Genomic DNA, 271,275 nt, shown 5'->3' with positions numbered 1-271,275 from the left:
AGCTGGAGCCCCAGGAAGTAAGAACATAGAGGAAAGAGCAGCAAACCCCAGGAAGGGAGAAACCCAGGAAGCCTGGACCCTCGCAGATATTGGTAGCCATCTTGCTCCAACATGTGGAAATAGACTTTGATGAGGGAAATAATTTATGCTTATGGCCTGGTATCTGTAAGCTCCTACCCCACATAAATACCCTTTATAAAAACCAATCAATTTCTGGTATTTTGCATCAGCACCCCTTTGGCTGACTAATACAGCTGGTTGCTTCCAGATGCCAATTGTCTATTGATAGATCTCTTTATTCATTCAGCATTTAGTTTTTTATTAAGTAAATATTGCCCTCATTTTATATTTTCTCTCTTTTCCACATTGGAGAAAACACAAACTAATTCAAGTTGTCTTCTATGTGGTGTCACTTTATTGATTCCCATTACCCACAAGATAAAGTTCAAAATCCTTGTCATGAGATCATGTACATGAATATATTTCAATAAAGCTGCTTCAAAAACAAACAAACAAATAAATAAGAGTAGCCAGAACTAGCAGCTGTGTACGGCAGGGGAAGCAGAAAGAGATTGAGAGGTGAGGAATTATCTTGTTTGCCTATTTTTTGTTATTATTGAAATAATGAAATGCTCTAATAATGACTGAAGTCATAAATGCACAACTATGCAATTACAGTTGTACACTTGATTGTACACTTTGGATGAATTACTAGTTTTGGTGCTCTTTTTTGCATTTAAAAAAATCTTATATTTAGTATAATTTTGTCTCCAATCTACCCTATTGTTATTATTATTTTAATATCATTTATACATGAACATACATAATAAGTATAGAGTGAAAGTTGTTGTGAACTTATAAAGGAAACATGCGTAACATCATTCAGGGGCCCCATACATCAATTCACCACCAACATCTTGCATTGTCATGAGACATTCGTTACAAATTTTAAAAAATATCATCAAAAAGAATCTTAGTACTAACCATAGTCCTTATCTTTCATTTGGTGTATTTTTCTCCCAAACCACCCTATTATTATTTTAAAATATATTTTTATGACAAGTTGTAAACTTACACAACAATCATGCACATGTGCAGAATTCTCATACAACATCCCTCTATCAACGCACCATATCGTGGTGGAACATTTGTTACAGATTATGAGATAATATCATCAGATTATTACCAGGTCCATAATGTACATTTGGCATACTTTTTTCATACTCCCCCATTATCAGCATAGTACATCTTTGGCATAGATGCATGAAAATTATATTATTTCTGTTAACCACAGTCCATTGGTCACTCCAGTTGTATTTTTCCCATGCTCCTCCACATTTCCACCACCCTGCAAGAATGATGTACATTAGCTCTAGCTCACAAAGGACTCTTGCATCTGTACCATCAACCACAATTCTCATCCATCTCTAGGTTTACTGTGTTTTCGGTCCCTAGCTTTCTCTAGCTTTCTGTCAGTTGGCACTTACATCCCTAGACTACCCTTTTCAGCCACGTAACCATCTATAAACCAGCTGTTACTCACTATAATGTGTTACCCTCAATTCTATACATTTCCATACTTTACAATAAAATCAAAACTTCTACATACATTAAATATCAGTAGTCCTTCTCAGCCATCCTCTTATCTCCTTTAAGAATACACCACCTACCACCAGGTCTCGAAGATATTTTCCTACATTTTCTTCTAGAAGCTTTATGGTTCTTGCTTTTATATTTAGGTTTTGATCCATTTTGAGTTAATTTTTGAATAAGTTCTTTTTTTTGGTTATGAACATCCAGTTCTCTCAGCATCATTTGTTGAATGGACTATTCTGCTGGAGTTGGATAGTGTAGCAGTTTGGCATTATTTATGAATTCCAGAAATAGATATTGGATTATGTTTGTAAACTGGTCTGCTTTTCTGAGTATATTAGATAATATTTGATTCAGAGGTTTCACTTTTACTTGATTAAATAATGATTGGGGCTTTGATTGGGTCACATCAGTAGCACATTGAGTCCTTGGGTGGAGACTCACAGAGAAACCACCCTGCAGAGAAGGGAGGTTGGAGTTTTGAGCTGGAGCCTAGGAAGTAAACACATAGGAGAAGAACATAGAGAAATAGAGACAGCTCCACAGACATGGCAAAGCCCCAGGAAGAGAGGAGCCATTCCTCTTGATAGTTTACAGCTGTCCTTGTGGAGAGACGCAAGCCTGAGCCTGGAGAGAATCGAGCCCTGGGGTGAGAGACAAAACCCAGAGAGCCTGATGGCCTACAGCTGATATTGGAAGAAGCTGGCACCATGGAGCCTTAAGAGGAAGAGGAAGGCTGAACGTTGGCAGCCATCTTGCTCCAACATGTAGCAACAGACTTTGTTGAGGGAAGTAACTTATGCTTTATGGCCTGGCAACGATGTAAGATTCTACCCCAAATAAATACCCTTTATAAAAGCCAACAGATTTCTGGTATTTTGTAGCAGCGCCCCTTTGGTTAATACAGGTGAGTTTTACAGGCTAGTCAAAAATCATTTGACCATAGATGTGAGGGTCTCTTTCTGAACCATCAGTCTGGTTCCATTGGTCTATGTGTCTTTCCTTATACCAGTGCCATGCTATTTTTTTTTTAAGATTTATTTTATTTATTTCCCACCCTCCCCTCCCACCATTCCCCCTATTGTCTGCTCTCTGTGTCCATTTGCTGTGTTCTTCTGTTCTGCTTCTATTCTCATTAGACGGCTCCGGGAACCGATCCAGGGACCTTCCAGAGTTGGGGAGAGGCAATTACTCTCTTGCGCCACCTCAACTCCCTGTTCTGCTACATCTTCATATTTTCTCTCCTCTGTGTCTCCTGTTGTGTCATCTTGCTGCGCCAGCTCTCACTGTTGGCCCACACCCCTGCATGGGGTGGCTTTTCCACACTGGGCAGCATTTCCACGCAGGGGGCACTCCTGCTCAGGGTAACATTCCAACGTGGGCTGGCACTCCATGTGGGCCAGCTTGCATGCACCAGGAGGCCCTGGGCATCGAACCCTGGACCTCCTATATGGTAGATGGGAGCCAAACTGGTTGAGTCACATCCATTTCCCCAGTACTATTCTATTTTACCACTGCAGCAGCTAGGTAATATGATTTAAAGTCTGGAAGTGAGAGTCCTCCAACTTCACTTTTCCTTTTAAGATGTTTCTGGCTATTCAGGACCCCTTACCCTTCCAAATAAATTTGATAATCATGTTTCCCATTTGTTTTTAAAATGCTGGTGGAATTTTTATTGGGATTGCATTGAATCTGTATATCAATTTGAGTAGAATTGACATCATTAATGATATTTAGTCTTCCAATCCATGAGCATGGAATATTCTTCCAATTATTTAGGTCTTTTTTATTTCTCTTTACAATGAGTTGTTGTTTTCTGAATAAAAGTGCCTTTCATAGTTAGGTTTATTCCTAAATATTTGGGTTTTATTTGTCATATTTTCACCACTCTTTTGAGACTTTTTGTTACTTTTACTGATATAATCTTCATTTCTAGACTCTCTTCTAAGCCTCTCTCTCCTGTCCCTTCTTTTCAAGTTGTAGCATACTCTTTTGTATTTCCTGCAAAGCTGGTCTCTTGGTTACAAACTCTGTAAGGTTCTGTTTCTCTGTGAATATTCTAAACTTCTCCTCATTTTTGAAAGACATTCTTGCCAGATGTAAGATTCTTGGCTGCAAGTTTTTCTTTTGCAGTATCTAAAATATATCATACCACTGTCTTCTTGCCTCCATGGTTTCTGATGAGAAATCGGTATTTTAATCTTATTGGGTTACCCTTATATGTTATGCATTGCTTTTCTCTTGCTGCTCTCAGAATTCTCTCTTTGTCTTTGACACTTGCCATTCTGATTAGTATGTGTCTCAGCATTGGTCTATTCAGATTTATTTGGGTGGGAGTACATTATGTTCCTTGGACATGGATATCTTTGTCCTTCTGTAGGGCTGGGAAATTTTCTACCATTATTTCTTCAAAATATTTTTCTGCCCCTTTCCCTTCTCTTCTCCTGATATGTATGTTTGCATGCTTCTTGCTATTGTTTAGTTCCCTGAGACCTTGCTCAATTTTTTCCATTCTTTTCTTCATCTGTTCTTTTGTATGTTTGGCTTCAGAGGCCATTTCTTTTTAAGATTTATTTATTTATTTATTTATTTATTTATCTATCTATCTCCCCTTACACTGCCCATGTCCCCCACCCTCATTGTCTGCTCTCTGTGTCCATTTGCTGTGTGTTCTTCTGTGTCCGCTCTCATTCTTGTCAGCAGCACCAGGAATCTGTGTCTCTTTTTTGTTGTTGTTGTTGCGTCATCTTGCTGCATCAGCTCTCCTGTGTGTGGCACCACTCCTGGGCAGGCTGCACTTTTTTCGCATGAGGTGGCTCTCCTTGAGGGGCACACTCCTTGCACATGGGGCTCCCCTACATGGGGCACACCACTGCATGGCACAGCACTCCTTGTGCTCATCAGCACTGCATGTGGGCCAGCTCACAACACAGGTCAGGAGCCCTGTGTTTGAACCCTGGACCTCCTATATGATAGGCAGATACTCTATCAGTTGAGCCAAATCCACTTCCCAAAGGCCATTTCTTTAAGCTCACCAATCCTTTCTTCTACCTCCTCAAATCTGCTATTATATGATTCCATTGTATTTTTAACTTCATTTATTGTGCCTTTCATTCCCATAAGATCTGCTATTTTTCTATGTATGCTGTCAAATTCTTCTTTGTACTTACCCAATGTCTTCTTTTTTTTTAAAGATTTATTTTTTATTTATTTCTCTCCCCTCCCCACAACCCCTGCCTTGTCTGCTCTCTGTGTCCATTTACTGTGTGTTCTTCTTTGACAACTTGCATCTTTGTCAGCGGCCCCAGGAATCTCTGTCTCTTTTTTGTCGTGTCATCTTGCTGCATCAGTTCTCCATTTGTACAGCGCCACTCCTGGGCAGGCTGCTCTTTTTTCATGTGGGGTGGCTCTCCTTGTGGGGCGCACTCCTTGTGTGTGGGGCTCCCCTACAAGGTGACACCCTTGCATGGCACAGCACTCCTTGCACGCATCAGCACTGCGCTTGGGCCACCTCACCACACAGGCCAGGAGGCCCTGGATTTGAACCTGGGACCTCCCATTTGGTAGACAGATGCCCTATCAGTTGAGCCAGATCTGCTTCCTGTGATGTCTTCTTAATATCCTTAATCTCTTTAGCCATCTCATTGAATTTATTAAAGAGATTTGTTTAAACATCTATGATTAGTTGTCTCAACTCACTTATGTCATCTGGAGGCTTGTCTTTTTTCTTTCTTTTTTTTTTTTTAAAGATTTATTTATTTCTCTCCCCTTCTCCCCCCATCCCAGTTGTCTGTTCTCTGTGTCCATTTGCTGCATGTTCTTTGTCCACTTCTGTTGTTGTCAGTGGGCACGGGAATGTGTGTTTCTTTTTGTTGTGCTGTCTTGTTGTGTCAGCTCTCTCTGTGTGCGGTGCCATTCCTGGGCAGGCTGCACTTTCTTTCGTGCTGGGCAGCTCTCCTTATGGGGCGCACTTCTTGCACGTGGGGCTCCCCTGCGTGGGGACACCCCTGCATGGCATGGCACTCCTTGCATGCATCAGCACTGTGCGTGGGCCAGCTCCACACGGGTCAAGGAGGCCTGGGGTTTGAACCGCGGACCTCCCATGTGGTAGACGGATGCCCTAACCACTGGGCCAAGTCCGCTTCCCTGTCTTGTTTCTTTAACTGGGCCATATCTTCCTGTTACTCGATGTGGACTGTAGTTTTTTGTTGGGTGTTTTGGCATCTGGCTAGTACTAGATGTACTTATTCTGGTTGCAGTTTCTCTCTTTAATTTAGGGCTTTCTTGCCCTTTCTCCCTTGCTGGTTGTGGAGTAGTAGCTAAGGATGTAGGTGGTGCTGTGAGCTGTGAAGGCTCAAGCTGCCCTCCTTGCCCCAGGGACCAATGATGTTTCTCCCAACTTTCTCCTTTGCCAGGGGTAGGAATAGAGTCACAGGGGTAGGAATAGAATCCAAGTCATGCAGGCCGAGACTGTAGTTGCCCAGAGAGACTGATGAAGCTTCAAGTCCCTTTCTCCCCTTCCTGTGGAGGGTCTAATATGACTGTAGTTGCCCTGGTAGACTTCTGACTATTCAGTCTGTGCCAGGTGAATGTACCTGCAGTTACCTGGAGAGGCTGGTGCAGGGCTCACAAGCTTCTTCCTTCCCAGAGGTAAGGATAAAGCCTAGGTTAGGGCTGCAGTCCAATCTGGGTGGAAAGAAGCCAGACCCTGCCAGCACTGTGATTTTCAGTCTGCATGGCTTCCCCTCATGTCAGGGATAGAGTTAAAATGGTGGCTACCAGCCTTTCTGACTTGGACAGGTTCAAACTTTGCAGTTCTTAGGATTACTTTAGCCAGCTGAATTTACTAATCAGTAGCTGAATTTGGTGCCCAATCATCTCTTTCTCCCCTGTTTTTGGAAGTGGAGCTTCTAATTCCAGCCACAGAATAGCTCCCAAGGTGGCCTGCCTGTGCTGCCAGTGGAGCATGGGCACTGGCCTCCAGGATGTGGAGTGCTCTACTTAGGAATTTTCTTTGCAGATGGGCAGTGTAGCAGTTCGATATGGTTATGACTTCCAATAATCTAGTCTGTACCTGGGTGTGATTAAGTTATGATTAGGACTTTGGTTGGCCACGTCATTAGGTTGTTGAGTCCCCACCCACCAAGGGTGGGGATAAAAGACATGGCAAAGGACAGAGTTGAGGGTTTTTGATGTTGTAGTTTTGATGTTGGAGTTTGATGCTGAAGCTTTAAGCTGGAACCCCGGGAAGTAAGCTCACAGAGGGAACAGAAGCAAGCCCCAGGATGAGAGGAACCCTGAGCTCAGGAAGAAGCTAGCCCTGGGAAAAGAGGAACCTTGAACCCAAAGAGAAGCAAGACCCTGGAAGGGAGGAACAGCCATCTTGCTCCAACATGTGAAAATAGACTTTGGTGAGGGAAGTAACTTATGTTTTATGACCTGGTATCTGTAAGCTCCTACACCAAATAAATACCCTTTATAAAAACCAACCAATTTCTGGTATTTTGCATCAGCACCCCTTTGGCTGACTAATACAGGCAGTCTCCTCCTTTTCTTTCAAGGATGTTGCAGATACTCTTCTGGTCTCCTGGAGCCCCCAAATAGGTGTTTTAGATAGCTCTGGGTGATTACTAACTGCCCTACAGCATGTGATGATTCTAGGAGCGCCTTACTCTGCCACCGTCTTGCTAGCTGATTTAGTTGTTGTTTTTTTAATCCTTGTCTTGACTTGGAAGTAGGACTACCACATGTCCAGGTTTGTCTGAGAGAGTCCAGGCATATGCCCTGTTGGTCCAGCAGATTATTAATAGCATCCCATTTGACCCACAGACGTGTTCTGATTTAAGATTAAAGAAAACCAATGAGACGTGGTAACTAAATGCAATGAGTGATCCCAGATTAATCCAGGACCAGGGGAAAAAACAGCTCTCAAGGACATGATCAGGACAACTGACTTAAGTTGAATTTGAAATGTGGATTAGGTAATAGTATTTTAATAATGTTAAAGTTCCTAATTTGATTACTGTATTGTGTCATGTAAAAGATTGTCCTTGTTCTTAGGAAATACACATGAAAGTATTCAGGGGCAAAGGGGCATTGATATCTCTGATTTACTCTCAAATGATTCAGAAAAAGAAATATTCATCTATACATAAATAGAAAGAATAATAAAGCTAATGGGACAAAATGTAAACAATTAGTGACTTGGAAAATGGGCATATGGGACTTCTTTGAACTGTTGTTGCAACTTTTTAAAGTTTGAAATTATATCAAAATAAAACCTTACGGAAGCAGATGTGGCCCAATCAGTTGGGTGCCTGCCTACCACAAGGGGGAGGGGTCCTGGTTTCAGGTCTCAGTGCATCCTAAATAAGATGAGCAGATGCCCACACCCCTCTTCAATGAACTATATGCCTAAATGAGCTGATGCCACAGGCCAGCAGAGGTCGCAGCCTGCAGGGAGCCGATGTGGCTCAGGCCATTGGGCACTCGCCTACCATGTGGGAGGTTCTGGGTTCAGTTCGGGTGCCTCATGGAGAAGGTGAGCAAACAATGAGCAGACAGATGACAGAACCATCTGGGGGAGGTGGGGACAAATTTTTTAAAAAAAGTAAACAAATAAATCTAAAAAAACCCCAAAACCTTAAAAAAATAATTTTTTCAAGGCTAAAAAAAGTGCTCCATTTAAACATTAAATTATCTGGTCATCTTACCCATAAAGCCCTGCCTGTTCCCTCCTGCTCTGCTCTCTGCCTTGCTCTCTAAGCTCAACCTTTCCATCCTTTATTTAGCTGACTTGCTTCTTTGCCCACAAAACCTGGTTAGCGCCTATTCATTCTTCAAAACCCACCTCAAATGCCAGTTGCACTCCCTAGACAAGATCAGGGGCAGTGTTCTAGACACTCAGCATCTAGTACCATATAACCTACCTTCATCGCACTTCATTCTTGATTTATTTATTGAGGCCCCTAACTTTGTGCCAGATGTTCTGCTAGATAGTGATGATGAGCAAAATAGACATAGTTCTTGTCCTTATAGAGCTAACAGGCCGGAAGAGAGGCAGATGTAACCAATGGAAAGTTACAAAAGTGACATGTGGCACAAAGAGGTCATGAGAGACTTAAGGGAGTCAGGGACGGCGTCCTGGATAAGGTGACCGTAGCAGTAGCTAGATAAAGAAGAATCAGGGATAGCAGCTGCCTGGAAGAGAGACCAGCATGAGTGGAAAGACGCTGGGGCCAGGACGAGAAGGCCACAGAAAGCTTTAGCATACTGAGAATGCATTGCCAGGTGTGACCAGTGAGGGAGGTGGGAGCCACATCACCAGGGCTTTAAAGCCTATTTAGATGTCATGTCTTTACTCCAAGAACTATAAGGAAACGAAGTCCTTAAATAGTTTTTAGGTGGTAAGGATGGAGGAAAGAAAGGGATGATATGATCAGACATATTTTGTAAACCTCTTTCCTGGCTACAGTTGAAGCGGAGCCAGAAGGAAGCAGATAGACCAGGGGGGAGGTAATGGGGATAGTTTGTCAGATAGGTGGTGTTGGTTCTGGCCATGTGGTGCTGATAAGGTGAAGAGAAGTACAAGGATTCAATAGCGGTTGGTGGTGGAATAGCTCAGGGGTAGAGCATCTGACTGCACTAGCAGGTGGTAATGAATTAGTGACGGGGGTGAGGGGCAGATAGTAAGGGAGAGGGAAGCATGAGGGTTGACTGAGGTTTCTGGCGTACATGGCATGTTGGGTGCTGTTACCATCTAACAAAACAGAAACACTGGAAGTGGATCAGGCTGGAGGGAAGGTGATATTATTTTAGATATATTGCTGGGTCAGTTAAGACTTTTTTAGTGCAAATAATGAATCCATGATCCCACTGTCTTAAATTGCAATGAATGTATTATCTCACTTAAAATCCATTGAGGGAAGTGGATGTGGCTCAACCAGTTGGGCACCTGCCTACCATATGGGAGGTCCCGGGTTCAGTCCTTATGCCTCCTAAAGAAGATGAGCAGACACCTGCACCCACTGCAACAAACTAGACCCCCTCACCCACCACAATAAGCAGACACCTACATGAGCAAATGCCACAAGTTGCCAGCAGACACCACAGCTGGCAGGGAAAAGATGTGGCTCAGGCCATTGGGCACTTGCCTGCCACATGGGAGTTCCTGGGTTGGGTTCTGGTGCCTCCTAGAGAAGGCAAGCAAACAATAAGCAGATAGACAAGAGAACCATCCGTAGGGGGGGAGGGAGTAAATTAAAAAATAAATAAACTAAGTAAATAAATCTTTTTAAAAAATCCATAGATAGTGGGGGAGTAGATGTTGCTCAAGTGGTTGAGCGCGTGCTTTCCATATACAAGGTCCCAGTTTCAATCCCTGGTACCTCCTAAAAACAAACAAAAACTAACTCTCATGGGGGAGCGGATGTAGCTCAGTGATTGAGTGCCTCCCTCGCCATGTATGAGGCCCTGGGTTCAATTCCCTAGTCCCCCCAAAAAAATCCATTGAGAGAGTTGGTTCATTTAACAGCTCATTGATATCAGCAAGGGGCAAGCTTCTTTCCATGGTGTTGCTCTGCCGTTCTTAGCACACAGGTGAGCTCTCTTGTGTGCTTGAAAGATGGCTGTATCAGTGGCCATGGCCAGTAACAGGATTTTCTCTTCATTGTCTCTTTAAGAGCTAAAACTTTTACTGGATGTTTTTCCAGCAGACTGACTCTCTTTATCAGTCACAGTAATAAATGTCATATGCTATAAAGAAACAAAATTAATTTACTGTGATTAATGTATCTTAAAAAAAGATAATAATAAAAAAATAAAATTTAATTTAAAAAAAAGAAAAAAAGAGAAACAAAATTAATGTTATATGCAACAAGTCACCCAATATCCAAGTGCCTTAACACAATAAAAGTGTTTCACCCACATCACAGTTCCAAACAGGAATCTTTTTCTTTCAGCTTCATGGGTGGATAGAAGAAAGTGACCAAAGGATCTCCACTTGAAATTTTAGGACCAGGCTCAAAAGTGACAAACGTTTTTTCCTGCCCACATTCCAATGGCCCAAACTAGGCACCCACCTAACTTGATGGCAAGGGGGGCTGGGAAATGTGGTCTTCATTTGTGTCTAAGGAAAGGAGCCATCAGCTGTACCTTCAAATATCAATGGCCAGAATTGAGTCAAATACCTCTTCCTAATTGTACCACAGATAAGGGAAATGGAATTACTGTGATTAGCTTACATTAATCATGTCTGTGCGAGCCTAGATTTTCCATATATAGTTCAATCAAAATAACATACCACAATAGACTGAATGCAAAAGGTTCAATGCTGCAGCCATCTTTCAAGAGCAAAAGGGAGCTCACCCAGCCTTCTCACTGGATTCTTAATAAGAAATTAAAAGATTTATGATGATTTAAACCAGTCAATTAATATTTTTTGTCATTTGTTTATAATAAAAGCAAAAAACATTATGATCATCTTATTACATGTGAAAAAAGCATTTGACAAAATCTAGCACTCTCAGAAAACAGGAATAAAAGGAAACATTTTTAACCTATTAAAGAACATCTACAAAACCTACAGATGACATCATACTAAATGATGAAAGAGTGAATTATTTCTCACTAAGATCAATAAAAAGGCAAGGATGTCTGCTTTACTACTTTTATTCAGCATTGTATTGGAGGTCCTCGCCAGTGCAATAAGGCAGGAAAATAAATAAATGACATATAGAAGAAATAAGACTGCCTTTATTTGCAGGTGATTTGACTGTGTACATAGAAAATGCTAAGGAACATGCAAAAAGCTATTCAAACTAGTAAGTAAATTTAGCAAGATCACCGGACACAAGGTCAATATACAAAATATGACCATTTTTCTATTTATAGCACTGAATAACTCCCAATAGAAATCTATATAACAATTATATTTTAATAGTATCCAAAGAATATGTAAGAATAAGTGTAACAAAAGATAATTAAAACCTGTACATTAAAAACTATAAAACATTGTTGATAGAAATTAAAGAAAACCTAAATGAACGGAGAAATATATCACATTCATGGATTGGAAGTTGGCATTTCTCTCCAAATTGATCTATAGAGTCAAGACAATATAATTGAATCATTTAAAAAAATGCAGCAGGTTTTTCCATAGAAATCGACAAGCTGATTTTAAAATTTATATAAGAGAAAGTCTTAAAATATCCAAAACATTTTTAATTCTTGTTTTTTTATTAAAGAAGTTGTAGTTTTACAGAAAAATCATGCATAAAATGAATATATTACCCTATTATTAACAGCTTCCATTAATGTAGTATAATTGCAACAAATGATGAAAGAACATTTTTATAATTGTACTATAAACTATAATACATGGTTTATACTAGGGTTCAGTGTTTGTGTTGTATGGCCCATGTTTTCTTATTTAATTTTTATTCTAGTAACATATATACAATCTAAATTTTCCCCTTTCAACCACATTCCAGTATATTTCCATTCTGTAATCAAATAATTTTTTAAAGAAAAACAAAGTTGGAGGACTCACAGTACCTTTATTTTGAAATAATTTCAAACATATAGGACAGTTGCTAAATTAATACAAATCTAACATACCCCTACACACTCCCAAATACCCAGTTCCATCAGTTCTGCTACCTTTACCATATCATTCTACCTATCATCTATCTTTTTATCAAACATTTAAAAACAGGTTGCATACATCCTAATCCTTGAACTCATATTATTCCATATACATTTCCTATGAATAAGGATATTTACTTATGTAATCACTTAAGTGCAATGATCAAGTTCAAGAAATTTAATGTTGATATAAAGCTTACATTTTATATCGCAATATTTTCTTATGTCCCAATAATGTCCTTTTCAGAGCTTTTTCTCCTCCATTCTTAGATCCTGCCCAGTATCATGTACTGCATTTAGTTGTTATCTCTTTAGTTTCTTTCTTTCCTTTTTTTTTAATTTCTCTCCCCTCCCCAGTAACCGCCCCCCCCCCCCGCAGTTGTCTGCTCTCTGTGTCCATTTGCTTTGTGTTCTTCTGTGTCCACTTATGTTATCGTCAGCAGCACTGGGAATCTGTGTCTCTTTTTTTTTATTGCATCATCTTGCTGCATCAACTCTCCAGGTGTGCAGCACCACTCATGGGCAGGCTGCACATTTTTTGTGCTGGGCTGCTCTCCTAACGGGGAGCTCTTCTTGCAAGTGGGGCTCCCCTACGCAAGGGACACCCCTGCGTGGCACGGCACTCCTTGCGTGCATTAGCCCTGTGCGTGGGCCAGCTCACCACACGGGTCAGGAGGCCCTGGGTTTGAACCTTGGACCTCCCATGTGGTAGGCAGATGCTCTATCTGTTGAGCCAAATCTGCTTCCCTTTCTTTCCTTTTTAATTGTGGAAACATTTATAAAATATATATCTTCTCATCCCAGCCCCTCCCAAGCATACATTTCAGGCAGATTAATTACATTCACAATGTAGGAGTGCACTCACCCATCCATTAGTATAACTTTTCCTTCTCCCCAGACAAAAACTGTATAATCATTTTGCATTAATTCCTCCTCGCCATCCCTGGAAAATTTTCAGTCTCTATGAGTTTGCATGTTCTCTGTTATTTTCTTATTTTCTTTGTGATTACCATGGGCTTACATTTAACTTCCTAAATCTTTAACAATCTCATTTGAAAATTCAAAAGCATATGTCACGCAGTCATCAGAGGGGTCATGCTTACACATGCCTCAGCAGGACCCCAGAGACAGCCAAAGTAGATACAACCCCAGGTACTAGTGCTCCTGAGGGCTATGGAGACCCACAGGTTCTATGATCATGGCAGATGGCTCTGGAGTTCAGTGCCTTGTTAGTGGGCCCAACTTTGGAATTTGTGTTCCTGAGTGTGATGGTTGGGCTCAGATGTGACTTTTCTACACATGCCTCTTCTGTCACTTTTACTGAACCTGCGGTTGGCGTTAGGGTTGGTGTATATTCAGGGTACTTGACTCTCTGGACTGTTTATGCGCCAGCTGGGCCCTGAGCCCCAGCAGAGTTGCAACTCCTACCCTCTGGTTCGTTGGAGGTCAACTAACAGGGAGGTGAAGAAGGTCAACCATCACACCAGGGAACTGAGAGTGCCTACAATTGCAAGCAAGAGAATTGCATCCAGCATCCATGTGGAATCTAAGCTCCCTCTTGATATAGAGGTGGAGTGGACATCACCATCCCAGGGTCCACAGGATGGAGGAATAAAATAAGGATTAGAATGGACTTACTGATATTCTAATATGGAACAATTGTGACTAGTAATGGAAGAAATTGTAGCACTGATGTGGAGAAAGTGGCCATGGTAGATGCTGAGGGCAGGGAGAAGGAAGAGTTGTGATGTGGAGGCATTTTTGGAACTTGGAGTTGTCCTGAATGATATTGCAGGGACGGATGCTGGACATTATATATCCTGCCATAACCCACTGAATGTTCTGGGGGAGAATGTAAACTACAATGTAAACTCTAATCCATGTGGTGTAATAGTGTTCCAAAATGTATTCACCAAATGCAATGAATGTGCCACAATGATGAAAGAGGTTGTTGAAGTGGGAGGAGTGGGGTGAGGGGGGGTGGGGGTATAAGGGATATTATATTTTTTGAGTGTAACATTTTTTGCATTCTATGTATCTTAAAAAATACAATTAAAAAATTAATGGGGGTGTGGGGAGTGGGGTATATGGGAACTTCTTATGTTTTTTAATGTAATATTTGTGGTGTGATCTATTAACTTTATAAAAAGATAATTAAAAAATAAAATTAAATAAAAAGACTTAAAGAAAAAAAGCCTATGTCAACAATGTTCCTATACCCGTCCATCATAGTTATGCATAATATTATCTTTACTGGAGATCTTTATTTTTTCATGTGGCTTCAGTCAGTTGTCTCATGTGCTTTCCTTTCAACCTGCAGAACTCCCTTTAGCAATTCTTGGAGGCCGGTTTAGTGGTGACAGCCCCCGTCAGCTTTTGTTTATCTGGGAATATTGCCCTCATTTTTCAAAGACATTTTGCCAGATATAAAATTCTTGGTTGCAAAATTTTGCTTTCAGCACTTTAAACATGTTTCCAGTTGCCTTTTTGCCTCCGTGGCTTCTGATGAGAAATTGGCACTTGACCTTATCGAGGCTTCCTTGTGTGGAACCCATTGCTACTCTCTTGTAGCTGTCAGAATTCTCTATCTTTGGTTTTTGACAGATTGACTATAACATGTTATAAATTTAGTGACTAGCTCTAGACCAAAACAGAGTGCTTCCCTGATCCTTTCCGTGCATGCCTCTTGTATTGGGCATTTACATTTGATTCTAGAAATTCCCCCTTCATAGAGATCATATATAGACATGCAGGTCAATGGAACAGAACTGAGAGTAAAAAAACACACATAATAATATGGCCATTCATATCCCACTAAGGTGAAAATGGTAAAACAATAGTCTTCAATAATTGGTGCTAGAAAAGCTGATAGCTATATGCAAAAAATGTACTCAAGAGTAAAGATTTAATAAAATTAATAACTTTACTAATTCATTAAATGCATTCTCAGGTACAGTTTATTTCTTTTTCCTGCATGTGCATGACAGGGAATAGCACAATGACTTTTAGTACTATTTGGTGCCAATATTGGCCATCACAGTTTTATCCATTATTATGTTTGTGCCAGCAGTGCCAATGTGTCAACACAGTGGAAAAGGCAACTAACATCTTAGTATAACTGTGAAAATTATATTTTGACCTCCTGGCCTCTGAAAGTGCCAGTGGAACATATTGTGAGATCTACTAGCATAGAAATATGTAGAAAGAAAAGAGAAGGAAGATTGGTAACTAACCTTGACGAAATCTGGTAGTTAATGGCCTGGTTGGAAGATGAACCTGTAGGGAACACAGAAGACATAAACTGGTAGGTAAGAGAAAAAAACAGAAGAATGCAAAGTCTCAGAAGTTAGGGGAGTGTTTTCAGAAGAAGGAAGGGGCCATAGAATGGAATGCAACTGCCAGATTCAGTTAGATGAGGGACCAAAAAATAGCTATTGGTTCAATACCATGGATGGCACTGAATAAACTTAAAAAGAGTTATTTCCGTTGAGTGATCAGATCTGAAGCCAGATTGGAAGGCAATGAGGGAGTGTGAGAGGTGAACAAATGAAGCCAACAAAAAGAGATGAGTCTTCAAAGAAATTTGTCTGTGAAGGGAAAAAGAGAAACTAGGTAGTAGCTGAAGGAAGTACTCACAATTGCTAATTTACTATAAATGAAGATATGAATGAATTGGCAGTATATTGGATATGGAGAATGAAGCCAAGGAAAATTCCAAGATGACTTCTGGGTTTCATAGCAGTACATTCATTGAGATGGCCAACAAGCCCCAAGTTAGGTGGAACAGAGTTGTAGTTGAAATTAAGGAGGGAGGTGCTACTTAATTTCCTTCTTTTATTTTTTAAGATTTTTTTTCTTTTTCCCTCCTCCTCTCCCTCCTCCTTTCCCTGCCCCTTTTCCTCCCCCTGCCTTGCTCATTTTTTGCTGTGTCCATTCACTTTGTGATCTTCTGTATCTATTTCTCTCTCTTTTTTTTTTCTTCTCTAAGATTCACCGGGATTCGTTCCTGGGGACCTCTGATGTGGAGAGAGTTTCCCTGTCACTTGTGCCACCTCAGTTCCTGGTTTCTGTGGCTGTTCACCTTGACTCTCCCCTTTGTCTCTCTTTTGTTGTGTCATCATCTTGCTGTGTGACTCATTTGCGCAGGCACTGCCTCGCCATGCGGGCGCTGGCTCACCATGCAGGCACGCTTTTTTTTTTTTTTTTTACCATGAGGCCCCAGGGATCAAACCTGGGTCCTCCCATATGGTAGACGGAAGCCCAATCACTTGGGCCATATCTGCTTCCCTTGATTTCCTTCTGAAGGAAGTAATTTTTAAACCTCCAAACCTGCTTACTGCTTCCTTGGTAAAATGATAAAGTGTTTCAAAGGTTTAGTAAATGCTGTTTGTCTTGTCCTTTCTTTGAGTTAAGAAATGCCATTTACAATAGCAACTAAAATAATCAAATATCTAGGAATAAATTTAGCCAAGGATATAAGGGACTTTACAAGAAAGTATAGTGGTTAAAATGGGAAATTTTGTTATATATATGTTGCCACCATTAGTTTTATTTTCTAACCAAAAAATATATATATTATCTAACCAAAAAAGGAAGATGCCAACTTTTGCCTTATTAGATAAATTCATATCTTTAATTGAAATTATTTGGGGAGATGTCACTAAGATGGTGATATAAGACAGCCTGTGGAATGTTTCCACTCAGAGACAACTAAATGAAAGGGTAAGATTCCAGGAGCAGAAGTGGCTCTAGCCATTGAATGCCTGCTTCTCACATGGGAGGTCCTGGGTTCAGTTCCTGGTGCCTCCTAATAACAAAAAGGTGAACAACAAGCAAGGAAATGAAAAAACCAGCTCAGGAGAGCTGGCTTCCCACACACAAGGTCCAGGTTCAATCCCTGGCCCTGGTACCTCAAAGAAAGAAAGAAAAAAAGGGTAGATCCCACTTGCTTGGAACTCTGGAGGATGATAGAGACTGGAGAAAGACTCCCCAAAGTCTGAATTGAGGAGAACAGTCTGGACCCCTCCCTTACAACTGGTCCCACATGGCTTAAGAGGCACACAGTGGCAGCATTCTGGCCTGGACACATCCCGCCGCAGAGCCAGTCATGGCAGTGACTTAGAGCCCCATGCACATTCAGTTATGTGAACCCAACGCCACATAGACCCAGGGTGCGGCCCTACTCACCAGTGTGCATATGCATACCAAATGGCCCCCAGGAAAGAAAAAATACCCATGGTGGAATTGTTGGCTAATGTTGCACACTCCAAAACCCATCTCTAGTTGCTGGTGCACATAAACAACAACAACAACAAAAACAAGCAAAAATAAAACAACAAAAAAATGGACATTTTTGAACACTGACCCTATCTGGCTCCCTGAGGTGGGATACCCTAATGTGAAAGTTACTGTAGGCATAAAAGATGCACAGAAAAAGAGAATAACTAAACTGCTATAAGGCAGAGTAGACCCCAGGACTGAAAGTTGTAGTGAAAAAGTGTCACTGAGCATGCAAATCATAGATGCTGGAGAGGAAAATTTGCACTAAAGCAAACAGAACAGCCCAGGAGTCCCAGAGAAGAAAAAGAGGAAAGGAAATCTTCTCCTGGTGGTGAAACAGTTGCACATAAATAAGCACTCTTAAAAACTGCATTGTATGTCCAGGGCAAAAGAGAACTGGGAAAATATGAACAATTAAACATTGCTGCAATAAAAGTTCATTATAAGCTGGACCAAGCATTGAAAAAGAGCCTAGCACAAGCCAATCTACAATAAAACCCTAGACAAGAAAGACAAACTGACTTCCAGAGTTAGCACATCAAAATAATTAAATGCCCAAATATCAGAAAAAGTCACAAGCCATACCAAGAAACAGGAAGATATGGCTCATTCAAGGGAACAAATTAAAACTTTGGAGGAAACAAAGACATTGGAACAACTAATCAAAGAAGTACAAACAAATCTCCTAAATTAATTAAAGGAATTAAAGGAAATTATGGATAGAAATAAATTAAATATGGATATAAAACTAAAGAATCTTAAAAAGACATAGTGTGAACAAAAAGAATTAGAAAGTTTGAAAAGGAGCATAACAGAATTTATGGGGATGAAAAACACAATAATAGAGATTAAAAACACACACAAGAAAAATATCAACTTATTTTTATTTTCTCTGACCTCTAACTAAAACTTAGCATTTCCTTCACTTATGAATGTATGCAATAAATTACAACAGTATTCAACTCATATCACATTATAGTTGTTGAATATCTTAAAAAATCGCTTATACTCAACTATACTTTGAAATTGCGGTAGTTGTTAGACCTGATGCTAGTTGGCTATCATAAAACTATCTGTCACTACGTTCTGAGAAGAGGTCTGTGGTTTTCACCTGACTGGCAAAGGAGTCTGTGGAACAAAAAAGGTTAGAACCCCTACCTAGAGGCATACAAGAGCAGATTTGATCAGGCAGAAGAATGAATCAGTGAAATAGGAGACAAGACAATTGGAATCATACAGTTGGAAGAACAGATAGAGAAAATAATAGAAAAGAGTTGGGCAGAGTCTAAGGGACCTATAAAGCTAAAGCATACCAACATTTCATGGAAGTCTCATAGGGAGAAGAGAAGGAAAAGGGGGCAGAAAGGATATTTGAGGAAATAAAGACCCAAAATCTCTCAACTCTTAAAAAGATATAAATATACATGACCAAAAGTGCAATGGAGACCAAATAGGGTAAACCCTAATAGACCTACTCCAATACATATACTAATCAAAATGTCAAATGCCAAAGATAAAGAGAGAATTCTGAAAACAGGAAGAGAAAAGTGATTCATCACATACAAGGGATTCTCAATAAGTCTAAGTGCCAATTTCCTATCAAAACCGTGGAGGTAAGAAAGCAGTGGTATGACATATTTAAGATACTGTGAGAAAAACTGTCAGCCAATAAATTCTTTGTCCAGCAACATGTCCTTCAAAAATGAAAGTATAAAATATTCATGGATAAGCAAAAATGGAGAGAGTTTATCACCAAAAAACCTGCCCTACAAGAAATGCTAAAAGGAGTTCATCAGGTTGAAAGGAAAGGACAGGAGAAAGTGGCTTGGAACAGTATGAAAAACTGAAGATCTTCAGTAAAGGTAACTACATGGATAAAAGCAAAATCCATTGGTACTGTTTCCTTAGTATAAAATGCTACTTTTTATTTCATATAAAAGTTAGAGAACTTGCAGAAAGATGGCAGACCAGAAAGAAATGGAACTCTTTTCTCTCCCAGAAAAATAGCTACAGGATAGGCAGAAATAGCCTGGAAAAATTCTTCTAGGGTATGTCATCAGAAGGCTGGATACTGCCCAGAGGAGAGAGGGTCAAAGGAAAAGAATTGCAATGGCAAAACTGTGAGTTAAAAGTGGCAGCTGCAACTGCTTGTGCCCTCCTCCACACTATAGACACTTTTGAATTTTCAGGCTTTGGGACCAGTGGCTACAGACAAAGAGGGCCCCAGGGATCCATCTTCCCAGGAAAGGGGAGAGAGAGGGACACAGACTAGGGCTTTTGACCCACAAATTTGGTCTGCCGTGTCCAGTGAGTCCTTCCAGGCTGGGTGACGCCATAACATTGTTTGCTTTGGGAGCCAGTTTGGGACTAAAGAGATTCAACCCTCTCAATTTCCCCAGGACTAATTGTTGAGGACACAGAGGGGAATGGAATTATTTCCTACCCAGGAAAAGGGAGGGAGCTGCCAGCAAAGGTTGGAGAACTGCCTGTGACAAAGTTTGAATTATGAGGTTCTTAGTCTCCAGGCAGAATCCTCTATCACATTGATCCAATCCATGTTGCAGGAAACATACTCTGACCAGGCATTGGACTGAGAGGGCTTCCAAAGAGCACCATTTGCTGGCAGAACAAGGAAGTGCAAGTGAGGAAATTAAAAGTAAATAAGTAAGAGAGGCTTTTTCCAGCATTTACAGCTTCCCTCCCCAAGTGGGTCTGCAACCCAATACTGGGTCCAGGACCCACATTTGAACAACTAATAGGGACAGTATTAAAGATCTAGAAAAAGTTGAACCAAGAATCAAAGAACAGGGAAACGGACTTTGGCCCAGTGGTTAGGGCGTCCGTCTACCATATGGGAGGTCCGCGGTTCAAACCCCCGGCCTCCTTGACCCGTGTGGAGCTGGCCATGCGCAGTGCTGATGCGCGCAAGGAGTGCCGTGCCACGCAAGGGTGTCCCCCGCGGTGGGGGAGCCCCACGCGCAAGGAGTGCGCCTGTGAGGAGAGCCGCCCAGCGTGAAAAGAAAGTGCAGCCTGCCCAGGAATGGTGCCGCCCACACTTCCCGTGCCGCTGACGACAACAGAAGCGGACAAAGAAACAAGATGCAGCAAATAGACACCAAGAACTGACAACCAGGGGAGGGGGGGGGGAAAATAAATAAATAAATAAATCTTTAAAAAAAAAAAAAAAAAAAAAAAGAATCAAAGAACAGCACTAACACACAGCTTCCCGCCACTAAATTCTTATAAAAGAGAGAGAAATTGAGCACCTGAGTAAACTCACCATCCTATTCAGATGCCTAACATCAGTGAAAAATTACATGTCATACTAAGAAAATGGAAAAAGTAACCCAAGAAAAGGAATATCAAAGCCCCAGCAGAGATGCGGGATTTGAGACAACTAATCAATGAGATGCACACAAATTTCCAAAATCGAATGCATGAGTTGAAAGACAATATGGCTAAAGAGATAAATGACATCAAGAAGAAATTGAGGGAAGCGGATTTGACCCAATGAATTAGGCATCCGCCTACCACATGGGAGGTCCAAGGTTCAAACCCAGGGCCTCCCAACCCCTGTGATGAGCTGGCCCATGCGCAGTGCTGATGTGTGCAAGGAGTGCTGTGTCATGCAGGAGTGTCCCCTGCATAGGGGAGTCCCAAGCACAAGGAGCGTGCCCCATAAGGAGAGCCGCCCAGTGTGAAAAAAGTGCAGCCTGCTTATGAATGGCACCACACACATGGAGAGCTGATGCAGCAAAATGATGCAACAACAAAAACAAAAAGAGACACAGATTTTGGGTGCCACTGACAAGAATACAAGTGGACACAGAAGAACACTCAGGAAATGGACACAGAGAACAGAAAACTGGGGGGGAGGGGGGAGGCAAGAGAAATAAATAAAAAATTAAAAAAATTTTTTAAAAAGTGAAAAAAAAAAGAAGAAATTGAGTTGTTGATGAGGGAGGAGTGTGATGGGTGGGGAGTGGGGTATATGGGAACCTGTTATATATATATATATATCTTTTTTTAACACATTTTTAAAATTAAAGTTAATATATCACACAGAACGTTACATTAAAAAAACATGAGGTTCCCAGATAACCCATTCCCCATCATCTACCCCCATCATTTTTGTAAATTGTATTTTTTTGAAGATACATACATCACAAAAAAAATGTTACATTAAAAAAAGCTAGAGGTTCCTGTATATCCCCTACCCCTTCACCCCACTCCTCCCACACAAACAACCTCCCCCATCATTGTGGCATACTCATTGCACTCGGTGAACACATTTTGGAGCACTGCTGCACCACATGGATAATAGTTTACCCTGTAGTTCACACGTTCCCCCAGTACTTTCAGTGGGTTATGGCAGGATATATAATGTCCAGCATCTGACCCTGCAATATCATTTAGGACAACTCCAAGTCCCAAAAATGCCCCCACATCACATTTCTTCTTCCTCTCCCTGCCCTCAGCAACTACTGTGGCCACTTTCTTCACATCAATGCTACAATTTCTTCCATTGCTAGCCACAATAGTTCCATAGTAGACTATCAGTAAGTCCACTCTAATCCATATTTTCTTCCTCCATCCTGTGGACCCTGGGATGGTGATGTCCACTCCACCTCTACATCAAGAAGGGGCTTAGATTTCACATGGATAATGAATGCAACTCTTCTGCTTGCAGGTGTAAGCACTCTTGGTTCCCTGGTGTGGTGGTTGGCCATCTTCCCCTCCCTATTAGCTGACCTGGGTAAGTCCACGAACATGAGAATAGGAGATGAAACTCTGCTGAGGCTCAGGGCCCAGCTGGCACATGGGCGGTCCAGAGATTCAAGTCCCCTGAGTATACACCATCCTTAGCACCAACCACAGGTTCAGTAAAAGTGGCAGAAGAGGCATGTGTAGAAAGATCACATCTGAGTCCAGCTCCATCACCCTCAGGAGCACAAATTCCAAAGTAGGTCCCATTGACATGGCACAGAACTCCAAATCCATCTGCCATGACCATATACCCTGTGGGTCTCCATAGCCTTCAGGAGAACCAGTACCTAGGGTTGTATCTACCTTGGGTGTTTCTGGGGTCCTGCTGAGGTGTGTGTAAGCACAACCCCTCTGATGACCTCCTGACTCTTTTTGGAAGACTCAGCCATATAAACTCATTTGTCTTTGCTATTTCCCCCTTTTATTCAAGGTCAAAAAGCAGTTTTTAACACATGATCATATATGTAGGCTGAGATATTCTACTGGTCTGAGTTGACCCTTTTATTCAAGGCCTCTTTCTAGTTGCATCACCAGTTAGTGATTGGTAGTAATCCCTTGGTGCCAAGGAGGCTCATCTCCAGGAGTCATGTCCCATGCTGGGGGGAAGGTAATGCATTTATATGCTGATTTTGGCTTAGAGAGTGGCCACATTTGAGCAATATGGAGGCTCTCAGGAGGTATCTCTTAGGCACCTTGCAGCTCTAGGCCTAGTTCATATTTCAGGCACACAGGCTCATAAGCATGGTCATCTGTTATGTTTTTTAATGTAATATTTTGTGTGATCTATGTGTCTTTTTTAAAAAGACAATCAAACATTTGCTAAAATGAAAAAAAAATGTTGAGGGAATGAATGTGGTTCAAGTGGTTGAATGCTTGCCTCCCACATGGAAGCTCCCATGTTCTGTTCCTGGTGCCTCCTGAACAAAACAAAAATAAACAACAAGCAAAACAAAGGAAAAAACTAACCCAGGGAAGCTGATGTGGGTCAGGGGTTGATTGCTGGCTTCTAACACACAAGGTCCTGGGTTCAATCTCCAGGTCTGGTACCTGAAAAAAAAAAAACTGAGGGAGCACAAAGAAGAAGAAACTGAAAACCTAGATAGAAAAGTAATAGGGGGAAGCGGACTTGGCCCAGTGGTTAGAGCATCCGTCTACCACATGGGAGGTCCATGGTTCAAACCCTGGGCCTCCTTGACCCGTGGTGAGCTGGCCCATGCGCAGTGCTGATGTGCACAAGGAGCACCCCGCCACACAGGGATGTCCCCATGCAGGAGAGCCCCACGCTCAAGGAGTGCACCCCATAAGGAGAGCTGCCCAGTGTGAAAGAAAGTTCAGCCTGCCCAGGAATGATGCCACACACATGGAGAGCTGACACAATAAGATGATGCAACAAAAAGAAACACAGATTCCCATGCCGCTCACAACAACAGAAGTGGACAAAGAACACGCAGCAAATAGACACACAGAACAGACAACTGGGGCAGGGGGAGAAGGGGAGAGAAATAAATACATAAATCTTAAAAAAAAAAAAGTAATAGTGCTCATGGGAATGAACTACATGATAGGTAAGATAAAAAACGTATTAGAAGCATACATCAGCAGACTCGAAATGAAAGAAGAAAGAATAAGTGGTACCAAAGACAGAACAGCTACAAATGAAGAGAGAAAAGAATGGGAAAAATTGAGCAGGGGCTCAGGGAGTTGAATGACAACACAAAACACAACAATACACATGCCATGGGAGTTCCAGAAAGAGAAGAGAAGAGAAAAGGGGCAGAAAGAGTATTTGAGAATTTTCCAGCACTTATTAAAGAAATGAACTTTGATGTCCAAAATGTATAGCATACCCAATCAGAATAAATCCAAATAGATTTACCCCAAGACACATACTGCTCAGAATGTCAAATGTCAAAGATAGAAAATTCTGAGAGCAGCAAGAGGGAAGCAAACCATCACATCCAAGGGACACCCAGTAATACTTCATGCAGATTTCTCATCAAAACAATGGAGGCAGAAGCAGATGTGACTCAAGCAATTGAATCCCTGCTTACCACATGGGAGGTCCAAGTTTCGGTTTCTGATGCCTCCTGGAGATGATGAACAGGACGGGAGCTGGCATGATGGGCTGATGTGGCAGCTGATGCAGCAAATGACACAACAAAGAGACACAAAGAGGAAACACAATGAGAGAGACAACAAAGCAGGGAGTGGAGGTGGCTAAGCAGTTGCATACCACTCTCCCACATGGGCAGTCCCACGTTCAGATCCTGGTGCCTCCTAAAGAGAAGACAAGCAGACACAGAGAGTACACAGCAAATGGACACACAGAGCAGACAGTGAGCACAAACAATGTGGGAAGGAGAATAAATAAATAATATAAATCTTTTAAAGAAAGGAAAAGCAGAGGTGAGAAGACAGTGGTATATTACAATTAGGATACTGAAAGAGAAAATTTGCCTGCTGAGAAATCTTTATCCAGTAAAATTATCCTTCATATATGAAGGTGAGCTTAATATATGCACAAACAAACAGAAACTGAGAGCATTTGTAAAAAAGGATCTACCATTGCAGGAAATATTAAAGGAAACTTTAGAGCCTGATAGAAAAAGACAGGAGAGAGAGGCTTGGAGGAGAGAGTAGAAGAAAGAATAGCAGAAATGATAATCAAAAGAGTAAAAAGAGAAAAACAAAGAAAAAATGGTGGAAGTAAATGATGCAGTTACAGTAATATCATTGAATGTGAATGGATTAAACTTCCCAATCAAAAGATAATAGGCTCACAGAGTAGATAAAAAACAACAACAACAAAAACAGCCATCTATATTCTGCCTACAAGAGACTTACCTTAGACCCAGGGATACAAACCAAATGAAAGTGAAAGACGGAAAAAGATACTCCATGCAAATTGTAACCAAAAAGGAACAGGGGTCGCTATACTAATATTGGATGAAGCAGACTTTTAATGCAAAAAAGTTACATAAGAAATATAGAAGTCCATTATATACTATAAAAGGGACAAGCCACCAGGAATTTATAACAGTCATAAATATCTATGCACTTAACCAGGGTGCTCAAAATACATGAGGCAAACTCTGGCAAAACTGAAAGGAGAAATAGACATCTCTACAATAATAGTTGGAGACATCAACACACCACTCTCATCCTTGGATAGAACAACTAGACAGAAGATCAACAAGCAAACAGAGAACTTGAAAAATATGATAAACGAGTTATATCTAATAGACATATACAGAACATTGCACCCAAACACAGTGGGTTATGTGTTCTTCTCAAGTGCTCATGGATTTTTCTGCAGGATAGACCATATGTTAGGTCACAGTGCAAGTCTCAACAAATATAAGAAGAATGAAATTATACAAAGAACCTTCTTAGATCATAATGGAATGAAACTGGAAATCAATAATAGACAGGAAAGAGGTAAATTCATGAATCTGTGGAGACTGAACATCATGTACTTAAATAATCATTAGGTCAAACAAGAAATTGTAAGTGAAATTACCTAATATATTGAGACAAATGAAAATGAGAACACAGCTTACCAAAACTTATGGGATACAGCAAAAGCTGTCCTAAGAGGGAAATTTATAGCCCTAAACTCCTATATTAAAAAAGAAGAAAGAGCTAAAATCAAAGCTCTAACTGAACAACTAGAGAAACTAGAAAAAGAAGGGCAAAACAACCCCAAAGCCCATGGGAGGGATTTCACTGCCTGACCTTGAAACATATTACAAAGCTACAGTGGTCAAAATAGCATGGTATTGGCTTAAAGATAGACACATTGCGCAGTGTAATAGAATTGAGACTCCAGAAGTAAATCCTTACTTCTATGGTCAACTAGATTTTTTTGTTTTTGTTTTTATTTTTTTAAAGATTTATTTTATTTATTTTTCTCCCCTTCCCCCTGTTGTCTGCTCTCTGTCCATTTGCTGTGTGTTTTTCTGCATCCACTTGCATTATCCGGCAGATGGATAACTGGGAAACTGCATTTCTTTTTTGTTGCGTCACCTTGCTGTGTCAGCTCTCCATGTGTGCGGCCCCACTCCTGGGCAGACTGCTCTTTTTTCGCGTGAGGCAGCTTTCCTTAGGGGGTGCACTTCTTGTGCATGGGGCTTCTCTACACGGGGGACACCCCTGTGTGGCACAGCACTCCTTGCGCACATCAGCACTGTGCATGGGCCAGCTCACCACACAGGTCAGGAGGCCCTGGGCATCGAACCCCAGACCCTCCAGATGCTCTATCAATTGAGCCACGTCCGCTTCCCTGGCCAACTAGTTTTTAACAAACCTACCAGTCATGTTAACGGGACAAAACAGTTTCTTCAAAAAGTGGTGCTAGAACTGGATATCGATAACTGAAATAATGAAAGAGGACCCCTATCTCACTCCCTATATAAGAATCAACTCAAAATGGATCAAAGACCTAAATGTAAAAGCCAGGACCATAAAAGTACTAGAAGAAAATGTAGGGAAACATGTTAAAGACCTTGAGGTAGGTTTTGAGGTGGTTTATTGGACCTTACACCCAAAGCACGAGCAACAAAAGGAAAAATAGATGAATGGAATCTCTGTGTAATTAAACACTTTTGCACCTCGAAGGACTTTGTCAAAAGGATAAAAAGGCAGCCAACTCAATGGAGAAAATATTTGGCAATCACATACTAATAAGAGTTTAATATTAATGATATATAAAGAGTTACTTCCACTCAACAATAAAAAGACAAGGACCCAATTTAAAAATAGGCAAAAGACTTGAATAGACATTTGTCCAAAGAAGAAATATAAGTGGCAAAAAAGCATATGAAAAAATGTCCACTGTCATTAGAGATTAGGGAAATGCAAGTCAAAACTAGAATGAGATACTATTTCACACCTATTAGAATGGCCACTATTAAAAAGTCAGAGAGGGGCGGAGGACTTGGCCCAGTGGTTAGGGTGTTCGCCTACCTCATGGGAGGTCCGCGGTTCAAACCCCAGGCCTCCTTGACCTGTGTGGAGCTGGCCCATGTGCGGTGCTGATGCACGCAAGGAGTGCCGTGCCTTGTGTCCCCCAGGTAGGGGAGCCCCACGCGAAAGGAGTGCGCCCCATACAGAGAGCCACCCAGTACGAAAGAAAGTGCAACCTGCCCAGGAATGGCACCGCACACAGGGAGAGCTGATGCAACAAGATGACGCAACAAAAAGAAACACAGATTCCCGTGCCGCTGACACCAACAGAAGCAGACAAAAAACACTCAGCAAAGAGACACAGAGAACAGACAACCGGGGTTGGGGGGGGAAGGGGAGAGAAATAAATAAATAAGTAAATTAAAAAAAAAAAAAAAGAGAACTGCAAGTGTTGGAGAGGATGTGGAGAAATAGGAATACTTACTCCCTGATGGTGGAAATATAGAATGGTACAGTCACTGTGGAGGACTGTTTGGCAGTTCCTAAAGAAGTTGAATATGGACTTGCCATGTAACCTGGCAATACCACCACTGAGTATATACGCAGAAGAACTAAGGCAGTGACATGAACAGACATCTGCACACCCATGATCATAGCAGTGTTATTCACAATTGCCAAAATTCGAAAAAATCCAGATGTCCATCCACCGATGAATGGATAAACAAACTGTGGTGCATTTGCATGATGGACTATTAGGCAGCTGTAAGAAGAAATGAAGTCATGAAGCATATGCAACATGGGTGAACCTCAAGGACATTATGCTGAGTGAAGCAAGCCAGACACAAAAGGACAAATCCTGTATGATTGTGCTAATGTGAACTAAATATATTATGTAAACTCATGGAGTTAATAGCTTGAATATGGGTCAGCAGAAAATAGAATGAGGTTAGAGAATGGAAAGCTGAGTGTTAACTTGTGCAGAATTGGTAAAAAGGATGTGATAATCTTTGGAAATGAATAGAAAAGGTGAAAGCCCAACGTAATGCCCGTAACTAGGAGTGCTATTATGTGGACGTGAGAGGGGTTTAAAGGGAAAGTCTAAGGTCACGTATATTGCTTGTAGCAGTTTGATATGGTTTATGAATTCCAAAAATAGATGCCGGATTATATTTGTAAACTGGTCTGTACCTGGGCATGATTAAATTATGATTAGGGCTTTGATTGGACCACATCAGTAGGATGTTGAGTCCTTGCCCCCTTTGTCCACAGGGACTCACAGATAAAACTACATGGCAGAGCAGAGGATTAGTTGGAGGTTTTTTTTTGTTGTTGTTGTTTTTAAATTTATTTCCCCCTCCCACCCCATTGTCTGCTCTGTGTCCACTCACTGTGTGTTCTTCTGTGTCCACTTGGATTCTTGTCAGCGGCACTGGGAATCGGGGTCTCTCTTTATTGTGTTACTTTGCTGTGTCAACTCTCCGTGTGTGTGGCGCCACACCTGGGCAGGCTGCACTTTCTTCGCACAGGTTGGCTCTTATGGGGTGCACTTCTTGCTCATGGGGCTCCCCTACACAGGGGACACCCCTTACGTGGCAGGGCACTCCTTATGCACATCAGCACTGCAAGTGGACCAGCTCAACACACAGGTTGAACCACGGACCTTCCATGTGGTAGGCAGACGCTCTATCTGTTGAGTCAAATCTGCTTCCCTAGTTGGAGTTTTGATGTTGGGGATTTGAGCTGGAGCCCAGGAAATAAGCACACAGAGAAGCACACTACTGAGCCCCTGAGTGAATTGAGCCCCGGGGAGAGAGACAGAGCCAGCTTCCTGATAGTCTAGATAGATAGATGCCTGATAGCTGGCCTTGGCAGAAAACAGAGGAGCTGAGCCCGGAAAGAAATGAGCCCCAAGTAGAGAGGAACTCAGGAAACTCGAACCCTGGCAATAGGCAGCAGCCAACCTGCTCCAACACGTGGCAATAGACTTTGGTGAAGGAAGTAAGCCACACTTTATGGCCTGGTAACTGTAAGCTTCTACTCCAAATAAATACTCTGTATAAAAGCCTACCAATTTCTGGTATTTTGCATCAACAACCCTTTGGCTGGCTAATTACAAAAGGAAAGATAGAGAGTGGACATGGCACTGTATAGCGTAACAAAACTGCATGTGAAATATAAATATGAGTAAAATTGCATATATTAGATTGTTTTTCTTTGAAATTGAACAAATGTATGTTACTAGTAGAAGATGTTAATATCAGATAAAAAGCACATTATGCTATGTGAAAGAAAACAGACACAAAGAACTACATATTGTATGATTCCATTTATATAAAATGTAAATATAAAACAATTTATAAAGATGAAGTTAGATTAGTGGTTATGTAGGCCTTAGGAAGGACTGCTAAACAGTGTGAAGTTTTTCTTTTTGGAGTAATGAAATAGTTCTAAAATTTTTTGTGGTAATGAATGCATAACATTTTGATTATACTAAAAGCCATTGGTTATACTCTTTGGATATATTATATGGTATATGAATATATCTCAATAAAACTACTTAATAAATAAATAACTGTGCAAGAATAGCCAGAAATGGGAGGTAAATACAGCAGGGGAAGCATAGAGAGATCTAGAAGTGATGAATTTTCTTGTTTGTTTTTATTTTTTTATTATTGTTGTAATAATGAAAATGTCCTAATGAATATTGAGGTAAAGAATGCACAACTATGTGATTATTCCAAATACCATTGATTGCACACTTTGGATGAATTGTATGCTTTATTAATATGTATCAATAAAATTGATTTGTTCAAAAAAATAAAAATTAAATTAAAAAGAATACAGTGAGTAAGAAATCATTCTATTTCCTTGTAATGGACATGCAGATTACAAAGAGGTAATATGTGACAAAAACAACATTGAGAGGGGAAATGGAGAGATGTGGGAGCCAAGAATGCATATGCTTTTAAGTTAAGTTGATATCTTTTCAAACTAGTATGTCATAGATTTAAGTTGTTTAATATGAAGAAAATATTTTTTAAAATACTCAAACAGAAATGAGAAAGGGATCAATCAGTTATATCCTAAAAGATCACCTATACACAAAAGGAGGCTCTTAAAGGAAAAGAGAAACAGAAAAAGGTAAAAGATATATTAAAAGAAAACAAAACAAAAAGTAAAGAACAGGGAAGTGAATGTGGCTCAAGTGATTGAGCTCCTCTCTACCACATGGGAGGTCCCTGGTTCAGTTCCTGGTGCCTCCTGGAGAAGACACGCAAGATAATGAGTTGGCACAATGGGCTGGCACAGCGAGCTGATGCAATAAGATGACACAACAAGGAGACACAAAGAGGAAACACAATGAGAGACACAACAAAGCAGGGAGTGGAGGTGGCTCAAGTGACTGATCGCCTTTCTCCCACATTTCTGGTCCCAGGTTTGGTTATCAGTGTCTCCTAAAGAGAAGATGAGAAGATACAGAGAGCATGGGGGGAGGGGGAGAATAAATAAAATTAATCTTTAAAAAAAACAACAAAGGACAAAATGGTTAAGGTAAGTTGTTCCTCAGTAATTACACTGGATGTTAGTGGATTAAATTTCCCTATCAAAAGACATAGATTGGGGAATGGATATGGCTCAAGCGGTTGAGTGCTGGCTTCCCACATATGAGGTCCCAGGTTCAATCCCTGGCCCCTGGTGAAGAGAGGGATAGAGGAAGGGACGGAGGGAGGGAGGAAGGAAGGAAGGAAAGAAGGAAGGAAGGAACAGATTGGCAGTATGGATAAAAAGAAGCATAATCCAACTATATGCTGTTTCCAAGAGACTTGTCTTAGACTGAAAGACAACAGTAGGTTAAAAGTGAACGGATGGGGAAGCTGACTTGGCCCAGTGGTTAGGGCGTCCGTCTACCACATGGGAGGTCCGCAGTTCAAACCCCGGGCCTCCTTGACCCGTGTGGAGCTGGCCCATGTGCAGTGCTGATGTGCACAAGGAGTGCCCTGCCACGCAGGGGTGTCCCCCGTGTAGGGGAGCCCCACGCACAAGGAGTGCACCCCATAAGGAGAGCCACCCAGCATGAAAGAAAGTGCAGCCCCCCCAAGAATGGCAAAGCACACACAGAGAGCTGACACAGCAAGATGACACAACAAAAGAGAGACAGATTCCCGGTGCCACTGACAAGAATGCAGGTGGACATGGAAGAACACACAGCAAATGGACACAGAAGAGCAGACAATTGGGGGTGGGGGGAAGGGGAGAGAAATAAGTAAAAAAATAAATCTTCAAAAATTTTTTTAAAAAAGTGAACGGATGGAAAAGTATTCCATGCAAATAATAACCAAAAGGGAGCTGGGGTAGCTATACTAATATAATTAAAATAGACTTTAATCAAAAGCTGTTAAAAGAGACAAAGAAGGGCACTATATATTAATAACAGTGTCAATTTACCAAGAAGAAATAGGAATCATAAACATTTATGCACCTAACCCTTAGTGTCTAAAAATACATGAGACAAACATTGGCAAAACTGAAGGGAGAAAAAGACATTTCTACAATAATATTCGGAGACTTCAATACACCACTTTCATCAATGGATAGAATATCTAGGTAGAAGATCCATAAAGAAATGAAGAACTTGAAATAATATGATAAATGGACTGGAATTAATAGAAATATAGAACACACTCCAAAACAGTATAACCCACATTTTTCTCAAGCTCACATGGATCATTCTCTAGGATAGACAGCAAGTAACATAACAAAACAAGTCTCAATAAATTTACAAAGATTGAAATTATACAAAGCATTGTCTCTGATCACAATGGAATGAAGGTAGAAATCAATAACAGATGGAGAACTGGAAAATCAGCAAATATGTGGAAGTCAGACAACACACTCTGCAACAACCTATGGTTCAAAGATGAAATCACAAGAGAAATCAGGAAATATTTTGAGATGAATGAAAATGAGATCAGAATTTATTAAACCTTAAGAGATGCAGTGAAGATGGTACTCCGAAGGAAATTTTTAGCCATAAATGTTTATATTAAATAGAAAAAAAACCCTCAAATTAGAGACCTAACTGAACACAAGGAAAAAGGAAATAACAAAGATTAGAACAGAAATATAAATGAAATAGATAATAAAAAACAATAGAAGTGACGGACTTGGCCCAGTGGTTAGGGCGTCCGTCTACCACACGGGAGGTCCGCAGTTCAAACCCTGGGCCTCCTTGACCCGTGTGGAGCTGGCCCATGCGTAGTGCTGATGCGCGCAAGAGTGCCCTGCCACGCAGGGGTGTCCCCGCGTAGGGGAGCCCCACGCTCAAGGAGTGCGCCCCGTAAGGAGAGCCGCCCAGCGCGAAAGAAAGTGCAGCCTGCCCAGGAATGGTGCCGCACACACGGAGAGCTGACACAGCAAGATGATGCAACAAAAAGAGACACAGATTCCTGTGCCTCTGACAACAACAGAAGCAGACAAAGAAGAAGAGGCAGCAAATGGACACAGAGAACAGACAACCGGGGTGGGGGGGAAATGGGAGAGGAATGAATAAATAAATAAATCTTTAAAAAAAAAAACAACAATAGAGAATTGAACCCAAAAGTTGGTTCTTTGAAATGATCAATAATTTTTTAAAAATTCAAACTTTATTTCAAATTCAAAAAATAAAATAACAGAGAAAGACAGTTCAAAAAATAATGGAACCATTACTCCTAAGAAGTTTTGTCCAGGCCCTTTTATCTCATCTAATTCCAACTACTAACTCAATTGTTCCTCTAGTGTTCAGAAAGATACGTAGATAAACACAGATTAGTTAAATGACATGGTCCAGGTCTCCTGATTAATGAAAAAAATGAAAAAGAAAAAAAAAGCATAGTCAGAGTCAAATATCAGAAAATCAAATCCTATATATTTGTTTACCTATTGCATTAATATATTAATAGTACCTTTGTGGGAAGTGGTTGTGGCTCAACTGATAGAGCGTCTGCCTACCATATTGAGGGTCCAGGGTTTGATACCCAGGGCCTCCTGACCTGTGTGGTGAGCTGGCCCACATGCAGTGCTGCTGCATGCAAGGAGTGCCATGCCATGCAGGGGTGTCCCACGTGCAAGGAGTATGCCCTGCAAGGAGAGCCACCCCACGTGAAAGAAGTGCAGCCTGCCCAGAAGTGGCACTGCACACACTGAGAGCTGATGCAGCAAGACGATGCAACACAAGAGATGCAGTTTCCCAGTGCCGCCTGACAATGCAAGTGGACGCAGAAGAACACACAGCGAATGGATACAGAGAGCAGACAACAGGGGGAAAGGGGGAGAGAAATAAATAAAATAAATCTTTAAAAAAAAATTAGTGCCTTCTTTGCTTTTGCTGCAAATACATTTCAATGTTGTTAACTATAGTCTATAAATTACATTAGTTATATTTTCCTACGTATCACCACATTCTTTTTAAAAATATATATATTTTATTTATTTATTTCTCCTCCCCCTTGTTGTTTATGTGTTCTGCTTGGCCTTTTTTTTTTTTTAGGAGCACTGGGAACTGGACCTGGGAACTCCCATGTGGGAGGGAAGCACCCAATGGCTTGAGCCACTTCCACTCCCTGCTTGGTGTGTTTCTCATTGTGTTTCCTTGTTGTTCCTCTTCATTGCATTATCTTGTTGCATCAGCGTGTCGTGTCAACTCTCTGTCTTTCTTGTCTTCTTTAAAAGGCACTGGGGAAAAGCGGACTTGGCCCAATGGATAGGGCGTCCGTCTACCACATGGGAGGTCCGCGGTTCAAACCCTGTGCCTCCTTGACCCGTGTGGAGCTGGCCCATGTGCAGTGCTGATGTGCGCAAGGAGTGCCGTGCCACTCAGGGGTGTCCCCTGTGTAGGGGAGCCCCACGCACAAGGAGTGCACCCAGTAAGGAGCGCCACCCAGTGTGAAAGAAAGTGCAGCCTGCCCAAGAATGACGCTGCACACATGGAGAACTGACACAACAAGATGATGCAACAAAGAGAGACACAGATTCCCGGTGCCGCTGATAAGGATAGAAGCGGTCACAGAGGAATGCACAGCAGATGGACACAGAGAGCAGACAACTGGGGGGAGGGGGCGGGGGAGGAATAAATAAAAGAAATCTTAAAAAAAAAAAAGAGGCACTGGGAACCAAACCTGAAACCTCCCATGTGATAGGCAGGTGCCCAACTGCTTGAGGCACATCCACTTTCCAATCACCACATTCTTAACACCTTGTAGTAATGAATATTCCTGCATTTATATTATTAACTACCATTCTCATCTACTGCCAAATCATTGTTACACATTCGCTATATTATCCTCCAGCTGTCCTCCAACTTAAATCTTCCTAGACTACTTGTTTCAGTAACAATCACATCCATAAATCTAGTGTTTGTTATATTCATTATAATGTGTTAGCATCAAATCCATCCATTACCAGCTATGCACATTTGACCTTATTAAACATTGTACATACATGCATTGTCTCCCCTTCCCATCTCACATTCCATCTCCCACCAACCTACATTTCATAGCCCAACTCTGTAAGTCTACTGATTGTATTTAGTTCATATCATTGAGACCATACAATATTTGTCCTTTTGTGTCTGACTTACTTCACTCAACAAAATATCCTCAAGGCTCCTCCACTTCTCATGTGCTTCCCCAATTTATTTCTTTTTACAGCTGAATAGTATTCCATCACATGTATATTCCACATCTTATTTATCCATTCATCATCTGAGTGGTTAAGCACTTAGGTTTTTTTCCATTTTTTAACAATTGTGAATAATGCCTCGGTGAACATCAGTGTGCAAATACCTGTTTCCATCCTTGCTTTAAGTTCTCCTGAATATATTCCTAGTAGTGGGATTGCTGTATTGTATGGCAGTTCTATATTTAGTTTCCTGAGGTACCCCAAATCATCTTCCACAGAGGTCACACTGTTTTACACTTCTACCAACAGCGAAGTGGTGTTCCTGTGTCTCCATATCATCTCCAGCACTTACAGATTTCTGTTTTCTTAATGATGGCCATTCTGTATAGTGCGAGATGATAACTCATTGAATTTTGAAAAATAGTTTGAGACCTATATTTAATAATTGAAAAGATAAACAATAATTAAAAATAAGAAAATAAAGTTGGATAAAAACATACTGTATTGGTCAGCCAAAGTGGTGCTGATGCAAAATACCAGAAATTGCTTGGTTTTTATAAAGGGTATGTATTTGGGGTAGGAGCTTACAGATACCAGGCCATAAAGCATAAGTTACTTCCCTCACCAAAGTCCATTTGGAGCAAGATGGCTGCCAACGTCAGGTTCAGGCTTCCTGGGTTCCTACGTTCCTGGGGCTTGCTTTACTCTGGCTTCAAGGTTCCTTCCCTCCTGGGGCTGGCTTCTCTTTCCTCTGCATGCTGACTTCCCGGGTCTTCAGCATCAAACTCTAACATCAGCTATCCCCAACTCTATTCTTTGCCATGCCTTTTATTTGTGAGTCCCAATCCACTAAGGGATGGGGATGCAACGCCCTAATCAAAACTCAGTCATGCCCAGGTACAGATCAGATTACAAGCATAATCCAATATTTCTTTTTGGAATTCACCAACTATATCAAACTGCTATACATACCTTTCAATTAAGTGTACTGATACATGTAATTTTTTAAAATAATCCATTGAAATTTTTAAAAAAGATTTATTTTTTATTTATTTCCCTCCCCTTCCTCTCCCCCACCCCCCACAGTTGTCTGCTCTCTGTGTCCATTTGCTTTGTGTTCTTCAGTGACCGCTTCTATCCTTATCAGCGGCACCGGGAATCTGTATCTCTCTTTGTTGCATCATCTTGTTGTGTCCGTTCTCCATGTGTGCGGCACCATTTTTGGGCAGGCTGCACTTTCTTTCGTGCTGGGCGGCTCTCCTTACGGGGCGCACTCCTTGCACGTAGAGCTCCCCTACACGGGGGACACCCCTGCGTGACATGGCACTCCTTGCGCGCATCAGCACTGCGTATAGGCCAGCTCCACACGGGTCAAGGAGACCCGGGGTTTGAACCACGAACCTCCCATGTGGTAGGTGGACGCCCTATCCATTGGGCCAAGTCCTCGTCCCTGTAATTTTAAAAAATCATACAATACGTTACACAATATATTTAGTTCCTAGTGACACAATAATACAGTATTTGTCCTTTTGTGTCTGGTTTGCTTCGCTCAACATAATACCTTCCAGGTTCATCCATATTGTTATATGTTTTACAACTTCATTTCTTCTTACAGCTGCATAATATTCCATCTTATGTATACACCACAGTTATTTTAACCTTTCATTGGCTGATGGACACCTGGGTTGTTTCCAGCTTTTGGCTATCATGAATAATGCCGCTATGAACATGGGTATGCAGATGTCTATTTATGTCACTGCTCTCAGTTCTTCTGGGTATATACTCAGTAGTGGTATTACAATGTCACATGGCAAGTCTATTTTCAGCTTCTTTAGGAACTGCCAACCAGTCCTCCAAACACACAGTTCTCTGTCTTTTTAATAGTGGCCATTCTGATAGGTGTGAAATGATATCTCAGTATAGTTTTGATTTTCAGTTCCCTAAACATTAGTGATGCTGAGGATTTTTTCATGTGTTATTTTATTTTTGCCATTAGTATTTCTTCTTTGGACCAATGTCTGTTCAAGTCTTTTGCCTATTTTTTAATTGAGTTGTCTTTTTATTGTTGAGTTGTAACATCTCTTTATATATCCTGGATATTAAACCCTTATCAGATATGTGATTTCCAAATATTTTCTCCCATTGAGTCAGCTGCCTTTCCACCCTTTTGACAAAGTCCTGTGAAGTGCAAAAGTATTTAAGTTTGAGGAGGTCCCATTTATTGATTTTTTCTTTTGTTGTGCATGCTTTGAGCGTAAGGTCCAAGAAACCACCACCTACTATAAGGTCTTGAAGATGTTTCCCCACATTTTCTTCTACTAGTTTTATGGGCCTGGCTTTTATATTTAGGTCTTTGATCCATTTTGAGTTGATCCTTGCATAGGGAGTGAGATAAGAGTCCTCTTTCATTCTTTTGGTTATAGATATACAGTTCTCTCAGCACCATTTGCTGTCCTGTTAACATGGACTTGGTAGGTTTCTCAAAAACCAGTTGACTGTATAGGTGAGGGTTTAATTCTGGATTCTCAATTCTATTCCACTGATTGATGAGTCTATCTTTATGCCAGTACCATGCTGTTTTGATCATTGTAGCTTTGTAATATGTTTCAAGGTCAGGCAGTGAAATTTTTCCCATGATGCTCTTCTTCTTTTTTTTGGGAATGTTTTTGGCTATGTGGGTTACTTTCCCTTACAAATGAATTAGGTAATTGCCATTTCTAATTATGTAGAGTAAGCTGTTGGAATTTTGATTCATATTGCATTTAATCTATAAATCAGTTTGAGTAGGATTGACATCTTCATGATATTTATTCTTCCAATCCATGAATACGGAATGTTTTTCCATTTGTTTAGGTCTTTAAATTTTTTCTTTTAGCATTGTTTTGTAGTTTTCTGCATATAGGGCCTGTACTTTGGCTAAATTGATTCTTAGGTATATGAGTCTTTTTTATTGCTATTGTAAATGAAATTTCCCCCTGATTTCCTCCTCAAATTGGTCAGTGCTAGTGCACAAAAACATTACTGATTTCTGCATGTTGATCTTGTATCCTGTCACTTTGTTGAACTCATTTATTAGCTCAAGTAGCTTTGTCATGGATACTTCAGAATTTTCTAAATACAGGATCATGTCTTCTGCAAATAGTGAGAGTTTTGCTTCCTCTTTTCCTATTTGGATGCCTTTTTTTTCCTTGTCTAATTGCCCTAGCTGAAACTTCCAGTACAATGTTGAATAACTGGTGAAAGTGGGCATCCCTGCCTTGCTGCTGATCCTAGAGGGAGAGCTTTCAGTCTTTGCCCAGTGAGTACAGTGTTGGCTGTGGGTTTTCATATATGCCCCATTGTATTGAGGGATTTTCCTTCTATTCCTCTCTTTTGAAGTGTTTTTATCAAAAAAAGATGTTGGTTTTTGTCTAATGCCTTTTCTGCATCGATGGAGACGATCACATGTTTTTTTTTCTTCAATTGGCTAATATAGTATATTACATTGATGTTGATTGATTTTCTTATGTTGAACCAGCTTTGCAAATCAGGAATAAATCCCACTTGGTCGTGATGTATACGTCTTTTGATATGCTGCTGGATCCAACTTGCAAGTATTTTGTTGAGAATCTATGTTCATTAGAGAGATTGGGCTGTAATTTTCTTTTCTTGTAGTATCTTTATCTGGCTTTGTTATTAGGGTGATTTTGGCTTTATAAAATGTGTTGGGTAATTTTCCCTCTTCTTTGATTTTGTGAAAGAGTTGAAACAGGATTGGTGTTTATTCTTTTTGAAATGCTTGGTAGAATTCACCTATGAAGCCATCTAGTCCTGGACTTTTCTTTGCTGGGAGATTTTTGGCAATGGATTTATATCTTTAAATGTGATTGGTTCATTATGTTCTTGTATTTCTTGTGGCATCACAGTAGTTTGTTTGTGCATTTCTAGGATTTTGTCCATTTCATCTAGGCTGTCTAGTCTGCTGGCATACAATTTCTCATAATAGTCTCTTATGATTCTTTTTCTTTCTGTGCAGTCAGTTGTAACTTCCTCCCTTTCATTTCTTTTTAAGATTTATTTATTTATTTAATTAATTTATTCATTTCTCTCCCTTCCCTCCCTCCCGTTGTCTATTCTCTGTGTCAATTCGCTGTGTTCTGTGTCTGCATTCTTATCAGCAGCACCAGGAATATGTGTCTCTTTTTGTTGTGTCATCTTGCTCCGTCAACTCTCCAGCTGTGTGGCACCACTCCTGGGCAGGCTGAGTTTTTTTTGCATGGGGAGGCTCTCCTTACGGGGCACACTCCTTGTGCATGGGGCTCCCCTACCCGGGGGACACCCCTGTGTGGCACAGCACTCCTTGCGTGCATCAGCACTGCACATGGGCCAGCTCACCACACAGGTCAGGAGGCCCTGGGTTTGAACCCTGGACCTCCCATATGGTAGGCAGATGCTCTGTCCATTGAGCCAAATCTGCTTCCCTCCCTTTCGTTTCTGATTGTATTTATTTTCATCTTCTCTTTTTTTTCTTTGTTAGTCTAGCTAGGGGTTTGTCAATTTTATTTATCTTCTCAAAGAACCAGCTTTTGGTTTTGTTGATTTTCTCTATTTTTTTTTTTGTTATTGTTCTCAATATCATTTATTTCATCTCTAATCTGTATTATTTCTTTCCTTCTGCTTACTTTGGGATTGGTTTGCTGTTCTTTTTCCAGTTTCCCTAGTTCAGTAAAATCTTTGTGTTTAGCTCTTTCTTCTTTTTCATAGGTGTTTAGGGTTATAAATTTCCCTCTAAAGACTGCCTTGCTGTATCCATCAGTTTTGATAAGTTGTGTTCTTATTTTCACTTGTCTCAATATATTTACCGATTTCATTTGCAATTTCTTCTTTGACCCACTGATTATTTATGAGTGTGTTGTTCAGACTCCACACATTGACAAATTTACTTTTTTCCTGTCTATTATTATATTTTTTGCTCTTTCCCCCCACCCCTCTCAGTTGTCTGCTTTCTGTGTTCATTTCCTGTGTGCTCTGTGTCGGCTTGTATTCTTGTCAGCGGCACCGGGAATCTGTGTCTTTTTGTTGCGTCATCTTGCTGTGTCAGCTCTCCGTGTGTGCAGCGCCACTCCTGGGCAGACTGCACCCTTTTCGTGCTGGCCGGCTCTCCTTATGGGTGCACTCCTTGTTCGTGAGGCTCCCGTACGCGGGGGACACACCTGCCTGGCAGGGCACTCCCTGCATGCTCCAGCACTGCACGTGGGCCAGCTTCACACTGATCAAGGAGACCCGGGGTTTGAACCTTGGACCTTCCATGTGGTAGGCAGACGCCCTATCCTTTAGGCCAAATCTGCTTCCCATGTTCCTGTCTATTATTGATTTCAAGTTTCATTCCATTATTATTTGAGGAAGTGTTTTGTATAATTTCAACCTTTTTATATTTATTGAGAGCTGCATTGTGCCCTAACATGTGGTCTATCCTGGAGAAAGATCCATGGCACTTGAGAAAATTTACAACCTGCTGAGTTTGGATGCAGCATTCTGTATATGTCTATTAGGTCTAACTCGTTTATCATATTCTTCAAGTTCTCTCTTTCTTTTTTATTTTTTTATTTTATTTTTTATTTTATTTATTTAACTCCCCCCCCTCCCCCGGTTGTCTGTTCTCGGTGTCTATTTGCTGCGTCTTGTTTCTTTGTCCGCTTCTGTTGTCATCAGCGGCACGGGAAGTGTGGGCGGCGCAGGCTGCTCTTTCTTTTCACGCTGGGCGGCTTTCCTCACGGGCGCACTCCTTGCGCATGGGGCTCCCCCACGCGGGGGACACCTTTGCGTGGCACGGCACTCCTTGCGCGCATCAGCACTGCGCATGGCCAGCTCCACACGGGTCAAGGAGGCCCGGGGTTTGAACCGCGGACCTCCCATATGGTAGACGGACGCCCTAACCACTGGGCCAAAGTCCGTTTCCCCAAGTTCTCTCTTTCTTTGTTGATCTTCTGTCTTGTTGTTTTATCTATGGTGTGAGTATGGTGTTGGAGTCTCCACTTATTGTATTGATGTCTATTTCTCCCTTCAGTTTTGCCAGAGTTTTTCTCATGTGTTTGGGGACACCCTGGTTAGCTGCATAGATGTTTATGACTGCTATATCTTCCTAGTGGATTGCCTCTTTGATTAATATATAATGGCCTTATGTATCTCACAACTTTTTTGCATTTATAGTCTGTTTTGTCTGATAGTAATATAACTACCCTTGCTCTTTTTTGGTTATTTTTTTTTAAATATTTATTTATTATTATTATTTTTAATTACATTAAAAAAAATATATGAGGTCCCATTCAACCCCACCGCCCCCGCCCCCCACTCCCCCCACAGCAACACTCTCTCCCATCATCGTGATACATCCATTGCACCTGGTAAGTTCATCTCTGAGCATCACTGCACCCCATAGTCAATGGTCCACATCATAGCCCAGACTCTCTCACGTTCCATCTAGTGGGCCCTGGGGGGATCTACAGTGTCCCGTAATTGTCCGTGAAGCACTATCCAGGACAACTCCACGTCCCGAAAACGCCTCCACATCTCATCTCTTCCTCCCGTTCCCCACACCCAGCAGCCCCCATGGCTACCGTTCCCACACCCATTCCACATTTTCTCTGTGGACATTGGATTGGTTGTGTCCATTGCACACCTATGTCAAGTGAGGGCTTAGATTCCACATGGGTACTGGATGCACTCTTCCCGCTTCTAGTTGTAGACACTCTAGGCTCCATGTTGTGGTGGTTGACCTTCTTCAACTCCATGTTAGCTGAGTGGAGTAAGTCCAATAAGTCAAAGTGTAGGAGCTGAAGTCTGTTGAGGCTCTGGGCCTGGGTGTCATATTATCAGTCCAGAGATTCAAATCCCCTACATATATCTTAAACCCAGCACCAACTACAATTCCAATAAAGTAGCATGCAAGTCTTGTGAAAAGAGATCCCCTCTGAGTCCATTTCCATCACGCAGAAACACCAGCTCCAAAGAAGGGCCATCTGTCATGGCAGTGAACCCCTTCTGCCATGACCATAGAACCCGTGGGTCTCTTTATCCCTCAAAAGAACCAATACCTGGGGTTGTATCTACCTTATCTGTCTCTTAGACTCTGTTCAGTTGTACATAGGGCTATTCCTTCTGACAACCTCCAGACTCTTTTTTAGAGACTCACAGCCTTATTTTTTTGGTTATTATTTGCATGGAGTATCTTTTTCCAACCTTTCACTTTCAGCCAGTTTTTATGCTTGGGTCTAAGGTGAGTTTCTTGTAAGCAGCAAATGGATGGCTCATGATTTGTTATCCATTCTGTCAGTCTGTATCTTTTTTTTAAAAAAAAAGATTTAGTTATTTATTCCCCCCCACACACACACACTTTTTGTCTGCTCTCTGTGTCCATTTCCTGCGTATTCTTCTTTGTCTGCTTGTCTTCTCTTTAGGCAGCACCAGGAATTGATCTTGGGAACTTTGGAATGGGAGAGAGGCTCTCAATCTCTTGTACCATCTCACTTCCCTGGTGTCCTGCATCTCTTACTGTCTCTCCTCTGTGTCTCTTTTTGTTTCATCATCTTGCTGCATCAGCTCTCCACTTGGGCCAGCTTGCTGTGTGGGCCAGCACTCATGTGTGGGCCAGCACCCCTCTTGGGCCAGCTTGTTGTATGAGCCAGCTTACTTTCACCAGGAGGCCCTGGGAATTGAACCCTGGACCTCCCTCATGGTAGACGGGAACCCAATCACTTGAACCACATTCATGTCCCTGAGCCTGTACCTTTTGATTGGGGAGTTAAATCCATTCACAATCAATGGTATTATTGTAAATGCATTATTTACTTCCACCATTTTATTCTTTTGTTTTCACATGTCATATCATATTTTCGTCTGTCTTTTTACTCTTTTGATTATCATATCTGCTAATCTTTCTTCTAGTCTCTCCTCCAAACCTGTCTCCTGTCCTTTTCTTTTATGCTCTAAGACTTCCTTTGATATTTCCTGCAGAGGTGGATTTTTTTAATGAACTCTCTTAGTTTCTATTTGTTTTTGAACATATTAAGTTCCCCCTGATAGTTGAAGGACAATTTTGCTGTATAAAGAATTCTTGGCAGGCGGTTTTTCTCTTTTTGTATCTTAGTTGTATCATACCACTGTGTTCTTGCCTCCCTGGTTTCTGATGAGAAATCCACACTAAGTCTTACTAGGTGTCCCTTGTGTGTGATGTTTTTCTTCTCCTGTGCTCCTCTGAGAATTTTCTCTTTATCTTTGACATTTGACATTCTCAATAGTACCTGTCTTGGAGTAGGTCTATTTGGATTTATTCTGGTTGGGGTATAGTGCACTTCTTGGACATTTCTTTCATGAGAGTTGGTAAATTTTCTGCTATTATTTCCTCAAATATTATTTCTGCCCCTTTTCTCTTCTCTTCTCCTGGAATTCCCATGACATGTATGTTGTTCCTTTTCATGTTATCATTCAAGTCTCTGAGCCCCTGCTCGATTTTTTCCATTCTTTTCTATCTTCAGTTTTAGGTGTTCTGTCTTTGGTATCATTTATTCTTTCTTCTATCATTTTGAATCTGCTATTGTATGCCTCTAATGTGTTTTTTTGTTTTGTTTTTTTGTTTTAAGATTTATTTATTTATTTATCTCCCCTTCCCCGCCCCCCCGTTGTCTGTTCTCTGTGTCTGTTCACTGCGTCTTCTTCTTTGTCTGCTTCTGTTGTTGTCAGTGCCATGGGAAATTGTGTTTCTTTTTGTTGTGTCATCTTGTTGTGTCAGTTCTCTGTGTGTGTGGCACCATTCCTGGGCAGGCTGCACTTTCTTTCACGCTGGGTGGCTCTCTTTATGGGGTACACTCCTTGCACGTGGGGCTCCCCTACACGGGGGATACCCCTGCGTGGCAGGGCACTCCTTGCGCGCATCAGCACTGCACATGGGCTAGCTCCACATGGGTCAAGGAGGCCCAGGGTTTGAACCGTGGACCTCCCATGTGGTAGACGGATGCCCTAACTACTGGGCCAAGTCCGCTGCCTCTCTAATGTGTTTTTGAGTTCACAAAAGTGTCTTTCATTCCCATGAACTCTGTTACTTTTCTGTTCAGGGTTTCAAAGTCTTCTCTGTACTTGCTCTATATCTTCTTGGTGACATTTATCTCTTTAGCCATAATGTCTTTCAACTCAATAATTAGATTTTGGAAATTTGTGTACATTATGCTAATAGTTCTCTCAAATCCTGTGTCTCCTCTGGGGCTTTGATATATCACTTCTCTTGGGTCATGTCTTCCACTTTCTTAATGTGGCTCATAATTTTTTGCTGATGTCTAGGCATCTGTTTAAGATGTTGTTTACTCAGATGCTCAATTTCTTTCTATTTTGTAGGGATTTAGTGGCAGGAGGCTGTGTGTTACCACTGCTCTTTGATTCTTGGCTCGACCTAGATTCTTTGGATTGTCCTTGCTAGTTGTCAAAACTGGGCTCTCAATCCAGTAATTACTTGCAGACCTGCTTCCTAGGGCCTTGGGGAGGGAGCATATAAAGACCAGAAAAAGTCTTTCTTACTTATTTTTAATTTTTTCACATGCACTTACTTGGTCTGCCAGCAGATGTCGATCTTTAGCAGCCCTTTTATTTCAAAGCCTGGTCAGAGTGTGTGTGTTACAACAGGGACCAGATCAATGTGATACAGCTTCCTGCCTGGAGGCTAAGAGCCTTGTAATCCAAACCTTCTCTGAGACAGTTCCCCAGCCTTCTCTGGCAGCCCCCTCCCTTTTCCTAGCTAGGAAATATTTCCACTCCCCTGTCTCCTCAAAAATCATCCCTGTTAATAGAGAAGGAGATTGGGAGGTTCATATTTCTTTAGCCCCTTGCCGGCTCCCGACGCAAACAATGCTGGGGCCCCACCCAGCCTGGAACGGCTTGTGGGACACAGCAGAACAAATGTGTGGGTCAAAAGCTGAATCAGCCTAAGGCTGTGTCCCTCTCTCCCCTTTTTCCTGGGGAGGTGCGTCCTCAACAATCAGTCCTGACTAGAAGAGAGGGAGATTGAGAGCACTGGATTTCCCCAGTCTTCTGCTAGCTCTCAGAGTAAACCTTGATGTGGCCCCACCTGACCTGGAAGGGCTCGTGGGACACAGCAGACCAAATCTATGAGTCAGAAGCTGAGTCAGCCTTAGGCTGTGTCCCTCTCTCTCTCTCCTTTCCTGGGGTGGTGGATCCCTGGAGCCCCCTTTGTCTATAGCCACAGGCCCAGAGGCCTGAGAATTCTGTTTGTTGTGTGCTTGTCTTCTTTTTAGGAGGCACTGGGAACCAAACCTGGAACCTCCCATGTGGGAGGGGGCGACCAATCACTTGAGCCACATCCACTCCCTGCTTGTTGTGTCTCTCATTATGTTTTCCTTGTTGCGTCATTTTGTTGCATCATCTTGTTTTGTCATCCAGCCACACCAGCTCAGTGTCTTGGTCATCTTCTTTATGAGGTACTAGGAACCAAACCTGGGACTTCCCATGTGATAGGCAGGTGCCCAACCGCTTGGATCACATCTGCTTCCTTCCATTTCTTTTTTTTTTTTATATGACACTTTATTTATTTATTTTTCTCTCCCGTCCCTGCCCTACTGTTTTTGTTGTCTGTGTCCATTCGCCATGTGATCTTCTTTATCTATTTCTCTTTCTGTCTTCTCTTTTCACCTTTCACTAGGATTCACTGGGATTCAATCCTGGGGACCTCTGATGTGGAGAGAGGTTCCCTGTCAATTGCGCCACCTCAGTTCCTGGTCTCTGCTGTGCTTCGCCTTGACTCTCCCCTTTGTCTCTCTTTTGTTGTGTCATCATCTTGCTGTGTGACACACCTGCATGGGCACTGGCTCACTGTGCAGGTACTGGCTTGGCACGCAGGCACTGGCTCACCACACAGGCACTCATGTGGGACCTTGGCTTGCCACATGGGCACTTGGGCAGGCCCTTCGCTCACTGTGTGGGCACTGGCTCGCCGCATGGGCACTGGCTCACTATGTGGGTACTCATGTGGGCACCTGGCTTGCCACACAGGCACTGGCTGGCCCTGTAGGCATGCTTTCTCTTCTTTTTCAACAGGAGGCCCCGTGATGGAACCCAGGACTTCCCATAAGGTAGGCCGAGGCCTTATCACTTAAGCCACATCCGCTTCCCTTCATTTCCTTTCGTTTCCTTCATATTTTATGGGTTGAAATGGCTCTGAAAGAATGTAAAAGGTAAGAGATCATTATTTTGGGGTTTCTCATATTTGGCAATAAAATATTTCACACTGATTCAGGAAAATGATCAATAGATAATATAAAGTAATGATATATCATATAATTTATATTATATTGTATTATACTATACTATTATATTATGTTATGTTATTGGACACAACCTTTCCCTGGAGCAATTTTTCCCAAGCACCTGGTCATAATGTGAAACAGATTTGAATAGGTTCAGAACAGAAGTGGTTATTACGTGTGATAGCACTATGAGAAGTAGGGATGGGAGGAAGGCATTTTTGCTCTTTAAAATTTGTTAGATTATTCTTTTTTTTTTAAGATTTTATTTATTTATTTATTTCTCTCCTCCCCTCCCCACCACTGCGCCAGTTGTCTGTTCCCTGTGTCCATTCGCTGTGTTCTTCTGTGTCCGCTTCTATTGCTCTATTGTCAGCGGCACCAGTAATCTGTGTTTATTCTTGTTGCGTCATCTTGCTGTGTCAGCTGTCCATGTGTGTGGCACCATTCTTGGGCAGGCTACACTTTCTTTCGCGCTGGGCAACTCTTCTTACGGGGCGCACTCCTTGCGTGTGGGGCTCCCCTACGTGGGGGACACCCCTGTGCAGCACGGTACTCCTTGAGCACATCAGCACTGCACGTGGGCCAGCTCCACATGAGTCAAGGAGGCCCAGGGTTTGAACTGTGGACCTCCCATGTGGTAGGCAGACACCCTATCTGTTGGGCCAAGTCCGCTTCCCAAGTTAGATGATTCTTGATCATTTTTCTTTCCTTATCCTTAATCACCTGGGAGTCTGAGGATGTGCGCCTAGGCTACTCTGCTCGGCTCCCAGCTCCCCATTGGAGTTATCCACCATGCCTTGTCCTCCAGGAGCTTACAGTCCAGCCAATTGAAAAAGGATTTGGCTACAATGAAATACATTGTCGAGAAAACACACTCACACACCCACAGGCCATGGGACTGCTGAAGAGGGTCCTTGGCTGGGTTCATTTGCTCTGCGCAGTAGAATAAACAGACACACAGAACTAGGTTAGGAAGGAAAAGTGGCTTTATTCACTGGCATTGGGAGACTGGCGATGTATAGTCCCAAATCAGACTTTCCCTTAAGGGTTTTTCCTACAGATTTTATACCGGTTGAAACAAAGAAAAATTATCAGTGTGACATTCCTAAGGAGAGTAAGGAAAAATTAGTTTTTGCTTTCTTAGTCAATCTTAAAATATGCATTGTACCTGGAGTAGGGTAGTCTTGGGGAGATAAGGAAGGGGAATGCTATGGATGTGAAGTTACAAATAATGACTGATGCCAGTAAAGATAACAAGTGAGGAAGTGCATAGTTATAAAATTTTTTTTTAGAGGTACGGGGCCAAGGATTGAACCTGGGACCTTGTATGTGGGAAGCTGGTGCTCAACCACTGATTTACACTGGCTCCCTGACATTTTTGGTGGAACTAAATCTGGTTAGCTCTGTGTCTCTCCTGTTAGGTGAACAAAATTTATCTGAATTTTTCTAACGTTATAAGGTTCAGTACAATGCCTGATTTTTAAACTGTACTGGTTTTTTCCTAGTACTACCCTGTAAGCAAGATGACTGGCTTATGCCTCTTTCTATCTCCATATTGTATGTTGGTAGAAAGAAACAATGAATGAATGGCAAAGACAACATTTAGTCAAGTTTCCAAATGTTTCTTGGAAAGAATGTTATTATTATTATTTTTAAATTTATTTTATTTTATTTATTTCTCTCCCCTTCTGGTTGTCTGTTCTCTGTGTCTATTTGCTGTGTGTTCTTCTTTGTCCACTTCTGTTGTTGTCAGCGGCACGGGAATCTGTGTTTCTTTTTGTTGCGTTATCTTTTTTTTTTTTTAAAGATTTATTTATTTAATTCTTCCCCCTCCCCCGGTTTTCAGTTCTCTGTGTCTTCTTGCTGCGTCTTGTTTCTTTGTCCGCTTCTGTTGTCGTCAGCGGCAGGGGAAGTGTGGGCGGCGCCATTCCTGGGCAGACTGCACTTTGCTTCCCGCTGGGCGGCTCTCCTTACGGGTGCACTCCTTGCGTGTGGGGCTCCCCTACGCGGGGGCACCCCTGTATGGCACAGCACTCCTTGTGCACATCAGCAGCACTGCGCATAGGTCAGCTCCACACGGGTCAAGGAGGCCCGGGGTTTGAACTGCGGACCTCCCATGTGGTAGACTGACGCCCTAACCACTGGGCCAAGTCCGTTTCCCTTCTGGCGTTATCTTGTTGTGTCAGCTCTCCGTGTGTGTGGCACCATTCCTGGGCAGGCTGCACTTTCTTTTGCACTGGGCGGCTCTCCTTGCGGGGCGCACTCCTTACGCGTTGGGCTTCCCTACGCAGGGGACACCCCTGCGTGGCAGGGCACTCCTTGTGCACATCAGCACTGCGCGTGGGCCAGCTCCACACAGGTCAAGGAGGCCCGGGGTTTGAACCTTGGACCTCCCATGTGGTAGGCGGACGCCCTAACCACTGGGCCAAGTCCGCTTCCCAGAATGTTATTTTTGCTAAGGGACAGAGCACAACTTTGATCTTCATAGGACTCAGAGTCATGCCTTGTAGCCATGTTTACAATTTGTGTGGCCCGAATAGATTGAACAATCAAGTGGATGTAGCTTAGTATTGCTTGTGAAAAATCATAATGTTTGACACAGGCACACACTCACACTTGTACACAAAACTGAATATGATTTAAGAACCTAGACAGAAGTGATAGCTTATAGCTGACTGGTGTTTAGCTATCCATTCACAGATGTTGATTAATCATTGAACATTAATTATGGTTGTGCTTTCGTGTCCTGTTTTAGAACTTTGAACAAGGTCAATAAACTTGTTTTGCTGTGGTCATAGTCTCTCACTAATAGCTGACGTTGAATGAGATGTGATTATAAGAACCTCCCATTCACTGTGTTGGAATATTCTATGGAGTCCTAGAAGAAAAGACTTTTAGTCTTTTAAGTTTGTTAAATAGGCTAGTTTCTAAACAGATCAGGGGCTGCAAATCTGAAACTGTTCAATTTAGAATGATGGGATAGGGTGGGGCGTATGTTTCTGTTAAATGGCAACCATGGGCAAAGCAGATTTGGCCCAACGGATAGGGCATCCACCTACCACATGGGAGGTCCAAGGTTCAAACCCTGGACCTACTTGACCCGTGTGGAGCTGGCCCACGCACTGTGCTGATGTGCGCAGGGAGTGCCATGCCACGCAGGGGTGTCCCCGCATAGGGGAGCCCCACATGCAAGGAGTGCGCCCCGTAAGGAGAGCCGCCCAGCATGAAAAAAGTGCAGCCTGCCCAGGAATGGTGCCACACACACGGAGAACTGATGTAGCAAGATGACGCAACAAAAAGAGACACAGGGAAGCGGACTTGGCCCAGTGGTTAGGGCGTCTGTCTACTACATGGGAGGTCCAAGGTTCAAACCCCGGGCCTCCTTGTCCCGTGTGGAGCTGGCCCATGCGCAGTGCTGATGTGCGCAAGGAGTGCTGTGCCATGCAGGGGTGTCCCCCGTGTACGGGAGCCCCACACGCAAGGAGTGCGCCCCGTAAGGAGAGCCGCCCAGCATGAAAGAAAGTGCAGCCTACCCAGGAATGGCACTGCCCACACGGAGAGTTCATTCAGCAAGATGACACAACAAAAAGAAACATAGATTCCGGTGCCGCTGACAACAACAGAAGCGGACAAAAAAGAACACGCAGCAAATAGACACAGAGAACAGACAACTGGGTGGGGGAGGGAAAAGAGAGGGGAGGGGCAGGGAAGGGGAGAGAAATAAATAAATAATAAATCTAAAAAAAAAGGCAATCATAGCAGTTTTTACTTCTGGCACATGGTGTGTGGCCTGCTAGAGCTGTTTGCTGTACTCTCTGACTCAGTTTTCCTAGCTATGTAATGGGTTCTATCCATTTGTCCTCAGCCTGAAAATTTTTTTCATTTGGCTTTTTTTTATCTTAGCCAAACAAATATGGAAATTGCTTTGTTTCCCATTAACTGGGCCACTTTTCAAAGACTATTTCTAGGTGACTTGTATTACTGGTGATATATTATTCAAATTCTTCCTGAATGAATTGCCTGCTAGTTTGGACTCACAATAAAAATAAGGAAAAAGCTTGGCATCCTTTGTCTTGAATTTCACCTTAGAAAAGTCTCTTGAGACTTGGCTTACACAGGTCTGGAAACAAAATTTGCCTGTTTGCTTTTTGTGAGGCAATCAGAGCATGACATGCAAGTCCAAAACTTATTTAATTCCTTTGGTGGCTATTCTTTAGTGAAGATGTCCACCAGAAAACATCCTGACAGGGATAGAAGTGGAAGTCAATGTCAGAGCCCGGCCTTGCTAGAAAAGGGAGGGCAGAGCATGGAATGAAGGAATAAGTGCTGAGGAAGGGATTTTACTTTGGAAACCTTTAGAATATCAAGTCACGGGGACTATTTTGTTTTGGCATGTGTGAGGGTTTTTAAGTAGTACATTTGCAGAGAAAAAACAAACAGTTCAAAAGGGTACAAATTGAAATGAAGGTCTCCCTCCTTCGTGGATTCCCAATTCCCTAGTTTCCCTTTCCAGACTTCTGTCAGTTTCTTATATACCCTTCTAGAAATATTCTATGTCTGTGTAGATACACACAAAGACACACACACAAGCACATGCCCCACTGGTATCATACTATAACATTACCACACACCTTTTTCTGTTTTGCTTTCCTATAACACTATATTCAGTTATCAAATATTTATCAAGCACCTGCTACAGGCTGGACCCTCTTCTAAGTGTTGGGATAGAGCAATGAACAAAACAAACTAGTTAAGTTTTCTGTTGGTGCATAAAAAATTACCACAAATTTATTTATTTTTTTTTTGTCTTCCTAATTTTTTTTATTGACTTTGTAATAATATTACATTAAAAATATACATGTGAGGTCCCATTCAACCCCACCCCCCCACTCCCCCTCTCCCCCCCCAACAACACTCGTTCCCATCATCATGACACATCCACTGGACTCGGCAAGCACATCTTTGGGCACCTCCGCACCCCATAGACAATGGTCCACATCATGGCCCATACTCTCCTCCATTCCATCCAGTGGGACCACAAATTTAATGGCTTAAAACAACGAACATTTGATTTCCAGTCAACTAAGTTGAGGGTGTACGATGCTCGAGGGTACCTTTTCCCCACAGAATCTTTGAAAACCTAGCAAAAACTGGTTGAACCATCTTTGTCAAAATTCTGGAAAGCAGTTAAGGGTTGCAGTTAATGCGTGAGTACTGAATTAAGAAAATGCTGCTTTAAAAATGGTAGGAGAGGGAAGCAGATGTGGCTCAAGTGACTGGGCTTCCGCCTCCCACATGGGAGGTCCTGGGTTTGTTTCCCGGTGCCTCTTGGAGAAGGCAAGCTGGCACAACAAGATGACACAACAAAAGAGACACAAAGAGAAAGGACAACGAGAGGCACAACAAACCAGGGAGCTGAGGTAACTCAGGTGCTTGAGTGCCTCTCTCCCACATCGGAGGTCCTGGGTTTGGCTCCTGGTGCCTTCTAAAGAGAAGACAAGCAGATACAGAAAGCACTCAGCAAATGGACACAGAGAGCAGATGGCAACTGCAAACAACAAGGGAGGGATAAATAAATAAAATAAATATTTTTTAAAAATGGCAGGAGAGGGGAATGGGTGTAGCTCAGTGGTTGAGTACCTGCTTCTCATATACAAGTTACTGGATTTGATCCCCTTACCACCTAAAAAAAAAAGTAGGAGGAGCACTTGGCACCCTTGCTGGAACCTCCGTATCCCCCTCCCTGGTGTGGTGTGGAGCGCTTTGTGGGTCCCAGGCCCTGTTCTGGAGGGAGTAGAATAACCTGCCTGTGTAATTGGGATGCCTGTGTGTTGATGCCAATCTATCAGCGATAGCAGGGAGAGACTGAGTCAGGAGATGCTTCTCTGGCTTACCTTCCCAGAACTTGCTCAGAAGGCAGGAGCAGCTTGTGAACAGCTAAAGCAGTGTAAGAAACAATTATGTCAAAGCAGCCTGGGGCGAAGATATACAAGATAAAAGGTAGAGCACCTGGTGGTGGGGGAGTGCTTTCCATTGGGAGCAGAGGGGAGTTTTAGGTACATGTAATTGGGGAATTCCAAGACCACAAGTCACCACAAACCTAGCACAAGACCCAGGCTTTGAAAAGAAGGAGAGAATACTGCACTTCACTACCCCCCAGGCTGATCTTCTTGAAAGGAGTGCTAAACACTGAAGGAGAGTGTTAACAACACAGAGTCAATTTGCAAAGTGTAAAAGATTTTTTTTGCTTTTTTTTTTTTTTTAGAGCCTGGACTTCAAGGAAGTATCACTTCACTAGTTGGATAAAAACTTAGGAACAGACAATTTAGGGACTAAGTCCTGGAGTTACCACATTAAAATATTAAAATGTGCAATGAGCAAAAAAAAAAAAAAAGAGGTTGCAAGACAAATAAAGGAAAAGGAAATGATGGTCCATCCAAAGGAACATGACAAAAATCCAGAAATCATCAACGAGGGAAACCAGACTTTTGAAATACCAAAGACTTTTACAAAATGATTCATAAAATGCTCAAGGAGATAAAGAAGACACAGAGACAGAACTAAAGAATATCAAGAAAATGGTGAATGAACAACACAAAAATCTCAGTAAAGAGATAGAAAGCTTTGAAAGGAACCAAACAGGATCCTGCAGGTGAAGTCCACAGTGCTGAAAGGAAAAACTCCCTAGAGGATTTTAACAGCAGCAGTTGGGGCTAGCAGAAGAAAGAATCAGTGAACTTGAAGATAAGACAATTGAAATGACTCAGACTAAGGAGCAGAAAGAAAAAAAGAATAAATAAAAGTAAAAAGAGCCTAAGAGACTTGTGGGACACTAAGAAGAATACCAATACACATATTCTGGGAGTCCCAGAAGAAGAAAAAGAGAAAATGGAAGGAGAATATTCAAAGAAATAATAGGAGAAAACTTCCCAAATTTAATAAAATACATGAATATATGCATTCAAGAATTCCAGTGAACCCAAAATAGGATAAACTCAAAGAGAATGACACCCCTACACATACTACTCAACTTTTCATATGCCAAGGACAAGGAGAGAGGTCTGAAAGCTGTAAGAAAACACAGCAACATATTACAAACAAGGGAGTCCTAATAACATTAAGAGAAAAAGAAAATAAGTGAGAATTTATCATCAGAAACCATGAAGGCAGATAAGCAGTAAGACAAAATATTTAAAGTGCTGAAAAAAAATTGCCAATAAAGAATTTTATATCCAATGAGACTGTCTTTCAAAAATGAGGGAGAGGGGAGTGGATATGCCTCAAGCAATTGAGTGCCTAGCTCCCACATGGGAGGTCCCAGGTTCAGTTCCCAGTGCCTCCTAAGGTAGACAAACAATGAGCAGACATCAAGCAAAAACAATGAGCAAGATAATGAACAAACAATGAGCAGAAAATAAGCAAAAACAAATAAGCAGGGAGTGGATGTGGCTCAAGCAGTTGAAGACCTGCCTCCTGGGTTTGGTTCCCAGTGTCTCCTAAAGAAAAAACAAGCAGATAAGGGGCAGGCAAGGAGCAGACAATGAACAAGAGCAATGAGCAGACAACAAGCACAAACAACTAGCAAAAAAACCCAAAAAGCAAAAACAATGAGCAAACAGTTGAGGGAGCCATCTTGGGGGGGGAGGGGGAGGTTGAGGGAGAGATTAAGACATTCCTAGATAAGTAATAGCTAAGGGGGAAGCAGACTTGGCTCAATGGATAGAGCATCTGCCTACCACATGGGAGGTCCACAGTTCAAACCCAGGGCCTCCTTAACCCATGTGGAGCTGTCCCACATGCAGTGCTGATGCGCACAAGGAGTGCCATGCCATGCAGGGGTGTTCCCTGCATAGGGGAACCCCACGTGCAAGGAGTGTGCCCCATAAGGAGAGCCGCGAAGGAAAGTTCAGCCTGCCTAGGAGTGGCACCGCACACACAGAGAACTGATGCAGCAAGATGATACAACAAAAAAAGTGACACAGATTCCCGGTGCTGCAGACAGGAATAGAGGTGGAGAAACAAGAACACCCAGTGAATGGACACAGAGAACAAACAAGTGGGGCAGGGGGGAAGGGAAATAAATAAATAAAAATAATTCTTTAAAAAATAAAAAATAAAAAAATAAAAGCTAAGGGAGTTTGTCACCACTAGACCTGCCCTAAAAGCAATGCTAAAAGGAATTCTAGAGTGAAAGGAAAGGACACAGACAGTGGTTTGCAGTGGCATAAAGAAATAAAGTTCTCTAGTAAATATAGTCTGGTAAATGCCAGTACTATGGTATTGTAGTTTTTGGTATGTAACCCCACTTTTTACTTCTTACAGGTTCTAAATGAAAATGCATAAAAAGTAATGATAAATTTATGGTTTTGGACATACAATGCAGAAAGATAAAATTTGTAACATGTACAAGAAAAAGGAGGGGGGACTGAGGGGTACAGGAACAGTGTTTCTATATGCTTTTGAAATTAAGTTGGTATCAAATCAAACATGACTGTTATAGATTTAGGATGTCAAATTTAACCACCATGGTAACCTCAAAGAAAATATCTGAAAAATATATACAGAAGAAAATGAAAAGGAACTCAAAATGGTACATTATAAAAATCAAATAAAAATGAAAGTAGCATTAATGGAAGAATTAAGGGACAAAAAAGACTTATAAAGACTTACAAAGACCAAATAGTAAAAGGCAGAAATCCTGCATTATCAATAGTAACTTTAAATGTAAATGGATTAAACTCACTAGTCAAAAGGCAGAGATTGGCAGAATGGCTAAAAAGATATATCTCAAGTATATGCTGTTTACAAGAGACTCACCTTAAAATCAAAGACACAAGTAGTTTCAAAGTAAAAGAATGGAAATAAATACCATGCAAATAGTAACTAAAAGGGAGGTGGGGTAGCTATAGTAATATCAGATCAAATAGACTTCAAGTAAAAAACTGTTATGAGGGACAAAGAAAGTTACTATATACTGATAAAGTGGTCAGTTCAACAAGAAAACATAAAAATTAGAAATGCATATACACCTACTGTTAGAGTCCTGAAATATATGAAGCAAATTTTGACAGGTTTTAAGGGAGAAATAGAAGGTTCTTCATTAATAGTAGAAAATAATAATATACAATTTTCAAAAATGGAAAGAATGCCTAGACAGGGGATCAGTAAGGAACTAGAAGACTTGAATGATACTCTAAACCAGGGACACTTAACCTTTTTTGTTCCACGGGCTCCTTTGCCAGTCTGGTGAAAACCATGGAACACTGTTGTAACTTATTGCATATATTCATAAGTGAAGGAAATGCTAGATTTCAGTTAGAGGTCAGAGAAAATAAAGATAATAAGTTGATTTTTTTTCAGTTCAAGCTCACGGACCACCTGAAATCTTTCCACAGACCCCTTGGTGGTCTGTGGACTCCTGTTAAGAACCCCTGCTCTAGACCTAACAGACATACATAGAAAACTTTAGCTAACAGCAGAATACACATTCTTCTCTAGTGGACATGAGTCATTCTCCAAGATAGACCATATATTAGGTCACAAAAAATGTCTTAATAAATTAAAAAATAATGAAATCCTACAATATATCTTCTTTGATCACAATGGAATGAAGCTCAAAATCAATAACAGAGGGACAACTGGAAAATTCACAAATATGTGGAAATTAAACAATACCCTCTTAAACAACCAATGGGTCAGAGTAGAAGTCAAAAAGGAAATTAGGAAATATCTTGAGGTAAATGAAAACAAAAACACAACATTTCAAAACTTATGGGATGCAGTAAAGGCAGGGATATTCATAGATCTAAATGCTTACATTTTAAAAAGAAGAAAGATCTCAAATAAGAGACTTAACTTCAACACTGGAGAATTTAGAAAAAGGAGAGCAAACTACACCCAAAGCAAGCAGAAGGAAGGAAATAATAAAGATTACAGTGGAGGTAAATAAAATAGAGTATGAAACAACAATAGAGGTAATCAACAAAACCAAAGTTGTGTCTTTGAAAAGACCAGTAAATTCTATAAACCTTCAGGTAAACTGACAAAGAGAGAGAGGAAACATAACAAATCAGAAACGAAATGGGGGATATTACTACTACCCCCACAGAAATAAAAAGAATTATAAGATGACACTATGAACAATTGTATCCCAACAAATTAGATAATCTAGATGACATGAACAAAGTCCTAGAAAGAAACAAACTACACGACTGGAGAAGAAAAAAGAGGTTCTCAACAGACTAATAACAAATAAAGAAATTGAATCAGTAATCAAAAACCTTCCATCAAAGCAAAGCCCAGGACCAGAGAGCTTCACTAGTGAATTTTATCAACAGTCCAAGAAGAATTAATGCCAATCCTGCTCAAACTCTATCCAAAAATTGAAGAAGAGGCAATATTTCTTAACTTATTCTGTGATGACAACCTTAATCTCATAACAAAACCAGATACATATACCACAAGAAATGAAAATTATAGAGCAATATCTCTTACGAATATAGATGCAAAAATCCTCAGCAAAATATTAGGAGCTGAACCCAACAGCACATTAAAAGGATTATGCACCATAATCAAGTTTGCTTTATCTCAGGTTTGCAAGGGTGGTTTAACATAAGCATATCAATTAACATAGTACACTGCATTAATAGGACGAAGGAAAAAAACAACAATACATAGTCTCAATTGATGCAGAAAAGACATGTGACAAAATCCAACACCTCTTCTTGATAGAAACACTTAGAAAACTAGGAATTGAATGAAACTCCCTCAACATGATAAAGGGCATATATGAAAAACCCACAACTAATATCACACTTAAGGGTGAAAGAATGAAAAACTTTCTTCTAAGATAGGAACAAGACAAGGATGACCACTACCACAAATGTTATTTAATAATGCACTTGAAGTATAATCCAGAGCAATTAGGCAAGTAAAAGAAAGACAAGGTATCCAAATTAGAAAGGAAGAGGTAAAACTTGCCCTTTTTGCAGATAACATGATCCTATACTTAGAAAATCCTGGAAAGTCCACAAGAAAGCACTAGAGCTAATAAACAATTCAGCAAGGTGTCAGGGTGCAAGATCAACATTCAAAAATCCTTAGGGTTTTATGTACAGTAATAATGAACAATGTGAAGAAAAAATTCCATTTACAACAGCAGCTAAAAGAATCAGATCTCTCAGAATAAATTTAATCAAGTTTATAAGGGACTTACATTCTGAAAAGTACAAAACATTTATAAAAGAAATTTAGGTCACAGAAGACCTAAATAAATGGAAGGACATTTCATTTTCATGGATTGGAAGGCTAAATATTAAGATGTTGATTATACCCAAAGAGATATACTGATTCAACTAAATCTCAGTCAAAATTTCAACTGCTGCCTCTGCAGAAATGGAAAATCCAACATCAAACTTAAATGGAAGGGTAAGGAGCTTTGAATGCCAAAACCATCTTGAAAAAGAAGAACAAAGTAAGAGGATGCACATTTTAATACTTATTAAAAAGGGTCATTAATTAAAACAGCATGGAACTGGCACCACAACAGATATATTGACCAATGGAATCTAATTGAGAGTTCAGAAACAAACCCTTACATCTATGTCCAATTGATATTTTTTAAAAAAGATTTATTTATTTATCTCCCCCCCCCCCCATTGTCTGCTCTCTGTGTCCATTCACTGTGTGTTCTTCTGTGTCTGCCTGTATTCTCATTAGGCAGCTCTGGGAACTGATCCTGGGACCTTCTGGAGTGGGAGAGAGGTGATTACTCTCTTGCACCATCTCAGCTCCCTGTTCTGCTAAGTCTTCTTATTTTCTCTCCTCAGTCTCTTGTTGTGTCACCTTGCTGCACCACCTCTCCACGCCTGCTGGCACTCCCGTGTGGGGTTGCATTCCCACATGGGGCAGCATTCTCGTGTGGGGTGGTACTCCGTGTGGGCAAGCTTGCCACGTGGGCCAGCTTGCCCTCACCAGGAGGTCCTAGGGATCAAACCCTGGACCTCCTATATGGTAGGTAGGAGCCCAATTGGTTGAGCCACATCCATTTCCCCCAATTTTTTTTTAAGATTTATTTATTTATTTTTATCCCTCCCCCCAGTTATCTGCTCTCTGTGTCCATTTGCTGTGTGTTCTTCTGTGACTGCTTCTATCCTTATCAGTGGCACCAGGAATCTGTGTTTCTTTTTGTTGCATCATCTTGTGTCAGCTCTCCATGTGTGGCACCATCCTTGGGCAGGCTGCACTTTCTTTCGCGCTGGGTGGCTCTCCTTACGGGGTTCACTCCTTGTGCGTGGGGCTCCCCTACGCTGGGGACACCCCTGCGTGGCAGGGCACTCCCTGTGCGCATCAGCACTGCACATGGGCCAGCTCCACACGGGTCAAGGAGGCCCAGGGTTTGAACTGCGGACCTCCCATGTGGTAGGCGGATGCCCTATCCATTGGGCCAAGCCCACTTCCCAATTGATTTTTTTACAAGGATGCCAAGTCTACTCAATGGTAAAAGAATAGTCTCTTTAGCAAATGGTACTGGGGAAAACGGGTACCCATATACAAAAGAGTGAAGGTGGACCCTTACCACACATCATATATAAAAATTAATCTGGGTGTCAGTGATGGGGTATACACAGGAGGAAGTTCACCTGGGCATACATATAATGCATATAAATGTGTTCAGGTGTTCATGGGGCATTGTCATGGTGAGTGGAGTTTCATGTAATAATTGAATGAATATAAATTTCAATCTAGGGGAGCTCTGTCACATTCTCTAATGGAACAGCAAGAATCCCCAACTACAGGGACAATGACTAGTGAAGGAGGATGGTGCATTGACAGGCCGTTGATATTGATGACTGTGCTTATGGACCTTTGCTCTTAAAATTGAAACTTAGTCTAGTATAGGGTGCCTAAGAGTTACCTCCTGAGAGCCTCCATGTTGCTCAAATGCTGCCTTTCTCTAAGCCAAACTCGGCATAAAAATGCAATTACTCCCCTCCCCCCACCCCCCCCAGTATAGGACATGATCCCTGACACCAAGGGATTAATACCAAGCACCAACTATCAAAGCAACTGGAAAAAGACATTGACCAAAAGGGGAAAAGGTAAAGACAAATGAATTTATATGGCTAAGAGTCTTCAAAGTGAGGTAGGAGGTCATCCCAGAAGTTACGTTTATGCACGTCTCAGCAGAATCTCATTGACAGCCAAAGTAGATACTACCCCAAATAGTGGGACTCCTGAAGGCTCTGGAAACATCCAGACACTTTAGTCAGGGCAGATGTCTCAGGAGTTTGATGTGTTGCCAGTGGGCCCTACTTTAGAATTTATGCTCCCCAGGGTCACAGAGTTGGACTCATTTGTGGTTTCCCTACACATTGCTCTACTGTCCCTTCTATTTGAACCCATAGTTAGTGCTAGAACTGGTAAGTATACGTCCAAGAGACTTAAATCTTTGGGTTGTCAATGTGCCAGCTGGACCCTGGATCTCAACGGAGTTGCAACACCTATTCTCCAGTTCCTTGGGCTCACCCAGGACAACTAACAAGGAGATGATAGACAACCACCATACCAAGGAAATGAGAGTCTACAACTGCAAGCAAGAGAGTCCCATCCCTTAGCCGTATGGAATCAAAGCCCCCTCTCAATTAGAGGTGGAGTGGGCATCACCATCCCAGAATCCTCAGAATTGGGGAATGAGCTGTGGATTAAAGTAGACTTACTGGTATTCTACTATAGACTTATTGTGAATCTAACAGTGGAAGAAATTATATCACTGATGTGGAGGCTGTGGCCACCGGAGGTTCTGAGGTCAGGGAGAGGGAAAAACAGGTGTAATATGGGGGCATTTTCAGAACTTGGGAATGACATTGCAATGACAGATACAGACAATTATATATCTTGCCATAACCTACAGAATCATGTGGGAGAGTGTGTTCTACAATGTAAACTATAATCCATGCTTAGTGGAAATGTGCCAAAATGTATTCAATTGCAATGAATGTACCACACTAATGAATGATGTTGTTAATGTGGAAAAATGTGGAAGTGTGGGGGGTGGGGCATATGGGAATCTCCTTTATTTTTTATGTAACATTAATGTAATTAAAGTATCTTTAAAAAAAAATTAAGCCAGCGTGGAGCAAAGACCTAAATAGAATGACCAAAACTGCAAAACTCCTACACGAAAACATTGGGAAGAATCTTCAGGACTTGTGTTAGGGAAAGGTTTCTTAGACTGTACATCAAAAGCATGAGCAAGAAAAGTAAAATAGATAGATGGAATTTCATCAAAGTAAAAAAACTTTTGTGCATTAAAGGACTTCATCATGAAAATAAAGGGACAATCTACAGAATGGGAGAAAATGTTTGGATTTGGAAACCACATGTTCAAAAGGGTTGACTACTCAGAACATATAAAGAAATCCTACAACTCAACAATAAAAAGACAACACAATTAAAGAATGAGTAACTAACAAACAGGAAGTAACTACAGAAGAACGATCATTGCCCTTCAGCACCCCCTTAAGAATAAGGGCATAAATTTTCTGCGGAGGGAGTTGAGGCAGGTTAGTACAGGGTAACTGAGGTGAAGACACAACGTGGCTGGCAAACCGCATGGCCGGCAGACAATATGGCTGCAAGACCTTGCTGGGACCTTGAGTATAACCTTGAGGACCCAGTTTCTCTTTTTTGGGACCTCCCCTTGGTCCCAGATATTCCAAACAGTCCTCACCATTGGTCCCACCATTGGTGGGGTAACTAATAACAGCTGGGTTATTGGTTTGAGGGACCCACACCAAATCTTGGTATTTCTGTCTTTCCCATTTCTCAGCAAGCTCTGTTCTTCCCCCATTTCCCAAATAAACTCTTTTTACTGGCCTAACTAAAAAAAGAAAAAGAAAAAGAATGGGCAAAAGACTTGAATAGACATTTCTGCAAAGAAGATATACAAATGGCCAAAAATACATGAAAAAATTCTCAACATCATTAGCCAGTAGAAAAATGCAGCTCAAAACCGCAAAATACCCTCTCATACCCATTAGAATGGCTAATATTTAAGGAAAATGGAAAATAGTAGGTGCTGGAAAGAATGTGGAGAAATGGTAACACTTGTTCATTGTTGGTGGGAATGAAAAATGGTACAACTTCTGTGGAATACAGTTGAGTTTACTCAGAAAATTAAGTATAGCATTACCATATGACAATCTCATCTGGCAATGTCACTTCATGGTAAATACTTCAAATTATTGAAAGCAGGGAATTGAACAGATATTGGACAAAGATGTTTATAGGGCATTATTCCCAATTGCCAAAAGACAGAAGCAACTCCACTGTTCAGCAACAGATGAATGGATAAACACATGTTATATACTTACAATGGAATATCATTCAGCTGTAAAAATGAAGTTCTCATACATGCAATAACATGTATAAACCTTGAGGACATCATGTTGAGTGAAACAAACTAGATACAAAAGGACAAATATTGTATGATCTCACTAATATGAAATAATTAGGACTTGGGGTAAGGAATGGGGAGTTAATGCTTAGTTGATATAGAGTTTGTTTTGGGTGAGTAGTGGTTTGAAGCTGTTTGTTCTCCAGAAAAACATGTTCTTTAATCTAATTCATCTAAGTAATATCTTTTTTTAAAAAGATTTATTTCTTCACACTTCTTCATTTGCATTTGCTGTGTCTGTTTGTTTTGTGTTCATCTTCTTTTTTAAGGAGGCACCAGGAACTGAACCTGGGACCTCCTATGTGGGAGGGAGGCAACTAATTGCTTGAGACACCTCTGCTCCCTGCAAGATCTTTTGATGAACCTACTTCAGTTGAGTAGGGTCTTAATTCAGGATGGGTAATAATCCTATTACTGGAGTCCTTTATAAACAGAAGGAAAATATATATAGAGAAAGCTGTGGAAGCAAGAAGTTGAAATGAAGGAAACTGGGAAGAGAAGGGGGAGATCAGCAGATGCCACCATGAGCCTTGCACTCTAGCAGAGGAGCTAAGGATCGTTGGCAGTTTGTCTTTGGAAAGAAAGCATTGCCTTGATGATGCCTGATTTGGATATTTTCTTGGCCTCAAAACTGTAAACTAATAAATTCCCATTGTTATATTTTCATAGTGGTTACAGTTGGGAATGATGGATGGGGGAGTGCTGAGTTCCTGGCTGGGGGAGCTCTGTTAAATTCCCTAATGGAACAGCAACAATCCTCCAAGTGCAATGGCTAAGACCAATAAGGAAGGATGGTCCAACAATGAGCCCTTGATGCTAATGACTATGCTTGTGTGCCTGTGGGCCTTAAATAAGATCTAGGCCTAGAGCTGCAGGATGCCTAAGAGTTATCTCCTGAGACCCTCCATGTTGCTCAAATGTGGCCAGTCTCGAAGCCAAACTCAGCATGTAAATGCATTGCCTTCTCCCCAGTGTGGGATATGACTCCCAGGGATGAGCCTCCCTGGCACCGAGGGATTACTACCAAGTACCAGCTGACAATGTGGCTGGAGAACAACCTTGAATAAAAGGGTCAACTCAGACCAGCAGAATATCTCAGCCTACATGTAATATCAGAAGTTAAAAATGCTTTTTGACCTTGAATAAAAGGGGGAAATGGAAAGGATAAATGAGTTTATATGGCTATGAGTCTCCAAAAAAGAGCTGGGAGGTCATCAGAGGGGTCACCTTTACATACACCTCAGCAGAGTCCCAGAGACAGCTAAAGTAGATACAACCCCAGGTATTGGTTCTTCTGAGGGCTACAGAGACCCACAGGTCCTACGGTCATGGCAGATGGAGTTCAGTGCCATGTCAGTTGGCCCTACTTTGGAGTTTGTGTTCCTGAGTGTGATGGAGTTGGACTCAGGTGTGATCTTTGTTCACAAGCCTCTCCTGTCACTTTTACCGGACCCGTGGTTGGCACTGGGGTTTAGTGTATACTCAGGGGACCTGAATCTCTAGACTCTCCATGTAATAGCCAGGCCCTGAGCCTCAACAGACTTGCAACTCCTATCCTCTGGACTAACAGGGAGCTGAAGGGAGATGAAGAAGGTCAACCACCACACCAGGGAGCCAAGAGTGCCTACAACTGCAAACAGGAGAATTGCATCCATCATCCAAGTGGAATCGAAGCACCCTCTTGATACAGAGGTGGAGTGGACATAACCATCCCAGGGTCCACAGAATGGAGGAATAGAGTATAGATTAGAGTGGACTTACTGATACTCTATTCTGGGACTAATGGGATTAGTAATGGAAGTAAATGTAGCACTGAGATGGAGAAAGTGGCCTTGGTAGCTGCTGAGGGTGTGAATGGGAAGAAGAGATGTGATGTGGGGCATTTTCAGGACTTGGAGTTGTCCTGGGTGGTACTGCAGGGATAGTTTCTGGACATTGTATGTCCTCCCATGGCCCACTGGGTGGACTGGGGGAGAGTGTAAACTGTAATGTGGACCATTGACCATGTGGTGCAGCAGTGCTCAGATACGTGTGTATTCACCAAGTGCAATGAATGTCCCATGATGATGGAGGAGGTTGCGGTTATGGGAGGAGTGGGGTGAGGGGGTGGGGGGTGTATGGGGACCTCATATTTTTTAAATGTAATATTAAAAATAAATAAATTAATTAAAAAAATAAAGTCAATGGCAAAATACAAAAAAATAAAAATAAATTCCCATTGTTCAAGCTGAACCATTTCATGGCACCTGCTTTAAACAGCCTAGGAAACTAAAACAGAGTAATGGAAAAGTTTCAAAAAAAGATGGTGGTGGGGAGCGGATGTAGCTGAAGTGGTTGAGAGCCTGCTTCCCATGTATGAGGTCCTGGTACAAAAAAAAAAAAAGAGGTGGTGATGACATCTAAAAAACAGAAACAAAAGATGGTGGTAATGGTGGTAGGACATTTTGAAGTGACTTAAAGTTTTCAATGTGATTAAAGGGAACATTTTAAGTTGATATATTTTTTTAAAATTATCTTAAAAAATGATGGGACTGTACAACACAGTGAACCCTAATGTAAACTAAGAACTATAATTAATACTATATAATAATATTGTTTCATCAATTGTAACAAAGGTACCACACTAATGCAAAGTGTTAATAATAGCAAAAATGGTATGTGTGTGAGAGGATATTTGTATGTGTGAACTCTGCAATTTTTCCACGATTTTTCTGTAAACCTACAAATTCTCTAATAAAAAATAAAATGTAAAAATCCCACGCATTTGCTCTCTCTCAGTTTCTGTGGGTCAGGACTCCGGGCACTGTTTAACAGAGTTCTTTGCTTCAGGTTCTTAGAAGGCTGCAATCACGGTATCAGCCTGGCATGTTCTCATCTGAAGGACCAGCTATTGAAGACTCCAATTCCAGGCTCACTCCGGTGTTGGGGAGAATGCATTTCCTTGTGGTAGAAGGGTTGAGAACATCCATTCCCAGAAGCCTCCATCAGGCATTTTACAACATGGCTGCTGTTTCTTTTAGGCAAACAGGAGCCCTTACATAATTAACACAATCACAAATAACATATCACCTGGGAGTCAACCACATCACTTTTGCAATATTCTATAGGTTAGAAGCAAATCGGAGCTCTCACCCACACTCCAGGAAAGAGAATTACACAAAGGTCTCAATACCAGGAAGTAGGCATCATGGTGGAATCCCATCTTGGAGTGTCTCTGCTGTACAAACCAAGTCCCTGCTCTCATGCAGCTTACATTTTAGTTGAAAAGACAGCAAACAGACAAGCTTGGTGCTGGCAATAAGGACAGGAGGTCAGAGAGGTGGTGGAGTTGGATCAAAAAGGGCACTGTGGGGAGCCGATATGGCTCAGTGGTTGAGTGCTGACATCCTACATACAAGGCCCAAGGTTTGATCTCCGGCTCTGGTATGGCAAAAAAAAAAAGGGGCATTGTAGATGTAGTAAGAATCTCTGGGTGAGATATTAATAACACAATGTTGTAGTATGTACATGCAATTCTCTGGCTTTATTCATGTTTAAAAAAATCAATGAAAACATTAATTTTGCCCAATTCTTAGGTAACATGCCTTCTCATTTCTTTACGCAATTTTCACTCTGCGAAATCTTGGTTTTCCAGTAAATTCTGCAAGTTGCTGAGCAAGGTGCCAGATTATGGAGGAAAATGTCTGGTTTTGGGATAACTGTGTTATTTGGCTCACCAAGTAAATGCAGATGGTTTTGAAGAATGCAATGAATGTCTGTTCTTCTCAATAGCAAAATGAAAATGTTCAGTGATTTCTAAAACTGATCATTGATATTAGCGTAATATATCTCTTTGGATGAAATAGTAGATTACTTTGAGATTTGTTGGGGAGAGTGAATACATTTTTAGGTATGTAAAAATTCCCAAATGTTTTCTTTGGACTGGATGATTTTTGAGGACCCTTCCGGATGAGATACTTTGATGGTATATCATGGCACACATTCAACACCCAACCACATCTCCTTATCATCTTGCACATGAAGCATGTTCCTTTGCACTTGCCATTCCCTCTGCCCGATGGGTCTTTCCCTAGATGGTCCTGGCTGACTCCCGCACTTAATTTAGGTGCCTGCTCAAATGTCACTTCCTCAGAGCAGCCTACCCTGATGAGCCCATCTAAAAATAGCATCTTGTTACTCTCTATGGATTTAGCCTGTTTTCTTTCTTTTTTTTCCATACCCATCTGATCTTTTATGTTTATGGTGTCAGGTCCGTGAAGGCAGAGGCTTTGCAAGTATTGTTCATTGTTGTATCCCCAGCATCTGGCACATAAGTGCTCAAGACATATTTGCTGTATTTTATTGAATGAATTGCAGTTTGACTTTAAATATTTTACCTCTTTTTCTTCCCAACTGGACAGTAAATTCATGGATGGCAAAGGTTCTGCTTACTTATCTCCTCTAAAGCAATTAGCTCAGTTTTGCATGGATGATAGACGTTCAATCAAGAGTTACTGAATGATGCCTTGAAACATGGATGCTAGGGCAAACAACTAGCATTCCCTGACTGTGAAAAAGAACAGTAATGCATTGCCTTTCAGTCTTATTCAGTTTACAAAGTACTTTTATGTATATTAACTCATTTGAACATTTTACCAATACTTTAGTAGTGCCGAAGGTTTTCCTGAAGAAACGAGGACTCAGATATAACAAATGTTAATTTCTGGCATGTACTGTTACTAATTTTGAATACTTTAAAATATTTTTAGATATTCATGGCATTTAATGTGTTTTTGAACACCTGAAGCAATATTTTAAAAGATTGAACCTACCCCTGTATCTCAATATGTATATTTGGATGGAGAGATTTTTGCAAGTTTAATAAAGTCTTCACAGTAGGTATTTCTGGATGGTGGGATCTTGATGGTTTTTAACTTTTTGTGTGTGCTTTCCATTTTCTTGCTTAAATGTTTTTTTTTTTTTAAATTGAAGTCAAAAGAAACCTATTTCTAAACATTTTTCTTTAAATTTTTGCTTAATTTATCTGTGACTAGCATAAAAAATACCCCTACTTATTTTCCAGGATACTTCTTAGTATACAGCAAATTTCATTCTGAGAAAACTCTAAACACTGGTTTGTAGTAAAGCAGCAACAAAAAAGAATGAACCGAAATTCTGAAGGGTTTGTTTTCCTTGTTTATGTCCATGCTATCCTCTCGGCAAGACAATAGGTAGAGCGATGATTCCGTTCTTTGATAAATATTTTTCATCTTTGACCAAAAAAAAAAATTTTTTTGCAGGATATTGAGCTCCCAAAATCGAAGACCAAAAACCCTTCAGGGACTCGTTCTGGATTTTAGACCAACATTAAAGAGCACGCATGAAATGCATTCGCTTATTCTTTTCTTTGATGATTTAATAAAATATTTAAAAATTTCCCTTCCTTTTTTTTTAACCTCAGGGATTGGAAAGATTTGCAAATAATCACCTTTTGGAAAACATCTACTGATGCCAACAATACGGTCCTCATTTTGGGCTTAAGAGGTTTTGGGTTTTCTTAAAGGCATTTCGGAACTAAGGAGGGCTTTCAAGGTTGCTGCTTCACCTTAGGGCAAGCGAGGTTTCCTTACATGGTGAGCGGCTTGTACAGCATGTCTGTTCTGTGCGTGCCTGTGGGTTTTGAGCCCATGGCTTACACACGCGGGGGGCATCCTCCACGCGGGAAGGAAGATGCGCGTCCGGCTGGGCAGGTGGACGCAGGGTTCGCAAGCCAGGGAACGAATACCTTATGCCAAGGTCTGCGTCTCTCCCACGCCGGCCTAGGCGCAGTAGCGCCCCGCAGAAGTGTGCGAGACGTGGGAGGGCTAGGCGGCGCCGGCCGCGGTGCAACCAGAGCAGTCTGCGCTCAGGTACGGTGTGAGCGCACATGCTCGCGTAGGGGGTGGCGCATTTTCTTTCCTCTGGGGGTGTGTCCCCCACGTTCACCATCAAAACCGGGTAACCCCAGTCGGACGTGTTTCACGAAAAAGGCCGGAGCCGAGAACTGGGGACCGGTTGAGCGAGCCGAAAGGACCGCCGGAGGACGCGGGGCGGGGGGAGGGGTCAATGGGCGGGGCGGCTCCTCCTCCAACCCATTCCCCTCGCAGACCCGGCGCGTCTCGCTTCCGGCCTCTACCGCACGGCCCGGGAAGCCAAGGCCGAGCGGCAGCGCGCGCGTCGGAGGCGCCCGGACGCCCAGGTAAGTGCGCCCCAGGTGCGAACCCCTCCCCCGCGGCGCAGGAACGGTTGGGCCGAGCAGTTGCGGCCCTCGCCGCGCCGCGCCGCGGCCTCTGTGACGCACGGCGCGGCTGCCGGGGGTGGCGGGGGCGACGCGGCGCGCCGGGGGCGGGGCGAGCGCGGGAGGGCGGGGCGGGGCGGGGCGAAGCGAGCGGGGCGGAGCCGGCGGAGGCCCCGCCCCGGAGCCGGAGGAGCTAGGACGCTACGGAGCAGGCGCGTCCCCCCGCCGCCGCCGCCGCCGCTGCCGCCGCTCGCCCTTCTTCGGATCCGCCGCTGCCGCCGCCGCCATTTGCACGGGGACCCCGGTGACAGGGGCTCGGCGGAGGGGCGGAGGGAGGGGGGGAGGGTCCGCGGAGCCCCCGAGGGCGGGAGCGACGCCGCCGGCGCAGGCCGGGCTCCCTGCGCTACCGCGCCGCCCGCGCCGGGCCGGGAGCAGCAGCGGCAGCAGCAGCGGCAGCAGCAGCCGAGGCCGGGCGTGCGCCTGAGGCGGCGGCGGCGGCGGCGGCCCTGCGGGCGGCCGGGTGGGGCGGGGGCAGCGGCCGCCGCCGTTTGATGGATCCGAGGATCGCCTGGTTCCAGCCAGAGCAGCTCGGACCGTCCAACAGTCTGTGGATGCAGATCTGGGAGACGACCCAGGGGCTGAGGAACCTCTACTTCAACCACCACTGTCACAGCAGCGGCGGCGCGAGCGGCGGCGGCGGCGGCGGCAGCAGCACGGCCACCGGCGGGAGCGGCAGCAGCACCGGCAGCCCCGGCGGCGCGGCCCCGGCCGGCATGTACCGCTCCGGGGAGCGCCTGCTGGGCGGCCACGCGCTGCCCGCGGAGCAGCGGGACTTCCTGCCCCTGGAGACGACCAACAACAACAACAACCACCACCAGCCCGCGGCCTGGGCCCGCCGGGCGGCCGCGGGCCCCTCCGCGTCCTCCTCCCCCTCCGTGTCCTCGTCCCCGCACTCCTCGGCCACCGCCCCGGCCGCGGAGCCCGCCGACCCGGCCTCGGGCAGCAGCAACAAGAGGAAGCGCGACAACAAGGCCAGCACTTACGGACTCAACTACAGCCTGCTGCAGCCCAGCGGAGGGCGGGCCTCGGGGGGCGGCCGGACCGACGGCGGCGGCGGCGCGTACAGCGGGACCCCGTGGAAGCGGAGGAACTACAACCAGGGAGTCGTGGGGTGAGTGGTGGCCCTGCGGCCTGGCGGCCTGGCCCCTGTACACGCGCAGCGGGCACACGCCCACAGAGAGGGGATTGGCGGGGAGCCGGGGCGAGGGCACCAGCCCGGGCCCGGCCTCGCTGCTGCTCCAGCGGGGGCTGATGGCGGTCCCCCAGCCATCACCTTTGCGCCCACCGTCCTTCGGCATCCACTCCTTTTCTGGATACCCCCTCAGCCTTCCACACCCTCCCCCACCTCCCTTAGTCATTCACACCTTCCCCCCCCCCACTTCACCATCCACACCTTCCCCGGACCTTCCCTCCCCCTTGCAGCCACACTTTTCTCCCATCCCCCTTAGTCAAGCACACCTTCCCCGGAGCCCCTCTCCAGCCGTCCACACTTTCCTCCCCGTCATCGCATGCCAAGATGAGCTCGCTTAGCACCGGCGCCTTGTTCCTTCGCTGAGAATATACGCATCTTAGCGTCTTTTGATAGTAGGGGACCTAGAGGTTGGAGGTGCTTCCCGTGCCAAGAATGGAAACCTCCAGAATGCTCCTCCCCCTCCCCCTATCCGAACAGGAATCATATCAGCCCTGGAAGGCACTGCCTGCTTTTGCCCCCTTGGCCCACTTATTTATTTCTATATTTATTTTTACTTTAATTCTGGTATAAGGGTGCCTGGTCTGTGGGGAGGGAGGAGTGGGGTGACAGCCAAGCTTAGGCTGGTGGAGGTGGTGAGCTCTTCTGAGGAGCCTGATAGAACTTTCCAGGAGGTGTTCATGGTCCGGTTCCCCGCTTCTCACTGTACAAAGTTGTCATCCCAGCAGGGACAGCCAGTGTTTTTCATTCTAGGGGGTAACTTTATGCCAACGAGTGAATGTTGCACCACTAGTGACTTTCTCTCAGCTCTTACCAAATGGAATCTTACCTGACCCCTAGTGAATTATGTACATAAGCAGGGAAGGTTTACAGCTAGGTTTCCCTCTGGAAGAGCCCCTGTGCCAGAATAGGTTACTTTTTCTTTTATAAGAGAAAGCTTAAGGACCGTGGTTGTGTTTTTTTTTTTTTTTTTGGGGGGGCGGTGTGTGTTTAGTTTTGCGTGTGGAGAATGACCTTTCAAATTGCTTTTCATTTTTCAGATCCTGTTTTACATAGGGGTCTATATTAGGCAAATGAAATCGCCTGTGCAATCTTTTCTTTTTAGATTCTCCCATTCAGATAAACCCTGTTTTGGCAAGGAGAGACTCTGCTCTATGTGTATCTTTTTGAAGATTTGGCTAAAATGAGTTGGTGGGTTCCATCTGCTTCTAGTGAGTTGGTGTCTACTATATGCTACTATTACAACTCCCACCTTTTTTGGAAATTGCAGTCAAACATTTTAAGACTGGCGCTGGGGACCATGTCAAACCTGCTTTCACTTTCCAGAGGGAACCCTTTCTCCTCTGTTTCTTATGCTTGGAGGGCGCTCTCCATGGTCATCACGTTTTAATGAAACGCTTGTGGTTCTACCCTGTTAGCATTTCCAAGTCAGAGTGTAAATCTGTGGTTTACTGACAAATAAATTGATATTGAGGGGTTCTGGTAGTTTCATTTCACAGGAACAAGCTTCAGTTAAGTAATCACTGTCAACTAAAACCTTGAAGTTCCCTAATTGCATCTTACTGAAGCCTCTTTGTATATGTTGCCTCTTGCTGGAAGAGTAAAGGCTCACACTTGAGCTTCATGTAGAAGCAAAATGTATTTGTTTCTGATTTAAATATTATATTGCCCTCAAAGGGATTAAGGAGAGGAATTTTCATTTCCTTCAGGGATTACTGTTTAAAAACTGAGTGTAAACCTGTTTTAAAACTGCTTATCACTCCATTACTTTCCTTTCTCTTGCCTTCTTTAGAGAATGTCAACTTTAAAATTTTAAAACTTCCAGCTGAGACCGTCTAATTTTGAAAAATATATTAAACAGTTCCTAGAGTAAAGTTCTGCTTAACAATTTTTGTTTTGATTATGGATCCTTATTTCTTAACTTTTCAAGAAGTTTTGCTATTTTTTAATACAGGTATTTTTAAAAATCTGAGCTCAGCATGCACCTCAACATTATGTTATTCTGAGATTGAATATCATGAAACTGTTATTAACATTTCCTGAGCTCTTAGGATATGACTGACATTTAACTAATAGGTAGCAAATTGCTGTGTTCCCTGACCTCTGAATGACAGTCCATACAGGAGAAGGAGACAAAAAGTAGATTAGAACTGTAGGACAGCAATATACGTATTCCCTCTCACATTTCTCTCTTATTCTCTCAGTATTCTCTGCTTAAGCCATCTGGTTGACTAATTCCCTGAACACTCCTTTGAGATCCAGTTTAAAATCCTGACCCCTTCCTGCCCAGTTTATTTTTTGGTTTTTCGTCTGAACTCTTGAAGCACTTGCATCAGGTATTTGGTATAGCTAGCTTATGTTTTTTAATTTTCCAATTTTGTACACACACACATGTGCTCTCTTACCAGCTAGATGGAAATTTCTTTCTTTAATGTAGAGTTAGTTATTTGGATTTCATCTTGAAGTCTCCATAATCATCTTTCAAAATTAAACTCCTCTGCATTTACCATCTCACTTCTTCCCCTTGTAGCCACTGCCTAGGGATTCAGCCTCCCTCCCTCCCTCCCTCCCACCTTTTCTTCCTCTCTCCCTTTTTCCCTCTCACTCTCCCTCCCTCTCTCCCTCTTTCCCTCCTTCCTTCACCATGTTGTAGATTGCAGTCTGCCCAGGTCTTTCTGACTGTCGGAGAAAAGAGCCATAAACTCTTTTCTTTTCAAGGATTTAATTGTTGGTCACCATGGAGAAAGAAAGGAGAAACAAATGTAGTTAACACAGGGAACTTGTATTGATTTACAGCCCTTAGTCGTGAGCCCTGGTGTCCAGAAACTTCCTGTGGAAGGTTCTTGGTGTCTCTCTCAGCCCATGAGGAGGATGTTTGTGTTGGCTCCACTGCCAGATCTGTATATTTTTAAAAATCATAATAATGTTTTGGAGTATGAATTTGGCAGTGGGACATCAGGAAGACCTCCTTGAGGCTCTTGGGTTTATGTAATAATTTCTTGAACCAGGATGGTGGGAGCGGGGATGGGGAAGGAAGAGTGAATGTTAGGTTTTACAGGTAAGGATTCTGGTTCCCTTCGTGGATTTAATAATCACACTACAGCTTGAAGTTGAGCGACTGGAGAATTGTTGGTGTTATTATTGAAAATTAGGTTTAGAGGGCCGCTGGCTTGGGGCAGAAGATAAAGGCAGATGTTTAAGTGGAAATGTCTAGTGGGGAGTTGAAATTTGGGAGCTGAGATGTACTCTTTTACCGCAGCAGGGCGGTGGCCTACCTGTGTTCAGTTACCTGGTGTCCATTGTTCAGTATATCACAGTACTCCCAAGATGCTGATGCTTTTCTTCAGCATGGGCGTATGGTTTATTTCTTTCTACTTATTTTCACACAATGTGATCGATGGAATTGGTGTTACTACTGGGCTCCAAAGTGATCAGGGAGATTTTCATAGGTCAAGTATGAAAGACTTTGAGGCCTTATTCCAAGTACTTGTACTGACTTTAATTTCTGTGCTTTTGCAAATGTAACCCTCAGTAATTCTTTAGTCACCTGGGACCTTCAGGTTATTGAATTGTACTGCATTTGGTTACTGAAATGTGCTTTTAAGAAGACGTTAGGTTAGTGTAATTCATACTTGAACATCTCCCTAAATCTAATATGCTGTGTCCAACAAAGTTACTTCCATGTCACAATTGGATCTTTTATCCAAAATTTGTGACATTGTCTTTGTCAGAATCATCCTGTGCAATCTTTTTCAACTCTCATTACATTTTTAGCTATTGAAAAGCAAAAGGAAGCAGTGGGTGAATAGAGCTTTTTGGAGTGTACCCTGTGTTCACACAAAAGATTTAGTATATATTGCTGGAAAGGAAAGATGGGAAAGGGGCAATGGAAAAATCTTAAGTTGGAGGTGGGGATGGGGAGAGGGTGCTGTAGGAAAATTCTGGTCCTGGTGTGGTAGATGTCCTTACATCTCAATTTTCATAAAACTGGAAGCAATAAATAAATATTAGGAGTCCAGAAGGGTCCATGGGAAGAGAATTCAAGGGCTCCCTTGCTGATACTGGACTGGTCAGATGATTTACTTATTTGTTGGTTCTCAGACAACCTGTATATCACAGGAATGGTGTAGACACGACAGCACTGGTTAGGTTTTCTTATACCTTCTGAAGCTGAGAAAAATTGAAATCACTTTTTCTGTGGAAAAGTAGAAAAGCAAGCCATGGTATGATTTCACACAGCTTTCCATTCTCTCTTCTGTTGAATCCATTTGAGTAGCATGTAGTGGGGGAAACTATTTCAGGATCACACCCACGACGCTAGAGAGCTGTGTTAATCACTCATACACACGAAGGTGTAGAGTAATCTTGAGGGGGCTACAGGCCAGAGAGGATATTTTTTGAATTATTAGGGACCAGATCCCAGCAGCTGGTCTGAGACTCCTCTCTTTGCTCTTTCCTGCAGAGCTGGCTGGACAGCTCAGAGCCTGCTTGAGGAATTCGGAGGACGGCAAGTAGAATGTTCTTTCCATCCCTCAGAATATTTCCTAGGGACTCAGCTGCTGCAGAACACCATAAGGCTTCAAAAAAAAAATTTTTTTTTTTTTTACCATTTTTAAGGTTACACAGAATTAATTTCAGATAGACTTTTCATTAATTTGGAACCAAACAGCAGGTGGTACATTTATTTTCATCCCAAAAGCTATTTAATGATGTAAGAGACTGTTGTATACTGAGGGTTTTGGGACACATGGAAATTTGAGTTAAAGATTTTGGGAAAAACTGCATTTGGAGCTGTTTATGTTATGTACTGGTTCCTTATTTGCTTGAACAATTTCAGATCTGAAAAAAATATTGCCATATGCACAAAGAAATTTCATGTAGTGTCTGGTAACCAAACCCAGGAATTCTAACTCAAGTCATATTTTCTGCTGAAATATATGTACAGTATATATTTAGTGCAGAAGCCTGTGTTTTCAAATTAGTTAACTTAATAAAAGTACTCACTAAAATGGGAGCTCTGTTACCCTGTTCCAAGTGCCATCCTTGTTCTCATATTAACCTTTTTATACGTAGCCCCATCTAATTTTTTTTTTCACTTAACTCTTTATTTTGAAATATAGATTCACAGGGAGTTGCAAAAAATAGTACAGAGTTGCAAAAAATAGTGCAGAGTGGCCCCATGAATGCTTCACCCAGTTTCTCCCAATGGTAACATCTTACATAACTATAGTTTAATATCAAAACCAGGAAGTTGGCATTGTTAAAATCCACAGCCTAGTTCAAATTTCACCAATTTTACATGTACTTTGTGTGTGTATGTTTAGTTCTGTGTATTTTTAATACGTGTGGATTTGTATAACCATAATCAAGATACAGAATTATTCCATCACCTCAAAGATCCCTTTATAGTCCAACCCTAACACCTACGTCCCTAATCCCTAACAACCACTAATCTGTTGTCCACCTCTGTAATTTTGTCCTGAGAATGTTGTGTAAATGGAATCACATAGTGTGTAACTTTGAGATGGCCTTTTTTCTCTCATCATATTAATAATTCCTTTGAGATCCATCTGAGTTGTTTATTACCAGTAGCTCATTCATTTTCATTGCTGAGTAGTATTCCTTGGTATGGGTATTCCACAGTTTAACCATTTACCTATTTTGGAGGACATTCAGGTTGTTTCCAATTACAAACAAAAATGCTGTAAACATTCATGTGCACATTTTTATATGAATATAAACTTTCATTTTTCTGAGAGAAATTTCCAGAGCTGCTGTTTCATATGGTAAGTGCATGTTTAGTTTTAAAAGAAACTGATAAGCATTTTCCTGAGTGCCTAATACCACATTACATTCCAACTAGCAATGTATGAGTGCTTCAGGTTTTCTGCATCCTTGCTGGCATTTGTTATTAACTTAATTTTTTTATATTTTATCTGTTCTAATATGTGTTGTGATAGCTCATCATGCTTTTATCATATTAACCATCTTATAATCTCATCTAAGTTTAACTTTAATTTTTACTTTAAGAAATTTTTATCAGTATTGAGAATTTTCTCAACTAAAAATCTCCATTAAATAAATTGTGATTTAAAAGGGCCTTCCTTTTCATTTCAAGTTTTACTTTGGTTTTATATTTAGAGGTATCATTTTAACTTTTTCTTTGTTTTGTCCTTGAATTGCTTGGCAGTATTTCCTTTACATGTTGCTTTTTCTTAGAAACTAGGTTTTAGAATGAAATTGAGCTTTAATAATTTTCTAAAAACATAAAAGTGTAACTGCTGAATTGATTTCAAAATCAGCAGTCCTGTTCTTTGTTATATGGAGTATAATTTTATTTTCTGTTGGCTAGACTGTGTTTTGGGAAGTAAAAAGTACTGTGGTTAGGGTTGGTTATTGGTGGTGGTGAGGTTTTTTACAGTAATTTTATATACTGAGTAATGCCCCAGCCTACACATTGATGTACAAGTTTTTGTATGAACATATGTTTTTAATTCTCTTGGTTATATACCGAGGAGTGGAATTGCTGGGTCATATGTTTCCAGAGTGGCTACTCCATTTTGCATTCCTGCCAGCATTGTATAGGTTACCATTTCTCCATATCCTTGTTATTACTTGTTGTTATCTTTTTTATTGTAGCTATCCTAGTAGGTATGAAATGGTATCTCATTGTGCTTTTTAATGACTAGTGATGCTGAGCATCTTTTCCTGTGCTTTTTGGCTGTTTGTATATCTTCTTTGGAGAAATGTCTGTTCAAATCCTTTGACCATTTTTAAATTGAATTGTCTTTTTATTCTTGTGTTGTAAGAGTTGTTTATATATTCGGATCTTGGACTCTTTTCAAAAAGATGATATGCAGATATTTTCTCCTATTCTGTAGGTTGTCTTTTTACTTTCTTCATAGTGTCCTTTGAAGGAAAAATTTTTTTAATTTGCTAAAGTCCAATTTGTCATTCTTTCATTGCTTGTGCTTTAGGTGTCATATCTAAGAAAGCATTGCCTAATCCAGGGTCATAAAGATTTACACGTATGTTTTCTTCTAAGAGTTTTATAGCTTTAGCTCTTATATTTAGGCCTTTGATCTGGTTTAAGTTAATTTTTAAAATTTATTTTCTACTATTCTGGTAACAGTGCATAGTTACTAGGGTTCACTGTGTTGTACAGTCCTATTTTTTAAAAAAATCTTATTCTAATGACATACATACAATCTAAAATTTCCCCCTTATAACCACATTCAAACATACAATTCAGTGGAGTTCAATACATTCACATGTTGTCCTGCCCTCACCACCATTCACTACCAAAAATTTTCCATCACATCAAACAACAACTGTGTTCCAATTAAGCATTAGCTTTCCGTTACCTATTACTACTCTGGCCCGTGATAAACCTCTAGTTTCTAATCTTCTAGTTTCTAAACCTCTTCTAGTTTCTAAGTCTTAGAATTTGCTTATTCTAATTATTTCATATCAGTGAGATCATACAATGTTTGCCCTTTTGTGTATCTGGCTTTTTTCACTTAACATAATGTCGTCAGGTTCATCCATGTTGTCAAATGTATCAGAACTTCATTCCTTTATTTTTAGTTTTCTAAATGTTTTTATCAAGAAGGGGTGCTGGATTTTGTCAAAATGCCTTTTCTGCATCAATTGAGGTGATTATGTGTTTTTTTTTCACTTTGTTCTATTAATATGGTTTATTATATTAATTGAATTTCTTATGTTGACCCAACCTTGCATACCTGGGATAAATCTTGGTGTATAATTCTTTTAATGTGCTGTTGGATTTGGGCTAGTATTTTGTTGAGGATTTTGTATCTATAATCAAGTTTGAGTTAATTTTTGTATGTGGTATGAGGTATGGGCCCAACATCATTCTTTTGCTTGTGAATATCCAGTTGTTCCCCTATCATTTGTTTAAAAGATCGATTATTTCTTGAGGATAAAATTTTTAGATGTGGGAAGTTTCATATTTTTTAAGATTTTTGCCAAGTTGTCAGTTCACTCTTACCTCAGAAATGTAGGAGAGTCTTAGTTTTCTCTGAACCTTCACCAATGCTAAATATTATAATTAAAAATAAAACCAGTACAAAACAAAACATTTTTGCCAGTTTTATAGGTGAAAAATAATAATTTACGGACTTAATCTGCATGTATCTTCATATTCATTACCTATTTTCTTTTTGAATTGCTTACTTCCCTTGCCTATTTTTTCTTTTGGAGATGTTTGTCTTTTAAAAATTAATTTGTAAGAGGTCTTTACAGTTATTTAACTGTGGTTGGTCCTATTGCAAATATAAATATATTTAATTTTAATTTTTTGATTTTAGGAAGTTTCACTAAAGTATAATTTATATAATAAAATTCACCTACTTTAATTGTCCAATTAGATGACTTTTGCCCAATGTATATAGTTGTGTAACTACCACAACAATCTAGATACAAAAACAAGATGCAGAACAGTTCCATCACCCCAAAAAGTACCCTCATGCCTTTTTTTTTTATTAGAAGGTACTGGGGATTGAACATGCCAGGTCTCGTATGTGCCAGGCAAGCACTAAACCATTGCGCTACACCCACTCTGCCCCTCTTGCTCTTTTACAGTTAGTCCTCTTCCCTCATTCCTGACCCCAAGCAACTGTTTTTGTCTTTATTAGGATTTCATATAAATGGAATTATTTAATATATAGTCTTTTGTGCCGACTTCATTTTTTTACCATGATGTTTTGGGAATTCATCCATATTGTTCTGTGTATCAGCATTTTGTTACTTTTTAATGCTTAGTAGTATTCTGTTGTATGGATCTGTCACAATTTTCAAATCCATTTTTTTATGACCTGTAGAATTTGAAAACATTCTTTACTTTTGGTGATATATCACTTGTTCATTTTGCATCTGATCTTTGAACAGGCCAGAATCGATCCACATGGTTTTTAAAAAATCTTACTTTGGTAAAACGTATATAACGTAAAATTTGCCATTTTAATCATTTTAAAATGTGCAATCCAGTGGCATTAATTATATAATCACAACGTTGATCTATGCATTTTTGGTTGAACAATCAATGCTGTGTGCAAAGTGCTGTGGTAGGCTTTCAGTAGGAAATAAAGATAGGGAAACATATTCCTTGACATCTAGGGAATTATGATCTAGTTGGTTTGGCAATGTATTAATATAAGGTGGAGAGGTTGCTTTTGACTAGTGAGGGAAGAGCAAACTTTCAGAAGGGTAGAGCTTTCTGCTGGGTTTTTAAAATATTGATTAGGTTGTGGAGGGTTAGACGGGAAAAACTGTTTTGTTTTAAAATTAAAAGCTCTGAAGGGACAGATTGAATATTTGGTGTTTAGCAGAATTGAGATAGATGATAGTGAACAGGGCTTAATAACTATTCTGATGGTTGACCTCTTGAAGGAATTTTAAAATCAGAAAGTACTCTATTTTTTAAAAGCAGGTTTATTGAGGTATATTCACATACCATACAATCTAATCACAGTGTTGTGCATTCATCACCACAAAAAATTTTAGAACAATTTCATTTTTAAAGTCTTTTTGTTATGGAGAATTACAAACAGAATATGAAAGTAGAGCAAGTAAAATAATGAACCTCCATTTACTCATAATGCAGGTTCAACAGCTATCAACTCATGGCCAGACTTATTTTACCCACCCCTCAGTCCATTACTGCTACACATTGCTTTGAAGCAAATTCCAGGTATCACATCATTTTATCTATATATATTTCTGTATATGTCTCTAGATAAGACTTAAAAAACCCCACCATAATCACAATACCATTATTATACCTAAACAAATAAACAGTGTTTTCCTACTAGCCTTAAATATCCAATGTTGCTATTCCCCTGATTGTCCTGTAATTATCTAAATGGTCTGTTCAAATCAGAATCCAAATGAGATTCTTACTCTGCTACCAGTTAAAATACCTTTTAAATCTTTTAATGTATAGCTTTCTTTACCATCTATTTTCCCCCCTATTAATTTATTTGTGGAAGAAACCATGTTGTTTTTCCTACTCTCTAGATTTTACTCGTCGTATTCCCGCAGTGTCAGTTCATCATGTACCCTATATTTTCTGTAAATTTGTTATTAGATCTAGAGGTGGGAAGCAGATTTGGCTCAACTGATTGAGAGTCTGCCTACCATATGGGAGGTTCAGGGTTCAAACCCAGGGCCTCCTGACCCGCGTGGTGAACTGGCCTACACACAGTGCTGATGCATGCAAGGAATACCATGCCATGCAGGGGTATCCCCCATGTAGGGGAGCCCCATGCACAAGGAGTGCACCCCACATGGAGAGCCGCCCTGTGTGAAAAAAGCGCAGCCTGCCCAGGAGTAGCGCTACACACACAGAGCTGATGCAGCCAAACAACACAACAAAAAGAGACACAGATTCCTGGTACTGCTGACAAGAATGCAAGCAGACACAGAAGAACACACAGTGCATGGACACAGAGAGCAGACAACTGCGGGGAGGGGAGGAATAAATAAAAAATAAATCTTAAAAAAAAAAGTCTAGAGGCTTGTCTGTCTATATTTTAATAAAAACACTTTGTGAGTGGTAATGTGTACTTCTCTCAGAGGATATAGAATGTCTGACTGGCTTTATTTTTGTAATATTAATAGCCATTAATGATCATTATCTGTATTTGTTTATTATTAGGATTGTAGACTTGTGATATTCTAATTATTTTGATCTTCAGCTTTTAGCTGGAACACTTCTAAAAGGAGGAATTTTCCCTTCTTAGCTCTTTGGTTATCCTGAGGGTACTGTGCTTATAGGAAAAACAGCATAAATGCTTGTCAGGATCTTCTAGAAGTGATCAGTGAGTGATTTTGTTTTTGAGTATCACTGTAAACTCAAAACTTTTGGTGTGGTTCCAGATTGGCTGTGTTAATGAACTGATGTCCCTAAACGAAGGGAAATATGGTGGGCTACAGGAAGCGGAAGCGGAAGCGGGCTGTGGGATCCAGGTGTGTGGAAAGGGAAGTTAATTTTCCCCTGGTGTGAACTCAAGGGAGCCCTTCACAAGTACCATACCTGGCCTTCTGTTCAGTTTGTGGTAGCTGAGGAACACTGCCATGGATTAATGACCTATGATCTCTGTTTGGAAGATGAAGTTCTTTCACTCAACAACCAAGAGTAACACTTTTATTTTTCCTTGAAATTAAACTTGAATTTTATTTGTTCGTCTTGTGCTCATATTCTTTAACCTTAGTGTCACTCATTCCTGCCCTCAGGCTAATGCAGTCCCTACCCCTTTATAGGGAAGATTCTTACTGGGAGTCAATCTGTCGAGCAATTTCCTTTAGTCAAATTTTTATTTTAAAAACCATTGTTGACAAATGAAAATCATGTAGCTAGCATGGTAGCAACTATGAAAAAAAAGGGCAGTATGGCTTTTATAAAGGAAGATTCCAAGAAGATAACTAGGAATAAGTTTCTTGGCCGAGGAAGGTTTGGCTCCCTTGGGAGTCAAACTGAAGTAGCGACTCCTCTTTTTTTTTTTTTTTGAGGTACAGGGTGAAGGGCTGGGAATTGAACCCTGGACCTTGTATGTGGGAAGCTGGTGCTCAACCACTGAGCCACATTGACTCCCCTGAGTTGGTTTTTTTCTTTTTTTTTCTTTTAAGGAGGTACTGGGAACTGAATCTGGGACCTCCCATGTGGGAAGCAGGTGTTCTGCTTGGGTCTCATCCTTTCCCTCTTTTTTTTTTTCTCCTTCCCAGGACTAATGGGTTTCTTTATGAAAAAGAAGTATTGATGATATATGATTCTCTTATCTGTGTTATATGTGACTTCAAAATAATATATGGTTAAAAAATCAGAATGGTTATCAGGAAGGGTGAAGCTTAAGGAGTTTTTAGAAACTTTCTTTTATTTCAAATGTATTTGAACTTATTTGGGGATTTTTTGTCCTGATAGAACACATTCATGTTCAGTTAGGATTTCTAGTGGTGTGATTTATGGTGTGAGTAGGATTTTGTGTGAAAGAATGTGATGAATTTACAGATGATACTCTGCATTTATTTAAGGACAACTCTGCTTATTGACTCGACTGATATGTAGCCACATGATAGTATCAATGGCATTTGAGGATCAAAGGATCTTCGGAGGTGGTTTACTTCAAATTAATTTTTTTAATAAACTTGAATCACAGGCTAAATGACTTTGCCAAGTTCCACAGCTAGTTAGTGACTTTATCTTTACTCTAGAATTGGTCCTAGTATAACACTAGAATCTGGTCCTGTCAGTCTAAATCTATGATATTAAGTGAAACCAGAGATTGGTGTTTGACTTCGTCTCCTGTAGCGCTCTAGTTTTTCCTACAGCCGTGCAGATTATGGTGTTAAGGGTAACTTTTAACCCAGCTACTTGAAAGCAGGGTTCTCAATCCTGGCTGCCCATTAGATCACCTGGGAACTGGGGAAAAAATGGAAATGACTAGGTCCCACTCCTCAGACATTCTGATTTAATCATTTTGTAGAGGGTATTGGCCCTCAATTCATATTAAAAAAAACAAAGAAATCAGAAACAGGGCAAGGCTGGTTGAGAACTGCTCAGAAAATCTTTTAGAGCATGGGCTCCCCAAGCTAGCTGAGTTCCACAATTCCCTGGGGAGCTGAGAAACCATAGGCCGCCTCCCCTACTGGGTAGAAAGGAGGCCTAGTGGGGAGGGAGATGAGACGCTGGAAGTCCTCTGAGGTTACACTCCGGACTGGAATGCCTTTGCTTCCCACTAATTTTTCTCTCTTGATTAAAACCAGACCCATGAATTAACTTCAAAATAGTTATGTGGAGAACACATTTTAATGAAATAAACTTTGAGTCAAGCCTGGTAACACTTAGTTTTTGGATTAAAAGTTAAAATGTTTATTAAGGAATTTGAGGTTATAGTAAGACTTCTTTTTAAAAAATTGGTCTTGCACTAAAAGTGCTGGGTTTGTTTTTTAGCAGGGGAGAGTATTTCTGTTGTTGGAATGGCACAGAGGGGGATGTGTTTGTGTATTTAAATGTGAGGGACAGTGTGCCTTGAATACCCTTTGTCAGTCAGCTTCAAACCACCCTCATTCATAAGAGTTTGGAATGGTTGTTGAATGGACTTTTTTTGTTAGGTACTGGGGCCTGAGATTGGACCTGGGACCTTCTATGTGGGAAGCCAGTGCTCAACCACTAGCCACATCATCTGCTCCCCTGAGTTGGTTTTGTTTGCTTTTGTTTGTTTTTGTTTTTAGGAGGCACCAGAACTGAACCTGGGACCTCCCATGTGTGAATGCAGGCGCACAATTGCTTGAACCACATCTGTTCCCAGAGATTTTTTTTTTAAGTTACATTTTTATTATATAAGTAAGGTATGGATATACTTTTTTTTTTTTTAAGATTTATTTTATTTTTACCCACCCCCTCATTGTTTGCGTTTGCTGTGTCTGTTTGTTGTGTGCTGGTCTTCTCTTTCTGGAAAGCATCAGAAACCAAACCTGGGACCTCCCATGTGGGAGGGAGACGCCGGATCGCCAGAGCCACCTTCACTCCCTGCTTCCTTGTGTCTCATTGTGCTTCCTCACTCTCTCTGTTGGTTACATCATCTCACTGTGTCATCTTGATGTGTCAACTCACCAGGCCAGCCCGTTGCATCAGCTTGCTGTCTTGCCTGTCTTTTCCAGGAGGCACCGGGAACCAAACCTGGATCTCCTATGTGGTAGGCGGGAACTTGTCACTTGAGCCACATCTGCTTCCCGATATATTCTTGTAAAAACCTAAAATATTTCACAAAAGGCAGAAGTCTCATATGACCACCATTCCTGGTCCCAGCTCTTAAGGTAGCGGTTGTTTCCTGTGTCCTGTGGGTGGCTCTTTCAGACCTTTTCCTATCAGGTAGATGAGCCAAAGAAAATACATATTATTTTGTAAATGTTTTATATAAACAGTGTTATAGTATTTACTTTGTTCTGCAACCTTCTTTTTTCACATAATATATCTTAGAAAGTTTTTCTTGTTGCTTTAAGTACTATGCAGAATTGATAATTTTTTATAGCCATTTCCCTATTGATGGACACTAAGGTTGCTTCTTGTTTATCTTATGGCAGTGCTGCAGTGAACATTCTTCAGCCTCCTTGTGCACATGTGCTGGTGTCACTGGGGATGAATATTTAAAGTTAGCAGATGCCCCAGCTAGCCTGTCCTGCAGAAGGGATGGAGGAGAGGGGAGGACTCAGGAAAATTTGCTGGGCTTCACTGAACTTGTAAATATTTGCATCAAGACACTAGCAGAGTGTATGTCCAATATGAGAGGTGTTTTGGGTAGACCATGGCACAGCCTCAGTGTCTAGGTACCCAGTGCCGGGATGTTGGTTTTGACTTGGAGACGTTTTAGTAAAAATGTGGAGATGTTTAACAGTTAGTGGTAACTAGAATAATTGTGTCAGACCTTCAAGAGTTATCAAGAACAAACTTAATTTGATGTGTTCTACATTTTCTTTGGTACTTGCGTTTTGTAACCAGTGTTAAAAACTTTAGGTTGTATATTCAATTTTTATTAAATGTTTGATCAATGTGACTATAAAATAACCCAAAAATGTCAAGAATTTTAAAGAACCTCTTTTAAAAAACAAAAGATTTATTTATTTATTTATTCCCACCCCCACTCCCCCATTGTTTTGGGCTCGCCAACTGCTCTTTTTGTCCATTCACTGTGTGTTCTTCTGTGTCTGCTTGTCTTCCCTTTAGGCAGCACTGGGAGCTGATCCTGGGACCTTCTGGAGTGAGAGAGAGGTGTTCAGTCTCTTGTGCCACTCAGCTCCCTGGTCTACTGTGTCTCTTATTGTCTTCTCTTCTGTGTCTCTTTTTGTTGCATCATCTTGCTGCACCAGCACCCCTTTTGGGCCAGCTCACCTTCACCAGGAGGCCCTGGGAATCAAACCCTCAACCTCTTATATGGTAGACAGGAGCCCAATTGCTAGAGCACTTCCCGCTTCCCTCAGAGAGCCTCTTTATTATAAAACATCAACTATTTATTAGTCTCCATAAACTCTTGGTATTTGTGTCATTGTAAAAGATTCCTTTTTTTTTTTTTTTGTAATTTTTAAGTCAAGATGAAAGGTCTTAATGCTTCCACCAATTTTCATATTTTACATGGTCTTTTCTGTGTGTTCACATAGTCTACACAGGCAGCATTTATTTTTAAGTAAATATGTTTTCCTGTATGAATGTACTAAGGTTTACTTAAACATTCTCCTTTTGTTGGACGTTTAAGTTGCTTTTTATTTTCTATTGTAAATAAAGCACTAGAAGCATACTTATACGAAGTCCTTACTTATCTAGTTTTTGAATCTGTCTTCCTCAAAATAAGATGGCTGGATTTCTTCTTATATGGTGTCAGAAAGATTGTGAAGGTTAACAGTGAATGAAGTCCCTTTTCTCGTGCTTTGGAACCTCTCTTCTCCCCATTTAGATTGGGTTTTATCATTTTACTTGTTTTTGGTCTTGGTATGGTGGTTATGAGATTTTCACCTCATGGGTTTGTTGATGTGTGTGTGTGTTTTGAGGTATATGTGAGTGTTAGTTATCATTCTACTTTGAAGTTTCATTCATGCCTTAGTGTTTTAATTTTTCTCATCATTCTGATCACTTTTTAATCTAAAGTGAGGTTATAATGTACTTGGCACACCATTGATCACTAGGAAATTGGCTTCTGTCCTTAGCCAGAAGATCACCTGTACAGGAACTAGATAAGGTGAGGGATTCATCAGTTCTGGAAATGGGTGTTTGTGTCTTATGATGAAGAAGAATCTGCCAAGAGATTGATTCTATGTAACTTTGTGTAAAACGATATAAGGCTCTCTAGTGATCAGCCATATTTAAAGATGTATGTGCTCATTGACAAGGAAGTTCATGGTGAAAAGGTTTTTTTGTTGTTTTTTTGTTTTTGCTTTTAACATTGTATGAATGCTGGAAGAGTATGGTATGAAACCACCGGTGCTCAGGAGGAAATTGAGATTGGCAGGTGTGGATTCATGGAGTAACGTGGAGAAGTTATTGGAACTTAGATTGTTCTTACCTTAAAATCTTTTAATGTGTTTTATCAGTGGTGACTGTGGGGTCCCTAGATCCCCTTTGTGTCCTAATGTATTGTTTTCTGCAAGTGTTTTCTGTGTTTTAAAGGGTAACAGAATTTGCCTTTTAACTTGGTACACATGCTAACTAAAATGTCAAGTTGTTATGTTTTGGGTTTGTATAAATCATTCATTCCTCTGATGTTCTGATGTTCAAGAATTCTGTTCTTGAATTAACTTACAGAGTTTCCCATTCTTGTTTTGTTTTGTGTTGCATGCAGGTGGATGTTTAAGCACAGTCTGCTTGGCAGCTGTAAATGCAGGTTCTCCTATACCCCCCCCCTTTTTTGGTTCTCTCATATTACTTTTTTTTTTTGTCTTTATTTCCCCCTTTTTTAAATAACAGCTTTATTGAGATATATTTCACGTATAATACAATTCACCCACTTAAAGTTCACCATTCTGGTGGCTTTTAGTATATTCGTAGTTGTGCAGGCATCACCAAATCAATTTTAGAAAAATTTTGCCACCTTGAACAGAAACCCTGTATTCATTAGCAGTCTCTTCACATTTCTCCCCAAGCTGTTTTTCTGTGGAGTTGCCTATTCTGGACATTTCATATGAATGGAATCAGACAATATGTGATCCTTTGTGACTGGCTTCTTTCACTTAACATATATTTTTAAGGTTCATTCATGTTCATTCATGTTTTAAAAATTAAAAAAGAATTAATGGGGAAGCAGATATGGCTCAAGTGATAAGGCCTCTGCCTACAATATGGGAGGACCCGGGTTTGATCCCCGGGGCCTCCTGGTGAAAAAGGAGAGAAAGCGTGCCTGTGTAGCGATCCAGTGCCCACGTGGTGAGCTGAGTGCCTATGTGGTTAGCCAAGTGCCCACGTGGTGAGCTGAGTGCCAGCACTGCGAGCTGAGTGCCCATGTGGGTTCCCATGCGGCGAGCTGAGTGCCCACGTGGTGAACCGAGTGCCTGTGCGGTGAGCTGAGTGCCTGCGTGGTGAGCCGAGTGCCTGCGTGGTGAGCCAGTGCCCGCGTAGCAAGCTGAGTTCCTGCGCAAGTGAGTCATGCAGCAAGATGATGACACAACAAAAAAGAAACGAAGGAGAAAGTCAAGGTGATGTATAGCAGAGACCAGGAACTGAGGTGGTGCAATTGACAGGGAACCTCTTTCCATGTCAGAGGTCCCCAGGATCGAATCCCAGTGAATCCTAGAGGAGAAAGATGAGAAGACAAAAGAGAAATAGGTACAGAAGATCACACAGGGAATGGACACAGACAGCAAAAGCAGCAGGGCGAGGGAGGGGAAGAAAAAGTTATTTCATTATTATTAACTATTTTAGACTTGTGGAATGGGTGATGAACCTCAGAGTACCTACCATCTGGATTTAACAAATTTGAGTTCCTTTTTCTCCTCTCTCCCTTTCTTCTTTCCTTTCTTTTTTTATCTAAGGAATAGTATAACTTTTCAGCAAAGCAGATATGTCTTTCCATCCATGTTTTTATTCTTCTATGCATGTTTACATCCATTAGCAACGAATAGTGTTGTCTGTATTTATAAGCACTACTTAATGGTTAATTTTTTTAGATTTTATATGATCTACCCTTAATCCTTTTTTTTCCTGATAAATGGATCTTGCAGAAAATGAGGATTTCCAGTGATGGTGTTATAGCAGAAACATCCAAATCTAATGTTTTCAGTCTGTCAGAGGAAAAGGGCTCTGCCAGCTGAAAGAAAGGGGAAGTCACTGGCTATTGGGTAGCACAGACTCATAGTGCTTATGTACACGATTAGCTTTGCTGTGACAAGGTCAGTGTTTGACATGATGAGAACATACTAGAAAAAGTAAAAATCTCTACTGCTGAATGTGGAAACAAAATAAAATTTAATTAGTCCTAGATTGTATTTCAAGTGCAAGTTTTCTTGTGACTTAGTGATTTGCATAAGAATCTTGTGGAGGCTTTGTGGCTCCTCTCTGGCATCATGTGAGTGTGAGAGTAGAGGGAATGAGCAAAGCATTTTTGTCTAGATTTAACTTTTAATTCTGACTCTAAACAGTGTTTTTCAGTAAGTTCTGCACAAGACACTTTTTGCAGATACCCAGGGTTAGCTTAAGTTATTTTCATTACAGTGTTAAGAGTGCACATTTTTCCATAGTAACCGTTTATATATATAAAATATATTATTATAACCTTTTTTTTTGGAGGTACCAGAGAATAAACTGAGGACCTTGTACATGGGAAGCAGGTGCTCCACCACTGAGCTACATCCACTCCCCTTATTGTAACCATGTTAAAGAGTATAATTCAGTGGCATTTTGTACATTTGCAATATTGGAAAGCCAATCATCACTATCTAGTTCTAGAACCTTTTCATCACCCCCAAATGGAAACCCTGTATCTGCTAAGCAGACACTCCCTATTTCCCTCCAACTCCCCTCACCCTGCCCCCCTCCAGTCACTAGCAGCTGCTAATCTGTTTTCTGTCTCTATGAATATGTGTAACCTGGATATTTCATATAAATGGAATCATACAATATGTGACCTTTTGTGTCTGGCTTCTTTCACTTAGCATAATATTTTCATGGTTCATCCATGTTGTAATATGTATCAGTACTTCACTCTTTTTAATGACTGAATAATATTCCATTGAATAAGTATACCACAGTTTGTTTATTCATTCATCTTTTGGTGGATGTTTGGGATCTTTCCATCTTTTAACTGTTTTCTGTTGTGAACAGAGTTCCTATGAACATTTGTGCTTAAGTTTTTGTGTTGACATTTTCAGTTCTCATGGGTAAATATAAATATAAATATAAATGTAAATATATCTAGGAGTGGAATTGCTGGGTCATATGGTAATTGTATGTTTAACTTACTGAGGAACTCCGAAACATATCTACAGTGACTATACATGCACCATTTTATATTTCTACTGGCAAAATATGCATCTTTACTAAAACTTGTTAATTTCCTTTTTTAAAAAATTTAACTTATAGCCATCCTTGTAGATGTGAAGTGTTATGTCATCATGGTTTTTGATTTGCATTTCCTAATGCTGAGCATCTTTTCATGTGCTTATTGGCAGTTCCTAATCATTGGTAAGATATCTGGTCAAATCTTTTTGTTAGCTAAGTTTTAATGTGTAACTAAGCACTTAGAAGTTAACACAGTCTTTTTAAAATTTTTTTATTTTTTATCTGTAACAAGTTTACTCTAGCTCTGGGATTGGACTCTGGAGGATGTTGAGGGGACAGTTTTTACTATAGTATTTCTAAAAGGTATACATCTAATTCTAGTGGATTTCTTTACTCCCTAAATAATGTATAAGGCAATATACAGAAGTACATAATGTAGCTTGGTATACTTGATCTACCAAATTACTCTTGGATACATTGTGGAGTCTATGTAAAGAGGAAGGATTGGCAAACTATTTTTGAAAAGATAGTAAATAATTTCTTTTCTTTTAAAAAATTTTTTTGATATTTTATTTATTTATGTTTTTAATAGAAGAGTACATATATTTTAAGCTTTGTGTGCTATATGGTCTCTGTCTTTACTACTCAACTCTGCTGTTGTTACATCCCAAAGCAGCTGTCAACAGTATATAAAGGAATGAGCATGACTCTATTCTAATAAGACTTTACATACAGTGTAATTTGAATTTCATACAATTTTTATGTGTCATAAAATATTCTTTTGATTTTTTTTTCAATAATTAAAAAGTGTAAAACCATTCTTAGCTCATGGAACGTACAGAAATAGGCAGCAGTCTGGATTTGGCTTATGGGAGTTGTTGCCTCACCTCTGACCTAGAGGAATTATTCAATGTTTGAGGTGGGTGGAACTTGAGTTAGTTGTTGAAATACTTTGAAGTTAGTTTTTTGATCCAGGCATGGAGTCAAGGGCTAAGGGAGTCAAGTTGCTGGAGAGTAGTAGTAGCTCAGAGTAGCAATTCTGGAATCTCAGATAGGGTGTGCATTAGATGTAGCAAGGATTGAGGAATTGCACTGAGGTCTGATTGTGTTCTGCATGGTCATTGCCTTTTGTCTTCCCTAGTGTTTGTGGGAATACAGGTGATCAGAAGGAGTGAAGAAAGGTCCAAAAAGTATGGGATGTGGCCTGTGGCTACTCTGTTAAGCTGTTGTGGTTGACTGGTCTTAGAGAAGTGACCCATCTCACCCTTTCCTTGCCCTGGTGAATATGTGAGCTCACCCCGTGGCAGTGAAGTCCGTAGGGTCAAGAAAGACCCCAAAGTGTATCAATGCCAGTGGGTTGGGCATTAATGTCCCTGTTTTACAGATCTCAGGACTGAATCTGTGGAAAGTTGGTAACAATTTGAATGGTCACTTGTCTAGAAAAGTCTTAGCCAGGATTTGAAAATAGTTTTGCCTCTGTTCTCTTATGGTTGTCTTGTGCAAGTGAAGAAACCTGTTTTTCAGATTTGGTTCTCCTGTTGATTATCTCTGTGATCTTAAAGAAATCAATTATTCTCTATTAAAAATAAATGAATTAGAAAGTGACTTCTCTGACTTACCTCACAGAATTGAGTTAGATAATAATCAAGAGCTCTTTGAAAAATATGAAGAACTATTCAGAAGTTACATGCTTTGTCAAGGCAAACTTTCTCCAAAATACAGCTAATGAAGTGTAGAAGGCACTCTGGTCACATCAATATCTCTCCAACCCCAGCACCCAAACTGTGAACTTCATTCTTTTGGGGAAATCATTAGGTGCTCAGTGAGTTTACTTCCTTCTAGTGTCCATATTAAGCTGAATAGAGCTGAAAGAAGGAAAGGAAGTCAGAATGACGTAGTAAGAATAAGTTGATAGCAGGGACAGCAGAGGCCAGATTCAGACCCTGAGCTGTTCTCATGCTCTGCATGAAACTGAAAAGTTACAGGTGTGCATGACAAGGACTCTTAAGTTATAAAAACAAAAAGAGGGCTTCAAATTGTGTCTGGTATACCAATATAGCATTTTAAAAATCATTATCAAAAGTTTAGTATATGTAGAGGAAAGTTTTGCAATACTTGTATTTTCTATTAGTAAAGGCTAAATGAGGCATTGTTTTCTTGTTACAAGGCCTCTTTAAAATGATCAGACTTTACAGTGTCTTTCAAAAACATTAAAAAAAAAAATTAATAGCCTATTTAGTAAATGTCTTTTTTTCCAGAGGCCATAAGTACCAAGGATCTCTCACTATTTTCAGGGATAAGGATCAATTTAGTGGAAAGTCTTTACAAGGTTGCTGAGTAAGTATTGTTTTTATAAAAGTGCTGTTTTGCCCAGTGTAGACGTATTCAGTATAGAAGAACTTCATGGGGCATCAAAGTTAGATGTATTTGCTAGTAAAATCTAGAGACAGCAGATTTTTAGAGAGATTAAGTAGTAGTGGAGACATAGTATTTTAAGTAAATTAAATTTAAGAGAATTAACATGATGCAACACAGTACGGAGTCAGAGAATTTTTATAATCACAGAATTATAGGAAATATTCAGTGTTTTAAATTTTATGCAAATCCAGAAAATGTCTTCCTGTGTTCTTTTTTTTATAAAGATTTTTTTTTTATTTCTCTCCCCTTCATTTCCCCCCCCCCCCCCGCCCCGCCTCATTATCTGCTCTCTGTGTCCATTCACTGTGTGTTCTTCTGTGACTGCTTCTATCCTTATCAGCAGCACCAGGAATCACTGTTTCTTTTTGTTGCGTCCTTCTTGTGTCAGCTTTCTGTGTGTGCGGCACCATTCTTGGGCAGGCTGCACTTTCTTTCTTTTCGGCTGTCCTTACGGGGCATACTCCTTGTGCGTGGGGCTTCCCTATGTGCGGGACACCCCTGCGTGGCACGGCACTCCTTGTGTCCATCAGCACTATGAATGGGCCAGCTCCACACTGGTCAGGGAGGACCAGGATTTGAACTGCGGACCTCGCATGTGGTAGGTGGATGCGCTATCTATTTGGCCAAGTCCGCTTCCCCGTGTTCTTTTGGTCGGCTGCACAATGAAAATGTCAGATAAATTTTGTTTTCTTTACTGTTTATTGGATTAAGGAATTTATCTAGTTGGGAATATGAAAAAAAATTATTAGGGTAGTGGGTTTCTTTTTGGCTTTAAACATTTTTGCTGCTGCTACAGTATTATTGGCTTGTTTGTGAAATTTATTTTGGGAGAAACCATATAGTTAGAGTTGTAGCTTTTAGTTTAGTAATATTAATCTTTATTTTTATCATGTTAGGAAGAAGTTGCTGTGTTACTTCGTTGTGGCAAAAACGAGAATAGATTTTTGTGGAAAGTGACTTTCTTGAGTGAAGCCTTAAATAAAATTTATCTTTTAAAAAGGAAAGACTATAACTTTAGTAAACTGGGAATATGCAGATACTTCCTTACATAACAAAGAGTGACACTTTCAAGGCAATATACAACATTATGTGAAGCACTGGAGAGTACTGTTAAATCAGAAACAAGACAAGGATGCCTGCTCTCAACAGTATTATTTAACCTTAGCTTAGTAATTCTAGCCTAAGCAGCAGGGCAAGAAAATTGGTTGGTTGGTTATAAAAGAAATATATAGAAGTCTTACATAACAGAGAATGTAATTTAAAAAAAGGGGAAAAGATTTCACTCAGCAGTACAACAGCTTCCCCCACAATGATTTATAAATAAAGCCTGAAATACGAAGAAAATAAACTTTATAATAGGAGGCATAAAAGCCTTGAAGATGAAGTCAGCACAATGATTTGTTAATTAATGTCATTCAAATAAAATATTTAATGAAGTGGTTTTTTTGGGGGTGGAGTGGAGTGGGGGAGGGTGGCTTGTTAAAATGACTCTAAAGTCCCCTGGAAGAATAAACAGACAAGAAGAGCCAAGAAGATTTTGAAAATGAAAGATGAGTTTGAGGGACGATTAGTTTTGTTCTGTTGACTATTACAGACTTCTACAAGAATTTGAAAGGGTAATTTGAGCCCCTGAATACACAGAAATAGCAGTAGATCTGACCCAACTATTCCTGAGCTTAATATATAATCAGAGTAGTTTGCGTGAATCAGTAGTCTTCCAAGTTCAAAGGAAAGGACCTCAATCATACTGGCTTAAGCTAAACCCAAAGGCATTTATTTTTTCATGTATCTGGGATGCCCAGGGGGTCCTTCTTGCCTCAGGGACTCTTGGCTCATATGGCTTTAATTCTTTCTCAGGGTTGGCTCAGTCCTCTCCTTTTGCTGATGGGCTTCCTTTGTGCAGCTAGAGGGAAGGGAGATATGGTTGCTGATGGAAGCAGAGAGTTGGCCCTCCTTAATGTCAATATGTGAAGTCCTAGGAAAGACACTATGTGGGGTCCTTGTGTTCATCTTGACCATGGCCACAGGGACTGCACGGACCAGGGGCCACCAATTCTTGCTCTTTTCTCTCTAGGACCTCCAGAATCACATGGAATGGTATGGCAGGAACTCCTGTTCCCTAAGGAAAAGGGGTAGGACAGTAGAATTAACCAGGGGAGCAGGGGATAGGCCTTTGATTAGATTGGAATAGCAAATGTATGTTCAGTCATTGAGAGAAGGATGGAAGAGTCTGTGTACTTGATTAAGAGAAAGGATGGAAAAAGAGATGAGAGAGTGCTGGGCACTTGATTAAATATTGGGGGGGGGGGAGTTAAATCCTTAAATCTTTCTCCATATTCAGTTAAATTCCAAATGAATAAGCGATAATTAAATAGGAACAAGAAAACGAAATTAAATTAAAAAGAAAATATAGCCAAATATTTTTCTAATCCCAAGGTAAAAAAAAAAAAAAAAAAGCCTTTGAAACAGATAGCAAATGGAAACCTAAAAGCAGAGATTTCAGACTGACGGCCTTGTGGCTGGATCAGGCCTGCAGACCTATTGTATTCTGTGTTGCTTTATTTATCTTTTTAAAATTGTGCCAGAATTTTAAAATCAAAGTTTTACCTACAAGTCTGGATTTCTAGCTTTTCCTGAAAAATGGCAAGCACTGACAATATTGAGCTTGCATGCCTACATGGCAACAGTTGGCCATTGCTAAGTGGCAGCCTCTTCTTTTAGGCGGGCCTGGGCCCTTCAGGTTACCACCTTCTCCAACATTAACTCCCTAATGCATTATCCCTATGTTGAAGTTGGCTGTGAGTTGCCATTTCTTCTTGCAGTTACATTTGCTTACCTTGGTTGTTTTTCCCTTTTAGGCAAAGATTTATTGTTATGAGGCCATCAAGATAATAAAATAATTTACATATATTGAAAAAACTTAAAATGGAAAGAAATTGGGGAAATCATATTTGCTACCTGTGTATGTCAAAAGCCATAATATATGGAGACAGCTAATGAACCAATAAGAAAATACTTCAACACAAAAAAATAAGAAGGAAAGGAGTATAGCAGTCAATTCCCAGTTGTCTTCAAGCTTCAGGATGTTTTGTATAGTATCTTAGTATCTAGTACAGTGCCTAACACTTTGTAGGCATTCAGTAAATATTTGTTAATAATAATAAGGGAAGTGGTTGTGGCTCAACTGATAGAGCGTCTGCCTACCATATGGAGGGTCCAGGGTTCTATACCCAGGGCATCCTGATCTGTGTAGTGAGCTGGCCCATGTGCAGTGCTGCCATGTGCAAGGAGTGCCGTGTCACACGGGTGTCTGCTGCATAGGGGTGCCCCATTCGCATGAAGTGTGCCCCACAAGGAGAGCCGCCCCACGCAAATAACGCGCACCCCTCCCAGGAGTGGTGCTACACACACAGAAAGCTGATGCAGCAAGATGATGCAACAAAAAAAAAAGTGACATGGTTTCCCGGTGCTGCATGACAGGAATGTAAGCAGACACAGAAGGACACAAAGTGAATGGACACAGAGAACAGACAATGGGGGGGGAAAGGGAGAGGAAAAAAAAAAATTAATGATAGCTAATATTTACTGAAGGTTTGCTATATGCTAAGTAAACAGTAAATCCTGTGCTGAGCCCTTTCCATATTCTTCTTTAATCCCTACAGAAACCCTCCGAGATAGTTACTCTCATTATCCACATTTTACAGGAGAGGAAATTGAAGCTTGGAATGATAAAGCACTTATCCAGGCGTACCCAAAAGTGGTGATGCAGAGATTTAATTCCAGCTCAATTCTTTCATACAGTTTATTGAAATGAGTTGGAAAAGAAGAAATACAAATGTCAAATAAATACCGAAAACATTCCCAACCTTAAACAAAATACTTTCCTCTAGTGTGGAGGTTGGGGAAGACCCTGGTACATTTTCTTGGGAGACTTTATCAGTACCCATTCTGGTAGAGGGTATTTTGGGAGTGTTTTTCAAAAGTTGGAATCATTCATACTCTTTTCTCAGAGATTCCACTTCTAAGAATTTGTTCTAAGATAAAAGTTAGAGTTGGTTACAGATTTATGTGCAGAGGTAGGCATGATAATGTTGATTATAATGGTGAAGAATTGGAAGAAATCTAAATGTCCAACAGTAAGGAATTGGTAGAGTAAATTATGGTATATTAAATATGGTATATTTAATAATATGCAATTATTAAAAATTCATTTTTATAATATCAGATTACCTACAAAGTGACCATAATATAGATTCTTTTTCCACTGACTCTAAAATGGCATTTGAAGTCAAGCAGTTTGCTTCAAGTATTTGATGAGTGCTTGTTTCTGTACATAGTCAGCACCATATGTTTGCTGTTATTAAAGGGTGGGACTATAGGTAATTTTTTGTTTTTTGTTTTTCCTGTGTGTTTCCCCAAACAGCTCTAAATCTACATATTTCTTTTAGAATTTATGTTGTTAATTTTGAAAAAGTGTAGGATCTCAGGAAATAAACCTAGTTTTATATACATTATGTTTTTGTATATGTGTAAATGAAATCTTTGCCAATGGTTTGTTTTTATTTTTAAGATTATGTAAATAATACCAGCACTTAACCAAACAATCTCAATAGCACAGAAATAAAAACAAAATGTGAAAACCTTTTTCCAATTAGCCTTGTCTCTAGTTCTATTACCCAAGCTAATCACTGTTAATAGTTAAATTATTTTAAATAAGCATTGGGAGCTTGCTATATTTAATAAAAATATTTATTAAGCAAATAATCACCTCCAGTGTGTTTTGGATATCTGGAGTTTCACAGGTCAAGGTCCTTGGGAGTGAGGTACCCCTGCTTCATTTAACAGTACACAGGGGCGGAAGAAAGAGTACACAGGGAAAGAGGTTAAAAGCAGGTTACGTGGGGAGCGGAGGTGGCTCAAGCAATTAGGCGCCTCCCTCCCACATGGCAGACCCCAGGTTCGGTTTTCCCTGCCTCCTAAAAAAGAAGACAAGCAGATAGCAAGCGCAAACAGTGGGGGGGGGGGGGGGGGGGAATCAATCTTTAAAAAAAAAAAAGCAGGTAATGTGGACAGAGCATTCATTGCCTGTTTGTTCTTAAACATTAGCCCCTCCACCCAAAATAACAAATTTAATAATAAAGTTTGGTATTAGATTTGTATGAGTTTAAATACCCATATTTCATTATTATATTTAAGGTAGGAAACTTATGAAGAATGAGCTGTTCTTACTGGCATTTGGACCCTGTAGATAAGTTCAGTCACGTTTGTTTTTTCACTCAGCAAATATTTGAGTGCCTCCCATTTGGGGAATAAATAAGCTTCGGGTTCAGGATATTTGATCTCAGTTGGGGAATACTATCAACCATTCCTGTTTAGATTTCCCAACTTTACCCAAATTTGGTTAGATCTACTAAGAATGATGGGGAAGAGGAGAATTCTTACTCACAGGGAAAGCATTAGTGACTAGAATTCAGTAAGCACTCACAGGTAGCAATTTCTTTTTCTTTACTCTTCTTTTTCTTGTGATTGGTTGAAAATAGTTGGGTGGCAAAAGTATGAGACTTGGGGGAAAGTCAGTTTTCATTATGTCTTTCTAGCAGTAAAAGAGGTAAGGGACGGAGAGAAATCAAAGGAAAAACTTACCTTTCTGAAACTTTGGCCTAATACAACTGCAGTTCTTACATTGAATAGCAGCAGTGATGATATTTAAAGGGAATGCTCTGATTCCTAGAAAGGCAGGTATGAACACCTCTTAAAGAAAGAAATATGAAGATTTTATAATCTAGGACACACAGACAGATGTCCCTTCTCTGCAATTTGTCCTAATCAAAGAGAGATCAGCATAACAAATATGACATTCCTTGACTATGAGTAACAGTTTTTAAATGCCTACAGAGTTTGCAAAAATAAGATATGTGGGCTTTTTCTTTTTTCCTTCTAAATTTTATGTCATCTGTATTTTCTCTCTCGCTCTTTTTTTTTTTTTTTTTTTAATAGGGTATTGTGAGAATTTTGGGAGGTGTGGATCAGTTTTCCTGCCTACTTACAGATGGAAAGGGGGGAGAACTTTTTCCTTTCAGTTTTCATACTAGAGATCTTCCTATTTAGATAGGCATAGCCTTTTTTAAGTAACCTCATTGTATCCTTAATACTGTAGAAAATGAGAAACATTGTGCAGACTTTATAAAGATGTTAATAGGGTATTTGATTCTTGAACTGTTTCTACCATTTGACTTTTTTTTGGTCATTGTTCAAACATTTCAGTCTTTCTCCAGGGCTCCTCCCCTATATATTAAAATTATACTTGTGGCAAGGATTACTATCAAACTCTACTCATTGGATCAGAGACCCTTGTGGTGTTAGTGAAAAACTTGCCCATCATGTAGCACACTACCTACACTTGAGAGCTCACTGGCCAGCCAGTGGCCTCAGTTCCAAGCTCTAACAGTGTGCACAGGGAGGCCCAGCTGCTTCTAGAGCTCTGACCTAAATCACAAAATCACCTTGTTGTTGCACAGGATGGCCATGTCCACGTAGCCCAGAGGAGAGTCTGTGTTACACAGGGCCCTGGTGGGCAGGTTGACATAGGATGCCTCTATGAGAGGCTGGCGGTCAGCCCTGGAATTGGTCACCACCAGGAGACGTGGCTCTGGAAGGCTGCCTGGATCTGGTTGGTGAAGGTTCCAGAAGAGAAGCTCCTGGCAGTAGGGGTAGCTCCAGTGGTGGCAGCAAACTTCAGCACAGCTGCTGGCCAGTATTCCTGGAGGATATGACACTGACATCAGCAGGATTTTCAGTGGCACCAATTATACAAGCCGCCAGCAGAAGCTTCTCCCAGGTCCTCTTCAGCCTTATGACATAGGTGCCATCACTTTTCCTTTTGTATATGTACTGTTCCATTTGGAGGTCAAGGTTGATGCCACCTAAGTGGGTTCCTGCTGCAAGGAATTTGAGGACATCAAGGGCTCTGGACATTGTTTTAAGTTTCCCTTTAAGTTACAATGGGAACCCAGGACAATGCTGTATGGACCCCATTGTGGGTAGTGCGGAAAAGTCCCTTTGACTTTTAAAAAAATTACATATTCATTGTAGATATTTTCTCATGGCCATATCTTTAGGCACATGCAGACTTATTTCCTAGGCTACATTCTGAGAGGTGGAATTGAGTCTTCAAAGGGCACCTTCAGTTGGGCCACATTGCTCTCCTTTCTGCTCACAAGGTATGAGAGTGTCCATTTCCTTGGATCCTGCTACAGAGTTCATTTTAAGGAATATAATCTCATTTTTGTTTTTTTTTTTAGTTAATTATTTATTAAAATTAATAGATCACAAAAAATGTTACATTAAAAAACATAAGATGTTCCCATATAAACCACTCCCCACCCCCCCACCCCCATCATTTTTGTAAATTGTTTTTTTTTGAAGATATATACATCTCAAAAAATGTTACATTAAAAAACATAAGAGGGAAGCAGATGTAGCTCAACTGATAGAGCATCTGCCTACCATATGGGAAGTCCAGAGTTCAAACCCAGGGCCTCCTGACCCGTGTGGTGAGCAGCCCACATGCAGTGCTGATGCGTGCAAGGAGTGTCATGCCATGTAGGGGCCTCCACGTAAGGGAGCCCCATGCACAAGGAGCACACCCCACAAGAAGAGCTGCCCTGCACGAAAAAGGATCAGCCTGCGCAGGAGTGGCACCGCACACACAGAGAACTGACGCAGCAAGATGACTCTATAAAAAGTGACACAGATTCCCAGTGCTGCTGATAAGAATGCAGTGGACACAGAAGAACACACAGTGAATGGACGTGGCGGGGGAGGGAGAAGGGGAGAAAACTTAAGTAAATATAAAACCTTTAAAGAAAAAACATAAGAGGTTCCCGTATACACCTGACCTGCCCACTCCTCTCCTCCTACACCAACAACCTCCCCCATCATTGTGGCACACTCATACCACTCGGTGAACACATTTTGGAACACTGCTGCACCACATGAATGATAGTTTACCCTGTAGTTCACACTCTTCCCTAGTACATTCAGTGGGTTGTGGCAGGATATATAAAGTCCACCATCTGACCCTGCAATATCATTTAGGACAATTCAAGGTCCCAAAAATGGCCCCACATGACATCTCTTCTTCCCTCTCCCTGCCCTCAGCAACTACTGTGGCCACTTTCTCCATCTCAGTGCTCTACAGTTTCTTCTGTTACTAGTCACAATAGGTTTTATAGTAGAATATCAGTAAGTCCACTCTAATTCATATTTTATTGCTCCATTCTGTGGACCCTGGGATGGTGATGTCCACTCCACCTCTAGATCAAGAGGGGGCTTAGCTTCCACATGGATGATGTATGCAATTCTTCTGCTTGCAGTTGTAGGCACTCTTTTTTTTTTTTTTAAGATTTATTTATTTATTTAATTGCCGCCCCCCCCCCCCCCCGGTTGTCTGTTCTCTGTGTCTATTTGCTGCGTCTTGTTTCTTTGTCTGCTTCTGTTGTCGTCAGCGTGGCACGGGAAGTGTTGGCGGCACCATTCCTGGGCAGGCTGCACTTTCTTTCGTGCTGGGCGGCTTTCCTTACGGGAGCACTCCTTGTGTGTGGGGCTCCCCTACGCGGGGGACACCTTTACGCAGGGGACACCCCTGCGTGGCAGGGCACCCCTTGCGCGCATCAGCACTGCGCATGGACCAGCTCCACACGGGTCAAGGAGGCCCGGGGTTTGAACCGTGGACCTCCCATGTGGTAGACGGATGCCCTAACCACTGGGCCAAGTCCATTTCCCTGTAGGCACTCTTGATTCTCTGGTGTGGTTGACCATCATCACCTCTCCCTGTTAGCTGACCTGGGTTAAGTCCAGTGAATCAGAGGGTAGGAGTTGCAACTCTGCTGAGTTTCAGGGCACAGCTGGCACATGGGCAGTCTAGAGATTCAAGTCCCCTGAGTATACACCATCCCTAGTGCCAACCACAGGTTCAGTAAAAGTGACAGAAGAGGCATGTGTAGAAAGGTCACATCTGAGTCCAGCTCCATCACACTCACGAGCACAAATTCCAAAGTAGGCACAGAGCTCCAGATCCGTCTGCCATGATCATATCCTCTGTGGGTCTCTGTAGCCTTCAGCAGAACCAGTACCTAGGATTGTATCTACTTTGGCTTTTTCTGGGGTCCTGCTGAGGTGTGGGTAAGTGTGACCCCTCTGATGACCTCCCGACTCTTTTTGAAAACTCTTAGCCATATAAACTCATTTGTCTTTGCCATTTCCCCTTTTTATTATGTATTTGACCTTGAATAAGCTTGCTTTTATGACCATGTGGACATGGGTGTGGCTAAATGTACATGTTAACTGAGGGTCTTTTTCTAAAGAAACACTTCTCTGTGCTGAGCACTAGGTCTGAGGTGTGGGCTGAACTGGGCAGGCTTCTTGCTTTGGGACAGTCTGAGTGAAGGCACCTGTCAGCAGGTACAGTAATCACTCACCATGATTAACTGCCTTCCAAGAGGGAGGACCCGAGTCGTACAGCAGCACTGTACTTCTGTGCAGTGCTTCTACTTCTGGGAATTTTACAGAGGAGGTGGTCTGGTATCTGAGCTCCTGAAGGTCAAGAGGTGTTTTGGGCACCAGGCCTGCAAATGTGAGGAAGGGCATGATTTCTGCAAAGGCCTGGAGTGCTCAGGGCCGCGCTCTCTGAGGCTGCACTGGGGAGAGGGGTCAGCAGGGAGGGTAGAAGGCGTGGGATGCTCTGATAGGAGTTTGGAAAGGGGACCCTGGTGGTCATGTGGAAGATGGCCTGGAGAGACAGTGGCTCTGAGACCAGTTTGGAGGCTGATGCCGTGTCCTACTGAGAGATGAAGGGACTAGAGCTGCAAGGCTCCAGGAGGACATATGGAGGGCTGGGGTCTGATTTGGAAGATACTTATTTTCTGTAGAATGGATAGACTTTGGAAACCTTTTGGTTTCAGAGGCATGAGGAAGGATGAACCAAGGGGGGTGCTGAAGTTCTCATTTGGGGAAACAGTGACTCAAAGTGGAAGTACAAGGAGGAGTAGGTTTGGGAGAAAGATGAGGACTTTCATTTTGAACTCAGATTTTGTTTGAGGTGTGATCTAGGTAGAGATGTCTAGCTGGCACAGATGTGTATGTGACAGTTTCTTTGTAAAAATGGATTCTAGAATCCATTCCTGAAGAAGTCACTCAAACTGCACTATGCTTGCCTGAGGGCTTGCTGTGACTTCTCTTGGTGTATCTGTGAGTTTGAAAAAGAACAAACAATACAAAAAGATGTAAACCCGTCACCTCACACCTAGTTCGCTTTTCTGAGGAAACCACTGCCAACAGTTTTTTATGTATTCTTCCAGAAATTTGTCTTGGATACGCACACATATCTAAGTATGTAAATCTTTAGAAAGGACGAGTCACATACTAACAGAAACTGCACACTGTGCTTTGGGCATGCAGAACTTTCCAAAAAATGGCTCTCTGTCCCCAGGTGGCTTACAGGCCATCCACCTAGTTCCTTTTAGAAATTCTCAGGTTTCCCAGTTGCAAAGTGTGTAACCTTTTGGTCTGCAAGGCCAGATTAATATTAGAGTGCTTCGAGTCTTTCTCCTTCGTGTGTTAGTTTGCTTTGACGACTGTTTTTCCGTGGTACAAAATTATTGTTTTACATGTAATACACACACACACATTTTAAGGTAGACTATATAGATGTATACATTTTTAAAAACAGAATTCCCTCTCCCAAATTTTTCACTTCCCAAATTAAATCACTGTTAGCAGTATGGTTGGTATATAGACCCTTGTCCTAGAGAGGAAAGGAATATATATATATATATATTTATTTATATTTATACACACACAAGTATGTGTATAGAGAGGTTAAAAATATTTTAATTTTTCATATGGAAATATATAAAGAAGACAACAAATCCCATCAAATAGATAATTTCCCTTAAAATAGACAAATACATGCTAGTGCTAGTGATAGTATAGAAAGACATGAAATAAAAGGTTAAGATCTTCCTGGGGAAACGGACTTGGCCCAGTGGTTAGGGCGTCCGCTTACCACATGGGAGGTCCTTGGTTCAAACCCCGGGCCTCCCTGACCCGTGTGGAGCTGGCCCACGCGCAGTGCTGATGCGTGCAAGGAGTGCCCTGCCACGCAGGGGTGTCCCCGCGTAGGGGAGCCCCACGCGCAAGGAGTGTGCCCGTGAGGAAAGCCGCCCAGCGCGAAAGAAAGTGCAGCCTGCCCAGGGATGGCGCCGCCCACACTTCCCGTGCCGCTGACAACGACAACAGAAGCGGACAAAGAAACAAGACGCAGCAAACAGACACAGAGAACAGACAACCGGGGAGGGGGGGGAATTAAATAAATAAATAAATCTTTTAAAAATTAAAAAAAAAAAGATCTTCCTAATTCTCCTGCTGTACCCTCCTCTGGGAAAAAGTCCCCCTCCCTGAAGTAATTGCTGTTAACAGTTCTCCTTCTAGAAAACACTTAATGCAAATAGAAACACATTGTGCACAAAAAGGATCATGCTAAACATATTGTTAGTGCTTTTCCTTTTAAACTTAACATATCTTTTTTTTCCCAAAGGTTTATTTCTGTTTATTCCTTTCGCCTTCCCCCCTCCCCCGCCGTTGACTGCTCTCTTTGTCTATTTGCTGTGTGTTCTTCTGCGTCCGCTTGCATTATCAGGCGGCACCGGGAAATTGTGTCTCTTTTTGTTGTGTCATCTTGCTGCGTCAGCTCTCCGTGTGTGCGGCGCCATTCCTGGGCAGGCTGCACTTTTTTCGCGCTGGGCGGCTCTCCTTATGGGGTGCACTCCTTGCGCGTGGGGCTCCCCTACGTGGGGGACACCCCTGCGTGGCATGGCACTCCTTGCGCGCCTCAGCACTGCGCGTGGGCCAGCTCCACACGGGTCAAGGAGGCCCGGGGTTTGAACCGTGGACCTCCCATGTGGTAGACAGACGCCCTAACCACTGGGCCAGGTCCGCGTCCCGAGAGGAGAATTTTAAAAATATGTATTTATAGAACTATGATTTATCATTTATTAGTACAACCAGAAAAATTATACTAATTTATATTTTCGCACATGCGAAGAGGACCTGTGTGTGCTCTTTCCATATATCCTTGTCAAAATTGGATATTAATTTTTAAAAGAATTTTTTTGGGGGAGGGAAGTATGCTTGGTTTTGACAGTAACTGAATAGAACTCATCAATGTCTCCACATGAACATGAAGTTGATAAATACAGGGGACTCTGTGGGCTTTGGATACCAGTCATGGAAACTGGGAAGCCTCACCTTCATGTGGAGGTGGCATTAGGCATGCTGCGGGCTACCCAGGTGTCCTCAGGACGCAGTTTAGGTGAGCGGCAGGGACAGCGCTGAGCAGAGGGCCAGTGGGGGAGTCGTCTGCCCGCCTCGCCTGTGGCGCCTCAGGGAGGCTTCAGTGTGCCTCTGTGTTGGAGGGTATGGAAGCTCCTAAAGGACTGTCATCGACCCCCAGGGCGGCCCACCTGACAGGCTGGGAAGCAGGAGTTCTTCCCTTTTGATAGCCAAAGAAATTGAGCCCTTAAGGGCCATTCTTGACTTTTTTTTTCCTTTCATAAAGAGCATCACAAAATTCATATAATTTTGAAAGGCTATCATTTCTGTGGTAGAGCTTTCCTTGGGGCAAAACATTTTCATGTCTCTGTTTAGGCCTAAATTATTTGTGTATCGCACCTTTTTTAAAATACAGAAACTTTACCGATGTTTCCTCCTGGTCATATTAGACTTGTCATCTATGCGTTGTGCTTGTGGCCGGGAGGCTCCAATCACTTGCTGAAAGGAACACAGCTCCCCACAGGCAGAGCCTGGGTCCAGAACAAGTTTTTTGACTCTTGGTCAAAAAATAAAACATCAGAAGAACCAGAGATTTTTCATCAATCAGTTACATTTTAAAAGTTATCAGTTCTGTGTAGCAAAAGTGGAAGTTGGGGCTTAGACTTTTTTTCCCCTTCAAAACCATTTTTGGTCTCCCAGTGTTTCCAGCTTCCTGGATCTAAATGCACCGAGTGTAGACACATTCTTCCTTCAAAGCTCTGTTAATACATCCCTGACCTTCCTAGCCATGCCTTGCTTTCCCCCCCATCTAAGCCCCTCTGCCCGTCATACCCCTATGGTACTTGGCAACCATTTCCACCAGTACCTTTCTGCTGATCTATCAGTTGTAATAGACTGTGAGGTCCTATGATCTGTGAGCTCTGATGTTGTCCTCAGCTTATTACCCAGCCTAAGTTTTTTCCTTCATCCTGTTCAGTAATTCCTCCAGCCTCTCAGGCTTTAGCCCTTGAAAACATCTTTAATCTTCCTCTCTCTTTCTTTAGTTTATCAGGCTCTGCCACATAGCTATGTGTGTGTGTGTGTGTGTGCATGCTGTGTGTGCACGTGTGTGTTGCTTCTGGAGCCCATTCCTTTCCTGCCACCATCCTTGTCTAGCTCTTCATCTGGTCCCTTTACAGTTGCTGTAATTTATGAACTGTGCTCCCTGCATCCAGTCTTGTTTCTCTGCCAATCCACTGTTTGCACAGTTGCCAGATTAATCTTATTAAAATGCTGAATTTTTAAAAACTCAGTCTTAAGGCCATCTCAGAAACATTAAGTATTTCCTGTGGAACTATGTAAAGTCTGAACTTCTTAGCTAATCGTTCAAAACACCCCGTTGTTCATATCTTGCCTTTCCCCAGGTGTGTCTCCCATTCTTTCCTCTGCCACAGCCATGCAGTGCTTCCTTTCGGTGTATCTTAACTCAAAGCCTTTTGCACATGGTTAGCTCCTTCATGGAGCCTTGATCTGCCAGCCCTTGTGAAGACTTTTCTGATGGTCATTGGACACTTAGTTCACTGAGTAAACATTATGAAAACCATACTGTTTTGTTCACTGTGAGGAATGGATTAGAGAGGTAAGAGTAATTAAGTCTCTCCCAGGGACCCTGCCCATGTCACCTGGATTCAGTATCTTCTTGTGTTTGTGTCCATTGGGTTGAAAACATAAAGGCAAGGGCTGGGTCTTGCTTATTTATTTTAAGTCATCAGTACCCAGCAAGTGTTCTGGACAGGGAGATGCTAAACATTGTGAAGACTCCCATATACTTTCACCAATACTTCTTGGAATTTGTTTTGTTTAATTATTTTGGCCTTTTTGATTAAATTCTGTACATTCCCATTTGAGCTTAGGATGAGTTGTAACATTAAAATTAAGGTAAATATCTATTAGTATAAGATCAGCTGAATTTCTTAGGCTTAATTAGATAAGATTATTTATTGGTTTCTCATTAGTGTGACCCTGCCTATTGTAACTTTTCTTTTTTTTCCTTCAGTCTGCATGAAGAAATCAGTGATTTTTATGAATACATGTCTCCAAGACCAGAGGAGGAGAAGATGCGGATGGAGGTGGTCAACAGGATTGAGAGTGTGATTAAGGAGCTCTGGCCCAGCGCCGACGTGAGTACCCGTCTGGGGAGCTGGGTGCTGGGTGTAACATCCTGAGAGTGTGTGTGGGTGTCCTGTTCTGAGGCCTCACATGCAGGTGATGTGCACCTGTAGAGTTACAGTCTAAGCACATTTTAAAGGCAAACAGTTTTCTGCAGCCTTTAGAATTTGGGCATCCTAATTATTTTCATTGAATTGAATGACTGATTTAACACTTTTTTTCAGTGCTTACTAGTAACTACTAGAGGTGAACTATATTAGGAAGTATTCCAATGAAGAAAAGAAAGACAGATGAAACCTCTTTGTAGTACTTTGTGATTGGATGTGATATATCAAAACCCCATTACAATTTTGTTTCAAAATTAATAAATATTAATTGCTTATAGCTGAAAAAAAATGTCAAGTGGGAATTTTTAAAATTTTATTTAATATTTTTTGAGGTAATGGGGCTGGGGATTGAACCCCAGACCTTGTATGTGGAAAGCTGATGTGCAACCACTGAGCCACATTGGCTACCTTGAGTTGGTTTTTTCGTTTGTTTGCTTGTTGTTTGTTTTTTTTTGTTTTTAGGAGGCACCTGGACTGAACCTGGGACCCTCTCATGGGAAGCAGGTGCTCAACTGCTTGAGCCACATCTGCTCCCAAGTGGGAATTTCTTTCATCACTTGAAGTTCCTTTTCTTAGCTAAAGCAGGCATAAATCTTTCCTACCCCTATCCTGAAAGTGATTTTTTTTTCCTCTCTCTCTTGACCACTTCTTTCCTCACAGTACAGCCCCATCCATTGAATGGAATGATTGCCCAAGATTTCTTCTTTGCTTATATGTGGTTCTTGTCATTGGTAGTGGGTTAATACTTTACTTTTCAGGACTCCTTTGAGGGTGTCTTCTACAATTTTGTGCATTAAAAATGTAACGTATTAGAATCCATTATTTTGTGTTAGTTTCTCTTTAGATTTTGTCATGGGATTGGGAAAGGGAAGCCAGGGAGGTATTTTTCTCTAATTGGAAAAATAGAGAATTTCAAATAAGATACCGTAGATAAGGAGGAGAGGGCACTAATATTTTATTGAGCAGCTACCATATGTCCCATTGTTTCTCCTGTGATCTAAGTCATGGTGGCTCTCAACTGGGGAAATTTTGTCATTTGGCAATGTCTGGAGACATTTTTGTCGTAAGTGGGGAGATTCTGCTGGCATCTAATGAGTAGAGGCCAGGGATGTTGATAAACATTTTACAATGCACAGGACTCCCTCCCACCCCATCCCACCCCAATAAAGATTTTTCCAGCCCCAATGTCAGTAGTGCTAAGGTTGAGAAACCTTGATCTAAATTAATCCTTGTCATTTTGAGCTGGAAGATTTTATCCTTATTTTTGTGGCAGTAGTTAAGGCCCAGGATCCATGTCACCCCGTGGATTGATGCTTTTCATTGCTCATTATTGCAAAGTTCCCAGTCCTAGTTTGGACGTCTCTGTGCAGGCCCCCTACTGTTCTCTGTGGGCTGACCTAGGATGGTACTGGTTTTATGCCAGAGCATAGTGTTAAAATGACAACGCCTAATGTCCTCTGTAGGGTTGGACTGTAGTCCATTGCTTGTCTTGTAATGCTCGTCTTGTAATGGGAGTAGTCTGACCCTAATTTAAGAATCTGTGAAAAGCTTCTGCTTAGAGAACAAAAATTAAGGAATTGTGAGCATAATGTAGTAAGAGCACAGTTTTATGAATGAGAATTTTATATGACATCTGTATGATAAAGTTAATTCCAAAACATTGTTTCTGGATTACAAGGGAACAGTAGTGATCTTTTACTTTAAAAAGTTTTCTATTTCAGTCTACATGTTTCATATTTGAATCTTTGAAGTTTAAACTCTCTGTTCCAAATGTCTACCTATAAGATAGAATTCCTACATTGTGAAAGCATGTTTATAAGAATACTTTTGTGGGGAGTGGATGTGGCTCAAGCAGTTGGGCTCCTATCCTGTCATTGCCCAGGGCCTCCTGGTGAAGGCAAGCTGGCCTGTGTGGCGATCTGGCGCATGCAGAGTGCTGGCCTGTGCAGAGTGCTGGCCTGTGCGGACTACTGCCCTGTGCAGGAGTGCTGGCCCATGCGGAGAGCTGGCGCAGCAAGATCATGCAGCAGATCAGGGAGCTGAGGTGGTGTGAGAGAATGCTTGCCTCTCTCCCAGTCCAGAAGGTCCCAAGATCAGTTGCTGGAGCCACCTAATGAGAATACAGGCAGACACAGAAGAACACACAGCAAATGGACACAGAGAGGAGAGTACAGGGGGTGGGTCAGGGGGGACATAATAAATAAATCTTTTAAAAAAACCAACTTTTTGTAGTACTGAAAACTACCAGTAGAGGGTAGCAAAAACTGGTATTTCCCCTTAACTTGGTGACCTTTTGTCTGATAACTTCTTTTTCTATTTCAGGTGCAGATATTTGGAAGTTTTAAAACTGGCCTGTATTTACCTACTAGGTTAGTATATTTATGAAGCAAGAATTGTACATTTTTCTAGAGTGTATTCATTTTGGCTGTTGAATGTGTTAAGAGTAGAAACAAAATAATCAGGTTTATGAAACAAAAGTTTATTTACCTGCATTTTATTTGAATTACTTTGAGGCAGAATATCACTTCAGATCACCTTCTCAAGATTGAGATGATACAGATGAATGTAAAAGGGATGTATAGCAGTGGAACCATTTAGCATTAGAAACCATCAGTAAGGGGGATTAGACTTGGGATATTCCAAACAAAGACCTTAAAAATGGTACTAAATATGCTCACATTGCTAAAAGAAAACAAGGACAAAGAATTAAAGGAAATTGGAAAAAGAATAAAAACAAATAGAATATCAATAGAGAGATGAAAATTATGAAGAGGAACCAAACAGAGCTTAATACCACAGTAACAGAAATATAAAATTCCCTAGAGTGGTTCAATAGCAGATTGGAGCTGTCAGAAGAAAGAATCAGTGAACTTGAAGATAAGACAATTGAAATGATCCCTTCACTCTGAAAAAGAGGGAAGGATAAAGAAGTGACAAGGATAGCATCAAGCATACTTATAAATGTATTGTGGGAGTACCAGAAAGAGAGAATGTTCTGGATGAAAACTTCCCAAATTTAAAAGACATGAATATGTACAACTGACATGCTCAAGGAATTCCAAACAGGATAAATCTAAATAGACCCACACCATACCTTGTTATAATAAAATTGTTGAATGCCAGAGATAAAGAGATAATTCTGGAAGCTGCAAGAGAGAAACAAAGTGTCACATATAAGGGAGCTTCAGTAAGATTAAATGCTGATTTCTTATCAGAGGCCCATGGAGGCAAGCAGGCGGTGGGAAGACATATTTAAAGTGCCAAAAGCCCTGTCTTACAAAAATGAGGGAGGGATTAAGACATTCTCAGATAAACAAAAGCTGAGAGAGTTTGTTGCTACTAGATTGACCCTTCAAGAAGTGGAAAAGGTAGTTTTACAGGTTGAAAGGAAAGGGCACTAGACAGTTGACTGAAGCCACATAAAGAAATGAAGATCTTCTGTGAAGATAATGACATAGTTAAATATAAATACCAGTACTGTTTGATTTTTAAATTTGTGACTCCACTTTTTATATCCTACAGGGTCTAAAAGGCAAATGCACAAAATATAATGCTAAATCAGTGGTTTGGGCTCATAATATATAAATGTAATTTGTCACAAGAACTATATAAAGATAGGGGAATGGAGGGGTGTAGGAACATAGCTTATGTATGCTATAGAAGTTAAGTTGGTATCAAAGCAAAGGAAATTGTTAGAAATTTAGGATATTAAAGTCCCCATGCTAACCACAAAGAAAATATCAGAGAATATGCAAACTCAAATAGAGACAGAAAGTAGAATATGAGTTACCAGGGGTGAGGGGCAGGGGTAATGGGGAATTAATGCAAAATGATTATAGAGTATCTGTTTTGGGGCAAAGGGCAAATAAGGGATGGTGGTGAGGGTATGTAATATTGCAAATGTGATTAATCCCATTGAATGGTATACTTGGGAGGGACTGGAATGGGAAGACTTATGTCCTAATATGTTTCCACAATTAAAGAGAAGAAAGAAACTAAAGAGATAATGACAATGAAATGTAATACCTGATATTGGATGGGTTCTAAGAATGGAGGAGAAAAGACTTAAAAATACTTTCCAATCGTAGTTATTCTCATCCTGATAGCAAACACGTAAGTTTAGTACCAGAAACCTTTACGAGAAGGAAATTGGGAAGCAGATTTGGCTAAACTGATAGAGCATCCGCCTACCATATCAGAGGTCCAGGGTTCAAACCCATGGCCTTCTGGTCCATGTGGTGAGCTGCCCCACATGCAGTGCTGCCATGTGCAAGGAGTGCCATGCCACGCAGGGGTGTACCCCGCGTAGGGGAGCCCCACGTGCAAGGAGTGCACCCCTCAAGGATAGCCGCCCTGTGTGAAAAGCACAGCCTGCCCAGGAGTGGTGCTGCACACACAGAGAGCTGACGCAGCGAGATGATGCAACACAAAAGAGACACAGATTCCCAGTGCCTCCGAGAATACAGGCGGACACAGAAGAACACACAGCGAATGGACACAAGAAAGCAAACAACGGTGGGGGGAGGGAAGAGAAATAAAAATAAATCTTTAAAAAAAAAAGAAGGAAATAGTAATTGGTATTTTTCTGATGTTTTACTTCTTTCAGAATCACCCTATTTTCTAATACCTGAATTTTCTTAAATGACTGGGAGGAGGAGGTAGTTAAAACCAGCAACCCCTACTTCCCCTCTTAAAAAAAACGAGTTAGCATCAACACATTTAGTGTTCATTGGGAAGGGTGGGGAATAGGTTTTAATTATACTAATTTGTAGATTATAAGTTAAATATAAGTTAAAACAAGTACAGTTTCTTGCTGCTTCAAACTACTTTTGTGCGTGTTGTTTGTGTTCAGTGACATTGACCTTGTGGTATTTGGGAAGTGGGAAAACCTACCCCTCTGGACCCTGGAAGAAGCTCTTCGGAAACATAAAGTTGCAGATGAGGATTCGGTGAAAGTTCTAGACAAAGCAACTGTAAGTTCTTCAGCATTTCATCTTAAAATCTCTAGTTATTTATACATGGAACTTATAAAATTAAAATTTGATTTTTGTTAACGTCACAGTGCTTGTACATAAAAAGTTTTGTTTGTGAAACAAATTAGCATGTTCTGGTTTACATTTCTTTAAGAAATACTCAGTTCTATTATACACAATACTTGTGGAGATTTTTAAACTATAAAGTATAAATAAATATAGATTTCTATTAAACAGTTTGTCATCCAGAAAGATGTTGTTCTTCTCTCTTACTTTGTGTCCCTGAAAAATTGTGTATAATTGAGATTTGTAAATCAAGTCACCGTTTAACCATATCTAGAATGGCCATTAAAGTACCTTTAAGGAAATGCACTCTAGAAATAAATATATCTAGTTTAGAAGTTTAGATTTTCTCATATTAGGTTTTCTTAGAGCAAAATACTTGTATTGTTTCTTATGGAACACTGTTAATTAGGAGACCCAAGTTTTGCACGCAGAATTTGATGGCTTGAAGTTTCCAATGTGTTATGCAAATAAAACAATTATTTTTTAATAATTCTTAATTTCCCATAGAAATCATCCTATCATTGTTTTAAACAAATCAGTTTTATTAATACATATTAATAAAGCATAAAATTTATCCAACGTATACAATCAGTAATGTTTGGTATAATCACATAGTTGTACATTCATCACTTCAGTCATTAATTAGAGCATTTTCGTTTTTTCAATAATAAACAAACAAGAAAATTCTTCACCTCTCAATCTCTTTATGCTTCCCCTGCCGTAATAGCCGTCATCATTTCTGGCTATTCTTACACACTTGTTTATTTATTTTTAAGCAGTTTTATTGAGATATATTCACATACCATATGCTCTATCCAAAGTGTAAAATCAAAAGCTTTTAGTATAATCACAATGTTGTGCATTCATCACCACAGAAGATTTTAGAACAATTTCATCACTCCAAAAAGAAACCCACACCCCTTAACAGTCAACCTTCAATCCCTCTATCCTTTCTTAGCACGTAACCACTAATCTAATTTCATCTTTATAAATTCATTTGTATTTACATTTTATATAAATGGAATCATATAATATGTAGTACTATGTCTGGTTACTTTCACTTATCATAATGTTTTTTTGTCTGATTATTTTTTTAATTTGATTTTTTAATTTTTTAATTCTTTAATTTTATCATCTTTTGTTGGGTTGCTTTTTTGGCTCTTGGCAAAACTGATTAGAAATGTAAGTGCGTTTATTGTGCTTGATTCTGGCAGTTTTCTTAATATAGCTAGTTTGTTGATATGAAACATTTATTCTTAGCATTCATAATTCTTTATCTTATACTGAGTTGGAAACAGTGTTCTTCAAAGTATATAATGTTGAAAAGGTTTTTGTTATCTGATTTCAAAACTCTTAATTAATAGAAATTATAAAATATATTGTATTTGAAGTTAAATGCTAAATATGTAAAGTATCGGTAGGAGCCCAGGTTAACTTCAGTGCATATTAATCAGAACATACAATGTTTCTGTGTCCTCATGAGCGGGTCTAGACTTCAAGGTCAGTAACTTTCTATTCGTGGTTTTGTATTTTAATTTCCTCTTTTTTCTCTCTCTAGGTACCTATTATTAAATTAACAGATTCTTTTACTGAAGTGAAAGTTGATATCAGCTTTAATGTACAGAATGGCGTGAGAGCAGCTGACCTCATCAAAGATTTTACCAAGGTCAGAGAATTTATTGTGTCTATACAGTGAAACTATTAGAAATGGAATTTTGTTTTGGGATTCTGTTGTTGTGGTGTTCTGATAGATTTCGTTTAACTGTTTCTATAAGCATATCACTGACAGATGCTCCTTTTCTATGCAATGCTTTGCTTGCCTTAAATCTACTTGTAATAATCAGTAATTAATTTACAATGTGAGCCCGAGTGAGAACTAAGGGTGGAGAAAGCTTTTATAGATTTTCTTTGCCCTGGATCCTATCTTAAGGACATAGAGGCTGAAATCATGCTGTACAGTTGATTCCTGTTCCTTTTTATTCTCCAGGAGGTCAGCTTTAAGAGCTTCCCTAGGGAGCCTTTTCTAGATTTTAATTCCCAAATCACCTGTGAAATGGTTCCTGCAGGTTTCTTGTTATCTTGATACTGTTTAAGTCTGTTTCTATTTGTTCTGTTTTCTTCCAAGATCAGGAGGAAAATTTGTCACTACCATCTTTAGAACATTTTAAATACTTAAAGACAGTTCTCACCTTTTTTCCCCCTTAGCTAAAAATGTTAACCACTTTGGCTTACGTAGGATATCTTCTTTTCTACCCATTCGCAGTCTTTTTTTCTTTAGCAGTTCTATAGAACTACTTTATCATGTTTTAAACATTGTTTTCTCATTGTATAAATGTGTAGAGTACAGAAAAGTAGAAAAAGAAAAGAAATATCCATAATCCTACTTTTTTGGTGGTGTTACAAAATGTGTATAAATTTTGTTTTTCTTGGAAAAGAAATTTTAAAAAACATATTTTTAAAACTATTTTCAGGTATTCAATTCATGAAGAAATTTTTTAAATTGAAAATAATATGATAAAAAAATTACAATATTGAAAGGATAGTGTAAAGCTTGTCATCCTCATACCTTATATGCTCAGATCTGCTTTCTAGAATTTACCACAGTCAACCATTTCTGTTTATCTTGACATTTTTAAGCTCAAAAGGAATAGCACACTATTACACACATTGTCTTACACCTCCTTTTTTTTTAACTTACTACTTTAGAGGTTTGTTCATATTAGCACATACAGGTTTACTTCATTCTTTTTATTGGTGATCCACTAGTCCTTTGGAAGGATGTATCATAATTTATTTAGCAGTTCCCTACTGATATGTTTCAGTTGTTCCAGTGTTGTTGTTTTTTTGCTGTTACTAAAAGTGCATTTGTGAATATCTTTCCCTTTGTGAATCTTTATACTTGCAAAAGGTTTGCAGGAAGATTCCCGGAAGTGTAATTTTGGGGTAAGAGGATACATGTGATAAGATTCTATTGGATATTTGCCTAATTGTCCTTTAAAGAGATATATCCTAACTCCAACCATAATCTTTAAAAATGCTGATTTCTCCATATTTTTGTTGTTCTCTCCCATTCTTATGTACTTTGATGTACCTTGCGAAAGTCTAAACTTTTCTTCCCTCATATGGAAATGCAGTGTATTTTCACTGTAGGAAATCTAGACAACATAAATAAATGTACAAGAGAAAATAGAAATCATAGTAATTTTACCACCACTAGGTAATGGCTGTTAAGACTTCTTTCCAGATATTTGTGCCTGCTTTCTTTACCTCAGCAACCCTAGCCTGGGCCAGACTTATAGTGGGTACTTGATGAATATGTGTGAGAGTGAAAGATGGATTCACACTGCACTTACTTGCCGGCTTGGCTGTTCTCCCTTATGGATAGCCTTGTCTCATCCTCTAAGGATGTGTGTGTGGTTGTCTGTCCATGTGAAAGCCAGCAGGTAGAACTGCTCCTGGGCTGTGGCAAAGTGAATTATCTAAAGGACCCTGGCCTGCGTGGTGGAGTGCTACTCAGGAAAAGTGATTCTTTAAAATCTCACCTAGTTAGTGCTTTAAGATGTTCTGAGACTTTGACCTTGTACCATTTCTGTTACCTATTTACAAATGAGTAGTATCACGTGGGAATGTTCATAAATGAGTGTCATTAAACATATACCATCAATGTTTCTGCCCTGTTGCAGGTACTTGGGTGCCATTATTTATGTATACATTTTTTAGATATTAGATGTGAGGGAGAAAACCTTCAATTACTTATAGCTTTTTTATAGTTTACTATTAAAATAGAAAATTAAGAATATTGTCTATCTCCATCAAATTTATGCTGCTTTAATGCTTTGAACTATTACTAATAAGGGATTCAATTGAAAATATAATTTTATTTCTTTTTCAGAAATATCCTGTATTACCATACTTGGTTTTAGTATTGAAACAATTCTTATTACAGAGGGACCTTAATGAAGTATTTACAGGTGGAATTGGTTCCTATAGTCTCTTTTTAATGGCAGTCAGTTTCCTTCAGGTAAGTTGTATGGGTTTACATGCTAGTGAGCACTAAAATTTTAGAAGAAAATCAACTGGGAAAACATCTTAGGAAAAACTTTAAATCAAGCCCTAATTTGAATGCTCCCTTTGACTGACTTATGGCTTGTCCCTTTAAAACAAGGTAATCTTTTATAATTTAGCAAGTAAATATTTAAAAATTCTTAAGAAAAAATTTTCTTATGGTCTAGTATTTTTGAGACTTTTCATCACAAATTTTAATAGACAAAGGTATGGCCTGATTTCCATTAATGTAAAATAGTAGTATAAATTCCAATAATAAGGACATCTTCTTAGCAACTATTTTATAAGCTTAGCAGGAATTGAGACACGCTTCCTGGGTAAGATGAGTTTTAGGATTACAAGCAAGTGCATTGATGTGGTGTAATGTTGCCAACTGCCTGACTCCCAGCTGGTTGACTTCACTGATGTGTTGGGCCAAGTCAGTCCTGTTAGCAAAATTTAGCTTTTTAAACCATCCCCTACCAGTTTCACACCCATGGGGCTTAAGCAGTTTCTATAGCAGCAGTACAGCCTGCTATAACTGTGTTACTGATATGTTGTTCATACCTAAAAATAAAAGTTTTAATTTTGGTTATATAAGTTAGGATGTCATTTATATTCTGCACTCCCCTTGATAACTTAGAGAAAAGCCAACATAATTTCTTCCTTTTTTCTATTTTCAGTTGCATCCCAGGGAAGATGCTTGCATCCCCAATACAAACTATGGTGTTCTCCTAATAGAATTTTTTGAATTATATGGACGACACTTCAATTATTTAAAGACTGGCATCCGGATAAAGGATGGTGGTTCATATGTGGCCAAAGATGAAGTACAGAAAAATATGCTAGATGGCTACAGGCCATCAATGCTTTATATTGAAGATCCTTTACAACCAGGTATTAAAATTAGGTAAATTTTGGGACTTTCAAAGAAAGGGCATTGTCAGTCATCTTATTGTACTTTGAATTCTCTTCGATGAAAAATGAAAGCATAACTTCTAGTAGCAGCCATTCTTTTTTCATCAAAATGTTTCATGAACAAACATACTACAATAAACATACGCACCAGAAAAACACCTAGCATACTTCCAAATGGGTTGGGAGCAGAATCCACTTGACTATTAAAAGTGAAGGAGGAAACGGATGTGGCTCAAGCAATTGGGCTCCCATCTACCATTTAGGAGGTCAGGGTTCGATACCCAGGGCCTCCTGGTGAAGGCAAGCTGGCCCGTGTGACAAACTGGCCCACGTGGAGTGCCTTCCCACAAAAGGAGTGCTGCCCTGCGCAGGAGTGCTGGCCCGTGTGGAGAGCTGGTGCAGCAAGATGATACAACAAAAAGAGACACAGAGGACAGACACTAAGAGACACAGCAGACCAGGGAGCTGAGGTGGCGCAAGAGAATGATCTCTCTTTCACTCTGGAAGGTCCCAGGATTGGTTCTCGGAGTCGCCTAATGAGAATACAAACAGACACTGAAGAACACAGCGAATGGGCAGAGAGAGCAGACAGTGGAGGGAGGGGGGAAAAATAAATAAGTAAATCTTAAAAAAAAAAAAAAAAGCAAAGGAAAAGGATATCAGCTCTTTGGGTGGGTTTGTGTGTACCTCCAGTTCGATGGCCATATTTCTTTTTTTCCAGTGTCCTCATTGGTCATGATTCCAACCTTTAGTCGGCCAGGGCTTTAATGTGATGATTTTGAAGTACTTAGAGGCAGTGAACACAGGGACATGTTTTTTAATTCATGAGCAAAAAGGTTCAAGGAGACAGTTTATTTTCCTTTTGAACCACGTCTTTCCTTTATTTTCGTCTCATGTCATTGTACCTTTCTTAACTTCATGTTGGCTTAAAAGTGAACAGAAAATAAATTCCTTGCATATTTTCATGAAGTTGTGTTTGCTAACTTGTATCTTATATTTGTTAATAGAGCAAATCTTACTTCTGGGCATTTTTTCCCTTAATGTAATTGTAAAATATTTAGACTGCATTATTGGTCTTAATTGGAAATGCTTTTAATTATGTGCTTTAATAAGTAATCTTTGAAAATGAATAAAGAAATGGAGTTAAGAGGTACAGTAGTTGTGTAGGAGCCCTCTTCTGGCTTACTGAGCTGTCTTACAAACATCAATCATTCTATGTATTCATTCAGGAAATAGTCACCGGGAGTATACTCTTTACAAAGCTGTTGTGCAAAGGACATGAAGAGTTTTCAAATGGGACATGGGTCCTTGCCTTTTAGAAGCCCATAATTTAGTGGGAGAAAATATGTATATAGCTAAAAAAAGCATAAAAGTCAGTATTTCTAATGTAGCTTATTTTCAAGGCTTAGGAGAGAACAGATACCTGTGTCTTTTCTTTGCTTGACTGTGTGTATGTGATGGTCCTTGATGGGCAAAATATGTTTGGGCAATTTATATGCCTTAGTAAAGTACTAACTGCATGATAGACATGTTCATTGCTTAGGGAGTTGTGGGAACAACTGTCAGCGCAGCTTCTGGGTGTAACTCTAACAGGGATAGCTGTGGCCCCTGCTGGAGACAGAAATTTCATTTTATAAATGAATAGGGTTCATGAACATTTAATACAAACTCATTAATGGTCAAGCTTCTATTTTATATATACGTTTCTTTTTAAGGTAATGATGTTGGAAGGAGTTCATATGGGGCCATGCAAGTGAAACAGGCCTTTGATTATGCCTACGTTGTTTTGAGTCATGCTGTATCGCCAATAGCAAAGTACTATCCCAACAACGAAACGGAGAGGTAAAAAAAATTTAAAATCAACCCATTGTATCAAGATTGGTGTGGCTTCTTAATCTTCAAATTAATATGCTCCTTCCTCCCTCTTTTTAAACACATGCAGCATATTAGGTAGAATAATTAGAGTAACGGATGAAGTCGCCACGTATAGAGATTGGATATCAAAGCAGTGGGGCTTGCAGAATAGGCCTGAGCCTTCATGCAATGGTAAGATTTAAAAAAATTTTTTGCTTGACTGAGTATTAGAGCCTTTTCTATGTTGTTTATTTAATGGGAAGAAACGTTTTCCAATCTTTTACCACTCTTTCAGGAAATGGTGTTACCTTGATAGTAGATACTCAGCAGTTAGATAAATGTAATAATAATCTATCTGAAGAAAATGAAGCCCTTGGAAAATGTAGAAGTAAAACTTCGGAATCTCTTAGTAAAAATTCTTCAAACTCTTCATCAGGTCCAGTGTCTTCCTCTTCTGCCACGCAGTCCAGCTCTAGTGATGTAGTAAGTATTACATGTGTGGTTTTTCTAAACCTGAAAGTTTAGAAATTTTGTTGCTGGGTTAACTCTGTTTATAGGTATAAGGCTAACTCATTTTCTTATTTGTTACTGGGCAATCTTAATAATTTTCATGATTGTATGTATTCCCAATATTCTGTGAAAAATTTCAAACATACAGCAAAGGTGAAAGAATTTTAGTGAATATCCATCTGTCCACCACTAGATTTTACTGTTATTATTTTATTTATCACATGCTTACATATATCCATCCCTCTATCCATTATTTCATCTTACTCCTTGATTTATTTCTAAGTAAACTGCAGACATCAGTACTTTCAGCTACTTTCCCCAAAATACTGTAGCATGCACATCATTAAACTAGAGTTCAATATTTATTTTTAGTTTTTTTCTTTTGATATAAAATTGATATATAAGGAAATGGCCAAGTTCACTGAATTTTATCAGATTCATACACGTGTAATCCCAAGCCCTAACAAGATGCAGGGTATTACCTATAAGTGTATAATCTTTTGCATGAAGCTTCTTTGTAGTCAGAATAATGTTTTTGAGTTTCCTGATTAGATTTTTAAAAATCAAGGTATCATTCACATAACATAATATTCATCATTTTAAAGTGTACAATTCAGTGGTTTTTAATATATTCCCAATATTGCACAACCATCACTGCTAATTCCAGAATACTTCCATAAACCCAAAAGGAAACCCTGTACTTTTAGCATTCCCCACAGTTCCTCTGTTCCCCTACCCTCTGACAGCCCCTAATCTACTAATCTTTATCTTGATTAAATTTTAAGTGTCAATTACATTTACAGTTATGTTTTTATTAAGGATTAGTTTTGAATCTATTTAATTGATATCTAAAACGGGCTTACTTGAATTTCAACTTCCTTCAGTGTATAACATAAAAATAACCCAAATATGTATGGTGCATAGTTTTATGTTGTCAATTATGACCATGTATCATTATGGGGTTGTAAAACTCTCATATGCAGAATCTACCTGTTTACCTTCTTGACTTCTAGGACAGAATGCTAAGCTAGATGCCATAGACACAGTGGAATGGAAGCAGAGGCAGCCTCAGGAGAGGATTAGGGACTGAGAGTGTATGACTTTGAGATAGATGTGGGCACAGTTCGAGGGCGAAAGGTAGAGAACTGAGGGGAGAAGTAGCAGAGCAGCCCCAACTTGGGGGGTTCAGTCCATGGTCTCTGGCAATTCCCTATCCTTATGGCTTTTATCATAGACTTTCAGAGATTGACATTTTTAAACTGTTTTGTGTTTGCTTTAAGATAGTGAGCCAGGTACTGGGTTGCAGATTCCCCACTCTCTCCATTCTACCATGATTCATTTTCTGTAAATAAAGATGCAAATAAACTTAGACCCTCTCTGAGCTCCTTGAAGGCCGATTAACAAGCTCAGGTGTGAGCAGTGGGTTTGACAATGATAAACTTAGCCCAGAGAGAATTTGGTAGAAATTGTTTTCCTTTCTTAATATTTAAATATCTAAATTATTAATATGTCATGTTATAACTACTACAACTTGTGCTAGGATTCCGATGCAACACCATGCAAAACCCCGAAACAGCTGCTCTGCCGTCCGTCCCCTGGGAACCGAATGGGGTCACAGGATGCATCCTTGGAGTCCTCTCCAGCAGTTGGGAAAATGCAGAGCACCCAGACGACAAACACATCTAATAGCACCAACAAGGCTCAGGTAGGTGGGACTTGTGCTTTTAAAAGTTAGTATGTAATACAAAATAGTTGGAATTTCTTAGAAGATGTATGAATAATGTATGTGATGGGTTGGAAGAAAACTCTAGGTTAAAGAGCAAATCAATTTTGTTCTAAGAGGTTCCAAAAGACTTCTAGTAACAGGATGTCCTGAGAATCTTTATGAGATACTCTTGTAACATAAACCTTTGTGGGAGCCTAGTGACTGGTCCTTAGAGGAGTTCCTAGCCACGCACCTTATGACAAATTCAACATCAAAAGTTGCATTGTTATAGAAAGGTTTCAGTTATGCTTGAAATAGACTCACACGAAATGTTGGCATGACCTCATAGCAATGTTATGCATATCTGGGATAACATGTGACTATATATTTAATGTTCACTACTTAGTTGCCTGTGTTGAAAAGGTCATATTCAGTTGATTAGCATTAGCTTCAACTTTAAAAGTCCACAGAAATGCTGTATTTTATGATTTTTTTTTTTTAGTTGCCTAAAATTGTTATGTACCTAGGAGGAATGAATCAGAATGAGGGGAGGAAACCATTTTATACAGGTGTCCTGCCCAGGGCCATCTCATCCCCTCCAAGGATAGTCAGGGCCCTGGGTAAAAGCCTCTTGGCAGTAGTCACTTTGTGTCTGACCACTCCTAGAATCCACTTTACATATAGAGGTTTTGTCAGGTATGCCAAACACAGACTCATTTAGAAATAGACATTAAATTGATAAGACTGACATAAAAGACAACTGTCATGAGAAAGTGACACGTGATAGCAAGAAAGGAGCAGCCAACTCTGAAGACCCATGGGTCTTCAGAACAGCATTCTTTTCCTAATGCTGTTTACTCTGTGTGTCTTAGCAACTTCTTTTCCTAATGCCGTTTACTCTCTGGTACACGGGTTGATAGGTTCCTTAAGAAAAGTTTTACATTTCATGTACCCTATAGGATAGAATAATTGTCTGTTTTTCAAGATTTCCATTTAAAAATGTGAAACTTTTAGAACTTAAGAGAGTTCATTTCATTTATCTCAGAAGGTTTATTTATGTGCAACATCTTTTTCTGCTTTAACTAGGTAAATCAGTGGTCAGTATGTTAACTTTCTAGCCAGCATATTCCTAGTTCTGAAAGCTCCCCTTAAATACAGGTCTTAGAAGAGTGCTCTGTTTAATCTGCAATACTGAATGTCTTTTTGACTGCTTTCCTTTTCTGCAGCATGGATCAACAAGGCTCTTTCGTTCTTCCAGCAAAGGCTTCCAAGGTACAACTCAAACAAGCCATGGTTCCTTGATGACAAACAAACAACATCAAGGCAAATCAAATAATCAGTATTACCATGGCAAAAAGAGGAAACACAAGAGGGACGCCCCCCTCTCAGACCTTTGTAGATAGTCGGCGTTGTACGATGGACTGTCTTCTGTGTGCAATGATCTCATGCTCAGGACAGTTGGATAGGGACTCCTAGGAGACATTCGGGAGCCTGACACTGTTCAGACGTTGATTTAGCAACTGCGTTTTTTCCCAGCTCGCCACGGAATGGATCATGAAGACTGACAACTGCAAAAACAAAAAGCAAGCAAAAAAGGGGAAAAAAAAGGCTGCTCATTTGTTAAGTCATATGCTACAACAGGGTCATTTTAAGATTTAAAGCTTGAATGTAAAATAAATATATTTCTCATTGGCTTTATGCAGAGTTATAGGGAATAGTATTCAGTGTGGGTAAGGTGATAGAAATAAAAACCAGTTTCAGAGGATGGGGTGGGGAAAGAAAACAAAGGTATCTTATAGGAAGTCCAGATTCCAAATGGGAAAGTGATCTGTGCATGTTTTTTTTTTTTAATATTTTTGCATATATTTACCATTTTATTGTGTGTATATATAGAAGACCATATAGGAAATTGATATTTGTAATAGTGGATTTGTTAATACTTTTTACATAACATTACTGTTTAAATTGTAAACAGATTTTCTCAGGATTAGTTTGAAAAATAATCTAATTGTCATCTTAACATCCATATATAGGGAAGTGATTAGTTCTATTATTCAATTTGTTTTCCTCAGCATTGAAATGATTTAATAGAACCCTTGTGACCTGCTGCAAAAATTTTTCCTCCCTAAAGAAAAGGTTTATGGTGGCAAATGATGTTTATTTTATTTTGTAAAAAAAATATGTACTATGTACTTTTGTGTAAACACTGAAAAATCTCTAGTCATCTCTGAGAATTAACTTGCAACTGTTTTCTATAGTGCTGTCGTCTTGGGCAGTGGGCAGTTACATGACTTTGTGTTTGTTTCCTTTGCAGTCTTTTTTTTTTCTTCCTAAAAGGAAAAAAAAGCCACCTGAGTCTTGTTCCATTCCTGTTGCAGTGAAACCTCGAGTTCCACAGATGTTTGCATGCTGGCCCCTCTAACCACTGTGTGCTGCGTGTGCTTGTTTTTCTCATCTTTTATTCTTTTTTTAATTCATGCTTAACTACTATGGGAGAGAATAACTGTAAACAGCTTTAATTAAATCATACTTATAAAAAACTATTTTCTTATACTCCACTTTATGCTTTTGGTATTGTTTATCTTAAAAAATTAAATGGTCTTTGATAATGGGTCTATTTTGTATTGCCTTATTAAGACCAAATACTTCTTGTCATCCCATTCTTTTTCTTCTCCTTTCATGGAATTGTTACCTTTAATTAAAACTTTTTTAAACATCGGCTTGTTTCAATCATACTGTAAATTTTGGTCGTGGTCAGCTTTGAGTGCAAATGAGATGTATAATTCTGTTATTCATCACATGTTTAGTTTGCAACTCAGTTGGGAATATTTAATATAATAGAATGTAAGTGACATTTCTGAAAATGCTTTCTTTCAAGGTGAAAGCTCTTATGTTTAACATCAGTGTGTGTGGCTCTGTTAAATGCAGCCATTTCTGAGATGAGATTCTTTCATATATATATATGTGTGTGTGTATTGTGTGTGTGTATATATATATATATGAAGTACTATTGGCTTTTAGAAATTTCTTTTATATACATTTATGAAATGAAGACCAATCAGACCATTAACGGACACTTAGTGCAACTTTTTATAAAGAAAATAATGCTAAAGTAAGACCAAAACTGATGTCATCACTGAAATTAACATTTTCAATATGTTGGTATTTTAATTCACAACTGAAAAATATATTCCAAAACTGGAAACTCATAATACTTGTGTAAACTGTGGAAGATTTTAAATGTGATGTTACTTTGACAATGTTTTAAATTTTAGAGTCACATTTTATTCTGATCAGAATTTTTATCAAGATGTTGAGCTTTTGTTTTTTTGAAACTAGTTTGTCATAACATTGTGCATAATCACAGTATTTATTTCCTAGGACTATTGTGAATGTGTAGACTTATGTTTACTGCTAAGGGAACAATTATTTATAAAATAATATTAAATCCAGTATTAGCTGCCTATTTCAGACACTTAATACTTGCAGAGATCCATGTTACATTTACCACACTGAAGTTTTTTTTGTTTTTTTTCTTTTTAAAGAATCACCCTCATTGTTGAAAGTAAATGTACTCTTAGGGTGCGGATATTAGTGTTCCAATAAGCATGTGATTTTATTAAGGTGGTGGTAGCGGGAAGATAATCTTGATTCCATTGGGAATCTTAGGTTTTCGTAAATTTATTGGGAAAATAGTTTTTCCTGTACTGCTGAAGTTTCTTTTTGGTAAACAGTATCTTTCTAAAAGAAAAAGCATGAAGGAGAAATTGAGGTGTGTACATTTCCTCAAATGACCAGCATTGTATTCGTGAATACTGTGTATCTTACAATGAACAGTATGGAAGCTGTTCATTTTTCAATCTGAAGTAAAATACTTTCAAGAACTTTTAGTTTGCCTGCTCATTTGTTTTGTACATTTCATCTCTGTATTTGACTCCTGTCTTTTTTTTTGTTTGTTTCAATACTTTTTATAAAGGTTTTGTAAATATATCAGGAACATGCCATTTAAATATTACAGTCCATCCACATCCATGAATCATAACCTTCTTTTGCCAGTACTTGTAGACTGGGGTTTGACAAATTATGCCTCACTGTGGTGACATTTCTTTGGTGGTCATATATGTGATCTTGGTCATTGTTGAAACTCTTTAAAAAATCATAATAAAAAATTAAATACTGGTTTTTAGAGGTGGTGATGGATCAAAGAGGCACCAGCACAAAGCCTGAATGGTTATAATTTGAAGATAAAGGTAAATGCATTTTTTTCTCCAGTTTTAAGGTGTCAGTGAAGGTGCCTGGTTTTTGGTGTCTTTGTTTTGTTTGGAGATGTTGTGCTTGGTTTTCAAGTCTAGTTTTGATCTTTGTGCGGGATCTGCTGTTTCCATATACAGTTGCCCTCCAATATTCAATATGTGATGTTATATTTTTGTCCTATTTTGAGTGGGTTTTATCTTTGCTTGCATTTTGAGCCTCTCACTAATTTTTAGGCTATTTATTTGCTTTGGCTCCTGAATAAAGTCTTTACAGATCAAAACATGGGTGCTAGGGAGAGCTTTATTTGTCTTTTCCCTCTGGAGTCTTAAATCTCCGTGCTTTTTATTTTCAACCCCCCCCCACCACCCCCATGTAATGGTAAGTGTGAGTTGTGTTTGTCTTCACATGTGGACTAGTGTTCAGGGCTTCCAGAAATGCAGGAGGGGCAGAAGAATGTGACTGCTGTGAACTGCAGGACCCTATTGCTGCGACATATCTCTATTGCAAAGACTTCCCCAAGGACTAGATACAGTTATTGAGGTTGCTCTTTAGAAATCTCTGGATGATAAGTTTTGTTGATATCTTTATTGCTTGTTATTACATTGTCTCAATTTTATTTTTAATGTTGATCTACAGTTTGAAACCGATCAGTTCCTTCAGTTGTACCATACTGTTGCTTAATTTTTTTAGCATTTCAGTCACTACCTAGAAATGTTCATAGGGAATTGGCTGCTTCTCAATTAACTTTTCAAAAATAAATGGTAAACTATAAAAAAAGACATTCTCAATTTTGCTGTGATAAATATTGAAATGTTAAATTTAATGATCAGAAGAATTTATTCTTATCCATCAGTTCTCACTCTCCTAGCTTATTAAACTGTTTGAGTTAGTAGAAAGCAACATTCTCATAAAGTATTTTGTAAGCAAAATATTCTATAAATTTAATTGACCAGAAAAGCTTATATTTAATAGTCACTTTTTATATACTAATTCATCAGTGACACACTTGACCTAGGGAAATATTTAGAAAATGGTGTAGTATTAACGTGGAAACAAAGATTCGTTTAAGTAATTCCTTGGATTTGTTGTCTTTACTTTGCTTCAGCCTCTAAACCTCAGGATTTTAGCTAACCTGCCCTTTTGTCAAAACAGTTTTTGGGGGAATAAATGTTAAAGAACAAATTTTCATATGGTATTTGATATTCTACATAATTAAGAAACAAGCCAGATTTTACTGTGGAAGTTATGAGCATGACTTATAAAGGACATAGTAACCCAGGAACCTTTTTCTCAATGGTCTTCTCCTAAGCAGTCTTGACTTCACACCTTAAGCAGCTTTTTTTCATCAAAGCTATTGAGCCACATATATGTATAATTGAATGCTGACAAAATTATTAACCAAAAAAACTGCTTCTAAAGTCTGCTGATCTATTTGATATCCAGAATTAAATATTTACTTAAGGACAGTTTTTAGTTAATAAATTGCTAATGTTTAGTTGTACTTTCAGGTTTTTAACTTTTTTTTAGGAATTTGGCTTTTACATTTTTTACTTAAGTGTGTGCCTTATTAAATTTAACCTAGTCCAGAGTCTACTAGTCTGAAGAAGATAACACTTTAGAAAGAAAGTTTGAACCAGAGAGATGAAGATAGCAAATTCCTTTAGGTTATTATAAGCTTGGGGTCTCTCCCTAATTTACTGAGAGAAATTTTAGCCATATCAGTAAGAACAGATAATAATGTGGAAATCAGGTATTCTTTGTTTCTTTTAAAACAAATCAATTTTATTGATACATATTAATAAAGTATACAATTCATCCAAAGTGTACAGTGGTATTTGGTATAGTCACATAGTTGTGCATTCATCACTTCAATAATTTTTAGGGTATTTTAGTTATTTCAATATATTCTCTTAAATTTGTGTATTTCAGTGGAAGCTTTTTATTGATCTGTGTGTATCATCTTATATTTTTACGTTTTAACTTAAGTTCTTGTAGCTCTATGGCCTTGAATCCTTTTCATGGCACCAGCCTCCGTGTGGCTGGTAGCAGTAAAGGTCTCCACTAAGGACATGATCCCGTTGAGTTTTTTTGGAGCTTTGTTTTATCTTAAAGATGCCATGGAAACAAAATACATATAAAAGCAAGAGATTATGAAATAAACACTGAATGGTTGGTTGGGGTGGGGTATGGAAGAAGAGAAGGAGGGCTAGGAGAAGCATTCTCTAACTAAAGCTAGTCAGTAGGTGAAGTACAATACTTGCCTTTTTGGGGTTCCTCAGCTGTACATTTTAAAGGGACATTTATTGGTTGTTATCCACATTGGGTTTATATTTATCTTCATCTTTGGATTTAGATTCCATGCTGTTGACAGCTATCCCCTAAGATCACATTATTACCTTTTGCACTTAGTTGCAATTATCATAATATATAACTTTATCCTTAAACTTAATTTCTGGATTAAGAGCCCTCTCTGATTTTTACATATTAAAAATTTCAGGGGACACTATTTTTTCCCAAGTCTTTTGAAGCTTTGTAATGAATGCTAACATAAAAAACTTGTCACCAGTATGTCTTCACACTTTACCTCAAGAGCAGATCTTAAGCCATGGTGTTAAAGGTGAAAAGTTAAGTGGCAGCCACTGTAGTTTCTTTCCAGACATAAAATGTGAAGGGCTCTGAGATAAACTATAGATATAAATGCTTAGAAAGTTTGATAAAGCCAGTGTTTGCTGTTAATAATTTTTTTTATTTATTTCCTTCTTTGATTAGCATTGCCTTCTGTGTTAAGAAATGCGGACTCCTGTGAGGTGCTGGAGGTTTGAATCATCCTGAAAGCTTTCCAATCTTGTCTAGTTACCGCTGCAGAGGCACTAAGGAATTTACCAGAAAAAGAGATTTGATACAAATGATTTATGAAATCTCGACATTTCCTGAGGTCATATCACTGGGCACCAGTATGATACTGTGAATGAATTGCACACCTGGAAGCTTTTTTTAGCTAACGACAATTTCTTCAAAGATGTCCACTGTTTGCCTTGAAAATTTTATAAATTGCATTTCTATGCACATCTGCCCTGAGTGCTTACCACTGGGTTTATTATTCACAATCTGCAATTCAATAAAGGCTTTGTGCTCTCTTTATCTTCAAAACCTCTGGTATGAGCCTTTATGATGTAAAACTTGAATGCTAGTTGGTTTTTTTTTTTTAATTTATCTAATTCTAAAGACATCTCTTATTAGACTGAGGGAGATTTTCTTGTGCATAGATAGCTTTTCTTTGGCTGCTTCTTGAATAATCTTTAAGCTGGGTTTTCATCCTTTGGAAGGACAGCAGTGAAGAGTGAGAGGTGTTTAGGATGCTGTTTTCCTCCTGTTCAGTTCCTAGACATTGATACAGGGTTAGTCTCCCTGCAGCCATTACAAGGCTCTTGGAAACTGATACCCTAGAATATGGTTAACTTGCCTAGTTTTATCCTTTGCTTTAATGTAAGGGGTTATGCCGAGTGTACAAAGAAATTGAAAGTACTTTGTTATAGGTGAAGTGGACAAGTTACAGATTATTACCATAGAATAGTGAAAATGTTTGAGTCTCCTAAGAAAAGAGAAATAAGGTTAATGTCAACAAAGCATGTTTTCAGCATTCTGCTCCCACTGTGGCACGGAATTGGCAGTTCTTTGGCTTGGACTGGTGGTGCCTGCCTGGGACCCAACTGAATGGTGGTGAAAAAAATACTGGATAATTTAGAGTGAAGAGTTAGTTGTTCAGCAGTATGTAGACAGCTGGCTGGTGAAATCAGACTGCCTACTCCAGCCTAGTATTAGTTATCGTCTTTAAAAAAGCAATAAAGTATAAACCTTTTAAAATAGCATCCCTGAAGTTTCTCAAATGATAATTAGAGAATAAGCTAAATATGCAGAACAAATTTGTCCTGCTACCCAGACCACAGTGAATTTACTTAAATTTACAATTAAGATTTGAATGCATGTTCCATTGTGAAGAAATGTTAATATTTAAATATCTAAATAAATAAAAAATAGTCATCCTTCACCCCATTCACATTATAGATCTCTGGAGTGACCACTATAATATTTTAGGATGGATCCTTCTAGGTTTCTTCCCGTGCATTTACATGTATAAGTATATATACACGTGGTGTTTCAGGGACTTTCCCCCTTAACATAAAAGGGATCATTCTGTACTATTCTGCACTTGTCCAGCATGCTGAGATCTTTCCACATCAGTACACATGTAGACTTATTTCATTCCTTTTTATTATGCTGAGTTTGGCATGCAAGTTGCTTTGGTAAATTAGTATGTTAGGTACCCGAAAGCCTTTATAAACTATTAAACTCTTATGAAATGCGCAGTATTTTTCAGCTTATCTGGAATAGGGGTTTTCTAAAGTATTGCTAGTCGATGGTACTTTTCTTTTGAACAGAGTTATTGAGAAAGTTTCCCCTAGTTATGTGTTTTCAGGTGAATATTCATGAGTTGCTTTGAGGTGTGTTTCATCTTTAGATATTTTTGCTTGGATTTAAATGTTATAAACCCAACATAGTCATCTGAAGTTTAGTGCCCTACTATTTTTTCTATATTTTGCTTCCTCTTAGAAGGTTTTTGCCCTTAGCAAAACTGATGGGGGAAATTGGGTATATTATTCATTATCCACCATTTGCCCCCTAAAATGCAATCTTTTAAGACCCTTTAATAATTTTAGCATCAACAACTAAAACTCCTTCCAAAAATGTTATTTATCTTATAGTAGAATTACTCATAATGGGCAAAGGGAGGAAACTGATGAGAAAATCTAATTATTTGGGTCAGAAAAGCAGAGAAGGCAGAAAGCTACCTTGGATTTTGATGAGGTGAAAAAAAAAAAGGATGAAAGGTGACTAGGGAAATTCTAGTTAGTGATCTCCCTAATCCTTAGGAACATAGAGATTTTTAAAATGATATATATTCCTTGAAATCATGTTCTTAGGCTCTTATTTTGGTATAATTTCTGCCATAATTTTTATTTCAATCCAGAAAAGTATATTATGAGATGCTGTATATTTACCAGTTTAGCTCAGGAATACAACAAATTCTTTGACTTTAAGTTGGGAACATTTTTCACCTTTTAAGCAAAATGCTTTTTACTTCTTGCATGTCCAAGAAAGCCGTTTATAAAAACCGAACAAACTAATCTCTGAAATAATCCATTTGGGAAATAGCATGAGAGAGACTGAGTGTATATATGTGTATGTGTTTTAAGGCAAGTAACTTTTTTAAAAACGTGGGGTCAAAAAAATTTTTTTTAATTGAAGAGGAACCCATCCAAAGCACAGATGAGAATAGATGTAAAAATGTGGTGATACCCACATTAAAACGAATGGAAAGGAGTTTATTAAAACAATCAAGTGATCTATTTAAGTGGCATATCAATTTTCAAAAGAACTATTGCCCAATTTAGGTTGCATACCATTTTTGCCCTTAAATTACTTAGCAGGTAGCTTAAGGAATGTGGCTTTGCATGAGCAGTTCTTAAAGTTGTGTGGTGGATTATACCATGCATCTTTGCCGTTTTAAATGCAATTCAAGGAAACAAGCTTTCAGGCGTGCTCAAGACATCTCCACAGGGAGACCGAAGGTAAGCAAAAATGGTGACAAGAAAAGTCTGTGGAGAGAGGTTATGTGTAGGGGAGCCAGGCAAAACAGAAGGGTGAAGGGGAGTTTGGAAGAGCACTGAGGTGTTACTGGTGCCTGTCAAGAAAGTGAAAAGCAGGTGGATGGGGCAGGGCATCCGTTTTGTCATAATTTAGAGCCAAATAGTTCTAAAGTTTGCCCACATCCTCTCTCTCCACTTCTTTCTCCTGAGGCAGCCAGTTCTGATTTTTGCTCTTTGTGTGTGTGTGCATGTGTTTATCTTTTTGTCTTTAATATGCTTCCATTGCCATTTCTTGATTTTTAGGTCTTGAAATTATCTGTTGACTTCCCAACACCCCGGAACTCCTGTGCCCCAGTCTCCCAATGGAATTAAGCCGGGTTTTGCTTAGCTCAGAGTTTACATGACTGTGTAAATGCTGTTCTCAACTGAACTGGGTAGTAAAATGACTTTCTGTGCAATTTTTTCCTTCTTCCTGGTGTGTATTTTTTTTTTTTTAAGTTTTCCATGAACTTTACTAATTCACCCTATATTCTGCCAATTTTCTAAGCCTCTCCCAAAGCTCAAGTGCATCAGGTATTTTATTGCTTTCTTCTCCAAGGTTTGGAGCCAGCTGAGCCTGGGACACAGAAGCCACCCCGGCCTCTCTTCACCTTCATTTCTCCCACATTGTAGCTCTCATTCTCCTTTCCATGCCTCCCTCTTTCGTGATAAACACCCTCCTTCCATGGTGCACAACAACTTGTACTTTTCCTGAAAAAGAGTACACAGGCAATGAAGTTCGGAAAATGTCTTTGTTCTTCATTTAAGCTCAACTGATAGTTTGACTGGATATATTAATAGAATTCTAAGTTGGAAAAAATTTTTTTCCATCAGAATTTGAAAGCATTGCTTCATCACTTCCAAGGTTGTAAGAAATCTAAGGCCAGGGTGATCTTTTTCCTTCCTTGAAACCTTTGGAATTTTCTGTCAATTTTGTGAAATTTTACGAATGGGAATTAAGGGGGCCTGTTTCCATCTATTGCAGTTGATGGGATGGGCCCTTTCTACCTGGTACCACAGGTCCTTCCATAGTGAGAAATCTCGAATAGTTTTAAAAATTTTCCTTACTTCTCTTTTCTCTGGAACTCCACACTTATTCAGATATTGGGCCTCCTAGTCTGATGCTCCAATTTTATCTTCTCTATCTTCCTTCCATCTCTGGCTTTTTGTTCAACTTTATCTTTCAACCCTTCTGTTTTTGTTTTATTGTTGTTTTCCTTGCTATCCTGTTTTTCATTTCTGAGTATTTTTGTCCTCAGGTGCTCCTTTTTTTAAAAAAAGTATTTTGTTCCATAGTTACAACATATTTTTTGAATCTCTGAGGATATTGATGATACAGTTTTAAGTTTTTGTCTCCATACTCTGTTAACTTTTCTGTTTTTGTTTTGGACTCCTGAGTCAGAGGCTTTTAGCAGATTTCTGGTGATTCCTGGTTACCTGCACATATTTTAAGAGTGGGAAACTAAAAAGCTGGTGGAAAGCTGTGTGATTCAGTGTGGCTTATCAACTGTGTGCTTCTCTGGAGGTGATTCGTGTATAATGTTTAGGCCCTGACTAGTATGGCTCCCCAGAGAACTCCTCAATTTTCAACCTGGAGGTAAGGGTCTGGCTGGGAGAAGGAGATGTCTCAGCTTCCAGGGTAAATTTGTCTTTTAAGTCTCCCTGCTTTTAGTTGGATATCCCTGCTCACAGCTGGGCTTAGTATTCCCCATTCAATAGTGCTCTCTTTTACCTTTTCCAAGGAAAAAAACTCCCAGGTTCCTGCTAGAGTAGAAGTAGTTACTCACCTGTGTGGTGGCTGGTGAAAAACCGTGCACCTAACTGCTCCTTAGATTTTCAACCTACTTTGGTTTTGTCCCACCCTATCCCCAGATACCTGGGATTTCCAATTTCTGAGTCTTGGGAGCTGACCCAGTATACCAAGGACTGATTCTTAAGTTTTCCAGACTGCCAATTAAGGACTTGGTGTATAAAAAGCATACCCCGAGCCTTTAGACTCAGTTACCTCAGGGAGTGGCGTGAAGGAAAAGGGTAGGGGAAGATGTCTAATTCATTTTTTCGAAGTGTTTCATTTTCTGCTGTGAGTACATATCCCTTTTCTAACATTTTTTAGCATTATTGCCTCTCTGCAGGCACTCACAGCATCTTCTGGAGGAAGTGAGGGAGCGACTAGCCAGGAGCTCCCTCAGGGCGGCACGTGGACCATCTGGCTGGGAAGGCTGGCAGGGCTCTCCATCCGATTCGCCGGCGTCAAGCTCGGGAGACCTGCCTGCTGTACCTGGCAAAGGGAATGGTCGAGTGCTGAAATAAGCCATTCTCTGCTTCAGTTCTAGTGGTGTATTTTAGGTTTTAAAATTCTCTTCTCCCTGCACAAGCGAAACAAGTCCCCCCCAAATCACTGCCTACCACAGAAATTCATTCAGGCAACAAATGTGGTGAGGTCTTCAGCAGCAGGCTCAGGCCCCTGGTTGTAGACACGGCTCCAGTGACACAGGTTAATGCGGGAGAAGAGGCAAGTGTGTTCTGGGGTTTTTCAGTGCAGTGCTAGTCAAAATACCAAGTAGGAGTGGACACTTCTCACCTGGATGGAGGCATTCAACTTTTTACTGCGGTCCTTCAGTGCTGATTGAACTTTCCGTGTAGACTTCTCCACTTCCAAATTACCACCAATATGTCTCCTATAGATTTTGTTTTCAACTGTGAAGATCTTTAATCTATTGGTTAGTTGTTTTCTATTAGTATGGTGTGAGGTTGGATATAATATTTTTCTTCACATGGTAACCAATTCATCCAACACACTACACTTCAATAATGAAGAAGCCATTCTTCCTTTCCAATTTGAAGTGTCACTCTTGCCACTAAATAAACCTGCTTAGGTTTTAAAATAATGCACATTCCCGGGTCCTACCTCAAAATCAGAATCTCTGGGAATGAGACCCAAAGAACTTGTATTTTTATCATTTCCAAGCATCTCAGGTAATGCTGATAGTCCACCACATTTAGAGACAACTGCCTTAGAGTCTTGCTACTCAGTATGGGAGGAGGACCAGCAGGAGTAGCATAACCTGTAAGTTAGTTAGTAATTCAAATTCTGGGAGCGAGTGTAGTTCAGTGGTTGAGTGCCTGCTTCTCATGTACTAGATCCCAGGTTCAATCCCCAGAACCTACTACAAAAAAAATTTTTTTTTTCAAATTCTCCATACACACTGTAGAACTTCTGAATCAGAAACTCAAAGTGGGGCCCAGAAATCTGTATTTTAACTAGGCTTCTAGGTGATTCTGATGCTGGCCAAAGTTTGAGAACCACAGAGTTGAGGCTGAGTATGCAATGAGGCAGTTGCAGCTGAAACAGCAGCAGAGATGGGATGAGGGCGATGTTGGGACAGTAAATGGTGAGCTCTGATGCCAGCAAGCATGCTTTTGAGGGTGGGTCATAGGTTTGCATAAGGATGACACACTGATGACAGGGTGGGAAGTCATAGCATTGCTCCTAGCCCCACACAAATAGCAGACGGTAGAGAACTTACAAGACTCTTTGGAGAGGCAAGAGGCCAGAGTGCTGAGGGCAAGCTCCAGCAGGGCCATCCTGGGCCCCCGGGTCTCCACTCTAGGGCTGACCTTGGTCTGGAGGATGGCCACCTGAGGGCTGAGGCACTCCCTGTTCTGTTAGGAGGTGGGGTTGCAGGGGGTGGGCGGGACCCAGATCTGAAGCTGGGATCTGATAAAGGTCTCGTGTATCTACCATCTCCCCTGTCCCAGTGATTCCCATTACCCAGGCAGGGAAGCCCCTGCTGCTCAGATCTCCCTCTGTAAGCCCTTGGGATGCAGGCTTATGGGGGCACGGAGAGATGGTAGGCAGCTCCAGCCCAGGGGGTCAATGCCACCATGCTGGCTGCCCAGGTCCTGAGGAAGCTCAGAGGAGGCACCTTGCTGCAGAAAGGGATGAGGTCTCATCTGGGACCTGCCCATGCCATCTGGAAAGGAAGTCAGATTTTCACTTTGCAGCATTCTACCCTCTGATTCCTCAGCATAGTTCCAGAGTAAGTGTTCTCTGGGCTGGGGCGTCAGGCCCCTGGCACCTCCAGGTCTCATCCTTCTAGGGTCAGCTGTGAGATCTGGCTCCAGGATCCCATTACAGGTTCCAAGCAGGCCAGGGATGCCCCAACCTTCCTGTAATAAGGATCACCTGGGTGCTTGTTAAACTCAATTCCCAGGCCCCTGCCGTGAGATCCAGTTATGGTCTCAGTTTGGATCTGGTAAGTGAGCATAACCAGACCCTTTCCTAGTGGAGTGGGAACCCCTGGATTCCACCCCGGGTACAAGGGAGCTTTGGACAAGGAGGGAAGGGAAGCAGAGGGCTAAATGACCCCTCTCCCGCTCCCCCCCCCGCCCTTTGAGTCCTCATCCCCCCACGCCCGCCTTTGAATCCTCACCCTCAGCCTCCTCAGGTCTGCTCCCGCCGTGACTCAGAGGAGCGCGTCTAGCTCGCCCAGCCAGGATGCCGCGGAAACAGGACAGACTTTTGTTGCCAATCCTGGGGCCCCACCCTGGTTGGAGACGGCGAGTGGGGTCACGAGGAGGTGAGGACACCTACTTTCCGAGGCGGGCTTTGTCTTCCTGGTGCCAGCGAAGAACAAATGGTCGATGAAGTCAGGACTCGCAGGGTGCAGGGCGGCCGGCGGCTTCCTCTCTGGACCCTCCTAGGCGCTTCAGGCCTTTGTGAGGGGGTGTGCGGACGGGCAGGGCAGGGGCTGAAGCTCCCCCGCGTCTTGGCAGAAGGGCGCTAGCCCTCAGGCTGGGATGGGTCCAGCTCCTGGGGCGCTCCAGGGGGCGGTAGGAAGGGGGACCTGGAGCAGAAACGGCTGAAAGAATTTGCTAGAAAGTGTTTCCCTCTGGGGGTGGGGATGGGTCTGGCGCTTCCAAACACGTGCGTCAGTTACTTTGAGAAAAAAAATATTATTTTTGGAAAAGGTTTTGTTTCCTGCTCACGTTCCAAGGTTGCCTGGACCCTCCCTCCGACACCAGCTTGGAGAGGTCGGAGGTTTGTGCGTTTGCCACATTTCTGGTGCCGCGGGAGCAGGGCGGCGGGAAGCCGCGCCGGGCTGGGGGGCCGGGCGGCAGGGCCCCCGAGCCCGGGCGCCCGCCGTGCCCGCAGCCATGCGGGGCCTGGGTCTGGGCCGGGCGGCCAGCGGGGGGCGCCTGCGGCCGCTCTGCCGCCCCCGCCTGCTCTGCCGGGTCCCGCCCGCGGCCACTCGGGCGGCGGCGGCGGCCGGAGCGGGAGCGGGAGTGGGAGCAGCGGCGGCAGGTGAGCGCGGCGGCGGGAGAGGCCCGGGACGGAGCGGCCGCGTGGGGTCCCTGGGGATGCGCCCCGGTCAGGCCCGCGGGCTCCGCGTCTCGGGGGTCTGGGGGGTCCGAGGATTCCTCGCCTCGCGCGGCCTCGCCCCATACTGGCGGAAAGGGGTTGCGGGGCCGGGGCGTCTTCGGCCTGGGGTGCGGTGCGGTGGGGTGGGGATGGGGCGACCCTCGTAAGGGGTGGATATGGGAGGGAAGATGCCCGGGCAAGTGGCCCCCCGGCAGAGCCCGCCCGCCTCCGGAGCACCCCCCACCCCAGCCTCGGGGGCGTCCCCCCCATCCACTCACGCTTTGTTTCCATGCAGAGGTTTGAGTCTCAATGCCCCTTCTCCCAGCCGTCTGCCGTCCGCCGTCCACCCCCATCCGCCCCCCCCCCAAAGGAAGCTCTGTGAGGAGCCGCTTCTCTGGCAGCAACTAGGGACCAACCCCAGTCTCTGGATTAGACCTGAGAGAGGACTACGACTCTGTGTCCCTCACCCCTGCCTGTGGCCCTTGGACCACTCCCTTGGAAAGCTCTGTGTTTGTGACAGGGGGCAGAGAGGGCCTGGTTTGTTAGGTTTCCCAACAAGGCAGAGCCTGGCATGATCCCCAAAGGAGCCCATAGAGTCTCCTCCTTAAAGTAAAAATCTACAACCTGAGAATGGACAGTGAGGGCAAGACTTGGGGTTTTGGTTGGAGGCAAATCCCAAAAGGCCCAACAGTGAGAGGGACCCCTTTCCAGTTAAGGGGGCAGTGGTATCTGGGAGAGAGAGTAGACACTGGCCCCTGCCTTGGTCCCTGCAGGGGGAAACCCAGATTCTTTCCCAAGAAGGAATTGGGCAAAAATGGTCGCTGACCTGGCTGGGGGTGAGATGCTGCAGCTGTTCTTTGTGAACTTGGGGTTGTCTCTCAACTGGTTTGCATCCTGGTCCCCTCCCTTGAAGGCCAAGAATTCTTGCTCTTTCTGAATTCCAGGGCTTAAGGCAGGAAAGGAAAGACTGGGCCCCATTCGTAGAAGCAAAGCCTGCAAAGTAAGGGAGACCAGTGCCCTGTGTGGCTGGACTGTGCCAGGACTGGCCAGATCTGCACCGGGCCCCCAAGGTTTGGGGCCCTCACTGTTAGTTCTGGTTCACAGTGATGCTCAGCAGAGGTTTGGGTGAGTGAGTGAATGAGTGAATGAATGACCGGCATGACCGCAGTGGGCTGGGGGTAGGAGGCTGCGGGCACTTGGCGGACGGGGGCTTGGGGCCTTGAGACGAGGGTTCTCTGGGATTGTCGCTGTTTTCAGATGTTGGCTGGAGCAGGGGGCAGGAACAGCCAGAGGCTCAGGAGGGCCCACCAGGTCCTCTCCTCCCCCTAGACAGGACAATACACGTTACCAGCTTCTTCCTGTCCCTGCCCCACACCGGGATGTGTTCCAGAGTTGTTTGCTGGGCGTTGCTTCTGTCCCTACCTTTTGGGTCTTCTTCTATAGCCAGTCTTAAGGGGCTGCTGATGGGAGGAGAGCGGTTTATGTGGACCCCCATGGCTTAATCTAGCAAAGGAGCCTCAGATGGGCCTGTCTGGGCAGGAGGCTGAGAGATGAGTCGGCTGTGCTCCTGCCCAGGTAAGCCCCCTGGCCTGTAGGGGCACAGAGGGGTCCCACCTGGGGCCAGGGACCTCTTATAGAGGATGCTGGCGTGGCATCGTGGGTCAACCAGGACTGGATATGGGCGGAGGGCCAGGACAGTCTTTGGGGTGTCTTTGGGGGACTTAGCTGACTGACCATTTTCTTATTTTTCCATGCTTTCTCTATTTTCAAAATTGCCTACAAGGAGGAAGAAAAGCAAAATTTGATTCTTTTTTTGTTGGTGTTGGTAACATTTCAAGAGCAGATACTCAGCTCTGCTGCTTCTGAAACTTGGAATTGGGTTTGAAGGTGCAGACTAGGAACTAATGTCAGCTCTTGATTTTAAACGAGTGTCAAATGGTGAGGTCCCAGGATTTTGAGACGAGTCCAAATTAGCCTTGAAACCTAACAGAACAACCCGGAATTCAGGCGGAAGAAGAAATCCTGGTTGGTCTTTTGGAGGTGGTGCTTTTTTTACTGCCTGCCTGCCTTCATCTGTGTTCATAACCGCTGGTGTCTGATCGGCCCTGCCCCAGAGGCCAGCGAGGTGGGCCCCTCTCGTGAGGGCCTCCAGGCCAGGGGTGGTGGTGGCAAGGTTGTCAGCAGCCCCCAGGCTCCCAAGCCTCCCCCATTTGGGAGCCAAAGCGAGCAGTTTTCAGGCTAAGACTTACAGGCCTGGGTTGAAATTGTGGGGACCTGGCTCTGGGCCCCGGGAGGGGGCCATTTTATGTCTCTGAGGACCCTACAGTCTCCTTCTACTCTTTCCAGATACCCACAGACTGTGCGTGACCCCTTGAGTCCTTTTTGCTCTCTGCTGTGAGAATTTGCTCCATTCCTACTGCCCCCCCCTTGCTGTTCCTCCTTCCTGTAAGCCCTTCCCTCCAGTGCAGTCCTATCGTGGGTCTTAGAAAGTGGGATGCCCACAGTGGGACAGGCGGTCTCAGGGCTCCCCTTCAGCTCTGGTCTGTGGGTCAGTGACAAGGCCTGGGCTCTTATGACAGCTGGCTGTGTCCCTGGGGCATTTCAGACGTGGGGGCATTTAGGCCTGGACCGTCCCTTTAATGGGAGAGAAAGAAAGGCAGGAACCACGGGCCCCAGCCCTTCTGTCCCCCACCTTGAGCAGGGGGGCTCTTCACACCTGAGCACATAGGGGCCCAGAGGTGTGGGTGGTGGGCGTCAGGCCAGGGCCACTGCAGGTGTGGGGAGCTGGCAGCAGAAGGCCCAGCCAGGGAGTCAGCTGATGACCACCTGCTGAATGAGGTAGCTGGGAGCAGAGGGACACAGCAAGGGCTAGTGTCCTAGAGAATAAGAGAATAAGAGCTCTGGAGGGAAACCCTTGGGCTTGTGTCCCTGCTTCAGCATTTCCTAGCTGTGTGACTCTGGGCAAGTGCTTTAACCTCTCTGAGGCTCAGTTTTCTTTGTAAAATGGGAACAATAAGAATTCTAAATCTCCAAAGCAACGTTAAGCCATAAAAAAAAAAAGGCCAAGGAATGATTCCAGATTAAAGGAAACCAAAGAAACATGACTATGAAATGCAGTATGTGAACCTAGACTAAAAAAAATGTATAAAGGACATTATTTGGACAGATGGTGAAATTGGAATTGGAACTGTGGGTTAAATTATTATGTCAATATAACTAACCTGATAAATGCTTGTATGAGTCCTAGGAAGTACATCCTGAGGTATCCAGGGGCCAAGGGGCACAGTATAAGCAACCTGTCCTCATCTAAAGAGAGATCTAATAAATTTAATAAAGAGAGGTCATCTATTAAAGAGAAAAAATACGTTGAAAGAAATGATAAAGAGAATGTGGCAAAATGGAAAAAAATGGTGAAAATTGGCAAATCTGGGTAAAGAGGGTTCCTTGTACTTGCAACTTTTCTGGACGTTTGAAATAATTTCAAAGTAAAAAGTTTTTAAAAATACCTACCTCATGGGACCGTGATGCAAGTGAAGTGACGTGAATTTGTGTGAAACCCTTTGAACGGTGCCCGGCACTCCATGGACATTAGCTGCCGTTGATCGTGGTGCTTTCTTATCGTCACTGTGAACGGCCAAGCGTGGCTCATCTCCGCATCATAGTGCCTCGGTGAGGCCCGTCTGGGCGTTCAGACTACACGCTTGAAGTCTAGCCAGGTGAAGTGGTTTGCTCAGGGCCACACAGGGAGCCCAGGTCTCTGATACAAAGAGGGGTTTAAAATTTATTTTGGATTAATTGCCAGGAGGTGAAAAACCATGAGATGTTACACAAAACCCGATTTCTCGTTCCTTCACCGACTGAGGAGGCCTTGGCCACCTTGCAGGCTGGAGCTCAGCAGCAGCTCCTCTTGACCCAGGCTGCCCCAATAATGGGAATGTGCCCTGCCCTCCGCCCAGGGGGCCTCTCAGCCTGCTGCACCTGGGAGGTGGCGCTGCACTACTCATCCCGGGGTGCCCAGCTCTGGGTCGTGGGCTCTTCCCTTCCGCCCACCGGATCCTTCAGCCAGAGAGGGCTGCTTTGTGCCTCCCTCCCCAGCCTATCCTGGAACACTTGCTGTGTGGGGGGTGGGGCGGCTGTTTGGGGTGCTGCAGAGGCGCTGGTGCCGGAATCGTTGAGGCCCCAGTCCACTGCGGTGCACCTGGCCCCTGCAGAAAGCGTGCAGGGGGTTCGCCACCTGGGGAGGGCGCAGGAGGAGCTCACAGAGAGCCCCCAGGCTGCAGGAGGGGGGTTGCGTCCGTTCTCTGAGCTTGCAGCACTTCCTCTGTAAAATTCTCCCGCCTTCCTAGGAGGAGGTTAGGAGGACGGGAGGGGCCATGGGCGGGCGGCAGCCTCCAGCAGGGCCCGGCTCTGGGCCTGAGGCCGTGGGGATTGTTTCATTGCAGTGCGTGACCCCTGGTGCCCTCAGCCCTCACCAGCCTTGGGGGCCTTTGCTCAGTGGATGCCTAAGAGGTGGAAGGGTGGCCTGAACAAAAGCTGGAAATGGGCACAAGCCGCCCCAGAGGTGGGGCCCAGGCAGTGAAGGGCAGGTGCCGTCTACCTGGCTTTGTGGGTGTGCCTTCCAGGCCCTGCCTCACAGAGCAGGAAGATGGTAGAAGGAACCCAACCTGGTGAGCAGGGGAGGGGGACACAAGACAGGTGGGGAAACTGAGGTGCAGAGGTGCTGTGACCTCCAGAGATCCCACGGCCAGGCAGTGGCCGGGCTGCAGCTGGAAGCCCGGGCTGCTTCCTGCTGGGCCTAGGCTCCTTGAACTTCATTATTTTAATTATAGCAGTAATTCATATTTATTGTTGAAAAACCAGGAAATGCAAGTATCAGAGGTGCTGTACCCTTTGAAGTGACCCATTAACATTTCGGGATGTGTCTATCCAGACTTTGAAAAAAACAGTATGTCAAGGAACAAAAAAGGGCATCCACCACTGTTCTCGTTGGCCTGGGAGCGCTCCGTGTGCAGCCTGCTCCCAGGCTCCGTGTGGGAGCTGCTGGAGGTGTTCTCAGGCCTCCTGAGGGCCCAGGATTTGATGCGGGAGCTCCGGTGGGTTTTCTCTGTCCCCTATTGCTGGATCTTTGAGTCGTTTCCAACGTTTTTGCAGTTACAGCGCTGCATTAGAACCCTTGGGTAGCTAAGTCTCTGTCTACATGGGCGATTCCTTCTTTAGGGTGAAACAGGTCCATTTCTCAACTTTGTGGCAACTGCAGGCTGGACGTGGTTGGGTGCTAGAAGCTCGTCTGCGGGGTGGGGGTGCCTCCTGTTCCTGGTAAAGTCCTTTGTGGTCAGAGGAGGAGACAGGGAGGGGCTCCCAGGAGAGGGCTTTGCAGAGGCAGCAGAGGCATTAAGCTGCCACCACCCGGCTGGGACTCGGGGACTTGGGGCCTTTGAGCTCCTGCGGGTGAGATGGTCGCAGTGGGAGGTGAAGGAGGCGGTGGCTCTGGGCGCTCGCTCGGGGCAGCTCGGGCACGGGGAGGCTTTGCACCTGCCTCCTGTTCCGGGGGGCCTTGGAGGACCTGCCCGGAGGCCCTGGGGTCACCTGTGCCTGCTGGCTCAGAACAGCTCAGGCTGGGACGGGGCTAAGAATGACCCCTGGACGTGGCGGGCCTCGCACGAGCCGGCAGATGCCAGGGCTCTTAGGGGATAGCGTGCCAACATTTCCTTATGGAAAAATAAACATACACGGAAGGAGACTTCCCTTCTCCCGGCAGGTCCCCAGGTATCTGCACTTCCACGGCCTTTCCCCACCAGACATCATATCCTTCCCCTGGTAAAAATTTTAGTATTTTTTTTGCTAAAGATAAGGACACTTTGACAAAAACGAAACGTAAAATCATTACCACACCTAAAAGTGAGCAATTATTCCTAAAGATCATCTCAGTTGTTCACCTTTCAATAGTTTCCTAAATGTCAAAGATATTCTTAGTTTTTTTAAAATTGGGAGCCACACAAGGGCCAGCGCTGGCTGATATGTTTCTGAAGCCTCCTTTCATCTGTAGGATTGGATATCGGTGCATTCACTCTCTCTCTGAGTGCTTTTGTTGAAACGGGGTTCTTCTCCTGAAGAACTTCCTGGGATGTCAACCATGTCCCTTCTACCCTGAATCTCCTGTAAATGGGTAGCTGTATCTAGAGGCTTGATCTGATTCCATTTTGGGCAAGAACATGTTGGAGCCGGCACCGCAGGCTTCTCCTGAGAGGAGTGCGTTGTCTGGTGGAAGTTCCTTTTTGCAAGGCTGGCAGCCATCCGCGCTCAGTGCTTTAAGGCAGTCATTTCAATTATCATAAAAACCTTCCAGTTCCCTCTGGCTACAGGTGGTATTGAGTTTGCAATTCGGTGGAGAACTTCTGTTGCTTTTCCTTCCTAGTAGCTGCTTTCTCTCCTTTCATCTTTTAATTTCGTGGGTCGTGTGTTTTCACTAGAGAAAATTGAAAAACAGTCATGCACAAAAAGACAAACATGAAATTAAAACTGTGCTAAATTCTTTCACCTAGTGGTAACGCCTGAGAGTTGGATTGTATCCTTCCAGATTTTTCTGTGTGCAAGCAGTATAGGCACGTCTGTTGTATTGTTGAAGGAAAAAGGGGCCGTGAGGTGCTCTTCACTCTTGGTGGCGCCCCGTTAACCTTCCCAGCACCTGCAGGGCGGGGCGGCCTTCCTCCCGGGCCCTGGGCAGTTCACACAGGGCCCGCTGCGGGTGAAGGATGGCCGGCGGCTGGTGTGGCCCGGCTGCCAAGTTTTTCAAAGGAAATAAGGACTTTTGGTTGGCAGGGCCGTCGCGCTCACATCTGTTTCTTTGGGATAGTCGGCTGTTACTCAACACGCCGTGACCCTGGCTGCCCCTTTCCTTCTCCAAAGCCCTCATTGCCCAGGCCTGCGGCGGCTGGGGCCTCGGACGTTGCAGGATTCGGCCCCTCACCTTATGTGTGCGCCACCCAATGCAGGGTTGTTCATCCTTCCTTATTCCGGGGCATTAGACCTGGGACGAGCCAGAGCTATTTAGATTTTTACAAAGAAGGGGCCATGGCTAAGGGGAGCTGAGTTTGATAGCGAGGATGCTGTTTACTTAGGACGTGTATTTACCTAGAGTAGCTTTGAAAGGGGTCCACCCCAAGTTGCCCCTTAGGGCCATCGCTGATTAGGGGTCCGAAAGTCCTGGTTCTGCCCTGTCACTCGTACCTGCTGCGTGACCTGCATAACCCCCTTCTCTGGGAACCCTTTCCTGTCTCTTAAATGGAGATGAGGGGTGAGCCAGCGTCTCCGTGTGTTCCCCGCCTGGGGAAGGGGCTGAGCACATGCCTGAGCCCACAGCTGGGAGGAGAGGAAGGCAGAGAGGCCAGGAGGTGAGTCTGCACTTTGGAATGCCCCCTTCCCACCAGTGCGAAAAGTCAGTCTGGGAGGAGGGTGAGGGATGGGACCACAGCGCTGTGCCTGCTGCAGCCAGGCCCTCTGCTGGGATCTCACTTCAGACCGCCTGGCCCGGGGCTGGAAGAACAGGGGGAACTGGGATGAGGGAGGTCAGCAGACCGGAAACCAGTGCCGAGCCAGCCTGCTCTGTCCTCCGAGCGGGTGGATCAGCCCTGGGAGAGCTGGGAAGGGGCTCATGCTGCTGATTGCACAGAGCAGCCCCGTGCTTCCACTCCGTGCTCTTGTCGGAAGACTTTGGATGCAGGTCAATTGGGCAGAAGTGTCACGAGATCCTTTTGAGTGCCTTGCGCTCCCTGCCCTCGGTGAGACGGGCCTGGTGGGGAAAACGTGGGCCCTGGGGTGCTGCTGAGCAGGCAGACGGCTACATGAGGGCGAACTAGTCCAGACTCTTTCAGCAAGTGCCAGAAACCCTCCTGCAATCAAGGTGGGTCGGGGAAGGAGAGGATTGAACGGCTTCTGTAAGTAAAAGGCTAAGGAGAAATTTGGTATGGATTCAGGCATGGTTGGATCCAGGGGCTCCAATGATGTCATGAAGATCCTGCTTCTCTCTCCATCTCTCTGTCTTGGCTTCATTCTCAGGCAGGTTCTCCCATACATTGGTTGTGTCAGTTCTCTCTTACTGCGTAATAAATTATCTCCCATCAAAATGATTGGCTTACAACCAGCTTTATCTCACAGTTTTTGTGGGTCAGACATTCAGGAGTGGCTTAGCTGGGAGGTGTGGCTCAGTGTCTCTCATGAGGCTGCAGTCAGGGTCTGCTTCCAAGGTGGCGCAGCCACATGGCTGGCAGATGGGGCTGGCGTTGGCAGGGGCCTCCGCTCCTCCTCACCTGGACCTCCCCATGGGCTACTCGAGTATCCTTGTGACATGGCGGCTGGCTTCTCCCCGAGGGAGTGAGCAGGCACACAGGAGCCTCGTGACCTCCCAAGTCACGTACTGCCACTTCTGCGATGTTATCGGTCCCCCAGGTCAGCCCTGTTGTGTGTGGGAGGGCGTGAGTGTCAGGAGCAGGGGCCAGGGGGCCACCGTGCAGACTGGCTACCACAGTGGCAAAAGGCCTTAGCAGCTCCCAGCTTACGTCTTACCGCCTCTGTGAAATGAGAGCATCTTTTTTTCCATGTTATTCCAACAAAAGTCCCAGGACTGACTCTCACTGGCCCACTTGGATTCACGTGCCTATTCCTCAACATACACTGGTCATGAGCCTGCCCTGGAGGGTTACAGAATTTTCCTGTTACAGAAAGGAAAATGGAAGCCATAGAAAGGGGAGTAAAACCCTGTGCATCCTCTAGGGAAGGCCTCGGGAGAGGCTTGGGGCACTGTGGCCCAGAGGGCGTGACAGTGGGCCAACTGGGAAGGCTTCCTGGGAGAGGTGGCATTTGTATGTACCTTGGTAGGGTGAGTGGGATTTTGACTAGTGGGGGAAGGACCGTCCACATGGAAGAAAGTCCTGTTCAAAGGAATGGAAGAGCTGGGTAGCAGGGTGGAGGGAACTAAGGATGGAAAGGGCAGTGGGCTTCGAGGGCTTGGATGAGAAGCTGGGACTGACTCAAGAGGCACAAGGGAGCCGTGGAAGGTTGTTGCCCAGGGCAGGCCCAAGGTGGAGTGGGCTCCCGGGCGTGGCACTGGACGGGCACCTTCCGTTTGAGCGCCTTTGCCGGCGGGCTTTAATTGGGCACTTGCTATGTGCATTGTTTCTTGCTCACATTTCTCACTCAGTCCTCACAGCCGCCCATGGAGCTGGGCCATCGAATCTTTTTTTTGTTTTTTAAAGATTTATTTTTTTTATTTCTCTCCCCTTCCCCCCTCCTGCCCCGGTTGTCTGTTCTCTGTGTCCATTCACTGTGTGTTCTTCTGTGACCCCTTCTATTCTTATCAGTGGCACCGGGAATCTGTCTCTTTTTGTTGCGTTATCTTGTGTCAGCTCTCCGTGTGCGGCGCCATTCCTGGGCAGGCTGCACTTTCTTTCAGGCTGGGCGGCTCTCCTTACGGGGCGCACTCCTTGCGCATGGGGCTCCCCTACGCGGGGACACCCCTGCGTGGCACAGCACTCCTGGCGCACATCAGCACTGCGCGTGGGCCAGCTCCGCATGGGTCAAGGAGGCCCGGGGTTTGAACCGTGGACCTCCCATGTGGTAGATGGACGCCCTAACCACTGGGCCAAGTCCACTTCCTAGGGCCATCACATCTTGACTTCACAGATGGTCACCGAGCTGCCGGGGATGGGTAATGTGGATGGGGTTGCCCTCCTGGAGGCTCCAACTCCTCAGCTCTCAGTCCCTTCCCTCACGTGGACATCTAATCTTTCTGTAGCTCACGCCTTCCAATTGTCTGATTGTTAAAGCCAATCTTTTTTTTTTTTTAGTTTTTAAAAGATACTTTGATTATACCAATGTCACATAAAAAATATAGGGGATTCCCATCATGCCCCAGTCCCCACACCTCCCACATTCTCCCACATTAACAGTGTTCTTCATTAGCGAGGTACATTCCTGGTGATTTGTGACCACATTTTGGGGCACTGCCACCAAGCGTGGACTATCGCTCACCTTGATGGGGGTCAGGCCTGCAGCCTCTTGGCTCTGACCCTCCCCGGGGCTCCTCTGGGAACTGGTGAGCTCGGTCACTAGGGGAAAGAAAACGATGGCGACCTCAGTGCTGATTGCTCTTTCGCTCCCCACTCCGCACCCCGAAATGTGCCCCGGGTTGGAAAGGCACACTGTGGTGCCGTGGGGTGTCCTCCCGTGGGGAGGGGCCTTGACCTCTGGGCTTGGCGAACAGGGCCACGCTGCTCGCTAGCCTTGGCCGCCTGACAACGCTCCGCCTTGCTTCTGCTACGGTTTTACTCCTTTCTACCCGCCATTTCACGGCCTTGCCCCGCAACAACAGCCGCGGCTCCCGCAGACTGGTCAGAGGCTGGCCGATGCCTGCGCCTGGAAGGCCCCATCTTGGGCCCACCCTCCAGGGGCTCCGACCTGCCCCACATGCTGAGGTCTCTGCCGGGAGCCCCGGAGCACTCATCTCCCCCCACCCAGCGCTGCTCTCCCCGGTCTTTGTGCCATGCCACAGGGGGACGGATGCGTCTTAACCGCCAGACAGCAGGGCTTTGTGTTCCCAGCAGCAGCAGTGAGGGGTCCGGCTGAGTGGGACAGAAGGGGTCGGGGGCCGAGCCTGCACGCTTTGTGACCCGGCACCTCGAGCGAGCAGAAGCCAGTCCTGCCTGATGCTGCGAAAGCCCAGGCTCGCCCCCTCCTTTGGGCGAGTATGTTAACCAGGCTTGGGAGCCCCCCAGGTCAGGGCTTGGAGATCTCAGCCCGAGGGCGACCTAAGGGGCCAGTGTCCGCCCTGCTCTGGGATTTGGAGCAGCTCGTCCCCCCGGAAGCCCTTGCTCCCAGGGAGGGTCATGGGGTAAGGGGTCAGCATACATAGATCGTGGCGTCGGACAGACCTGAGTTTGAATCCTGCCTCTGCCTTTTCCTAGCTGTGTGTGCTTCGGCAAGGAGCACGGCCTCTCTGAGCCTCGGTTTCTTGTTCTGTAGAGTGGAGATAACAACAGGACCTTCCTTGTGGCCTCACGCTGGAGCCTTGGCACGACACCCTGCACGCTGTCCCATGGGGGAATCTCGGCCTGCAGTGGTCAGAGTGCACAGCTCCTGCCTGCAGTGGCCTCATGGTCAGCATGGTGGGGGGGGGGGGCAGTGCCCAAGTCCCCAGTGCCGGCAGGGAGGTCCTCTGAGGGAAGAGCTGGAAGGGTGGGAGGTGTCAGCCTGTAAACTTGCCTCCGTTTCCCCCTAGGCCCCTCCGGATCACCAGCTCTGAGCTTGGTGTTTGGGACCGCATTCAACTTCCCACCGGGCGGCCTGGCCTAGCTCCTGCTGGGTCCCACCGCGCTTAGGAGCCTCCCACCTGCCTGCGGCTCCCACCTGGGCCCTCTCCAAGCGGCAGCTGAGCTCACATTTCAGAAATACAAACAGAGCAGCTCACCTGCCCCAGGAGCTTCCCGCCCAGCTGGGCTTTCTCTGGCCCTTGAGGCCCATGTGACCCACCCCTGCCGACTTTCCCAGCCCACCTCAAGCCCCGGCCCCTCTGCTCACCACTCTCCAGCCATACTGCCCGCCAGCTAGGGTCTGGCTGCAGAGGCTTTGCACAAACCGTCCTCTCCCTGAAGTGCCAGGCCCTCACCCTGCCTTCCCCCAGTCTTTCGGCCCTGGCTTAAATGTCACCTGGCACAGGTCTTCTCTGAGAGCACCCTACCTGTCCTGCAACCCCCCTGGTTCCATCATCACACCCAGGCCAGGCTCTTGACCACTAGGTCAGGTCAGGTCTGTTTTGTACATGCAGTACACCCAGCAGCCACCTCCATGCCCTCCATTATTTGTTGACTGAATAAACAAACTAGTCAACTATTTTTCCATTAAAAAATGGACATACAATTTATATCCAATAACGTGCACAAATCTTAAGTGTACAGAGCGATGAATTTTTCTTATGCATACAACCCTGCCACCAGCACTCAGATCAGGATTTAGAACTCCATTTCCCAGGAAGTCCCCTCGTGCTCCTTCCCAGTAAATAGTGCCTTAGAGGCCACCACGATCCTGCTTGCTGTCACTGTGGATGAGATTTGTCTCTTCTGAAGTTTCATATAGATGGACTCAGACAGGAAGCATGCTTTTGTGCCTGGTGCTTTCACTCTGCTTCATGCTGGTGTGATTTGTCCTTTGTGTTGGGTGAGCCAGTGGTCCGTTCTTCATCACTCCGTTGAATGAATGCGTGGTAATTTGCTTATCCATCTACTTGTTGAAGGACGTTCTGGTTGTTACCAGCTTGACCATTATGAATACAGCTGCTATGAACGTTTGGATGTAGTTCTTCTGTGGACATGTGTACTCTTTCTCTTGGGTAAATACTAAGGAGCAGAATTGCTGAGTCACATCCATGCTGCTTTAGTTGATACTGCCAGTTTTCCCATGTGGCTGCACAATTTTACTTCCCCAACAGCAGTATATCAGAGTTCTGTTGCTTCTCATCCTTACCAACACTTAGTGTTTTTGGTCTGTTAAATGTTAGCCGTTCTTAGAGGTGGCATGGCATCTCCATGTAGTTTTTTGTTTTTTAAAGATTTAGTTATTTATTTCTCTCCTGCCCCCTTTGTTGTCGGCTCTGTGTGTCCATTCGCTGTGTATTCTTCTGTGTCTGCTTGTCTTCTCTTTAGGTGGCACCAGGGACCGATCCTGGGACCTTCCAGAGTGGGAGAAAGGTGCTCAATCTCTTGTGCCACCTCAGCTCCCTGGTCTGCTGCATCTCTTACTGTCTCTCCTCTGTGTCTCTTTTTGGTTGCGTCATCTTGCTGTGCCAGCTCCCTGTTTGGGCCAGCTTGCCAAGTGGGCCAGCACTCTGTATGGGCCAGCTTTTTGCTTGGGCCAACTTGCCTTCACCAGGAGGCCCTGGACCTCCTATATGGTAGATGGGAGCCCAGTCACTTGAGCCACATTCCCCCTCCCTCCATGTAGTTTTAATTTGCTGGTAATTAATGATACCAAACACCTTTCAGGTGCTTGTTATCACTTCAGTATCCTTTGTTGAAATGCCCCTTTAAGTCTCTTGGCCATCTTTTAATTGGGTCATTTGTCTTTTTCTTACTGATTTATTGGGAAACTTGCTATATTCTGGAGAGGAGTCTTGCCAGCCCTATGTTGGGAACATCTGCTCCCAGGGCGTGCCTTGTCTGTTTCCTCTTGCAGTGATGTCCTTTCCATCTCTGCTTTGGAATGCCCAGGCCTGGGGGCTGTGCTTGACCTTGTGCTTGATCTGAGAGAGGTTTTTGCTCAAAGAAGGGGGCACCAGTCGATGGCTGGACCCCCAAGGAGGTTCCCCATTGGATGGCCCAGGGCCCTGTGTGGATCCTCTCCCTATCTCCCCACTAGACGTTAGGGCAAAGGCTGGGTCACACTTGTCACCTCCCAGCCCCTGGCACAGAGCTGGCACGGAGACCATGTCCAGGCCCTTTTGGCCACCATGCCCTGGACGTCTACTCTGCACCCAGCGCTCACTGGAGTGGCCCCGCCTCTGTCTCCCCAGGAAAGTCATGCCACAATGCCAGGTGCTGGGACAGCGTGGGTGCTAGGCCTGGAGGGTCCACAGTGGAGGGTTTGGCCCTGCTTGGTGGTCAGGGAAGGCTTCCTAGGTGGGTAGGGGAGGAGAGTATTGCTTTCAAGGAGCTCACAGCCCAGTTGGAGAGTCAAACTAAAAGGATGAAAATGATCCCAGGAACCCAAGTCACATGCTCAAGAGGGCTCCCAGAGGACCAGAAGTCTCCGTCCCCCAGCTGGGCTCAGCCTGCTTGTCTGTCTTTGGAAATCTCCACTCCCTGCTTTCCAGCCCCTCCCAGTCTGCTGCCTCACTATTGAGCGCCTTTTTTTTTTTTTTTAAGATTTATTGATTGATTGATTGATTGATTTTTATTTATTTCTCTCCCCTTCCCTGCCCTCCCTGCCACCAGTTATCTGCTCTGTGTGTCCATTTGCTGTGTGTTCTTCTGTGTCCGCTTATATTCTTGTTAGGGGCACCGGGAATCTGTGTCTTTTTGTTGTGTCATCTTGTTGCATAAGCTTTCTGTGTGTGCGGTGCCACTCCTGGACAGGCTGCACTTTTTTCGCCTGGGGCAACTCTCCTTACGGGGCACACTCCTTGCACATGGGGCTCCCCTACGCAGGGGTGCCCCTGCGTAGCACGACACTCCTTGCACGCATCAGCACTGCACGTGGACCAGCTCACCACATGGATCAGGAGGCCCTGGGTTTGAACCCTGGACCTCCCATGTGGTAGGCAGATGCTCTATCCATCGAGCCAAGTCTGCTTCCCACCACTGAGCTCCTTATGATCCTGAGGAGGGGAAACTGAGGCCGGCAAAAAGAGGGGGAGCCGGGACTTGATTCCTGTCTTCCCAGTGCCTAGGGATGTGGAGTTTTCTGGAGGCTCGCGCTGTCTGGCGTAGGAACTCCGAGAAGGATCTTGGCATCGCCCCCTTTCCTGGTCCTAGCACGGGGGCAGCTGTGAACTGGGGAGGCAGGGGACTGGATGGGAAGGCCTTTGACCTCCAAGGTCACCTGGGGAGTCTGCTGGGCTCTTACTCAGAGGGATGTAGCCCCTCACTAAATAGGTAGGGAAACGGAGCGACAGCCATGCAAGCTAGCAGCCACCGCGGGCTCGGACAATTTATGAAAACCGAATATACAGCCTTATTTGTAACAAAATATGAATGGAGTTAATAGTTTAATGGAGTGGTGGATCCAAGAGCCATATCAGTGCTAGCGAAATGGCAGAATTCATATAGCATCAAAGTTGTCCTGCAAGAGCTTCGGCACCTAATGATGTCTAAAGAAAATGTGAAACTCCCAGCCACCTGAAGGACAGTGTTAACAGCAATTAATCAAAAAGAAAAACCACAGGCCCTTCCCCCACCCCATTCGATTTAAGCGGTCTTCATTTTCCACGGTAGTAAGTTTTCTAGATACGTCTTGTAGACCTCAAAGTACTGGACAGGAAGCTCCCATTCAAAGGCCTTTTATCTTAAGATACTGTAAATGCTACTAATTTTTTGTCCATTTGAAATATGTAAGTGGTGCCATAACAACAACAACAAAAACAGGTAGGGAGACCGAGGCCCCCGGCGGCAAAGGGGCCTGTCTGGAAGTGGTGGAGCCAGCCTGAGGATCCTGCGTCAGGCTCGCCTCTAATTGCTTCTTAAAGATGCATTTGCTCCCTGGTCTTGGTGCTGTCATCTTGGGACTTCTAATGGAGGTTTGGGGCATTTTTTTCATTTTCTTTTCAAAGTTGTTCCAGCTTAAAGCTTCAAATTTCCATGAAGTCATTAGAATCAGGAGCCTGGCCTGGCAGCTCCGCGCACCCCTGCTGAGGGCTCTGCTGTGGCTGGGAAAGGGGGTTCCCCCCACGCCCCGAGAGGCCCAGAGCTGGCCGAGAGCTCAGCGTTAGCATCTCGGCTGCTGCCACAGCCAGGGCAGGAAGTGGTGGGTCCCAGCCGTGACTCATTCTCGTCAGTAGCTGATGGAAAGACCTTCACATGTGAGAGCCTGGATGGGGTCCTGGGGGGAGGGGCCCTGACCCGGCTGCTGAGGGGCCCTGGGGAGAGCCAGGTAAAGTGGGGGTGGGGTGGGCCTGAAGGGAGGGTGTGGACAGGTCCTGCACCCCCGGCTGGGTGCTTGGACATGGGCTCATGTGGGTGGGCCTGGCCTGGGAAGGGACAAGGCAGGGTCTGGGCCAGGGGTAGGGGAGGCTCTTGAGCCTCCTGGACAGACAGACATGGGTAGGACAGCTCGGTGTCAAGCTCCTTGTCACTGGCCTCCCCAGACGGAGAGGAAAGTCTGTTATTACTGTGTGTAGTTGATCTGGCTCGTTCCACCTAGAGCTCTACGAACCACACACTCACCAGGGCCCACATGTGCTCCCAAGGCTGTAATTTTACCTTTGCAAGCAGCTTTTCCTTTTCTCAACGAGAGTCAACGTTAGCGAGGGAAGGATAAGGGAGCTTTATTAGATGAGCAACCACAGACAGACAAGCCTAGCTTTGAAAGTGGTATGTGCCCCAGAGGCACAGAACAAAGACGCCACGAGAAAATGGAAGTCTCCCTCTCTGCAGCCCTCCCACCCCAGGACCCACGAACTGTCCAGGTGGGCCCTTCCCAGTCTATGCTCATCCAAGTGCCAGTCTGTGCACACGGGGCGAAGTGGGGGCCTCTTGCCGCGCCACCACCGCTGCGACTGCCTGGCCGGCCCCGGGGAGCATGGGGGGAGGCCGAGGGCCCGGGGTTGGGGGCCGGGCTCGACCCACGTGGCTCGGCATGACCAGCTCCGCTGGGGCCACAGGTGGGTTCGGTCTGTCTGTGATGAGCAGATTTAAAACGGAAGGATTTGGTTCGGTGTGCTTTTATCAAAAACATCGCTGAATAGGACACGGAACCTGCGACCTCGTGAATCTTTTCTTGCCGGAGGTGAAGGAAGATGGTCCGGCGGAAAGCGGGTCTTGTAGGAGGAAGTTGGAGGCAGGGCAGGGGGTGCCGGCGCCTCTGAGCATCCCTCGGTTCTGGCGGGCTGTGTGTCTTCCTCCTCCAGATGGGCCCGGGCTTTTCTGGGGTTTTCCGGCAGCTCCCAGCGTGGGCGTGGGCGCGGAGCAGGCAGCCCCCGGGGCCCTGGGCTCTCTTCCCTCTAGGGGAAGGTGTGAGCTCTGTGAGGCAGAGTCTCCCAGGCATTTTCTTGAAAAGAAGTGGCTGTTTCCAGCGCCTGCTCTCCGCGGATTGGCCTCAGGCTGCCTTGCCAGGAGCAGGGCTGGGGCCTGGGCGTTTGCTGAGGCAGTGTGGGGGGGATGGGACCCGAGGGCCTCAGCGGGGGGCCAGAGGCACTCCAGACGGCGTTGCTTGAGGGACCTACGACCCCCCTTACAGTTTGCAGCCATTGGCGTAACCCATTCCCCATCCCCACTGCCCTGTGTGGGCATCACAGAGGGTAAACTGAGGCCCAGAAGGGTGGCATCTCGTCCTGGATCACGCACGGCCGCCTCCTGGTGGCATAGCCCCTTCCCTCGCCTGCCCTGGGGGGAAAGGATGTGGGGCACATTCACACCGGGGTGGCAGCTTTCCATATCCCACTGCCCCAGGAAAGGGCTGGTGCGAGCGCCAGGGCCTTTGAGGAGCTGGCGGGGGTCGTCCTGGTTGCCGGTATCCGTGCCGCCCAGGCCGGCCTCCCTCGGTGGGTCTCGGGCAGGAGGGAGGCGCTGACAGCAGACCTTTTGGGTGTTTACTCTGTTTAAAAGACCTAAGGAGCCAAGAGCTGGGTTGGGATCAGCGTGGCCCAGGCAGGCGCGTGCATCCCATTTGGGGCTTCAAAGCCTGACTTTCAGGGAGCGTGTGGCCCCCAGGAGGCAGGGGCTGCCTGCAGTGGATGGTGCCATGGTCCACCTGTCAGGCCTGACTTCCTGGATGGTCACGGGGACTCAGCACCCCTGACCTCTTTGTCCTCCAGCTCTTCCTGGCCTCTACTGCCTGGCTGCCCAGCTCCCCACCTCTGAAGTGGCTCCATCTCGATACCCGGGGCTGCCCTAGGTTGATTCCTGGGGCACAGCCATGCTCTGCAGGGATGGGGAAACTGCAGCCCGGACTGCTCCGTGGCCTCAGGGTCTCACTCGATGGAAGGAAGGTGGGGTTTGGGGCCGTTCCCTCCCCAGCCTCAGTTTCCCCATCTCTGCGCTAGGCAGCCTGGCTCCACTTCCTGTGCCTCTCCCTGCCCCTGTGGGGCTGAGGCAGGCCCTCAGGCCCTGCCTGTCCTCTCCGGGCCTCCCACACCTCTCCGTGGGGCCCCGTTCAGCTGGGGGAGGATTTTGGAGTCCTCCAAGGTGCAGCTTTAATGGGGGACCTGGGCTCATGGGAGGCATCCTCTTGAAACACCCCCGACTCCCTGGAGCCATCGCTGTGGTCCAGCTTGGCATGGCTGAGTCTCCCGGGAGTGGGAGCCAGGGGAGAGAAGAGCTGCCCCCTGTGGGTGCCGAGAAGTGGGAGCGAGACCCCTGGAACTGGAAGCCTGACTCGCACGGCCAGTTTCTATTGAGGGATCTCAGGCTGCCGACCCCTCGTGTTTGAGCCGGGTGGGGTGAGCCAGAGATGGCACTCACTGGGCGAAGCCTCTGTGAATTAGGGACCCACTGCAGCCCATTCCGTGGGTGAGCAAACCGAGGCCCAGGGAGACTGAGTCACATGCCCAAGGTCCTGCAGCTCCCCGGGGTGAGCCCAAGGTCAGGCAGCGCCCAAGGTGGAGTGGGGTTCTGACCCCTGCTACCAGCTGCCCTGCCCTGTCCTGCCGCCTGCCCTGCCGCCTGCCTCATCTGAGATTGCACCTCGCCCCATCCTGGCATCAAGCTTCAGAGAGGACCCAGCTTCTGTCTTGCGCGCTGTCGCCTCAGCGCCGCGCCCTGTCCCTGTACGTGCTGCCGGGCAGGGTCCCAGCCAGCACTTGGTGAATGGACGTGGGGTGGGGCTCTCGGCATTCCAAGAGAGACCTGTTTCTCTACAGTAGAAACAGTGCAGGGATAGCCCTCTTCCCTGTGCAGAGTTTCCTGATTTATGAGTTTTTATGACCTCGGGCTCATTTGACTGCCAGAACAGGCCTGGGGTGTGTGTTTTTATCTCGAGTCCATAGGTGAGAAGCCAAGGCCGGAGGGCCAGGTGACCTGCCCGAGCTCACCCAGAGGGGACTGGGGACGCCAGGTCAGCACTTGCCGATGCGACTCAGGGCGCTGAGGAAGGGGTCTGAGTGCCCCATGCGTGCCAGGCAGGCAGGGCGTTGGGCCCTGGGGGCGCGGCGGCGTGTGGCGGGCTGGCCCAGCAGCGTGGGGGGCGGTCTGTGCTGGGCTGGGAAGGGGCACCGAGGCCGGAGTGGGGGATCGGACAGCTCTCTCGGAAGAGGTGGCACCGAGCCCCGCTCTGAAGGGCAGGCAGGCTTCTCCAGGCAGGGGGGGCTGCGCGCCGCGCCGTAGGGGTGGGACAGTGCTTTCAGGCTGCTGGAGCCTGGCGACGAAAGGGTGGGGCTTGTTTGGGGAACCGAAGTAAGTCGAATCACGCAGCCGTGGAGAGGGCCACGGGCAGTCACAGAGGAGTTTCCTGCCGGGGGGTGAGCAAGGACTGGGCTTGGTGTTCTTGGGGTGCAGGGCAGGTTCAGGGAGCCCTGGTGGCCTGTCCTGAGGGGAGGCCTGAGTGTTGGGGGGCGGCCTGGAGCTTGCCGTGGACCAAGCCTTCATCCCGGCAGCCTCTTGGTGCCCAGCCTGGAGTCGGGCTCGGGAAGGCGCGGGTCTGTGCAGGAAGGGAGTGACCAGGAACGGGGGGCTCGGGGTCCAGGGGACAGCTGGAGCGAGGGCCTCTGCGCCCCAGTGTGGGAGCAGCTCCGGAAGCTGGGGCTGTGGTTGGGGGTGGGGTTGCTTCCCCTGCAGGAGGGCTTTTCCGGGCTCCCACGCGGCCTCACGGGGCAGCCCCCGCCCCCCCGTGCCCCCCTCCGCCGATTCACTCGGCTTCTCAGGGGCCTCGGGGGAGGTGGGAATTTCGGCCCGAGGGTTCGGGCTGGGTGCTCTGGCGACAGGTGCTGTGGGAGCCGACCTGGGGGCTGCGAGCCCAGCGGTGGCTTCCGGCTTGTGGCTGGGCTGAGGGGTGCCTCACCGGGCTCTTTGGGTGGCCCACGGCGGGCTGTGACCCCCGGCGTGGCCTCCTGAACTCTGGGTGCCTCTCCCACTCACCTCTCTGTGGTTAACTTCTCTGCTGGTCTGTGTGGGAAGGGACCCTGGGGACCCTGAAGGCCTTAAGGAGTCAGGCCCGGAGAGGTTGAGGAATCCATTAAGTCACACAGCTGGTGGAGGCCGAGCTGGGCCTGAACCTCGGGTGCTCTGACATTCAGCCCAGGGCTATGTCCTCTGCACTGCTTTGTCAGGGCGGATGGGGAAACTGAGACAGGCAGGACACTTTCCTGCACTGCATCAGAGAGGCAGGGAGGGCCACAGACGCATTTACCTGGTGCATATTTGGAGCTTATTTTCCCCCGGGGCATTAGCCTCTCCAGCTGAAAACTGCCAGAGGGCAGGGACTGCTAAGTCCCTGAGTGCTGTAAAGCCCAGATCTGCTCCCTCAGCCTCCCCTCTGGGCCCTCCATGCCCCTTCCCCCTTTCCCCTGCCCCAGGGGAGGCCAAGCTCAGTCCCGGGCCCCTGGTCCATGAGCCAGGCGCATGGCTGATGCCCGGGTAGAACCATCCAGCCCGCCAGGGGCAGGTGGAGGTGGGGGAGTGGTCTTGCGGGGCCACAGCTGCCCAGAGGGCTTTTGGGATAGGAGCTTCGTAAGAGATTTAATACAAAAAGAGTCCCATGAACCAGAAAGACCGGGGGATGTTCTATTGTGTTTAATTCAGCCGATTTCTTTCCTGCAGGCCTTCTCAGAGCCTTTAATTTGCTGATGTGCCCTGGGAGTCTTTGGGGGGGGAGGAGGAGGCCAAGTGCAGTGTTGCCTGTGAGCAGAGGCCCTCGTGGGGGGGCGTGGCTATGTGTGTGTAGCATCTCATGCCCCACTGGCGGACAGTGACATGCCGTGAAATGCAGAGAGAAGGGTTAAGAAAGAGCCTGGGCCTTGGAGCGGGCAGGCCTGAATTCCAAACCTAGCTCTCCTGCTTCCCAGTCTTTGGACGAGTGGGTTAGGCACCTGGAGTCGGCCTCCCAGCCTGGGAAGGCAGTGAGAGTGCCCCCACCCCAGAGTTTAGGGTGGAAGGGCTTGCCCCAGCCCGCTGGCAGCAACATTCCCCAAACCACGCCTGTCCTCTCCCCTGTGCTGAGGTCTTCAGAGAGGGGAGGCCAGAGGCTGATGTTCTCAAGGGTGCCGGCACCTGTTTTTCTGCCTTCTTGGTCCCTTGTAAGCTGTCACAAGGGCTGGGTGCTCCCTCTGCTTTCGGCAGGCCGCGGAGGCCTGGGTGAGGGCCCGAGCTGGCCGGGGTGCTCCTGGGGACTGCAGACCCGCACTCCCACCTGGCCCCACTCAGGCCCAACTCCCTCCAGGACCGAGGCCCAGTGCACGGGAAAACAGTCCTGGGGTGCTGTCGCTGCTCCGCCTGCCTGGCACAGAGGTCCCCGAAGCCAGGCCACTCCCAGGGCAGAGCAGGGCAGAGCAGGGCCGGCCCCCCTGACCCCCTCCCATGCTGGAGGGGGCAGGCTCTGGGCCATTCTGCTTCTGCGCCTTGGGACCCTTTTTGCCATCCCGATAGCACCTGCGATGCCTGCCGCCTAGACGTGGGCACTTGGTGCCACGCGTGGGCTCTGCGTGTGGTACCCTCCAGAGCCCCCTGGAAGCCCTGGGCACTCCTCTTTTCTCCAATTAAGAAACCAAGGCCCGGGGAGGGTAAGTGACTTGCAACTTTGACATGTTGGACCAGGGATTTGATTTTTTTTCTATTAAAAACATTTTTAAAAAGTTAGAGCAGTTGTAGGTTTACAGAAAATACAGAATGCCCCCCTCTCCCCACTCCCCAGTTTCCCCCATTACTAACATTTTTCATTACTGTGTAGCTTTGTTTGAACTGAGAAAAAGGTATTATTATAATTACAGTAGCTATAGCCCATAGCTAGCAATTGGGCTCATTCTTTTATTTTTTATTTTTTTATTTTTGTTTTTGGGCTCATTCTTTATGTTGCAGAATTCTGTGTACAACCTCAAATTATCATTTAACCATGTTCATGTGTTCAGTGGCGTTAAATACATTCACAATGTATTTAATTAAAATGTCTTATTATGACAACAGAGATAGAAATTGAAAAGTGAGAAGTACAATTTGTCCACTCAGTTAAAGCCACAGTTTTGGTTCCTCCAAGTCCTGGTTCGGTCCTTCTCCCTTCCAGGCACCCTGTACAGTGTGGATTTTTCACAGGATACTCTGTGATATACATTTCAAGCTGCCTCACCCTTTTGGACAAAGCTTTAAATTCCATTGTAAGGATGTATCCCAACTTATTTCATCAGCTCCTGACTTAATAGGTATATAGGTTGCTTTCAGTCTTTTGCTAGTACAAATAATGCTGCAATGAATAATCTTGCATACATGTCATTTCACTCATGTGAAAGTGAACGTGAGATAATTTGAAGTTGATTTGCTAGGCCAAAAACTATGTGCGTACATTAGGAATTTTGTTGGTATTACTCAATTGCCCTCCACAAGAATGTACTGAGTAACACAGAATGTGAGTGCCTGTTTCCCCACAGCCTGGCCAGCACCAACTAATGAAATGCTTTGATCTTTGCCAATTTGATTGGTAATAATGGTTTTTCATGGTAGTTTAATGTGCATTTCTCTTATTATAGGTGAGGTCAGTCTCTGTCCAAAATGTTTAATTGCCCTTTGTATTGTTTACTGTGAACTCTCTGTTCATATCCTTCTCCCATTTTTCTATTGTGTTACTGCTATTTTTCTTTTTGATTTGTAGAAACTCTTTACATATGAGAGAGATTAGCTTCTTGTGGTATGACTTGTAAATGTTTCACTAATTTGTTACTTTTGATTTTGTTTGGGATGGTTTTTACCATGTTGTAATTTAAAAAAAACGTAATGGAGGGAGCAGAGGTGGCTCAAGTGGTTGAGTGCCTGCTTCCCACGTGGGAGGTCCTGGGTTCGATCCCTGATGACTCCTGAAAACAAAACAAAGAACAAACAACAAGCAAACAAATGAAAAAACCGACTCGGGGGAGCCAATGTGGCTCAGTGGTTGAGCACCGGCTTCCCACATATGAGGTCCTGGGCTCAATTCCTGGCTCCAGTACCTAAAAAAAAATTGAATTTATCAGTCTTTTCTTTATGGCTTTTGGAGTTTGTGTAAGACCTTATTCACTACAACATGATATGAGAAGTCTCTCCTGACTCCTTGCTGTCTTGGGGAAGCATCCTAGTATAAATTACGAGTCCAGCTTGCCCTGTCTCCAGTGGGCTCTGTGGCCTCTGTAAGTAGGCACCAGCAGTACAGGAGTTACAACTCAAACGCACCTCCTTCGGCCCTGCTCCAGGACAGCGGTTATTTCTGTTCATATCCATCAGCAGGTCTGTGAAACGGGTCCCTTCTCCCACTTCCCACCTCATTCATGCTTTGCCGTCACCGTTGAACCCACTGCCTGGATGGAGAGGCTGAGGTTAAGGGGTAGGCGCTGCCCTGGGCAAAGCAAGATGTCAGTGGGCACCCCACAGCCCTGCTATTCTGGGCAGGACTAGACTTCCCCTTTCTGTTCCTCCTTATCAGGGCAAAGGGATCAGCAGTGTTTGCAATGTGGACGTAAAATCATTTCCATTCTGAAGGGGGAGCTGAATGAGGGGAGTGATTAAAGGAATGAATCACTAATGGTGGAATTTCAGACAAGAGTAGGGGAAAGGTACTAACATTCCTTCCAACCGGGAGCCTAGTTGATTGGTTAGTCAATTTATAAGGATCGTTACAGGAACACCCACTGCGTGCAGAGCCCTGGCAGAACCCCTCCCCCGAGAGATGCCAAGGACATAAGCAAAAGTTTCTTTCTTCCCGAAGTTTGTGGCCTGCTGTGTGGCACACGGAAGGCACTCGGTGCACATCTGTTGAAGGAATGAGTGCATGAATCCTTCTCAAGATGAGTGAATGAATGGATGAACTCTTCCCAGGCAGTCATGCACCATCGTTTGAGCTGGCACAAGAGATGGCAGACCTGTTTATCCTCCTGGGCTGCTGGAGTCTAGGGGGTAAATAAAGTGTTTGCATTTTAAAGGAGAGTGAGCAGGGTCATGCTTAACCCAAAGAATGAAGTGGAAGGGAGAATGTCAGCCTCCAAGGAACAACTCCCTACCCCACCCTTAGGGGCCAGGTGGCAACACCCTGGCTGTCCCCTTCCAGGGTTTTCTTCAATCCTGTATCCTTTTCATTTTATCATTCAGTCACTAGCCCAGCCCAGAACTGGGCCTCACAGATCTGACCCAACTGTTCTTTTCCAAGAGGGGAAACCGAAGGCAGATTGGTCAAGGGACTTGCCAGGGCCTCAGAGCTGGTTGGGGGCAGAGCCGGGCCTGGAGTGCAGGTCTCTGGACCCCAAGACCAGTCAGTAGCCTGTGGCTCTGGGTGGAGCAGCCTGGCAGGAGAGAGGGGCTGGCTGGGGGCTCCACCAGTGGGGAGCTCTGGCTTGTGCCCCTGCTAGGGGAGGCTCCGTGGCTGTCACCAGGACGGGGGAGCTGGCGTGAACGGTGCCAGTGGCGGCCTGCCTGCTCCACTTAGACCCTACCCTTGGGCTGTGTGCCTGTGGGGCAGCTCTGGGGACCGTTCCTTCTTTCTGGGCTCCCGACCTGTGCAGACAGTTTGGGCGTCGGCACCCCAGGTTACCGATGAGGACACTGAGGCCCAGAGTGTGTGGCCAGTGGGTGGGAGAGCCAGGATTTGAACCCAGGCCTCTTTACTCCTAGGCTGGGTGTACCTGGGTCTGAACTGGGGATTCTGGGGAGAGGGTCAGAGGCTGGCAGATATTTCTTGTTCTGAGGAAGACCCTGTCTTCATCTATTTTAAAAAAAAATCAATTGTATTGATACATATTCGTAGAGCCTACAGTCCATCAGTGTGCAGTCAGTGGTATTTGTTAATTACAGAGTTGTGCATTCATCAGTCATCCATTTCCATCTTCGGCTAATGGCCTCCCTCTCGGTCCCCCCCAAAGCTACCTTGCTCGTGTCCCCCTCCTTTCTGCCTGCTTCAAGTTTCCAGCTGGTTGGCTCATTCATTTGCTCATTCATTCAACAAGCCTTTGCCCGGTCCCAGCCGCGGGACACGGACACGCAGATCCTACTGTCGTGGTTTGGGGCGGTTGACAAATGGGAGTGCTGAGCCAGAGTTTGGAAGTCTCCCCAGCAGGTGCCACTTGAGGGCCTTGAAGGGCGAATGCGACTTTGCTGGGAGAGAAGGTGCGAAAGGGGGGTCTGGTCCAGCCTGAGCAGGGCTGGAAGCCGACACCGGAGTCCCCTTGTCCCAGCAGCTGCTCTGGGTGCCCCCAGGTCAGGCCTGTGCCGGCAGAGCAGCCGCCGGCGTGGTCTTCACAGAGCGCAGTGCCTCCTGAGGGGGAGGGCATCAGCGGAGACTCCCCTGGCAAACGGCAGCACTGCCCGTGACCCAGCCTGAGCAGCCGAGCACGGTGGCCGGGAGGCCAGGCCGTGCTTGTGGGAGGCGAGGGTGCTTGCGGGTTTCCGGCTGCAGCAGTCTCGTTGCGCACGTGGCCTGAGGGCCTCTCCTCGGGCCTGCCTGCCCTCTCTCTTACCCCGAGGCCCCCACTTCCCCTTTCGGAGGCTGCCGGGGCCCCAGGCTTGCTCAGCTCTGGGGCCTGCTGGGCTGGACCGGAGGAAGCAAAGCCAGACTGGGTTCCTGCCAGCCCCGTTGGTGTAAGGAAGTGGGTCCCCATCTGTCTTTTTCCCTGGGAGAGCCAGGGTGGTCTAGCACGTGCTCCCCCCAGGGGGTGTGGCAGGGCTGAGGGTGCTGTCAGATCCACTGTACCACTGGGGAGGGGCTTCCTGAGGACCCCTGAGGGGCCAGCCCTGTGGTCGTAATACGGGGTGCCAGGCTCCTAAGCCCAGTGACTTCCGGCTGGTCAACCTGGGCCCCGCCAGCTTGGAATTGGCAAGGAGACCGCAGGACTGCGGAGGATGTGGCAGGTGTGGAGCTCTGAGGGCTTCCTGGAAGAGATGGCCCTCCTAGATCTACCAGGCTGAGAGAAGGCTCCTTGCGGTGACCCCCTGACCTTGCCTCCCAGGGTCCCCTTTGCCCCTCACCCTCTTGACTGTCGCTCTGTCCTGGGCCTTGTGGGGGCGAAGGGCAGGCAGAGGGTGTCCTTTTGAGATGTTCGGGCTCTGTGGATATCAGTGCCGTGAGGATGTCGGGCAGGATGAGGGGTGGATCCGCATGGTCTGTGTTCAAACGCCAGCTCTCTCTTTTACTAGCTGTGTGACCTTGGGTAAGTGACCGAACCTCTCTGTGCCTCAGTTCCCACGTGCATAAAATGGGAGCACCGGTCATACCCATCTACAGGGTGGTATGTCGATTTAAGGATCACAGGGCCAGGCACCCAGTCAGTGCTCAGTAGCTTTTGCTCACGGAATCGTCCATCCTTCTGTCATCTTCCACAGGCCCCACAGCTTCCTTCATCCGGTGAGCTCAGATGAGCCCAGTCACCAGGTCCCCGGGTGGGCCGTTGTCCACCTCCATTCCCGCCCGCTGCTGCCCAGGAGCGGCCTGATTCGCTCCGCGAGAGGAGCGTTGGCCGGGCCTGGGTTCCACGGGCCCGTGGGAGCCTCCCGCAGTCCCCTTCTCCCTGACGGGCTTGGCCGGGCTCTGGGTGAGGGCAGGTCGGGTGCCGGGGTGAAAGGCGGCATGTGCGCCGTGCGTGCCTGTGTGTGTGTGTGCCTGTGCGTGTGTGAGCATGCCTCTCCTGAGCCGCCGGCGCGTGGCCCTGGCTGCCTGCAGCTCGGGCCTGGACGGTGGAGCGCTGCGGGGAGCTGCCCGGGCCCCTGGGTGTTTGGGGTCCCTCGGCCTGGCCGTCCCGGTGTTCTAGCACTGCATACCAGGCCGGAGGGGCAGGCAGTGCTGTCGACTGTGTGCTCGTGGCATCTGGTCCGGTTCTCCAGGAACTGCCGCTGGAAGGAACTCAGGGGACCGGCCTCTGTCCTTTGGCTCGACAGTGAGGTCGGGCCGGCAGGCGCTGCTTTGGGAGGCAGGCGGGCCTGGCTTTGAATCCCAGCCTTTCCACCTACCAGCTCCAGCTGGGTGACCGTGGGCAGCCACGCCGCCTCTCTGGGCCTCAGCTCTGCATCTGTAACGGGGCCTTCACACTGTGGCCTGGCAGCGCTGTGCAGGTGAACGCGGACGCGTGCGTGGGTGCCTGGGGAGGGCCGCGCAGGAGCTGCTGCTGTTATTGCTGCGAAGAGCTGCTTCAGAGGTGCTGGGAGCAGGGGCCGCTTAGGACAGGCACCGCATCTCATTTTGCAAACCCCATGGCACAGGGTTAGTGCAAGTAACGGGGGAATAAAGCCTGGTTCGTCTAGATTTAGAGGGAGCAAGCCGGAGGGCTGCACCACTCACCTTTTTAAAATGAGCTGCCAACACTTTAAAATCAGGGTATTTCATGTAGAAATCACTTGTAGCTTGTCTAAGCACTTTGAACTCCGCCAGTCCTGGTCCCAACCCCTGTAGGCTTAAACTAGGGGCCCCAGGGAGTAGAAGGAGCAGAGGGACCCTGGCAAGCACCCCCTCCACCCCTAAATACGTGGCGTTTCTGTTTCCCTGGGGCTGGTGGTAAGGGAGTGGGGAGCTCCCAGGCCAGGGAGCTCAGAGCAGTGGGTGTTCAGTGGGGGCTCACTCGGACTCAGGGACTCAGGGTCCCCTCCTCTTCTACCTTTGGGGGCTTCAGCCTCGTCTGGCCACCTTCCCTCTTTGAATTGCTTTTCTTTTTCAGCTTCTGCCAGCAGCTGCTTCTTGGATGCCCTAAGCTTGCCTCCCCTCTGCCCCTGCCCCTCCATTCCCGTATCTGTTTTAATTCTGGTCCTCCAGGCAGCTCTGGAAGACGCTGTGGGCCTGGCCCCTGCCCAGGGCTACTTCCTGAACATGAGGCAACTCCTGGGAACACGGCAGCTGCCCCAAGCCCTGATTGCCACATTTAAGGGAGTGCATATTTTTTGGTGGAACTTTCTGGTTTTGGGGACTGAGAAACTTCGGGAGAGAGCCAGCCTGCGGGACGTGCAGTGGGCCTGACGCACGGCGGGCGTCATCAACAAGCTTTTCTGGATTAAATGAATGAGCAAATCAGTGAATGGTGCTGGGGAAGAGGGGCCATCGCCAGCCTGGGGTCTTCTCTCAGCCTAGTCACTCGGGGTCCCGGCACAGCTCCCTTTTCTGTGAAGTGGCGCTTCAGTGGGGCATCATTCTTCTTAAATTCTTGTCAGGGCCCCTTTTTAAAAAATGTAGTCTTGTGTCCAGGCTCAGCAAGATAGATGCAAGCGGGTGTTCCGGCTTGAGTGGAGGAGGGGGCCTGTGCCTGTCGCTGCCCCCCCCAGCCCACCTGTGCCTGTCGCTGCCCCCCCCAGCCCATCTGGGCCGAGACATCTTCCCCGATCCCAGGGCTTCTAGGGTCGCAGTTTGGACCCTCTGAACCTGGAGACCTGAGACCCAACAACAAGCTACAGGGATCGAGTGTGTATGGCATTTGTCCAGGGGCCAATAGAAAAAAAGTCTAGAAACAGACCCATCTGCGTGTGACCTGACTTGTGACAGGGTCAGTGAGGAAAGCAGGGCTCACTAGATAACCACACTGGAAAAATAAAGCCTGGATCCCTACCCCAGCCCATACACAAACCGGAGTCGAGGCGGCTCTGAGGCCTGAATGTAGAGCAGCACTGTCCAGCAGGACTTTCTGCTGGGTAGACATGCTCCGTGTCTGTGCCATCCCGTACAGCAGCTACTCGCCATGTGGGGCTAGTGAGCACTTGAAACGTGACTAGTGCAACTAAGGAACTGAATTTTATTTTTAACTTTTTTTATTGTGGTAACAGATACACAATACAAAATTTCCATTTTTAACCACACTCAGGTGTACAAATTCAGCAGTATTAATTATATTCTCAATATTGTGCTACCATCACCAACATCTATTATGCCTACTTTTTCATCAGCTGAAACAGAAACTACTCGCCCATTAAGCTCTAATTCCCTCTTCCCACTCCACCCACTGCCCTGCCCCCTGCGGCCCTGGTAACCTGTAAACCACCATCTGTCTCTCTCTAGTTTGCTGCTTCTAGGTATTTCACGTAAGCAAGAATGTACCATATTTGTCTTTTTGTGTCTGGCTTCCTTTTTCTCACCACGATGCCCTCAGGGTTCATTTATGTTGTGGTCTGCATCAGAACTTCATTCCTTTTTATGGCTGAATAATATTCCACTGTATATCTAGACCACATTTTGTTTATCATAAACCAAGTGGGTTGCTGCTATCTTTGGCTACTGTGAATAATGCCACTGCGAACATCAGTGTACAAATATCGGACTGAGTCTCTGCTTTTGATTCCTTTGTGAATATACCAAAAAGTGAAGTTGCCAGTTCATATGGTAATTTCGTTTTTTTATTTTCTGGGGCACCGCCAAACTGATTTCCACAGTGGCTGCACCATTCTCGTGTCACCAGTAATGGATAAGTGTTCCTATTTCCTTGCATCCTCACCAGCACTTCATCACTTCATCTTTTTTCTTTTTAAATAATAGTAATTCTGCTGGAAGTGAAGTTGGTATCTTACTGTGGTTTTGAATTTTGAATTTTTAACTGATTTAAATCCAGTTTAAGATAGCCACATGTCACTTGTGGCTCCCGTGTTGGACAGTGCAATTCTAGAAGTAAACACCGGTGGCCGGCTCCATGCCGCTGGGGTGGGCAGGGTTTCTTTAGAGCAGGACACGAAAGGTAGGTTCAGGTTCAGCTTGATCAACTGGACCCTGCGGCCCGAGGCCGGGGCTCTGCTCTCGCCTGGGGCCAGCCCTTCTCCGGCTTGGCCTGTGAGCTCAGAGCCTGGGTCTGCCTTGTGTCTCTGCAGAGCTGAGGACCCCGCCTGTCTGACCGGTCCGGCTGGGATGCGGAGCAAGCTGCCGGCGGCGCCGTGATGAGCGGGCCCTGCCTCGGCCCTGCCGTCGGCCTCGGAGGCCTGCAGGAGACGGAGTCTGCGGACAGATGCGCCCGGGGCCGGGGGCGCCCCTGAGCGGACGGGCCGACGCGCGGGCCACCCGCGGAGGATGCCGACCAAAGGGCGCTACTTCCTCAACGAGGGCGAGGGCGGCCCCGACCAGGACGCGCTGTACGAGAAGTACCGCCTCACCAGCCAGCACGGGCCGCTGCTGCTTGCGCTCCTCTCGGTGGCCGTCGCCGCCTGCGTGGCCCTCATCGGCATCGCCTTTGCCTACTGGGTGAGTGGGGCCGGGGCTGGACGCCGGGTGCCTGGGACACCCTGGCCGAGCCTGTGTCCTCCTCCGTCCAATGCCAGGGACCTAGCTAGGCTGCCGAGAGTCGCAGGGGTTCATGTCAATTGTGCAGCCTGGGGTGGCTTAGATTTTGCATCGATTTGGCCAAAGAGAGATACCCTCGGTTTTCTGCACTGTGAAATCCGACTGCGTGGGAGGCCCGGGTTGGGGAGGGCAGCGTGTGGCTGTCCCCTTCCAGCATCACGGCAGATGGCAAGACTGCGTTCGGCCGTCCCAGCACTCCTCACGGAGCCTGGCCTGGGCCTTGGAATTCTCGACACAGCCACCCGGACCGCCACGGCTACAGCCACTCACTCCGAGCGACGCGCGAGCCCTTGAAATGTGGCTAGCGTGACTGGGAAATGGATTTATTTTACTTTTTTTTTTTTTTTTAAAGATTTATTCATTTATTTTAATTTCCCCCCCTCCCCTGGTTGTCTGTTCTTGGTGTCTGTTTGCTGCGTCTTGTTTCTTTGTCCGCTTCTGTTGTCGTCAGCGGCACGGGAAGTGTGGGCGGCGCCATTCCTGGGCAGGCTGCTCTTTCTTTTCACGCTGGGTGGCTCTCCTCACGGGCGCACTCCTTGCGCGTGGGGCTCCCGCACGCGGGGGACACCCTTGCGTGGCACGGCACTCCTTGCGCGCATCAGCGCTGCACATGGTCAGCTCCACACGGGTCAAGGAGGCCCGGGGTTTGAACCGCGGACCTCCCATATGGTAGACGGACGCCCTAACCACTGGGCCAAAGTCCGTTTCCCTTATTTTACTTTTAATTCATGTGAACTTTATTTTAAATAGCCAGTTCTGGCCAGTGCCAACTGTATTGTACAGCAGAGTTCTAGAAAAAACCCCAGAAGCTACAGGGTGTAACCTGTGTGTAAAGTATCCAGTACCCCGTGGGTGCTCTATCTGGGCTGCTTGCGTCTGTGGGGGACCCCCCAGGGCCTTTGTTTTGTCATTCAGCAGTTATTGAGCTCCCACTGTGTGCCAGGCCCCAGGTCAGGCTCTGCCCTCATGGAGCTTTGGATCTACTAGGAGAGGCAGACCTGTCAGCAAGCGGGACCTACTGGCTGCTGTCCCTGTGGCGCAATCTTCTTTCCTTCCCCCAGTTTCGGTGTTCATGCGCTTTTGCTCAGGCACCTCCCCAGCTGGGACGCCTTTTCTCATCCCTCCCTCGTAAGCCTCTGTTCATTCTCTAAGAGTCAGTGTCTCCTCCAGGAAGCTTTCCAAGGCTTCTCTGCCCCTGGGTAAGCCTGTGCTCGCGTAGCCTGGTCATACCTGTCACCCGTAGGTGTGCACAGAGCACCTTGGAACCGGCATGGTGGGGGGTGTCTGCCTTTGCCTGAGCGTGGGAGAGGGGGGGCTAGGCAGCAAAGGGTGCTTTGGGTTCCTACGGCAACCAAGCAAGGCTGCCCCAGAAGAGACAGCAGCACAAGCAAATGCCTGGAGGAGAGAAGGAAGTTTTGTGGGGGGGGGGCCTAGATGTCGCCCCGTGGGTCCAGATGGGATGGGGGTCAGGGCTAACCTGGGCAGGCTCCCTGGAGGAGGGGGCGCCCTGCTGGGGAGAGCTTGGCATCGCCATGTCCGCCTCCCCCTCAGGACCCCTCCGGACGCCGGGCTGTGCTGGTGACGGCCTTCCTGACTCTTGCCGTGTTTGTCGCCCTGTACGTGCTGGTGTACGCCGAGTGCCTCACCCGGCGCTGGCTGCGGGCCTGGGCGCTGCTCACCTGGGCCTGCCTCATGGCGCTGGGCTACGTGCTGGTGTTTGACTCCTGGAAGAAGGCCTGTGCGTGGGAGCAGGTAACGGGTGGGGGCCCTGGTGGCCCTGTCCCTCCGCCGGTGCTCTGGGGCAGCCCCTGCCCTCTCTGGGGATCCGCTCCCCTTTGGCGTGGGGCCTTTCTGCACCCCATGCCACAGTTCTGCTGGCGGGCCTGGGGTGACTGCGTCCTCTGTGACCTGCCCCAGTGGGGGCAAGGTGGAAACACGTCCACATGGACGTCTGGCTGTGGCGTTCGGAATGGAAGAGACAGAACCCCAACTCAGAGGCAAAGAGGCCCGAATTGGCTCAGGTGCCAGGAAGGGCTGAGGCTGAACGCTGGGGCTCCAGCAGCAGGTTCAGAACCGGCTTCCTCTCCCATCTCCCAGCTCTGCCCTCCTTGGGGTTGCTTTGTTCCAGGCCGGCCGGCCCTGGGTGGGGGCAGAGATGGGCACCAGCAGCTCCAAGCTGCCCCCATGCCACCTTGACCACCCCCTGCCCCTGAAAGCAGGAGCCCGCTGTCAGCCAGTGCCAGCCCCTGGCTTGAGTCCATGGACTTGGCCTGGCCCAGTCCCCCTTGCCAAAGGACAGCATCCTCTGATGGTCAGGCCTGGCAATGTCACTGCTCTTCTGCTGGGGTGGGGTCGCGCTCATTTTAAACCACACAGGCTGAAAGTTCCTGGGGAGAGAGGGACCACCCGCCGTGTTCTTAGAAGGGACCGAGGCAGGGTAGGTGGGTAGCTACTGGAGGGCAGGTGGAAGTGGCTGGCGAGCGGCTGCCCGCTGTGGCCCTGTAACTCCCTGTCCTGCCAGAGAGAGCTGCGCTGTGGTGGGCACCAGGTGGGGGCTCCCGGGCAGGCCCAGCCCACGCCGCGGACACCAAATCAGCACGCGGGAAACGGAATAGACCACCCCGCGTGCTGGCTATCACCGCATCCGTCTCTGCCGCAGGCCACACCACGCATGGGAGGGCAGGCGCTGACCTGAGGGTGGGGGGCGCTGGCTGGAGCAGGTAGGCTGTCTGGCGGGCTCAGGACGTGCCTGTTTTTGGCCCTGCGCCTGTTTCTGGCCCTGCATCCTCGCCGGGCCCTCCTGGGGGCTCGTCTGGCCCGCCCCTGAGGAGGCCCCACCCCAAGAGGCCCCGCCCCTGATGAGGCCCCGCCCCTGATGAGGCCCCACCCCTGATGAGGCCCCACCTCGAGAGGCCCCGCCCCTGATGAGGCCCCGCCCCCAGGTGCCCTTCTTCCTGTACGTGGTCTTCGTGGTGTACACGCTGCTGCCCTTCAGCATGCGCGGGGCGGTGGCCGTGGGCGTCATCTCCACCGCCTCCCACCTCCTGGTGCTCGGCGTTCTGATGGCTTCCAGGACACCTAGCGTCCAGATGGCGCTGCAGGTAAGGGGAGGGGGCGCACAGGGCAGCCCTGGCTCCAGGGGGCACCTTGGGCCAGCGTGTGGAGACGGTTGGCCCGGGACCCTCGGCCAGCCCCCAGCGGGGTCCTCCCTGCCCGCCTGTGCCTCGCTGGCCCTTGAGGCTCGGCCCCGTCTGCGGTCCAGGCCTGGGTGTGGGGCGAGGTTCCCGCGGTCTCCCCTGACCCCGTCCCGACAGGACTGGGCGTGCATCCCTGGGCAGAGCATCTCGTGTGTGTTGTGCCTTGAGGCGAAACTTTTACCAAAAATTAGTGGTTGTCAGGAAAAAGAGATGAGCTTTTCCGTGACCCGCCTGGGTGACCTCTGCGTGCGCCCTCGGCGCTGCCCTGGGCTCTGGGCTCTGTGAGGTGGTGCCACTGCTGCCGCCCCTGGCAGGCCGGCTTCCCTGGTCTCTAGTGCCCCGAGTGTCCGACAAGGCGGTGTGGGGACAGGGCCTGAGACCTGCTCCCTGGCTGGGCCTCAGTTTCCCCTCCTGCCCTGGGAAGGGATGTATACCTGAGAGGGTGAGGATCAGGGCAGGGAAGGAGCTACCAGGCCAGGAGGCCCACTGTGAGGGCTGGTGCCCCCGGGCCTGGGCCAGGCCGGGTGCCGAGTCCCGTCCTGTCCCCAGCTGCTGGCCTATGCCGCCGTCCTCCTGTGCGGGAACCTCACGGGCGCCTTCCACAAGCACCAGATGCAGGACGCCTCCCGCGACCTCTTCACCTACACTGTGAAGTGCATCCAGATCCGGCGCAAGCTGCGCATCGAGAAGCGCCAGCAGGTGGGCACCCGGTCTCTCCTGGAGCCACAGCCTGGCCCTTGCCCAGTCCTCCCCAGCCTATCTCCGGGATCCATACCCTCTACTCTCCACAGCCCCCCACTCCCTACAACCCTCAGGACAAATGTCCCCCACAGCCCCCCTGGACCCAAACAGACCCCCACCCCCTACAACCCTCAGGACGCATGTCACCCCCGGCCCCCAGGCCCACCATGGCCCCTTGGACCCCACAGCCCCCAGGCACCCCATGTCCCTAACGGCCTCCAGGCCCCACACAGCCTCCAGTCCCCTATTTTCTCCCACCTCCCCCGCACTCTCCACGCCCCCACACCATCCTCCTCCCCTGTTGGACTGTCGGGCCTCACAGAGCCCCATGGGTGTGGGGTGTAAGCAGACACCCAGGCGGGTCCCTCCGAGGGGCTGCTGGGACACTGGGAGGGCCTGGGCCTGGCCGGTTGTCGGGAGTCTTGGGTTGGTGGCAGGACATAGGCCAGCAAAGGTGGAGGGCAGTGTGGGCAGGGAGGATAGAGGCCAGGGAGGCCAGGCCTGAGGCCTGCAGCCACCTGCCCATCCCCCACCGGTCCCCCTGCTGTGCTGCCCACTTGCTCCCAGGAGAACCTGCTCCTGTCGGTGCTGCCGGCCCACATCTCCATGGGCATGAAGCTGGCCATCATCGAGCGGCTCAAGGAGCGGGGGGACCACCGCTACATGCCGGACAACAACTTCCACAGTCTCTATGTCAAGCGGCACCAGAACGTCAGGTGAGTACCGGGGCAGTGCATGTGCAGGTCGTGTCCCTCTGGACTGGGCCCACGACCCCTAGCCCCGGGGCAGGTGGCCTCCCTGCCCTCCTCTGGAAGGCTCTGACCCCTGCCCACACAGGGACTGGAAGGGGAGCAGAGATTCCGCTCACTACAGCCTTCCCCGGCCCCTCCCTGGGCCTCAGTCTCCCATTTGTGTCCTGAGCGGGTAGGAGCTGATCAGGGTTCTTAGATCTGGGTCCTAAGGTTGGTGTTTGGGGTGACCTAGGAGCCTCCCAAGTTGCCAGACTGCATGAACAAACACAGCTGTTGGGAAGAAAAGGGGTTCTAGCTTTCAAGATGATTCTTAAAGGGGCATACCATCCCCCCCCAAAGAAGAAAGTGGAGCTCCCCCAAGCTAGTGACAGCCTAGAGTCTCTGCACCCCTCACCTGTGTGGGGCTGATCGGAGAGGGCTGCAGGCTCTTACTGTGCATCTAGAGGTAGGTCCTGCAAGCTCCCACCCAGTGCTCTGCCCAAAGGGGGGCGTTGCGCCTGGGCTCGCGCGCCTGCCTCCCAGCCCTGCACCGTGCAGGTGCTCACACGCTTTGGACTGGGAGAGCTGGGAGAGCTGGTGGAAGCGACAGCTCAGGCTCCCGGCCAGCCTCCCCCTCGCTGGTCTCGGGTGGCTCATCTGTAGAACGACAGTCCATGAGTGGTGGGTGAGGACTAGATGGCATCGTGTTGGGTGAGGGGCTTGGCTTCGCCTCTTAACTGGGCAGGGGCAGAGGGTCATTCTGAAGTCTGGGCTTAAGGTGGAAATCCAGGTGTAGGAAAGCAGAATTTCTATGTGGCCAGCCCACTCCCTGTGAGAGTGCCGGCAGCCCTCGGAGCAACTGGGGCCTGGCGGGGGTTTGAAAGGACCCCGCCTTCTCTGGGGTTGGCTCCTGTTTACTTTAATCTTAATCCTGGCGCTTTAGTTCATCTGTGTGGCCAGAAGCTTCTATCTCTTCCCTTTGGAGGCTGACGAGGGACAAGCCTGGGGCCCAGGTGGGTGGGGGCCCTGGACTTGGGGTAGGCAGGGGCTCAGGGGCTGCACAAGGCCCCCCACGTCCCCACTACCCCGTCCTCCTGGCTCTGACTATCCCTCCCCCCCGCCCCAGCATCCTCTACGCAGACATCGTGGGCTTCACGCGGCTGGCCAGCGACTGCTCCCCTAAGGAGCTGGTGGTGATGCTCAACGAGCTCTTCGGCAAGTTTGACCAGATCGCCAAGGTGAGCCCCTGGCTGGCTGCTGTGCTCACGGCTGCCACATGGCCAGAGAGGACACACCTCTTCCCTCTGTTAACCAGCAAGTCAGGAAACTGATACCCCCACCCCATGAGTTCCTAGGGGTGTCCTGTGCCCGGCACTGTGCTGGAATTGGGACAGGGAAGCCTGGGCTGAATATTAGCATTTGGTTGGAAAATGCTTCTGAACGCCCTTATGTCCCGGTGGACGTTGTGTGGTGGCCAAGGCAGCCAAGGTCCTGTGTGCCCCCTGCAGCGGGGGAGGCCTTGGGGAGAGACTGACGGCATGCCCTGGAGACGCCTGGGGGTTGCGGGAGATCCAAGGCTGCTCAGGAAGGCTGCCTGGAGGAGGAGATGGCCCTGTCCTCACTCCTCCAGGCCAGCAGCCTCGGCTCACTGGGAGCTTGCAGGGACTGCCTTTCCTAGACCCCCTGAATTAGGATCAGCCTTCCGACAACCCAGGTGAATTGTGTGCACAGTAAAGGTTGAGAAACCTGGAAAGAGACCTCAAGGAGGCAGAGGAAAGAGAAGAGTATCTGGGAGGGAACAACATATGTATAACTCCAGAGTAGAGAGAAAGCTTCGTGTGTCCACGGAATGCACGTGGTTCAGTGCGAATGGGATCGAGTGAGGGGGGGTTAAGGTCCTGAGGGCCAGATGCAAGGACTTGAGTGCTGATGCAAGGGTTGGGGACTTGACCTGAGGACCCTGGGGAGCTCGGGAGGTGCCAAGCCGGGGAGGCCTTTAGCAGGGAGGGGCTCCTGAGTGTAGCCAAGGGGGGGGCTCTGGGGACCAGATGGAGCTTGCTTGGGATCTCACTGCCTGCCTGTTCTGTCCTTTGGGTATCACCCAGCCCAGGGTGCGTGTGTGTTGAGTGTGTGTGTGTGTTGGGAGGTGCATTAGTCAGCCAAAGGGGTGCTGATGCAAAGTACCAGAAATCTGTTGGCTTTTATAAAGGGTATTTATTTGGGGTAAAAGCTTACATTTACGAGGCCCTAAAGAGAACAGCTCAAGGCTGCTTTCTCACCAGAGCCAGTTGCCATGTGTTGAAGCGAGGTGCCAGCGACCTCTGCCTGGGCTCGGTGCTTCTTCCCTTCAGGCTCCGTGGGCCCAGCCTCTTCCTGTCTCAGCCGTAGGCTGGCCTGGGGCTCGTGTCGCTGCGGGCTTTCCCAGCTGCTCAGTTGTCCCCCGCTTTCCCTGTCTGAGCCTTCTCTCCTCCGGCAACTGTGGAGCTCTCTCTCTTCCCCTGTCTGCTTTTTTTTTTTTTAAAAGATTTATTTATTTATTTCTCTGCCCTCCCCGCCCCCCCCATTGTCTGTTCTCTGTGTCTATTTTGCTGCGTCGTCTTTGTCCGCTTCTGTTGTCGTCAGTGGCACTGGAATCTGTGTTTTCTTTCTGTTGCGTCATATTGTTGTGTCAGCTCTCCGAGTGTGCGGCGCCAGCGGCGCCATTCCTGGGCAGGCTGCACTTTCTTTGGCGCTGGGCGGCTCTCCTTACGGGGTGTACTCCTTGCACGTGGGGCTCCCCTACGTGGGGACACCCCTGCGTGGCAGGGCACTCCTTGCGTGCATCAGCGCTGCACATGGGCCAGCTCCACACGGGTCAAGGAGGCCAGGGATTTGAACTGCGGACCTCCCATGTGGTAGACGGATGCCCTAACCACTGGGCCAAGTCCTCCATCTCTTCCCCTGTCTTTTTTTTTTTTTAAAGATTATTTATTTATTTCTCTCCCATTCCCCCCTCCCCCACCCCGGTTGTCTGTTCTCTGTGTCTATTTGCTGCATCTTCTTTGTCCACTTCTGTTGCTGTTAGCTGCACGGGAATCTGTGTCTCTTAACGGGAATCTGTGTCTCTTTTAGTTGCGTCATCTTGTTGTGTCAGCTCTCCATGTGGGCGGTGCCATTCCTGGACAGGCTGCACTTTCTTTCGCGCTGGGCAGCTCTCCTTACGGGGCGCACTTCTTGCGCGTGGGGCTCCCCTACGCGGGGGACACCCCTGCGTGGCAGGGCACTCCTTGTGCACATCAGCACTGTATGGCCAGCTCCATACAGGTCAAGGAAGCCTGGGGTTTAAACCGTGGACCTCCCATGTGGTAGACGGATGCCCTAACCACTGGGCCAAGTCTGCCGCCTCTTCCCCTGTCTTCTTGAGTGAGTGTCCATCTATATCAGCCACCAAGGGGTCGGGGACTCAACCCTGAGTCACGCCCTACTGACACGGTTGAATCAAAAGCCCTAAATTGACTTAATCAGGTAAACGTAAAACCTCTGAATTTAGTACAAAGGGTATCAGACTCAGAGGAGCAGACCAGTTCATAGACATAATCTCTATTTTTTGGGGATACATAAGTAATCTCAAACTGCCACGGGTCGGGGAGACTTCATTCCCCAAGTGCCTCCTGCGCTGGCGTGGGCCTTGGGCCTGCCCTCGAGGGTGCTGCCGTGTGCTCCGTAAGAGGGTCGGGGCGGGCAGTCTGAGAAGCACCTGGAGCCATCCGAGGTGGTCAGGCCAGGCCTCCTGGAAGAGGTGGCAGCCAAGGAGACAGAAGCCTGGGGTCCACGGCAGTGGCGCTCTCCCGTGGGATGCTGAAAGCACTGGCAGGGTTTCTAAGAGCCACGCCCCCTCCCCTGCAATCCTGAGCAGGGAACCCCTGCTCTAGACCCCGTCAAGGCAAGTTCTGGCCCCACCAGGGAGAACCTTTCCTTGTTCAGAGCTGCTTAGTCCTAGGAGGTTTGCACTCACCAGGGGTGAGCTCCCCGTCACAGAGGGTGGGGTGGAAAGGTGCTCTGCCCTGGCAATGGGGTACTGAGCGACTCAGGTCTGGCTGGACCTTCTTCCGACCCAGCAGGGGGAGACCCCCGTAGGTTGGTGGGGCAGGGGCCTGGGACTTGGGCACAGTTGACCCTTTTCCTGCTATGAAGCTCAAGGCCTGCCTGCCCTCTTCCTCTCCTGGCAGTGCAGGAAAGCAGCCGCGTCCTACAGGTCTCTCCCAGCCTCTTCTCCTACCAGCAACCAGATCCCAGAATGGTCACCCCCCACCCCCACCGAGAGCCAGGGCCTCTCTCCCGGAGACCCCTGCCTTGCACCTGTGCTCAGGGACCCTGCCGTGACTCGCCCAGGTTGAGGCACGGAGACACAGCACATCTGTCTGCTGTGGGGAGGAGCTGCGTGGGCCACGAGGCCTCCCACCAGGCTCGTGATCCCCCCAGCAGCGCGCCGGGGCGGGGCCCACGGGGCAGCCCTGAGATCAGGGAGGCCGGGCCCTGTGCCTCGGCCCGCTGCAGGCTTCCTGCTGCTCCCCAGGAAAGCCACTGCCCTCCATCGCCCCAGCCACTCAGGACTCGGCTTGTGCCGGGCTGCCCCGCAGGAAGCAGTGGGCACACGCTCAGGTGGGGTAACCGCACCCTTCATGCTGTGGGTGGATTCAGGGAGCCTCGCGGGAAGGGGGGCGGCACGCCCCGGGCAGCGGCTGGGCCAGGACCCCAGGCCTGGCGGGCAGGAGGTGCCTTCGTCCCGGCCCCTCTGCCTCTCCCCCCAGGGGCCAGGGCGGGCTGTCAGTGCGCCCACAGGGTCAGCGGGCTGGGGGCGGGGTGGAGAGAGGGACGACAGGGCAGTGGCAGAAGTCTAGTTCCTTCTGCAGTTTCCGTCAAACCCCACCCTGAGCCTCAGTGCGTGACCCCCTCTCTGGGGCCTTATGGGGGGTCTCCGGGGCCGCACTCAGCCTCCCGTGGGACCTTAGACTGCCCTTCTGGCCTCCTCATCCCCTCTGAGGGCATTTCCCCAGGTGGCCCCCGCCTGACCTTGTTCTGACTCGTCTCCTCACCCCTGTGTCCCCTCTGCCCCTGTCCCCCCACGTATCCCTCTCCTGGGTTACCTTGCTGCCTGCTGACCTCTCGGCTTACAGCACCGGCCACCTCGCTGGCCTCATCTCTCCCCGCTTGCCCCACTTCAGCCACACCAGCCAGCTTGCTGTTCTTGCTCTCCAGCCTCAGGGCTCTTGCATGTGCTGTTCTGCCAGGTGTGCTCTTCTCCAGGTACTGGCCTGGCGCCCTCAGGTTTTCTGGGTCTTGGCTCAACTGCACCCCCTCTCCAAGAGACCGTCTCTGGAGAGTTCTCCCTTCCTATGTCTCATTTTTCTACTTAGCGCTATCACCTTCAGGTGTAACATAGATTTTATTTATCTTGCATGGTATTCAACTCTCCCATCAGCACGTGAGCACCACGGTTGCAGGGATTTTGTTTGCAGTGTCTGGCCTAGGACTGGGCACTCTGTAGGTGCTCAAATATTGCACAGACAAATGAAACAAAGGCAGCCCCTCCCTTGGAGGCACACGGGTGGCTGCCCTCAGCAGCACCGCTTCTCAGCCCTGCTCCTTGGTTGGGGTTTTCTCTTGGACAGCTCCTGGTGGCTCTGCCAGGGGAGGGCCTGGCGTGCTGGGGCAGGGGGTGGGCCTGGGCCAGTGCGTGTGACCCCTGACCCCAGGCCCCGCTCACGGGCCTTCCCCTGCCCCACAGGCCAACGAATGCATGCGGATCAAGATCCTGGGTGACTGCTACTACTGCGTGTCGGGCCTGCCCGTGTCGCTGCCCACCCATGCCCGGAACTGCGTGAAGATGGGGCTGGACATATGTGAGGCCATCAAGTAGGTGCCATGGGCAGGCCCCGGGGGGCCTGTCCCCACGATGGACCCCTCTGCCTCCCAGGGTGTGGGAGGCAGACAGGCATCATCCCCATCATACAGATGGGGAAACCGAGGCTCAGAGGAGCTGCGCAGCTTGCGTGTACCACTCGGCCCGCCGGGAGGTCCAAACCCTCCATGCCTCCCCGCTGGGCCTGCCGTGACAGCAGACAGTCTCAGAAGCTCCTTGAGGTGGCCAAGGGTCCCATGTCCTCCAAGGACCCGGTCTCGGGGTCAGCAGAAGGTCTCGGGGCATACAGCAGGGGATCCCTCAGACTCGGCGTGCGACTCCAGAGCGCTGCCTGCTTCCTGCTCCCCCGTAGACCCAGGGCACCCCTCAGTGCCTCCCGGGGTCCCACTGACACCCCGCTCCCAGCGAGGTGCTCTGTCGTGACGCTAGCAATGGAGGGACAGGCGAGAGTGGCCAAACCCACCGGCGTCTGGGGCAGGGCCAGGCTGCCGGCAGCTCTCCAGGCCCAGCGCCGTGTGTGCTCAGCAGCCTGAAGTCTTGCCAGAAGTGGCTGGTGCTGTGGGGAAGGAAGCCGGCCCCGGAGTTGGGGCTCCCGGTCTTAGCCTGCTTTGCCTCGCCAGCTGTGCGGCCTGGCCCCTGCCCCTCCCTGGGTCTCAGTTTCCTTCCCTTGGAACGCGGTGGTTGTAGCGGACCTGGCCTTGGCACTCGGTCCAGCCCCAGCCCTGCCCTCCTCCACTAGACCGAGGCCTTGGCGGCTGGGGAGGCGCCCGGCCCTGCTGCGGCTCCGGCGTGGGGGCCCTTGTCCTGAGGGGCGTGGCGGCTGCCAGGCCTCTGCTTCCCGGCGGTGGGGTGCAGAAGCCCCCGTGTCTTGTCTTGGCCAGGTGCAGGGCCTGGGCCCTTCTGTAGACCCTGGCAGCCGCCCCTCTTAGCCCAGCGGCCTGAGCTTTAGTGCCCCCTCTGAGCCTCTGGGCTCGGGCTGCTGCGCCTGCCTGCACCCTCCCTCGCTGGTCCAGGGAGCCGCGCCCCTGCAGGAGGCCGCCGCTCAGCGTGAGAACCTTCTCCTGTGAGCTGGCCTGTCCTGTTCCCACGCCACCCTCCGCCTCGCTTGGCCCCCGCCCCGTGCCGCGCCCCGCACAGGGGCGGTGGGGTGTGGTGACCGCCTCTCTGCCCCAGGCAGGTGCGGGAGGCCACGGGCGTGGACATCAGCATGCGCGTGGGCATCCACTCGGGGAACGTGCTGTGCGGCGTCATCGGCCTGCGCAAGTGGCAGTATGACGTGTGGTCCCACGACGTGTCCCTGGCGAACAGGATGGAGGCCGCCGGAGTCCCGGGGTGAGGCCTGGCGAGGCCCCGGTGCGGGGTGGGGGCGGGGCGTGCCCGGGGCCCTCCTGCCCGGCCCTGCCTGCTGTGCCTTCTGGGCAGGTACCAGCCCTCTCTGGGCCCTGCCGCCCTGTCTGACTTGGTCTCCCCAGCCGGGTGCACATCACAGAGGCGACGCTGAACCACCTGGACAAGGCGTACGAAGTGGAGGAGGGGCACGGGCAGCAGCGCGACCCCTACCTGAAGGAGATGAACATCCGCACTTACCTGGTCATCGACCCGCGGGTACGGGGGCTGGGGGCTGCCAGCGGGGGCGGGGCAGCCCTGGGCGGGGTCCCAGCCTCTGGGGCTTGAAGACCCCAGGAAGGGAGAGCGTGTTCCCTTCCAGGTGGTAGAGGGGCGGGGAGGCCTGCAGGGTGGGAGCGCGCCCCCCGTTGCTGGTAGCAGCTGCTCTGGGCCTCAGTGCGCTTCTCTGTGAAATGGGAACAAGTGTGCCGAGCTCAAGGGGAGGGTGACAGCTCTGAATAGTCGTCACCACTCGTTTATTTCCCACGAGGTGCTTCCAGTCCCCCGGACTTCGCTTTCAAGCCTCAGGTTAAGAGTCAGGAAAGCAGGGAAGCGCCAGGGAACGGGCACCCTGACCGCCTGCCCCGCCCACCTCCCCTCTGCTCCTGGACCCCGTGGGGGGCCGTTCCCAGGCGGCAGGCCAGGGGGGGCCAGCCCGCCCCAGCACAGGCCATTCCTTTCCACCCACGGGAGGCGAGCGCGGCCCTGGCTGAATCATCCTTGGGGCTCGCTCAAGAATGTCGGCGGTGGCGGGCGCTTTCCAGCTTCCTCTCGCCCCGGGCCTGGCTGTGCCTTCAGCTGGCCGGGCGGGTCCTTGTCGAGCCTCTGCTCACCCTTCCCGGCACCCCAGACCCCCGGCCGGCCTCATCCGCTGGTGTCCCCAGGATGAGGGTGCCCCATACGATGCTGAGTCAGCTTTGGGGTGCCGTGGTCCTACCCGAACTTTTTTTTTTCCTACCCGAACTTTAGAATAAAGCCTAGGCTCCTTCCCCTGGAACCCCCCCCCCCCCCCCCCCCCCCGCTGTCCTGGGCCCCGCCCGCCACGCCACCCCAAGCAGCAGGCTGTCCCCCGGCCTGCCCCCGCCGGACTCTTTCCCTCCCCAGGCCTTTCTGACCGCCGCGACCCTGCGTCCAGACCCTGTCCCTTGTCCCCGGCGATCGTTGAGTCACTCACTGGCCTCCCAGCAGGCCCCCTGCGGGCAGGCCCGGGAGCCCCTCCTCTTCCCAGGCCTGGCCTGGAGGGTACTCTGCGGGGTGCGAATGACTAGAGCAGAGCGCCTCAGCCAGCTCCGCGGGCCGCCTCCCGGAGCCTGCCCTCCCCATCCCAGGGCTGCCGGATTTAGCAAATAAAAATATGGGAAGCGCAGTTAAATTTGGACTTGAGATAGACAGTGAGGACTCTTAGTGACGTATGTCCCAGGCAGTATTTCACTGGGCAGCGTCCGTTTTTTCTGGCCACCCTGTTCCCTCCTTTTTTTTTTTTTGTGGTACGGGGCGGGGATTGGGCCCCGCCTGGCGCTCAGCCCCTGAGCTACATCTGGCTTCGTCAGGTGGGTTTTCATTTGTTGTTTGTTTTCAGGAGGTACCTGGGATTGAACCCGGCGCCTCCTGTGTGGGAAGCCGGCGCTCAACCACTTGAGCTACATCCGCTCCTTGGTGTATTCATTCTTGAGCAGATGATTCATTCCTGTAGTGGGAAATTCAAAAGGAGGAAGGGCGCGTGGTAGGAAGTTTCCCTCCCCGCTGGGCCCCCGCCAGCCCGTCTGCGAAGGGAACCAGCCTTGTGGGTTTCTGTGACTCCTCCACAGAGGTTTTCACACCCAAACCCGCAGACTGGAAGGTCCTCTTTCTCCTCCTTGTGCAGCCCTCTGCTTTCTCCACCTGACAGCCTGGCCGGCGGCCTCCCCTCCCGCACAGGGAACTTCCTCGTTGCTGCCCACGATCGTGCAGTGTCCGTGGAAGGGCGCCCCATCCCTGCCAGGGGCTGCGGCACCTGCTGGCTCTGCCGCGTGGACTCGTAGTCCCGCCGTGTCTGCCGTGCGTGAGGGCCGTGGAGGCCTCTGGGGGCGGCCTGGCTGCTCAGGGGCGGCGTTGTGGAGCGGGTGCCAGCACACACCCACGCCACCCCCCGGGAGCGTTGTACTCGGGGCCCCGCTGCTCTTGGCACCTGTCTGTTACTTCCGGGGCTGGGGCGGTGGCTTCCTGCCCCAGCGGTGCCAGTGGCCTTGGACGGCCGGGCACTGACCGAGGCAGCTGCCAGCTGTGGAGGAGACTGGAGCAGATCTGGTTGCTCACCGCAGGGCATGGCGCCTCCTGAGGACTCACGACACTCCTAAAAGCCAAATTCCACACCGTTCCCACTGGCTAGGGACACAGACGCGGCTACGGGATGAAAAATGTTTCTATCCCAAAAGGGTCAGGCAGACTCCTTGGCTGTGAAGTTTCCAGGAAAGTCACGCTTGTGGCTTAGCGAGGACGCGAGGCTGGAGGCTTGTCTGTGGGCACGAGGAGATGAGGGGCATCGGGGCATGTCTTGGGGAGTAGGGGGTCTCTGCAGATCTCAAGGTGGCCCGGGGGTTCCCCATCCCAGACATGCATTTCTCGTGGGGGATCTTGGCCCTGCGATGCTAGCGGTGAGGCCAGGCCCTCGGGTCGACCCGGGGGCCGCCTGTCGGGGCCAGTTGCAGCACCCGACTGGGCCACGGCGTCCCTGCCACGGTGCGGGACCTCGGCGGGCCCGCGGCTGGCGCACTTGGGGTGGCCAGTGCGCACTAGTGGATCCAGGCTGTGGTTTAGAGGGGAGCGGGGGTCGCGTGCGTTGTGGAACCTCTGGGGGCGGGCCGGCTCCTGGAGCCCCTTTGCAGTACAGGCCCAGCACGCTCTGGGTCCCAGCGAGCCCCTCGGGGCGGCCCCCAGTGCCCCGGAGGTTGCCGCTTTCCTTCTGCTCGACCGGGCGGCCCTGCGGGCTGCGGTGGGTTTGGAGAGGGTGGGTGGGGGTGGGGGTGCCAGGCCCATGTCTGTGTCTGCCCCCAGAGCCAGCAGCCGCCCCTCCCTGGCCAGCACCTCCCCAGGCCCAAGGGGGACGCGGTGCTGAAGACGCGGGCGTCTGTGCGCATGACCCGCTACCTCGAGTCCTGGGGCGCGGCGCGGCCCTTCGCGCACCTCAACCACCGGGAGAGCGTGAGCAGCAGCGAGATCCCGGTCCCCAACGGGCGGAAGCCCAAGGTAACTGCCGCCCGAGGGCTGGGAGCAGGGCCCTGGGCGCAGGGAGCTTGTGGCCCCGGGGCCTTGCCCCCCGCCTCGCCCTCTGCTTGCTGGCTGGTTGCACCCCCTGCCCAGCCCCTCCCGGGCTGGGGCGCTGGGGCTTTGGGCAGGTACCCAGGGTGGCAGGAGTGCCCTCGTCCTCGCCAGGCACTTCAGGGTCGGTTCAGGGCGCCCGCGGCTTGGACGGGCCCCAGCGCTCTGCCGTGGATCGAGTGTGGGGGCCCCGGTTGGGGTCAGCTGCCCCACCCAGGTCCTGGGAGTGACTGCTCGCTCCCTCTCTCCCCACACCCTTCCCTTTCAGGCCATTCCCCTGCGGCGCCACCGGGCCCCTGACAGGTACGTGTGCTGCGCCCTCTCCCTCCCAAGCTGTGCCCACCTAAGTCCCGCCCCGGTCACCGCCTCTAGGCAGACTTACCCACCCGGGAGGGCAGCTCCGCGAGGAGGAGCTCTAGCCTGGACCTCTGGAATTGGCTGTGGCTTGAGCCAAAGTGTTTCCAGGACTCAGAACTCCTTGACTGTGGCTTCTTCAGATAGACTGAAGCAACAATTGAGCACCTATTGTGTACTCACCCCGTGGCGGGGCGCTGGGGTGGGTGTAGGGGAAGAAGGCGGCGAGTGCTTTGGTCTCGACGCTGACCCTGTGGGTGTAGCTGAAGAGGCCCTGGGCTGGGGTCGGGGCTGCCCTCTGCTTCCGGCTGGGCCCCTGGACAGCTGGGTGATGCCAGGCCTGTCACTCATCCTCGCTGGGCTGCGGGCACCAGCCCACCCTCAGCCATCCTGCGTGAGGCTCCATGGCCTCCGTGAGCACTTGGGGACCCCACACAGGCAAGGCATATCTTGCACACCCCCACCTTGAGCAGGTGCACGTGGCGTCCCTGGGTGCTCAGTTGGGGTGTCTGATTGCAGAAGCGCGTCTCCCAAGGGGCGGTCGGAGGATGACTCGAATGATGACGAGATGCTGTCAGCCATCGAGGGGCTCAGCTCCACCCGGTGAGGCTCCCGGCCCTCCACCTGCTGCCCCGGCCTGGCGACTGGCATCTGCCGCGCCCCAGCGCTTGCTGGCCCTGCCCCAGCCGTGGTGCCTCTCCCCAGGGGCCCCTCCTGAGGGCGTGGTGGCTTCCCTCCCCGCTCCGGAGTCCCTCTCCCTGGCCCCACATGTCATGCTGCCCACCCCCGCCCCACAGGCCCTGCTGCTCCAAGTCTGACGACTTCCACACCTTTGGGTCCATCTTCCTGGAGAAGGATATCGAGCAAGAGGTGAGGGGCCCTGGATACCTCCCGGGCCTGGGTGGAGTGGGGAGCCCGCACCGTGGGCAGCCTCTGTTAGGGGGGAGTGGGGGAGATCTCCGCAGCTGGCTCTCGGGCCCCGACCAGCCCCAGCTGGCGTTCTTTCCTGTGGCCTCACCACGTGGACTCACCCACATGGCCCTTGAAGACTTTTGCCCCCATCCAATGACAGAATCCCTGCTGATAAGGGCTGGTGAACGCCCTGGGCTAACAACAGTGGCCTATAATTCAAAACGAAACAAAACACCACCCGCACTTGGCTCAGGTTTAGGGGACTAGGTCCCTCCGCCTGACAGCTGCAACAACGTGGTTTTTGTACAGTAGACCGTGCCTTTACTGTGTGCCTACTGGTTCCTGGCATGTCTCAGGACACGCGTGTATAATTGAGCCCCTGCAGCTGTTGGGCAAGGTGGGTGCTGTCGCCCCCTGTCACGGCCAGGGAAACGTGGCTCTGAGGGTTTAGATGACCGACCTCGCCCTGTGGCCCTGGCTCGGGGCGGGGCTCGCTTGAGAGGGGCCTCTCTCCCTCCTGAGTCCGGGAGGGGAGCGTCGGCCTTCCCTTACTGGGCCTCCGGGCATTAGGGGCTCCCTCCGTGAGGAGCGCGGGGCCTGGAGGCAGGCGGGAGCTGTGCTCGCCGTTGGCGCTGCCTCTGGGCCGTGGTCGTCTCACCCACCAGGAGCGCTGGGGGTGTGTGGCCAGCCCCCACCCACCCCACCCGCCCCACCCGCCCCAGGCCTCGGGCCCAGCCTTCCTCCCTCGTTTGTGGGGAGCACAGGTCCTCTCAGGAGCCCCAGGACCCCAGACTTGTGCCCTCAAATACGAAGGAGCCTGCACGGTGGGAACGCGACTGGACGCTCTTCCCTGTAGCACTGCCACCCGGAACTCGGGGCGGGGTGTGATTTTTTTAACGGCAGTTGTCTTGAGAGGAGGCAGGCCTGGGAAGGCGCCCGAGCGAGGGGCCGGCAGGTCGGGGCCTCGGCTGCCCGCCGCCCCTCACCGTCTCTGTCGCCCCCAGTACCGCCTGGCCCCCATCCCCCGGGTCCGCTACTACTTCGCCTGTGCCAGCCTCGTCTTCCTCTGCATCCTGCTTATCCATGTCCTGCTGATGCCCAGGTCAGCCAGGGCTGGGGGTGGGCTGGCCTGCCTGGGGTCTGGGCTGGGAGGGGAGGTGGCCTTGGCAGGGCCCAGCAGAAGGCTGGTAAGGGACTGCAGAGTCAGGCCGGGGGTGCGGCTGCCAGACTTCAGTAACTTTAGACCCTTGGAAGCCAGGAAACGGTCAGGGGCTGCAGCCCCGCACTGTGTATTTTTGTTGCTGTTTTAATGGGATGAGTTTGGCCTCCCCCTCCCTGGTGCCTCTCTCTTTCTTAAGTCGCCTGTTATCTGCCTGGCTCCTGCAACCCGCCTTAGGTGCTTGGTGCTCTGGAAGGGAAGACTCCTGAAATCATAGATTCCTTCATTCCCTCTTGTGTGGGGGAAACTGAGGCTTGGAGGGGTAAATGACTAATCCAGGTGGCTCAGCAAATACGTCGGGTGCTGCAGAGATTCTGGCTCTGTTTTGGGGGGTTGGGGGCAGGGGCTGGGGGCGAGGCCAGCGGGGAGGGGAGCCGGGAAGCCCCTTGGTGGTGCCGGGAAGGGCCGACCTGGACTGTGGTTTGGGATGTGCTTAATAATGACGACGAGGGCGCACTTTCGTGGCACTCACTCTGGGCCAGACATGAGTCTAAGGCCATGCTAACATGACTCGTTTCTCGGATGCTGATTTTGTCATGGTCCCCCAAAGGGGGCGTGACACTGTGACCTTCGTGTTTGGGGTGGCTCCTGTGCCACGGTTTTCGAAGGTCCCCTCATCTGCGTGCGAAATGGTGTTGGGGGAGGGGACGGGAGGCGACCACAGGTGGGAGAAGGGGGTGGCGGGCAGGGTGGGGAGCGCCCCCTGACGGGTCCTGGGAGCCGCTCCTCAGGACGTGGGCGTTTTTCCTCCACTCCAGGAGGGCGCCGCTGGGTGCGGCCTTCGGGCTGGTGGCCTGTGTGCTGGCGCTGGTGCTGGGCCTGTGCTTTGCGGACGAGCTCCTGGTGAGTGGGCGGCCCCTGGGAGCGGATGGCTTGGGGGGGCAGGGCCGAGGTGTGTGGGCAGCCTGTCCCACTGCCCTGCCCCTGTGCCTCCAGGACACTTTACACAGGGCTCTGCAGGCCTCTCCTGAGGGTCCCGCCTTCCCAGGCCAGCTCGGGGTCCCCAGGTGGCCGCTTCTGCCCCTCTCCCGTCTGCACGTCCCTTGTCACACCAGGGCGTGGTGGGTGCTCAGTGGCCAGGGCCCTCGGGGAGGCTCCCCCCCGTCCTGGCTGCTGCCCTGCCTGACTCGGGGCGTTCCTCCACAGAGATGCTGCCCGGCCTGGGGGGTGCTGCGGGCCATCTCCGAGAGGGTGGAGACGCAGCCCCTCCTGCGGGTGGCCCTGGCCCTGCTGACCACCAGCAGCCTGCTCACCGTCGCCGTCGTCAGCCTGGTAGGTCTTGCGGCTGGAAGGCAGCCCGGGCAGGCGCTCCCTCCCTCGTGCCCCTGGACACTGCAAGATTCTAGAAGGTTCTTTACAAGCTGCCTCTCACTTGACCCTCTCCGTGATGTGGTGGCGGGCGCCGTGAGCCCTGGCGTCAGGCTTTGTGGTCCTCTGATCCTCCGTCCTTCCTTCAGGGGAGGGCCTGGTCCCCGGGGGTACTGCTCCGCCCTTGACGGAAACTCCTTCCTGGCTTCAAGGAGCTGTCCTGCCTCACCCTCTCTGAGCCTGTTTCCTCGCTAGGCGGTGGCCTGCCCGGGCCCCGGCTGGGGGCGCGCTTCAACCCCCGCTTCTCTGGCTCTGCTAGCCCGTCCTTCCTCCTGGAGGCTCAGGGCCTCTCCCCACCCCCACCCAGACACCCCAGGGCATCGACTGTGGGGATATGCCCCTGTGACTGCCTCCCCGGGGGTCACGGGGGAGAAGGGGCTTGTCGGAAATTCCGAGCCCCAGCTGGGGGGTTCTCCACACTGCACCCTCTCCTGTCTTCCTGCCCTGGCTGGGACCAGGAGGTCACGGCACAGCCGCCCCGGGCGCTACTTGTGGCCGAGCCTGGCAGTGAGGGCCCAGGCCACCCCCACCCCACCCTTGCCTGGGCTCTGCCCGTCTGGCCGCCCCAGACCCTCCCCTCTGCCTTGCCCGGCCTGGCGGGTCCAGTCGGTGTCCCTGGCCCTGCCCTGACGGGGCCTCGTCTCCTTTCCAGCCGCTGATGTCTGTGCCGCTGCCTGGTGGGAATGAGACCAGCCTCGGCGCCGCGAGCCCCGCGGAGACGACCCTGTGTGAGCTGCTCTCGGTGAGTGCAGCTCCCCGGGCTCCCCAGCTGGGCCCTTCCTCTGCACCCAGAGACCTGGGGTGTGGGTGGCCAAGGGCGCCTCTCCCAGGCAGGGCTGAAGAGGCAGGGAGGCCCTCCAGGTGGGCGCACGCCACTTGTCTTTTATTTTTTTTTCACCGTGGGAACATTCATAATCTAAGACTTTCCATTTTAACGGTTTTTAAGTGTATAGTGCAGTGGCTTCAATTACTTTTACAATATGGTGCTGCCATCACCACCTTCCATCACCAAAACGTTGTCATCACCCCAGACAGCAACTCTGTGCCCGCCGAGCAGTAACTCCCCTCCCCCAGCCTTCCTCATGTGAGCTTGCTTATTCTAGCTATTTCATGTAAGTGGAATCTTACAGTATTTCTTTTTTTGCGTCTTCTCCACTGCCTTGGCTTTTTTTTTTTTTTTAACTTATCCCCCTCCCCCCCATTGTTTGTGCTCGCTGTCTGCTCTCTGTTCAGTTGCTGTGTGTTCTCTGGTCTGCTCGTTTTCTCTTTAGGAAGCCCCGGGAACTGATCCTGGAACCTCACACGTGGGAGGGAGGGTCTCAGTCACCTGAGCCACCTCAGCTCACTGCCTTGACTTTTGTTATAACCACACACGACCTTTTTCTTCACTACATTTCCCCCCTTCAAACGGGCTCACCTGCTATAAGTAGAAGTAAAAATACAGTGAAAACAAACACCACCATACAGTTTGAGCATCCATTGCCTGCTCTTTGCTAAAATGGGAGTGCGGTGAGGTGAGAGCAGTGCAGTCGCACGGGCTCTGTGCTGGGCCCCCCAGGCAGGAAGGGGCTTTCTGTGGTTGTGGGTGTTGGTGCGAAAGTCCCCGCTCCCTGGGTGGCCTCTGCTCCAGGAGGCAGGAGAGGGTGGGGTGACCTTGTGGCCCCAGGTAACACCCCCCTCGCCCCTTCCCAGTACTACACTTGCAGCTGCATCCTGGGCTTCGTCGCGTGTTCCGTCTTCCTGCGGATGAGCCTGGAGCTGAAGGTTGTGCTGCTGACGGTGGCCCTGGTGGTCTACCTGGTGACCTTCAACATCTTCCCATGCCAGCAATGGCACTGCTGCAGCCACAGCCAGGGCAACCTCACTGAGAACAGGTAGCCCTCAGGGAGCTGCAAAGCAGCCGGCTGCCGGGACCCCAAGCCCGCCGCCCCACACCCCCATGGCCCAATTTCTAAAAGCTTTTGCATTCTCGGTCCCATTTGGACTGGTACTTTCCAGGGCAGGGCTGGCATTTTACAGAGGGGGAGTGGAGGCCCAGAGATGGAGAGTGGCTGAGTGCCCTCGGAGCGGGGGAGAACAGCTCGTTTTCAGGTCCTCTGGGAATTGCCCTCTAGGGCACCCCCCCACCATCCCCTTTCCAGGCCAGTCTAGGAGAGGGAGGGGGCTTCTGGTCTTGCTTGTTTTCCCTTTGAGTCGTGTCCTGGATCTGCACTGTGGTCTGGAAAGAGCAGTTGCTTCTGATCTCTTCCTGGCAGGTGGGTGACGCTGTTGGCTTAGGAAGGGCTGATATGTGCTAGGTTTCCAGGCACTGGGCGCCACATAGATTGAGGAGAGAGGCCTGGCCTCCCTTCGAACAAAAAGGCTGGAAGTGCAGGGACCAAGGGCTAAGTCTATTTTAAAATTTTTTTATTTTTTTGAGGTACCAGGGGCTGGGGGTTGAAGCTGGCACTCAACCACTGAGCCACACTGACTCCCCTAAGTCATCTTTTTTTTTTTTTAAGGAGGTACTGGGAACTGAACCCGGGATCTTCCATGTGGGAAGCAGGCGCTCAATTGCTCAAGCCACATCCGCCCCCTGAGCCTGCTCTTTTGGGTCTGTGTGCCTATGCATATGGCTCACTCTGAGTTCTGGGCTGCTCCCTCGCCTGCCTGGAGCACTTTTCCTCCAGGCCTTGCCACGGTGGCAGCTCCTTGTCATTCAGGCCTGAGCTTGAGTGTCACCTCAGCGAGGGCTCCCTTGCCCCTGGGCAGCCTTGACCTTGCAGCCCTCTTTTCTTCATAGTCTGAGCTGGTTGACTCCCTTCAGATCCGAGCCCTTATGAGGGTAGAGAGCTGTTCTGTCTTGTTCACCACTCTCCCCCTACAGCCAGCACAGAGCACATAGTAGGCCCTCAGCTGTGTCTGGGGCCACACACTACCTCCTGCCTCTGGCCTCTCTTTGGAACTGGAAATGAATCATTCTTTTCCTTTCAATCCACCAGCAACTTGCCTTGTTCATGGAGGGATGTGAAGACAATGATTAATTTTTACCTGATTCTGTTCTACGTCACCCTTGTCGTGCTCTCCAGACAGGTACAGACTAGAAAATGCCCTGGCGCATCCCTTGCTCAAACCAGCCTTCCATTTTTCTCCTCCACCTGGAGAGGCCATGGGGACAAGGGTGGGGATTGCCTCAGGTTTGGAGCAGATGATCCTGGAGGGGAGACCCTGGCCACTGGGGTAGGGGTTCCAAGTCAGTCCTTCCTGCGTGGCCTCCCAGCAGGACATGAGTGATAGATTCAATCCCGTGGGTTGCCTGGGAACACTCAGGCTTCCAGGAGATTTCTGTACAGTTTGAGATGTTTGTCCAGGCACAGGTAGGCAGTACTGACGAGTGGGCTCAGGGTCCCCCAGGAGCACGCACTGGGTATGTCTTTTTGCCCTTGCCCGCCAGTGGACAGGACGCTGATGTCCCTGCTGTCTGCAGATCGACTATTACTGCCGCTTGGACTGCTTGTGGAAGAAGAAGTTCAAAAATGAACACGAGGAGTTTGAAACCATGGAGAACGTGAACCGCCTTCTGCTGGAGAACGTCCTGCCAGCCCACGTGGCTGCACACTTCATTGGGGACAAGTTAAACGAGGTGAGGTGAGAAGGGGTTCAGTCACCCAGGAGGGGGGGATGCTCTAGGTCCTGGTCTCTGCAGTTCGTAGCTATGAGAACACAGGATTTGGGGTTAGGGGTCTGGGTTCAGATGACTGTGGACTAGGCAGCTCACCTCTCTGGGCCTTGCCTTTCAAATCTGTTAAATGAAGGCAAAGATGTTGCCTTGGCAGGACTGTTGTGAGGATCCAGTGTAGGTTCAGGTATTTGTAATTCAGACGTTCTGAACTGGTAGAAATGGCCCTATTTCCACCAATTCTGTGTAAAGGGAGTTTTTTAGCTGAGACCGAGGGCCAGTGCCTTGTTAGTGGCCCACCCACTGCATCTCCTGACTCAGTTTCCTTCTACCCCAGCAGTGCATAGAAACCCCCTGGGTTCTGAAAAAACAGCCTAAGCCAGGCTATTTCCACCCTATTTCCAAGGCCCCCAGATGAGCCTCATGTGCAGTAGGGTTGGGACCACTGCTTAGCTCCCTCTCCTCCCAAAAGCTTAGTGGGACTGTCAGTGACTCCAGCCAGTGCAGTGAGTGGGGCGGCCTCCTCAGCCTGCTTCTCCTCTTCTCTTGAGAGGCCACGTGGCCCTGAGGCCCCCATTTCTTCCCCTGCCTGCACCTAGGACTGGTATCATCAGTCATACGACTGTGTCTGTGTCATGTTTGCATCTGTCCCGGATTTCAAAGTGTTCTACACGGAGTGCAACATCAACAAAGAAGGGCTGGAGTGCTTGCGCCTGTTAAATGAGATCATCGCTGACTTTGACGAGGTATGACCCCCTGGCTCTGCCCTGCCCGGGAGCAGCTCCGGCTTCCTGACCAGGGCTGGGATAGCAGGGCGGGCATGGGCCATTCTAACCCGACAACTGAGAAATGTGGTGCAACCCCCTTGGCAGGACAGATATGTCACACAAATGAAAAAAGGTCCATATTTCCCTTTCCCATTTCGTTTCATTCAGCATGTTTATCTTGTTATCACCTCTGTGCCAGGCACCTGGTAGAGATGAGACTTGGGTTCCAGAACAGGTAGATTTTCAGCTAAGCCTGTGCAATCAACTCATCTGAGGAAATTAGTTTGGGCTTTACTCTTCACTGAGGATAAATAATCCACATTCCTGTGTCAATGTTGAGCTGTGCGTTTATTCCTTAAAAAGAACAAGAGCAGACAGTGGAAGGGATGAGAAAGATGGAAAATGCCTGGGAAGACTGAGGCAGGGGAGCTGGGAGAGCCTGAGGCCACAGCCCACCAGAGTGTAATCTTGCGCCAGGCGGGAGGGGCCAATGAGGAGAAAAGGTCTGCATTTGAGGTGGGGTGGGAGGAACCCGCCACCCTTTTTTGGGAAAAGCCAGATCTGAGTGGTTGCGGCAGCATCTGGGACAGGCCTGGCTGCAGCTGCGTAGTCCGGGGTCAACCTCACGCTCTCCCCCTCACCTGCAGCTGCTGTTAAAGCCCAAGTTCAGCAGCGTGGAGAAGATCAAGACCATCGGCAGCACCTACATGGCTGCGGCGGGGCTCAGCGTCACCCCGGGGCACGAGCACCAGGTAACAGCCCATCTGGGTGCAGCAGACTGAGCCCTCCTTGAAAGGAGACTCAAAATTGTCCCCAGACTTGTCAACTCACTGAAAGGGAACAACTTCCCATCCCTGTCCGACTTGGGGGCCCCAGAGGGATGTGGGCGGCTCAGCTGGAATAGCTGGGTGGTGGGCGGGGGGGCATAAGACCCTGGAAACAGCCTTCCTGGATCCCGGGCGTGCCAGGGGAAGGCAGGGCCTGTGCCCTGGAGGGGAGCCCCTGCCCCTCTGGGGGAGGCTCTAGCCTGTGTGCCCAGCACTGGCCTCTCCACCCCCAGTGGTATTCGAGCCGGTGCCCTGGGGTGCCCCAGGCCAGGGGGTCCAGCCGCTCCAGTCTCCCAGCCTCAGTCCTAGCTGGCAGGGTGGCCTTCCCACGGCCAAGTGCATAGGGTTTCACCCTGCAGGACCTGGAGCGGCAGCACGCCCACATTGGCATCATGGTGGAGTTCAGCATCGCCCTGATGAGCAAGCTGGATGGCATCAACAGGCATTCCTTCAACTCCTTCCGCCTCCGAGTCGGTGAGGGTCCAGGATGGTGGCCTGGGGCTGGATGGTGGCTGTGCAGCCTTGGTCCTGCCTCCACACCAGCCTGAGAGGGGAAGCTTTATTTTACTGTGTTCTGAAGATTTTCCAAAACCCCTCTCTGATCTTAAAACCTTGATGGTTGAGTAATTACTCCACCTCTCTTTGCAAGTTTTAAGTAAATAGGGGTATACCTCTACAGAAATTGGAGAGCCAAAACCACCTGCCATAGTGACCTTAAAATTCACTGAGAACAAAGGAAAGTTATTCAATCTATGGAGTCACTGTTAGCTAAAATGGTCATTAGCCTCAAAGAGTGCTCAAAGCCCATTTTTCTTTGTTAAAAGGAAGATTAGCAGATACTAGAAAATATAAACTTCAAATCCAGACTTATTTGGAAAATCTGCAGAACTGCTCAGGGAATGCCTTTTTCACAGGCCAAGTCTAGCCTCCTGTTGCATGTTTCGGCAGCCTGTCCCGACCTAGCCTTGGCTTCACTCCTGCGTTGTTAGTGCTTTCTGTGGTGGGAGGTGGATTCTGTGACTGGCTAACTGGGAACACTCTCTTCAGGCATAAACCACGGGCCTGTGATTGCTGGAGTGATTGGGGCCCGGAAACCTCAGTATGACATCTGGGGAAACACGGTCAATGTGGCCAGCCGAATGGAGAGCACTGGGGAACTCGGGAAAATCCAGGTAAAAAGGATAGGAAAGAGAGCCTTCCCAGAAGGGTGGGGTCTTGGGCTAAGACCTGGTTCCACCAGCCAGCAGCTGGGTTCCAGTGGTAATGTCTTTGAGGGAAATGACACACGTGTGATATTCTTTGGCAGGTTTTTTCCCTTCTGCTTCTGAAGACCTGGGGTTCTTTTCTTTTTCAGGTTACTGAAGAGACATGCACCATACTCCAGGGACTAGGTTATTCTTGTGAGTGCCGCGGACTGATTAATGTCAAAGGCAAAGGTGAACTAAGGACTTACTTTGTCTGCACAGATACTGCCAAGTTCCAGGGGCTGGGGCTGAACTGAGGGCTTTTGGTGGGTTCAGAATATGGTGTGAAGCAGATTTCCTTCTCTGACATCAGCCAAGGAAAAGCATCAGCCCGTGCTGATCACAAGGCAGTCAAAGGGCTCGATCCCCGTCCCCTCCTGACAGATGTCTGTGCCAGCTTCCTTGGAATTGCACTCGAGAATTTCCTGTACATGTGGGCCAGAGCCCAGCTTGAACTGACCACTGAGACTTCTTAGCACACCTGACAGCCAGAATCTCTATGTTGTAACATCTGCCATGTGGTCTGCAGGACAGCAGAAAAAGGCTCATGGGTACTACAGGTGTACTTTTGAGTTTTATACCCACACCCCCTAGGTATCAGGGAGGTGATTTTGGAGTGCAACCCAGACATGCACCTGGTCGAAGGGGCATGTACGAGGGAGGGTTAGTTTTCCTATGTACAGAGGACTAAGACAAGTTATCTGGGATGGGTTGGGGACTCCCTTCTCCCATCCTGGACCAGCTATGGGATTCTCTATATCCCATGTAAGCATTCTGGTAAATGGAGCTGAAAAGGGCGTTTTCAATCTGTTAATGGTTTCACACACTAGGGAGAAAAAGCTAGAGTGGGCGCTTGTTACTTCTTGCCGTCTCTGACGTCTGTTTATTTTAAAAGGAAACATTATTTGTTCCTTTTTAATGACTCCGTAGATGGCAGACTAGTCTCTTCCCTCCAGTGTATTCTTAGCCTTTTACGAATGATGCATCACTAGGACTACTGTCCAGTGTCAGCTTCTGGGATTAGCTTGGGAGTTTTGTGAGGTCAGCATGGCTGTGGGATGGAGCTCTGAAGAATGTGGCTAACTGCAAGAAGCGAAGGAGCTGCACAGCCTTGGCTTTGAATCAGAGAACCCTGATATAAGTGTTCAGGTTCAAGAAGCTGAAGGCTGAGAAAATAAGGCACAACTTTTTAGCCCTTCTCTGACTATTCTGTGGGGACTGCCTGTGAGTTTTTGAGCTCTCTGCGATCTTCAACTCTTAGTTTTGGTATCAGAAAGGAATGGGGGCTATGTAGGGAATTTTAGACAACCTGTAGTATTTTCCTTTGCTTTAATCCTCATAGCTAACTTTTAAGAGCTTTAAAATGGAGATTTAGCATAAGCATGAGTAGCAGTTTGAGAAGCATGTCTGAGAAGCCAGCCCTCTCACAAATGCCAAGATGTTCTGAACCCAAGAAAACCAAAGCAAGTAAAGTCCAATTGGTGAAATGGCTCCAACTCCACAGGTAGCCAAAAGAAGTCAACCTATTCAAGGTGAGAAGTGACCAGACTTGTCCCTCTGAATTGACTTGGCTGCCTTATAACCAGAGTGTAAGGCCTAGAAAGAGAGAGCAGCCCCAGGGGTTCTAATGCAGTTGAAGTTCACTGTTCAGCAGGGGGTCTTTAAGTCATCCAGGGATGGGGATTGGAATCTAACCTGCTATCTGCTTGCCCTGTGTCCTGTTGGGGGGCCCCTCTCTGAGGCTGGGGCCTTTTTCAAATTTGCCCTTCAAAAGGTACCAGGTATGTAAGTGGTAGTGCCGACAGCTGCATGTAATTGGAGTTGCTATAAAGAGCAGAGGAACTTGCTGTTTAAAGGAATTTTATAGTGAAGACGCTGGTAAAGGAAATAAGCTTTGCTTAAATTGCCTTTTTCACACATCAACTTCCCATGTCAAGGGCTGGTTTCAACCGAGTATGGTACTGAAATCCATACTTTTAAAATGCAGCTGTGACCAGGGCCACCTGGTGGGGGCTCTCCTGGCAGTGGGGAAGTCTCAGGTGTGCCTCTGTATGGCTGGCAGGTTTCTGCTCCTGCAATGGACAAGTTAATTTTCTTCAGTGAAAGAAACCCCAGTTGGGAATTTTAAAAGAAAACTGGTGACCATGTATTTTTATTTCTAATTAAAGCACTGGGCTCAACTAAGAATATTTTCTAAGTTTTTAGGTTTCAACGTTTAGGTCATAGAGTATAACTGACCATAAAAGTCTCTTACAGCTATTTTTATGTGTATTTTCCAATTACCAAGTAGTATCTTGACCTGTCATTCAGCTTTATGAGGGGAAAAAGTATCCTTTCTAACACTGACTCACTGTGGGCCAGGACTTGCTTGAAGTTTCAATGAAGGCAGACTCACTGACTTTAGTAAAAATAATGACTGAAGTTTGAAGTTTCCTATTTACCTAAGAAAATCTAGCAAGAACATTAACCAAGGTGTACAATGTGTATGTAACAGGACAATGTACAGAAATCTGGAAAAGGGGTTATGCAAGTAACTAGGATTTATTCTGTACATTTAATATTTATAGATCTTTAATATTTGTTTCAACTTTTGTTTTTAAAGAACCAAGGTTTCTAAACTGGTAGCTCTATAGCTGCTTTTCATAAATTAAACGAGCAATATGGAAAACCTTGAATGTCTTAAAGTGTTTTGAATTTAAATGTTTTCTTGGTCCCCAGGATCTGGCTAAGCAGACCTAAACATTTTTACTTTTAACCCCCCCCCCCCACCTTGCAGCTTGCTTGCTATCTGCTCTGTGTCCGTTTGCTGTTTTTTTGTATGTCTTTATGTATTTATTTCCTCCCCCCCTTGCAGCTTGCTTGTTGTCTGCTCTCTGTGTCCATTTGCTGTGCATTCTTTTGTTTTGTTTTTTTTTCACTTGTCTCCACCCCCCCCCCCTTTTTTTTTTGGCTGTGTCTCCTTACTGAGTTGGCCCTCTGTGGCACTTACGGGCCAGCGGCACTCTGCAGCGCTAGCGGGCGGGTGGCTTTCCATGGCACACGGGCGAGCCTGCCTTCATAAGGAGGCCCTGGGATGCGAACCCAGGACTTCCTAAACGGTAGATGGGAGCCCAAATGATTGAGCCACAGCTGCTTTCCCAGACCTAAAATTTTTAATGATCAGTTGTTGCCTGGATTATATTTTATAGACAATGGCATTAGATGCTAGCTAGACTTGATAAAATACCAGATTTGAAATGATTTTTTCATTCTTTTGGCATATGCTCTTAAATAGGGGTTTTAAAAGATTATTAGGTCACGTCTATCTCTCGAGACAGTTTTCCTTCATCATCTTCTTTTTTAAAAATTTTATTTCTCTCCCCTTCCTCCCCTCCCCAGTTGTCTGCTGTGTCCATTTGCTGTGTATTCTTCTGTGTCCACTTGTATTCTTGTCAGTGGCACCCAGAATCTATGTCTTGTTTTGTTGTGTCATGTTGCTGTGTCAGCTCTTTGTGTGTGTGGTGTCATTCCTAGGCAGGCTGCGCTTTTATTGCACTGGGCGGCTCTCCTTACGGGGTGCACTCCTTGCGTGTGGGGCTCCCCTATGAGGGGGACACCTCTGCATGGCAGGGCACTCCTTGTGTGCATCAGCACTGCGTGTGGGCCAGCTCATCACAGGGGTCAGGAGGTCCTGGGTTTGAACCTTATACCTCCCATGTGGTAAGTGGACGCCCTATCTGTTGGGCCAAATCTGTTTCCCCCTTCATCTTCATGTTCCTGCTAAATGTTAATTTTCAAATTCCAGCCACATTAAGGAATAATCACAATGAAATAGATTCCTGGATGGGTGTTTTACAAAAGGGCGCTGTACAAGCCTCACAGGATCTCTTAGTTGGTTCACCAATCTAGGCTATATACATCCTTAATTTTTTCCCTTGCATTTTAATTTAAATAGGTTATATACTGAACCAGATTCAGGGAAAAAAAGTCATGATTCATCTCACAGTCCAGGTACTGGCTGTGTCTCATGGTCCCCCACTTAAATCATTAAAATGCTTGGTCCTTTGCTTTTGTATTTCAGGTAAAAGTTGATCATTATGGATTTGTGGTATGGTTGAGGCACAGGTGACCTTTGAGAAACAGGAAGTAAGCTTTCCATTAAGGTTGGCTGTTCTGTGATGTGTTCAAGGATGACTTAGGTTCTCTTATTTGACTTATCCCTTCGCTATGGTACTAAATAACCCCTTTAAACAAAAAAAACTGAAGCACACACCTGACAAGTTAGTGCTATGAAACTACACGAGGACACCATTCCCATCAGGTACTGAGTGGGGGGTAGAACCATGGCAGTAAATTCTAAAATTGTTTTTTAAGTGTGTTACCATGTTCTTCATGATATAACAGAAAAATCTCACTGGCTAAGAATATTTTTTAAAAGTTTGAGTTATGTTTCTGTCTGTGGAATGTAAGGAAGAATAATTATCTGAAAGAATGTCAACCAGGGCAGGTCCACTCCCAGCTTCTGGATAGGCCAACAGCCCAAAGCAAAGCTCCTGCATCGAGAGGAGCTCTGACAAATGAGGGAATTATTTGGTATAATTTCTTGAAGGGGGAGTGTGGCAAAGGTGAAAGATGAGGGATTTCAATCATTTCTTTTAATGGACAGTGGGAAAAGACTTGTTTTCTGAGCTACTGTCAATTTTATCCCTACACCCTCAGATTCAGCCCCAGGAAAAGGTCCTGGGTGTAACTTAGCTGATATGCAAACTACAGCGCAGAGTCCCAAGTTCAGCTTTATTACTTAATAGGAGTCCAATCTCTGGAACATTAAAATTAATTGTTCCAAAGTTTAATTAAAAACACAATTTATAAATATTTAATATCCCCTGAAAAGCATTTCCAAGTTAAGAATGAAAAAAATATGTACATTATATATAATCAAATACCAGTTAGCTTCATATTCCATCAGGGCCGCATTCAACACCATCAGTCTTTTTAGGTTCTTCAAAACCTGAAAGAGAGAGAGAAAGACTTCCTTTTACTTTATCCATCATTTCTCCCCCTTTTAAAAAAAAAAAGTGACAGGCTAGCTTCCAGAAGAATAACAGTGACAGCCCTTCTTTACCATAGACAAGTTTATCACTGTAGCTTTTTTTGTGTGAATATGTAGTCTTTTAATTCTTTTAGACAAGATGGAAAGAAAACTAAAAGTAGTTTATACATTAAAAATGCAGAGACAAAACTTTCAAAATGTTTTTTTGAAGTTAGAGGACTGATCTTTCTACTCACAATGTGTTCCACTCACAGAGAAATAGGGCACGTACCTTCTGTTAAATCTACAAAGTTGTTTTCTATGATGGGGGAAGGAATGGAAATCCCCATTGCTTTTCGAACTCCATACATGCTTACAATATCACCTGGAGTTACTTGCTGTGCAAGTTCTTTAAGATTATTGGTCACTTGTTCAGCTAGAAAGAAAGAAAAAACATCAAAACAAACAGTCCGTGGTAACAAAATAAAATATCTGTAAATGTATAAATGTAAAAGAGAAGCTGTCCTTGGTATTCAATTCAGCACTCTTGATAGCTGTATCACTACTGAGGTGTTTCCTTTAATCATCCCGACTCTCCTCTTATGGGGGTGGGGGGGACAACATACCGAGATGCATCTCTCTATATGAGGGGCCCAAGAGACAGATCATGTTGGGAGGGGGTCTGGTGCTCAGACGCTCATTCTGGGCTTCCTGGAGCTCCCGGAGCAATTTAGTGGTCTCATCAAGCTTCCTCTGGAAGACTTCAGCTTCTGTGTTGTAAGAAAAAGAACACACTAAAGATAGGACATGCATGGACACAGTTGTGTTTGATCTTGTGTAGTAAACCGAATCCTATGTTCTGGGGCTTTGCTGTTTATTGATACATCTTCTCAATTGGAATCAACACCGTGGGCATGCCTTACTATTTTTTTTTTTTTTTTTAAGATTTATTTATTTCTCTCCCATTCCCCCCCATTGTCTGCTCTCTGTGTCCATTCGCTGTGTGTTCTGCATCTGCTTACGTTTTCAGGTGGCACTGAGAATCTGTGTCTCTTTTTTGTTGTGTCATCTTGCTGCGTCAGCTCTCTGTGTGTGCGGTGCCACTCTTGGGCAGGCTGCGCTTTTTACATGCAAGGCGGCTCTCCTTGCGGGGTGCACACCTTGTGTGTGGGGCACCCCTACGCGGGGGTGCTCTGCATGGCATGGTGGTACTCTTTGCATGCGGCAGCAATGCACATGGGCCAGCTCATCACATGGGTCAGGAGGTCCTGGGTATCGAACCCTGGACCCTCCATGTGGTAGACAGACGCTCTATCAGTTGAGCCGCATCTGCTTCCCATGCCTTACTATTCACATAAGCAATCACCAAGAATTTCCTACAGTGAATGGCTATGCTGATCTGGATGATTGGGGCATTAAATCTTAACTGCCTGTGTTACATGGTGTTTCTATCACATCCTCTGGGGGCATGCTCACCTTGAGAGTCAAAGACTTCAACTGGAAGACCAAAGTTGGTTACTGCCTTCAGTGCTGTGAGCCTGTCTTGATTACTGAAGTCCATACGCCCTGCAGGCTCTATTTCTGTAACCTGATTAAAAACAACAACAACAATTATTTGAGCTTGCTAAGCCACAACACTGCTAACTAGATACTGGTAAGATGGCTGTAATTACAGGCAGTTTTTCCATCCGTTTACTTTGGAATCATGATTTTGATGCCTACAAAGAATGTGTCTCCAGAACAGCCTTTTAAAATACTCTTTCTAAATCCTGCCCCAAAAAGTGTCCACAAAAAAGGTCACACATAATCTGTATCATTTGTTTTCTATGGCAACTGTTCTAAGAGATGAATCTGTGATGAGCTTTTGATGATCATGATGAGGCCTTGTGTTTCTGAGTTTGCAAAAGCAAATGTTTCTGCTTACCTGGTCCATATACTTGCGTTCCTATAGTAGATCTTTAACATATGCTGCATGCAGTTTCCTAGGTCTCCTCTAGGACTCAAAGCTAGGTTATCAATGTTGCATAGGGGAAATAAGCCCTACAATAGGTCAAGTTTTATTTTTGGAATTGCAAAATTCAGACTTTCTATAACTTCAACATTGCTTTATAGGAATGGTCAACCCCAATAATAAGTAAACCAAAAGGTCACGGTTCCACTGTATATACTACAGTGGTGTTACCAAGTAGAATCAATCTCTACACCTGATTTCTTTACCTACACATGGGGTACAAGTGTGTGGTGGAGAAAAATGTGTAATTGTGCAACTTGGTATATATTTGGCTTGCCATTTCAGCTGGGTCTTCAACCCAACTTAATAATGTCTTTTGACTTCTTACCCAACCTCCTTTCCCATTCTCAAGATTTCTTTCTTCTTGCCCCCTCACTAAGCACATGACTTTGCCTGCCTTTTCTTTCTTTGAAAATAACATGGTTGTGTAAATACCTTTACCATCTACACCTGCACATCTACCTGTACTCGCTCTCAGATCTTCAATCTTTCTTTCCCCTCAGTTAAGTGCCATGTCTCTTCAATCTTACATGTTCCTTTAACCCAGATTTCCTTCATTTATCGAACTTTCTGAAGTCTACCTTTTGCCCTCACTATTCTACTGAAATTATAAGGTTAAGGTTACAAATGACACTTGCCACTTTTCTCTTAGTGGCTTCCAAGTAGCACCTGACACTGCTGAACTGTATCTCCTCTTGGCTATTATTCTTTCATAGTTTCCCTACCTTAACTACTGGTCTTCTCCAAGGTTCGTTCCTTTGTCCTTCTCCTAGTATACATATTCTCCCTGGGCAGTCTTGTCCACTCCAATGACTAACATAAAATTCTACCCTTTATGTCAACAGCTTTCAGATACACATCCACATGGCTCAGATCTTGCCGCTGCCTCTAACAATGCCCCAAATCACACCACATCTGAAACCAAATGTACTTTCTTTCCCTGGCAATGTTGTCCCTTTTTTCCTGCATTTCGTGTGTGAGTTAACAATATTATTATCTACTTCACATACCAGGTCTTGTCCATAGTCTACTGCACATCCCAAGTTCTTATTCTTTTCTTTTATACTGCCTTCAGTCTTTTTTTTCTTAGACAATTCCCATAGCTTCTTATTGACCCTCTCCCTGCAGCCCTTTTCCCCTCCACATTTTACCAAAGTACATTATTTTGTAGAATAAAATCAATTTCTTAGCACTGCATACAAGACTCATCATCATTTGGTCCTCACCCACACAGCCTTACCCCTTTCTTTCCTTTCCCCAGGCACCACTTGGTCATTCCCCTTCTGAGCTCTCCACATACGTGCCCTACTTAGATCTATGCATGTCACGACATACACAGTTGTGCCCATCTCAGATGCCTGGTCCCACCTGCTTAGGTAATGGCCTCCTCATCCTTTCCAAGCCCTCCTGGCTCCCCAAGGTAGTGAGTTTCTCCACCCTGTGGCCCAGGGCATGTGCACATACACCCTGTGGCACTGGTTCTGTTTCCCTTGTTACATGCTTGTCAACTGTTCTTGCTACTATTGAGCTCCCCCTGGGCTCCTTTTATCTCAGGAGGTACCCAGTAAGTATTTTTCTTTTAAAGTAAAATATAACTTTATCATTTCGGCCTTTTAGCTTATTCTCCATTTAAATATCTCTTGTAAAGAATAAAATATAATTACCTCCGTGTCTTTTGCTGTGTCAAGTATCCTAGTGTGGCCTTCATCTTCAGGTGATGACTGTAAGGAAAAGGAAAAATAACTTTTCATTAAAACATATGAAACGGCAAATATCAAGGAAAACAGGAAAATATTTAATCTTAAGAGAAAAGGACAATGAGGATGGATTATTAGAAAATATTTTTAAAATGCAAATTAATTAAATACAATTAATAACATTTTGTGACTCAGGGTACCTAATTAACTGGTGACTTAAAGACTGATATTTCCATGCCTGATCAAACAGTTATACACAAATTTAAGAAGGTATTGGGTAAACAGCATATAAACACCTAAACATATGGAGTCTGTCTTCAATATGAGGTAAATCCCTGACAAGGAGATGGAAGGAAGAAAGTCTAAGGACTACTTTGTATTAACAGGGGCAATATTCTCCCATAAGAAAGGATTATAAAATAATCAAACACTACAGAAAAGGCGAATGTTTCCTACAATCCACTTCTTCAGAGATAATGCATACATGTAAATGTACCATGGACATCAACCAGTAATGACCTGGTATCTTTTTTTTTGAAAGGTTGTACTGCAATTTATTTTTAGCAATTACCAATTTTTAAAAATTATAAAAAATGTTACAATTATATCCTCTTATATTCTGAACCCAATGTTATATCCAAAAGTATATAACTAATCTTTCTCTCTAGGATAAATTCTGAGAAGAACTGCTGGATCAAAGGGAAAAGAAACTTTAAAATTGAAACTTATTGCCATATTAGCCAAATGAAGGACATTCAATTTTAAAGACAATAAATTAAGATTAACTGATGGGAAGGGTATAGTAAAAATATTTTTGAACCGATGAAAAATTAAATTTTTTTTAGGTCATTTGAAGAAAGCTGTTCACGTGCTAAAATGTCACGAGAGTTATCACTGACATAGGTACTGATTTAGTTTTGCTGCTAAGTCACCCAAGAACAGCAATCATAGTAGATGTGGACAGAGAACAAAGGCAAGACAGCCACAGCCACCATTTAGAGTGATAGCCTCCAAGAGGTCCAGGTACCACTAACAATGGTGACAAGGGCATTCTGGGGATCAACTCTTCTCTACATCAGTAGAACATTTTCTAGTTCCAATTTTTGAGCCAAAACTCTACAACTAAACTAGAGATAGTTTATACTTGCTCATAGAAGATAGCAACAAAGGAAGCTTCTTTTGTTTTTACATAAGGCTCCCATTACTGTTCTACTGCTTCATAACAGTAAGAAAAAGGACACGCCACAGAATTTTAGCTAACTTAATTTCAAGTCAGTGACAAGCAAGACTTTTTCCTTTTTAGTTAGGGTACATAGCACTTACTGACTTCTGAGTTGTAAACCCCATCTGAATCCCACATTTCCAAGATTAGGAAATAACAACGATCCCCTGGCCCTCACAGATCCTGGTAGCTGAGTTACTTTTTCCCCCACTCATTGTCCTCCGCCCATGGCCTCCACCCAGGCTGGACTGTTTTTTCATGGGGATGGAGTTCAGCTGTCTTACTGGTTAATCCCGTAGTTTCATAACACTGAATGATTAATGTTTGAGAGCCTATAATAAGTGAGCCTGTTTCTTTAGGAGGGGTCTTACCGTTTCCAACTCTTGCAGGGTTCTAGAATGCCCTCCTTTTGTTAAAACATCCAGTAAACTGTCTGCCATAACATATGGATAATCTTGGCAAGTAGCCAGAAACTCATGGATGCTGGAAGACAGTGGGGAGAGAGTGTTGGGGAAGTTCACTTTCATATAAATCATCTCCACTGGCTTAATCTTCCTATCATAGCCAAATATTTCCATTACATGCCCTTAGTTTACACATCATGATATAAAAATTTCTGTCTAGGCACAATACTATTAACATATTTATTAGTGATAAATTTTTCATCATGAGAGAATTAAAAAATATTAAGAACATGGTAAAAACGAAATATTCTGAAAATAAAAATAAGAGTTCAGTGATGGAGGCACCCAGGGCTCAGTCCCTGGAGCTTCTTGTGCTACCCCTCTACTTCCTGCTAAGATGATCTGATTCACCTCAGGACTTCTGCTATGTACTAAAAGATCCTCAAAATTACAATTCCAGTTTGGGTTACTTTCCTCAAGAAGCTCCATCTGGATGTCCAGCAGGCCTCTCAAACATCAAATGTCTAAAATTGAGTTCCCAGACCCCACCACTGCCCCAGCAGTTCTTTCTAAAATCTTCCCCTTCTCAGTAAAAAAGCACTTTCACCCTTCGAGGCTTAGGCCAAAGAGCCTGAAGTCATCTGTTGGGGACTGAATCATGTCCCCATACAAAAGGCATGTTCAGGTCCCAACCCCGTGTCCTGTGGGTGTGAACCTATTTGTAAATAGGTCCCTTGTGGACATTTATTAGTTAGGTGTGAACAAACTGATGAGGGTGAGCCTTACTCCAATATGGCTGAAGTCCTTATAAGCACAGGAAATGGACACAGAAGAGAAGCCACAGGAAGAGAAAGAAACCGGGTATCACTGGAACCCAGAAATGACAGGAAAGGATTTCGCCATATAATGAAACCGCCAAGGAGTCTCAGGGATCACCAGCAGCCAGCACTGGAACCACAATCTTCTGGAGAAAGCACTGCCTTGCTGACAACTCAATTGTGGACTTCTAGCCTCAAAAATGTGAGCCAATAAATTCCTTTTGTTTAAGCCAACCCATTGTATGATATGTTTTAGCACTTGGGAAACTAAAACATCAGCCTTGACACCTCTTTCTCATACCCCATTTCAATTGGTAAAGAAATCTTACTGGCTCTAACTACGGATCCCTCCTCACTCCCTCACTGAGACTTCTCTGGCCTGGACCAGTGCCACCTCTCACATGTATCATGACAGCATTTCCCTACTTCTGCCCTCGTCCCTCCAGACTACTCCCCACACAGCAGCCAGTAAGCCTTTTCAGATTTAACTTAACTCTTGCCTTCTCAGAAAGGCCCTCCTGACTCCTCTAGCTAAACTGTGCCCCCTCCCATCCTGGCTCCCTGTCTTCCTGAGTTACCATCTGACAGGATGGTGTGGGTCTTTGTGAATGTTGGTCTGCTGTGGAATTCTCAGCATTAAAAAGAATGCAGTGCCTGTTTGTGGAAGGTCTGGGTGAATACACCAGAAAGAATCTGTTTAAGTTGGTGAGGAGGTCTAAAGGATATAAATGGCTTAATCCTAAACCACAGTTAATCTCTGACTTAGCGACCCATCTTATAAAACTAAACAAAACAAATAACAAAAAACACATACATAAAAGTGAACAGATTTTCCCTTTGTCAGAAAACTAGGGGACTGGTTAATCTAGAGGGTTAAACTCTCTCTTGCATATAATGACACAATGAAGGTTGACAAGCTAACAGTGCCACCCAGAAATAACCTAAGACCAGTGCCCCACCCGAATTCAGAATCCTGAGTAAATTATGCTGAAATCTCATCATGCTCCTGCATTCTAAACAAGAACACAGAAAGTATCTTCCTGTGGAAACACTTAATAAGGATGGCTGAGTGTAACGGCAACAGTCTATCTAGTATGTGATGGTCAAACAGGTAAGTATGTGGGCTGCCTTTGGAATCAAGTTATCACATCCTATCTTGTTTCTTGAGGGAAATGCGCTGTGAGCTCAAAAAGCTGGTCATGTTTGGGACACATTCACACACAAAAATGTTACAGTAGATCAGATGACATGTCGACATTTTGAAGTAATGGATCCTGAATGTTAGTATCAGTTAAGGCATGCAAGAGCTTTAAAAATCTATTTTTGTAAAGATGCCAACATCAGAAAATATCAGGGAACTATGTTCTCTCTTTGATATATTCATTTCCCATTAAAGGATGATGATAACGCAGGATCTATTCAATTTCTGCCCACTTTTTGGGGAAAAAAAAATAGCCAAGTTCGCTTTCTACCACTTGGATAACTGTTCTCTGAATCACATATATACATCATTTTAAGAAAATATGGTATTCATAATATTAATTGGTGACTCACCTGAAATCAGTTGGAAGGTCAGAGTCTTCCCCATAGGCTGAATAGATTAAATCAGAATCGTCCTTGCTGATGTTTGCAAACGTGGAGTCATAATGCGGTGCATAAGAACTGTAGGGTCCATAATTCAAGTATAACACTGTTGATAAAAAAATTAAGTACTACAATGCTATTTTTTAACTTTTATATCAATCTCTTGTCTTGTTTTATTAAAATACTATTCTCCTTCAACCTTACTACTTCACTGACTGGGATACAACTCTAAAGATAGCCATTTTTCCCCAAACAGATACTTGTGAAGTCACAACTCAAGTGAGTATTTCCCCGCAAAGGAGAAAGGGGAAAATAAGTCTTAAACTCATTTTAAAAATTAATAACCAACTTTTTTAGTTTCTTTTGAAGTTAGTAAAATAGCTAACTGATGTTGTGAAAATACTAAAACTCCTGGTGAATGAAGCAGTGAAGAGTAACTATGCTTCCCTTCCCTAACTCCCCGAGAAAGAGAAGAGAGAAAGGACACCAACTACTCTGCCCAAGTTGCTGAGTTACCTGGAGTTACTTTGTTCCTTTTATCTTCTTTGAACCCCTGCAAAGTATTCACTCCAGACTGAAGTCTTCCAGTTGTCATCCCCAGTCTTACAGGGCAGTAGCCTGGTTCTAAAACAAAACCAAGCACTGTGAAGGAGGCATAGGTGGGATGACCCACCGGGCTCTCTCCAGGGCTTTCAGGCACATTACTTTATGTCAGCCACAGGACTCCTGGGAAGGAGGCTGGGCAACTGTTATACCCATTTTTAAGATAAGAAAATCTGAGCTTAGAAAGGCAGGAGTGTAGCTGGGACCAAAACATGGATTTTTTTCATTATACTTTACTGATTCCTGGAATTCTTTATTACCATGATGCACTTAATACATATTTAGGTAGAATGAGGCTGAATTCCCAGGGATACATTTTTCTCTTACCTTTGGCAATAATTAACCTTGACTTAAAAATAACCTTGATTGAGGACATTCTCTAAAATTATTATAATATCCATTCATAATGCTTTTCCTTGATCAAGAGTTGGCTGCAAACTGTCATGGATCCCAGGTAAAATTAAGACTTTTTTATTATATTAAAAAAAAAAAAAAAGCTTATTGCTAGGATGATGGAAGTAAACCAGAAGAAAATATTAGTAAAAGACTGAATAAGCAAAAATACCTGGATCAAACACAATAAGAACTCATAACACATTAAAGATACATTAGGATCTGCCAGAACCATACTTAAAAATGTGGCCCGGGGAGGGGACTTGGCCCAATGGATAGGGCGTCCTCCTACCACATGGGAGGGCTGTAGTTCAAACCCTGGGCCTCCATGACCCGTGTGAAGCTGGCCCAAGCCCAGTGCTGATGGGTACAAGGATGCTGTGCTACGCAGGGGTGTCCCCTGTGTAGGGGAGCCCCACATGCAAGGAGTGTGCCCTGTAAGGAGAGTCGCCCAGCGCGAAAGAAAGTGCAGCCTACCCAAGAATGGTGCCGCACACATGGAGAGCTGACACAACAAAATGACGCAACAAAAAGAAACACAGATTCCCGTGCCGCTGACAACAGGAGCAGACAAAGAAGACGCAGCAAATAGACACAGAGAACAGACAACGGGGCGGGGGAGGGGAGAAAAATAAATAAATAAATCTTAAAAAAAAAAAAAAGAAACACAGATTCCCAGTGCTGCCGATAAGGATAGAAAAGGTCACAGAAGAACACACAGTGAATGGACACAGAGAGCAGACAACTGGGGGTGGGGGGGGGGTGGGGGGGAAGAAGGGGACAGAAAAAAAAAATGTGGCCCCTACAAACCAGGAATTAATCTTGTTATGATACTGGGAATGTGTGATAGCAGAATAACTGAGGTGAGCATCTGTGGCAATTTGAGATTATTTATGAACCCCCAAAAGAAAGGCTGTAAACAGGTCTGTTCCTCTGGGTGTGATATCCTTTGAATGCAATAGATTCAACTGACATGTCTTAATTAAATTACCTGTTAAGATTAGGACTTTGATTCAACCACACTGGTAGGGTGTGACTCAAGGTTGAGTCCCTGCCTCCTTGGTGAGCTGATATAAATGGACATTCACTCAAGAAGACAAACGGGAAGAAAGAGCTCCACAGACAAGGAAGAGGAGACAACTTTGATCCTGTGGTCCGGGAAGAGAGATGAGCCTTTCTCCTGATAGTTTGCAGCTGAGCAGCTGAGAAACCCTAGAAAGGAAGAGGCTGGGCCCATGGAGACTTAAGAGGAAGAATGAAGGAGAGACCAGACAGAGATCACCCACAATCTTGCTTCAACACGCAGCAACAGACTTTGGTGAGAAATCAGCCTTGTGTTGAACTCTTTTGGGTTTATTTAACTATAAGCTTTTGTCCCAAATAAATATCCTTTATAAAAAAGCCAACAGATTTCTGGCACTTTGCCTACGCACCCCTTTGGCTAACTGATACAACAGCTAAGAGGATTGAAATGGGTGTTATCATGAAAAAAGCTTGGTCTCCAGCAATATCCAATAGAAAGGGTGCTTCTCTTCTGAAGAAAAGTCCTGGTTTCTGTAACATGATCCTCCCCAGAACAGAGGTGACTGCCAGAGATGATCCATGTGATGAAAGCATGAGAAACTATAAACATCTAACTCAAATCTACTTTCCTTCTCTGAACTACTACTCCTTAGCAGTCTGGACTTTGGTTTCCTGATGGCATACCTCCACCAGGAAGATGACCCTGAAAAGATGAATAGAGGCATCTCCCACTTGAAACCAGTCAACTGGCTTTCTGGGGGAGCCAAGAACAGAAACCAGATCCCTGGGTCCAAAGGAAGGGGCAAAACTTACAGTATCACCTAAATCAAGTTAGTGGCATCCTTTATCATCAGTTTTCACCACAGGTATACTAGAAAGAGCAATGCTCTCAATCCTGAGGCGTTTTCTTTGACCTAATACTATATACAATTCTACTATGAAAGATTCACTTAAAAGTAAAAAACAAGTTTTGTTTTGAATACATGCCCCTGGTTCCTTATATTCTAAGCAAAAATGAGGCTACTTAGTATTCTATGAATGTTCTCCTCCTTTAGCATTTCAGGAGTGGCCTGAGAAAGGACTCCTTGGGCCCCAGGCCCATTTCAATGGGCAGCCTTGCAGGGCAGAGCATCGTCCACAGATACTTACTTAACACAGGTCTCCAGGCTCAGAGATTTGAAGATTTATCCCTTTCTAAGCACCCTGGACAGTACTCTATACTTTTCTTGGAGAGGTAGGTCAATAATACTCACATTCTGTTTGATATTAAGAGTTACTTGGCTATCTGTGTTATTCTCTGTGCCTCCACTCCCATTTTTGGAGGCCTTAAAACTTTTAAGTCATGTAGAACTATATTCAAATCCTGGCTTTATCACTTACTAGCTTATTATAAACTTGGGGCAAGTCACTTACTTTCCCTGAGCTCCAGAATCTGCGGCAGTGTCTGGCAAATATGAGGATAGTGGTGGTTTTATCCTCACAGGACTACTGAAATGACTGGACAAGATAATGCATGAACACCACAGTGCCTGGCAGATACTTAATGCTCAATAAGTTTTTTCCCCCATAGCACTCAACTAGATAAAGTCCAAAATCCTTCATGTGATCTGACTCTGCCCCTCTCCAGCCTCCTTCAGGGTCACTGAAGCTCCTGCTAACTACACTAGCTGATTTTCAGTCTCTCAGTGCTCTTCACCGCTTCAAGATTTTCTTCACCTGCTTTTCTCCTTGCTGTTTCCCCATCTCCCACTCACCTTTTTGGGATCAATCTAGACATCATCTCCTTGAGGAAGCCTTCCCTTCCCCCATACACTAGGTTATTCTTGTCATTCTGCTACCACAGTTGTTCTTGTCCTTTGTAGAACTTACCATGATAGACATGTTCTTATTTCTTTACACCAGAAGGGGAAGGGATGTGTCTCTTCCTGCTTTGTTCCCTACTACATGCTTAGTACCACCTCTAGCTCCAAATGCAAAGTCTTGCCCAGAGCAAACAATAACTATAGGAAACTTATTTCCTGAGTGAAATAATTCTGTTATGGTGTATCCTCAGTTATATATCATGATAGAATGAAAATGGATATTTATAAAATAAACGAACATTCTCACTTTTGCATATCACAATCTCAATGACTCTGCTTGATTAAAAGTTCCCATTTCTTACATCAAATTTCAAAATATTCCCTACACTATCTCCATTAAAGCATCACCTGAGAAAACAAAACAGTGATTCCCAACCTTTAAAAACTTTCTATGACCACAGTCAAAGACATTATGGCAAAACTGCAAATACTGCTTACTATAAAATACTATGTAAATTCTTTTGTCTGAGACTCAAAAAGTAAACTCATTATAAATTGAGAGTTTTGCAACATGTCTAGAAAAAATTGAGCACACTAATTTCTCAAAACCAGGGCTGGCAACTGCATCCTAAAATTTTCAGTTTTGTTAATGGTTAATGGTGGGTATAAAGCATTTCAGAGCTTTGCATTTTAAGGAAAATTAGATCTATGGTACCTATTTTAGGCTGAAATGCAAGTCAGGCTGGCTGCTGGCATGAAATTTATGTGGTCTAGCCAAAGTTGTTGATGATGACACAGCTAGACTTAACAAAATCAGGCTTACTGCCTTAAAATGTTAACCAAGGTTACAGCTCTTTGTCCAATAGCATTAAGTTAATGCATAGTCTCACTCTGTAAACCTACCTCCTACAATAGGATCCACAGGATGGAGAAGTCCCAGAGTAGTTGTCCCATCTGGTTTTCTTCTTTCAAATTCACACTGCAATGACCCAAAGTAGTCAAATGGAGGCAACTGTTTTATATATGCTTACTTTAATATATACTAGAAACACTTTTAATATTACAGCTGGCACTTAACTCAAAACACTTTTATACCTACCTCCAGGTATCCAGGTGCTAATGATAGGCAAAAGCACATAGTAGAAAAATCTCAGAATTTAGAAGAGCTGTGTGTCTCCTTAAGGCCATATAACTTGTACCCACTCTATTAAAAAGGAGGCTATGACAGCTCAGGAAAGGGAGTGATTTGCCCAAAGTCATATATTAATCTGTTTGATTTAAAAACCAATGTGCTAATAAAGAATGTGATTTCAAAACACCACCAGAGTAATAATATTTTCTCGTAAGCTTAAAATGATGTGGTTTATTTGCCAATTAGAACACATTAACTTCATAAAAACAAACAGTAATAAGATTAATAACTAACCTTACAAACATCCTATTAATTTTGCCACTGTGAGTATTATACTGATGAAGAGCTCCAACGCAGATACAGATTAAAAAACAAATGGATGGGGGAGGGGATATGGCTCAAGCAGTAGAGCACCTACCACCTACATGGGAGGTACCAGTGCCTCCTAAAGAAGACAAACAACCAGCAGACAACAAACAAAAACAAGCAGCAATGAGCAAAAACAATGAGCAAGACAATGAGCAAAGAAATGAATGGTAGGAAACAGACGTGGCTCAACCAGTTGTACACCCACCTGCCTCATGGGAGGTCCTGGTGCCTCCTAAGGAAGACAAATAAACAACAAGCAAAAACAACAAGCAAGACAATGAGTGAAAAAACAAATGGACAGGGAGCAGATGTGGTTCAAGCAGTTGAGCACCTGCCTCCCACATAGGAGGTCCTGGGTTTGGTTCCAGGTGCCTCCTAAAGAAAAAATAAAAACAGACAACAAGCGCAAACAGAGCAGGGGTGGGGGAAGGGGGTGTTTAAAAGACAAAAACATTAAATGGATGAAAGAACACGAGCGATTTAAAGGCTAAAAGTTTCCAAGTACCTGAAGAAGAGCTAAGAGCAGAAAGTTAAGCGAGGACAAGCCTATTAAGTAAATAGAGGACACACCTGACTGTTAATAAGCCGCCTGGTTAGCTTTCCTCCAGACTCTCTAACGATGCGGTCAATCTGCTCCTGCTCTCTTTCTAAATTACTGCTTTTAAATTTATCTTCAAGCATATCTTTGTCTTTCCTGAAAATACACATTAATACCATGTAAAGAAAGATAAATAAGATGATAACATTCAAATTAACTCCAAATATGAATACAACTAAAGAGGAGACATTTGCACTATTGTCACCAATTAAAACTTTGTTCCTTAATGGTCAGGTGAGGGGAGTCTAATAACACAAACAAAATAACACATACTTAACAGTTCCTCTTCTCGTTTTGTCCAGTGTAATTTGCCTAATGTTTTTCTGAGTACCTCCCCCAAATGAATCTACCTCAAACCTATTTTGAGAAGGGAGGGATCACATAATTTTTTAAAGTTAGATTTAAAATTTAATAAATCTTAGAAACAGAACAAAGAAACTTCTTGGCATGCACACAAAAATTTAAATGGATTTGTTACTTTCTTTGCAACAGTAAATTATGACAGCAGAAATCTCAAACTGCTACTTAAACCCCCTTTCCAAAACAGTGAGGTACTCGGCAGTCAGGGCTGGTGGTCAGTGGGGTGCACTGGATGTTGCTGACTGCTGTCCACAAATACCGGTGGTTGTCCGCTCGTCCCAGTACTTCCTTACTGTCCCCACCAGCTGGCATCAAGTGAAAATATGCACGCTTCTTAGTGATAGCCCAGCAGCAATTTAGGAAGTAGCTTTAACTGGGTGTCTGCTTATCTACTGTCTCAACTCTGAATGAGATAAAGAATTAAATGTTTCTTTTTAAACAAAGAGTAACTTCCATTAATAGAAACTTCCTGACAGTATGAATCCTTAAAGATAATTTGCTGGTTTAAAAGCAACTTTAGTAAGAATACACATTCTGAACTGAGTTTGGACAATTCCATACAATGCTGGGTATGAGAGATGGGGTAACACATCATCCAAATGGGACTTTTGTGACAGATACCCACATGCTAAAAACAACCACTGAGAAGAACCTGGTGTTCCCAAGTCAGGTCCTAATTCAGTGGGTCAGTATGTTTTTTCCCCTTACTAGCTTAAAAAAGGTAGTACAGCTTTAATAGTCCAAAGATTCTTTACTTTTTGATTTCCTTATTGGGACTTCTGAAGGCTTGGGCTTCCACATCTCCAGAGTCTTCCCTCTCTCTGGGCCAGCAGCCACTGTCCTCCCCACTCTGCGAGGTGTCTGCTCTATCCTTCTGTTTTCCTGTTTTTTGCAAGTCCGCCATGAAGTCTATGCTCTGTTTCAGGCTCTGAATTCTTTCCTAAAAATATCCAAGGATACCCTTATTGTATGTTCATTAGTAACTTTTCAAGTAATGCTCCCCACCCCAAGTCTGTACTTCCTGTCATTAGAAAAACAAATTATACCAAGACAGCATTATATTTAAGAACCAGGACAATAAAGTTTATTTCTTCAATTCAGATAATTTAATTACCAACTTAACAGAATGTTTCATAATTTTATCTCACTATTAGAAAGTTTAAGGAAGAAAAAGTATGAGTTAAGACTAAGTATTCTTTGCAGTTCTTAATTTAAATTGTAGAATTTAGTTTAACACTTTAAACTAAACAAAATTTTAGTATATTTAATTTGAAATTTAAGGATATATATTAAATTTATCAAAGCCTAGAGTCTGTGAACATGTGAAGTGTTCTCATACTCTGATATCCTAGGGTGATTGTTGGTAACTTTGGCATTTTTCTCTGTGTGTGAAAACAACATGCCTTGAGAGTAATAAAAGGTTTTGCCAGCATAGTTACTTCCTCAGAGCGCATGATGCTCTTACTAACCAATGAAGTCTTATTCCTATTTTGTGACATTGTGTTCATCTTTCCACTGTAGTGATATGCTGTGAGGTTTTCACTGTGGTCAAGGACCTGAGGTTTCCAGACAATATTAAAGAGGCAGATTTGCTCCTACTGACTACTCCACTTTTTACCCCGAGCATTGTTACTGGGTAAAACATGGCAGGCAGCCTCCACAGGGCAGCACAGCAACATCAAAAAAGACTTGCAGCAGAACAGAAACTAAGAACTGGAAGGGACCAGAGGTCATTCGTATAAGAACAATGTAGCCCAGGAGCGCCAAATGACTCATCTAAGTTCAAAGAACTAGTGACTAAGATAAGGCCTTTTCTCATCACATGATGCTAAATTAATAGTGGAGACCTTAGGCTGTGAGATCATCCACAACATAAATCCTGATTTTTTTTTTACTTTTATTTTAAAATACTCGTAAAATTGCTAAAGTAACACATTTTATGGTAAAGTTAAGAGATGAGAAATTAAAACCTTGCTAAATTATCATGCAGAGATGGACAGAATTAATAGGTTTATTATTCCAGTATTTTGCTATGCATTATACATATTAGCAAACTGGAATTACACTGAATATCTGGTAACAAGCATTTTTCCATTAATAAATTACTTTTTCCTTCATATCATTAAATATTATTTTAAAATATTTTTGATAACTGTATAATAATATTTCATCCTATATATAAACCATGATTTACTTAACTGTTGTACATCTGGAATATTTTCAAGTTTCCACTATTAAACATAAAAGCTATCTCTTTAGGATAAATTCTTAGAAGCGGAAACAGTAGGTCAAAAGAGAACAAATATTAAGGCTTTTGATACTTACTGAAAAACTGCCTTCCAGAAAGATTGTACCAATTAATATTACTATCACCAGTGTTTAAGAGTATCTCTAACCCCTTGTTAAACTGAATAGCATGATTTTTTAAAAAACCTGCCAATTTGATTTTTAAAAACATATCTTATTTTAATACATATGATAAAAAATATTAGTAGATGATTTCTGTAAATGTCACTGCCCTTTTGTGTTTCCCCTTGTGCTATGTTTTATTCATCTCTGTATCCCTAGTACCTAAAACAGGGGCTGGCACGTAACAGGTACTCAATAAATGTTGTTTAATTAATGAGCTTAGTCACAAAGTTCTGAGTTATGAAGGCAGCAGACCCTACATTAAGAACATTCTGGGATTTTTAAACATAACATGCAAAAAATTAAAATAATTTCAATAGAGAAATTTTCTAAATTCAGAAACAAGTCATGGGAAAAACTGAGTTTTATTTTATTTTGAAAGCAATGCTTTTTTTTTCCTTTTTGATGATTAAACTCCAAATCAGCATACTGCCAATTGGTTACCAATTTTACAATATTCAATAACCAAAAGGGCTTGGTCCTTTGCCATTAATAACAACTAACACTTATTGTTTACCAGGCATACATCTATGAAGTACTATTATCACCCCCACTTTATGGACAGAAAAAGGCTGAGAAAGGTTATACAGCTTCAGCTTAAGGTTTTAACACTTCTAAAATGGCAGAGTAAGGACTTAAAACCTTAATTAGTCTGATTCCAAAACCACTATGCTGGATATAGTTTTGTTTGTTAAATGAAGCTTTCTAGTCAAGTATTTAAGAGATCAAAAGAGGTATCCTACATAATATGTTCACTATTACTTAAAAAATAACACCTCTACTAATAGTCACTACTTGGGTGTAACCAAAAAAAAAAAAAGATCATTTGTGGATTGTGCTAGGCTCTCTTGGGACCAATGCTGTGAGAAGAGTTAACTCAAAAGTCTAAATTTAAAATGTTTTAAAATCACTGTTGTAAGGATCCCTCCCATCTACAGTGGAGAGAACAGTCAACAGGAAGCTATAGACAGGATGGGTAGGGCTCCTCAACAGGAAGAGATCTGAAAAAAAAAAAAAAGGAAGACAACAGAGAGAAAAGGGAAAGTGGAGAAGAAAGTTTATTTTCTGTGCTTCCAACCATCCCACCACCAGTAATACTCAAAAGATAATGGAATCTTCTGCTCATTATAGTTACTATATTATTTAAAGAAGGGGAGACACTAGTAAATCAAAGTTGGTAAATTAAGTCCATAGATGTTTTATCTCTGCATATTAAATTATTTCTCCCAAACATAGTGGGCATATATTTTGGAACAACAAAAGACTGCCTCTGCTGGATGCACTTGAGTTCAAATACAATAACAAACGTTTGCAGGACTTTGAACCAATAACATAGCTTAGTTCTGGATTCTGAGAGTCTTCCTGCAAAGGGTGGGATAAACATTTTATATTCCCTTTTCCTCTGCAAATTTTGCCAAAGATGGGTACCTGGCCTAAGTTACAAGGTTACAAGTTCTTTAGGAAAGAGGGGGAACTGATGCTGTCTAAATATTAGGAGCACAAGAATAATCATCAATCCAAATGTTTTTCTTTCCCCATTTAAGTGGATCCAAGAATCCTTCAGAGTCAAACACACAGACATTCAGACATCTGTACACCAAAGCACTTCTTTAAATGTAGAACTGTAATACAGATGATGACTATAAAAATCACTAAAATGAAAAACCATATGCAACTACGCATGACTCATTTCTATCATCCTTTAACTCGCTTGAGTCTGAGCTCAAACTCTTAATTCTGATTCCTTTCTCTTCTGGGTTTTATGACAATTCATTTCTTCTACTTTGCAAAATCCCTCTTTTATCTTGCTGTCCTTTTTCATAGTCTCTTTCCTAATCTAGCCCTTACCTAGAATCAGAATATTAATGCTAGTAATTACCTTCGAGATCAGATTAAACCCTTCTTTACAGATGAGAACTGCCTAGGGTGGTTAATACCTTGCTCAAGGCCCACAGATCAGTGGAAGGAAGCTAAAATTATTATTCCGTCTTCTAATTTTCTGCCGTGGTGCCAGGACTACCCTCAATTAGTTTTCCCACATGTAGTCTCTTACTAATGTGGTTCATCCTACTCAAGGGCTTGGAGAAAAAAAAACGGAAGATGTCTTATCTTGTGAGTGCTCCCTTTCTCCCAGGAGATTCTCAGTGATCACCTCAGTTTACCCATCAAGGTCTTTCACCACCTGTCACACTGAGAGGGTACTCATAATACCTTGGTACTATCTACTCTGTCTCTTCTGCTCTGCCTAAATCTTGTTTAATCTCTCTCACAAAACTGATGATGTTGCGTCTGGGCCTCTGTACACATTTCTCCCACTTTAAATGCCTTACTACACACAAATTCTTGTCATTCAAGGAAAATTCTCTTGTGGAGAGGTTGCCTTGAGATAGTCCCAAGTTTTTTCTCATTTGTATATTTTGTCTTTCCACTAAAACAGGGATTTTTAACCTTTTTCCACGGATTCCTTTGCCAGTCAGGTGATAACCACAGGCCCCTTACTAAGTCCACACTATACTGTGTATTATTTTAAAAATTTATCACACCCGTACCAACATGTCTCCACAAGAATGATGTTTTTCTGAATTTCAATTCAAGCTCAAGGACCCCTTATTAGAACCCTGCACTAAAAGAAGTTCCTATGCGTGACCCAAAAGGAAATGAACAGAATATTAGACTCCATCATTACAAAGGGAAAGAGATCTTTCATCCTAAAAGACTGATCTCATAACTTATCCAATCATTCTTATCCTGGAATTCAGTTTCTTCCACATCAAAATTTTGCTGCCCAAAGCAAAAATAAGTCTATGTGGTGACCTTCAATTCAATAGCCTCTGAAGAAATAATCACAACTGAATGTCAATATTTAATTATATCAATGCCAAATAAAAATCTTTGTCTTAATATTTTTTCAACTTTATTATGATCTGCTAATAAAATAAATCGATACTATATTGGATATGTATCATTATGGCCAAAATACACAGGGATATAGATTTTAAAATAATCGTTTATGAAAAGGAGTTTCCTTTACCTGGCTAAGAATTTTCATCCCTGAGTGCAACAGCTTCTTTGCAGCTTTATAATAAATAGTCTCTGGTTTGTTGTAAATCATGGCATTAGTACACATTAGTTTGAAGTTATCCTGCAGACAGAATATTAAGGGATAAAAGGCATTAAAACAAACAAGTACTTCCCCCCATACCCGTTTTAAATCAACTAAGCAACACTAATAGAAATTTATATTTTGGGACTCACCACTTAAAAAAAGTCTGTTAAATTAATTTAAATATGCTATGATATTCTTTTCCAAAGTCTTAAACACTTCTTAGTAACTGTATATAAACCTCTAAGTTCTAGAATGAAATTTTAAATGAGTTTCTTCAGTATAATCTCATGGCACACAAAAGAATTAGAAGAAAATACTTCTACCTTACACTTAAAAATAATCTTAGCCTAGTAAATTCACATAATTAATACACCATACAACCTCAAAGAGTAGAAACAAGTAACAGGAGTAGCTAAATTAACAAAACTATCTTAGTTTAAATTTCAAAGTATGTGTATATGCTGGAGAACTCAATCTTACTCTATTTTTTTTTCATGGTTATGTAATTTTCACATTGTATAATTGTGAGAGTGATTATGCCAAGTTCTTATTAAATTATAATGATAGGAACTCAACAACAACAAAAATTTCCTCAACAAACTTCTCCAAATGCAAAATAAAACCATTCAAAACCCACTATCTAATACTCAGTAATGGAAATGCAGAACACTTAAATGGAACAAAAATAGGCAGACTGAGTTCTACTTTTAAAAGCAGATGACAATACTGATTCAAGGGTCATAAGGAATTTGTTATTAAATTTATTGTGGATGGAAGTATATGTGAGGCTTTAGCTTCTGGCCAACTCTCTAATCAGTTAGGATTTTGCCAGATCCTGGATCTCTCTGATGAAAGTTATGGATCCATTCTTCATACACACACAATATTTTTCACATAACTTTAGCAGGGTCATCATGGTCTCTCTGCTCATCCATGGGTTCTCCTCCAGGTTAAGAATCTTTGCTATAGATTCTAAAAGTTTTCATTCCATTAGGAATTATTAAACCTATAACTTGGGTAGAGGAGACAAATGAGGGGAGACACTAAATGACTATGTACTCATACTAAATGACCAGTGGAACCATAACTGGCTAGAGTACTAGCCTAGAATGATCATGGGTCTGATATGTTAAGGAATCTGTATTCCTTAAATCTTAACTATCATGTGCTTGGCTTTACTGGACTTTGGTGTAATGGCATTTGGTCATTCAAAAGCTGACTGGACTTTCTGCAAACTTTTCAAGTAATTCTTTAATTACTTTAATAAGCCAAATAAACCAATAAATATTACTTCAGGCTGTTGAACTTTCTCAAAAACAAAGCAAAACAAAAACACAAAATCCCCCAAAAATACAGTAATAAAGAAAACTACAAAGTTTTAATAAAAATACATGCTCACTTCAATTATGATAAACCTTAATCTCCTCTGGACACATTTCTACACTCCATTCACCAAGAGAAAGATCAGAGGAAAATCATTCCCAAAGACAAAAACTTTTCTTTCATTAAGCAACAATAAGGTCAGAAATATGCTGAAACTAATTTTCCAATTTTCACCAGATGAACAGCTGGGAAGTTTCCATTTCTCTGAATACGAGAGAAGGTAATGTAATTCAGGTTTTTCAGAGCAAGTACAATGTTATCTATGTACTCAAATTAATGATGAAGAGAGACTTATATGCTGGCATTCTTCATAAATCTCAGCTGCTTTACATACTTGTGAATGAAAAAGAGAGATGAAGTAAAGATAATGTTTAACCCTGTCTTACTTCTTCTTTTGTAACTGACTAGGTTCTAATCTTTAGATCTGGTAAGCTCAAAAATGTTCATGTGGGGAAAATAAAGGTAAAACAGGTATTATCTAAACCAGTTAAAAGTTTATGGTGGTTTGTTGCAAATTTAAAGAAAACAAACAACAAACCCAGTTCCTTTTCTTTGGACCATTAAAAAGTTGATCCCTGTAATCAACATTAGTACAATCACTACTTAAAGATAGGAAAAACTCCAACTATAACACTGGGCATATATCGCACCCTTATGGCTTGTATGTTCTTCCCCACCCCCTCATTTCTTAAAGCTGAAGAAAATATGCCAACAATGATAGCCTAAGTGAACTCAGGGAGCAACTTCCATCAAACCAGAAAATGTAATTAAGCTGCTCTTTGGTATTTTTGAACAAGCCAATCTGTTTTCTTATTTAGAAGATATTCATACCTTGTATGTCTAGAAATTAAAAAAAAAGAAACTAATTAAGCTTCCATTAAAATGTTAATTTTACTGGAATTGATCTGGATTTTAAAAATCTAACATCTTTTCATTTAAAGGTTAGTAAAATGTTTTAGACCACAGGTGAAACTCAAAATTTTACTAAAAACAAAAATAAAGCACAGCTTATTTTATCTGAGCTCATAAAAACTTTCTAAGACTGAAAAAATACAAAGATTTTGGATAATAAAATAAACTTAATTCTTTATTTTGCAAAATAAAAGGTCAATCAAAAATATTCTGAATATCAGACATGGAAATTTCTACCAAGTTTTTGTGTAGTAAAGAGTATGACTTTCAACTGAATAAAGATGTAAGCATTTTATTTTGCATCATACTTAGTCTACTGCCCCAATCAAAATATTAATAATTATAATTACCTTTAGCTCTTCTATGGACTGGTAGTCATTGTTCTTGATCTTTTCTTTCATGGTACTGAAATCCATTGGGTGTTTAATGATCATGGAGTAGCCAGGAGCAATAAAATCCGTCACAGGAAATGAAAAGAAAGCACTTGGGTCTTTTCTGTGAAGATACAAAAAGGCAACACTATATTTTATTTCTACTACAAATAAATCTACCAGAGCAGAAGTCAGAGGAAAATCCTTCAGATGTGGAAAGAATCTGTAGTATGCTAGCATGTTTTTCATTTGAACATTGAAGGAAAGATTTTTAAAGACCAGAACTATTCAATAACAAGGTTAAGAAGTTTTACACACTGGTTAGACTTGTAAAACAGAGATGCTTAATTAATTAGCAGCACCTCCTACAAAACGGAAAAATGAAGCAAATAAATAATGTAGATTAAGCAACATTTTTTCCTTTCAGAGATTAGTGTTATATATTTTTATCAGTTGTGGAGGGAAAGGCAGAAATAATAAGAAATGCATATCTGTAATCTCCCTGTGATGGTTAGGCAAATGTGTGAACTCAGCCAGGTAACTGTGCCCAGTTGCTTGGTTAAGCAAGCACTGGGCTACCTGTAATACAAGGACATTTATGGACTTTAGTCACTAATGACTTTACTGCATAGATAGCTCATTACATCTACATCAATCAGGGAGATTGCCCTCAGCAATGAGTGAAGCTTCATCCAGATCATTGGAACACCTTAAAAGGAAAAGTGATTTCAGCATTCAGAGAGAATTTCCCAGCCATTGTCTCCCGGAAACTCATCAAGAACCTTCATCAGATTTTCATCGGAGCACCTGGTTTGTAGCCTGCCTGAGGAAACCTGGTCACATGAGAACCTCATACTATTTACAGATTTCTCCTACTGATTCTGTTTTCCTAGAGAAACCTAACTAACACACTCCCATATTGGTTTCTATTAAGCTCTGGACTCCTTGTGGGCCACAGAATTGTTATATCCATGTGAATATGTGTTTTTCAATCAATGAATATAATGTCTACCACGTATGTGTGGCTCAAAAAACGGACATTATAAAAGGTCTTCATAATACTTTCAAACTTGAGATTCAGGGTTTTTTAAAATTATAGGTTCTCAACTCTAGCTGTGTATTAGAACCATCGGAGGGGCTTTAAAAAAATTCCAATGTAGGGGTTGTGAGGGGGGGTGGGATGGGGAGAAGGTTCACTCCAAACCCATTAAATCAGAATTTCAGGGGGAGGGGCCAGATGTCCAGGCATTGACATTTCTTAAAAGTTGCCCAGACAATTCTAATAAGCAGCCAGGGTTGAGAATCCCTGACTGTATGACTTGGTCATCAGACTGATTTTTACAGTGGAAATGTGGCATACCAATTATACCAGATGATAACAATACTAAATACAGTTTAAAAAGTGGTAATACCAGCAAGAACTTTTAAAATGTATTACTAAGTGCCAGGTACTTGATTTATTTTTTATCTAATCCTCACAAAAACAAGTTGGTGGTATCCTCATAGACGAGGACACTGAAGCTCAGAGGATTAATCAGTTGTTCTAGGTCATAAAGCTAATAAGGGATAGAGGTGGAATCTGAACTCAGATATGTCTGAATCTCCCTTTGTTCTTCCCATCAGGATGCTTAAACAGCAAGACTAAAAATTGCGAACAAGCAAAAACATCAAGGCTGGCCTGGAACTTAGAAATATGTGCTGTCCATAATGTATTATAGTCATACTTCCTAATACGGACAGAAGGTCCAATTTTTACTCATTCACTCCTTTGAGACAAAAAATAAATTATTTATTCAAGTGTAAAGACTAGAAATTTAATTTTCTCAACTACTCTAACACCAAAAATGGGAGAGGCTGGTACTTCTGTTTTGATCTTAACTGCAAAGTTAAATAGGTGTTAAATTCAGATAGCACTAGAAGTTTTATTTTGAAAAATTACTTATGACGAACTATGGGACTAACATGTAAGTACAAAGCAGTGAGAACAATGCCCACTATTAGAATGCATGACCTATAACCATGAATCTTCCACAAATATATTATAAATGTCTTTGAATTGAAAATTCAAATTCGGAATAAAGGGAGATATCCAAACTTTTAAAAATACTTTTATAACTTAAAGTTCCTCAGTTGGGTAACTATCTTAAGACAGTACAGTACTATTCAATTTTTCTTTAACATTATAGTCAGATTTCTTAGGTATCTGGATGTATTAGGAAGGAATTTTTAAATAGAACTTTTACAAGTTTCTCTTATGTCAAACTGTCTAAATGATTTAGTAATAATTTTTGGGATTTTAGTTTTGGTAAGTGCACTGTTCAGTTAGCATCTTTGGGGACCTGTCTGAATATCTGAGAGGATTAGTGTTTATACTCCATTTATATGGTGCTCCTTCAGTGAGCAAACACTTTACATTGCACCCCAGGAGACATGCTTTTAGAGATGAATGGGGAGAAAAGGGTTTACTGCTGAAGTAGTGTAGGCTGAGATTTACTGTGAAGACCTAATAAGAAAAGGGTTTATATACTGCTGTACCTCCACAGTAACAAAACATTTGAGTCTAGAGTTTCAAGAAACATTAGAAATGATAAATATGCATTGTAATGTATGAAAATCCACCGACTGCACGTAAAGGTGGTCGATTAACTACTAGGACCAAACAATTCTAAGAGAGAAGTGGCTTGTTACTGAGGGAATAAAGTATGTTTGAATTGAATACTGGAAGAAAATCCTGGTATTCTTAGAAGACTAAGAAAGCATTCTGAGAGGCTTTACTACTGTGTAAAGAGGAAACTTTCCTAAGTTGTCTTCCAGGAATGATCCAACCAAAGATTTCTTTGTAACAAGGAGTCATTTTTGGACTCAATTTTCTCTTTTAAGAACTTTACTTAAATCTGGTTTAATCTAGACATTGGAGGGGGGTGTGTGTTAGAATAAATATATGCAGAGTCACAAATCCTATTTATGATATTTTGTTTCTTCTCCCAGATTTAATAATTGCTGAATACTTATGGCATGACAAGCATTGCACAGAAAGAACTTCCATCTATCAGCAAAAGTGAAAATATCTGAATTGTTTATTCCTGGCTTAAGGCTTTAACATCAGAAATTTATTTTAGATCAAACAGAAATTTGCCATTAAGAGTATTATGAAACTTTCAAGTTGCCAGTTAAGATAAACCAAATGAGAACATCTAAAAGTCAGCCTTCCATTGCCAGGCAAAATATTTATCATCTACTTTAAAATCAAGTACATTTGGATTTGGGCCACAAAATGTGGCTTTAAATATCAGAAAAAGCAAAGTGGTTTGGATTCGATACTTTTACCATTTCAATTTCCATGTTATGAAAATGTTGAAAAAACATTTACCTTTGCAATTGTCTCATCAGTTGATTCAAAGCTTCTTGAAGGGGTGTCTGCTCTACTTCTAAAGCAAAAAAGTATGGAAAAACATTTTTAAAAAAGGAAGATTCTAGAGAGTACCGTGGTTAGCTTAATTTTTTTCTAAATGATTTATCTCATATCTATTATTAAACATCTCACAGAAATTCCATTTATTTTACAGAATATTTTGAAGTTAGAGAGTATCAATTAAAAAAGTAAAGCTAGCTTAAAGTTCTTTCTTATGCAGTGAGAAAATTTAAAAAAAACTTTAAAAAGCTTCTAAACTTTAATTTAAAAACTGAAATGCAGTTACTTTCCCTGGCTATGACTCTTAAAACAATTTTAGCATCCTTATCGAGAAGTTAATTCAGTTATTCCAACCTTCTTGCTTGGCTAAAGAGCTGGTGAGGGGCTTCTCAGCGAGGGGCAAGTCTAATCTGATAGGGGCCTGACACTGGAGGTCTTTTTCTGTGTCATTTTCCACACGGTCTCGATCTCGCTTCTTTTTATCTTCCTAAAAGGAATCAACAGAGATAATTTAAAAATCTCCTAAAATCAAAGTCTTTAAATATAATCATTTTCAGAGGAAAAAAAGAAGATACTTCTAAAAGAAAAATAGATTCTTAACAATGAAATCTTAATGTATTTTGCTGTCATCTACTGGAAAAGAAGAGAATAACATGTACATAAAAGGAAAAATAGTGTTTCTATATACCACCAATAACTAATTAGAAAAATAATACTATTCTCAAGAGCAATATAAAGTACCTAGGAATAAATCTAACAAAACAAAAAAATGCCAAAAAGACCTTTATGGAAAAAAATTACAAAACATTCTTGAAGGGCAGAGTAAAAGACCTTAATAAAGGAGAAGTATACCATGTTCATGAACTGAAAGACAGTCAAGTCTCTTCAAATGAATCTATAAAGTCAATGTAATTCCAATCAAAATTATAATAATATTTTTCATGGAATTTGGCAAGCTGATCGTATAATTTATCCTAAATAGTGAATGACCAAGAAGAGTCAGAACAGTTTTGAAAAAGGCCAAATAGTTTGCCTTACCGGAGATTAGGTATTTGTATAAGGTGATAATTAAGATAATGTGGATCTGACACAGGGAGAAAAAAATAGACCAAAAGGATAGACTAAAGAGACCAGAAACAGACCTGTGCATACATAAAGAAACTGATAAGTCATGAAGGTGGATTTATAAATCAATGACAAAACAATGGTGCTGGGACAACCAGTTATCTACATGGTAAAAGGAAATAAAAATTAGATTCTTACCTTATATAATATACAAAAATAAATTCCAGATGGATTAAAGACTTAAATATACAAAGTAAAGCTTTAAAACTTCAGACAAAAGTGAAGAATCTTTATGACCCAAGAGCAGGGAAATATTTTCTTAAATAAAGCACAAAAATAAGAAGTCAAAAAGGAAAAGCCTGATAAATTTGACATTAAAATTATAAACTTTGGTAAAAAAACAAACACCCACAAACAAAGCTAAAAGGCAAGCTACAGACTAGGAGAATACCTGAAATACAAATTCCTCATAAAGTACTAGCAAAGAGTACAAAAAGAGCATCTATAAATCCATGTAAAAAGATAATCCACCAGAAAACGGGTAATGTACAGAAGAAACTTGAAATACCAATAAATAACAAAAAAAATTTACTCAAGTTTCCTAGAACTCTGGGAATTATAAATTTAAAAACCACAAGTCAATTCACATTTCTCTGGCAAAACTTAAAATGTCCTAAAATGTAGAAAATGGGACTCTCATTCCTGGCAGATGGGTGAATAAATAGGTACAACCATTGGAAGAGCAATTAGCAATATCCAGTAAAGCTGAAGATGGCTTTTCCCTACTTCTCAGTTATTCTACTCCTGAGCATATACCTTTAGGAAAATTTTTCACACAGTATATACATGGACACATGTAAAGTAATAATCATTGCAGCGCTGTTTTAAACAGGAAAAAAATACGAACCCAATGCTTACTGAAAATAAAATAGATTAATAAATTTATGGTACATTCACATGACAGGTATAATAGTATAATATATGAGCTAAAGTTATACTGTCAGCATGGATAGTCAGAAACAAGGTCTAGAGAAAAAGTTGTAGAATAAAGTGTTTTAAGATCAGTTATGTGAAGTTTGAAAACCTCAAATATATATTGTTTACAGGTATATGCAGAAGTGGCAAAATGAAAAACAAGAATGCATGTGATATGAACCAAATTCATGATAGTGATTCTCTCTAGGGAAAGAGAAAAGAATAGGATCCTGGAAGGGTACAGAAGGCTTCATCTATAACTGTATACTTGTTTCTTTAAAAATAAGAAAACAAACTAACAAATAAGGGCAAAATGGTGAGATCTGTTAAGTCTAGATGGTTGATATCCAGGTGGTAGTTTATTATTCCCTGTACTTTGCCTTTTTTAAAAATTAAAATCTAAAGTAAAATTGGCCAAAAATATCCATTTTATTGTAGTTTATGCTCTTGAGAATTAAACTGAGTTTTAAGATTTTCAGTAGGATCTTATCAACAATAAACAAGTATTTTCTTGGCCTATATTCTACTTTCTCATTCTAGTATCTAGAGCAGTGGTTCTCAAATTGTGAATCAAATTAGAATCATCAGGGAATTTGTTAGAAATGCAAATTCTCAGGTCGCATTAATAGTTCTCAAATTTTTGTGTGCATGAGAATTACCGAAGGTCTTGCTAAAACAGATGGCTGGACCATATCCTCAGAATGTCTGACCCAATAAGTCTGGGGTAGAGCCAGAGAATCTGCATTTTTAACAAGTTTCCAGGTCATGTTGCCTTTTGTTGATCTGGGGATCACTGAGAATCACTGTGTTAGTTTGAAGCTGGGTGAATCCCAGAAAATCCTGTTCTTAATCCATTTCTTTATGTGTAAACCTACTGTAGATGGGACCTTTTGATTAGATTCAGTTAAGGGAAGCTTGCTTTTGATTACATCACTTCAAAAGGGCATGACCCAGAGTGGGTCTTAATCCTCTTACTGGAGTCTTTACAGAGGAATTAAAGTCACAGACACAGAAAAAAGCAACAGAGACAAAAGAGAATCCTCTAGAAGTTGAAATCAATGAATCCGGGACAGAAAAGCAATAGACAGAACAGCCTGAAGCTGAAGAAGAGGCCCAGAGTGGAGCGGAGAGATGAGTGGACTCTGCCATCTACTTAACTGTCCACAGCTGAGCTTCGGGAGAAAATGAGCTGGAGAGGGGGCAGAGACTTTCAGACCTACCACTGTTTCTTCCCATGTGGCAAGAGTCCAGGACTGCCAGCAGCCAACCTTCGGGAAGTGACCTTTACCTGATGCCTTGAATTGGACACTTTTGTGGCCTCAGAACTATAAGCTTTGAACCTAATAAATTCCCATTACAAAGCCAACACATTTCTGATATACTGCTACCAGAAGCTTTTAGCAAACTAAAAGAGATACAGAACTTCACATTCTTTAGTCTCAGGGTTCAAAGCACCTATCAGAAACATGACTGGTTTTAAAGCTCCAGAAAATCAAGTTATAAACTGTGCTCAGATGGGCACTTGATCTGTTACCATTCCTATAAGCTTGTTGGTGTCTACTTTTTATAACCTTGTGATATAGTCTATAGTGGTAGTTTCAGACTTTGGAGTTTTGAACCCTTGGTTCAGAAAAACTGGCATGGGATCTTGTATAGGCTGGAAGGTTTAGAACATTTGTTTTATGGAAAAAAGACTCTATAGGCACAGATCCCTTCCTATTAAATGCAAAACATGAAAAGAAGACAGCTTGAAAGGCAAAAAGTATTTCTCCCTGGTGTAAAGAACTTGGGTCCTGGCACCAAAACCAAGAGTCTAGAACAGGGATTGGCTAAATCTTTTTTAAGAGCCAGAGTAAAAAAAATTTTTTTTTAATTTTTTCCTTTTTTTCATTTAATTTTCTGGGAGTAAATATTTTAGGTTTTGTGATTCATAAGGTCTCTCACAACTATTTAAATTTGTTATTTAACATAAAAGCAGAGATAAACAAGAAATGAGTGGATGTGGCCATGTTCCAATAAAACTTTATTTACATAAACAGGTGATGCTGGTCAAGGTTTGCTGACCCTTGATCTAGAGTCTTGAGTTCTAGCTTGTTTCATCCTCAACACTGTGACCTTAGGAAACTCATTTACTTTCACCAGGCCCCTTTACCACCTACAACAATGGTTAACTGTTGATATTATTTATCATACACACTGAAATGGTCAAATGAAGTCATGAAATGGAAAAGTTGAAAAAGTATCAAAGGAAAGAATAATGTCTTTGAATAACCCCCATCTAGTAAACTTTACCTAGTTAGTCTACACAACTATTTTATTATTCAGTATGGCAAAGAATATAGACTTCTGATCTAGTGGGTCCAAGAGAGGAAGAAAATCTAAAAACATATACTTGCAAACTACTTTAAACTAAATGGAGATACTGCAGTATGTTATTACTGGACAGGGAACCAGGAGACCTAGGTTCTAGTTCACCAGCATGTGATCTTGAACAAGCTACTTCACTGTTTTGGTCTGTTTCTCATCTATCAAACACGAGGCTTTGATGTCTATGATCGTCTCTTCACCTAAAATTCTGATTCCAACTTCCTAATTTTCCTTTTTTGATTCAGAATGTCATTTACTAATGTAATGCAGATATGTAAAACCACAAGTTAACAGAGATATGGCTAACAGTTTGATAGTGTACTTTATTCATCACATTCAAAGATACTAGCACCATTTAACTTCAGGAAGCCAAGGAAGAAGGATTTACAGTTACAGCTTATAAAATGGTATGAATTATGGCTTTGCCACCTATTAGCTATGAGATCATGGATAAGCTATACAATTTTTTGTAATCTCATTTTCTCATCTTTTAAACAGAAACAATAATACAAACTTCAGAGAACTGTTTCAAGCATTAAATAAGATAGTATATGTGAAGTTTTAGCACAGTACTTAGTACCTAGTGGGCACTCACTCACATGTATTCAACAAATAAGTAAAGCTTTACTGTGTGGATATACAGTGGTGGATAAAACACATGCCCTACCTTTATGAAACTCACAGTGAAATAACAGCAACAGGCACTAAACAGCTCAGAAAAAGAAAACAGCGTTTGAGAAGAAAATAACTGTTGGGGAATCTAATTTAGGTTAGAGAAGTATGGGAACTCCTCAATGAAAAGTAACATCGAAGCTAAGATCTGAAGGATAAAACATTTAGCCAGAGTGGAGGTGGGTGAGAATAGCATTCTAGGCAGAGGAAACACACCCTGTGCACGAAGAGCTGAAGGCAAGAGGAAGAAAACAGTGGCTATTTCCATAACTACAAACACACTACTTTTTTCAGACTAGATTCTAGTTTTGCTGAAATTTGTTCATGACTTAAAGGCAAGCTATTTTATTAATTTGTGAGTAATACTTCTGAAGCAAATCTCTGCTTCTATTTTTCTATTACATCACATTGCAATACATCACAGACACACCTGTCTTTCACTGGAGTGCCCTGTAGACAGGGGCCCATGTGTTATTCAGCTCTGTATCCACAAGCTCAGCAATGCCTAGCAGATAGGAGTTGCTAAATAAGTACTTGTGGAATTAATGCATTAGATGAGGTGGCATGAAATAGGAACATGAAAGCATGTGAGTTAATAGCTGAAGTCCTTTGGACTGGCTACTTTTGGAGGCTATATGTGCATTTCAATGCGCAAATCAATTTCAAGACTCCCCTTTAATATATGATTTAAAAATCTACCTGAAGAATCAGTGCTATTACTTTGAAACTAAACCTCATTTTTGACGTTGGGTTAAATCATCTACCCTTAATCACAATTGACTCGGTGTTACATAACTTTTGACTATTTCCAAAATTAAATGTACTGCCCAAAGATGATGATTTGATATAGTTCTTGATTTCTAGTGTGTATCAAGAGTTCTCAAAATATTCTGAGACATCCTTAAATAAGTGTACACACTCTCCAAAAGGAGACTACTTTGAAGAATGCATAACTAGCATGCTTTTAAAATTCTGCATTATATATTTTAGCAATATGCACCTTATATACATATAAGCACCATCTGGAAGAGCAAAAATATCCAAGTAATTGTGAGAGGATTAACCATAAATATAACAGCCAGGTAGAGAAACTATTATGCAAAATAAACACACACACACATACAACCTTGTAATTTTTCAAAAGTGTCTTAATGTTTTTCTTCTTTTGAGTAGGAAGGCTCTGACTATATTAGTTTAGTTTCAAATGCCCCAACAAGTAGGATCCAGGAAGCTCACATATCAAGTAGTAGAATGACAACAGCATGGAATGGACGAGTGGGAGTTTGCATAAGGGAGAAAAGGTAGTTTTGCTGTTTTTTAAAAGCACATACATGAAGGAGAGTATAGTGTAAGATCTGAAAGGCAGCTGAGATCAGAATAGGGGGTTTGAACTTGAATATAAAAACAGTGGGGAATCAGTTTCTGAGTGGAAGAATAAGAAATGAGCCTTAGTAAAATTAATCTGTTAATGGTATCTAACAAATACTGAAGAGGGTGGAGACTGTGTGTAAGAAGACCTACTTAGAAGGTTTGTCATTGAAATAGCTCCTGTGAGAGGCCTAAATTCCTTTTCTGAAACTCAACCTGTTCTTTTGAAACCATAGCTATAACCCAAATTATGCCTTAATTGCTTTGCAAGTCAACTTCAGGTTTAGATGTACAAATAAGTAAGGCTGGTCCCATTGCCAGGGATGTTGTTAAAGTAAATTAGAAAAACAGTAGTCATTAGAAAAAATGAAAAGCATTAACATATGTAGGATGTAGTTATTTATGAAGATGAGCTCCAGTAAAATTTTTAATGAAAATTGAAACTATTATTCATATACAATAAATTCCATAAGCACTTATTTTATTAAAACACTGTATTAGGTCCCAAGGGAAATACATATTCATAAAAACTAACATGAGTGTTTATTATATGCCAGACACTGCCCTAAATTCTTATGCAATTTCACTCTTTTAATCCTTACAAATAACTCTATGAAGTAGATACTGCTGGTATCTCATTTCATTGCTGAGCTATCTAAGGTCCAGAGTGGCTAAGAAAGGAACTGAATAAGTAGTGAGGTGAAAAGAATGAGTATAATCACGAGAAAAACGGAAATTTTGTGAACACAATTCAGTGACTTGTTTGCTAGGCCACCTGCCACACCCAGGATCTCAGAGCTGCTATGTCTTATCTGGCCTGGCAGGAAGTCCTCTTCTTTCCTTCCCATCTTGCTACTCCATGTAGTCCCTCCTGAGGTGGTCTTCTTAATCAGAGATGATGACCTTTCCAGAGAAGGCAGGACTTAAGTATACGTGAGTAGTGTTGCTCCTCTGAGAAAAGCTATTGATTAATCTATTTATTCAACAAATATTTACCAGACACCTAACATACATTAGACTCTGTATTAGCCTCAAATAATAAAGATAAAGAAAACATAGTTCCTGCCCTATAGGAATTCAGAGTTGGGCTGGGAAACCAGATTTACTTCATGGCTTGGTAAATCCTAGTATGAGTCAAGTATTCTGGGAGTCCAGGGGAAAGTGTTGCTCATCCTGCGTTGGAGAGATGGGAGAAAGCATCACAGAGGTAAGAGGTGAATTTTGTGATACTGTTGGGTGCTTTCCCAAATCTTTTAACTTCTCCCTATCTTCCTAAGGAACATAAGTCCTGATTTTCAGCAAGGTTCATTGTGCCCCCTTTCTGTCCCTACCAAACACAACATTTCTCAGCCTCCCTAGCAGCTGGGGTGGCTGTAAGATTAAATTCTAATAAAATTTAAACACAAGTTTTGCATGCCTTTTAAGAAAACCTCTTCAAAGGGAAAGGGTATCTTTTCCTTACACCTCTCCTCTTTCCTGCTGCATGGAACTGAGATGACAGTTCAAGCTTGAGCAGTCACCAGGCCCTCGGAACCACATGGATCCCAGCCATTCCCAGGCCCTCAGATGTCACACAGCTGACTCCCTTCAAGGAGAAACCAAAAGCAACTGCTGTTCCTAGAACTCCCTGGAGATCCAGAACCCAGTTCAAAGAGGAGTCTCCTTCTGAACTCTCCTTCCACATACAACACTAGCAAAAAGAAGCTCCTTCCTTCTGTTCCTGGTCTGACCTGAAAGAAAGGGTTAATCCAAATAGCCGTTAAGGAACCAATGACACCTCTAGAGAATCTTTCCAGAGAATGTCCCATGCTCCTTAGCCCTGGGTTCTGGGGAACTGGAACCTTGGCAATTTTATGTTACCTCTCTGAGTTTCCACTTCACCTCTTGTAAAATGGAACCCATCCACGTACCTGGTTGTGGCAGTTTGATATTGTTTACGAACTGCAAAAATAGATATTGAATTATGTTTGTAAACTGGTCTGTCTCTCTGGGTATATTAGATTATACTGGATTCAGAGGTTTCACTTTTACTTGATTAAATAATGATTAAGGGTTTGATTGGGCCACATCAGTAGATGTTGCACTCCTGACTCAGAGAAACCACATTGCAGAGAAGGGAGGTTGGAGTTTTGAACTGAAGCCTGGGAAGTAAGCACACAGAAGAGCAGAGCTGCTGAGCCCAGAGAGAACTAAGCCCCTGGAAGAGAGGAACCCAGGAAGCCTGAACTGTTGGCAGATGTCGTCAGCCATCTTGCTCCAACAGGTGGCAAGAGACTTTGGTAAGGAAAGTAACTGATGCTTTATGGTGTGGTAACTGTAACTTTCTACCTGAAATAAATACCCTTTAAAAAAGCCAACAGATTTCTGATATTTTGCATAAGCACCCCTCTGGCTGACTAATACACTGGCCTACTCTGCAGGATGTTATATTCAAATGAGGCCTATGGGATGCAGAAATACTGTTTGTAATAGCATCAAAATACAACAGTGTCCAATGATAATCAGAGCCACAGTTAAGAAAGGGCAGAGTGGCTGGAACACAAAGAGGGACTTCTAGGAACCTATTCTGAAGACACCCTAATAAAACTACAAAGATATGTGTAAATGAGGCTTGCTTCAGTACTATTTGTAATACTTAAAGGTGATATTAAATAAAGTGTGGTACATCCATATAACTGAATACTACTTGGTTAATAAACATAATGAGTTAACTGATGAAATAAGAAATGAAGACTATGAGCCTATTAGTATTAGTAGGAGTTATGGTGTTAAGTGACAGAACTAAAACTTGATGTGGTTACTTTAACTTCTAGTTAAACTATACAGTGGCAGAAACAAACAGTACGGAAGAAACAAGAGTAGATGAAAGATGTCAAAAAATTTAGGAGACCAAAGGCAGATGGAAGAGTTTGCAGTACAGAGAAATAAAGATACCTTTTGCCTGCAAAGAGGGGCAACTATAAGAAGAGTTCAAACCCTGGAACCCTGCAGATGCTCAGAACTTGGAAACATCAACAAGCAGAGATGTTCCAGATTCAGAGACCAGTAAAAAATGGGGAGAGATGCTGGACTGAAAACAGAGAACTGGATGATAAGACCTTCAGTTCCCTTCCCTTGCTTGACTCTAGAAATACTAGCAGCCAGATAAAAGACCTACTTTCTAAAGAAACTGAAGACCCCAGAGAAAATATCTGTAGGTATAGACATCTGGGGGTTCTACACCAAAATGACCAGGTCCCTGTTTACTCACCCTACAGGGAAGCCCACCAGCTAACAAAACTTTGTTTAAAATTCAATCAGAAAATTAAGTTCAGGAACTCTCCTTGAAGGTAGAACACAAAAAACAAAGGTGGAAACAGGAGAGAAAACATAAGAAAATTAGAAGATTAGTCCAGGAGTCCAACATCTAAATGGTAGGGATTCCAGAGAGAGAGGGAAGAGAGAAAATAGAGGGAAGGGAATTATCATAGAAATACTAAAAGCAAACATCTCAAAACTGAAGGCACAAGTATTCATTGTGAAATGTTAGAACACTAAAGATAAAGGGAAGACCCTAAAAAACTTCAAGAGAGCAGATAGTGGCCATATACAAAGAACTGGGTCTAAGAATAGCAACAAACTTCTCAATAGCAAATCTGGAAGCCATGGGACAATAGACAATGACTTCAAAATTCTCTAAGAGGGAAGCTGTCTTGGCCCAGTGAACAGGGCCTCCGTCTACTACATGGGAGGTCTGTGGTTCAAACCCCAAGCCTCCTTGACCCATGTGGAGCTGGCCCACGTGCAGTGCTGATGCACACAAGAGTTCCCTGTCACGCAGGGGTGCTCCCTGCATAGGGGAGCCCCACAAGCAAGGAGTGTGCCCCATAAGGAAAATCGCCCAGTGCTAAAGAAAGTTCAGCCTGCCCAGGAATGGTGCCGCACACAGAGAGTTGATGCAGCAAGATGATGCAACAAAAAGAAACACAGATTCCTGTGCCGCTGACAACAGAGGCGGACAAAAACAAGAACACGCAGCAAATGGACACAGAGAACAGACAAGTGGGGGGGGAGGGGAGAAAAAGAAATAAATCTTAAAAAAATTCTGTAAGAAAATGATTTTCAATCTAGAATTCTATACTGAGTCAAACCAAACCATTGATGAATAAAGTATGAGGGTAGAATCAAGATTTTCAAAGATGTAAGAACTTAAAAAATCTACCTTTTAGGTACGCTTTCTTAGAAAGCACCTGTAGTTTAGACTACACCAAAACATGGATGTAATCAAGGAAGAGGAAGACACAGGAGGAATCCAGGAAGTAGGCAGAGAAAAGTCCCAGGAGGTTGAGAAAAAGTATTAGTCCAGACCAGAGCCTGAGGGAAGAAAGGGCTGTCTTTGGGAAAAAAAAAAAAAGAGTTTGACCATATAAGAAACAGAAGTCAGATGGGTCAATCTGTTAAGAGTTTGGGAAGAATCAGTAACATAACCAATCAAGTAAAGCAGCTAACTGGTCAACATCAGATCTGTATTTGTGTACTGTACTTGTGTCCAGGTAAACAATAATTTAAAAAGCAAAAAACCCCCCACTGAATGTTGATTTAACCAACAAGTGTGATATACCTATTCTGAGAGAATGGAAAAAGGGTAATTGGGTGTATGGAGCAGTGTAAGGATACTAATTAAAATGTTCATTTTCTGTAAAATGGTATCAGTAGAGGGATAAGACTGATTAATCAAATAAACAGCAAAATAAACCCACATTTAGAAATGGGGATAAGTACCAGAAGAAATAGCTACAACTGGAAGTAGCACTCTATCCAGGATGGAACAGGAGTCTGCTTTTGTGTTAAAACCTTTAATTTTGTTTCTTAGTTAAGCAATGACTTTATTTTCTAAGTACAAAGACAAACTTTGGCAACCAGGGCAGAGGCTGTGCATGATTCATATGTCCAACTGGGGGGTGGGGGGAGAACTTGCTTTGTCTTGTAATATTGAGCCAGTCGGTGAATTGGCTCTCAATCAGAATCAGATGGAATTTAGCATCCTTATCCTTTCTGTTCCTCTTAAGATGCTATTGAAAAGCAATAGCTTTCTTAATTAGATGGTAAGGAAGATCAGGAGCAAGTCATTTGGACTTAGGAATTTTCAAGATTTTATTGCCTGTCACAAAACCTGATTGTGCCATGTGAGTTGCTTAGGATCACACCGATTTGTGAAGGAGTCAGGCCCTTCCTGGCCAGTTTGTAGATTTGCTCCTTCACATCATTAGATGTCAACTTCAGTCAGGTGTAGGGACGCTGTGGCCACAGGGTAAGGCCAACTGGGACAGGTCCTTCCCAGAAGCATGTATGCGACTCACGATGGTGGCAGTCAGGCAGCTAAAAAGCTTAAAAGCCTAATAATACTCTTTGACTTTTTAAACTAAGTTCATGAATTATTTTACGGCTAATAAAAGTTAAAACAAACAAACAAGCTTTATCTCTAGAGAGGAAGAATTGAGTTCCGGGTAAAGAAAATGTTTATTTTTCATTGTATGTATTTCTGTACTGCTTGGATTTCTAAAAAAACATATGCATATACAGTTTTTAAAATTCAGGAAAGGGAAGCATTAAATTGCTCTATTTAATGTTGTCACAGTCTAGCCAAAGGCAATAAAACCTGAGAAAGAAAAGAAGGAACAGACTTAAGCCCATTCCAAAGAGAATTCCCCAAGACTTGATGATTTACCAATGTATTTAACCCCAGGGAGCAGAACATTTCTGTTGTACGCAAAAACAGAAAACATTTTAGAAAACCAATCAATGGGAAATCTTCCTTCAAGAGTCAGCAATTGATGTACTAAGAATCATTTAGTGACAAGTTAAATTTAGGAAGTGCTAAAGAAGTCTATGATGATGCCTACTAAGTGTATGATCATCCTTGGAAGGAAGCTAATTATTATTATTTTGACCACTTTACAAACCAAGATAACAGCTACTTGTCCTTTCCTATTAATCGCCGATGGTGAAGGAAATGTTTATTTTTATTACTAGTGCTACATCCCTTAAAAATCTCTGATCAAATGTTCTCTTCAACCGACTCAAACTGTTTTAAAAGATGAAAACTTCATTCTATCTTTCACATTATAGTACTTACTTCAGAACAAAACACAACCAACAGATCCCATTCATTTCTGAAATTACTATTTTTGACAAACCTCATTTCTTGAGCATGACTTTTCCCATTCATAGATGGGAAAAGCATTTTTGCAGTAGTTTCCAAAAATGAGGACTTAGCCACTTACGTGTTGTATTGTCTAGGAGTATAGTAAAATAAAGGTCTGCTGAAACTCATAGATGATTCATGTTTCTACTCTACCTTGCTCTTCCTCCAACAAGTCAGATTCCACAGGCGTTTCAGCGTCTCACTAGCCACAGAATCCAGTTAGGTCAGTACAGGGGGGCTGGGCTGTTTAGAGCACGATGTTATTAACAGTGTTAAGACATGCAACAACCTTTACCTTTACTCTTCTCCGTTTTCTCCCCTTTTCTTCCCCTGGAAGCTGCTTCTCTCCTTTCTTTCTCTTTTTCCGCTTTCTGTCCTTGTGTTTGTCATGATCGTTTTTGTCTTCGAAGAGACTTGAGTCGTGCCCCGAGCTGCCCGTGGAGAGCTCAGTGACTTCGTTCCCTCCCACCTTGAGGACCAACTTCAAGGGCTTCTCCACATACTCTTAAACAAAAGGAAGGCGACTCGGTTAAAGCGCCGGCGGTACTGACAATGCAGAGGGACCGCGGAGCGGGAGAGCAGGCGGTGCCAAGGCCGCGGCGCGCGGTGGGTGCCCGTCCACGCACCTGCACTAGTGGAGTGGCCGCAGAGGCACCGCCCGCCCTGAACGCTTCCGGGCCGCCTCCCGCCAAGAGACCACCCCGGGACCCGGTGGGCTGGGGTTCGAATCCCGCCCTGCCTGGGGTCTGCGTGGCCTCCAGTGGGCCGCGTCCCCTCCGTGGATCTGGGCCTGCCTATGGGAGGCGCGGCCCCCGGTCCCGTCTCGGGAGCCGTAAGGTAGTCCGGAGAGGTCCACTCCCGGCCGCGGGCTCGCCGCCCCCCGCCTGGCCCACTCCTCACCCTCATAGAGGTGTTTGTCCGACTTGTGCTTCTTGTGCTTCTTGCCCATGTCCGACCGGGCCCCGGTGCCCGCCCCCCGCGCCAAGCCCAGGCCGTGCTGCGCCGCTTCCGGTCCGGGCCAGGCGAGCGGAGGGCGGGAGCGGGGCCCGCGAGACCCCGCGCCGCGAGGCAGGGGGACGGCGCGCGCCGGTAGGCGCGAGGCCCCTCAAAGGAGACGGCGCGCGCGAGACGCAGCCTGAGTTCGAGAGCGGCGGCGGGACTGCAAACGGCCCGCGCAGAGGGGCGGCAGAGAGGGCCCCCCGCGCACGCGGGGTGCGACCGGCTGCGCCTGGCGGCCCCTGGCGGCCGGAGGGGGCACTGCAGCCGGCGGTCCTGGCTCCCCTCCCGCAGAAAAGGGCCGGCGGGAAGCGGCTCCCGCGCTGGGCCCGCCCCTGCCCTCTGAGGGCGTTGATGTCCAAGAAGACTCCAGTCCTTTTTCTTTCTCTCCCTCTCCCTCTCCGTCTCTCCCTCTCTCTTTCCCTCTCCCCCCGCCCGCTCTTGTCTTTCTGTCCCTCCCTCCATCCTTCCTTCCTCTCGCCTTTTTTATCTTATCATTCTCCTTCCTTTTTTCTTTTCTTTAAAACAAAACAAAACTACCCTCCTTCTCTCCCTCCTTCCTTCCTTCTTTAAAAAACTATCCTCCTTCCATCTCTCTTTCCCGGATTCCTCCCTTCCTTCCCATTTCCCCCTGTCTCTCTTTCTTCCCATTCACAATATTTATTGAACCCTGTACTTTGGGAACTGAAGGATTGCAATCTAAAATATAAATAAATAAAAATATTCATGTGCTATATGTAAAGGTCTCCAAAAGTTACTCTTAATTAACAGCAACAAGAACAAAGTATGGACAGGGTATACTTACTAAGATCCATTTGTGGAAATAAATATGGATGTCAGGATAGAAGACTGTGGGTAGGTGCTCAAGGACTGGTTAACAACCTTTGTCTCAGGAGAACAGGATGGGGGAGTGACTTTTAATTTTATACTTCTCTTATTGAAATTTTTGCACGTGTTAAATTTTTTAAAAATGAAAATAAAGTTGAAATTTAGAAATTAAATGAGCTACTATTAAAGACGCCTGAAGAAATGATGGAAATATATCAATTTTCTGGGATGCACACCAGTGGGGGGGTGGTTCATACTCTTGTAGATGGATGTCCCCTCATCAGCCCTGTTTCCAGCAGCACTTCTCATTCACTCTTACCCCTAGATGCTGAGCTCAGCTGGGGCAATGAGTTATCACATTTCTGTTCATTGGTATTCACTCTCAGATAGTGATGAGATGTGTTCACTATAGCACATCCATGATGGTCAGTGTGGAATGCAGGGAAGCAAAATTATGTTGATGTTTTCTACTCAACGACCTTGTCAGATAAGAAAAGCAGATAGTATTCTTATTCCCATTTTATAGATGAGGAAATTGATGCCCAGACAAGTAAGGAGGCTGCCAGTTAGTGGTGGGGCAAGACTCAAACTTAGATTTTCTGAATCTGAAATGCAAGGCAGGAACTACCTTTTTTTTCATTTAAAAAATGTTTTATTGAAGTATATCATTCATACATGAACTTACACAAACAACAAGTGTATAATAAAAGTTGTGAATTTACAAAACAAACATGCATATCAATATAGGGCTCCCATACATCTCCCCACCACCAACACCTTACCAACTCATCTGCTTTTTTTTTTTTAATGTTTATTGATTTATTTCTGAGACTGCTACAGAAGTGGTTGAGCACCTGCTTTCCAAACGGGAGGTCCCGGGTTCTGTCCCTGGTGCCTCCTAAAAACACAAACAAACAAAAAAACAGACAACAAGCAAACAAGCAAAAAAGCCAACTCAGGGGAGCTGATAGGGCTCAGTGGTTGAGCACTAGCTACCTGCATATGAGGTCCTAGGATCAATCTTTGATCCCGGTACCTCAAAAATTAAAAGGAGTACAGCAACAGCTGAAGCTTACATGGCCTGTGCAGGCACTCGGCTAAAATATTACGCACATTATCCCCTTTCATCCTTATATAAGCCTGGTGAGAGGACCCCTTTTATCCCTAGCACACAGGTGGGGAAAACAAGTGGTTTGTCCAAGGTCGCACAGTTTGTTGCTCTGTGATTTGAACCTGTGTCTGCCTGCCTCCAAAACACACATCCAACCACCAATCCATCTGCTCTTAGAAACAAGGCCCAGATAATCTCCAGTGTCCCTTCATGCATGTTTGGGATAGCAGTAGCTTAAAACAGATTCCGGAAGATTCAACTTGCTCCTATAAACACGTAGGAATAGATGCCTGTGTATTGAAAAACATCAGAAGAGAATTTAAAGAGTGGGAATTGCTGTCAGTTGCCGTTTGTGGATTTTGGTGGCAGCTAAATGAAAAAGGAGAACTTGACCAATAAAAGATGACTGCTTAACTTTCAGGTTTTGTGGTACTGGCGTTGGGGGAGTCGGATGGCTCTGAACTTGGCTTTAGGGGGAGGCTTCTTGGCAGCAGCAAGTTGTACCACATAAGGAGAGGGAACCGTCTCTGCTCTCGGGGGGAGGATGAGGCTGGCTCTACCCTTTGGTCAGTTCTTCCCAGGGCCTTCCTATAGGCGTGGGCTTCTGTTAATTCCCTTGCTACAGGGTCTGCTGCTCAGCATCAAAGTGGGGGTGCAATGGTTACCTTTCTTTTCAAGGTACACTGGGCTAACTTGTCTCACCAGATCCCAATGACATGGCCCCCAAAACTCTGGGGGCATCTGCTCTGCACCCATTACCACGCCCGGACCCTGTGCTTGGAGTCCTCCCTGCACCTCTGAGAGGACGACATATTCTGTCCATACATATTCTTACAGAGGCTGGAACTGTGACCTACTCAAAGCCACACAAGTGGGAGGGACCACAGGTCTCCTCGTCCCAGGGCTCTCCTCGGGTCTCTGCTGCCTTGGCTGAGAAGCCCCTCGATGGCAGTGTTAGGGGAAGACAGGAATTTCTGGTTACATGGCCAGTTGGTGGGAACCAGGATGGGAACCCAGGCCTGCCAACCCCCGGACAGATGATGGGTCTCCTCACCTGTATAAGGGCAGGACAGTAGTACCTGCGCTGCAGGGTACTGTGAGGTTTCAAGGAGATAACGTGGTCAAAGCACTGGTGGAATTCATGGTGTATAGTAAGAGCTCAACAAATGTCAGTTGCTATTATTAATTCAAAATTTTGTAATCCTTTAAAAAAGTACTTTAGTTATGGTCACTACCCTGCTCAAAATAGTCTTATGGCCCCCATCTCACTCAGGGTCAAAGTCAAAGCCCTACGGTGGCGGGCTCTGGGAGAGTCAATGGAGGGGAATGAGGACGAGCGAGGGAGGCACGGAGAAGGCTGGCCACTGGGGGGTGTGCCATTCCCAGGAAATCGCCTCTGCCCGGCTCAGCTCTGAGTTGGCCCCTCTAGGCCCCTGCTTCTCCTCAGAGGAGTTACCGTCCAGGGCCCTCAGCCTGGGGCCTCCCTGGCAGCTGGGCCTCAGGTCCTGGGTGCCTGAGGGGAGGGGACTCGGGGAGACAGCTGACAGGCTGGCCACCCCACCCTGGGGTAGAGTGTGGGCACCTTTGTGGTGGGCAGGGGTGCTACTCGTTGGCCGAGTTTTGGGAGGCCTATTGGAGATGTTTCCCAGTTCTCGCCTCACAGCTGAGGCACGTAAGAGGCTTATGGGTAAGGTGAGGGGGGTGCGGCCGCCCATGATCCACACAGACTGAAAGGCCTGGACTGTGGGGCTTTCCAGCTCTCCCCTCAGCCACACACCTCAACGCCCCTCGTGCAGTCATGAGGCAGGCGAGGAACTCCCAGGACCCAGTGTCCTTGGGCTGGTTGTTTCTTCTCCTCCTTCCTTCATCTGTCCTCAGTTTTCTGCTCTGAGGAAGAGGCAGGGCAGGCTCTGTCTAGCCTGGGTGGTTGGACATGAGGGCAGGGACAGGGAGGTGTGCAGAGGCTTTGTGCATGGTGAAGGGACGTGGAACCTGTAAAGGAACATAGAGGGGCGGGAAGGGTCCATGCTCCTGCCCTGGGGTGGAGGGAGGGGAGGGAGGGACACTTCTGGAACCAAGGCCCCCAGAGGCCTCAGCAGGTGTCCCAATTTGGTACATGGGAGGGTCTGGGGATTCCTGGTGCCTGCAAGTTAGTCAGTGGGCAGCTCTACGCGGAGGCGGTGGCCTGAGGTGATTCGCTGGGACAGGCTGACAGTGCGGCTTCCGGGGTGGCTCGTGGTTGCTGCTGGAGCTGCCCCAGCCGCCTGCCTCTGAGTGAGCAAGGGCGAGGCAGCTAACAGCAGCTGTCCAGCGGGGATCTGTGCCACCCCCACCCTCCTGGCCTGGGGCTGCCTGCTGGGAAGCAGTGAGGCCGGCTAGGTGCTCACTGCTGCTACCTCCAAAAGTCATTTAGACTTTGATCCTGGCCATGACAAAGAGGCCTAGAGCCCTCCATCAAATGAAGACCTAGTTCTTCCCCTCCCTCCCTCCCTCCCTCCCTTCCTCCCTTTTCCCTCCCTCTTTATTTGTTGAGTGTCCACTGTGTGTCGGGCACTGTGCTAAGTGCTAGGAACACAGTGGGCCCCAAACAGGTTAAGTCTGGTGAGGGAGACTCCGGTGAACATGTGATAGTTGTTAGCTGCAATTGGGTGATAATGAAGGAAAACAATGGGGTATGATAATAGAGATTCTGACCCAGCCTGGGGTTTCAGGCAAGGCCTCCCAGAAGAAGCCACACCTCCTGCAGGATGAGTTTGAATAGTCTAAGAAGCAGAGCCTGAGATGGGGATTTATTGGGGCAGCAGCCACGAAACCCCTATGAGGGAGTCAGAGAAGCAGGGTAGGGCAGGCTTAGAAGCTTTAGCCTAAGCCCAGAGTGGGGCTAGCGGTGGGGGGAGGTTGTTGGTGGGTCTGGAACATAAACTGTACCACAAAAGAGGCTCACCTTGAGCAGAGGGCCTGGCTTCTTGTACCCCATGTCAGGCTCAGTGGCCTCCTAGCAGAGGTGACTCCGGTTTGTCCCAAGACAAGTCTCCAGAGAAAGTGGCAACTGTGGGGCCCTTGCCAACCTCAGAGCTGTTGGGAGTGGGATGCCCCAGCCTAGAAAGGGAAGAAGGTTCATTCAAGGAAGAGATGGCCAGATTTGGAGCAAGAGAGAGGAGGGGGACAGGGCCGGGAGATAAAGCTGGGGAGGAAGGCAGGGCTGGGGTGGGCAGAGCCTTTTGTGATGTGGTGGACATGTTTGACTGTGACGAGATGTGCATCTTAAAAAGAACACCTGGGGGTTTTGGAGACCAGGCAGGGAGAGCAGCTAGCAGCTGATGTGGTCTTCCAGGGGAAGACGGTGGTGGCTTGGACAGCGTGGGAGCCACGGGGGTGTGAAACGGAACTGTTCAAGAGTTATTTAGGAGGAAAGCTTAGGAGGCATCTACTGAGATGCCTGTGAGCCATCAATGGAGGAGAGGCTGAGGAGGAACTTGGATGCACACGTCTGGGCTCAGAAGCGACATTTTGCACAGACATCTTTGGAACCCTAGGTGTAAATGAGCTCACCTGGGAGGGCAGAGGAGCTCTGAGGTCAGCAGAGGAGGAGGAAGAACAAAGGAGACCAAGCAGGAGCAGCCAGAGGCAGGAGGGGAACCAGTCAAAGAGGGCTTCCCAGAAGGGAGGATGCGGGCCAGCAGCCAGCTGAGGGTACGTGGAGGAGCAGAGCTGCACCTGGCTCTGGGGAGTCTCCAAGTCCTGGAAGGGTCCGGTCAGGGAGACAGGGCCTAGCAAGTAGGACTGTGTGTGCAAAGGCACTAAGATGGGGAGGCTGGGGGGCTGGTGGAAACAGGGCTGGGACGCTGAGAAGGCAGGAGGGTATGATAAAAAAGAAGTAGAGGTGAGACTGCTGAGGCTTGAATGCCTCAAGTGTGGACTTGATTCTGTAAAGTGGGATAAACCAGATCCAATGGCCTGGTTAGAGCAGGGCATTTTCCAGGAGCCCAGGGCTGGGGCAGACAGCCAGCAGCTCAGAAATGGTCCTACAGGACCGACACATGCCCCACCATGGCTCCTTGGAGCCCTGCTCTGGGGATGGGAGACCAGGATAGAATTCTCCTCGTAGGAAGTTACGTAGTAAACCTTTATCAGACTCTGGCTGTGGGCGTGGAATGTGTAGTACAGATCTCTAATGGCCAGGAGTCCCGGTGCGGCTGAAAGTCAGCTGTGGGAACTGGAGCCCTCTTGCCCTCTCTGTGCCTCATCTTCTCCATCTAGAAAGAGCTGCAGAAAGTTCTAGGCCGGTTGCTTTCCTATGCTGTTGGTTCTGGGGAATTGCTTCTGATGCTCTGGCAGTGACTGATAAAAAATTTTATTTAAAATAGATGCATATATTATAGATTTGTCTTGATTCAGTTATTTAGTTTTGAACTTTTCACACCTAAATTATAAATGTTCATTATAGGTAAGTTTGAAAATACAGATTGGCACAAGGAGGAAGTTTAAAATTGCTCCTATTCCTACCATTTTCTGTTAACATTTTGATGTATGTCATTCTGGAAATTTTCCAATTAAATTTACTATTATACATTGTTTTGCATGTCAAAAATATTTTTATTCCCAATTTGTTTTTCAAATCAGAGTTTGGTAGGAATTCTCATCTCCTTACCTTAGGAGATATATCAGCTATATTTAACTGTGTGATAGTGGGTGTGTATTCTAGAGCTTTGCTACTTAAGTTGTGTACCGGTTATATTAGCATAACTTGGGAGATTTTCAGAAATGCAAGGACCTTGCCCTCCTCCCAAACTGTGGCATCAATCTACATTTTTAACCAGACCCCTGAGTGATTCATAGATATGTTTTAAAGTTTGAGGGGTGGCAGACTTGGCCCAGTGGTTAGGGTGTCCGTCTACCACATGGGAGGTCTGCAGTTCAAACCCCGGGCCTCCTTGACCCGTGTGGAGCTGCCCCATGTGCAGTGCTGATGCGCGCAAGGAGTGCCCTGCCACACAGGGGTGTCCCCCGCGTAGGGGACCCCTACACGCAAGGAATGCACCCTGTAAGGAGAGCCGCCCAGCGTGAAAGAAAGTGCAGCCTGCCCAGGAATGGTGCTGCACACACAGAGAGCTGACACAACAAGATGACACAACAAAAAGAGACACAGATTCCCATGCCGCTGACAACAACAGAAGCGGACAAAGAAGACGACGCAGCAAATAGACACAGAGAACAGACAACCAGGGTGGGGGGGGGAGGGGAGAGAAATAAATAAATAAATAAATCTTAAAAAAAAAGTTTGAGAAGCACTATTCTAGAACATTAGATTATATCTACACTTCATTTTCTTGGATAAGACAAAGGGAGCCTCCTCTTTAAAGTTAGAATAACAAAAGACACCAAAAGGAGACCTTTGACAAAACTAGGCAAGCTCAAACGCTCATTTTCTTTTTAACTGGGAGGATAGAAAGAATTTAAGGGACTTTTTCATTTGTCTCAATTGTTTTAAAAAATATATGTTTTTACTGAGAAGTTGTAGGTTTACAGAAAAATCATGCATGAAATACAGAGTTCCTATACACCACACTATTATTAACACCTTGCATTAGTGGGTTGTATTTGTCACAATTTATGAAAGAATATTTTTATAATTGTACTATTAACTGTAGTCCATTGTTTACAATAGGTTCATGGTGTTGTTCGGTTCTATGTTTTTTAAAAAATTTTATTCTAATAAAGTATATATGACCTAAAATTTTTATTCTAGTAACATATATATGACCTAAAATTTCCCCCTTTTAACCACATTCAAATATATAATTCTGTGATGTTAATTATGTTCACAGTGTTTTCCATCAACCCAAATAGAAACTCTGCACTAAAATATATTTTTAACTATTAAAAACACTGTGGGAAAATAACTGATAAAACCCAAAACCCACGCATGTATGAATTTATTATATAACCAATGTTTATGCTTTGGAAACAAATAGCACATTAAAATTTGGGTCTTGGTTGAATAATGTTATAAAAAAGTAAATGTTAGAACTTTTAACTTAAAAGAATAAAATACATTCATACTAACAGGCTATTGCTTTTATTTCTTATGCATAGGGGTTCTGCTTAAGACTTCATTTGAAATAAGGAGTTGCTAAAAATCTTTGAAAACCACCGAATGATATGACCTCTAGGGGCCCTCCTTGGCTCTGTGGTTTAGTTAGATAAAACATGGTCATGATCAGATGTTTCCTTTTTAAAATTCCATCTTTTAGCCCACCACTAAGCCACAAAGATTAGTGGAGTTTGGATGTGAGTCTGAACAACGTCATCGGGAACAGGACGCACAGTTAGCATGCTGGCCTGGAAACCAGGATGCCTTATTGTCATCTTCATCCTCAGATTGCTCAGCCTCCAGGTGACAGTCAGGCTGCTTCTGTTTGGTGGTGACAGAAACCCATCCCTAACAAGGCTGAGCTTCAGCTATGGCTACATCCAGGAGCGCAGATGATGGCACAAGATGCGGGCTTTCTCAATCTCTTGGTTCACTTCCTTCTATACTGGCCCCAGTGTTTTTCAGACATTGCCCCAAGTGTCTCCAGCACCTCCAGGCTGACCTTTTCAAAGATCCCAGGCTGGAGAAGAGAGATTGCTCCTTTCCTGTGGTAGTCTGGCAAAAGCCATGGGGTTATCTGATTGGACGGATTTAGATCGTGTGCCCATGCTGAACCAATCACTATGAAGAGGTGGGGGGTGGAAATCAGTAATAAGCCAAGCCTAGATTACAAGTCTATCCCTGGAGCTTGACCTAAATTGGGGAACCCCGAGGAAAATTACAGTGCAGGTAACCAATTATGAAGAATGGATATTGGGTAGGCAAACAAAGCAAAGAGAAATCCAGAAATCCTAAACAGATAGCCACTAAACTCAGTTTCTCCACCTGCCGTGTGGGGTTAAATCTTCCCTGGCTAGAGGGAATATTAGTGCGAAGGTCCAGCGAGGAGAGGATGTGAACCATGAGAGTGACTATTACAGGCTCGGAGATGAATGAGCCCCCGAGGCACCTCACTGCATAAGTTTGGCCAATGCTATGTAAAAACACACTGTATTTAACAAAATCAAGTTGTGGCACAAAATGTCAAATTCACCCCACCCCACCCCCCAGCTCCAAGACTGGTCACCACTGAAGAGCTGGCAGTGGGGCTCTTACCTACTGCTCAAATTCGGATTGGCCTGGTCCTTACCTACTGATCAAATTCGGATTGGCCTGGTCCACACGGTCCCTGCTCACGGGAGAGGCAGCTGTGCCTATTCGCTTGGGAAATGCAACGAGGCAGGTACTTTCTGCCTCTCTCTTCTGTGAGCTTGTCTTTCTGAGGCCGGTGGGATCAGATTTGGAATCGCTGACACTCTCAGCCCTGGGAGAAACATTGTGAGATCAGCAAGATCTATTCATGCTAAAATCTGCAACGTCATTGATTACTTAAACTTAGAACTGCTGGTGGCTTGCTGCTGTTTAACCACACACCTTGGTAAGTTTTGGGAGGCACGGATGAATGGGCTGCTTCTAGTTTCTGAGGCAGAAAAGGAAGAAAAAGCTTTTTTCTTTATTCAGGGAGAAAAAGCTTAGGGTGGGAAATACAGCCTTCTCCTTCATTCCTGCGTGGACAGCTTTCACTGTGGTTAAGATCGCCTCGGAGCCTTCTCAAATGCATGCAGCTGGAAGAAATAATTCCTCCTCTGGGCGCCCTTGACACTGAGTTAGCAAGAGCCACCATGTCTCAACACACTCTCCCCATGAAAGCCAGAGTGACCTTTAAAAAGGTAGCTCATGGCCCATGCGCGGCGCAAGGAGTGCCGTGCCACACAGGGGTGGCCCCACACGCAAGGGGAGCCCCACGCGCAAGGAGTGCACCCCGTAAGGAGAGCCACCCAGTGCAAAAGAAAGCGCAGCCTGCCCAGGAATGGTGCAGCCCACACGGAGAGCTGACACAACAAGATGACGCAACAAAAAGAAACACAGATTCCCGTGCCGCTGAGAACAGCAGAAGCGGACAAAGAAGATGCAGCAGATAAACACAGAGAACAGACAACCGGGGTGGGGGGGAGGGAAGGGGAGAGAAATAAATAAATAAATAAATCTTTGAAAATAAAATAATAAAAAGGTAGCTCAGACGACGTCACTGATGTCCACCGGCCTTTGGTGGTCTCCCATTGTGTTCAGTAACATCTGAGCTCCTTGCCTGGCCTCCGAGGCCCTGCATGACCTGTCCCAGGCCCTCCTCTTGGACTCCACCTTCTGCCACGATCCACTTTTGCTCATTACCCCTCCAGTTGGAATGTGCCTAATTCTAGTCCCTTGATCAGGTCACTCTCTTTCCCCGTTCAGGACCTTCTCCCATTCTGTTCCCTTATTCTGGAATGCTGCTCCCTCGCTCTTTAATATGGCTGGCCTTCTTTGTGTCTCTCGCTGCCTCAGAGAGGCGACTCTAAAATCCCTGTCCAAATGTGTCCCTTCTCAGTGTCTGTCATAGCACTCTGATCTTCTCCAGTTTCCTTTACAATATGCACTGACATGCTTGTTTACTGCCTGTCAAAGCACTTCGTGAGGAGGAGGGCTGTGTCTATTTCTCTGTTTTGCGCTCTGCTGTGTCCCCAGCACCCAGTGCTCTGCACACACGTAGTGCATGCTTGTTGCCCAAATGACTGGAAGGGAGAAGCCTTCTGACGGGCAGGTCTTCCTTTTTCTGCCTCCTCGGGTTGTCCCTGGCTGCAGCTTATCCCTTCTTCCAGGCCGGGACTTGAGGCAGGTGCGGTGTCCCACTCCTCTCTTACTCTCCAAGCACTTAGCACGATGTCTGGCCCCGAGTGGGGGCCCAGTGGGGGCCGCTGAATGAAATCACGTTGGAAGTGGGCTTCCTCTCCACTCCCCGTCCCCTCCCTCGTGTCCCTGCAACTCGACTCCGGAAGCTGTGCAGACAGTGACCTGTCTGATGAAAGTTTGGGGTCCCCGGGCCACTGCGAAATCGAAAACCCTTCCACTGGGGTGTTGTGGGGCTTGAGCTTCACCACGACAATCTGGATAGGGTCCAAGTGTTATCTTTCATGATTCAGCAAAAGGTACAGTCTGAGCTAAGCCTAGTGATCCCCTCCAGGGTGGGGTAAGTCGGGTGGGGAGGGTGGAGAATGCAGCCTTCCAGGCTCTCATTTCACCAAGATACGAATGAAGCAAATAGCGATTGTGTCAGGCCCTGTGGCGGACTTAGGTAAGAACCTCAGGGGGCTCAGAGTTTCGTAGATAGCTCCATGACTTTGCCCTTTCTGGCTGTGAGATCATTTCTCAACTTCTCCAAAGTCTCAGTTTTCTTATTTACGAAATGGGGTAATAAATGTACCACCCTCGTTGGTGATGATTCAATGAGTTGATGCGTACAAAGTTCTCCGCACTGACAGTGCCCGGCCCAATAAGGGTTGGCAGTCATTATTATCATGTGCCATGCCTCGGGCAGGGACGGGAGTCACCTGTAGCCCACTGCAGACCTTCTTCCCTTTACCATGGGCTAGAGACAAGGCTGCCCTCTGGTGGCAATTATGTTGAGGGACCTCCTGGCCTCCGGGCCCTGCCAGCTTGAAACCTTGGCACCTGCCTGTTCCAACGGGATCCAGCTGACCCTCCCAGTCTTGACCTTTTGCTTGCCTGGGCTCGTGAGATTTCCCAGATCTTCCACCTTGCTAGGTTCCATAGGTTATTCTCCCCAGTCAATAAGGACCACCATTGTCCAGAGCTGTGCCAAACGGGAGAAAGGCAGGGTGACCACTGGTGTTTTTTGCTATCCAGCATCAAGTTTTCTCTTCGTCTGAATACAGCATCCTGACTTCCCTCCAGGGAGCCTCCTCTCCCCTTCATGGCCAAGTTGCCAATGACAGCATCCTAGTTCCCAGGGCCAGTGATTGATTCTGGAATGGGTGGATGACCCAAACCTGCCAATAAGAGTCCCAAGCTCCCAGGTCCAGTCATTGGTTCAGGAGTTGGCATGTGGCTCAGGCCTGGGCAATGAGACTCTCATAGCTCCTGGCTAGTGATTGGTGCAGGGACAGACATGTGACAGGTCTGATCAGTGGGTCTTTGAAGGGAGCTTTTGGTGATGAGGCTTCTTAGAGAGTGCTGAGCTACGAGCCTGGAGCCTTTGGGGCATCTGTGCCACTTGAGAGGTGAATTAAGCCAATGGAGAAAGCAGGGTGAAGAGCCAGTGTCCTGGTGATGATGTTTGAGTGTCTGGTTCCAACTGTGCCAAAGTTCAGCAACCTCTGATACTTTTCAACCCAGTGGGTCAATACATTTTCCTTTTTAGTTTTGGCTAGTTTGAATTGGCTTTCTAACATTTGCAACTGAAAGAACACAGAGGCTGATTGATCACCTGGGACACTGGCACACACACACACACACACACATATTTTCTTCATTCCTTCATTCATTACCACAGTCTACCAAGCACTCCCTCTGTACAGAGCTCTGAGCACTGCCTATTCTCAGAGCAAAAAGAGGTGATCTGGCTTCAGTACCTGACCTTAGGAGTCCCAGGAATGGAATCCTCAAGGCCAACTCCTTGCTCAAATGTATTCAAGAGCAGTGGAGGGAAACGGACTTTGGCCCAGTGGTTAGGGCATCCGTCTACCACATGGGAGGCCCGCGGTTCAAGCCCCGGGCCTCCTTGACCCGCGTGGAGCTGGCCCATGCGCAGTGCTGATGCGCGCAAGGAGTGCCGTGCCACACAGGGGTGTCCCCCGCGTAGGGGAGCCCCACGCGCAAGGAGTGCACCCATAAGGAGAGCCGCCCAGCGCGAAGGAGGGAGCAGCCTGCCGAGGAATGGCGCCGCCCACACTTCCCGTGCCGCTGACGACAACAGAAGCGGACAAAGAAACAAGACGCAGCAAAAAGACACAGAAAACAGACAACCGGGGGAGGGGAGGGGAATTAAAAATAAATAAAAAAAATAAATAAATCTTAAAAAAAAAAAAAAAAAAGAGCAGTGGAGACCATTCTCAGCAGGAGCAGCTACATAATTTTCAGGGTTCAGTGCCAAATGAAAATTAGGGAACTTTGTTCATCAACAGCGGAGGATTAAGGTAAGTGTAGGTGCCTGGGTGACTGCCCAGTCCACACACCCATAAAGCCGGCCTCGGTCATTTAGGCTTGTAAGTGAGGGAGCTTATTATACAGACAATTCCTAAATGGTTCTAATTTTAGGTCTTCTGAGGGACAAGGGCCTGGCTCCTTGAAAAAGGAATCTTTGTCAGAATTCAGATTTGGGAAGAGAAGCCTGGCTGAGAAGTGTACCTGATGGCAGGAGCCTGGAGGGGAGTGTGCCGTGGTCACAAAAGAAGACTGTCTTGCATGGAAGGGAAGAGAATTCCTGGGAATGGAAATATCTCAGGCCTGCACCAGACAAACCTGGGGCTGAGTCCCACTTTGATCTTTAGTAGCTGAGTGACCTTAGGCAAGTCACTAACTTCTCTGAGCACAATTTCATGGAATGGAAAGTAGGGGTGATATTACCCCCAGCAGGTTTGTAGTGAATAGCTAATGGGGTAATGTCTACGAAAAACCCTTTATAGATGATACAAATGTTACCATAGTCTATTAGTACTATATACTTTATTTTTTTAAACATTTCATTTTCTCTGAAATTGGGATGAATCTTACAATTGTTGGTGTGATATAATTTAATGGACTGCTTTTACTTTTTCTTGGTGTGTCCTATAATTAGTGGTTTCTCATTAATAGATTTGATGAAACGGTAGTGGAAGGAGTTGTGGTTGTTATTTCCACCCCTGCCACCCTTGCCAGGGAGCTCCCAGGGAACAGGAACGACACTTCATCTCTGCCCTCCCACCCCACCTCTAACCTCCAAGAGCTTGGCAGAGATTAGTGCTCAGTTAATGCTTTAAATGCTGAGGAGGACAAGTGGTCAGCTAAAAGGTTTGACAGAAAGGGCTTTTAATCAGCCAAACCCAAATCTCTCACCTACCAGTTAACTTGGCAACTTGGGGCTGAGGAGTAGCCATTTATGTATTTCGTTTTTGTGGCCACCTAGCGCCCATTCACAGCTATTGCTGTCTAGCCCTCATCTGTTCTAAGGAGACACAGAAGAAACCCCCACCTCCACAATGAACTCAATTAGCATCGCATCTCTTTGGCCTCTGATTGGCTTAGGGATGAGCCTGTGATCCAATCAGAACCTTTGAAATACAGCAAGAGTGGAACAGCCACACTGGGTGCCCAGTCCATACCCCCTTGTTGTTTGCTCTCTCCAGGCACAGGGCCCGGGCTTGTAACTACCAGGCCTTAGCACTCTTGGCCTAAGGGCTCTTGCTTCACTCTCTCCTTGTGTGCAGCAGGTCAGAGTACCAGGGAATTAATGCTACCAAGGAGCAGCCCGGGCTAGGACGAGGGCAAAGCAAGTGAGGCAGCTTGGGTGCAAAATTCAAGGAGATGTGCCTGCCTCACCTTGCCCCAGCCCCTCACTGAGTGGCTGAAAGGAGCTGGTGGACAAATATCCTCATTCCTCTGAGGTGCATGTTCTATGCTGTGGCTCAGAATTCTCCAGTGGAAATAAGCTCCGGAGGCCCCCCGCAGATGACTGGCTTGAGAACACACATTTTATTGGCTTCGTTCCTTTCCCTGGCTCATTTCCCACTCCTCTACCAGTATGTCCTGATATCATGTCCCACATAAACTACTTGCACTCACATCCTTGTCTCTAGGTCTGCTTCTGGGTGAACTCAAACCAAGAGAGTGGCTCTAGGAGCTGCTGACAGCTGTCTCGACACCCGTGAGGGGCAAGTCCTCCAAGAATGGAGCCCACATAGAGGAGAGCAGAACTTGGAGATGGCAGGGAATGCAGTTTTAATAAAGTTACCGTACGGATCCTACTTTGCAGTTCAGATGCTTCATGAAATTCTCCATTAGATACCACTGTTCCCCTATACTTTTTCTCCCACACCAGCCATCTCTTCTCTTCTAGCTTCACCCTATCCAAGAATTCTATTGTCCAGAACTATTTGAGCTTGCTCTCTCAACTACTCTGCCCCACTCAACAAAATTAGTCTTTGTGGGGATTCACCATTTTGAAAGTTTTGTTCAGATGTGGGTGGGAGGTTGTAAAGAAAAAGGACAAAAATGCATGTTTGAAAGTTGATATAGGGTTAGCAGGCTGTATCTGTGTGGCACGTGCACATGTGCCTGCGTATATTTGTGGAACTTGGTGGGTCTTATCTCATAGGAGCCAAGGTCAGGAAATATTGTGTAGCCTTGTCTATGGCAAACTCTACTGGAACCCCAAACCCAGAAGTGGAGGCCCTCTCTCCCTCTCACCCCTTTTTGTCTTCCACGTGTCTTACTCATCTCTGCTGTTCTCAGGTTGCTCTGTTCTTTTTCCTCCTCTCTGCGTCTAGTGGACCCAGCATGGTCATCCAACCATTTCATCCAACAGCCTTGCCCCTGTTCAAATTCTTCACCAAGAATCTGAGAGGCTCTGCCCAAGTGACTATAGATGAGCTGCCCTTGGGCAGGGTGTCAGTCCTTGGCCAGCCAACTGTGGCCGTGGGGTCAGAGGAGAGAACTGAGGCAATGAAACAGCCTCAATAGCTCCACCCCCACTGGTGCCTGCTCCAAGAGCCTGGGAAGTATGTCCGGGATTGATAAGCACTATGATAGGATCAAGAGCCAACAAGACTGACTTTAAGTCAGGCATGGGACATCATGACCTCTTTTATAATGATTTTTTAAGTGCATAAATCTTAAGTGCACAGCTTAATACATGTTTTATTTTTTTGAAATTCTCACAATCACTCCATGATATGAGTGCAATTGTCATCATCTGCATTCTACGGATATGGAAACTGAAGCTCGGTAAAGTGAATTCACTTGCCTAAGGGGAGGAGCTGGGATGTGAGCCCAGGCAGTGCAACTCTTAAAAGTTGAGAGCCTGACCATGACTTTATCCTGGGCTGTGTCACCAAGTCACCTTCAGGCACAGGCAGAACCCAGTGCTGTCCAAGGCAGCGACAGGGAGTCAGACAGGGTGACATTTATTTCCAAAGCGCACAGGGTGCCAGGTGGAAGGAACCCAGTCCGGTTCTCCCCCCTTGGTCGTCCTTTTCTCTGCCCGGGCCTCCCCCGCCTGCCCACTTGGTGCCTTCCTCTGCTTTTCCCGGGCAGCACAGCCGCAGCTGGAGGCAGCCTCTGGGAACGACCAGCGGCTTTATGATGTGCAGATGGTGTTTCCGCCGAGCCCCTCGCTTTTCATGTCGGTGGCCTCTGGGAGCGGGGCCAGCCCAGATGTCCCTGATCGTGAGAAAGCCTCCCCTGGCAAGGCTGGCACGAGATGTCAGCGATGGGGGCCTCAGGCCAGCTCCACTCCGTTTCTCGGGTGCAGAGTCTAGGCTGAGCGCTTGTGAGGCAGATGACTCTGTCACTGGTGGCCAGCCCCGAGAATCAGGACAGGGTGCCTGCAGAACCAGGAAGGTCACTTCTGAGTGCCCAGACAGAGACACTGAGCAATTAGCTTTTCAAAGCAACTCTTTCTGTCATCTTTTTCCCCTCCTACTTTTTTTTTTTTAAAAGACGCTGTAGATTACATAAATGTTACGCTGAAAATATAGGGGATTCTCATATACCCCACCCCTCCCCCACTTCCGCCCATTAACAACATCTTTCATTAGTGTGGTACATGTGTTCTAATTGATGAATGCCTATTGCAGCATTGCTGCTAACCGTGGTCTATAGTCTACATTACAGTTTACACTTTGCACCGCGCCATTTTGTACCTCCTACGTTTTGTTTTATCTGACTCTCAAGCTAGCTATGGCCCAAGACTGCCTCTGCCATCCCAGGAGGCAGGAACAATCTCACTCACATTTGTGTTAGAATGAACCAAAGTCAGGAGCCAGGCGTCTCCTCTATCAGACCGGCAATTCCAAGAATAAGGATAAGTGTGTCTCCCCCATCAGACTAAGAGTCACCCATCTCAGGGAAGATGTGACTCCTCCATCAGATTGGGAGCTTGCCAAGGTTAGAAAGAGGTGTCTGTCTATCCCGTCAGGCTGAGAGCCCTGCGGGGATAAGTGGGGATGATGGTGCCTCTTCACCTTTCCCCTCCCAGAGTGCTTAGCCGAGGCCCTGCCCACAGAGCACGCCTCACACAGGAGAGAGGCCTGCTGACCATCCCAGGGTGCAGGGAACTTTCAGTCTGGACCCTGCAGACCTGCCCTTGGCCAGACACCTGGGAAGCCTTAGGGTGGAATGAGGACAAAGCAGGTGCTGGAGATACTTGGATGTGGTGTCAGCCAAAGCAGGTGCTGGAGATTCTTCGGTGAGGTCATCGAGGACTATGGGGAGGTATGGCTAGAAAAGGAGGGATAAACTGCTGTGTAGCTCGAAGGGTCTCTTCAGGTGCTTGTGGACTGGCTGCCTCTCCCACATGCGCTTTTCTCTGATCCTGACTCTCCAGGGAGTTGGACTTCCTCTCTCTTTGGGAGGACACACAGATGGCAGCCTAATCTCATGCTGGCACATCACTGCCCACATGCCAGGAAATCTCGGATCTGAGCCTCCCACCCGGGCACTGGGCCCAGCTGTACTTCTGGGAGGAAGGAAGGGAGGTTTGGGATCAGCTGTGATGAGCGTTTCCTCCCTGGGACCTGTGAGGGGGGCAGGGGAGTGGGAGAGGAGCTGGGGCCTGGTTCTGCATCTGGTCAGAGAGGAGGCAGGGAAAGTGGACGTGGGTGAACTGTTCCCCACCCCTCTTTCCTTGTCCAGGCCCTCTGTGAGTTTAGAAAGGAGATGGTGACCTATCACCTCGCAGACAGCCCCCCAGATCCTTTTTGGGCTTGGACGGGCATATATTATGTTCTCCTGGAAGGAGAGTACAGTAGGTGCTTGCTTGTTGATCAGTGGTCAGATTGTGCAAACTTGTTCTTTTGCTGAAACTGGATGGAAGGAAGTTTCGTTCTTAGTTCAGTTCATTGGGTCCAGTTAGAACCACAGATTCAAGGAGGCCAGAAGGAAGGAGTGGAGACCCATTCCACCTGTGGTTTTTAAATAGCATGCTTTAATTGACAGAAAGAAAAAAAAAGCCTGGTGCTCTTTCCCTGAAATCAAAAGTGGGTAACAGATCAAAACAGAGAAGCTCTGTTTAGACTCTAAACTTTAGAGCGAGGTGTGGGGGGTTGGGGTTGGAGGGGGTCTCAGGAATGCTCACCGATTCCTAATTCTCTGTAGCACCTGAACATTTCTGGGGCACTCTAACCCTCAAATTTTACAGCTAGGGCATCAGAGAGGAATGGTTTGTTGAGGTCTCATCAGCGGTGGGTGACATTGCAGGAGAGGGGGCTGCTGCAGGGGCTGTTCAGCAGGTGGACTGGCCCTGACCCCATCTCCTCCAGGCCAGTGGAGCATCTGTGAGCCAGCACTCCACTCTGGGTGCTGCTGCCTATGGGGCAGGAGGAGACTCCACCCGTTAGGGCGGGGCCTGGCCCTTTGGCAAGAGGGCGAGCCGAGGCCAAAGCAGGCCAGGCTGCCAGTCTTGTGGGTGTCAGTGGGGTGTCCATGCAGGTTTGGTCAGAGCTGCCTTTGGTTCTGTGCCTCCAAGTTCTTCTTCCCTGGTCATCCTGCTGACGGAGACCCTCCCGTGGGCCCAGGCAAACAGCCTTCTACTTAGGTCTTCCCAGCAGTGGGAAGCCGGGAGAAGCCAGTTCTGGTAAGAAAGCTGCCGGGGCATTACTAAGGGGCTGTTGGTTGCAATTAGGCCGGTGGCCTTTCCCCTCCCCACCACCCCCTCCTGCTCAAGACAGCCCCCCAGCAGCTCCATCTGGGACCTGGCGGGGTCTGGGGTGAGCAGGCCTTTCCGTCAACCGGAGCCCCCCAGCTCTCGATCCAATTGTTGAGTTTCCCGGAGCACAGCTCCAGCCACCTCCAGTCCATCCCTCAGCCCCCCACGGGGCATGGCCGGCCCTTTGAGAAGCCCAGGCCTGGAAGGCTCCGGCCACTGCAGGCGGGCCCGCCCGAGATTACCTAGGTGTTCTGGTGACTTCTGAGGGCGACGCATGAAAGATAACGCCCAAATCAACAAATCTGCCATTGTGGCTTTGAAGAGACTGTTTCAATCACTTTATTTTGTCTTTATGTCAGGTTTGCCAGATGGCTTGGGTCTTTCTAGGCCCTGTACCGAGGGGGCGCAAAGAGAACTGGTGCGGCTTCAAAGCGCCTTTTTAATCTTTAGCAACATCACAGCGGCTGGGAAACTGCCTCGGCTCCCTCAAGTCTCTCCCACAAAAGAGGCGCGGCCGAGGCTCTAATGAAAGCCAGATAAAGGGATGGCTGGAATCAGAAACAGAGGGAAAAGAGCAGTCGTTAGTCTTTCTTGTAGCTGTTTCAAAAGAAATTCTAAGACAAATTATGGCTTTGGGTGTTTTTCTAAAAGGACTGAAGCAGGGAGAGGAGCTGGGGGAGGGTGCTTTGACCCCTCAGCACCTTTCCCCTTGCATAAAAGGCAGAGGAGAGAGAAAGGGGCTGAAATACGACAGTAAACTTTCCGCGTGCGCGTGGGGACGAAAGGCTGGCTGGCATAATTATGCGCGCGGGCGCGCGGGCGGGCGGCGGCTCTACCTTGCCGCCAGCGCTATTAATGAAGAGGCGCCCTCGTTTTTCTTCTCTGGAAGGCCCGCCTTTGGCTTTCGGGAATGGTGGGCGGGGCAGAGGCTGCGCGACGCGCTTGACATTTGGCGCGCGGCTGTGGTTAGGCGACGCTGCTCAAGCCGGGAAGGGCCCCGGAGCCTCGCCGCCCGCTAGGGCCCCAGAGGTGGGGGCAGGTGTGCCTGGAGCCACGCGGCCTCCTCCCCTGCCCGCTTGCCCTCCGCCAAGGTTTCCTATCCATCACCTCCTACCCGGGGAGGGGTTTTCTAACCTGTGATTCCAGTCCCACATGCCCTCTTGCTCAGGGGTCGCTTCAGTTTTGGGGAGTGGGGAGAGAGGAGTGGGGGAGTCCTGCCAGTCCTGTCACCTGCACTGTCTTAAATCCCCACCGCCCACCTTTCAGTGCTGCTGGGATCTCCACGTGGCTGTTCTCACCTCCTAGCTCATCTCCTGGTCACCTTAGTTTTCTTGGCTGGTTTACACGGATCCTGGGCAAGGCCTTGAGGGAATGGGACACAGGGCAGCTAAGGTTTGATAGATATGCAGAGGGAGGGGGGCTCAGAACACTGGGTTGTGTAAGGGGCTTCCAGGGGAGGGGCAGGGTGGATGGTGCTAGGAGCCTGAGCAGCATCCCTGTGGGGGTGTCCCTGGCTTTGAAGGGGGGGCGGTGAGGACCGTCGGAGTCAAAAGACCACAGAATGCCAACCCCAGAAGGACCCCTCGCTCTATTAATGGTGGAAGGGAAACCGTTAACCGAGGTCATACCGCTGGTTAGGGACAAAACAAGACTCCAAGTTCATGTTCCATTGGAGGAACCCTATATTCTGTGAGGAGGGGCTCTTGTGTGAGGTGGGATAGGAAGAGAGTTCAGGGAGAGGTGGACAGAGCCTGGCATACCACCCACCAAGCATGGGCACAGTGGCCATGGGCTCCGGCCCTTGGAGCCTTGGTCAAAATACCAAAGTGACAGTGGGGCCTCCCGAGCACCAGGCCTTTCAGTGCCCAGGGAGGGGTCATGTGGGGATGCCCCCCCCCCAGCATCTTCCTCACTAATTTCACCTCTGGAGGCTCTTGCACTGCTTATTAAACTTGAGCAGAACCAAAACCAAGGCCATGTGCCTGCCCAACTCTTCCCTGCCTTTTCCAAAGTTCTCCCCATCTTGTCCTCAGCCCCAGAGAGCAGAAGCAGTTGGGTGTGTTCTCTTTGTCTTCACCTTTCTCCTGCTCTGTGCCTTTGCTCTTTTTTTTCTCTCTTCCTATGTGCCTCTCACTTTCTCTGTCTGTCTGTCTCTCTCCTTCTGGCCCCTCCCCAGTGCAATCCTGGCCTGGGGCTCTGGTTCTGTTCTTGGCGGTGGGATCTCTGTTGCCTCTTGTCTCTCTCCTTCCCGATGTTCTCATCGCCTTCCCGATGCTCCTGGCACCCCGTCTCCTGGCTGCACCTGTCACTGAGGAAAGAGGTGAGGGTGCTGGGAGGAGGTGAACCCCAGGGTGTCAGAGGGGTAGAGGGAGACCCCAGTGGCCTCTCTCCCTGGGCTGGCCTGAGCCTGGTGGACCGGGTGCCATTTTGGCTGTGGCCTCAGCCCAGCTGGCCCCCGTAATTCCTCGGGTGGGCCCCAGGCTGGCGGGCAGGCTGGGAGGTGAGGGCTGGGGCGGGTGTGGGGTGGGAGAGGGACACACCCCTCCCTCAGGGCAGGGCGCTGAACCAGGCAGCAGCTGCTTGCCAGGCCGCTGAGCTGTTTTCATGAAGAGGGAGCATTTGCGCTGATTAGAGGTTGTGACCCTGTGGGGGCAGGTGGAGGTGTAAAGTGATCCCCCCAATCCCGTATCCCCCGCCCCCTCCGGCACATACGCACACATGTGCGCGCACACACACGAAACAATGCGTAGAACAGACATTCCAGGTTTTCCTACAAGAGGATCCACCCCAGAATCCTTAAATGCTGGCTCCAATTCTGAGGCTGAAAATTAGAATTTCATTTAGATGCAGGCCCCTCCCCATTTTCCAGGGCAAAGGAAAGGGCCTGTCTATGGGAGCAGGATCTCACTCTTGGAGATGTGTGCACAGCTGCAGAAGACCCTGGCACTCCAGCTCCAGATGGAAGAAGTGGGGTGAGTGGTTAAAAGCCCCTCCATCTGGCTTTAGGATTTGGCCCTTGTCGGTCACTGCTTCCCCGCATCTCTGGGGCTGTGTGCACATGCACAAGCCCACTCCCTCCCTCCCTCCCATGCCGGCACGCCCGCAGATGGTACTGAGCAGTAGTGGGAGCCCAGGCTCTGGGCCCAGACTCCTGAGGATTGCCTCCTGGCTCTTCACCTTCTTAGCTGTGGGACCTTGGGCACATGACTGACTCTTTTTGTGCCTCACTTTTCTCATCCTTAAAATGGGGCTAAAAATTGAACTTACCCCGAAGGAGCATAGTGAGGGATGGAGGAGTGAATACATGTAAAGAGTGTGGCTGTCTGTTCCTCGGGCCCTCAGAAAACGCCAGCCAGTCTTTCTGCTGCTGCTATTGTGGTTGTCATCCTCATCTGTAGCTCCTCGACCATCATTGCCAATGATGACTAAGACCCTTCCTCAGCCCAGGAAGTGGTGAAGGTGGGAAGTTGCCTGCCATGAACATGTGACATACTCCTGGCCAATCAGAGAACCCTGTTCCTCAGGCCACCTTGATTGGCTCAGGGAAGGGCACATGACCTAAGCCAGGCCAGAGTCCTCCCCGGGGAATTTTCTATCCAGGTGTTGGGAGAGGTCGGTCTCCCATCTTCTGGGATCCAACTCTGTAAGGATGATGTCAGCCAGAATCACTAGCAGCTGCCTCCTCTATCCTCATGAAGGAAGCCCGGGCAGGTTAGCATTTCAGGGACTTGGAGGTGGGAGATGGGAGGACGTGAGCATTCCAGGTGAAGGGCACAGCATGAGCTAAATAAAGCCTCAGAGGCAAGAAAACAGGTGTGTGTGGGGAGAACTAGCTGTATTTGATTGAAATGTCAGGCAAGTGAGTGAAGGAGAGCTGAAGGAGATGGGGCTGGAGACTTGCGTTGGGGCAGAGCAGGGAGAGTCTTGAGTTTTAGGTCTAGGACTTTGGATTTTATGGGTTGAAAGTTGAAAGATTCAGAGCTGTGTAGAAGATGTGGGTGGGGGTGGGGGTGGGGGGCTGGAGTCAGGGAGCTGGTTAGAAGGCCAAGGGAGAAGTAAGTAATGAAAGTCTCCAGTTGGATGGTGGCCTAGAGTGGGGATGCTTATCATGGGGATTTTTTTTTTTTTCAATGCTCAGCATCCATTCTTGCTTCTTCTGGTAAGAATGTCCCATTTTCCTCAGGGAACCCCCTTCCTCACTCAATCTATGTGGTCTGGATGGGACTGACCCCACCCCCAGATCTAGGAGTAGGTGTGAGACCCTGGCCTAAGCCAAACAGTGGACCCGTCCCTTGACCACAGCGATTGGTTCAAGGATGGCCAAGTGTGTCCCTTTTTGGGCCATTATAAGTCAGGCCCACTATTTTTGTTGGAAGAGTTAGGGAAATGAGATTTGTGGCCTAGAGGAGGTGAGTCCAGAGCTCTCCATGATGAGGATGAGCCACAAGACCATCTTCTTCTGCCATCATGGGACCCCCTGAATCAGACACCCCTGGATGTCTCCAGTCCTGAGACAATGAACTTGAGTTGAGTGTTCTATAACTGGCACTTCTGCTTCCTGATCTACAGATGGTCAGAGTCTGATGCAGGTACAATGGCAAGCTTAAGTGACTGGCTGGCTCTGTGTGTGCTTGTGTGTGCCCAGGGGAAACAGCAGGAGCAAAGGAGAAAGGGTGATGCCAGTATTAGGGATGGAGCTCATGGGAGAAGAAGCTCCTTTCATGGGAGGTGGACACTCCACCACAATCCAGCATACCAGCTTGAAGCAAAGGAGGTGAACCATTTCTTCTGTCAGGAGAAAGAGGAAAATTCCGTGAGACCCTGTAGAGGACTTGACCTTTCTAGCAGGACCCATCCTGGGCTAGAGCTCGTGCTGCTCAGTGTCTATCTCCAGCCATAGGCCAGGGCCAGACACTGGCTCTGAGGTCTGCATGAAACCATGGCACAGACATGGCTCACTATCAATGAGCATTTTGGCAATGTGGACAGAAGCAACAGTTTTCTTTCTGCTTTACCTAGAGTCCCCTGGAAAATTATATGAACCAGAAACTCCATTCCTCAAAGGAAATTGGCAAAGCAAAAAAAACAAGGTATTGGGCTTGCTGAAGACCAGAGTTCATATCTTTGCTCTGCTTTGCTCTGTCTTGGTGATCTTGGACAAATCACTTGATTGCTCTGAGCCCCTTAGTTCCCCCATCTGCAAAATGGGGCTCTGCCTACAACATTCACCTCCTGGGGCTGTGGTGAGGCTCAGGGAGACATCACTTGCAAAATGTTGGAGGAGCAAGTGTCATTAGCTCTGACCATGGCTGCCCCAGCTGACAAAGGCCTCTGTTGCAATCCATCTTGATGGCTCTTTGTTGTTTCTGTGGTTGAACGTCCCTTCTGCCATGGAGTGGGACCTCCTTCTCTGTTAATAACTTGTACCCTTTCTCTGAATATGTGGCCAAATAAAGATGCCCTGATGCTTGTGTCTGCTTGCTCCCTCCCCACAGAACCAGGTGTATAGAATCTTTTACTGATCTCACGTTCTGTTGGAACTGTTGGTGCCTTAGATCTAGGGACAGAAGTGATATCAGGAGCCCCAGTTCTGAACAAGGTGACAAAACTTGCAATCATTATGAGAAGCAATATATAAATATAATGTATATATTTAAATGTATCATATATTTATGTATGTATAATATGTATTTATAATACATATAAATATGTCTATAAATATAAATATGAACACACAAACTTCTCAGATGCCAACATTTTCCTTCTCCCTATTTGGGCCCTTTTAGTAGGGCTCTGAGCAGCCTTCCTCAGAGGAAGGGACTTCCAGGAGACAACTTTTGCCTGTAAGAGGAGACCAGGCAAGTTGCTGCTGCAGAGGTAAGCCAAAGCACTATTAGGGGATATCAGGGCCTGGGTGTACAGTCAACTCATCCCACAGTCTGCTTAGGTGCGAACTGGGTGAGAGAATGGGTCAAGCTGGGAGGAACCTCACTCCCTGCCCAGGAAGCCAGGGTCTGGGGAAAAGTCATGAAAACTGGATTTATGCCATGCTTTCTGACCTGCCCGATGGGTCTAAGTAAGGTCCAGAGGCCAGTACAAAGCTCCTTGGCCTAGAGGTCTGTTCCAGTCTGCTAGGCTGCCGAAAGCAACCACCAGAAATGGGGTGGCTTTTAACAATGGGGATGTGTTAGCTTACAAGCTTACAGTTCTGAGGCCATGACAATGTCCAAATCAGGGTATCATCAAGGCAATACTATGTTCCTGAAGATGGGCAGCAGCGATCCTGAACTCCTCTGTCATTTGGCGAGGCACATGGTGGCCTCTGCCTGTTTCTCCCTTTTCTTCTTTGTTTCATTGCTTCCAGCTTCTTCTTCCATGGCTTTCTCTCTCCTCATCTGAATTTCATTCTCTTATAAAGGACTTCTTAAGAGGATTAAGACTCACCCTGGGATATGCCCCAATCAAAGTAACCTAACTGCAAGGTCCTACTTCTTATAGGCTTACACCCACAGGAAAGGACCAGCTATAAGAATATACTCTTCTGGGGTCTGTACACCTTCACCCATCACAAGATCTCCTCTGACTCCAATATGCTCGCAGGACAGTTCTCAATTTGACTCCAGAGGGAGAATGCCCTCTTGCAGCTGGCGAATCCTAACACCTCTAGACTTGATCAAGCCCCATCTCTGGGATACCTGCTGGCTGTCACCAGAGGGGGCACTGCCCCCTCCTTTCCTTCTTCCTCCACCTTCTTCCCCCACTCCTGCCTTCTTTCATTTCCTCCAAAAATACTATTTTAGCATCTTTTATTGTGCCAGTCACTGATAATGCAGTGTGAACACAACAGACAGAATCACTGTCCTCCTGGAGCTGACATGGTAGTGGAGGTCAGAAAATAAACAAGCAAATAGCTCTTCAATAATACATTGGGCAGTGATAAAGAAGGAAGGGCATTGGGAAGACCAGGGGGTCTTTTAGATGGGACGGTCTGGGAAGGCCTCTGGGAGGAGACGATGTTTAAGCTGAGACCTGAGTGAAGTGTGGGGTGGGACCATGGGACTATTTGAGGAAAGTGTTGGTGTAAGAGTCTCGGGGTGGATCAGGGGTTGGGCACGGTCTGGAAAGAATACCACCATGGCACCGCTGCAGCTGATTGGCACTGCTGTACCATCAGATGCTGCCCCTTCAGCCAAGGGACACTGCTATCCTGGTTGAATTCTGAACCGACCCTGAATTTGTGTAATTGCGTGAACGTCAAAGTACCAGGTGGGAGCATCTGATTGTTTGAGCCCAGGTAACATGCCTAAGATGGAGGTGGGTAGGGTGAGGAGAAAGAGTATTTGGTTCTTTTTACCTTCCATGGTGGGAGTTCTCCCACCAACGCTCATGTAATGGGAGAATGCCTGGCCAAAAAACTGGCAACTCTTTGAAGATGGGTTTGGAACCTTTTTTTTTTTTTTTTTTTAATTCCCAGCATCAGATCATAGTTGCCAGCACACAGGGGCCTTGGCTGAGTGAGTGAACAAGGACACATGAACTGGGGCTTGATTCGGAAATCCCCAGGTGGAGAAGAGGTGAGGGGCAGAGAACCAGCTGTTGGCTAAGTGAGAGAGGCCCTGAAGGTGGTGGGTGAGCGAGGACTCTCGTGTCAGTTGGACCTGGATTTTCATCACTGGCTCAAATGGGTGACCTTCAGACAAGTCCTTCAACGTCTCTGTGCCTCCATTTGCTCATCTGCAAAGCAGACCTAGCAATGCCTATCTTGTAAGGTTGGTATGCACATTACTGGGATAACCTCCCTATAAAGTGTCTGACACAGAGCCTGGTACATAATTGATGCTCAATTAATTGTTGCTTGACTTCTATCATTATTTTCATTTATCTGTCATGATTCCCCAAGGCACAGAAATTGGAAGAACAGAGAGGGGTGTGATCTTCTGTCTTCTTTCAGTTGCAAATGAAAGAAACCCCAATTAAACTGGCTTAAGAAAAAACCAAAAAAGACAGTGGCTCATGTAGCAGGTTGAATGGTGGCCCCCAAAAGCTGTGTCGCCTGAAACCCATGAATGTGTCAGTATTTGGGAAACGGGTCTTTGCAGAGGTAATTGAGTGAAGGATCTTGAGATGAGATCAGGGGTTATCTGGGTGATCTCTAAATCCATTGACAAGTGTCCTTATAACAAATACGAGAGAATAGACACTAGGGAGAGAGTCATGTGAAGACAGAGGCAGAGCTTAGAGTTCTGCATCTATAAGCCGAGGAACACCGAGGATTGCCCACAGACTCCTGAAATCAGGGGAGAGACATAGAATGGGGTCTCCCTCAGAGCCTCCAGAAGGGCCCAAGCCTACCCACATCTTGATTTCAGACTTCTAACCTCCAAAACTGTGAGAGAGTAAGTTCCTGTTGTTTTAAGTCACCCAGTTTGTAATAATTTGTTATTGCAGCCCTAGGAAAAGAATATAGCTCATGTTAATAGTCCAGTCCAGGGCACTAATGGATTTCAGGTATGGCTGAATCGAAGGGCTCAGATAATACCACCAGGATATTGTCTATGTCTCCATATTTTGAGCTCTATTTTCCATTGCATACTCCCCTTCAGTGGCATGCTGGAGACCATTCAGAATGGCTTATGAGAGCTGATTGTAATACATTTAGGAATTTTATGCACCAATTTGTTAGATTATTGGTAGCTAGAAATTGACTGTGGTGGGAGTATATTTACTTCACGGGAACTGGCAAACACTATATATCAGGGCTTTCTCGGGGTGGTGGCGCTGCTTTACCAACACAACTGCTCCATTCTTCAGAAGTCACACTCCTTGTAGAGGCAAGATAGACTCCTGCAGGAAGTGGCTGCCATCCTGCCATTTATACAACCCCAGCAGAAAGCGAGTGCCTCTTTCAGTAGTTCCTTGGCAAGCCCCAGAGTGTGGTCTCATTGGCCTGGACGACTCACATGTCCATTTGTGCAGCAGTCATTGAGGCCAGGGTGCAGAATATGCTGACTCGCTCATGCCCCTCTGTAGCTGGGGAATGGGGTCAGCTCCATGTGGACTGGGAATGGGTGGGGGCAGCTCCCTCTATCATAACAAACCACTGTCTAACCTCCCTGCATATAGCATGGGAGTTTATTGCTCACACATCTGTTGCTTGGCTAGAGGCTCTGCTCCAGGCTGAGCTTGTCAGGGGCAGCTCTGCGCCTCTTGTCTCTCCTCCTGCTCCTGGGGCCAGCTGGACAGCCCAGCATGTCTCCTACACAGCAAGAGCAAAGTCACAGATGGCCGGCAGAAACAGCGAAGCCTCTTAAGGCTGAGACTTGCACCTGACACCCCATCACCTCTGCCTCATTCTGTTGAATTTGGCTAAGCCTAGATTCAAAGGATGGGCAAATGAACTTTGCCTCTTGTGATGGTTTGAAGTTGCATGGACCCCAGAAAAGTATGTTCCTAAAGTCAATCTATTCCTGTGGGTATGGACCCACTGTGAGTAGAGCCTTTTGATTAGGTTATTTCAGTTAAGGCATGGCCCAGGATGGGTCTTAATCCTCTTACTGAAGTCCTTTATAAGAGAATGAAATTCAGATGAGGAGAGAGAAAACCATGGAAGCAAGAAGCTGAAAGCAGTGAAACCTGGAAGAGAAGGGAGAGACCAGCAGAGGCTGCCATGTGCCTTGCCACGTGACAGAGGAATCCAGGATTGCAGGCAGCTGGGCTTCAGGAAGAAAATATTGCCTGATGATGCTTTGATCAGGACATTTTCCTTGTCTCAGAACTGTAAACTTGTAAGCTAATAAATGCCCATTGTAAAAGTCAGCCCATCTTTGGTATAGTGCTTTTGGCAGCCTAGCAAACTAAAACACCTCTGTCATGAGACCATTCCTAAAGTCAGATGGTGAAGGGTATAGATGTGGAGAGGGGTGAAAAATTGGGGTCATTAATAAGTGACCACATTCCCTAAGGAATAGCTGAAGGGGAATGGTGGGTATAAACCACAGTTGCCCATGATGGTGTTGGGGAGGTGGGGGGCTTAGCTGTGACTCTGCCTAGGAGTGTGCCTGGGGTGTTCGGGGGACAGCTAGGTGGGGAGGCCAGCAGGAGAGGAGGTGGAGCATAAGGTCAAGACAAGACTGGACAAGGGTGTCCTGCCTCTGGGACACCTCCCTGTGAGTTCTAGGAGGGCTCCTGATCTGCAGACTCAGGGAAGCCATCGTGACTTTTGTTCCTTCAGAAGGAGATCCTGCTCCTGGTACCGAATCTGTATTACTCAGGGTTATCCAGGGAAATAGAACTGATGGGATATATATATATATATATGTATATGTATGTATGTATGTGTATGTATTTAAAGTGTAAATATTATGAGATTTATTATAGGAATTGGCTCACATGACTGTGCAGTGGGCAAGTCCAAATTCCATAGGGCAGGCTGCAAGCTGGGAACTCTGATGAAGGTTTTCCCTGAATTCCCAGGAGAAGCTGGCTGGCTGAAGTAGAATGAATAACCAAGTGCACTGCTTAGAAGTTCTGCCCACTGGGAGGATTTCCCTTCACCATTGTCCTTCAGGGGTGTCCCAGAAAGGGGCTGCAGTGCTGAAGCTGTCCACTTTCAGGTGGTACCTGTACATCATGTGGAACCATCTGTAAACCAGGCCTGAGTTTTTTCTTCCTCAGTCAACTTACCATAGGAAACTCCCCAAGAGACCATACTGGGGACTGAGCGTGGGTCTCTGCTGCAGATTGGGCACTCAGCAGTGGCTGTAGCCAGGTCGGCCTTGGTGAGATGAAGTCCATGTTGTTGAGCCCATGCATAGCCTCCATCCCTACCTCCATGGTCATTGTGTTCATGAGCCCATTGGCCAGTGGCACGAGTGACTGGTGAAAGAGCCCAGCTGGTATCCACAAAATGGGTCATTTTATCCACTTGATTACTGAATACCTCCTCTACTGAAGTCACCCTCTGATGAGCATTCACATGGGACACAAATATCTTCAGGTTTTTTGCCCACTCAGAAAGGTCTATCCACATACCTCTCCCCCAGGCCACTTTGTCACCAAACTTCCAGTCATATTCCTTCTAAGTCCCTGATCATCCAGCCAAACCATTGGCCGCAGCCCATGAATCAGTGTACAAATGTAACTTCTGGCCATTTCTCCTTTTGGAACTAAGGACTATAGATCAGCAGAGCTTAAGTTTGCCCCATCAGGAAGCAAACATTTTTCTAGTGAATCACTAGGAGTAATAGTGAGTGGTGCCACCCTCATTTCCACCCCTTGATTCTTGGACCAGTGAATCCTAGCTTTGGGAGAAACAGCGCCATGGAGTGGATGCTGAGTTAGAGCATATATAGCCTCCTGGAGAACACTGCCCCGGCCCTGCAAAGTGGTGCTGTAATCGAATCTTCAAAAGTCATTCCACCATTCTGTCAACCCAGCTGCTTCAGGATGATGGAGAACATATTAAAGGCAGTGAATTCCATGAGCACGTGCCCATTCCCACACTTTGGTTGCTGTAAAGTGGGGTCCTTGATTGGAAGCAATGCTGTGTGGAACACCTTGACTGCAGATAAAGCATTCTGTAAATCCACAGATGGTAATTTTGGCAGAAGCGGGGCCTGCAGGCAAGACAAACCTGTATCTGGAGGATGTGTCTTTTCCCGTTAGAATGATATGCTACCCCTTGCATGATGGGAAGTGGTCCAGTGTAGTCAACTGGCCACCGGGTAGCAGCCTGATCACCTCTGAGCAAGGATTTGAGTGCAAATTAATTGATTTGGGGGGCGACACCAGGCAACTCTGGTAAGGGAGTAGAGAAGGAGTGATGGTATGCTGGGAAACTGGCTCCTGGGCCAAGAAAAGCTCCCCTTTGTAGCGTTTGTCTTTTCATGGTGTAAATATGACCCCCGGGGCAGACTTCAGGCTACCAACACTTTGCAACTGAATGGGGAGTTGGGAAAGAGGTGCAGAATGGGCTCTCAGAGTTGGCACCCTTGCTCCAGCTCTCCACTGGGAGCGAGCTGGAGAGGGCAGGCATCCAGTGGAGGCTGTGCCATCCAGCTGCCCCCCCCAAGGAGCAGGGGAGCATGGACTGCTGGGAAATTCCGGGAAGTGGCGTGGATACCACTGTGGGTACCCCTCCAAGGGTGAGCCATTGGTCGAGGGCTGCGCTCAGGGGGCTGTTAATTTGCTAGTCCTTTGGGCCAGCTGTGTGTGAACCAGAAAGTTCCCAGGCAGGGGCTGGGCTGGACCCTCGGGCTGGCTCAGTGCATTGGGCGAGGTCTGCTGGAGTTGCCAGCAGAGGGTGAGGCCTGACTTGGGGCCTCTCATAGCTGCCTCCTCCAGGCTGCCTCCTGGGGCCCTCACCAGCATCCCAGCCCTGTGCTCCTCTAGCATACGCTTCCTCCATTGGAAGAAACACCTTGTTCCCCTCAACGACAAACAAATTATACAAATTTAATATTCCCAGTGATGGCATTTTGATGGTCTCTGAATTTGTAGGTGTTTCTCTGGAATTTTCTAGTTCAGTCATTTCTCTGGGCTTCTGCCTGAGTTTTGATGGGTATGAGGGTCATAATATATTCATTTTATTGCTTGGTTTTTCTTGTGCCCTCTCCTGATTCCTTCTTGGAGTTGGGGTTTGCAGAAATAAACTTCTATGGAATCTGGAGAAACTCTGATGATGATGATATATCTAACATCCATTCATTTCTTGAAAACTCACTGGTTTTGGCTCTTTGCTGCATGGTGCCCTGCCCAGAAGCCCTTGGAACTCATAGCTCCCATCAGTGGTTTCTTACTGCAGGTCCACCTGAGGTCATTCTCTGTGCACGGGGCAGCCAGAAGTGTTGGGGTGTTAAAGTTCCCTCGAGCTGCCCCCAAGCTCAGCTCTCTCACCCCTGGGGTGGGACGGCTCACAGGGGTCCCTGAGGTCTGGTGTGGGTTGGACCCTTTTTCTGCCTGGCAGTGACTTGCTGATGGATGTGCCCCTGTTGCTGGCCTTCTCCTCTGACCCAGCTTCCCTCGCCCTCCTGGTCTTCCTGGGGTGACTCCCCCAGTAAGCTGCTTGCCCTCACCCTGGCCTTGGGGGCTGCTAGACAAGCCCCCTTGACGCCTGAGCTTGACTGATCTGATAAGGTTTGAAGCCATGTCTGGTAGTGCTTTTTGTTTTGCTCCCCGCTTGGTACAAAGTGAGGGCTCCCCAGGTATTCAACATCTGATCGATGGGCCAAAAGCATGAGAATCCAAACACAAGGCAACGCGAGGTAAAGGCCGAAGGGGAGAGGCGGGAGGTTGGTCTGTGGGTGCCAAGGCCTCTGAACCCTGCACGTCCAGCCCCTTTCTCCTCAGCGCCAGGTTCATGCAGCCACAGGATGTCTCCACCTGGACCTCGAAGCTCCAACTGGAACTTATATCAGCGCCCCTCCCCGCTCCCACCATGCTTCCTCCTCTGCACTGCCAGGTTCAAGGTCCTCCTTCCTTCCCGGGGGCATCTTCTCCAGACTCTCCATTGTTCCCAGCCCCCCCGACCCCTCCCTGGCCCCAGCCAGCATCACCTCAACACCGCCCCCCCCCATGCCTCCCCACCCTGTAATCCACTCCAAGGCCCAGTGAACTTTCTGAAACAACCTTGACCAAATGACTCCCTGCTGGAAAGCCTTCGCAGCACCTCCCCATGGCTTTGAAGAGGAAATCCACATTCCTGGCCATGGCCTAACAAGACCCCGCAGGAGCCGGCCCCTCTCAAACCCCCAGTCTCAACTCTCTGTACCTTAAGGCCTCCCCCACTCCCACTGACCGCTCAGTGCTTTCAGGTTCTCAAACCCACCCCTTCTCGCCTCCAGGCTTTAACCCTTGCTGTTGTTGCTGCCCCAATCCTCTTCCTGCCCTCCAGCCGGGCCAACTGGTACTCCGTCTCCAGCTCCAGCTTCAGGGCCGTTTCTACTGAATGCATGGCCCAGAACCCCCCATCTGCACTGAAGAACGGTTTTCCCGTGAGCCTTGCTGCCGCCCCCTGAGGCTACGTGCGTGGGTCCCCTGGATTATAACCTGCTGTTTAATTGCACATCTCACTTGTAAAAGGTAAACCCTTCAAGAGCAGGGACCATACCTGACATGGTCACAGTTATATACCCGGCATCTTGCATCACGCATGAGCTGTAGCAACTGCCTGGTAAAACTGTCTGGAGAGGACACTGGTGAGTGAAGGTGACTTCTCCCCAGCCCACCCAGGGGACTGAATCTAGAGACCTTGGCTTCTAACTCTCCCAGAGGAGACAAAACTTTTCCTTGGCGGCCTTTGTATTCCCCACCACATCTTATTCGGGTCTTTAAAGGGAAGAGAGTGGAGAGGGAGAGGGAGAGGAAAAGGGAGGGAGGGAGAAGAAAGGAAGCCCTAATCCATGGCCCAGAAGAAATGAACATCTCCAACTTTCCCACATCTCTCATCTAAGTAGGTCACGCGGAAGAACTTGGAGTCCCTGTCAAAGTTTCAGGCAAAAACAATAACTTGGTTTTGACCTTGCGCTCTTCAAAAAAGCAAGTTGCTGCTGAGCTGCAACATCAAAAGGAATAAATAATTGTTTTTCTTTTTTGTTGTTATGATATGGATCATCTGAGCGGTTAGTGGTAAGCAAGCGGCTTTGATTCGACTTTGGCTCCCCAGCGCTCCAGCCTCTCTTTATGTCAGCAGGCTCCTGTTTGCACTCCAGGATAGCAGAATCCCTTGATTAAATTCATATTTGTTTTAATCTTTCCCTGTGTCAGATCTCGAGCTCAAAGATGGCCAGGGAAAAAAGCCGGCTGCCCCGCTGCGGCCATGGGGAGGGCCGGTGTCAGGTCCCATGCTGTTTGTTCTGTCCGGCGCGATAAGGCCGCCGGCCGGCGGGGCCCTGCCATGCCCACCGTGCCAGCCCCAGCCCTGCACTGCCGGCGGCTGCTGGGACAGCCCACAGCGCTGCTGGGCTGCGGGAGAGGGTGGGGGGCGGCGAAACGGTGGCGCCAGCTGCAGAGGCGCAGCCGGCCCCTGTGCTGGACTTGGAGTGCTAGAATTCTCTTCAACTACTTTAAAGTTGATAAAATTCTGAATCTTAGGTGCACTGAATGGAGCTCATTGCTCTGTTCAGTTCAGAGCAGGTTGCTGTCATTTGCCCATGTTTCACACCGTGCCTCCCCCTTCATCTCCATCCCCCCAGCATGGTAGCAGCCTGCCAAAGTGTTTGGAAATGTCCTTAAATACATTATGTTGCTTTGTAGGTGGTTGAGTGAATGAGTGCTTTTTTTCATTATGGTAAAATACACATAACATAAAATTTACTGTTTAACAGAAGTTTTAACATAAAGGTATTGTACAGGGCAGCGTGGCATAGACTCTGTACTCAAATAACCTGAGTTCAAAACCTCAGCTCTGCCACTTGCCGGCAGTTACTTAGCTGCTGAGTGCCTCAGTTTCCCCATCTGTGAAATGGGATGGTAATAACTGCTCTTACTTCATAGAGTTGTCCAGAAGATGAAATTAGTACTTAAAAAGTACACGGAGCATTGCCTGACATATGCCAGATGCTTGAAAAGTGTTAGCTCTTTTTTATTATTCTATTTCTCACTTTTTACTTTCCGTTTCTCACCCAGTCCTATGTTTTGGAAAGCTGCCCTTGCTGCTGGCTTGCTTTTTAACTGCTGTGTCATATTCCATCGTGCACACTCCCTACATTTTACTTACTGACCTTCTAATTTGCAATGCAGCAACGAGCATCCCCTACAGGCCAGCTGGAGGATTTCTCTAAGATAGAGTACCAGGAGCAGGGTCACTGGGTCCCAGACCAGGGTTGGCAAACTTCCTGTAAAGGAGGAGATAGTAAATATCTTTGGCTTCGTGGCCATACAGTTTCTGTGTCGGTGACTCCGCTCTGCTGTTGTAGCACTAAAGCAACCACAGACAACATGCAAATGAATGGGTATGGCTACGTTCCAACAAAACTTTACTAAAAAAAAAGTGGGGGGTGAGGTAAGGGGCTGGATTTGGCCTGCAGTTTCGCTGACTCCTGTAGTGAGTAGTAGCTCATAAGCGTCCCAATATGTTTGAATACTGCCACTTGCTCCCGGACTGGCTGCAGAGCTGATTCTTCTGCCAGCAGTGCCCATGAGTTCCTGTCCCCCTGTGTCCTTCCTAACAGAATGTTTCAGGTCATTGACACAGAGGGCAAAGAGGTGCCAAGAGGGCACCTCCCTCCACCCTCATCCCCTGGCTATGGCTTTCTTTCACTGTGAGTGTGGGCTGTTCTATGTTTTCGTTAAGACCTCTCCCATGAAATGTAAGTCACGCATACCTGGGGCATTTAAACCATCATCACTGCTCTTTATCATGTGTCAGGCATTGTGCCACATCCATTAGCCCCTTTCATCCTTGCAGCAACTCTGGAATTTCCTTTTCCAAATGAGGAAACTAAGGCTCAGACTTGTGGTGTGACTTGCCCGAGGTCACCTGGCTAGGACTCAGTGGAGCTGGCCCACAAAGCCGCGGGGATTTAAGGCCAAGTTGAACTCCATTTCTAATCCCTCTCCCTGGAGCTCTGTGATGAGGCCTGGACCTGGCAGAGGCTGGTCCAGGAAGCTTGCTCAGAGTGAGGGGTGGAGCCTGGGAAGAGGAAGGAGCCTGTGGTGGAGCTGGGGCATCTCTGCCCGGGAATCCTGCCTCCTCAGGCAGTTCTGATATTCATGCTCGTAGTGCAAAGCCCCTCTGTGGAATCAGCAACTTGAGGCCAGGCCTGTTGTGGGGGAAAGTCAGGGAAGAAAGTGCACAGAAGTTTAATCACATCTGCCAAGCACTGAGGGTTCATCTGAGCCCGGCAGGAGAGAGGGCTGTGTCGGAACCAATTTGGATTCCCTTCTGCATTTAGTGCTGTGTCTCACATTTAATGACTCCAAGCAAATAGTTTGGTTGAAAATGAACTAATTAAAAGGGTTGCTTGCAGCCATTTAAAAAAAGTAAGTCTTGGCTCAAGTATAATACGTATATAGAAAAGTTCACAATTCATAAACATATAGTTCAGTGAAGTTTGACAAAGTGAACACAGACCTGAAATCAGAACACAGCCAGGTACAGAGCTACAAGTTCACCAGCAGCACAGAAACTCCTCATGTCCCCTCCCAGATACCCCCACCTCCCAAGTGTGACCACTCTTCTGGCTTCGAACAGCATAAATTAGTTTTGCATGGTTTAGAACTTGAACTTTAGATAAATGGAATCATCAGTGCGTATTTCCTTGCCTCTGGCTTCTTTTGTTCAACATTACAGTTGTGAGAGTCGTCCGTGTTGTTGGTTGGGTGTAGTTTTGGTTTGCTTATTCTTGCCACTGAAGAATTATTTTATGATGTAAATATATCACAATTTATCCATTCTACTGTTGCTTGGCATTCGGGTTGTTCCCATTTTTTGGTTATTATGCATAGTGCTGTGATGATACTCTTCTGGTGTCTTTTGGTGCCCACCTGAATGAATTTCCATTGGACATATGACTAGGAGTGTAATACTTGGGTCAAAGAGGAGCAAATGTTCAACTCCAGCTAGATACTGCCGAACAATTTATGTTCCCATCACAGTGTATAAGAGTTCCAATTACTCTAGGTCAGGGGTTCTTAACGTTTTTTTTTCATGGACCCCTTTGGCAGTCAGGTGAAAACGATGGGCTCCTTATTAAGTCCATACTATACTGTGTATTATTTAATAAATATATCACACCTGCATCAACACTTCCCCACAAGAGTAATGTTCTTTTGAATTTCACTTTAAGCTCATGGACCTCTTGTTGAGAACCCCTGCTCTAGGTCCATGTTTTAGTTTGCTAGGGCTTGCCAATACAATATGCCAGAAATGAGTTGGCTTTTGTAATGGGATTTATTAGGTTAAAAGATTACAATTCTGAGGCTGAAAACAACAACAACAACCATATCAAGGCATCATCAGAGATGCTCTCTCACTGAATTTCGGTTGCTTGTGGTCCTGGACTTCTGCCATGTGGCAAGGCACAGTGGTGACTTTGCCAGGCTCTGCCTTTTCCTCCAGGCTCACTTTCTCCCCAGGCTCAGCTGTGGGAGATCAGGCACATGGCA

The 271,275-nt window shown here is 45.4% G+C and overlaps 3 protein-coding genes, 2 long non-coding RNA genes and 1 other non-coding gene across 14 annotated transcripts; 2 read left to right on the top strand and 4 right to left on the bottom strand.

Annotated features, from left to right (window-relative positions):
• Window positions 1-15,357: 15,357 nt before the first annotated feature.
• On the bottom strand, window positions 15,358-24,598 carry LOC131274331 (uncharacterized). The gene is made up of 3 exons (XR_009181565.2): window positions 24,336-24,598; window positions 23,251-23,331; window positions 15,358-15,513 (listed from the first exon to the last, which is right to left on the bottom strand). It is a non-coding gene; the product is annotated as an uncharacterized lncRNA (long non-coding RNA).
• A 43,758-nt stretch (window positions 24,599-68,356) lies between these two features.
• TENT4B (terminal nucleotidyltransferase 4B) lies at window positions 68,357-123,061 on the top strand. Its single transcript, XM_058280043.2, has 12 exons — window positions 68,357-69,020; window positions 104,882-105,005; window positions 107,424-107,470; window positions 109,954-110,074; window positions 111,699-111,806; window positions 114,033-114,161; window positions 114,868-115,081; window positions 116,818-116,944; window positions 117,045-117,148; window positions 117,252-117,439; window positions 119,007-119,171; window positions 120,398-123,061. The coding sequence occupies exons 1-12, from the start codon at window positions 68,401-68,403 to the stop codon at window positions 120,572-120,574; spliced, it is 2,124 nt and encodes a 707-aa protein (XP_058136026.1). The 5' UTR covers window positions 68,357-68,400; the 3' UTR covers window positions 120,575-123,061.
• Window positions 96,819-96,972, bottom strand: LOC111760570 (small nucleolar RNA SNORA62/SNORA6 family). The gene has a single exon (XR_002794219.1). It is a non-coding gene; the product is annotated as a small nucleolar RNA SNORA62/SNORA6 family (small nucleolar RNA).
• Window positions 123,062-133,580: 10,519 nt separating the features above from the next.
• ADCY7 (adenylate cyclase 7) lies at window positions 133,581-192,845 on the top strand. 9 transcript variants are annotated; one of them, XM_071209172.1, is made up of 27 exons: window positions 153,581-153,630; window positions 155,753-155,886; window positions 164,105-164,471; window positions 166,122-166,308; window positions 167,513-167,671; window positions 168,317-168,466; window positions 169,076-169,224; window positions 170,366-170,477; window positions 175,007-175,134; window positions 176,315-176,473; window positions 176,614-176,746; window positions 179,561-179,752; window positions 180,093-180,127; window positions 180,698-180,781; window positions 180,976-181,048; window positions 182,095-182,192; window positions 183,068-183,152; window positions 183,456-183,581; window positions 184,330-184,419; window positions 185,370-185,551; window positions 186,659-186,749; window positions 187,144-187,299; window positions 187,935-188,081; window positions 188,750-188,854; window positions 189,289-189,403; window positions 189,977-190,101; window positions 190,284-192,845. In XM_071209172.1, the coding sequence occupies exons 5-27, from the start codon at window positions 167,567-167,569 to the stop codon at window positions 190,428-190,430; spliced, it is 2,787 nt and encodes a 928-aa protein (XP_071065273.1). In that variant the 5' UTR covers window positions 153,581-153,630; window positions 155,753-155,886; window positions 164,105-164,471; window positions 166,122-166,308; window positions 167,513-167,566; the 3' UTR covers window positions 190,431-192,845. The 9 variants fall into 9 exon arrangements, 8 of the variants coding, with proteins under 8 accessions (XP_058136022.1, XP_058136023.1, XP_071065274.1 ...); XM_058280036.2 differs by having other exon boundaries at window positions 166,122-166,322; XM_058280039.1 differs by lacking the exons at window positions 153,581-153,630; window positions 155,753-155,886 and adding an exon at window positions 133,581-133,692 and having other exon boundaries at window positions 166,122-166,322.
• A 2,082-nt stretch (window positions 192,846-194,927) lies between these two features.
• BRD7 (bromodomain containing 7) lies at window positions 194,928-234,664 on the bottom strand. The gene is made up of 17 exons (XM_004449595.5): window positions 234,325-234,664; window positions 233,720-233,928; window positions 221,148-221,280; window positions 220,752-220,809; window positions 217,361-217,505; window positions 214,641-214,751; window positions 209,956-210,140; window positions 208,813-208,936; window positions 207,645-207,720; window positions 203,437-203,544; window positions 202,891-203,026; window positions 200,486-200,597; window positions 198,860-198,916; window positions 196,661-196,772; window positions 195,811-195,954; window positions 195,477-195,620; window positions 194,928-195,163 (listed from the first exon to the last, which is right to left on the bottom strand). Exons 1-17 carry the CDS (start codon window positions 234,371-234,373, stop codon window positions 195,108-195,110), a joined length of 1,959 nt encoding a protein of 652 aa, XP_004449652.2. The 5' UTR covers window positions 234,374-234,664; the 3' UTR covers window positions 194,928-195,107.
• Window positions 234,665-254,480: 19,816 nt separating this feature from the next.
• Window positions 254,481-256,612, bottom strand: LOC139436815 (uncharacterized). Its single transcript, XR_011646228.1, has 3 exons — window positions 256,438-256,612; window positions 255,248-255,478; window positions 254,481-254,532 (listed from the first exon to the last, which is right to left on the bottom strand). It is a non-coding gene; the product is annotated as an uncharacterized lncRNA (long non-coding RNA).
• Window positions 256,613-271,275: the final 14,663 nt, after the last annotated feature.

This window comes from Dasypus novemcinctus, chromosome 18, assembly GCF_030445035.2.
Source record: "Dasypus novemcinctus isolate mDasNov1 chromosome 18, mDasNov1.1.hap2, whole genome shotgun sequence".
Taxonomy (NCBI): Eukaryota; Metazoa; Chordata; class Mammalia; order Cingulata; family Dasypodidae; genus Dasypus; species Dasypus novemcinctus.
Note: the sequence above shows the minus strand (reverse complement) of the source record. Positions and strands in the feature narration are given on the sequence as shown.

Coding starts and splice junctions, on each gene's coding strand:
- ADCY7 (XM_058280039.1), top strand. CDS start 164,301: ATGCCGACCAAAGGGCGCTACTTCCTCAACGAGGGCGAGGGCGGCCCC. Junction 170,478..175,006: donor AGTTTGACCAGATCGCCAAG/GTGAGCCCCTGG, acceptor CCTGCCCCACAG/GCCAACGAATGCATGCGGAT. Junction 190,102..190,283: donor GGGAACTCGGGAAAATCCAG/GTAAAAAGGATA, acceptor TTTCTTTTTCAG/GTTACTGAAGAGACATGCAC.
- TENT4B (XM_058280043.2), top strand. CDS start 68,401: ATGGATCCGAGGATCGCCTGGTTCCAGCCAGAGCAGCTCGGACCGTCC. Junction 110,075..111,698: donor AAGTTCTAGACAAAGCAACT/GTAAGTTCTTCA, acceptor TTCTCTCTCTAG/GTACCTATTATTAAATTAAC. Junction 116,945..117,044: donor CCCAACAACGAAACGGAGAG/GTAAAAAAAATT, acceptor AAACACATGCAG/CATATTAGGTAGAATAATTA.
- BRD7 (XM_004449595.5), bottom strand. CDS start 234,373: ATGGGCAAGAAGCACAAGAAGCACAAGTCGGACAAACACCTCTATGAG. Junction 214,752..217,360: donor AGTCCATAGAAGAGCTAAAG/GTAATTATAATT, acceptor TTCTGTCTGCAG/GATAACTTCAAACTAATGTG. Junction 203,545..207,644: donor TGTGGATCCTATTGTAGGAG/GTAGGTTTACAG, acceptor GTTTTGTTTTAG/AACCAGGCTACTGCCCTGTA.